This window comes from Oryzias latipes, chromosome 19, assembly GCF_053564925.1.
Source record: "Oryzias latipes strain Hd-rR chromosome 19, Olatipes_Hd-rR_3.1".
Lineage (NCBI taxonomy): Eukaryota > Metazoa > Chordata > Actinopteri > Beloniformes > Adrianichthyidae > Oryzias > Oryzias latipes.
Window position 1 is genome coordinate 20,527,668 of NC_136255.1, and position 270,092 is coordinate 20,797,759.

At 38.4% G+C, this 270,092-nt stretch overlaps 12 protein-coding genes and 1 long non-coding RNA gene across 27 annotated transcripts; 7 read left to right on the forward strand and 6 right to left on the reverse strand.

Moving 5' to 3' along the window:
- Positions 1-10,126: 10,126 nt before the first annotated feature.
- ngfrb (nerve growth factor receptor b) lies at positions 10,127-42,062 on the reverse strand. The gene is made up of 6 exons (XM_023949566.2): positions 41,512-42,062; positions 38,270-38,411; positions 29,653-30,009; positions 18,965-19,229; positions 16,896-17,056; positions 10,127-13,570 (listed from the first exon to the last, which is right to left on the reverse strand). Exons 1-6 carry the CDS (start codon positions 41,545-41,547, stop codon positions 13,227-13,229), a joined length of 1,305 nt encoding a protein of 434 aa, XP_023805334.1. The 5' UTR covers positions 41,548-42,062; the 3' UTR covers positions 10,127-13,226.
- LOC144987855 (uncharacterized) lies at positions 14,473-16,287 on the forward strand. The gene is made up of 2 exons (XR_013651527.1): positions 14,473-14,594; positions 14,723-16,287. It is a non-coding gene; the product is annotated as an uncharacterized LOC144987855 (long non-coding RNA).
- Positions 42,063-55,901: 13,839 nt separating the features above from the next.
- On the forward strand, positions 55,902-67,969 carry slc4a1b (solute carrier family 4 member 1b (Diego blood group)). Its single transcript, XM_004080257.5, has 18 exons — positions 55,902-56,074; positions 57,407-57,446; positions 59,360-59,525; positions 59,752-59,887; positions 61,499-61,571; positions 62,008-62,050; positions 62,129-62,313; positions 63,174-63,384; positions 63,469-63,672; positions 63,753-63,901; positions 63,996-64,190; positions 64,289-64,537; positions 65,196-65,285; positions 65,384-65,550; positions 65,627-65,868; positions 65,955-66,124; positions 67,444-67,617; positions 67,699-67,969. Exons 3-18 carry the CDS (start codon positions 59,369-59,371, stop codon positions 67,777-67,779), a joined length of 2,526 nt encoding a protein of 841 aa, XP_004080305.1. The 5' UTR covers positions 55,902-56,074; positions 57,407-57,446; positions 59,360-59,368; the 3' UTR covers positions 67,780-67,969.
- Positions 67,970-70,013: 2,044 nt separating this feature from the next.
- On the forward strand, positions 70,014-79,101 carry LOC101159471 (nucleolar transcription factor 1). 3 transcript variants are annotated; one of them, XR_013651528.1, is made up of 18 exons: positions 70,014-70,240; positions 70,341-70,516; positions 71,767-71,844; positions 72,374-72,529; positions 72,619-72,683; positions 72,755-72,821; positions 72,913-72,950; positions 73,713-73,854; positions 74,670-74,711; positions 74,779-74,847; positions 75,236-75,291; positions 75,374-75,563; positions 75,650-75,697; positions 77,118-77,180; positions 77,310-77,378; positions 77,479-77,620; positions 77,727-77,970; positions 78,498-78,637. XR_013651528.1 is itself a non-coding variant. In XM_011488004.4 (17 exons), exons 1-17 carry the CDS (start codon positions 70,231-70,233, stop codon positions 78,545-78,547), a joined length of 1,461 nt encoding a protein of 486 aa, XP_011486306.1. In that variant the 5' UTR covers positions 70,014-70,230; the 3' UTR covers positions 78,548-79,101. The 3 variants fall into 3 exon arrangements, 2 of the variants coding, with proteins under 2 accessions (XP_011486306.1, XP_004080304.1); XM_011488004.4 differs by lacking the exon at positions 77,727-77,970 and having other exon boundaries at positions 78,498-79,101; XM_004080256.5 differs by lacking the exons at positions 77,479-77,620; positions 77,727-77,970 and having other exon boundaries at positions 78,498-78,764.
- Positions 79,102-80,138: 1,037 nt separating this feature from the next.
- On the forward strand, positions 80,139-86,725 carry atxn7l3b (ataxin 7 like 3b). 4 transcript variants are annotated; one of them, XM_011488002.4, is made up of 11 exons: positions 80,139-80,188; positions 80,298-80,496; positions 80,960-81,003; positions 81,084-81,207; positions 82,119-82,251; positions 82,442-82,613; positions 82,828-82,928; positions 83,020-83,042; positions 83,146-83,191; positions 83,358-83,398; positions 85,471-86,725. In XM_011488002.4, the coding sequence occupies exons 4-10, from the start codon at positions 81,157-81,159 to the stop codon at positions 83,393-83,395; spliced, it is 564 nt and encodes a 187-aa protein (XP_011486304.1). In that variant the 5' UTR covers positions 80,139-80,188; positions 80,298-80,496; positions 80,960-81,003; positions 81,084-81,156; the 3' UTR covers positions 83,396-83,398; positions 85,471-86,725. The 4 variants fall into 4 exon arrangements, with proteins under 4 accessions (XP_011486304.1, XP_011486303.1, XP_078793580.1 ...); XM_011488001.4 differs by having other exon boundaries at positions 85,497-86,725; XM_078937454.1 differs by lacking the exon at positions 83,358-83,398 and having other exon boundaries at positions 85,497-86,725.
- A 1,217-nt stretch (positions 86,726-87,942) lies between these two features.
- smarcd2 (SWI/SNF related BAF chromatin remodeling complex subunit D2) lies at positions 87,943-98,219 on the forward strand. Its single transcript, XM_004080255.5, has 13 exons — positions 87,943-88,603; positions 90,663-90,841; positions 91,402-91,444; positions 91,545-91,667; positions 92,765-92,884; positions 93,467-93,562; positions 93,659-93,760; positions 94,639-94,800; positions 94,872-94,969; positions 95,802-95,937; positions 96,039-96,161; positions 96,637-96,738; positions 96,825-98,219. The coding sequence occupies exons 1-13, from the start codon at positions 88,457-88,459 to the stop codon at positions 96,876-96,878; spliced, it is 1,485 nt and encodes a 494-aa protein (XP_004080303.1). The 5' UTR covers positions 87,943-88,456; the 3' UTR covers positions 96,879-98,219.
- A 529-nt stretch (positions 98,220-98,748) lies between these two features.
- On the forward strand, positions 98,749-103,794 carry psmc5 (proteasome 26S subunit, ATPase 5). 3 transcript variants are annotated; one of them, XM_020712257.3, is made up of 12 exons: positions 98,749-98,895; positions 99,749-99,820; positions 99,916-99,985; positions 100,095-100,192; positions 100,276-100,332; positions 100,408-100,638; positions 100,781-100,907; positions 101,017-101,207; positions 103,133-103,231; positions 103,309-103,419; positions 103,500-103,586; positions 103,667-103,794. In XM_020712257.3, exons 1-12 carry the CDS (start codon positions 98,872-98,874, stop codon positions 103,718-103,720), a joined length of 1,221 nt encoding a protein of 406 aa, XP_020567916.2. In that variant the 5' UTR covers positions 98,749-98,871; the 3' UTR covers positions 103,721-103,794. The 3 variants fall into 3 exon arrangements, with proteins under 3 accessions (XP_020567916.2, XP_078793578.1, XP_078793579.1); XM_078937452.1 differs by having other exon boundaries at positions 98,893-99,158; XM_078937453.1 differs by lacking the exon at positions 98,749-98,895 and adding an exon at positions 98,990-99,137.
- Positions 103,795-103,829: 35 nt separating this feature from the next.
- On the reverse strand, positions 103,830-122,553 carry LOC101158730 (MAGUK p55 subfamily member 3). Of its 2 annotated transcripts, XM_011487995.4 has the most exons (20): positions 122,361-122,553; positions 116,236-116,385; positions 115,637-115,755; positions 115,407-115,484; positions 115,195-115,275; positions 114,725-114,862; positions 112,891-112,972; positions 112,417-112,502; positions 112,248-112,322; positions 111,375-111,571; positions 111,213-111,277; positions 110,705-110,722; positions 110,326-110,367; positions 107,930-107,995; positions 106,364-106,516; positions 106,181-106,261; positions 105,986-106,079; positions 105,788-105,896; positions 105,469-105,588; positions 103,830-104,206 (listed from the first exon to the last, which is right to left on the reverse strand). In XM_011487995.4, exons 2-20 carry the CDS (start codon positions 116,270-116,272, stop codon positions 104,027-104,029), a joined length of 1,821 nt encoding a protein of 606 aa, XP_011486297.1. In that variant the 5' UTR covers positions 116,273-116,385; positions 122,361-122,553; the 3' UTR covers positions 103,830-104,026. The 2 variants fall into 2 exon arrangements, with proteins under 2 accessions (XP_011486297.1, XP_004080301.1); XM_004080253.5 differs by lacking the exon at positions 107,930-107,995.
- Positions 122,554-123,974: 1,421 nt separating this feature from the next.
- On the reverse strand, positions 123,975-160,395 carry lrp2b (low density lipoprotein receptor-related protein 2b). Of its 2 annotated transcripts, none has more exons than XM_011487994.4 (81): positions 160,179-160,395; positions 158,598-158,708; positions 158,302-158,424; positions 157,503-157,619; positions 157,313-157,423; positions 156,356-156,472; positions 156,138-156,254; positions 155,834-155,977; positions 154,851-154,967; positions 154,637-154,765; positions 154,381-154,550; positions 154,059-154,282; positions 153,744-153,950; positions 153,465-153,667; positions 153,123-153,263; positions 152,720-152,929; positions 152,462-152,654; positions 152,052-152,177; positions 151,824-151,954; positions 151,443-151,580; positions 151,079-151,357; positions 150,751-150,990; positions 150,525-150,647; positions 150,323-150,439; positions 149,847-150,224; positions 149,500-149,748; positions 149,069-149,277; positions 148,738-148,919; positions 148,431-148,659; positions 148,122-148,299; positions 147,832-147,960; positions 147,497-147,663; positions 147,195-147,338; positions 146,786-146,895; positions 146,480-146,657; positions 146,055-146,268; positions 145,509-145,745; positions 144,745-144,936; positions 144,135-144,607; positions 143,415-143,862; positions 143,166-143,331; positions 142,932-143,090; positions 142,560-142,849; positions 142,027-142,230; positions 141,686-141,928; positions 141,412-141,537; positions 141,189-141,308; positions 140,930-141,061; positions 140,216-140,417; positions 139,835-140,130; positions 139,225-139,738; positions 138,987-139,142; positions 138,723-138,893; positions 138,392-138,615; positions 138,131-138,308; positions 137,787-137,983; positions 137,461-137,706; positions 136,925-137,053; positions 134,124-134,243; positions 133,752-133,868; positions 133,475-133,591; positions 133,094-133,231; positions 132,786-132,908; positions 130,751-130,879; positions 130,255-130,386; positions 129,948-130,073; positions 129,329-129,472; positions 129,070-129,235; positions 128,788-128,916; positions 128,344-128,564; positions 128,065-128,247; positions 127,816-127,935; positions 126,262-126,349; positions 126,116-126,180; positions 125,853-126,006; positions 125,610-125,673; positions 125,081-125,212; positions 124,814-124,894; positions 124,654-124,731; positions 124,482-124,538; positions 123,975-124,355 (listed from the first exon to the last, which is right to left on the reverse strand). In XM_011487994.4, exons 1-81 carry the CDS (start codon positions 160,243-160,245, stop codon positions 124,317-124,319), a joined length of 13,848 nt encoding a protein of 4,615 aa, XP_011486296.1. In that variant the 5' UTR covers positions 160,246-160,395; the 3' UTR covers positions 123,975-124,316. The 2 variants fall into 2 exon arrangements, with proteins under 2 accessions (XP_011486296.1, XP_011486295.1); XM_011487993.4 differs by having other exon boundaries at positions 124,654-124,740.
- A 5,743-nt stretch (positions 160,396-166,138) lies between these two features.
- muc13b (mucin 13b, cell surface associated) lies at positions 166,139-173,538 on the reverse strand. Its single transcript, XM_011487990.4, has 12 exons — positions 173,392-173,538; positions 169,982-170,434; positions 169,761-169,883; positions 169,442-169,551; positions 169,276-169,334; positions 169,054-169,193; positions 167,872-168,000; positions 167,730-167,772; positions 167,591-167,628; positions 167,348-167,435; positions 167,024-167,264; positions 166,139-166,932 (listed from the first exon to the last, which is right to left on the reverse strand). The coding sequence occupies exons 1-12, from the start codon at positions 173,441-173,443 to the stop codon at positions 166,762-166,764; spliced, it is 1,647 nt and encodes a 548-aa protein (XP_011486292.1). The 5' UTR covers positions 173,444-173,538; the 3' UTR covers positions 166,139-166,761.
- A 2,629-nt stretch (positions 173,539-176,167) lies between these two features.
- Positions 176,168-183,741, reverse strand: LOC101165352 (mucin-13). Its single transcript, XM_011487992.4, has 12 exons — positions 183,561-183,741; positions 181,670-181,936; positions 181,447-181,566; positions 179,941-180,050; positions 179,769-179,827; positions 179,553-179,680; positions 179,171-179,299; positions 179,026-179,068; positions 178,897-178,934; positions 178,211-178,298; positions 177,851-178,094; positions 176,168-177,765 (listed from the first exon to the last, which is right to left on the reverse strand). The coding sequence occupies exons 1-12, from the start codon at positions 183,613-183,615 to the stop codon at positions 177,607-177,609; spliced, it is 1,440 nt and encodes a 479-aa protein (XP_011486294.3). The 5' UTR covers positions 183,616-183,741; the 3' UTR covers positions 176,168-177,606.
- A 5,931-nt stretch (positions 183,742-189,672) lies between these two features.
- On the reverse strand, positions 189,673-199,418 carry znf281b (zinc finger protein 281b). 6 transcript variants are annotated; one of them, XM_011487989.4, is made up of 7 exons: positions 199,231-199,418; positions 196,412-196,942; positions 196,212-196,325; positions 195,981-196,104; positions 194,112-194,195; positions 193,889-194,007; positions 189,673-193,611 (listed from the first exon to the last, which is right to left on the reverse strand). In XM_011487989.4, exons 2-7 carry the CDS (start codon positions 196,862-196,864, stop codon positions 191,995-191,997), a joined length of 2,511 nt encoding a protein of 836 aa, XP_011486291.1. In that variant the 5' UTR covers positions 196,865-196,942; positions 199,231-199,418; the 3' UTR covers positions 189,673-191,994. The 6 variants fall into 6 exon arrangements, with proteins under 6 accessions (XP_011486291.1, XP_011486290.1, XP_020567586.1 ...); XM_011487988.4 differs by having other exon boundaries at positions 194,112-194,204; positions 199,231-199,390; XM_020711927.3 differs by lacking the exon at positions 199,231-199,418 and adding an exon at positions 198,973-199,113 and having other exon boundaries at positions 194,112-194,204.
- A 5,011-nt stretch (positions 199,419-204,429) lies between these two features.
- Positions 204,430-220,366, forward strand: kcnj19b (potassium inwardly rectifying channel subfamily J member 19b). The gene is made up of 3 exons (XM_004080277.5): positions 204,430-205,326; positions 215,217-215,433; positions 216,238-220,366. Exons 1-3 carry the CDS (start codon positions 204,658-204,660, stop codon positions 216,900-216,902), a joined length of 1,551 nt encoding a protein of 516 aa, XP_004080325.1. The 5' UTR covers positions 204,430-204,657; the 3' UTR covers positions 216,903-220,366.
- The last annotated feature ends 49,726 nt before the right edge of the window (positions 220,367-270,092 follow it).

Genomic DNA, 270,092 nt, shown 5'->3' on the forward strand with positions numbered 1-270,092 from the left:
TGGTATTCTACTTCCATCAGTCTGCCATTGAAATCCTAAATAAAGAAATTACAAAGGCCCTTCCCCTGCCATCAGATTTTTCTACCAACCCACCACCCTGGCATTGATCTGTGATGATGATGCAGGAAAGATTTGCTTTTTCATTTTGCTTTTCTGTGCTGGTATGTTTGCTCTGTCTGTTTAATTAATAATAAATACAAACATGTATTCCAATATCTAAAAACCGTTGTTTTTATTATTCTCATCACATCTAAGATTCAAACATCAGTTGTACAGTTTCTCATTTTGCAAAAGCAGCATGACACCACAGACGATGCTGGTTCAGGATTAACATGAAAATACAAAATAATACGTCCCCATAAGTCAGAGTTTATTTTGACAGACTGAAAACAAATGTATTAAGCAATACTAAGCATTCTTGTTATTCTTATAAGCGTATTTTATTGTTGTCAATCATCTGATGTTTTTGATAGAGCTATGACAAGATAATTTCCCCTTTGTGGGATCAGTACATTTTTATTTGATTCTATTCTAAAACCAGAGCCATAGTGGAATTTAACAAAAAATTATAGCAATGTTATTTTATTTCAACAACGTTCTTTTTTAAGATATATTTTTCCATGTAGGAATATTTGTTATTTCAATGTAATATTTTAAATGTTAAATGATATTTTAAATTATTTTAACATCTAGTTTCTTTGAAACAAAAAAAACTATTCTAGATTTTCTACTTAATTTAACAACTTTTAAAAGAAACTTAAGCTCAAAATTACATTTGTGAGTATTTTTTTTCATTCAAATTGTTGTGAATCTGAACCAGACAAAAACTAGACATACAACCTTAAGCCACAGTCTCCCTGCTCCACTCCATTCTGATCCATCCACTTGTAGACAAATAGATCCACGTAGGTCTTTGCTTTCCTCGTCTGAGGACTAAAACCTGCATAATCATAACTAGAAAAAACACTGGAAATGCTTTTACAATGGATCGACTTTAAGCATGATCATAATGAAATTGAAATGTAATTTATTGTACTTACAGATTTCAAAACATTTGTTGATATCCTCAAAATGCTTTTAGCTTACTTTCTTGCACACTTTAATTGGGTTTAGTCCAGGAATTAGAAGTTCAGAAGCTTATTGGATGATGAACTGAATAAAGGATAATAATCTTCCTGCTGTTTTTTTTCCATAGTGCTACCATCTTGTCCCACCCCGCCTCGTAACTTGACCACTCCACCAGCATGAAACTCCCTCCAACAGTGACCATGAGCTGTTTATCGACTGGCTCCCCTTCCTGTTTGTTGTATTAAGAGGCAGAAATTAGATCTGCATTGGCATTGGTTTGAGATAAATTGGGTACCAGATCGGTTCTAACTTGATTTGTTTTGGGGTTTGTGAGGATGGGAGAGGAAGATGGCTTGTCATGATGCAGCAGATAGGAATAACAGGAGGCTGACATGAGGGAAACGGTCAGTGGACTCCTTACAAGTTTATTGCTTTAAATGGTGACGTGTGGAAAGAGCAGTGGTGTGTGCTCGCATTCAGGGAGCGAGGGGGCCATTATGCCCCACTCCCAGAATGCCGTTCTTCACTGCGGCTCCCTCGGGTTGCCCAAATGGCCATGCGCAGGAGTATTTGCTCTCTCCCATTACAACTCCCAGGGGACAGGGGTAAGCTCCTCTGCTCTATTGTATAGTTTGGAGTTGGGGTGTGGACCCTTCTCTTTTCAGCGTCCCACTTTGATCTTCCTCCAATTCTTGACAGCTGATACTAACACTGAACCTGACACTCAGTGTTGCCTCTGTTGAAATCTGTAGTGGAAAGAAGATCACGGGATTGAGAAGAATGGGGCTTGATGCCAAGATCTCTGTGTTGTGGGCCAGACAGACACAGTGACCCTTTTGGTTGAACTCAGAATGAGAGGTTAGGGCTCTACTGGAACAGTGTTTAACAATTGTGTATTTATGAAAAACTCACATGCAGATAACATGGTCATAATCTGAGACTGTGGGTCTGTATGGTCTGAACGAGGCAAAGAGTGGGATTTGAGCATCATGTTGGCAGGTTTAGCTACTAGGAAAAGCTATGATGATTGCTACTTCCAGTGTGACAATTGGTTTTATTACTTTTCACACCATATCTTTGTCCTGTATGATATAAAGGTCAAGGCTAAGGTTAATGCTTAAATATGGAAATCAGATACCCCCAGGATCTTTTATTGAGAACAAATATTTTAATGTTGAAGGTTTTTTTAAAGATCCACTCCAATGGAAGTGTGTTTTTGGTGTTTTCAACGTGAGCTTGGGGCATTTTTCTCACGATGGAGGACATGCATAAAGAAAATTAAGATTGAAACAGTGTTTCTGATGATTTCTTTGTTCAAATTGTGGTGGATAGGAGCAGACAGAACATTTGAAAAAGCTTGAAGCTGTGACGTAGGTGCTGCGGTCGGTGGGCCACAAGCTCCCTTCTGCGCTCCATTCTGATCCATCCCATGGCAGACAATTGGATGTATGTACGTTTTCTTTTGTCTGAGCAGGCATCTGGTTAAAAGCTGTATGTCTGGATAACTCTGATATCGCTTGCCATTTTTGTAGCACTGCTAATGTTTGGTTGGACTTGTGAGGGGCTGTAAGCTAGTAGGGGAGCATGGAAACAGATAGATGATGGAAATTGGGCTTACTCCCGACCAACAGTCACACCCCCACAAGTCAGAGGTGAATTTCAAATGTACTTCTGCCAATCTGCAGAAACTGTGCCATAGAAAGCAACGCAGGTTTTTTGATTTTGGCCCAAAACGGCATAATCACATTTAAAAGACCACTGGGAACGCTTTTAAAATAGATCAAAGGATGACTGGAGTGCCATTATAAATCTTCCACGATCCAAAAAGCGGAAAAATCCAGACTTAAAAGTCCAAAAACATGCATACGGGTTGAACTTTTGTTCACTTTGAATGTAAGCATTCCACAGTTTAAACTGTCCACTATTCTTCCTGCAGGCTTTTCAAATATTTTCACTGAATCTGAAGTGAACCTAAAATGTAAAGAAGAGTTTTACACGTTTGCCTTACAATAATAAACAGTTGACAGCAGGTTTCTTTTTTTTTCTCCTTAGGACACAATGTTCCCTTTCCACAGGTGCTCCAAGTGGGGCCTGCCAGCATTAGCTGCTGCAGCCCTGCTGCTCACAAACTAGTACAGAGCAACAAGCAACATGAGCCTTCTTGGATTTTAATTAGGACAGAAGCCTTTTAAGCAGCAGCTACCCTCAAATCCCCCAAAGCTTGGGGGTAATTGTAACTTGTTTTCTACTTTATTAACCTGTTTAAGATATTTATTTACGTACTAAGTGAATTTCTTCCATGTTTCCAGAAATACCTGACACACTGTCCTGTTGGGAGTGTCCAAAGCCTTTCACTCTATTTGGAAGTAGTTTAAAGCAATTTCGCAATAATAAACAAAGGCAAGCTCCGACACATTCTGCCTAAAGGGAGGATTGCAACTCCAGCTGACCGAAGAAATCCCTGTCTGTCATCACAATAACAAAGCTGAGAAATATAATGGAAAGTAACATCCAAAGCACCTGATTCTATGGAAGCATTTTGTAGAACTTTTTTTCTTACATCCATTAAAAAATTAGCTGCAATCTGAGTTTTCAAGGTCATTTTGTCTAAAGACATAAACATGTTTATTTGGATAAAAATCCTTTACATCTAAACTGAAAGCCGTTAGGATTTTCCCATTTTGGACTTTTGGATAATGTGGGAACAATTCCCATCATGCCAAAGAGTTGCACTGTGGTTTTCAGGTACTCTAAAGCCTAATTTCTACGAAGTGTTGCTCTCCGGTTCGGTTTGGTATGGTTTAGAATGCTCCAGGCAATTCAGGCGAGCATTTCCAGTCAAAGGTGGACCATCACGGCGCATGAAGCTAACAACAATAACAGTGGAGGTCATCCAGCAGCTCATTTTTTTCTGCTTGGCTTCTGGTACTTTTTATAAACAATGCTCTTATTGTTGTTTGAGAGAAGATTGCAGGCGGCGAAGAGGAATTCAGCCTCTTTCTTGGCACTTCCTTTTGTCGTTTTTACCTTCAAACGATCAATAGCTTTCAACAGTAGCCTAACCGGTCCGTTCCATTAAAACATACATAGAAAATACATAATAAATGTATGATTTTAATCATTTTAATCCTCAAAATCTCTGTATTTTGTGTATTTCTTGTTCAATTACAGTGCATGCTATGTGGTGACAACATGGAGTGCAGCCTCGTGGTAGATTGTGCAGTCCTATGCTAAGTGGATTGATTGTCCCTATTGTTTACTCAGTGTATGCTAATAATGTAATGCTTTATTAATTTTGTTATACCTTATTGTCATTTTAATTTAGAGGCCATAATAATGTGACATCATTTCCATCACTCTTTACCTCCATTCACCACAGAGATGAGACTGTGGGACTGAAACTTCAGCCCACGTATTATATGAGATGCAGAATGTCAGCGCTTGTCCCTGGGTTTTCTCATGATAAATCAGATTTCAAGCAGCAAAATACAAGTTATAATTCCCTCTATTTTCTATGCAGATAAAGGATGACCCTTTCAGTAAGAATGTTTTGCTCAAAAGTGCACAATTAGTGGCAATTTTCAGAAATGTACCCATTTGCTCACTTATTGACAGATTAATGAATGATGTTCCCCATGACAGAAGCTTCTGGTAATGGACGCCTCGGATTACTGAAATTGTACCTAAAAAAGTCTTACTAACGTTTCTAAATGATGCATTTAAAAGCTAGAATTACCTCTGTGTGTATTTGGTTGGTTCTATTTAAAGTGCCCTACACTTATGTACAGTTCCTGCATCATTCTTTGACCCAGACGTTTCATAAAAGTTAAGATCTGAAGAAATTACAACTGCCTTCATTTTTTTTATTATATAAAATTATAAGTTTATTGATTTTACAAAAAAAATATTTTGGTTCTTTTTGCATATTTTGCTGAAACTGTTTTTTCGAAAAAATATTAATGAGTCCAATGCAGTTATTGACCAAATGTCTTCATCTGTTCATGCACTTTTTAGCCAGGAAACATTAAAAAAAAATCACTGTAATGTCCACTCAAACCTTTAAACTTTCAAAGCAGAAAAAGCTGGTAAGAAACATAAAACTACATTTAGAGATTTTATATATTTGATTTGTAAAAATAAATCATAATGGATATTGACATAACCCCAATTAGCCAACTATGTCATTGGCTCTATGATTGATTGTAAACATGAAACAGTGAATAAACCTTCAAAAAACAAACAAACCAACAGAGAAGGTATATTTGCGCCTGCTGTGGTTAAGTTGGATGATCTTTACTCATTTCAATTCTCCCCCCATTAAGATTAAAGCCTAACATAGTCTTTAAAATAGCCTACAGACTACTTTAACCATCACAGCTCAATCTTTTTTGCTTTGAAAAAACTGCAAAAGCTATATAGCTTAGCCATATTTCTAGTTTTTTGCCACTCTGCTTTTTACTTGGTGGCTGAAAGCATTTAAGTGGCAGTCTTAGCAACATGAGTAATTAGATGACGTAGTTTTTCTAGATAATATGGCTCACAGTTGCAGGAAGGGGTAACTGTGAGCAGCTAACAGTTACCCCTTCCTGCAACTGTGAGCTGAACTGTGAGCCTGCTATTGGTCTTTTCTTCTTGGGGGCTTGTCCGGGAAGTACCAAGCAAAACACAGCGGGGATGGTTGTGCACACACGTTATCATTCTAAATTCTTAAAAAAGTAGATTTTCTTTTAATCCCCATTACTTTCCTGTACCCTTATCATCTACTAATATGTACAAATTTAAGTTTCATGTAGAACAAACCAAATAACATCAGTTAAAAAAACAATTTCATTAATTGCATCTTAAGTAGCTCCAGGATTACAAGGTTGCACAATTTAAAATGGACATCTGTCTCTGGTGTCACTATAAGGTTTTGTTCCTTCATGTGCAAGTCAACCCTTGGAGGTATATTAGCTGTCTAAATTTCTGACAGTTTGTTGATGTAGGATCAAGCAAATCCACCAATAGAATATTAGCGTCTCCTCTAAGGTAAAGGCAAAGTAATACATTTCTTTAGCCAACATCTTCCAGGCAAAGGTTTTTCTAACAGTGCTGCTGATGTTACAATGTAGCATCTGGTACAGAGAGAAGAGACATAAATAGAAACACTGAACAGGACTTGTGGCTTTACATGAAATGCAATTAAAGTGCTGATGCCTTAATGGCTTCAGTCTACTGCATGTGACATGGAAATACTCCAAATCCTGTTCAGTTCACTACAAAGACTTCCTTCTTTGACTTTGGCCTTTCAAACAGAAATACAATAATTATTTGAATTGAAAAATTAAAATGTTGATTAAATTTATTTCAAATGTTTTTCATTTTTAATTTATTTCTGCTAACAATAAACTTTTGCAACCACTGAAAAAAAGTCCAAACCAGGAAGAGTCATTATTCTTGCAGTTTTCCAACATTATTTTTTTTTTTTATATTTAATTCCTCAGGAAATGAGTGGGATTTGATCGTTTGAAGTACAGATAATCATCAAACTAACTTAATTTACTTTTCATGTTTATTTAACACCTATAAAAAGGTCGGTTAATGGACAATAATTGACAAGAGGTCTGTTCATTTTCTGTTTAGAAAATAACAATGTTGGGGTTTCACATAGAAATGATCAAGGTAACACTAAAATAAAAGTCATTTATAAAGAGAAGCAAAAAAGTAAGAACTTGTAGATGAACTGTAGAATATGCCCAAGTGGAAAAAGATGAAAAATGTCTCGATTAAATACCTAACAGAGTTCCTCTGAGTCTCAGAGGAAATAGAATGGACTAACCCTTTCCCATTTCGCCTCTCTATCCCTCCATTTGCCCACACCGGAGATATCATTTCATCACTCTACACTTAATTGTGTGGGCTGCCGGCAGAGTCTGATTCAGTGTTCCAGCAAACACAGGCAGGTGATTGAAGAGGAAGAGGAGCACAAAGGACAATGATGGAAACCGCATCACTTCATTTTTAACAGACAGACAGCTTGTAAGAGTGATTCCAAGTCCTTTGTGATGTGTTAACACAGCAGCAAATTCGTTGTCGATATAGTCTCTGCTCTCAATTCTAAAATAAAGCTGTCACTTTATGTTGCCGTCTTGCCATAGTTAATCTGAAAACCTTAAAAAAAACAAAGAAAATTGTTTGTTTTTCATCTTATTAATATGTCATGCGTCAGGTTTCCAACCAACCCGAAAACATTCTTTCATGTTTTGCTGAAACTAACCCTCAAATCCACCTCCATTCAAGTCCAAGAACGTCCCCACTAGCAGCAGGTCAAAAAGTAACCTTTGACCTCAGATTCATTTCTTTTTTCCCCAACTGTCCAACAGAGAAACACCTTTGGCTCCTTTCAGAGGACAAACCTTGTGTTTGAGATCCAGTTACAGTCCACTGTGACCACTGAAGACTAAGATGATCTGAAGACTTGCATCAGTCAGCTGTTTATCATCATGAACATCTACAGAGTTCCTCAGAGAGCTTGTTTCCATATAATGCATGGACGAAGATGCCTTTGACCTTTAGCCTCATCTCAGTAAGTGCCTTTTAAAAACATGGGGCCATTGAAAATCATGCTTTAGTAGTATTTGGACTGTAACCTCCAATCCAAATTGATTCTAGAACTTTGTGACAGGGAAAACATAAATAAGCAAAAATGGAAACCAAAAGTTGAAAGATATACCGTGTCCATACTAATATAAAAAAAAAGCTAAATAAAATGTATAAAAAAAAACATTAAATCATGAGCCCAAAAAGCTCCAAATTATCATGAATTTTGACAGCTCTAAAGACTGAAAAGAGTTTCATCAATTTGATACAGTTTTTAATATAAATAAAAGACTGAATAGATGAAAATTTGCATTTGTGGTTCCATAACTCTAATCAAAGAAAATAAGCAAAAATTATGTTGTGCCACAAAGAGTTTTGCACCTCTTCTCGCAATTTTTTGCATTTTAAGGAAATCAAAAAGTAAGAAAAATTAATAATAATAATAAAAACAATCCTTTGGCTCACCAGCAACTAAAAATTAAAAGAAAGAGAAACTCTGGTTTGTGTTGATGTACAGTCCCTTCACAATCTTATGTACATATTTGTAATATTTGAGGCACAAAAAATGTGAAGTTTCAGCTGTTTTTCCTAAAGGTTGCAATAGTTTTCAATAATATTTTCAACTAACGAAGTTGAAAATTTACCCAGAAAGCTGTTTTCGCCCCAATGAATTAAAATACAGTTTTATAACCTCACAACAACCAAATAAAATTATATTCTTTCTAAACAGTAATTTCGTTTTTAAATAGGATCCTTCGCATTTGTTTTAACGTGAATCAAACTCGCTGCTTGACACTTGCACAAAAGTGTGTTTATAAACCTGACGCTCCCATCACATGTGGGCGTGGCTACTGTACAAAGTTTTTCTTGCCCTCCTTATGAAAGACACGGAAGATGTTGAGAGATTCTGGGAAATTATTTTGAAGAGCTCCACAAAGCTGTCGGGAAACTACTCAGTGTGAAACCTGGTTCTACTTTAAAGAACAGAGAGCTGATATTCTTGTGATTGTAAATGTTTGTTGCACACCTGACCTTCTCTCACAGCACACTAGTGTGCAAACTGGTTGGTTGAAAAACACCGCCCTATCGCAACAGACTTTGAGGCCCCTTGAGTTAAAAACCACAATCTTGGGGGGGGTTCAGCCTCAAAAAGATGATAGTTTGATAGATTTCATGTTATTTGATTAGTACTAAAATTACAGTTTACACAAAATTTGTATACTTTTTATCATCACATGGTTCTTTAGAAACAACATGCAGGATCGCTTAGTGCAAGCAGGTCCTCGGCTCTCCCTTATGTGCGGTCAAAAGTTAACTGGTCGCCTAAACTCAACATGACTTATCCCCTTTTACCACCATAAGTCACGTCTGCACACATGGTTCTCTTCAAGTGTCAAGCATTCCTTGCTAACGACTCACTGGAGGTTAGCAGCAGTAATCTGTTTTCCATAACCACTGGGAGATGTAGAGTAGATACTAGGGCTGATCCTTAACCTGACATGTTTTTCCTGATCTAGACAAACAGAACTGGATTAACCTAAAATGAAGAAGAAAACCAAATATCTTGGACTAACTGTATTGAATCAGGTCTCAAAAATGGCAGACTATTACGATATGCACACACCAGGCATGTGATGCCTGTTCAAGAACACACTAAACTTGTGTTCTTGAATGCGCGTTTATCGCATGGTGTTAACACTGGAGAAGCAAGGAGGGACTTCTTTATCTTTTTCTTTTCTATTGTTTATCCATCTACAGCTGGAAGAGATTTGGTGTGAAATGCCGTAGCTGTGCACATCTCACGAATAATTCCAGCCGGGCAAAAAAAACCAAAATTGTTAATTTATCCTCTATGATCAATTTTCAAACGGTTTGTACTTCTATGAATTAAAGGGGAATTTATCTGTTTGTCACTACCAAATCCGAGTCTCTACCTGGTCAAACTTCAACCTGGTTTAACTTGCAACGCACGTTCAATACTTTAAACATAGCCTAATGTTAAACCATTACATTTGTTTGCCAGAATATGTGTGAATTCCAACAAAAACACAGAAGTTCATTGTGGACTATTTTCTGCATCGTTAATTAGGGAAATCACTCAGCAGATGAAGTCCAGTCGTGATGACAGCCTATTATTATGCTGCTGTGACACCAGTGATTAGCGAGTGCCAGTAAAACTGAAGAAAAGAAAAACATCCACTCCACTTTGCATCCTTTTAGGAACACCGTCAATCATTTTTCACTTGGGGTCACTGTGTTGAACCCTCTGGTAATTAGTCTGACTCATTTGGCCTTGACATAATGGTGCTCTGATCCAAACAAAACAAAACAATTGTAATCCATAGAACTTTATATGAAACTGTAAATAATATGCATAACTTCTATTGGTTTGTTCAAGACAGTCCTACATTATACTTACAGCATTTAATGAGTTGTGTTTATTTGCTTTTGTGCAAATTGAAACAGCGCAGACATTGAATGAATTGAATACCGGTAACTTTATTTACTTGTAGAAATGAAGGTTATTTACAAAAACATATTATAAATAGGTCAACAATGAGCATTCATAGTTTGTGAGATCCTAAAATTAATATTTGGTGTATGTCAGTCTTACAGCATTTTTTCCACTTTGCTAAACCTTTTGAAATAAATGTACATAGATGGACGGTGGCTGTGAAACCTCTGCTCTGCAAGTTTTTATTTTTATGTCTACTTTATAAAATATAACATGTACGTACACATATACCCAGTTCTGCTATCAGTTCACCAGCTGTCTGACACACACAAAAAAAGTGTGTGTCCAAAAAGATGAGCCCCTTAAACTCCAGCTTTTGACAGGGGAAACATTTAGTAAACAGTTGCTTTATGTTTTTAAAGGCTTCCATCTTCTGCAATGATTAATATTCTTGCACAGCCACTAGAACACAAAAAAACAATTATTTTTAAGTAATAAATTCAGAATTAAGATTAGGCACTATAGTCTGCTGCAGACACAAATTCTTACAGTAGTTCATTTAGTCGCAAATCTGTAATTTACTGTGTTAAGAAATGTAAACTTTATGTTTGAAGGAACTTACCTTAAATCCCAATTTTGTTCTATCCAATCAATAATCAATAAGAATGTAGCAGATTTATTGATGAGGAATGTTGGAATCAATGAATATATTTTTTGTGGAACCAGTATAAAACTTTTTATATGTCTTTAATATGTTGGTTTCTATTTCCTGGTTTTTGTGTGTATTTTTATATTTAGCAGTTTCTTTTTAGTTGGAATTTGTTATATTTCCATTTTGATGTTACTTTACTTCTTGTTCTGTTCAGCCCAGCTGTCAACTGATCACACCTGCTTTGAGTTAGTTACCATTAATGTTCCCTGGTAAGTCTAAATGACAATAACTACAGACGTTTTGGTTTTTCTAATGAAGCTTTGTCGCTGTTCAATGCGTTTTGGTCCATTGTTTTCTATCTTAAAGGTAGGTATTTGTTTATGCTCTTGATTTAGATTTCTGCATGTAGGCACTCTGCTTTGGTTGTAAAGTTACAAAAGGAGAAAGAGGAAAAAAACAGAAAATTGTTGAACTATTTAACAAAAACTATATAGTGAGGTCCCTTGGACTCCAACGCAATTTTGACACATTGTTATAATAATCTTTTTTTTCTTTAACAACAAAAGCCCGTCACTCAGTTGCCGAAGTAAAAACTGATAAATATGAACATTTTACGAAGACGATTTATGAATCTACTGTGTTCTGATGATGAAAACTTGGATAATTTTTTCAAAAGAATCCTTTTTTTTTCCAAATGACAAATCGTTTAAATTCAATACATTATGATCTATATTTTTCAATCTTGTGAGCATCAATGCACACTAGCTTTTCACAGGGACTTCCACGGCTCTGAGGTTTGGATCAGTAGATTTGGAAACCCGAACAAAATGGCTTAAATCCTAAACAGTGCACTAAATAGGGAGTAGTGAGGGAATTTGGACAAGACCTTAATGAGCCAGCGGTGTGTTAACAGGAAGCAGGAATGAACCAAACAGGAGGTCAAAATCAAACTGAAGTATCCTATATGCACAGATTTTATTAAAGACAATAAAGATACACAAAAATGACCTTTGAATTAGTTAAATCACAAAATGGCAATGCGTGCTACAGATTTTGTTGCTGCCAAATTAATTTGAGGAGTAAAATGCTATTGCATTTTGGGGCTCATGTGCTTCTGAAAGGTTCATGCCTTGTTTCCTCAAGTTCACAACTTTTTGTGTTTTTAAAAGTCTAATTTAGTCAAACCAAACTCTTCAGTTATTTAGCCTTAATGATTTTATTCTTGATGACAGCTATATGCAAAAACATAAAGCTGCAGACTTTCCCTTTTAGGATTCTTCTCATAGATACTTTAAATTAAAAACTTAAGTTTTGAATCCTGATTTCTGTTTTATTTGTGTATGGATTTGTTTAAATCAGACTATACATGTTTATTATTCTGCAGACATATTTATGCATTTTTAGGCACGATTACAGATTTTTTAAATGTTGCTTTAAATAATAGCTTTAAGAAAATATACGGTTCCCATATAAGAGCTTTACACAGCATATAGGACAAGATCTGAAGTTTTTTGCTCTCTCTACAATGAATACGGATGTCAATACACATATGGTAACATTATGTGGCTAAAGTACAATACATGCATGGCTATGTTTATGTCTGTAGTAATGTACATACAATAAATAGGTTTGTTACAAGATAATATGGCTTTAAAATTATTTCTTTTTCATGATAAGTATGTGTGAGCCTGTCATGCTGATAAGCTAGATTCACGTCGCTTTGGCTAATGATCTCCGTTGACTGTCCAACCAGCATTTGATGGGAAAAGGTTGAGTCCTTAAACAGGTTGCTGTCCCAACTCCAAAATAAAAGCACATATATGGATGGAGTTGAGGAGTTCAGCAGAAGAAAAGAAGGCAGTGGGTGCTTCTTCCATTTGTCCACAGATCCAGATGTCTTGAACCGCAAAGGCTTTATCCCCAAAAACTAAAACTAAACATACCAGGCACCTCCAAGAGACATTCAGAAAGACTAACGTTGCATGTGAATAATGTCACTTGAGGGGTATGCTCTGAAAGCAGGTCTGCTTCTTAGGTATCATTGATTTGAGCAGATTGAAAGGGTTGAAAACAGGCTTCTGATTGCTTTAAATAAGGGTCACAGTGGCTTTGCATAACTGAAGATAAGGAGATAATGCAGAGGATCAAGTTCAAGGGTTAGGAATTAGGTTTCTGCAACGATCTCTGTTCAAAGTCTGCCGGCACAGAATGGTTAGTTAAGTCATAAGATGAAGGCTAAAGGTTAAATAGAGTGGAAATTGGAATGATTCTGAAGTTTGAAGACTTTTTGTAAGATGGAGTTTGAACAGAAATGTAAAGGTGAGCGTTATAAGGCGAGGATTTTGTGGCACTTAGCCAAAAAGCGCACCTTACTTTGACTTGTAAAAAAAAAAGTGATTGATCAAGTTTTGAAAGTAGAGGTTTTCAAATGTGATTCAGGTTCAGGGGTTAAGTTTTTGCTCACAGTTCAGGTCACACAACAGAAGTGGCATTGGAATTTGCAACGGTTGGGCTGACTACCAGGCTCTGGGCGATGTCCTCGCGATTGATTTTGCGCAGCGCCGCGCACAAGGCGTCGATGCTGGCACAATCCTTCCTCGCCCAGTCCGAGAGCAACGCCCGGACAGGATGCTCTTCCTGCTGGAAAGTTGCAATCCGCTCACTCTCGTATCCCAAAAGGCCTGCCAGGTTGTACCAGTCGCTGTCTGGTATGTGGTTGCAGTTTTTGCCTTCACCGCCTCGGAAAAGAAGTGTTTCCAGCTTCTCTCTGGCGATGAGAGGAAGGAGTAAACAAGGCTCTTCATCCATGGAGACAACTGTGAGAAAAAAAAAGAGATCATCCATTTCAATTACACAATATTTGTTCATATATCTCACACTGTAACAGTAGAGCCTTTGTATCTATTTTTGTAGATTTCTCACTTGACTATTTAAAATATTGAAAAACTGGCAAAAGACAAATTTAACATCTTCATGCAGTATTCATGCTGTATGTCTGTAATTTGCAATGTATACTTTTAAATTCAGGACTGTGCTTAATTTAGCATCAACTTGATCATAAAAAGCATTGACAAACATTTTTTCTGGAAATACAATCAGGCATGAAGGGGTTAAAAGCATTTAAAGTCCCACTCCGATCATTTTTGACCTTTTGTAAAAGTGTTCCCAGTGTTCTTTTCATTATGGTCATGCCTTTTAAGCCAAAAAAAAAAACAAAAAAAAACAGTGTTGTTTTCTGGAAGATAATTTTTGGAGAATGGCAGGAGTTCAATTGAAATTAATCAAGGAGCAACACCGCCCCCAATCCTCTCTTTATTACTGAGAGCTATCTGTTTACACGCTCTCTTACTAGCTTACAGCCCCTCAAACCCCAACCTATCATTAGTGGTGCAACTTAAATGCCGAGCAATACTGGAGCTATCCAGTCGTACAGTTTTGAGCCAGATGCCTGCTCGGACAGGGAAAACGAGAACATAGAACATATTTGTCTACAAACGGATGCATCAGAACGGAGCGGAGCAGAAAGCTTGTGGCGTAGCCAGTGTATTATCTATGCCACTAATACGCTCTTTTTAAATGGCATTTTTTTTCCCGTCTGCTCCGCTAAAAAGCGGTCAACATTCTGGCATAGTTTCTTAAGAAACTGCTCTTCCACAGAGTATTTATAGTTATTTTTAGAAATATTGTGGTAGGATAAATGTGATTTATATTGCTCTTTAGATGTGTTCTAAAAATGAACGAAAGCAGAATGGAAAGCAGCACGTGGACATCCCCACACCTGAGGACAATGAGGACAGATGTCTCCATAAGAAAAGGATGAAAAATACACTCCTGGACCAGGTAATTACAAAATCCAGTTGCACAGAGTTTCAGCTTGTCTGTGATCTTTATGAATGTAACTGTTTAAACACAGTGAATAGAGGTAAATGCTGCTCTTTTCTAAATTAATTTCTTTTTTTCTAAACTAGGTGATGAAATCAGCAGCAGTGAGTGGACAGACGATGGGAGAGGCAGTGATCAAGACTTTGATGACACACATCATGAACATTGCAACCCATTCGTGCTGAAGCTGCAGGAGGGAAACCAGCAGCTCCTTCAGCGGTTTGAGAGGAAGAACCACTGAGGTACAGCCAAACATAATTACTGCACGGGAAGTCCACACAGATGCTGAGGGACACTGATGAGTGGTGGTAAACGAGCGTCAGCGCTGAAGAGCCAGACTCAAATGTGGAGAACGCAACATTCATGTGTGCCCACACAAATACAACAACTGCTTTTCACAGCTGGACTGAACCAATGCACACTTTCTGCATTGAAAGGACAATTCTACTGAGCTTTGTGTTTGTGATTTCTGCATTTATGGTAGTGCATTTGTTCTGTCAGTTACAGCTACATGTGTTTTTCTGAATCATCTGGCAGATGCTGCTTATTGCAGATTTGAGAAAAACTTAAAATTCTATCAATTTTATGTGCTATTGTCAAATTTACAATCTCAGCTTTATTTAGCATTTACTTGAATACAAAACCCATTGTTCATAATTGAAGGAAAATTCAGGTGTCAAGGAGTAAAGAAAACATCAATACAAGTGTCTATAATAGCACCTCAGCTAAAATAACTGCTGTTTTCTTATTGATATCAATAATAAAACTGATTGAAAAATGTGTTTTTTTGTAATGGCCAAAGATTTCTGTCCCCCTCCCACCACCCCATTTAAAATGTGCTAGCTCCACCACTGTGATCATCAGAGAAAAGCTACAAGATCACATTAAAAACACCAAAACACAATTTTCATCAGAGCGGGTATTTATTATACTTGAGCTACGTCCAGCATATTTAACTTTTTTTATCTGCATGTTGTAATTTTGATAAGTCAAGAAAATGTTGGACTTAATCAAAACAGAAGTGGCAAGAAGTTTGGAAAAAAAAACAGTTTTTTAGTATAAATGTACTTCACGCAGAAGCTGTTAAGAAAAAGGAGAATACTTTGAAATTTATGAACTAACATGTAGTTATGTGAGGATTGTGCAGTTTAGTTGTCCCCCAGTCGGTCACATCAGGTGTAGGTTGCCAATCATCCACAGCTGTTTTTATGTCAGTTCATTGTCCTCAGTGTGTACAAGCATCTGGATTTTGGTTCTTTCTTGCTTTGTCACTCTTTTGATGCTCCATGGGTTTTGTTATGTTCAAGCATATTTACAAAATGCTAATGCTTCTGCCGCCAAACTTGTTACTGTTTAATGCATATTGGGTCCAACGCCACAAGTTAGTGAAAAGTGAAACCCAAAGCCCTGAAAACTGCCAGAGTCAATTTAATAGAGCCGTTTGCAGTCTTGACAGACTCAATGTAAGAAACAAGTAACAAACATGAACAAAAACTTTAGTTTTTAACTACCCTTTAAACTTGAGACATTTCAAGGCGGTTTAATTGAATACAAAGCAATCAAAGTGCCCATATTTTGCTAAAGGCCTGTACATTTTGTTTTTGAGACTGTGGAAATTTCAAATTAAAAGAAGCATGAGACAATTCAAAGAGCTGTCAGCTGTTCGGTCACTTTTTTCCAGCTTCAAATTAGTACTTTTTTTATTGATATTAAGTGTGTTCAAAGGGCTTCAGGCAGTGTGCTCTTAAACTGTTAAAAAAAAGATTTTTAATTAACCAATAAAAAAATGCTAGAACTAACAACTATTACTTTGTAGACTTCTTGAAATATTTTAACTCTTGACTTTTAGATATTTTTTGTTACACAGTACTATAAAATGTACATTTCAAAAAGCATGTAAATCTTAAAAAATTGCTAGGATGTTAGTCCCAAAATAGTGGTCTTGTCATTTTTAATCATCAGACTAATTTACTGTATGTTATAACAGGTCAGCGCTGCCTCAGGGTAAGGAAGGCCATCCAATGTCTACATGAGGAAAAGTGTTTTTTTGTTAGTTTTTTAATGACAGTAAAGGATGAACATGTACAAGCACGTGAGAAAACAGACATGCAAACTTGTTCGGCCACTTCATAGTTAGAGAATTCCATGCAAGTGAAACTTTGTTTAAACTTTTTTCACACCCATAGGCTCAAAGCATAAAGAATTGAGAAATGAAAGCTTTCATGTGTTCCTGATGATGGGACTGAATAGTCGGTGCACCTGTGTGTGTCTGAGTCTGGCCTTGTTGCTCCTGCAGGCTTTGGCTGTCCACAGAGATGCCACTGTCACTGTGCAGCTTCTCCCCTTCAGGTGATGGTGTCTGGTTCTGGTTGGTCGTGCTGTTGTTGGCTCCCTGCTTGTTCTGCTTGCAGCTATTCCACCTGCACAAAAAAAAAAAAAAAAATCAGGAAATTCATCAAATCCAACTAAATTTTTAATTAGGTCCAGTGTTACAACAAACACCATCATTTGATCCAACAAAAATTTGGATTTTATTAGTAGATTGACTAAAAATTATTTTAAATTTGCTGGAAACGTGTCAATATGTTCCATACTTGAAAGGGTTTATGGTCATGGGAAACTCTTTTCTGCCATATCTCACCACACAGGGAATGTACCAACAGGCAGACCAAAGGTTATCTATTAAGCAGCCTTCAGCCCATTTCAGTGAAGGTTGTATGACGTGTGCTAAAGAATACATGTGACATTAATTAAATAAATTTATTACAAGGTGAACGAGCTAAGCTGAGTTCTGAAGAAACTTCACTGATTCCACCCAAGGTGAAAAACATCTGTTTTCATTTGTTTGTACCAGTAAAAACTGGAGATGCGCACATCAACAACAATATACAGGAAAGAACGCTAAATATAATGAGGAATAAAATAATAGTTTGGTATTAGAAATTCTGTATAACTCAAATAACCAATAATTTAGTGAATTAGTCAAAATACTATTGTTGAGTTAATTATGAATTCAGTTTCCATTTTCTCTGCGTTAAGAAAAATATCAAATTACTTTGCAACTTAGGTAAATTGTTTTCTAGATTTTTTATCAAATCATGTCTTTTGCGATTTCATAATTAATGACTAAATGCAAAATTTTATCCCTTGTAAAGACATTACCCATCCTCCAAAAAGCTGAATACAACCGTCTTAAACACCTTTACAAGGAGTTGGTCTTGAACCTAAATATAAGAATCCTAAATCCTATCCTAACTCAAGTATTACGTTTTAAACTCCTAAATCAAAAGTCTGAATTTGTAAATTATTCGATAAATGCAAAAGATGGATTGCTGTAAACCCCTTTTGGGAAACCAATTCTTTTTCTGTGAAAAAGGACCTTTTTGTGAACTATTGTTTCCCTTTCGGCTTTTCCCATCAGGGGTTGCCACTGCAAACGAGTTGCAGGGTAAACTTGGCAATGTTTTACGCTGGATGCCCTTCCTGATGCAACCCTCACAAAGCAACTGGGCTTGGGACCGGCACAGAGGTAGAGAAAGGGAACAGGGAGCAGCCCGGAGTCGAACCCTGGTTTCACGGACGGAAGGCACCGCAATCCAGCACGAGCTAAACCGGCTCCCTTTTTTGTGAACTATTGACGTAGTCATAAATATTGGAGTTGAACTGTATAAGAAACAGTTGTGGTTGTGTTCTCTTTGCCAAGAACAGCTAAGTAACCAACAGTTCAGTGCTATCATGCCAGATCCATTAGACAATCAATACGGTGATAAAACTAAGGTGTAACTGAGATGAAATCTGTCAGAATTTCCTTTGGGGATTAACAGGGAAAACTCTGTGGAGAGGCCTCTTAAACAGCTGCTGAAAAAGCTGCTTCAGCGTCTCGCCTCGACTTTGGATCCATTCTAAATGTACAAACTTACAAACTGCAATTTACTATAAATCGTTTAAGCATGTTACTCACCAAGTAGTTAGAGTGGATGTAAGGGAAAAATCCTGCAAAAGATCAATTCTCTGTGACAGTAAATTACAAATACATCCTAAATACTGAACATTGGTTTAATTTATGTCCATAACCCCATTTTTTGGCCTAATTTTTCAACAAATTAAAAACTAAATCTTATAAGTTGATCCTAGAGCAAACATCTGCTAGGGGTTTTGAAAAGTCTATTTATTTTTATTTTTTCAGAAAAGATAGCAAAAGAATTGAAATTTTGTCACTTTCCCCTGCGTTACATACATATGTCAATGTACACTATCATTCACAGCCTGTGTGTCTAAAACAGCAGACCATGTAAAGTTCTTCGCTTAGCTTACTGAGTGACTGTTACCTCTTAAAGATGATGAAGGCCACCAGACCAACAACAACCGCTGCCAGGATCGAGCAGTAGATGGGGATTAGCTTGTCGTTCAGTCCTTTTCTCAGCAGGGATTCCCCAAAAGTGCTGGTGGTGGTGGTGATGGTAGTACTGGTGGTACTGGTGGTACTGGCAGTGTTGGCGATGATGCTGTCAGTGGGGAACTCTGATGGGAGGTAATCCAGTAAGCCATCCTCAGTTGGGCTTGGTGAGTAAGATGGGTCAAAAGTGTCTGACCCTTGGAAGTCGAAGCAGTAAAGAAGACAGGTGTGTACAGTTAGAATACTCTTAACCAGTAAATAAAAATCTTACACAGGTCTGAACTTAGTATTTATTGTGTACTATTTACTTGCTGAACCCAATAACCCATTTTTTCTTTTTAAATCTCCACTTGCTACTTATGACCTCCTCAGGGCTTTGATCAGCTTCATGTCACAACATGTTCCGAGTCTTGTATCACTGCCTTGTATCTCAGCACTATGCATGTAATTATTTATACAGTGAAAGCTTCCCTCAGGCATGACATCAATAGCTACATTGACACTCAGTTCAAAGTGAAGATGACAACAATACAAATGCACAAAAACAGAAAAGGGCTGTTTTACTAGACTAGTCAAGACTCAGATTTTGTGACTTAAGGCATTAGACAACAAACATGGACAGGGTAATGTAGTTTTTCTGCAGTGGGATGTCGTTCATTACCAATACAATTATGCATTTCATAACAAACTAAGTGAATTTGACTTGTTTGTTTAATTATATGTTTTATTGTATATCCTAGCACTCCTTTCTGTTTCTTAAGATACATACACTATATTGTATGGTGAAATCTTCACTATATAATTTGAAAGTCCCACTCATCTTTTGAGCTATTTTCAAAGTGTTCCCAGTGGTCTTTTAGTTATGATTATGCTATAGTAGTATAAGTACAAGTATAGTATAGTATAGTGGTAAAAGTAATTATCTAGGACATAGATTCTGCAGAGCAGCAGAGATTCATTAGATATTCACCTTTGAGTTGTGGACATAGAACAACACCACCCCCTCTTCCCCTCTCTGTTACTGAGAGCTCTCTGTTTACACGCTTTCCCGTTAGCTTAGAGCCTCTCAAACCCCCAACCTAACCTCAGCGGTGCGGCACAATTGGCGAGCACTATTGGAGCTATCCAGCCAGACAGTTTTGAGCCAGATGCCAGCTCAGACGAGTTAAAACAAAGACACACATGGATCTATTCGTCTACGAGCGGATGCATCAGAATGAAGCAGAGCAGGAAGCTTGTGGCCCACCCATTGCATTTTTTGAATAACAAACACAATCTTTTTTTAAATTGCATTTTTTTCATCTGCCCCTTATTCACGATTTGAATAAAGAAATACTTAGAAATGGAATTTTGAGCTTACATTTCTAAATATATGTCCTCCATCATTATCAAAAAAAAAGCTGCAAGAACATGTTAAGAACACAAAAACACAATTTTTATCAGAGTGGTTCTTTAATATTCAGTTTTAATAAAAGGTAATTCTAATACGTTTTATTTGATGGGAGTGTAATTGCTATGGAGCTAATTTAAGGCACCAGTTGACATTTTAAAGTCAAAATGTGAAATATTTTTTGTGATCGTACCTTAAAAGTAGTGTAAAAAATTTAGTTTTGGGTAAAAGTTAGTACATGAGCTTAAAAAAAAGGTAAAATATAATTAAATGTTATTGTAGACAAATAAACTTAATTTTCCTGAATATGAAGTTGAGTTTGTTATTTCCAGTTTTGAAATAAATTGTGAATATAAGTCAGGAAAGCTAGATAGATGGATTTTTTTTAAAGGGAAAGTTACAGGAGGGGTTGCTAATTTCACTAGTAGTAGCAAGGAAGTTACAAAGCTGGCATCAGCAGAAACATGGGCAGAAAATGAAACAAACTTGTAAACACGTTTGTTGATTTGATTTATCAAACAATGCCATCATCATTATTTATCATTATTTCATTTATCTTTTAATTTAACTGAAGTCTATCTTTTGTTTGTTCTATGATGCTACTTGGATTTTCTAGTTAGTTGAGAAATGCAACACAAAGAGGCCTCTGATGAATCACTGGAACATATCAAGTTGCGTCCTGCCGTCTTCAATGGGCAGCAAGATAGACAAACACGGATAAATGCGTACCACTATCGCCGTCATCACTATAGCTTGTCTGCCTCTCCTCACATTTCCTTTGCCCACCAACACACACACAAACACGAAATGAGACACCACTCAATGACAGAAATCTTCTTTGTCCAGCACAAATATCCCCTCCCTTGATGGTTTGACTTCCTCCCCTTTTTCACCTCTGCCTGCAACTATCCTCCATTTGCTGATTGTTTGAGCAAGTTTTTTCCCCATTAATTTATTTAGTTTTGTCCTGTGTCAAAGCTAACCGGTTCTACTATATGAGATTTGTTTCATCTCTTCCACTTCTTCTTTGCGTAATTACCCTTTGAATGCCATCACTGCAAAGAAGAGTGGGTTCCAAGTTCCTCTGCTGAACTACTGACCTCTCGGTATGTGTTCTGCTTCACAGGGGACTGAAGGCCAGGATTTAGCCAGCACTGCTATGGAGGTGCAGGTAGAATATTGGGGGGTGAGACTTTGGGGTGCCTATCTATCTATCTATCTATCTATCTATCTATCTATCTATCTATCTATCTATCTATCTATCTATCTATCTATCTATCTATCTATCTATCTATCTATCTATCTATCTATCTATCTATCTATCTATCTATCTATCTATCTATCTATCTATCTATCTATCTATCTATCTATCTATCTATCTATCTATCTATCTATCTATCTATCTATCTATCTATCTATCTATCTATCTATCTATCTATCTATCTCCTAAAATGATTAGAAAACCATGCTATCATCACATCAGTTCATCTATCTATTCATCTGTCTATATTTGTCCATCTGTCCATCCAGTGTTACGTTTTTTGTCTTTCATGTTATTTTTACTTATTTAGATATTTTTGGTTGTTTTGCTTCTTTGTTTGTTTGTGTGTGTGTTTGTAGGGGGTTGGTAAGTTTTATTTTTTGGTTAATTTTGGATTGCCCTCTCTTGCCCATGACACTTTTGAGACTGACCTTTATTTCTTTACTCAGCTGTTGCTGGACTCTGCTTAAGAAATGAAATAACATGGATTCTGCACCCATGCGAGATGTGGGACTATGCTAACACGTGTGAAACTGAAACTTTGATCTGAGATCAAACTTGCCTTTCAAAGTCAGATGGATTGCAAGTCATTATGGCACAGTGGTCTTTAACATAATGCTGCTTCCCAACAATAGCCATTATGAGCTGTGCTTGGTCAGGTCTTTCTTTTCTTTTGTAGGTTTTCATGTGAGTAAAGACAACCTTCCCACGCTCATTCAGGAGACTCCAGCGTAGTTATGAAAGTCATTAAAGTTTTAAAAAAGAAAAACATGTTTTGAAATGACCAGTTCTGTCTCTTAAAGGCTTCCATTTCAAGAGCACGACCGTTTTCAAGTAATTCCTGATTGGCAGCTAAATCAAAGAACAAAATTGTAATCCTAGCTTTGTCTGATAAAGGTCTTGTGACAGGAAATTCAGGCCTAATAACAATAACAGTGTAATAATAACAGAGAGGTGGGTTGGTGCTCTGTGCTTAAGTGTCTGCAGCGGGATGTGAGTGTAACTTTTATTTTTTGCCACACCTGAACTTGTAATTTCTGGCTCTTCCAAACCTTTCTAACCAGGTGTTGACATTTTGATAACATGTACTTTAAAGGATGACTTTAGAATTAAGCTATATGAAATAAGAAGCCTGTTTTTTTACCTGCTGCTGCCACTACCTGCCCAACAAACCTGAAATGCAATTACCACACATGCCTTAAAATAACAGTGGTGAGCAAGTGAAATACCGTGCAAAGGAATACATTACAAACTTTCTTTACCCTGTTTTGTTGATCTGCTTTGACTTATTAACGTTTCTCAGATCACTACCAGCATGAACCTGCTTGCCTGTTCACGCTCAAAATACAGCTACACCTTCATATTTGTGTATGTATGTGGACTGGAGCATGGGATGCACACATTTTAGTTTGTTTGTGTGAGTGCCTCTTCTGTTACTGAACGCGATCAACAATGGTAGAGGTCAACCAGAGAAACCCGAGAGTGCAGAGGAGTAACTTCATCGCTTTTATCGACCAAGATGCATTCTCAGCATCTGCTCTCCCTATTCCACTCTCAGAAGCTTTCTGAACTTCTCCGTGTTCTAAAGCTCTGCTTGTTCTCCTGACTCTCATTATTTGTTGGCTGAATGCAGATCGTTCTTTTCAGGAAGACACTTTGCAAACATTGTTGTTGACGTCAATAAACATACTAATATGCACATTAGTAGTAACATAAAATTACATAATCAAAAACTGAATGGAATATCACAAAATATAATCTAAAACCCTTCTGGTGTAGTGGTAGGGACTCTTGCCTCACATTGAGAAGCCTCAAATCCCGGCTGGGTCCAATACTTTGTAAGTTCTCCCTGTCCATTGTGGGTTTTCTTTGGGCAATCTGTCTTCTCCCCACAGTCTAAAAACATGCTTCTTCGGTTAAATGGAGACTCTTATTGTCACTTAAGTGTGAATATCTGTAGTTTGTGTCTCTGTGTGGCTCTGTGACGTACTGGTAAATTGTCCCAGGTGTATCCACCTTCGCCTGACAGTACCCGAATAAGTTTCAGCAATCTTGTGACCCTTGTGACTTTGAATCTATGAATTGGCGACTCCTATCTAAGGCAATGCAAGAGAGCCTACACTAAAAAGTGCAGTAATTAACTTTAATACATATGTAGCAGATCCAAATACATAACCACAAATAAAAGGTTGGACTTTTAAGGAACACTTCCCTATACTTTATTTCACAATGACAGTACTTCAGCTAAATTTATCAATAGACTGAAAGAATAAGTAAACCATAACTTTGTGTTTACCCTTGACGTCCCTGTCATCTACATAGTAAAGAGTCAGAAATATTTCCGAAGGAATGTTGGGCAAATTCCTAAAGGTTGGCAAGCAACTATAGAGAAACTATACCGGTACTTGTTTGGCATGTTTGAAAATGATGTGCTTGACATTAAAACTTCCGGCACCCTTACAATGCTCATTCTGTGTGGATCAGAGATCAAGAAGATTTTAGACAGAAGGTCAACTGTGGCCACATAGACCTAACTCAGTTGAGATGTTGGTCAGTAGGTGATATGAGCCCAAGCCATGAGCCATACAATGGACGACTGTGCTTTGTAAAGATTTTGGATTGTTGAGTCAGACCAGGGTCAGAGGTCGATTACTGTCACTATTCGGCCACGCTCTGGTTCAGGAATGTAGAAGACAGCTTGACCTTTTGTATTTTTTAAAACATTTCAACAATTTGTCTATAAATCTCCACAGAATTTTAGGGTGGAGATGTAGAGCTGTCACCTCTGACTGGAAAAGTGCAAGTTTGGTTCCCGTTCTGCCCGCCCAGCTGACAAAGTGTCCTTGGGCAAGATATTGAACCCCACATTGCTTCTGGTGGTCAAAGAATGGCACCAGTATTAGTCAGCGGATCTGCCACTAGTGTGTTAATGTGTGTGGATAAATGGGACTGTGACTGTAAAGCCCTTGGGTCTTCTAATTAGGTACTAAAGTGCTTAAAAAATGATATCTTATCTTTCTCACTAGATTTGGGTATTTATAAAAAATAAATTCATTTTCAAACCAAAGACTTGATGCACTTGCAGCTGTATGTCCAAATCTGGCAATAAAAAGTTCAATTTGTTTGAGTCACATCCATCAAGGTTTTTGATTATACAACAAGCATTTGCTTTCTGTTCAGCAATGCATAAACTTCTAAATCATAATTGTCACATATAAACTCTTTTCAGTCAAGTTCACGGTTGTCTTAAAAGTCTTAATGTTCCGTATCAACACACAAAAACTCGATTTATGGATCCTCTGCTAAGCAAAATGCTCATGCAATCTATGACTACAACTTAATCCTTCACTAAAATGCTTATAGATAATTTAAGTCAGCGCATTTTTGTTTCACACATTCTATTTTGCGTTTTCAATCTTTTCATGTATGAATTTTTGTTGAATGTCCGAAATTCTTGTTTTTTTGTTTCCTCATTTCTGTGTTCAAGCAGTCAAGGCAGAGGTGCTGTGCATGATGCCAGCACATAATCCCATTTTTAGATTTCCAGAATCTAGCCTCCAATTTTGAAGGTCAGCCAGACTTAGGAAGGACACAGTTCCCCCACCTATTGAGTCAATGACAAAATGAACGTGGCCCTGTCACTCCTTCCTTCAAACCTGCATCATCGTAATTTTATCGATTTCAGTCTGCTCCAGGGAGAATCAGTTTGTATTTCTGCGTCTCATTGTCAGCCAGTTCTTTTGAACCTTCTTGTGGTGTTTGTGCATGCATAGTACAAACTGTATGCTTCCAATCCCAACTGTTTCTCTTGAGTTAGAGTCTGAGTATGGTTCTTTGGTTGACTGGTTACAAACATGGGTTCTGTCAGAACCGGATACATTCTTAAGCAAAAACAGATTTATAGAAGAAACTTTGCCCTGAGACACCTCCTATTCTGTCAAACCCAAGAAAGGCTCAAGTGGTACATTGTAGGCAGCCTAATTTCAGGACAGAAATCAGAAGAAAATGTACGTGGCTAGCCAAAAACAATCCTTATATATGGACCAAGGGCGTCTAAAGCAGTTTGAAGAGTTTGCGATGTTGCACTGACTTGTTCCTAAACCCTTTAGCGTTTGGAACTGTTTGCAGAACACCTGGGCAACACAGCTACAATCAATCTACATTTATACTTTACTCAAATTCACAATGTTGCGGGGGTAGACATTGTAACACAGGCATGTCCAAAGTCTGGCCCATGAGCCAAATGCAACCCGCATTCAATTTTCTACTGTTCCTGTCATTATATCAATAATATGCGGCACCCAGCTCTTTCTAAAAACTGCTTCTGCGATGTCTTGATTGTGATTGGCTAAATTAAAAAAAAAGGTAACATGGTCACAGAACCCTTCAGTGACACTTTCTAGTTTATTTCTAAAATGTCGACTGTAGACAAAATTAAAAAATTTGTTTCTCTGATTAAAATACTTCTAAATAAGATAACTATTTGTGTTATTTTCCTGTTCAAAGGATTTACATTTAGAAACCCAGATTTAATGTTGACAATTATTTCATTTTATTTTTGGTCTTCAAATACAAAATTCACAGTAATTTCGGTAAAAAAATGTACATAGATGTATTTCTGTTCTATGTGAAAAAAATGAAAAGTGTCTTAATGTAAAAAAAACATTTATTAAATAGTCCAGTTGCATTTGTTGTTATTATAAGGGGTTCAAAGAATTCAAGCTGACTGAAAATCTGGCGCTTTTTGCAAACCGTTTGGACAGCCCTGGTGTAACAAAATGTGGGCCAGAATCCATATGAACATGGACCACAACAGAATCTATAACTGCATAAAGACAAACAACAGGTGTGCTATTTTCTCCAACCAAGTGCTTTAAACTCCTAACCAAAGCAATTTCATAAATGACAGCAAGAAGAGCAGTGAGGCGACTTCAGGAAATGCTTTGTTTTGGCCGGACATCAGTACTGAGGTCTCCAATATGGAAGTCAATGAGCAACAACCTCCACACCTTATTGAAATCCTTATAAGAATTGTCAAATGAAACACAGTGCTTCACATTAAAACAAGCTTTTTTTTGAACAATTTTTAAATAAATGTGTTGAGTTAAAAGCAGCTAATCGATGTAAAAGCTTGTTGCGTGTTTTTTTTTTTTTAATTAAAACTTCTTGGGGTTTATTTTAACTGAAGAATGCAGTAGATGGAACGTAAATGGTATGTTCCATAAATTTTAATTAACTTCACTGTCCTCTGTTGTTTTGACCCATGACAGGACTTGGAGGATTATACCATGTTGTTCACTGCACGACCCCGGGGGAAGCTCCTTCTGCTTGATCTGCCCCCCCTCTTCACATGCAATTGATCTTCAGCCTTTGACCTTGCTCACCAACCCTCAGCAGAGCAGAAGTCACATCTCTGTGGGTCTGTTTGGTTTTTTTAATGGAAAATTTCAGTCTTTTTTTTGCCATCTTCCCTTGACTTTATATTTATTATCCCATAGGTCCGTAACCTCAGCTTTAAACCGTTGATCTAGTTTTCTCAGCTTTTCTAATGGCAACCTCATTAAAAAATGTTATTTCACCTTTAGTTAAACTAGTCGGTAATGTCTCAAGTTACAGCTTAGTTTTTATGAGCAACCGCCCTCTCTGTCTGCCTCCTCAGTCCCTCCACCTTCCTGCCAGCATTAGGCCTGTGTCGCCTTAGCATTAATGGATATGGACGTCTGGCAGTAGGACAGATTTGGAAGGACTGATAACGGCGGTGCTTTGGTAAAAAGATTACATTAGAAATAAAAGGCGGATGATTGGGTTAGAGAGAGGAACAACATCTGACAATGAGGCCGATACAGAGCGGGCTGTAAGTCATCACGACATTAGAATCGCTACAAATTCACATTGATAATGATGTATTCTTAGTTATCAGGAGGATGCATTAGCATCAGAGTTCTTGTCCATATGTCTTGATTTCAGATTAATATTTTTGCCAAACACTGCTGTTCCTTCTCAAAGAATTACGCAGAATTAAGCTTTAACAGCATCATCTTTACTGGAGGCTTTTAAAATGTTTTAGTTTCAACCACATGGTTCAAAATAAACCAATATTAACTATGAATCGTATCGTCAACCACAAATTGGCATATGACTTGGACTGTTGTTAAAATGAATCGTTAGACCCCTATCTAACTGCATGAAATATTTGTCCATTTTCAAGTGAACCCTGTTTTAAGTTGTTTCCACAATATGAAGGGTGGTTTAGCAGATGAAAAAGTGGGAGTGTAAAAATAATGCATTTTCAAATAGAAAGTCATCTGGATTTAGTTTTTTAAGTTGAGAATGTTTCGCCTCTCATCCAAGCAGGTTAAGTAAGGGTAGAGAAGAACTGATGCACCAGTCCAGCTGAAGACAAATGCTGCAACTAGCTACGGCTAAAAGCATTATGCAATGGCCATGGGACTGCTGTTCGTAGTTTGTCTGTTTTTATATATGCCTTTATTAGACATTGATCACATAGTCAGTCTATTATATTTCTTTACTCACATCCCTGTTTTAGTGCAACCTGTTGATGATAATTACATATAAAAACCAATGACGGAGTACATCTAACCCAATTAATGGTTCAGAAAAATAACTCATTGATGTGGGTAAGAAAGAAACTATAAATTGGGTTGAAATAAGACCACTATAAGCCAGAATATTAGTATTGCTCCAAAAATTAACCCAGAATATAAACCCAACTTGAAAAACCCAAAAATTGGCTTTAAGAAATAAGTTTTTAGAGTCTATTTTAAATATTGTTTGAAACAGTTATACAGCTTAACTGAGGGGATTTCTTTTTCTGAAATTGAAACTTACTTATTTATCTTGCAAAAACACACTCATTCATTCATCTTCTTTACCGTTTATTCCCTTTCGGGGTCACGGGGTTGCCGGAGCCTATCCCGGCCACTTGGGCGTAGGCAAGGGATGCCCTGGACTGGTCGCCAGTCTGTCGCAGGGTAGAATATCCTCAATCACACATCCATTCGCTCTCACACTCACACCTATGGACAATTTAGAGTTGCCAATCAACCTATGAAGCATGTTTTTGGACGGTGGGAGGAAGCCGGAGATCCTGGAGAAAACCCACGCATGCACGGGGAGAACATGCAAAAGCACATTTTTTCAAATTTAACATTAGTGGAAACACTTAAAATTTTTGTTTTTTTTTAATTATGAAAATAAACCCACTCCATCATTGCATCTTTAGTTTGTTGTTAGTTTTTTCACATATGTAGCTGGATTTTTTTTAACACAAAGGGGTTCTTGTATTCCCTTCTGTGAATTCCAGATCATTTAAAGTACTGAGCGGCTGATCAACAGATGCCTTTTATTGTCACCTCACAAAAGAGTTGATTTAATCAGCAAAGCATCACATCGTTGGCATGAGTGGTGACTGCAGTTATTAGGAATTCCTGATTTGGAGTTTGATACCCATAGGGTGCAATGGTATAAAAGAAATTCAGAGCCCCATTCAGAGATCTGACCTTCTTGTAAACCCTCAATATTGAAAAAGACTGTGGCCTTTGTCTCTTGTGGCGGGATGAGTCTGTAAGGACAGTGGGGCAAGCGTCAGCGCGGCATTTAGCTTGACGGGGAACAATGCCTATGGTGTTAGATGGATGTGAAGTAATTATATGGCTAAAAAAGTGGATGTCCAGTTTTTTGTGCTTTTTGGGCAAAGAGCATGTGCTCACGAATAATTCATCTTGACCCGAAGCTCTTAACCCAGTGAATCATTTTGAAAGTTCATGGTACATTTTCTGAGTGTTTGGATAAGGCTACCCCACATAAACTCTTACAAATAAACAGAATAGATTTGCCGGAGGTAGATATGAATTTCCTAAACTGTATTTCTTTTCTAAAATAATTTAAAGATATTATTATAGTATTATGATGTTATTATTATACAAAGACAGCAACAAAGTAAGCTTACCATTACAAACTGTGTCACTGATAGGGGTGCAATCCTTTAACACGCCTTCTTCCTCACAGGTGTTGCAGGGCATGCAGGGGTCCCGCAAACTTTCCTGATCCGAGAAGCTGCCCATTTCGCAAACTTCGCAAATTGTGTCACGGTAAGGGCCGCAGTTTACTAACACCCCTTGGGCTTTGGGGCACCGAGTGCATTGCACACAGTTCCCTGTGGGTCTATGCATGAAGAAACCGTAGTCACACACGCAGATAGCATCGTTGGAGTCAGTGCAGGGGGTTTCCATGCGGAGCAATCCTGTGCATTTTGTGCAGTTCTGACATTTCTCTGTGTGGCTGGATTGGGATGAGAAGGTTTCACCTGTAAAAAGACAGAAGAGAGATCGCAATTTACTTTTTGTTGACAACATTCAAATCAGTTGAATATATATAGATGTACACCCTTTCAATGTTATCCTCCTACCAGCATTGCAAAGTTGTTCTATTTGAGGACACTTCTAAATCTGAATATCTCCCGACATTTGCGAACTACTGAATTAAGTCTTTTTGGTATCTACAGAGGACATTTGGGACTTTTCAATGATACCAAATGTGAAGGGCTTAGGTTCTGGGAACTGTAGTTTTTGTGGTAGATTAAAAAAACTGACTGGACACATTTTTAGTAGGCAGGAGGTGATACTGGCTTAAATCATTTATCCATAAAACAAAACATTTTAATGTTGTTGAATTTTATCTTCTGTGAACTTATCTGAGAAAAAAAAAGCTCTTCCGTTCTCACACCGAAATTAAATGGATAAAAATATGACTCATTCTAACAATGTTTTATTTTATCAGTCAGAAGAAATTCATATTCTTCCAGGTTGAACTCTCCAGTATGAATTAGGTTGCCAACTGAAAATGAATCTTTTTTTTCCATTTTGACATTTCTAACATTTGACATTTCATTTTTTACACAAGGGACAGACTAGTTTCTGGGAACCATTTTTGATTTTTTTTAAAAACACATAATCCACTTTCCACCTCTCTGGGGTCCCATTAAATCCAAAGAGGTCACTCTCAGGGTTCCAAGAGTACAAATGATTCACAGCAGTTTTTGAAAAGATGTTTCTTTAAAGCTACTTAGCATAATTAGATCACATAGTTTTTTGGGAGTCTTAATGATTTCCTCAGACAGATATTCTAGAGAAAAGATTCAATCAATAGTTCATGTTTTATGGAATTGTATTTCAGCCAGATAGAGAACAGGGAAATGCACTAAATTATGCAACAGCCCCCTTTTGTAAAAGCAGATTGTGTCCTTGTGCGTGCCCATGTGGAAGAGTGAGGGAGACAGAGGACATAACCTCAACATGTAGTTCGGTAAATCTTTCAAAACTTTCTATAAATTATTAGCAACAACAACTATTACATTATTCTGCAGTGTAAGTTAAAGTGTGAAAAGCCAATCAAGTGATAATTAATGTATTTAGTCTTTAAAAAATCTGTTCTACATGGATTTTAAATTATTCACATAATTATCTATTATGGAGAAAATAACATCTTTAATGCAGAAATAACTGTAAAAAAATAGGATACATATTACAACCAAAAATCTGTGTTTACATCCTTTTAAACATACTTTTAAAGAGTCACACTGATGGAAATTGGGTTTTTGATATTTTTAACATGTTCTACTTCTTAAGTCAAATTGTTGACAGGAGCAGAGGAAAAATTGCAGCTAGACAAGCACCAGGCTCTGAAACACTGATGCGTTCACTTATAGAAGACCAGAGTCCTCGTATAAGCTGGCATTTGGCTCAAAGTTATAGGTGTTCATAAAATTCTTCTTTTATAGAACAAGAAAAAAGAATGAGCCTCTGTTTTGGCTCATTTTAATTACAGCAAATCTGATCAGTCAGGGTCAAAAAAGCTTTAAAGCAATGAAAATGTAACAAATAATAACAAAAAACAAGGCAAGCAGAGTGACGGTAACTTTCAACCCAAAATACATTTTTGGGTTGTTTGGGTAAACAGCAACAAAATGGCAACATTTTTTGAAAAGACCCACAATTAGGCATTAGAACTATATGGAACATTTTTGTTTTCTTATAAAACCAGGTCATTTCTAAAATACCATGACATAATATTTCATTAGTTTCATCAAAACAAGATCTTAAAAAAAAGTTGACTTCAACAGGATTTTCATTTCTGCTCCAAGCCAAACTAAAATATCTTTGTGAAACAGGAAGCTGTTTGTATGCCTGGTTCATGTAAAGTAACCCATAAATCAGTGCCTTGTTGCATATTGGGGCTTTTAGTCTACAAGAGTAGTCCACCAACCACAGCTAATTCTTTAAAGATGAAGAGTTGAAAAGAAAGATGAGAGGGGAGTGAAAATGCAGACGAGTCCCTCAATTTTTCATTAAACTTTCACTCAGTTCCTCTTTTGATGTGTTTTCAAAGCTTTCCCTGAAGTCTCTTAATTGTGATTATGCCGTTTTTGGGCAAAATCGAAGAACCTGTCTAGTTTTCTAGGACAGTTTCTGCAGAGCAGCAGGAGTTCACCTCTGAGTTGTGGGGGGGGGGGGGGGGGGGTAACTCTTGGCAGAGAGTAAGCCTGCTTCCATTTCCCATCATCCCTTTGTTTACACTATCTTCTGCTAGCTTGCAGCCCCCAACAGCCCCAGCTGGGAGCTTGTGGCCTGCCTATTGTAGTTTAAGGTAGCAACCACGAGTTTTTTCAAATAGCATTTTTCCATCTGCTCTTTATTTACTACGACTTCATAAAGAAATAATCCAAAATGCATATTTAAGCGTACTTTTCTTTATATGTCGTCAATCTTGAGAAAATGCCAGAAGAACGTGTTTAAAAACACCAAAAACACTTGCTTCTTTGGAGCGGGTCTTTAACTGTGCTCTCTCACCAAGAAGCCTTCTACTCTGCTGGGTTTATGGGTGTCCAAGCACGTGCTGCGAACACCCACCTTCGCTTCAAGCAGGCACACTCACTCAGAGTGCCCTCAACAGCCCCCATCAGTGCTCTCAGAGCCATTATCATAATGCCATGCATCAATAATGCAAGTCAATACATTAATAACTGTGGCTGCACGGAGAGGGTTCTAAGCAAGGGAGGCAGAGGGGGTGGAGGGCGGGGGGGAGGGGGCGAACAAATTCCTTTTTTTTAGATCACAGTAATACTTCCACTGTGATTCAGATCAAAATCTTTTCTGTTTTTAAATACCCCTGAAAAGATTCCTGTCCTCCACTGCACTGTGGCAAAAACCCTCCCACGTGTGGATTTGATGTTTTTATTAAAAGTGTTGTAAATACCTGAATGTGTGCTTATTTAGGCAGCAGCGAGCAGCTACACCACAGTTTTATTGTCCGTGTACAGTAACATTAAAGATCTAATCTTTTTCCGGGGACGTGTTTGCACATGTGCAACTTTAAGTGTTGGCTGAGAAGTTTTGCTTTGTCTCCATTTTGGCCAGCACAGCATTACTTGTTCTGTTTTATTTCCACTTATCTCCCCATTCATCCAAACCTCTCTGTGAGTTTAAGCCGGCTCACTTTTTTTTTTGTTGTTGACTTTTCTATCCAGCAAGAAGCTGTGTGGAAATCACAGTCTACATCTTATAAACACAAGTTTGCACAAAAAGAAACAGCCGGAGTTGGAAATAAGACAAATATATTGGTGTTTAAAAATTATTTTGAATGGCAATTAGATGCCAAAACTGTTACAAATAAAACATTTTTATCATGAACTGTTTTTGACCGGTGAAAGGAAACAAAAACATGTCAAGAGGTAAAGAAAGTTTGTTGCGGTAAATTATACTAGAAAGAATTTACTTTTGTAAGGTTAGAACAGCATCATTTTAGACGTATTTTATATCAAAAGATTAGAAAAATTAAATGTGTACTGGAAAAGTAATTATTTGGTTCCAAGTCTCACAAGGAAAATGAATAGAATCATAAATTTGACATCTGTCAGACTTTTTTCTACTCAGCTTTCTACTGTTTTAGCATTAGCCTATTAACCCTTGTGCTATCTTAGATGACCCCACCCTTACATTGACGTGTTATTCCTACCATGACAAAGGTGGATAAAGGTGGAAAGATTTCATGTCATCCATGGACACCAGTGAGTACCGTAATTTTCTTTAGTGAAAAAAATATCCTGCACTCAAACCTTATTCATTTGTACCAGGAAGGAGTGCAGTGCAAATTGCTGCAGACTGCCATATAGGTCATACAGCCACTATGTGCATTTTGAGCATTTTCCACCAATGAGATTCTGGCCTTTTGTGATTCATGCATGATGCATGTAATTCACAAGTGTTTCCTGGGTCGTCAATCGTCGATGCGCGCAGATGTCCGTCGAGGGCTATGGTTACTTTTAGTCTGTTTACACGCATGTACCACCGATGTATAACTTTCACGTCACTTATACGGCACACATATTTTGTAATTAATACACACAATTTGGCCACATTTGGCTTTAACGATGGTTTACGTGTTCTATGCGTGATATATTTGTACCTAATTTGTGGTTTTAACGTGGTACATCTGTGAAAATTTCAAGTAAAAACCATAACTTTTGTCACTTTTTCCACTTATATTCATCGCGTATGACCATATTTCATCCATGCAACGTGCAAAAGGTACGTAGTGGCAGAGTGACACAGCCTTTAGCTGCGCTTGAATAAGCAAAAACAAGGAAAAAGTTTGCAATCCCACCCGTGAGCTGCCAGCTCACGGGTGGGATTATGTGCTCAATCATCAATGTCCCACACGAAGGGGAAAAAAGACCTTCATATTTTATCTTTTGATCAAATATAAAGACATTTACCACGTCATGAAAAATTACTCCAAAAAATTAAAAAAGTTAGAACAATCTGTCTGAGAATCCTTACTTCTGTAAAACCCTGTCAGGTCTTGTCTGTCTATAGAACTGTTAACTTTAGAACCCAATTTAAAGACCCACTCCAATGAAAATTGTGTTTTTTGGTGTTTTTTAAAATGTTCCTGTGGTCTTTTTCTGATGATAGAGTAAATATATAAAGAAAGTTTAGTTTAGCTGATTATTTTTTTATTCAAATTGGTGTGAAGTAGGAGCAGATGGAAAACATGTCATTTGTAAAAGAGTTATTTGTGATGTAGAAAATACGCAGGGCGGGTCCACAAGTTCCCGCTCCACTTTAGGTCTTTTTTTCTTTGAGTGGCATCAAAATTTGTACGGCTGGATATCGCAGGCAAATTTCTAATGAACTAATGCCGTTCTACAGAAATTATATCCTAGAAAACACCACATTTTTTTTGTACTTTTGGCTAAAAATGACACAATTATACTGGGAAGGGATTACAACAGATCAAAAGACGATCAGAGTGGGTCTTTAGGAACGTATTTTGCCACTGCCTGCAGGCAGTTGAGGTGTTAAATATAGTGTGAAAATATAGGATGACACCGGATGTGTAAAGGGCACCTTTTTTTTTAACCACCTGTAACCCCAGAAAATTGTGCAACATTCCAGCCGCCTCGGATGTCATGCTTGAATGGTTAGCCTTGCATAAACTAGTCCCTCACATCACCTGCTGAAGTTTGTAACAAGAAAACAAGCCCTCTTTTTATTCCGTTTGGTTTACAAATTCAGCTTCATTTCTGGTCCTTAAGTGAATACTGAACGCTCACATGGACCAAATGTCAGCTGAAAGGAGGGACTCATCCACATGTAATGACCGTGGTGTTAAGGGGCTGTACACAGGCCTGATCTAATCTTTACATTTGGCTGTGTGATTGTATCAGAGGTAGGAGTCGAGCTTTGCGTGCACTTTTTCAAGTCTATGATTGAATGCAGATGGCCTGTCACTATCTGCTTCTTCATGTCTCAGCAGAGGACTTATAACAACAGAAACTTTCCATGTTATGGAAGTCAAAAACTCAGGAAATTCCCCCTTTTTTTTAGCTTTAGATATTTTTACCTTGACAGTAGTCAGTAATGCCTTAAGTTATTTTTACCCCTGGCAAATTTTGGATGATTATGATCAAATGTATAGACAAACTGTCTTATTAACTACTCAAAGGTGTTTTGGTGTTCTTAACATGTTTTTGATGCATTTTTCCCATGATGGAAGACATATAAATAAAAACCTTTAACCTGCATTTGTGCGTATTTGTTTCATTCAAATTGTTGTAAATCAGGAGCAGACAGAAACATTCAGTTTAAAAAAAGTTTATAGTTGTTCCGTAAAATCTACAATCAACAGGCCACAAGCTCTCTGTTCTGCTCCATTCTGATGCATCCACTTGCAGAAAATCAATCCATGTATGTGTTTTTTTCCTCGTCGGAGGAAGCATCTGGCTCAAAACTTTACGGCTGGAACTCCGTGATATCACTCGCCTTTGTTGTGGCTCTTCTAATGTTAGGTGAGGAGTGTGAGGGACTGTAGGATGGCGCAAGAGAGTATAAACAAAGGGGTTGATGGGAAATGAAGGCAGGCTTCCCACTCACAACTCCAAGGCAAATTTCTGAAAAACTACTGCTATGAACTATGTCCTAGAAAACAACACAGGTTTTTTTTATTTTGCCTAAAAAATGGCATAATCATAATTAGAAGACCACTGGAAACACTTTTACAGTCAAAAGTTGATCGGAATGGGACTTTAAGTCAAATTTGCAATTATCTAACTTTTACGTTTAAGTTGTGACAATTTCAAAAATTAGACATCTTTCCACAAAAGTCCCAGAAATCCAAATTTATTTCCATTTCTATTTTCTCTGTGACATCTCTCATGACCTGATGACTAAATCATTTTCTTTTTGTGGATATCTTTGGCTCGTGCTCTGCTCCCTTTTCCCTTACTCATGGGGTTGACAACCACTTCCTGGCTCAGAGAATTCATGCAAGGAAAACTATGGGAACTGCATAGGATCTGGCTGCAGATCAACACTGTCCTCCACCGGCCCAGTTTCACCTTTGACCTCAGAGTTACACTCCCGTCTGCTCAAACATAAATTTGACAGGAAAATGGCTAAAATAAATGCTTAAATTGTCTACACTTCAGTTTTTCTCAAACATTTTGCAGAATTTCCTATAAATCTTCAATTCCTGCTATTTTATTTGTTTATTTTGTTTTTTTCCACAATAGCTGGAGATCTTGACGTGACCATCCTCCTAACATGTTTCAGTCCCCTGCAACTCCTTTCCCTAAAAAGGGAGAGGAAAGGAGTTGAGCTTGAAACAGTTATGTCTGGCATCTAGTTTACTTTTAGACATGAAGCTGAATCGTTTTTTTCAGTAAGATGAGAATCTGCAGACACACAGTAATGAAACTGGATGCTTGAGGATCTTCACTTGTATTGGGGTGTCAACAGTTATTCTACAGGCTGGTGGTGAATTATTTAGTGTTTAGTAGGCTGAACAAGTGGTGGATTTCTTTCTGTGATTAAATGATCTTAAAGACCCTTTCTGATAAAAATTGTGCTTTTGGTGTTTTTTTTACCATGTTTTTGTGGTTTTTCTGAGAAAAACTTTTTTTTAAAAGCTCAAAATTGCATTTCTGAGTTTTTATTTATTCAAAGCATTTTGAATCAGAAGCAAATAAAAGAAATGTAGTTTGAAAAAAAGTGTATTTGTGATATAGAAAATACAATGGGAGGGCCACAAGCTCCGCTCCATTCTGATCCACTTGTAGACAACTAGATCCATGTGCGTCTTCATTTTCATCGTCCAAGCTGGCATCTGGCTCAAAACTGAAAACTGGATAGCTTTACTATGGCTCGCCATTTTTGTCAAGCCGGGGTGTGATGGGCTGTAAGCTAGCAGGAGAATGTGTAAACAGAGAGCTCTCAGCAACTCGGAGGGTAAGGGTGGCTCCGTGCCAACAGTCCCGCCTACAACCCTTATGAACCACTGCCCCTCTGCAAAAACTGTATGCTAGAAAACGACACAGTTTATTCAACTTTGGCTGAAAATAGGATAATCGTTTTTAAAAGACCATCGAGGACGCTTTTAAAATGGATTAAAAGACGATCGGTATGGGACTTTAAAAAAATCCATCAACATTGAGTACATCTATTATGGGGAAAACCTGTTTCAGCATGTCTGTCTAATAAAAGGATCTTCCCAAATTTAGACAAAATGTCATTCAAGAGGCGCCAGCAAAGTTTCAGTTCTCCCTTCTTAATGGGGATTTATTTATTTTTGACAATGGTATGTATCCTTTAAACACGTCTCTCTGAAACAAACTTTTTACTGGTTTTGAGAACTGTTTCAAATGTACCTCCATCAACTTTTGTCCCCAGATGAAAATGCTGCTTTTAGCTCAACGGCTTTTATTTTGAAATGTACCTAGTTTTATTCATGGATTCTTTTTTATCATGGTGGAGACTCTAATTAGGTCAAAGTAAACTTGGAAACAAAAGTTTGTTTATGAATTTATTTGTATTAACGTCTTTGCAGTTTTGTGTTTGCAGTTTTGTGTTTTTTACATTTGCATTGATTTGTTAATGACTGAAGAAATAAATCTCACAAGTTATTTCAGCACCAATGAAGAATGTAAGTCGTGTCCTGAATCTATGAAAACATCAGTGTATTTGAATATTTTTTTTGTAGAAAAATGATCAAAAACTTCAGATACTTACTGTCAAGACATGAAGCGCATTTGGTCTGTGTGTCTCCACATGGGGAGACGACCCCCTCACCAGGTGGACACTGTTCGCAGCACTCTCCATTTTTTGTGCGCTGGCCTGACGGACAGTTCTTTGTTTCAGCCAGAGCCCCAACCTATAGGTCAGTATTCAAAAAAGGAAGAAAGAGGAAAGTTTTTTTTATATTGTTTTAATTATTTTGGAGACTGTAGAAAAAGAAATATAACATTTACTACTGTGCAATATTGCCTTTTTTCTTGATTATTTTAATTTTTACCTTAGCTTTTCCTTTGTATGGAAGCGTATTGCATTTAATTTAATAAAAATTGAATCCAATACTGTTTCCTGCAAGCCTATTTGTAATTCTTTGCTTTTTTAGTTCTTAAAAAATGAGCAAGAAAAAAAATTAGAACACAAAAAAACGTTTTTTTAATTGAATACACGAAAAAAACAGAATGAACACCTATTTTTTAATTGAATGCAATATGCTTTCATTCCTTTGGTATTACATAACAGTTTTGGACAAATTCAAGTTTTCCCAGTGCTTTTTTCACTTCATCATACTCCTCTGAAACATGTGAACACTTGATTTGGGTTGAGGTTCTAACTTTGTCCAAAAAAAAATAATTCCTCCCACTGATTGAATTGGCTTCAAGAGGGAGTCAAAAGGAGCCTTTGGCATAAACTCACAAAGGAGCCTGTTTCAAAAGATGCCAAAAAGACACACATCTAACAACATCAGTCCCATGTGAACTTATATCCCAGACACAGAATAAGCAATTAGAAGTGCAAACATGAACTAATTGGAGAAAATCCAATCACAGCTCCAAACCACATTAAGCCTTGTCAAACAGAAACCTGTTGAATCTCTCTTACTGCTTGTGTGCACCTTCACGCACTTAAATGTGCCTACACTGACAAAGACTTCCCTGACTCAAACTTCTGCAACTCCTCCTCACCTTTAACCCTCTGCCCATCTTCAGTAAACATTTTGTTTAAAAAAAAAAGATTTTGTCCTAAAAACTCCATCTCAAAATGGTTTTAATCAAATCTCCTGCACAGACTTTATGAGTCAGCATGCTCTTTACAAAGCTCTGGCCCATTATAACTGAGAGTGAGCCGTTCAATTCCACCCAGTAAGGATACGCATGCACATGGTGTTATCCTGAAAGGTGCATTAACGCAAAGGAGTCAGCGCCTCATAAATTCTCAGAGTTCAGGTGTTTGTGGAATGCTGCTGACAGGAGAGCGGAGCTGAACAAAACGTCAAGTCTGCCCTCAGGCATGTCTGAGTCAGCTGATAAATAACAAGTGTGTGCACACATTCACGCTCCCTGACGCTTTCATTGTGTCAGTCACTCTGAAGCCCTTCCTTCTGTTCTGTCAACAGTGCGTCTTCAACTTTAGGCTTTCTTGTCATCGTTCTGCAGATTTTGTCATTTAAAAAAACGTCCTCCAGGGAGAAAAGGCAGGAGGGCTGTCCGTGTTGGGTGACAAAACCCCACCTAAATGGAACCACGAAACTGCTTTCTATTTCATTTCACTTGTATTGCCTCTTTTTGACACTGGAAAGGATCTTGCCCAGGTGTAGCAAAAACTCCTCCACATGATGAACCTCCCACTTCTGTGCATCCACATAATAAATCAAATCTGTTTTGCCACATGCCCATCTACTTCTCCCTTCCTCATGACTGCTCCACCCCCCTCTCCTTCCAGAAGCACACCCACTTCCATGCATCTTGCATGAAAGGCTGCCAAACACCTGATGTGAACAAACCTGTTTTAAAGTTACACTTATGAAACAGCGCAGAGCTCAAGTGTTTGATGTCGTCTTGTGTTTTTTCCTCGACCCTTCTCTTGCTCCCAGTGTGTGTGTTCCACCTCATGCCCCCCTCTACAAAATTGCCATGACTAAATGGTAATGAGAGGGATATGTGATTAGATCCAACAGCCTGTGGAATAAAAGAAAAAAGGCAAGTTGTGGCTCGACTTGCTTGATTCCAGTTGCTGGATTTATCGTGGGAATATGGAAGTCGTCCCAATTTAGAGAATTTTGCACAAATGCACGCTGAAGTGCACAAGCAGGAAGATCTGGACACATCCTTCAAGACTCCAGCAGTCAATTTTGCGACTGCTTTCCTTAATTTCCATTTCGAGGCACTTAACCTTAAGACCTCAGCTGTCAACACTTGTTAAGCCACTAGATTTCCACTAAAGCTGCCTCCAAGTGAGCTGGGCAACCTTCTCAAAGCAGCCATGGGATGTTAGAGGCAGGAGCACGTCAGCAAAGAGAGCTGAATTGACAAACTCTAGGAAAGCACGAAGAGGAGACAGTGAGATGTGTGAGGTGAAGGGGGCTGGGCGGGTCAGAGTCTATCAATATTGCATGTGCTGAGCCAGCAGAGGAGACATGGCCATCAGCGGAGCAGCTGTCGTGTATCAGTGATGCTTAGCACATGCCCGGCGCATGACAGACTCAGAGGCTCTAGAGAGCATATGCTCTCCATGTGGCCTCTAAATAAATCAAATCTTTTGCAAAACGCCGTTATTTTAAGAAACTTCACTTGTTGATGTCAGTTTGTATGAATCATTTTCCTTTTCTATGAAGGTATTTCTGTTCTTCTAGCTTAACCTAACTGTCTGTGGCAAAAATCTGCCACTAGTGATGCTGCAAAGCTTTTTCATATTCAACAGATCAGAGATGTTCAACAAATGAGCGCTTTCATTATTTTATTGTTAGGGCTAGGCTTAAAAAAAAATCCATTAAGTAATCAATATTCTAATATAAATCAATAATATTAAATCGGTACATCTATTTTCCTTATAAAGTTTTAGTTTTTTATGTTTTCATTGTGTATTTATTGTAAAGATTTCCAATTCTAGCAATGAAACGTTCAGTTTATGTCATTTGTTGTGTGAAGTATTTTTCCATTTCAAAATAAAAGCAATTTTTAAATTGACAATTTAAAAACAAAATTTATATTTGATGGATTTGAATCAATTTTAGATTTATTGTGTGAATCAAAATTAAATCAATTTAGTATTTTTATTTTATTGTTTTTTTTTAATTGGGACTCATGAAATTGCAGATTAAAGAGCTGAAACCAGAGCAATAAAAATATTTTTTAAATGGCTTAAGTGAATGTTTCTCTCATGATTGACAGATTAGACAACAACTTTCTAACCTCTTTAAGTCGTCTAATTGCCCTTAAATGAGTATATAAGAGGTAACTCACCACTCCAAGTAGAATTGTTAGTAAAACAGGATTCATCCTGTATTTTCTTTGAATCCTTTTCCCCAGTCAGATGCAGAGGCCAGAAAGATGCAGGTCTCAGCAACTTCGAGGCGCAAAAGTAACCGCGGCTGTCATCGCTGCCTCCAGTTGCTTTAAGTGTTGGGAAAGAAAAAAAAATCTCCCAGAGAAATGTCGTCTCCAAAGTGACAGTAATCTTTCAAATCAACTCGCTTGACATTAAAAACGTGTTGTTTTTGTGTCCTACGTCGTGTGCGTGTTTCCTCCAGCCTCATATGACAGAAGCGCTCGGCGTCAGGGACGGACCCGTGTCCTGTCCACGCCCACATGGCGCGCCCTGAAGAACGCGCAGCTGGATGTTTCTTCCATGGAGAAAATACGTCCCTGACAATAAAGATGACCTCAAATTAATGTTTAAAATCAATTAATTCGACTATCAAAACAGCTTTTGGCATTTTCTTTCAATCGAAAGTGCTCCTTGAGAGTGATCCGTCTGTGCTGTCAGCTGCTCCATACCTGCCTGACTTTGTTCTGTCAGCGCCCAAAGACATCAACAGAGCTCATGAAGGCACAGAAACCTGAGATTTAACACCTGTCCACTGATCTGAGGTGAAGATAATTCATAAAACATCCTTTAAATGTGTTTTAACATTATTTATCATTCATTAGCTGCTCATTTGTGGCTCAGAGTGAAAACACATTAGTTGTTTTGTCCTGAATCATGACTGTACAAGTCTCCCTGTACGATGTATGAGTTACTGTCTTACTTGTGCTAGGAAAGGCCCTGGAGCCAAATACACATGCAGGAATCACATTGTAACTCCTTTTCCTTGGATCGAAACCACTGTCCTTAAAGAGCCACTCAAATGATAATTGTCTTTATATATATATATATATATATATATATATATATATAGAGAGAGAGTTAAAAATAGACAGATAAACAAAACAGTGAGCTTGAAAGGAGTGGGTAGAGGAGAAATCTTGTATGATCCCACCTCTTTTTACAACACCTTATGTTGCGCATATCTTTTTAACAGATTTTTTCCCCTCAAAACACAAGTGACATTTGCTCATTTGTTTTTATTGATCATTTTTGGCCTTGAAAAAATTCCATCAGGGACATCTTATAGTTATTTTGAATACATCTAAACTTTAGATTTCTTTTAACCCTTGTGCTATCTTAGATGACCCCACCCTTACATTGACGTGTTCTCCCTACCATGACAAAGGTGGATAAAGGTGGAAAGATTTCATGTAATCCATGGACACCAGTGAAGATCACAAATCATTGAAGAAAAAAGGTTCAGAGAACTGTCTAGTGGGTCTAGATGACCCCACTCCCAATGTTAAAGTGCCTAGGATAGCACAACGGTTAAACCTTTATCCAATCTGTTCCATAAATCCACACCACAAATTGATAAGCACATTTTTTGATAAACACATTTTTTAAGTTCAGCTGTTTTCTGAAATCATAACCCCTTTCTCTGTCCTTCAACATTTATTGTATGTTTACTGGAAGTACGTTTTTTCTGGCTTTAAACATAATCAGTGTTTTAAGTTTTACAAAATTTAGTTTTATGAAATTATGGGAACCAGTGACATAGGTGCCACAATCGGCAGGCCACTCGCTCCATGCTCCGCTCCATTCTGATGCACCCACTTGCAAATCAATAGATCCATGTTTGTCTTTGATTTCCTCGTCTGAGCTGGAATCTGGATCAAAACTGTACAGATAGATGGCTTCAATATTGTTTACTGGTTTTGTTGCACCGGTAATGTTAGGTAGGGGTTGTAAGCTAGTAGGAGGGAAGGTAAACAATGGAATGACGGGAATTGAGGGAAGGCTCACTTTGCGTAAACATTCTTGCCCATAACTAAGAAGCAAATTTCTGGTAACTATGGACCAGAAAACGACAAACGTTATTTGTTTTGGCTAAAAATGGCATAATCCTAATTAACCCTTGTGCTATCCTAGGCACTTTAACATTGGGAGTTGGGTCATCTAGACCCACTAGACAGTGGTCTGAACCTTTTTTCTTCAATGATTTGTGATCTTCACTGGTGTCCATGGATTACATAAAATCTTTCCACCTTCATCCACCTTTGTCATGGTAGGGAAACACAAAGTAAGGGAGGGGTCATCTACGATAGCACAAGGGTTAATAGACCACTGGGAAAGCGTTTAAAAGAAATCAAAAAATGATCAGAGTGGGATTTGGATAAAGGCTTTGAATAACTCATGCAGTGGGATTTCAAATAGAAAGGATATTATTAAGGATTTTTTAAGTCCTCACTTAGATAAAGACATAAAAACCTAAATTTTCTTCAATTTTGTAATTTCATTATTTGTTCTTGTCCAGGTCAAGCCTAATTAGAGCAAGCCTTAAAAGTGTAAAAGCATGAAAAAACGCATAACAATGTTTGTGTGGTGTTTTTAAAAGCACACGACTGCCAGTCCCGCCTCAGGGATCACTTTGTGGTCTATACGTAAGATCTAAAGGAAGTCTGGGACATTGGGGCAGCAGATGAAGAGAAAGAGGAAGCTGTGCAATTGGGGGATAAATTATGCATTAAGGCAAGAAATGAGATTGAAAAGAGAAAAAAAATCCTGAAAGCAAGTAAACATGTAAATTCATGAAGGTTAGCTCAAATGAGTCTGTCACTGTGGTAACCAAATACTTTGGAGGAAAGGCAGGAAATTCTGCCTTAAATCTGACATTTATTTGTCATTTAGTAGGACTATTTCCAGAAAAAAGGATGTTTTTCCCTTGTTTGAAAAATAAAAAAACATTTGTGTTTGGATTTGTAAAAATACAGCCCCAAAAAAATTAAAATCCTCAAAAACTGACTTTGACTTTCGACTGAAACCTCAGTGCAAATACAGTTTAAGATTATTCATAAAAACAAATACATGTTTGGAATAAGGATGTGAAAAAAATCTGTTTTTGTTGTTGTAGAATATAAATGTGAACTTCTGCAATCAGAGATGCACACACACACGTATACACAAACACACACACAGAGTCTTAGGTTGAACATCTGTTCCCAGAGGATGGGTGGTCCAGGATGCATTCACTGTTTCATATTAGATTTCGACCGAAGGATCTTCTTTCAGGTGCTAGAAAAAGAGCTTGTCTACCTTTAGTTATTAGGTCCCAAAACCTGGACACTCACAGTATATTGTTGTATTACAAAACTGCACCTTTCAAGTTTCAGATTTCCTTAGTGTTTGGGGTGACATTGAAGCGCACACAGTTAAGTTGGAGACAAGGAATGGGGTATATGGACTTTTAAAGTTTAAATGTAAAAAACAAACAGGTAAAGTGGGAAAAAATTGTACAAAATTAAACGTTTGTTCTGTCCGTGCAGGACCATTGTCTGGGAAAACGCATTTACCCCCAAAAAACGTTTAAAAGTAAACGTAAGTCATTTTCACTTTAGGGACACAAAAATGGATAAAACAGTCATTTTTGTGCCATATTTACCTTCAATTTACGTAAAGTGTGCTGCATCACAGCGCACTTTTTTTTCAGATCTTCTATTAGTTTTTGCTTGGGTTCAAATCGAGCTGAGAAAAGAAGCCCAGCTGGGAGTCTTGCCTCTGAAGCACAAACAGCACTGCTCTCCCTCTAATGTACTGTAATAGCTGTACAGGCATCATATGACCAGCCAGTGGAAGCCCTTGAATTACTCTGAGAGCACTCTCACCAGTGAGTGGTGTCGTGTTGTGTTCCGAGCGGTGCCGTATTGGCAGTGGCTCCTTCTTGTGTAGCACATTTTCATGTAAAGTTGGAGGAAAGAGGAGGATTATCTGCAAAAAAGAGAGCTGCAGGAAACGTCGTTAATTCAATTGCATTGGCTGCTGAGGGGGCTGGAGTGATTTAACTTACATCATGGAGAGGCCAGATGGCAGCAAACCCAGCACCCTCCCCTTGGGACTCCATCATCTGCGCTGTATTGATTTGATCGGTCTGCCGCTCCTCTCCCTCTTTACTGTACGTCTCTGTTCACTAACTGCCACATCACATGGAAACGGATATGAATATTTCATCTGCAAATATTTTTTTTTTCTCAGTTTAGTGTTCAAAGCTGACATGTGGCTCGTAAAACTGATTAAAAAGGTAAATATGGTTTAACCGGGCTTCCCAAATAACAAATCTGCGCAGGTTTGTGCAATTTGAAGAGGTCTGATGATTTACTAGTTTAGTGCTTTATTTTTTCACGTTTATTTCCTTCCAACAGCTTTTCTTTGTATTCCTTTGCCTTATATTTTCCCACATATTTTTATGACTTCTTTTTAATAACGCACGTCATCTCTTTGTTAGATACTGTTTCATTTTTCAACTCTTATTTGCATGCTTATTTTAACCTCCTCAGACCTGGCATCCACATGCATGGACATCACATTTTGGTTATATTACCACAGTAGTTAATTCTACTTAACTGGGGCCTACAAAATAAAAAAGGCATATAAGACAAGAGCTCAAGTCTTAAGAAATAAAACAAAAGCAAAAGTAGCTTTTAAAACAAGAAGCTGTTTGCTTCCCTTCAGGCTGATGCTTTGATGTTTCTCTGAGGGATATTAAACAGCTTTATTACCTTCAAAATTCATTCTAAGTGAAGGATTTTGAATTTTTATTTTTGCATTTTCAATTTTACTTTTGTATTAATTCAATGATTCAAACAAATTACCGTAAGTGTTGCTTTGGACATTTTTACCATTAAAAAGTTATTCAAAAAATTTAATTCAATTAAATTTAAATAAAATAAAACAAAATAAAAATGTCATTGGTTTGTAAATGCAGCCACTGAAGGACTTTTTAGTAAAAAAACGCTATGTATTGATCAGAGCTGGGCAGGCGTGTTTTGTCTGAAACAGTGGGGTGAAACTGACCCTCAGGCATATAACCTTAAATACACGCCATTCTGCATGAGACGCAACAACAACAACCTGCATAATTACGGCGCTAAACTCATGGAAAAAAGTGTTGTTCATGTTCAACTGCTGTAAAACCTGAAAGATTTACGCTTCATGGTTTATTTTTAACCATTTCTGTGGAGGAAGCGACAAAATGTAGGAAACATAGAATTTGAATTAAACCAACAAGCGGAATTCGTGGAAAACTTTGAAATAACTTCAGTTGTGAATGGCTTCCTTTTTTTTCTGGACACAAAAAGCATAAAAGCAAATTAAAAATCCCTGATAACAGCAAAAGTCAAATTGAGAAAAGAAGCATTGAAAATCATTTTTTAACCCTTGTGCTATCCTAGGCACTGTAACATTGGGAGTTGGGTCATCTAGACCCACTGGACAGTGTGCTGAACCCTTTTTCTTCAATGATTTGTGATCTTCACTGGTGTCCATGGATTACATGAAATCCTCTCCACCTTTATCCACCTTTGTTATGGTAGGGAGAACACCTCAATGTAAGGGTGGGGTCATCTAAGATAGCACAAGGGTTAAACCACATTCATGTTGATTTTAATTGTAATTCAAAATAGTCATTTTGGATAAATTATTAATGTACAGAATTCAAAAGAAGGTGCTGCAGCCTTTCAGAGCTTTTATTTCTGTGTGACAGATAATGTTTTGTCACTTTTAGAGAATTTACAAAACTTCACAGTTGCTTCAATGACCACAAAATAAAGTACATCAATTGTGTCCCTTCCTAAAAATTGAACATGGCACTACAGATAAAATTTACTCAGAGGTTTTGATTTGTTTCAGTTGCTCTTGCATGCTCTTCATGTTTTCAGAAGAGGCATTGTCTTGTGTGACCCTCCAGGACTTTTATGGACCATCTACAGAGAAGCCTCTCAAACTGACTGTGGCCCCTGAGTTCTCCTGACATTTGCATTTCCTTAATAAATTACTATAAAAATGACTCATGATGTTAAAAGAATAAACAAAGGAGTTATGAAATGTAAAAAAAATCCAATCAGAAAATGCTTAAACTATTAAAAAAATGTCTCAACTGCCAACTTTAAACTGAGGTCACAGATTTTCAGAGTCTCTGCCTGAACGTTTAGAACAATGCTGCCCCCTGCTGTCACTCAATCCATCAAAAAGGATCAGTCACAGAAGCAATACAGAACTCTTAAAGATATATCCACAAAAGAGAAGCTTGTGTCACTGAAATATAGTCTAAGATCCAGCAGGCCATCCAACTGGAGGCTCACACACTGGTACAGATTTATTTTTAACCTTTGTGCTATCCTATGGGGTCCAGATGACCCCACCCTTACACTGATGTGTTTTCCCTACCACGATTAAGGTGGATAAAGGTGATGAGGATTTCATGTAATCCATGGACACCAGTGAAGACCACTAATCATTGAAGAAAAAAGATTCAGCGCACTGTCTTGTGGGGTCCAGATGACCCCACTCCCAATGTTAAAGTGCCTAGGATAGCACAAGGGTTAAGGGACTTATATGACACCTCCCTCCATACTTGAGTGTGGGTCTTAAGCCTGATGGACATTACGCTCTCCGCTCCCAGAACGTTTATATTTGCTGGTCGTCTAGGAGCAGAGAAGGGAAAAGAGGGCTTTTCAGTATCAGACAGCTATGGACTGAAATAAATTAATAAAATAAAATCATTAACCTGTTATTGATTTTGACTTTTTTTTTTGTTGCTATTTTACTTGTATAAATGTCTTGGGTTGCCTCTTAGCCAGGACTTCCTTGAAAAAGAGATCGACTGATCTTAATGGGCCTTTTCTGATTAAAAGAGGCTTAAGGGATACTTTTTTTTTTTACCTTTTAGCACATCCCTTCAGGGATTGGTACAGAAAATCAGCTTTCACCAATTCGCACAGATGGTTTGGAAGAGATTTTTGTGCCCTTCCTAACACAACCTTGTATGTTATCCGGGCTGGGGACCGGCACAGGGGGACCCAGACTTTGCCCCCCTTGTGGATGCATAGTTAGGCAGTAGCACGAAGGGTCTTGCCTAAGGACCCTCACTGGAATAAGTTCATCCAGCCACTTAAAAAAGGGATAAATAAAACATAAAATAAAAGATTCCTATTTTCTATGTTTTTCAATGTAAAGACAACAAATTTGCTTTTAAAAATGAAAAAAAAACTTGTTATGAAGGTTTTGGTCAGTTTTCATTTGCTGTTTTTTGTAAATTTGACACATTTCTGCTTTAAATCTCTGTTCTACATGAAGAGCAACTATTGTTATACTTTATAAGTTTTGTTTCCTTCTTAGCTACTCAAGACAGTTTTAGGGAAAACCCTTGTTATGGAAAACAAGTGTTCACTTGTGAGAAGGATGGGATAATAGGCACAAGTCACAGCTGAATGCATTTTTAACAATGTCTAAAATGAATGGAAGGATGTAAAATGTCTGTAAAACTTCCCCATCCAGATCAGGCTTTTGACCAGCATTCCAATCCTCCAATGGACCAAAAAAAAAGTTTCTAAGATGTTTTTTAAGTTTCTCACCAGTTTGAGAAGATGAAGCTGCCAAAAAAGGTGCAGAAAGTGCAATGTTTTTCTCATTTTATTGCTCATAGACTTTGTGAGTTTTAACCTTTAGTTGAACTGTCAGCACTCTTTTTTTTCGGGATAGCAGGAGAGAAATATTTCAAATAGAAGAATTGGAGCGCTATAATTGTTATAAATGTTTTTTTTTATTCCCTTTTTGTTCAGATGAAATGAAAACTGTTTCCTGAAGTTATGTCATTATAAAAGAACTTGAATGACATTTTCTTGTCTTTCCATAAGTGAAGATGGCCTTCTCTCTCTGGCACACAGCCACATACCCAGCTGGTTACTACCTATCTTCTAATGTTGTATGTTTTTACAACAAAACTTCACCCAGTGTACACAGAGCAAACACATGTTAACCCAGGATAAATGTGTCTGCAGTTGATACATCGTTTTTATTAAATTGACATTCCACTGAGGAGAGATATTAGGAAGGCAAGCAATACATTTTTTCTGACACAGAAAACTGTGTATGAATTAAATCCACAATCCTCCTTTGGATGAAGTCGAATCACAGTTTAATGAAACTCTAGATCCTAGACACTGATGGTGGATAAAGGCCAGACTGTGAAGGTGGTAGAAGAGGGCTGACGAACCCTCCAGAATGCAGAGACCAATAATCTATTAATTTAAAGACAAAAATAGGATTGTGATTGGCTGAGAAGAAAAAGAAGGGCAATTTTAGAGTGTGGAGGGAATTACTGTAACTGAGAGGTAGATAATTTTGCATGTTTTTTATTTAATCAACAATCTTTTTCAATTAGTCTTCACACTGGTGTAAAGTCATTTACATCAATATAATTTGAAAAAGTCAGATCTTTAACATGACGTACGTGAGATGTATGCGTGCACTTGGGAAAGTGTCTTTGAGACTTTCCAAAAGGTTTATTGCTTTAGTGTCCTAGTAATTGACCATGGTTGTCTTCAAAAACAAACCCAATGAGGGCTGGAGGCAAAACAGGCTGTGAGCTTTTCTAATTGTATTTTTGTTCTAAAATTTCTCACTTTCTCATTTTTGACACTACCTGAACGCTGATCTGATCATCAAATCAAATCAAATCAAATCCGTCATCAAATCACTGTCAAGGATTTGATCAAGTTGTTTTTGGTAAAAACGAATGATTCCCTTATAGATTCACATTCAAACAACCGTTTTAGTCTCTTGAAGGGGGAAATGTTTTGCAGCGACTACGTCAGGTGCAAAGGCAACATCAACAAACACCTCCATAACAAACACACAGATACTGTAGGTTGCCTCAGTTTACACACATTTCTACGACACACAATACAGAGATAGAAACGTTGCTAAAAGACAGATGGCTTACACTTTTCCTAACATTTATACCTATTAGTTTTGATATGTTAGATTTTTTTAATCTGAATTTATCGTACCGCTCCGCATTGCATCGCATTGCATCGTATCACAAGACACTGCAACGCAAGGTAACACAAAGCAAAGCAACTCAACTCAATTCAACTCAACTCAACTTACTTTATCTCATTCTAGCTTATCCAATACAATGTTCCTCTATTATATCTTTTTTGAATGTTATTTTACGTGCATGATTGCTTATATTTTCTGTGTATTTTAATATTTTGTTAAAATATAATCATTTTTCTATTGCTTTTGTTTTGTTTTTGTTTTGTAATTGCACCATTTAATGGAACAGTTGTGTTTTCTTAAAATGACTATAGGCCTTTTGTCAACAATGTGCCAAAAAAATAAAACTTTAACATGACTTGCAGCATATGACTTAAAGATTTAACAAAAGAAGAGCCAGGATAGATATGCAAGTGAAGACAAAAACAAAAAAGTGATTGTTGTTAATAAAATATCAACAAATATCTCCATAAAGAGAAAAAAGGTCAAGTCAGATAATAAAACCTTTTTACAGCAATCAATCTCTGCTCTTTGTGTGTTTTTTGGCAAGATAACTTTCCCAGACCGAGGCCAAGTTTCTGCAAAAAAGCAATGACTTCTGACCTTTCTGAAAATGTGATTCAGGAAATATTATTCACAGACAACCAACCAAAAAAAAAAGCAAACAAACATGAAATAAACGAGTTAAAATGCCATCTTACGAACTCTAAATGTGTTCTGCACAAAACAAATCCTCTGCAGCTCTTTTCTAAATGAATGTTTCCATTTGTAGATCAAAGTCAAACTCAACTTTATTGTTGATTCTTCACATGTGCTCGACATGAATCGAAATATTGGTGTTGTTTGCCCGCATAAACGTCTGTCAGATTCATAGGTTGAATTTTGTTTGGTTCTGAAATCTTTAACCCTTGTGCTATTCCATGGAGTCCAGATGACCATTGACGTGTTATCTCTACCATGACAAAGGCGGATAAAGGGGGAGAGGATTTCATGTAATCCATGGACACCAATGAAGATCACAAAGATCACTGTCTAGTGGGTCTAGATGACCTCACTCCCAATGTCAAAGTGCCTAGGATAGCGCAAGGGATAGTTGTTCTCTGGGTTTTGAAGACTTTAAGGTCAAGAAATTTCCATCCCATATGCTCAGCCAGTTTGAGTTTCTGCTTGTGGCCCTTAAAGAACAGAGTCCTCTGTCTGAGTAAATTATTACAGTGTCAGTCATTATATATGACGGTCATAATATATATATATATTTAAAAATATATGTAGTCTATGGGATTTTGGCTTCAGCGGTTACGTCCTGTTTGGTCGGCGAGGGGGGTGGAGTTAATCAGTCAATGGTTTTGCTGCATCACTTTGCCACCTCCATGCCCCCCCGCCCTGTGATGAAGGGTGGGGGAGTCAGTGGTGTCAGAGACATAGATCTGTGGACCCTGTAAATACCTAGGTCTAAGGTCAGTTTACCCGTAAGAGAGCTTTAAATGTCTTTTTAAGCCTATAATGTCAAGGCACACGCTACTGCTGGTGTCCATTACTAGGGAGACAACAAATACTCTATAAACATCAATGTTTGTTCAATTGAAAGCATTTCTACCCTAAAATTAAACAATAGTTTAAAAAGAATCATACAGAGGAAGTTAACAGCATGAATGTATGTTATATCAAAAGGTCAAAACAGTGTGATGTAATAAGTAATTCCAATTTCAATTTTAATATCTATAGACTTAAGGTGGACTAATGTTTGATATTTTAATTTGATCAAAACCAAAATATTCTTCACGAAGAAAAAGAACTTCCATTCCTCACAAACATTAACCCCTTCATGTACTATTGACACCAGGGCTCCACTGAATTACCTTGAATGGAATAAAAAGAAGAATTTTCATTTATATTATTCGAAATTAAATAAGGCATGATGGCGTTGATCAGCGTCACTAAGTCATCTATTTTGTTGTTATTTAGTCCTAAAATATGTTTTTCAAGTGAAACTTGCTTGTTTAGTTTAAATTACTGAAAACAGTTTTTCTTGACCACACTAAATTAATTTGGGATGGATTTTTTAAACCATAGATAGATATTTAAATACATTTTCTGGATCATAAACCAAATGAACATGAATTTGAGCATTGAAATTGAACGGACTCATGGGTTTATAGTGATACACAGTCCTCACACTGACATTTTTAACAAGGCAAAATGTAATAGAATCAGGTCATACTCATACTCTGGGAAAACATGTCAATTCCTGTTATTTTTAACATTTTCTGCATCAGTGTTTACAGTTTCAGATCTAAGGTTTATTCATTTTTGGTTCAGGTTTATGGACACTGAAATAAAAAAAATGGTACTGGTTTCTCGGCTTATGGCAGTTTTTTGAAGAAAAGCAAGATTAGTGGGTTAGATTTGTTGTGACACCTGAGACAAACCACAGTCAATTCTGAAAGTGACTCTAAAGGTGAAGACATTCTTGTGAGTGACAGAGCTAATTACCGCTTCCCTCTGTTTATCAACAGGAGATGCGAAAGGCAGGACTTGGGATGCATTCATCATTGACCTGTTGCTGCAAACTCTACGTGAAGACACACATGCGAGTACGTGCACAGATTGTGTTGGTTCTCTATAGGTTATCAAAATGGAGGAGAAACTAACAAAGCACTAAAAAAGACTTGAGTGGTGAAGAGGATTTGAGCCCGCAAAACATGATTCAAATAAACAATAAAAGAAACCACAAAGCCACACTCTAACAGAAAATAACCTAACAAATAAGTTCCAGTACAACATGTAGTGGTTCAAGAAACTTTGCTTATCAGCGCAGATTTACCATAAACCTCACATCCGGCTTAGCGGTCCCATTGTTGTATATTTCTTTTAGTGTTTCCAGATAAATGGTGGCATCATGAAGGTCCACAAGGTAGGTCAACTGTCTAAGTTACCACCTCAGTGATTCACCATCGAGGTTGTCTGAAAGTGCTACACAAACGGCAAAAAACATCAAATGGAGTCAACTTTATTATGGATATTTTCAATTTATTCTAGGTAACTCCAATAAGGCCAAATTGTCTCTGTTTTGATTTTTTTTTGTCAATGAAAGTGACCAATAGATTCCATAGGGTTGTTGGTGGAAATCCTGGACTGACCAAGCAAAAGTTGACCATAAGTATGAAAACTGCCTCTTAATGCAAAAGCAGGAAGAAAGCCCAGCAGAGTCAGTAAAGACGACAATCTGACACGATCAACTGAAGTCTGAGAAAACAGGAGAGAATTCGACAAACACAGAAACACTAGAATTAAACAGAAGAGGAGAGGCATTAAACAGAAGTGTCACTTACTGGGAAAAGAATAGAAACTTAAGTGCAGGCCTTCAATACGGTGTGGTGTTTTCATGTTCAAACGGTCTTATTTGTTGTTATTTATTTATTTTAAATAGTTTATCTATTGACCCAAAAACACTGGATTAAAATCACTGTCTGTGTCTGCCGCACTGTCTCTAAGCTACACGTCCCTCTGTTATGTTTATAAGTTGTCGAACAGTTTAATATTTTATATCCATTAACTTTAATGATGATTTGCACAGTTCAAAAGGTTAAACGTAGCTGCACCGTCACTGATGTTTATTTTAACTACTTTTGTTACTTTCTATATTTGTATTATTTATTAACTAACATAGGACCCTTTTTTGTAAAAGCCCCTTGAAATTCATATTTGTTTTAGCGGGAGAAGACATTGAACAAAGTTGAAACCACTGTTCTTGGGCCTTCCTCTGTGTTTACCTTCAAAGGAAACCAAAAGTACTTAAAATACACTGAAATGTGTTCCCTAATGTAGAATCACAGCTTGTAACCGGAGTAAAGTTTACAGTTTATAGGTGTTTTCTTTTAAAGTGAGAACATGATACTTGCAAAACGTTTGTCAATGAATGCCAAAGCATATTTGAAGTAGCACTAGCTGTCCCATGCTAAAAAAAAAAAGAGAGAGAGAGTTCTGACCTTGTGAGGCTCAGACACTTTAAAAGATTTTTAGAAAGGTTTTTCTGTGGAAGTTTGGAGGAGCTGAAAAATAAAAGATAAAAAAACAGGAGAAAAAAAAGATTTTTTGGGGAAAAAAATAAGATTAGAAATTGAATACAATTAACCCCTACAATAAGAATAAAATATCAGAATGAGAGTAAAAATAGCTGGGATGAAAACTAAGAATATAAGGGAGAGCTACAACAAAAGTAATGCCAAAAATAAACACTAATATAGAAAATTAAATGTAAAGAATATATTTGGAGAATAGAAATTATATAAAAACATCAGTAAAGGAAATAAAATCAGAGTAAGAAAGTGAGAAAATTCCAAATACTGTAGTGGGAATAAAACAACAAATCTGTGAATGATAGTTAGTTTGATACACATGAGAATAACAGAAGTAATGATGAAAAAGATTAAAAATAAACGTAGTTCTGAGATCTTACTTGCAGCCGGTCTTTAGTCAGATACACCGTGCTGTGTGGCAGCAGCACAAATCACCGTGTAGTAGACCAACAGGAGTATTTTAAAGGACTGGAAGGTCAGTTTGAACAGGTTGAAATCCTAACAACTACTCATGATGCTTGTCATACTTGTTGCCACTTTACAAATCCTGTAAAACCACGTAAAGTCCCTGAAAGTACTAACTAGAAAACTGCAGGTCATCATTTGACCTGCAGTTTGACTCATCTTCTAGTCTAATGTGTGACCATCTAAAATGCAACCTGCAAAAGCAACTTCTTTTACCTCACAGTATCAAACTTTTTGATTGGTCCCAACTTTTTACAAAGGATCAGCTTTTTACAGTCGACAACGTTCTTCATGAGGAATTTTTTTTGTCACGATGTCGCTGCAGCAGAGTGTAGGCCAGACATACAGTTAATAGTGTTTGGATTTTAATATAAAATTATAATATAAGTCTCACAATATCATGGCCACCCTAAAATGTTTGGTATATTTTAGCTCTTTTGAGCTCATTTGCATGTTTGGACATTATTTTGAAAGTTTACAGGTAAATTGTGCATGTTACAGTTAGTTTAGCTAAAATTTACCTCTTAGATACCTTGCAGAGTCCATTTAGCCATCTTTTACTATTCGTTACTATTACTTTTACCACAACTGTCTCTTTCGAAAAATAACTGCTGTTTTAGTGTGAAAAACACATTAAGGTTAATTAGTGGAGTTCAAAATCTGATTTTGTGCTTTTGTCATTTCTCTGTAGACTGATTCCTGCTCCTCAAATGAGAAAGGAGACTGGCTCCTCTCCAGTACAGGTGAGCGGACAGTGCCGGCGGGATAATCCATGACATTGTTGTCCTCTAAACACAGACAAAGAAAAATGTGATAAGGCACTGGTTGAATATTGACACACTGTGCGTGGCTTAATGACATAGAACGTCTTTGTATTTACCATAAATATTATGGGTTGGTGCAGAACACATTGCTCAGTTCAAAAGTGTCACAATGAATTCCTGTGTACACATCCATGTTTGTCTATTTAGGCATGCACCGGTCCCCCGCCCATCACCATGCATGCACACATGCACTCTTAAGCTGCTTTAAAGAGGAGGTGTTTATAAAGTCATGCTTTTTGGACACTTTAGGGTCAGTCACCTGTCACTGCTGTAGGCTTGAAGACCGCCTGCAGGAGGTAAGTGTCACTTTTCTTGCCCCGCTCACAGTTGGCATTGGTGCACCAGAGCAAATAAATCTGTAACTTTTTGGGAAGAAAAATATGGGATCAGCAGTTCTCAGAAAAAGTGCCTTTGGTGTTGTTAGAAGAGGAGCTGCAGTGAGTGCTTGTTAGAGGCATGCAGAGAGGTGTGCAGGTTTTTTGGTTTCAAATGTGTAAAATGGAAACTGGATGACATTTTTTTTAAAAAGCTGCTGAATTAGTGTCTGAAACATCTTAAAACATGACTTTTTTGTGTGTATTAAGCACTTTTTCTGATGCAGTAACAGATGCTTTTTAGCCTGCAGAGGAATATTCTATTATATGAAATCATATATAATATATAAATATAACATATTATCAGTTCTTTACAATTGATTTTTATTTTCTGTTTATTTACCTTCTTTATTTATACATTAATTTCGTTGGTTTGCACATTTGTTCAATTTTTTAGGCAGATACTTTAACCAAAAACACATTACAGATTATCTGATAATTGGGGTCAATGTGGCATTTGTTGTTTGACTCAAAGATACAATTACTTTCAAGCCACAATTTGAATCCCCAACCTAACAAATTTTTTGTTCAAACTTTTTTTTTGGCTTTGTCAGTTTAATAGTAGGGTCTCTTTCCATCTTAGAAACAAATTCTTGCGCAAAAAATAATCACTCCAAATCTATTTCTGTTTCCCTCGAACCTTCCTGGTTTACCCCAAAGAGAATAAGTTAAAGGAAGGTAGATGCATAGAGACAGATTAAACTACACATTGCATAAGGATGTCAAAAGTAAAATAACACCGAAGTGCTTTTCCTTTCAAATAAAACACACACAAAAATAAAGAAACAAAAGACAGCTGAAACTGTCATCCTAATAATTCTCCAATGATTCACAGAAGTGCACTTTTAAGGCATATCCTTCCCTATACTCACTCGCTGTCTGTGACCCATGACCTCCATCCACAAGCACATACATGTTAGTGGACTTGTGCATAAACCCAAAACAGCATCCAGCCAGTTTAATTCAAACTTTCCCCTCATTTGAACATCTGGTTTTTGGAAAATCAATTCTTGCTGATGCCCAAACTTCATGTCCAATCTGAGATCAAAATTATTTTCTGGAATATTGAAAGTAGACTCGAGGTTTAAGCAAACCCAAAGACAGTAATAGCTTACCGGTAAATAATTTTACAAAATGCCTAAAAGAATTTTTCGAATACAGTATTCAAAAGATGTACCCATTCAAATGGTAGCAGAATAAAAAATATTGTTCTCTGTCATTTTTATGTAACTATGTCGAATGTGTCTCCTCCAGCTGTCAAGAGCATAAACAAGAGCCAGCTGAGAAGCGCCAGGTAATGCATAACCCTACGCACAGGCACAAGCACAGTAAAAATGTATTTACAGTCCAAACATGCACAGGGTAAGCCGGCATTTATCTTCTGGATGGAAACTATCAGTGAGCCTGTAGCCAGCTGTCTAATGAGGGAGCACCGCCAGCATGTTTACCTTGGACACAACGCTCGACCTTCCGTGTTTCGCAGCGATCTGTGTCCAGTTTGGTGACTCCGAGAGGATGGAAAAGAAGTGATGTGATAATCCTGATGCACAACCCCCATTATGTCATCAGCATCTTTTGTTTTTTGCTTTTTTGTCATGTAGTGAAGCATGAAAGGGATTATATCTGAGAAAGAAAGAAAACTTTAAGAAAAAAGTGGCTTTTTCCCTTTTCCAGCTGGCAGACGTCTACATTAAGGGAAACATGCAGTGCAAGAAACATTCAGTCAATTTTATTTGGTGATTTTCAATGCAATATCTTGGAAAAACTGTTGACAAACTGAATGAAAACTAGAGCAATTCAATTCAGCTTCTTCATTCAACTTTTCCTCAAATAAACGGCACTCACCTGTGGACCTGCAGACTAGAGCTGCACTATTGAACTTGAAAATCATTTTCTCTCCGCTTGTCCAATATTGAAGAAGAAGAATGGTTTGACTTTTGAAAAATGTAAGCTGAACTTGTTTGGTTTTTCTTTAATGTTGCTTTCAAAATTATTCTGTTGCAAACTGGAGTTGCAAAAGTGAAATTTGAATCAAACTGATTTGAGTAAGTGCCCTTTGTTCTTCAGGGAATCGATCCCATAGATCGATTTCTGAAGGACTTCTTCCCAACATAGATCTTTAAATCCACTTTATAGGGATGGTTCTCATACTCTGCAAGAACAATGTTCTTTTAAGCCAGGACATTTTATAATCTTCTCACTGCAAGTGCAAATGTATAACTAATCACACAGCACAAATGCTTTTGCACAAAAGCATGAAAAAAAAAAAGTTTAAGAAGGGTGATTTTCTTTTTTGAGAAACCTACAAAAAAAATCTGGACTGTGTGAAATAAACTATGTTTATTCTATTTTTACATATCAGTGTGTAAGAATGACTTCCTTTCTTTTACAGGATTGGTAAAAGACTAGAAATTATTTAGATCACCCTCTCTGTCTTTGAAGGGTTGGGTTACAATTCACAAGAAGAGAGAAACTTCTTCCTACTTGCTTTAAGAACAAACTTCTCTCTGGAGTTGATTCCTGTGGAGAAACAAACAAAAGTGTTTTTTATCAGAGAAGTGACATGATTTGTTCAACTTGAATGCAAAAAAAAAAGACCTTTGATGAAGATTGATGATGTTTGTTGCCAACACTTCCCATCATCCCTTTGTTTACACTATTTACAGCCACTCACAACCCCAACCAAACATTACCGGTGCAACAAAAATGGTACGCAATATCCGAACTGTCCAGCATTACAGTTTTAAGCCAGATGTCAGCTCAGACAAGGAAAACGAAGACATACATTGATATATTTGTCTGCAAAAGGATATGGAGCAATACAGGGAGCTTGTGGCCCCACTGATTAGCACCTATGTCACTGCTTTAAGCATTTTCAAACAGCAGTTTTTCATCTGCGATTTGAATGAAGAAATACTCATGATGCCTTAAGACCATGTTCAAAAACACCAAAAAACGCAATTTTCATCGGAACCGGTCGATAAGAAATATAAATACTTGCTCGTTTTTATGCTTAGAGCACTTGCCGTGTTGCTTTTCATCAGAAAGAGTGACGTAAAAGAAGTGGCCAGTCGAACCACAGCTGTAAACCACAAGCTTTAACAGAGCTTGCAGACGTTGCAGTCCTAATTCATCCACCTGCTGTGTTGAAACCATCTCTAAACTTCTATCAGATATAAGCATGTCTTTACCTCTTTGTGCCCTCAGAACAAACAAATGAAGGACCAAGAGCCACAGGCCTGCTGGCAGGACCGGGGGCGATGGTCGAGCTACGAGGAGAGCTTTGACCCCCAGGTGGGGATGTGGGCGTCCACACAGATCTCTTACCTCACCTTCAAGAGCCTCATACAACTTCGACGCGTCATGAACTCTGGTAAGTTCATCAAAGAGCACAGTAGTATTTAAAGATTCACTGACATTTGTATTTATTTTCTGTCTTTACTGTCTGATTAAGATAAGACATGGCAATGAAATCCTTTCAAAGGCATTTTCACTGCAATAAATCTTGACTCTTTTAGTTCTACTTTAACCACAGCCACAGGGTTTTCTGTTTGCCAAGATCCATTCAAAAGCCTTTTGCAATATTCCCTCTGGTTAAGGTGTAACAATATTTGACTGCGAGGAGAAGACCCTCTCCAGCATCGCAGAGAAGATGGTGAGCGAGATGGCCAACAAGAAGGAGATCAGGTCCGCAGACAAAGAAGGAGTATTGAAATCTCTGCTCCAGAACCGCAGGTATCCATCTCCCCCCACAGTGACTCAAACTCCCCACATCCAGGCATTTAGCTGAGGCAGTTGACCAAAGCTGCACACCAGAGGCGAGGCTTTCATTGCAATTCAGACAAAGCTCAGAGCAACACATGGCTGCTATTATGTCATTATCTGGCACCATCTCTGACCGCCACACCCTCCTGTTTGTAAGAAAACCAGGGTATTTAATGGTTAACTTGAAGTTAAAGCATAATTATTTGCTTACATCACTGCGCAAAGAGTGGAATGTAATGCTGAGATAATATTTTCAAATGTCATTATAAGCCAACTGTGCTATTGGAAATGTTAAGTGTTGAAAAATCAGGGAAACCCCTTTCCCTCTAAACACAAAATGTTTTAAGTTTGTTTTTTTAACTATTTGATTCACCACTTACCTTTATTACATCCTGCATGTGTTATTTTAATCAAATCCAATCCCTATTTTAAAATCTGCCAAACAGTGCTGAGTCAGCTTCTTACCCTTGAACCTTTATGGCACAAGTTGTACCGTTGTACCTCTTTAACCTATAGATTTAAATTGAGCGTGCTGAGTACAGTCAACAAAAAAAACTCATCGATACAGCTCATTTGTTGGCAGCTCACTTGTGGCTGCTATAGCTCAAAATGTACTGGTATACAGTCATTGTTCGAGTGTCCTCAGGTAAGTCGCTTAAATCTGTTGACCTTTGCAGAGTGTGTTCCTATAAAGTTCACTTCGCCTTCTGCAAAACACGTGCAAGCAGCAACTTTCAATGAAAAGTCTATGTAAAAGTGTCAGGCATTCAAAACACTCACGTTTATGCGTAGCTATGCACAATTTTAAGACCGTTTCAGACTCTACGTACAAAGCACGGAGCCATTGAACGTTAAACAAGATCAAATTTTTCCCAGTCAGGAATTCAGATTTGGCAGTGACAGACGTACGCTTGTATCGGGACGCTATGGTCCATGGTGTGAACAAGATGGGCTAAATGTGCATTCAAGAATGCACGTTCTTGAACGCTTGTCACATGCCCGGTGTGAACATAGCTTCAGACATATGTATCTGAGAAAAAAAGTTAAGAGATCTCTTAAAGTTCCTGGACTCTTCATGACTTCTTTTATAAGAATGTATGTAACAATATCTTTAATCTAACTGAACAAGTTCAGAAAATATGTCAAAGTTTCTGTAACTTGATAAGAAATGCCATTCTAACTATTTGAGTTGTGTTAGCTGCCTTAAAGTTACAATTAATAATTAAAAAACTCACAATGATCATCTTTTCATCTATTGTGAAAGCATTCCCAGTGGTCTTTTAATTATTCCAGGACATAGTTTCTGCAGAGCGGCAGTAGTTCATTAGAAATTTACCCTCAAAACCCCAATCTAACATTACCGGTGCTCATCGTTATAACTGGATGAGATGGGACAAAATGACATATAATAGTTTGATTCTTTTCCGTATGTTTTATGTCTAGCTAGCTTTAGGCTGTGTGGAACTTTCTATGGTCCTGCTTGCTCCGAGAAATATGAAACTATATTCAAAAGGTAGTCATTTTAGAAACAAAAAGTGTCGGGATGCCTCTTGTAAGTAACTGAAGCTTTTCTTTGTGCAGTCAGTCAGCTGATCCGGAGAACCAGGCACTGACTGGAGGAGCAGACCTGCATAGGTTTTCAGTCAAAGAACAAGTACGCTCTTATTTTGAAACTTTTGCTACCAATGTCAACATGGCTGTATTTTTTAATTGAAATCCTGTGTTTTTGATTACGTAATGTCTGCTCTGTTAAGATCATTTTAACAGAAAAGTTATTCTCATTTTTTACTATTTAAAGATTTCTTTGACTATTGACTGCTTCCAAACTCAAATAGAGTTAACTTCAATGTGTTTCTGAGAGTTGAGTGTCTTCATCCCCATTCATTCATAAAAAGGGATTTATTTGTGTTCCACAATTTTTTTCTTGTGGAACAAATTGAAACGTTTCATTATTTACCAGAGGAAGTGTATGTTTTTACTTGTGTATCTATCTCTTTGACATTGAGCTTTTTTATTTCCCTAAATGATTTGTGTTTTTATTGTTTTGATGTTTGTGACAGTGTTCAATCTAATTTTCTATGTTCCTTTAGAAGGGCGATTCTGATCAAGTTGAGGCCTGTATGGTTTTAGTGGGTAAGGAACTATTTCTTCATCTACTCATCAATTTGTCTACTCATCACATGTTAAAAAAAACATTTAACATTCAACCAGGAGCCATGGACTTCCTGGAGAAACCCACAGTCGCCTTTGTGCGCCTCAAGGAAGCCGCCGTGCTCGAGTCGGCCTTGGAGGCACCGGTTCCTGTGCGGTTTGTCTTTGTCCTGATTGGCCCCACCAAAACTGACATGGATTACCACGAGACTGGCCGTGCAATGGCAGCAGTGATGGCTGATAAGGTGAGCAAAGTTTTGACATTGATTTAACTAAAAGCTTTTATTGACAGAAACAGTTTATTGGCATTAACCAAACAAACAAATGATGATAGTGTTACTTTTAGTGTTACATTGGTGACAAAATTCAGCAGAAATGTCGATCCATTGCTGCATAAATACACATAAGGTGATGTATAGAATTAAAATTACCATTAAACAATAAAACCTGATGGTTATATGATAAAACTTAACCTTAATGCAACTTCAGCATGGTTTCATCATCCTCCTCTTCATCAACATCATCATCACTTAGGTGGCTCTTTGAACTCAACAGTAAACACTCCCCAGAGGACCGCACAATAAAATATATAAATTCCAACAATAAAATCCAGAATTAAAACACAGACACAGATACAACAATAAAGTGAAGGATAGAAAAACAAATGTATACTTTCAGAGGTGTTCATTATAACATAACATATTCATCTGGATAGGGGAAGAAAACTGATTTTGGAAGTAAAAATGTGCAACCTTTTGCCTATTTTGTTATACTGGCTGGATCTGAACTGGGTTCTGATCACAGTGATGGAGAAATGACTCCTGTCGAAGTTTATCTCCTTCATGAAAATTGCACACAAACGTTAGATTTTATTCTATCAGCCATATCTTCTTAATCATTATTTAATTTTTTTTTGTCTGTTACGTTTTTGAAGTTACTCCTCCAATAGAGGTGTTTACAGTTACTAATAAGTGAATTTCTTGTTCAAGCTGAGTCTAAATTTCTCTGAAAAAATGTATCAAGTCATGTTAAACTAAAGTAAAATAGAAAAATGTCCAAATCACAGAAACGCACAACCAGAAACCTCTTTTTTTTGTTTTTTAAGTTTTTTAATCAGGCAGCGTTTCGAGCGAGAACTGCAAGAGATCTTACAGGCGCATTGGTGGAGTTCTTGGACTGCAGCATCGTCATCCCACCCACTGAGATCCAGAACGAATCCATGCTTAGCTCCATCATCAGCTTCCAGAAGAAAATATTGAAGGACAGAGCGCAGACGCCTGACCTCATGCCCCGTCGGGACTCCAAAACTCGCAGAGGTGAGTACCACTTTCTAAAATCCCCCAGCAGTGTTTTCATGTATTGTCTTTGGGTGATTTTTAAATTGATTCCATTATAAATAGTTTCCATTGCAAGTGGAGTTTCTCTAGAAGATCCGCTCTCGCGGACGGGTCGCCCATTTGGTGGGATGATTCGGGACATAAAGAGGCGCTACCAGTACTACAAGAGTGACATCACAGATGCACTTAACGCTCAGGTTATTGCTGCTATCATCTTTATCTACTTTGCTGCCCTGTCTCCTGCCATTACCTTTGGAGGACTGCTGGGTATGTGCAACTACGCGTGTCCAAACATACTGTGGCTCTGTTTTGGATGGATCTAGCCCTTAACTTTGTTTTATCTTCAGCTGACAAAGTGGAAAACATGATGGGTGTTTCAGAGCTTCTCATTTCCACAAGCATTCAAGGAATCATTTTTTGCTTCGTTGCTGCACAACCCATCTTGGTTATTGGGTTCTCAGGTCCTCTGTTGGTGTTTGAGGAGGCTTTCTTTGCTGTGAGTCTTTATTTTCCTTATTTTGTTGATAATATCATGAATTGTACCATATTCAGGCATTGTGAAACTCAAATTGCTGATGTGCTTTGTTCAGTTCTGCAAGTCTCAGGACATCGAGTATATCGTTGGGAGGGTGTGGGTCGGAGTGTGGCTGGTCATCATTGTGGTGACCATAGTGGCCTTTGAGGGCAGCTTCCTGGTGCGCTTCATCTCTCGTTTCACTCAGGAGATCTTCTCCATCCTCATCTCCATCATCTTCATCTATGAAACGTTTTCCAAGTTGGGGAGGGTAAAAAAAAAAATGAGATCCGTGTCTTTTGGATTTGAGATGTTTAAAAATCAACGACTATGCGTCTAATCACATGTCTTCTCCTCACTTTTCTGTAGACCTTCAAGGCTCATCCTCTGATTCTAAACTACGATCATCTGAACGCTACTTTGGAAAATCCCTGGCATCCAAAAATGGAGGAGACTGTCATTTATGACAACTCAACCGGCAACATAACTGTTGTCGTCAATACTATCAAGCCTCCGTACCCCAACACAGCTCTGCTGTCCATGTGCCTCATGTTTGGATGTTTCTTTATTGCCTTTTTCCTGCGCCAATTCAAGAATGGGACATTTCTTCCAGGAAAGGTGGGCTTCCACATCTTGGTCTGTCCATGGGGACATTCACAGGAAACCTAAAGGTCCACTCCAAGCATCTTTTGATCTAATGTAAAAGCGTTCCCAGTGATTTTATTATGATTGTAATGTTTTTGGCCAAAATCAGAAAAGCCTGTGTCTTTTTTTAGGACATAGTTTTTGCAGAGCAGCAGTAGTTCATTTCCCCCATTTCCCCATTCCCCATCATCTATATGTTTACACTCTCTCCTGTTAGCTTACAGCCCCTCACAACCCCAACCTAACATTGGCAGTGCAACAAAAATAGTGAGCACTATTGGAGCTATGCAGCCGTACAGTTTTAAACCAAATACCAGCTCAGAAGGGGAAAATGAAGTTGTACATGGAGTAGAGCTTAACAGGGAGCTTGCGAGCCGCTGATTTTAGCACCTACGTCACTGCTGCTATGGGCTTTATCTAACAGTTTTTCTTTTCATCTGCTCCTGATTCACCACGATTTGGATGAAGAAACACTCAGAGATGCAATTTTAAGCTTAATTTACTTTATCTATATCCTCCATCAGGAGAAGATGCAACAAGAACATTTTGAAAAAACACCAAAAATTTCAACTTTTTACTAATTTATTGAGCTTATGATTAGATTTATTTAAATTTCTTTCTAACTCACCAGGTCAGGCGTTTGCTTGGGGACTTTGGCGTGCCCATTGCTATTTTCCTCATGATTCTTGTTGACTACAACATCGAGGATACCTACACTCAGGTTAGCTTATAACACAAAGCTAATTTTCACGGTTACTTAGACAAACAAATAGAGGTGCCCTAGAAGGTTTGAACAAAACTAGTGATATTCCTTTGCAGAAACTGGTCGTTCCCAAAGGCCTGATGGTCTCCAACCCAGCCAAAAGAGGCTGGCTGATCAACCCTTTCGGAGAACACAAGTCCTTCCCCGTCTGGTTGATGTTTGCATCCTGCATACCAGCCCTTCTGGTTTTCATCCTCATCTTCCTGGAGTCTCAGATCACAACGTGAGTCTTTTTCTGGTACATTTTGAGAAAACAGGATGTATCCCGGCTTTGACTCGTCTCCTGTCTCGTGGGGCAGCCTGATCATCAGCAAACCTGAGAGGAAAATGGCCAAAGGTTCCGGGTTTCACTTCGACTTGCTGGTTTTAGTCGGCATGGGGGGACTCAGTGCAATATTTGGTGTGCCGTGGCTAAGTGCGACCACAGTGAGAAGTGTGACCCATGCCAACGCTCTGACCGTCATGAGCAAAGGACCAAAACCTGTGATAGAAAAAGTGATGGAGCAGAGGATAAGTGGTATCGTGGTGGCTCTACTGGTCGGTAGGTGCTGTCAAATCTGATATACTTCTAGTTATGCATACACAGAAAATTACATGCAAAACACCAAAGTACGCTTTCGTGTCCAGGTCTCTCGATTCTAATGGAGCCAATTCTGAAGCTGATTCCCATGTCGGCCTTGTTCGGGATCTTCCTCTACATGGGGGTCACATCCCTGAATGGCATTCAGCTCTGGGATCGTATGCAGCTACTTCTCATCCCAAAGAAATACCATCCAAATGAGCCTTACGCCACCAGAGTAAGTCCCCCAATGTTCAACTAAAAACATGGTCAAACCTTCCAGGATTTGCTGCATTCACCTTTTGATTATCTTACAGTGTAGAACTTTTGCGACACGTTAAATCCTGGCACATGAAGTCATTCAATCAGGTCTTGGCAGGGGCGGAGCTTGGTGGGAAAGGGGCAGAAGACTTTGAAAGTAGTTTAATCATAATTATTGTTATTAATATCAAAAGAAAAGGTTTGAGTTAAAAATATTACTTATGTAATTTTTGCAATGGGTAAAGAAGCTTATAATGAGGATTTCCTATTACTGAAACTAATATTGACTAAAAAATTGGGGGCATAGCTCCGCCCCTCAGTCTTGGGACCATTTGAAACCCTCACATGAAATTTTCAGAGGAAACAACCATATTTAAACACTAAGGGGTGACTTTGAGTCCAAATCTAAAATTTACTTTTTTTTGTAAAACAATTTGTTCTGAAAGAAATCAGTAAAATAAATGCACAAATTAAAAATAGACAAAAAAACAAAAAAACCCAAAAACAATATAATTTAGATATTGTAATGAAACAAAAAGAGTTATGTACGTTATGTATTCTAATTTAAAAAATTAAACCCAATCTTCTAAAGTGATCAAACATAAATGCAATTTTCAAAATACTGATTTTCAAAGGGGTCTAAGCTAGGATAATATTTGAATTGCTCTTTACAATTTAACAATTTGGCAGGAATGTATTGATCTTAGATGAACTGAATTACATATAGTTTAGAATATATTTTATCTTTTCCCATCCCTGTTGACTTTCGTCAATGTCAGTGTTTTAGTAAAACTTATTTTGTGACTTCAAGCTATAAAAAAAATTTAAATCAATACAGAAAACTAGACAAAACTAGACATAAACTAGACATGATTACAATATTACAATAAAGACCAAACCACATTGTCTTTACAGTTTTTCTTTGGCTTTGACTTATTAAAGATATACTCGGGGAACGCACCAAAGCCTAAATATCTTATTCTATGTAACTTTTTAAATTGTGCATGCTGCAGTACACATGGTATGGTCCAGTTGTAAAAACTCATCAATGATCCAAATTTAAAATATTAGAATAGCTTTGCACTATCTAATTGATTTATATCAGTTTAAAAATAATGTAAAGTTAATTTCCATCTAGCATAGTAAGCTGGCAGACCGAAATCATCTACTCACAGATAATATAGATGAACCAGATATGTGGTGGTCCCTGAAGGCACCACAAGCAGCATCACAGGTAGAAACTTGTCTCAGCTGAATGTACAAATCACTGCATGTGTTTCTTGGGTGTCTGTGCAGGTGAAAACTGGGCGGATGCACTTGTACACAGGCATCCAGGTGGCCTGCCTCGTGGTTTTGTGGGTTGTCAAATCCAGTCCTGCATCCCTCGCCCTTCCCTTCATTCTCATCCTCACCATCCCTCTGCGCATGTTCATGACCGGCCACCTCTTCACTGAAATGGAAATGAAATGCGTAAGTGCTTTCCTTTCAGTAAGTGAGCCGATGTGTTTAAGGTTGTAATTGCTGTATCATTGTGTGTTTATTGTGTTTCAGTTGGACTCTGATGACGCCAAAGTGACATTTGAGGAGGAGCCCGGACAAGATGTATACTGTGAAACTCAGATGCCGCTATAAGTGTTTTCACTACAGCTGCTGGAACTGTTTGAGTTAAAAATGTACATTTATTTTATTTAAAGCATATCAAAGAGTAAATATAATGCCTTTTTTTTAAATGATATGTATTTATCCCCAAAGCACAATTTTGCTGTGTAACAGAACTGACTGACCTTAAAGCTCACATATTAAACTGATGTGGCTGCTAAAATGACAGTTTTATTCTAACATGCTTTCAAGAATAACAGCCATGAAATGAGTATGAACTGTAAAAAAGCACGCTGGGACACAGGACAAACAGAGGGTTCCACTCTACCTGTTTTTGTTTTTTTCTAAAAACCAAAGTTGAGCATGCTTTCTTAAATAAGTAAAGTTTCACTGATGTTTACATTATATTCCTTAATTTTTCAACTAGGAAAAACATTTAAGCCTCAAACGAAAAGGTCAAAACCATTTTTAAGGCATCATTATTTTGTTCTTCTTAATACATCTGAGTCACTAAAGTGCCCATAAGGATCAAATTATCTTTTCTTGATTGTTCAATTAACCGGTGTGTAAGAACCAGATTTAAAAAAGTTTTATTTGTCCTTAAAAATGCAAATACAGTTTCTACAATTTAAAAATTGCAGTCTTATAAAAAGCTGTCCCTTTCAAATGTTTATACTTCAATTTCTCAATACAGTCTCTGTTAATATATTTTTATAAAAGAAAAAAAAATGCAAAAAAAAACACATCTGCTTTTTAAAATGAATCGCAAAAGTATTGATATGAGGAGTCAAGGCAGAAACTTTTTGAATCACAGCAAAGGTAATGCTTTTTAAAGTAGTAAATAAATTTGACTCTTGTGTATTTTCACATGTTATGCATGGTAATAAAGTTTTAAAGAAGGGCTGATTTCTGAGATATTCATGCTGCAAATTTAAAGCAGGCTGAAAGCCTTTAGTAAAGATGAGAAAACAGTTTATTATTGAGTAAAAAAATGTAAACACATTTGTCTATAGATCAGGGGTGTCAAACTCATTTTCAGCAAGGGCCACATCAGCATAGTGGCTGTCCTCAAAGGGCCAGATATAACTTATACATGTAACTAAATGTAAAGAAAAATAACTATAACTATTCCTTAATGTTAAATAACTCATTATTGATTTATTAGAAATTGTTAAAGTGAAAACTACAGTTACATAGAAAACATGTTTGCTTGTTACTCTAGCACAAATCTTTTTAAATTTTGTCCGCTTATTAAAACCCACATAACCCCATTGATGAAGGATCAAGCTGTCCAAGTGAAAAAATAAAAAATAAAAAACTGAGCTAGAAAGAACATGTATTACACGTGTAACGTGTAAATGAATTTCTCCATCGTGGGATAAATAAAGTCATCTAATCTCATCTCATCTAATCTAATCTAATCTAATCTAATCTAATCTAATCTAATCTAATCTAATCTAATCTAATCTAATCTAATCTAATCTAATTTAATCTAACATTTTACAAAAAAATGTTGCACACAGCCTTGCATCCAACTGATGATTTGATGACACCCAATTCTCTGCATACACACATAAGACCTGCAAACATTGAATAATTACAAGAGGTCACACATAAATAATATGTAATCAACTAAAACATTTTTTTATTTTAAGAAATTAAAAGCTTTTATGCTGTCGCGGGCCACATAAAGTGACATGGTGAGCCACATTTGGCCCCCAAGGCCTTGAGTTTGACACATGTGCTATAGATGAAGTGTGTTGTGTTACTTTTTGTGTCTATATTTATGTATAAGAATGTATGAACTCTGTAATTAAATCTAAAAAAAAGTGTTATTGCTGTCTTGCTTTCTTTTAGAGTAAGAGTGTTTCGTTGAAAGTACATCAAAATAAGTGCCTTAAAAATCCTGTTATGAGGGAAAATTATAATGAGGTCAACTGTTGTGGAGATATTTACTAAGAAAAGGTGATTTTATACTTAATTATGATAAAAATTCAGCTATTAAAGACGATAAATGCCAAAAAGTGTGTTGTACAGGTGTATTTTGAGGCTCTTGCATTTTTTACTGACAAGGTTGCCATATATTAAATTTGCATTTCACTGTTAAATAGTGTGTACTAAATGTTGTCTGTCTGAAAAATATTTATATGCATAAGTTACATTTTTAACATCAAACTAATTTCTACAACATAATTCTTACATGTATTTATTTAAATATATTTTATATTATGTTCACTTTTTGTCCAGCAGGTGTCAGTGGTGAGATTATGGAATAGTAATTTGCCTACACAAAAGAAGAACAACGTGGTAAAATCCGGTGTCATGTGCTTGTTTTCTACACGTTTTTTTGTGTGAATTTAGTTTAACGGATCAATTAACTTTGCTGAAAAGTCGAGTTTGTCGGAACAAAACTTAACTCCACGCTGCTAGTTCCGTATGTTCGTGAAGTCGTGGCTAAATTTGATTTAAAAGAGAATTAACATAATGGAGTGTGGTAAGACGAGAAGAACAACATACATAGTCGTTTTTTTAATATAGTTTGCTCGGATGCTTTGTTTTTCTTGTGTTGTAACTTAAATCTGTGTTGGCTTTAGATTGGACCACGCAGAATCTTCAGAAGTTGTTCGCTTCGTTAAAAGCCAACATCCCAGCAGAGGAGGAAGCTTTCATTTACACCAAAGGACTGAAACAAGTCGACTGGGAGAACGTCGCTTTCCCCCCTTTTTCTGCTGAACAATGCCGGGAAATGTGGACATGTTTCATGCAAAAGGTGAGTCACGCGATTACTTCTTTGTTTCTTTTTCTGCATTTGACCAATTGTTGTTGTTATTGACGAATTTTACTAGGTGAAGGTAAACTACGGTGGCCCTGAGGTACAAATCACAACAACAAATCACTCAAAGCAAAAAAATATTAATGACCACAACGATAAATTAAACAAGCAAAAAAAAAAAAACATTTTATTTTAGAATTCAAAACTAAAATCCAGGAACCAAAACATGTCGGAAAACAAAAGTAATTTCTAGAAATTAAAATGATGTTAAAAAATGAGACAAAATAAGCAACCTAAAAAAGCTTGGCACTTTGGGACATCACTGATTGATTGGATGATGAGGTTTGAGTTTTGAAGAAGAGAGTGAGAAGAAGGGTGTTTAGCCTGAACTGTGGAAAAGATTTGTTCAAGCAATCACCAAACTACTTCTTTAACCCTTGTGCTATCTTAGATGACCCCACCCTTGCATTGACGTGTTCTCTCTACCATGACAAAGGTGGATTAAGGTGGAAAGATTTCATGTAATCCATGGACACCAGTGAAGATCACAAATCATTGAAAAAATAAAGGTTCAACACTCTGTCTAGTGGGTCTAGATGACCCAACCCCCAATGTTAAAGTGCCTAGGATAGCACAAAGGTTAAGCGAGAAATGTAACAAAAATCTTCTGTGTGATATAGCCATGCTAAAGAACTTCTGGTAGAAAAGTTAAACAAACAGCATTATCAGTGACTTCCCATAACACCTACCTTTTCTGGGTTCTCACTTTGTAACATTTTATTTGGATTTCAGGATACTACTTTTGTTTGCCAAAATGTTTCCGGCACCTACAAGCTTTTTCAGCATTTTGTCATCTGCTCCTTAATCACAATAAACAAATACTCGGAAATGCAATTTCTGAGCTTAATTTCTTCATATGTCATCCATCATGAGAAAAATGCTACAAAAACATGCTACAATAATAATTTTCATCAGTGTTTTCATCGAGTGATTGTGATTTGTACTTCCGTAGGTAACTGAGTAAATGAAACTTGTCACGACCCACCTGTGCTTAAATATAGACAAAATGAGCATTTTCTACATTTAGTTTTTGACCCCTGCAGCTGAAAGGAAAGTCAACATATTTTAGGAGATTTACAGGATTTTTAAAATCATTTTACATTTTTTGCAATAGCCAAATAATGCTTTACAAAACCTTACATTTATTATATTCACCAGATGCTTATATTTTTGGTTGTTTTCTACAGATGCGCAAGATTCGGTCCCTAAAAGAAATTGTTGAGGAAGCTGAAGGTCTCGTTTCCACTCCGAATCCCAACGACACGGTGAGTGCTCCAAAAAGGTTGTCTTAACTTACTCAAGTTTAGGCAACCAGGGTTGTTGCATTGAAATGACGTATCTGTCTCTTTAAACACCCACTCCAATGAACATTGTGTTTTTAAACATGCATTTTTTTTCACGTATAAAGAAAATTAAGCTCAAAAGTGCATTTCTGAGTATTTCTTTATTCCAATCGCTGTGAATCAGGAGCAGACGAAAAAATACAGTTGGAAAAAGCCTGTAGGTGTGACGTCGAAGGTACAATCAGTGGGGTACAAGCTCCCTGATCTGTTCCATTCTGATGCATCCACTTGCATCAGATGTAATGCTAAACTACAATCAGGGATGTCCACTTGGTGGGGGTTGTGAGGGGCTGTAAGCTAGTGGGGGAGAGTGTAAACAAGGGGATGGTTTTTGCCTAAAAACAGATGATTGGAGTGGGACTTTAGATGTGGCCAGAACGTTCTTTAGAAAGCGATTGAATGCTATTACATCTGTGACTTGGCAGCAAATCTTGTTTTTTGTTCCTTGCAGATTCAGTCCCAGTGCCCAAAGATCCCTCTTCCTCCAAATGCTCTCTATTTGGAAGCAAACTTGGAAAAATTTAGAAGGAAGCACCCAGAACGTGACACACAAAGCCTTCTTGAATTATCATCCAAGAAGTTCAATAATCTACCAGAAGAGGAGAAGGTACGGTCTTTCAGGGGTTTGCTCTTACCAAAAAAAAAACAGGCACAAAGCATTTTTAAACAAACAATTGCCTTTTTGACTGTTTTCAGGCCAAGTTTGAGGAAAAACACATCCTTGAATGTGTGGAATATAAAAAAAAGATGGAACTGTTCTGGTAAATAAAGCAGCAAGCCTGATTTATTAAAGGTGCTTGTTATTCTTAAAGGAAAATAATTTGTCTTTCAGCCAAAATTATGTTTGTCCTGCCCCTCAGAAGAAAAGCCAATCAAGAAAAAGGGCTCCTCTTGCAAGTGTAAGACGTCAGAACATTCGTGCCTTATCCCATAGCAGTTGTACATTAGTGTGATTGGTTTACATAAATGCAATGTCTCTCGTTGCTGCAGGATAAAAAACATCCAGACGTGCCTCCTAAACCTCCTACGTAAGTCACACTCTCTAACAACAATTTGTCATTTGAAAAAGAAAAATCCATTCCTAAATCATCCAAGTTGTCATCATCATCTGAAGTCAGTGGATACTCCATGTATATCATTATTACATTTTTACTGCAGCACAAAGGATGACGACATATTAAACTCCAGGGGCTTGGTAACACGGCTTCTGTTTTGACCTGCAGAACTCCAGCCTGAAGAAAAGCAGGAAACAGGCGTCACGTGCCTAAAAGCAACTTCCTCAACACTTTCAAAACGATCGTTTTTAAAAAAACATGGCAGTGGCGTATATATTGCGCATTCCAACAAGAAGTCCTGTTAATGCTGCACCAAGTTAGCCATTGAGGTGTAGAAATTCTAATTTAGGTTACCTATTTTTTAAAGACCCACTCTCATGAAAGTCCTACTGTGGAGAACTTCTGATGAACTACTGTCGCTCTGCAGAAGCTATGTCCTAGAAAACGACTTAAAATTGCATAATCATATTTAAAAGACCTCTGGGAATGCTTTATAATAGATCAAAAGATGAGAAGAGTGTGACTTTAAATACCTTGTAGAAACGCTGACATAATGGTTTAATTGACCCCAACTGTCGGCAGAACTGAGGGAGAAGATCCACAGAAGAGCCGGTCCAAACGCATCTCTGAAGCCTTCTTTTGGCGTGAATTTGACATATTTGTGTAGACATGCATGAATCCTCTGCTGCTGCAACACCTGTGTGACATGAATCTCAACTTGTGTCTTCTCTCTAGTAACGGATATGTGCTTTTCTGCAAGGAACAGTCTTCGTCTGTTAAAAATGTAGCAAAAAGCAGATATATTAAAGAGTGGGCTCGCCTCTGGCGAGATTTGAGTCAAAAGCAGAAGATGGAGTACGCTGAGCGCTGCCGTGAGGTGAGAAGCTCGATTCTTTTAGCAGCATTTATATGAAACGGCCCCCGATGTTTCCGTTTCATTCCTAATGCAGCCCTGCAGAGTCATTGTGCTTGTAGATCCGAATAAGATTATATTCAGAATAGTACTTGCAGTTTACATTTGTTTCTCAAGTTGTCCCGTCATTGGCTGAAAATGATGTTGTCAACCACCTAGCTTTCTAAAGATGGGCAGGACAAACGTGTGCCAGCTGTTGGAATTCCATGTTTAAGTACAATTTTGATCAAAAATTCCAAAGTATTTGTTTGAAGCTCATAAAAATCAGCTTAGATAAGTATTTAACCACAGAGGAGTAAAAGTGGTTATTACCTGGTGAACTCATCTGGCCTCAGTCACTTTCAATACCAGTTTAGTTGATTCAAACAGGAAGTAAAACATTTTAACTCAGGGGGGGGCTCTGAACCAAAATGAGTTTGACACCCCTGCCTTAACCCTTTAACGCCTGAATTTACTTCCAGCTATGACAAAAAATCACCTACACTTTTCCTTTCGAGTAGACGCTAAATTAGGATAAGCTCGGAGCTGAAGGTATTGATGCATATCTGCATCAATAGGCAATAGGCAATAACTACTGAATGTTATCGGGACCTAGTTATTAAAAACAAATTCAAATGTTGACATCCAGAATAACTAAAAATAACTGTTTTGGGTAAAAAGAATTACTATATTTTAAAAATTCTTTTTTTTTTTTTTGAAAAGTAGTAATGCTTGAATGCAAACACAAGCAAAGTGATACTTATAATGGTTTCATTCTGTCTTCTGTTCAATTCTTACAGCTGAATGAGGAGTACAACATCAAGATGAGTGCATACCTGGAGGTAACTTGTAGAATTTGCAATAATCTGCAGAGGACAAGCTTTATATGATAATTTTTTTGTTTCTTAGAGGCTTGATGAAGAGGAGCGTCAGCTGTTCATCAAAGAGAATAAAATCTCTGCAAACAGAAGGAAAAAGGTAGGGTCTGTTGTTTTTCTCTTACATTTATCTTAAACGAAAAATTTGTGGAACTGTTTAAAAAATGATGTTTTGATATGTTTTTATAGAGAAAACGTCTCTAATATGAGTTAAAACTTTTTTTCCTCGTTTATTTTTGATCAAGAAATGCTTCTATTTTTTTCTCAAGATGGAGTTAAACTAAGTTCCTTTTTGGGAAATATCCAACTTTAGGCTATATTTAAAATGTAAAACTTTACAAATGTGCTGGTCTAAATTAAAATGATATAGAAATGTGCTCAAATGACTTTATATCAACATCCGATATTAACATAAAAGTATTTCAAGCTCCCTTCTCGCTTTTGGAAAGGGTTCTTCTAAAAATGGCGGCTATGATTTGCTCTTGCAGCCTGGTGGATTGGGAGCCTTAAAAAGATGGCTGGCTGAGCCGAAGATGCCGGCTCTGTGAGTACGACCTCCAAAAGTGCTGGTCAAAAAAAAATGAACGGGATTTGTTTACACATTTTCTATTTTTCCCCTTTTCCAGATGTGGAAACAGCATCTTCTGCCAAGAACAGATGGCGCTTCTCAAAGAAGACATTCCTGATTTGAATGAGCGATTCTGCAAGGCTATGAAAACGTGGAACAGCCTTTCAAACGAAAAGAAAGCAGATTACCAACGAAAGAAGAAAAAAAAGATTCAACAATACTCGGAAGAGCTGCAGAATTGGTTTTCGGTATTTATGAATGTTTCATTTCTGTCACATTGAATGTTTGAACCTTGATGATGTTAACAGTATGATTTTGTTTGTTCCTAAAACAGGCCCTGACACCACGACAGAAGAGGGAATACTGGATGTCGAACCGATATGTAACTGCCTTTGAATTCTGTCTTATTTGCTTTAATTTTTTTTTTTTTTTCCCTCAAAAGGTGGCAGCTTATCGATCTCAACCCTTAAACACCAGAGCTTTTGTGTCAATGTTGACATTCTTTTGAATACCGTAACTCTAAAACAATTTACGCTATTCATGTAATTCCATCGCATCGGTGCAAAGCCGATACGAAAATCGTTTTTTCTCTGCGTCAGAATCAGCTGATTCGCGTTGATCCCGCAAACGTTCGAAGAGTTACTGTAGACCAGAGAGCGTGGATTGTTTAGGTTTCGCCAGAGACGGCTCACGTGTTAAAGGACTAAGTTTATGTTATGACTAAATAATAGGGGTCTAACAAATAATAGATAAATTGATTTCGATTCCTAGAGTCAAATCAGATCGATCTGTCTGAGGCAGAATTGAATTAACCAATAACATTAAAAAAAAGGAAAAATTGATTATTGAATCGAAAAAGGAAAATGCCAAATTGATTGAGACATGCTAGACTTATTTTAATCTTGCATAAAAACGACCAAGTGCCATCATGGATTTGCAATTAATTTTTGCTTGTTTGTAAAAATATTTAATTGATTAACTTGCAAGAAATACAAGGAATCCAGATAAATACCTGGATACTGAACCTCTGAGTCACGCTGGATCGACCTTAGGTCAGTGAGTGGGATCGTTTAAAATAAACCAAAATTGAAAGTGAATCGAATTGGCAACCACAAATATCGAATCAGATAGTTTGTTAAAATGAATTGTTACGCCCCTACTAAATAAGCAAGACAGTTTTTTAACGACAAACTGAAAAAATCACCTCTAGCTTTTAGGCATGGTGGTGGAAGGATGATAATTTGGTGAATTTATATGTTTATGGTTTTGTGCAGCTGCAGTCCTTTAACATCAAAGATGTGACCAGCAAAACAAACACGTTCTTTGAACTATTGTAAGTCTGTAAACGTTTATGCAGTCAACGTAAATCTGCTGATGGCTTTGCACTAATATGCAACACTTTACGTTCGTAGAATTTCGGTGCAAAGTTGCTGGTTGGTGCGTCAGAACCAGCTGATTTACGCTGATTGTGTCAACAGTTAAATTTTCATTAAGATCAGAGGATGCTGATTTAAGCCACTACTGCTAAATGGCTGAAGGAGAAAGAAGAGTTTATCTAGTTAATATGTAGACTTAAAATCAATGAAGATGCTTAATCTTAACCAAGGTTAAGGTTTCCATAAGTCATTGCATTGAACTGTAGTAAATTCAAATCCACAAATCGGTTGTTTAAAAAGGTGAATCCACTCACTGGGTCATAAAGCCTATCAGACAATTATGCTTTTATTTGTTGTTGTTGCATCAAACTTTGATATTTTCACCACTTTAACTTAATGGAAATGTTTTGACATTTTGTTTTCCAGAAAAGGAAATATCTGGGTACAAATGAAGCCTCACTCAATAAAGTGCCGCTGTGCGAACCTTCAGTAAGTTCAGTTTAAACGTAAAACTCCCTTATAAAACTCCCATAATCAGGGGATAAACGTTTTGAGATTGATGCATGAAGTAGAAATGTAATATATAAAGAAAGAATGTGTTTGTTGCCTGCATTCCAGGATTCAGAAGATGAAGATATTGTGATCAGCAGCAGTGAAGAAGAGGAAAACACTTTGACCTTTGGCGAGGTGGTTTACTTGCACTGTTGGGGGGTTTTCTCAAATGCAACAAGACCAGACATCTATACGTTTTTTTTACTTTATTTTTAAAATATTTTTCTTAACACAGAATACAGCTGTAAGAACAAAAGCAAAGACAAACATAAGTAGCGGGGAGCAACTAAAACATTGTTTCAAGACCGGTCCGAAGGAGCAGAATGTTGTGTCCATTTCTTCCATCGATCTTCAAGTTGTTGTGCATCTAGCCCTAAGTAATGCGTTATCTTCTCCATGGAGAAAATTTCCTCCATAATGTCTCTCCATTGCTGCAGTGTCTGCATTTGACTTCTCAGCCAGTTTCTTATTGCCTTTTTACAGGCTAGTATCATCACCTTGAACAGGTACTTGTCTTCTGGTTAAATGACGTCCGTTGTTAGGCCAAAGTACAGTATCTGTGGATCCATGACTATCTCACATCCTAGGATATCCTGAAAAGTTTTGACCATATCTTCCCAGAAAGGAGAAATATTTCTACATGACCTGAAGATGTGTGAATGGTTAGCGTTAAAGTCCCACACAGCCTCCAGCATTGTTGTGGGGTTCCCAGCTGTTTACTCTTTATGTGAGGACTAATAAAAAACCTTGTCAAGTTTTTCCATCTAAATTCTCTCCATTTTCTAGAACATGTGGAGCTATGCTGTAGTCCACAGATTGAATGCCATTCATCTTCTGACAGTGAAATTTGTAATTCTGATTCCCACTTTTGTTTTATATACAGAGAGTTATATCCATTACAGTTTAACAAGCAATTGTAGTTTGGAAACAACTTTTGAATGTAGCTTCTTATAAGAACCTGTCAGCATTTCTATTAACTTGCTTCCGTCTTGACTAAGATATTTCTTGATCTCCGTATTGTAAAAGTGCCTTAATTGGAAATGCCTGAATAGGTCAGCCGACATCTTAACGTTTTTACATTATGACCTGATTAAATTTGTTCAGCTTCTGTGGAAGACAGATAAACCTAGAAAACTTTTCATAACTATATTTTAAATGTGAAATGCATGAAAAACAAGGTAGCATATCAGAAACAATCAAGTTTGATCCGTTTTGTTTGCAGTTCTGTGTTAAATGACTGTTGTTGATTCACAGGAAGAAGACTATGGAGAGGAAGAGGAAAATTTCGAAATCCACATGTTTGAGGTCTAAACGGCACCAACAACATTTGGATGTTAGAGTGACAGATTTATACTGGAGAGTAGAAAATTCTTCTAATAAGTCCTGATGGAAGATTTCTACTACCTGCAAAAACTCTGATGTTTTGTGTTTCATCTTCGTGAATGTTAGAAGAATGTTGGAGCAAAAAGTATGATTATTGATGACATGCAAGAAACTATTAAAGAGCCTTATGTAAAAAATGTGCAGTAGTGTATTTAAGGCAGCTGTCAACCCTGGAAAAGCTCTGGCAGATTTGTTGGATCTTAAATGGCTTAAATCCTGCTCCATCATTTTTTGATCAATATTTTCAAAGTGTTCCCAGTGGTCTTTTGATTATGATTGCACTGTGTCTGAGCAAAAAAAAAAAAAACTGTCGTTCTCTGGGACATGTTTTTTGCAGAGCAGCAGTAGTTTGTTTAGAACAACCTCTGAGTTATTGTTGGGACTGTTGGCGTGGAGTAAGCCTGCCTTCATTTCCCTTCTTCTCTATGTTTTAACCCCGTCCCAGTATTTTTTTTCCTCAACTTTATTGAACAAAGCATAAACATACAAAATCCAGCATCAATGAATCAGAAAGAACATCAGCAGTGAAAGTCAACGTCATCAATTCAAACTTATTGAATCATCTCAAATAAAAAAACAAATAATCAGAAAAATATCCATAATAGAATATGCTGTTAGAAAAATAAAGTATCTTAAAATATATAAAAGGGATTACAAAATAATGATAATAATGTTTGTAATACAAAGTTTTCTTAGAGGAGGGGATTACCTATCAAACAAAAAAGCACAAATGATTTCAGTGTTACTTGCTTTAGGTGTGTTAATTTTTTTAATACATTCATAAAACTGGAGCATCTCGATCTTAAACATGGTGAAGTTGGGAGTTGTTTTTATTATTCTGAACTTATGAATGTAAAATTTGGAATGGAGAAGTAACGAATTAATACTTTTTTCTACTTTTTTATCATCCGAATTAAAATATGCGACTATTTGTTTCAAATTTAAAGCAATGTTACAGTTAAATTTGCTGTTTACAAAGCGTTCTGATTGGTTCCAAAATTCACGGGAAAGTTTACAAAAGTAGAAAAGATGAAGAACTGATTCAGGGAAATCAATACAAAAACTACAATTATTTTCTATATTTCAGAATTTGGATATAAACATATTTGTGGGGTAAATGTTATGTAGAATTTTTTGTGTATTTCTTTAACTTTGTTATTTATACAAAATTTATCTGGCAAACCCCCGTCCCCGTCCCAGTAGCCCATTGAAGCGACAACAAAAATGACAATAAATTGGAGAAATTCAGCCATAGAGTTTTGATCCAGACGCTAGCTTGGAAGAGGAAAACAAAGACAATGACGGATCATGCGACAAGAATATGTTAAAAACACCAAAAATCTTCAGTTAAATGTGTTCACCCATCTGAACCATGACATTTTTTAATAGGTGCCACTAAAAATGTGTTGGTTGGACAACACATTGAACCGCCACTCTCCGTATTGTTTTCAGCAAGTAATGCCTGAAGTTAATGAGTTTTCAAGTTGCATTTAATGGACAGCTCCATAATCCGAACTCCGTGGTTGGCCACCCAGCAGTCTTCATTTTAGGAGATTGTGAGAGTAAGTACTGTTTAAAGTACAGATATATGTTTGTAATTAGGAGTGTTTTATTTACATGTGTATTAATTTGTATTTTATTTACAATTTTGTTTTGAATTTCAACTTACAGTTCGAAAAATACGGTTTTGAAGCCTGAACTTTGAAGGGCTCGCACGCGGTCACGTGACAGCCGCCGACAAAAACAGTGGAGTGAACAAAAATCCCCCGGCAGTCAGCGCGGCAAAATACACCATCGGTGTTGGAGCTCGTGCTGCGATCGATTGCTACCGTCTGATCTCTGGTGCAAAGATGGATGCCTGCCGAAACAGGTAAATAAACTCAATTAAAGGATTTACCGCAGAGCATTTCCCCCCTATAGAGTTCTGCATTGTACCTTTTTATATATGCCGCGTTTTAAAACGTTCGGGCGCGTGTCGGACAGTCACAGTGCCGCAGTTTGTTTTCGGAGACAAGCTGTAATGAGGTGTTTCTTTAGCTTGTGTTAATAGTTTAATTTATTTTTTAATATATAATTTAACCTCTTTGTTGCTGTCAGTCTTTGTGATTAGGTAGCACCTTCCTATAAGTTGACCTCGTAGTCTTGAACGCAGCATTCAAGCTAACCTCCACCTAACTGGCATTGTAGTTTCTCCATTCGTATCGTTACGTAGCCACGCTCTTTGTTTTCCTCAACGATTGACCTGAGCTGCGTTGATTTAATGGTAAAGCCCTGCGCAGGAGTGGGCGTTGAGCCGTTCGCCTAAAGTTTTCAGTTTTGTCGATGTTTTTCAGGTTATAAGCGTAACGAAGTAACTCCCGAGGCTCCCAGTTCAATTGTGAGTTTCCCCACACATTTAAAGGCACAAACGTGTGAGTCAGTCAGTGCTGCTAACTCTGCGCTTCCCCTCTGCTGCAGCCCTGATTTGGCCCATGCGTGCAGCGCTACAGCATGACCACAGCGTTGGCTGTTCATCTGGTAGTTCTGGCAAATGAAAATGGAGGATTGTTCTGTGTCCAGCCTGGACAACAGCAAGCTGGAGGTACACTGCAGCACAGCCACACTCCTAGTACTGCAGGAGGGGGGTTCATGTCCCCTTCTTGAGGAAAAAAACAACTGACCTTTCTAAATGACTTTTTCATGTTTTCATTCCAAAACCAATTCTGTTTAGTTATTTAAAATAGATTTAGCATAACTAATTATAAAAACTAAACACAGATGAGCTGATTACTAATAAAGTTATAAATTGTTACTCTAAAAGTAGTATTTTCGTCTGAAAATAATCTGTTTAAAGACCCACTTCGATGAAAATCATGTTTTTAACATGTACTTGTGTCACTTTTATCATGATGGAGGACATATAGCTTACAATTGCATTTCTGAGTTGTTGTTTTTTTTATTCAAATTGTGAATCAGAAAAAATGCTGTTGGAAAAAGATTGTAGGTGTGACTTAGGACCTCCAACGGCAAGCCACAAGCTTCCTGATCTGCTCCATTCCGATCCATGTGTGTCTTTGTTTTCCTCATCTGGGCTGGTAAATGGCTCCAAACTCTACGGCCCAGATTTTGCTCACCGTTTTTGTTGCACCTGTAATGTTAGGTTTGGGATTGTGAGGGGCTGTTGGGTAAATGGAGAGCATGTCAACAAAGTGATGATGGGAAGTGGAGGAAGGCTTACTCTGCACCATTTCCACCAACAACTCAGAGTGAATTTCTAATGAACTGCTGCCACTCTGCAGAAACTATGTCTTAGAAAACGACACAGGTTTATCGATTTTGGCTAAAAACAACTTTACCATGATTAAAAGTCCAGTCGTAATGCTTTTACAATAGATCAGAGATGAACGGAGTGGGACTTTAAAAGAATCTAATTACATTTATTGTTCCAGTTTCTCATTCAGGCTTGATTTAGTCGAGATATTTTAACACGACAATCTTTGTCCCCCTTGTCAGGGCCTGGCTCAGGACATCCTGTCTGAGCTGGTAGAAGATGCATGTTTGGGTCTTTGCTTTGAGGTCCATCGGGCTGTTAAGCAGGGCTATTTTTTCCTGGATGACACGGACCAAGAAAGCATGAGGGACTTTGGTTTGTATATCCTGTTTTATACTTGATAACTAATTGTTAAGTAGAGGGAAAAATTATTAGGAAAGTTTTGCTTATCTGCTTAGAAAAACCACTCTCGTGTAGAAGCATTCAATCCTGCTACATTTTTTGTATTTATTTAACTTTATTGACCGACTGAAAAGGATCATTAACAGCTGATTTCACCTTCCAGAAATTGTGGACCAGCCAGGACTGGATGTTTTTGGCCAGGTGTACAATCAGTGGAAAAACAAGGAGTGTGTTTGTCCCAACTGCAGCCGAAGTATCGCAGCTTCACGATTTGCCCCGCACCTGGAGAAATGCCTGGGAATGGGGCGGAACAGTAGCCGCATAGCCAACCGCAGGTAGGAGAGCGAAATGGCTAAAAGGTCAACCACAGAATGGTTAACTTAAGTCCTGATAATATTCTTCTAGTATTCCACATCAGCTCTTTAGAAGGCAACAAAAAGACACAAGAAAAAGTTTATTTTTTTAAAGGAAAACCTTTAGAAAAAAGTTTGATTTGTAGTCAATCAAATAAATCAAACTGATTTACTGAATTTTTTTTTTTTTTAACAGAATAGTAACTGGTAACAACACCAACAACAAGTCAGAAAGTGACCAAGAGGATAATGATGACGTCAATGATAATGACTGGTCTTACGGCGCAGAAAAGAAAGGTGATTTCCCGCTGCTGCATGAAAATTCACATAAATCTACTATTCCAATTGCCTTTACTATAATCTTCATTCAAACGGCTTTATTTTGTAGCAAAGAAAAGGAAATCTGATAAGGTAGGTTTGTTGTTTTTGTTATTTTTTTTTTTTCATTTTTCAGAATAAAAGTATGTGGAACTAACCCTTATTTCCTAACAAATGAAACCTTTTTTTTCCCCAGAATCCAAACTCGCCAAGAAGATCTAAATCCTTCAAGCATAAAAGCAGTGAGTACCTGTAAAAATCACCTGTTCTAAGAGGCTTTAATATTTGAATCTCATTTTTTACGATGCAAAGATAAAAGCAACATTCATTTTATTTTTAAAAAGCTGAAATTCTTACTTTGGATTGGAAGCTGAGATTATTTATAGGTTAAACACAACCCTCTTTTAGGAGCTGAGGGTTCTGGCCTGGATCTGCAACCATTTTAAAATGTAAGTTACTGCGTGTTTACACAGCCCTTTGTGTTTTTTTTTCCTACCTAATGAAGTGACCAAACCTACTCTTAACAAAAGATCTGTTGGTTGAAACAATAAAACTGATTTCAAAACAAATTGATTAGGTACAAAAGTTTTTAAAATGCTGACAAAGTTGTTTATTTGAATTTGAAGTAAAAATCTACGGTGGCCCAGAGGTGCAAATCACATCTGGAAATCACTTAACGCAAAAACAGATTAAAGATCACAGTAGGCCTGCACAATAAATCGCAAATTTATTGTTATCGCGATATCCACCTGTGCAATTCGCATATCGCAAAAGCCAGCAAAAAGTTAGATAAATGGTCACCTTAAATGTGCTAAAACAATCGTATGGCAGCTGGAAGTATTTAATGAATCAAAGAAATCCCCTAATGTGTTCGATCAATCGGATGGACGCTTTTAAATTATTGACCAATTGGATGGAGCCTTTTTACAGAATATTTGATGCTCACTTCCTATGTAGATGAGGGTCATTAGACGTATAATTTAAGGTATGTTGACTCAAACTATTGTAGTGAAATGGAAATGTATTATTTAGTTGTTTTGCTATTCGTTCATGTGTAGCAAGTTATACCGTCATTGCAAGATTGTTAATATCGCAAATCACAACTTTTCCTCGTATCGTGCATCCCTAGATCACTGCCACAAATAAAACGGCAAAACAAAATTAAATTCAAAAAAAGGAAACAATACAATTTAGAAATCGTAACAAAATTCCGGAAACCAAAACGTAAAAAATACATTTTTCGAAACAAAAGTAATTTCTGGAAATCAGAAAGTCATTTTAAAAAATAAAACGAAATAGGAAACCAGCAAAGGTAGGTTATATGGGACATCGCTGATTGGATGATGGCGTTTGAGGAAAGCAGAAGGATGTTTTGCCCGAATCATCGAACTTTTGTTTGAAAGAAATGTGATGGTAGATATTGTCGTGCAAAATACATTCCAACAGGAAATATGAACAAAAGTAATCATCCAATCAGTGATGTCAGTTTGTTTGTTTGCTTTTTTTTTATTGTGATTTCCTTTTTTAAATTACATTTTGGTTTCTGGAATTTTGTTGTGAGTTCTAAAATGTAACGTTGCCTTTTTGGATTGCTCTTGTGATCTTTTTTATGTTTTTGCGTCTGGTGATTTGTTAATGTGATTTGAGCTTCAGGGCCACCGTAAAAATCAGATAAAGAAGTGTCTGTGGGGGAGAAAAGAGAAAACCTGGAGTTAAACTAAAGAGGGTGGCAGTCTGTCGGGGTTGGAAATATCAGAATGGGCCCAGAAAATCTAAAAGTTACAACAAAACAGATGGAAAAGAAAGTAGCAGAGATTGGTTTTTAATTCACTCTGATGCTCCATGCAGCATCCAATACTATTGTATGTACTTACAGTTAGAATAGGTTTGGTTAAAAATCTTGGTTCAGGCTTTTTTTCTTACACAGCTCTCTTCAGATGAAAGAGAGTTGGCGTTGTAGAATTCCTGCTGGGCACGAATCGCAATTACTTTCTCCTTCACGATCACTTTTCCAACGAAAATTTTGAAAAGGACGCAACCCATAGGTCACTACAAAATCCGAGTCCCTGATTGGTCAAAGGTCAACTAGTTAAACAATCAACAATGGATGCACGTTTTGAACGTAGAGAGCGGAGATATTAGAAGGCAGAAACCCAAAACGTGCATGTACCTGCAGTTTCATTGGCGGTGGTCGCGTGAAGGCGTTGCCGATGCCGGTGTGAAGGTAGCCTAACGTACAGCTCCAGCTGCAAATGGACAGAATTTGTTCTAAATGTGGTCACAATATACTTTTTAGAAGCTGCACAAAAACAGCTGAAACATGTTATTATATGGAATGATTAGACAGGAAGTGATAGCTCAACACGATGCAACTTTCTAGGGAATTTGACTTCTGCTACATGAAAAGTTCTGCAGGTAGAGAAAAGCATGCCGTAGCCGCATTGGTTTTGCATATTAAAGATGTCTACAGAGTCCAATCTGGACAAAAATGAAAACCCTTGTTTGTGTCTTTAACCTCCAGAGTGTGATATGATTGATCTTCTGTAGGCATGATGGGCCCCAGACGCCGTTTGGACAACCAGGAGAGCCCACGCATGCTGATGAAAGACGAGGCGTTCTCTCAATAATCCGCTCGTCGTCCAATCACACGTGCTTTTTGTCGTCGCCGTTGTTGTGTGTGGCCAACGCACAGAGGGACACACAACAGAGACCAACAGCACTTCAGCGTTGGTTTTTAACGTCTGCAAACCATCGGACTTAGTGTTTTCTGCAACAGAAAAAATCTTCAACTCCAACTCTATACTTGACAAAAAAAACTTACTGAATCATTTTTTTAAAGTACTTTATTCTGCTTTTCCACTCAAAAAGTCTAAATAAACAAGGTAATACTGGGGCATTATGTTAATGTTCTTCTTATAAACAGCCCATCAGCAGTTAATTTATTCACTGGTATCACTTTCCTTTCACTGATTGTGGTCCATTTCCTTCACTTCCTCTTGATAGTGTTCAGCTGATTCATCAGCCTCTGCACTGAATAAATGTCATGGGTGATATGGAATTATTGCTTTTTCTTGTGAGGTTCCTCGTTTCTCCTCTTTAGCTTGTTTTGTTGAATAAAATCTTTTTTTTTTTTAAATCAGAAAAGATTTTTTAATTTTTCCAGCTCAAATGCAGTATAATGATTAGTTTCTGAGTCACAGCATCGACTGTTCTAATAATGTTGTTTTCAGAACAGCTCTGGCCTCCAGAAAGGTCTATGATTGCTTCTGAGTTGAGGGGTAAGGTTGTGCGGGTCCCCTAATCACTTTTGTTGAATTGAATTTTCTGAAATCAATTATCATGATTACCTGTTACACCTTCTGATCATAGACATGTAAAAAAAAAGGAAAGAATGAATGACATTCTTAATAGCAAATGTCTAAGACAGTCATTACTAATAGTTTGTCTTTTACTTTCGTGTTCACTGTCGGGGTTATATTTGTCACCACACTGCGTCTTGTCCTTCACCTGTGGAAACTTGTTTTCAGTTTTTTCTGTAACCTCGAGTTGTACAAGCAGCTTTTTGCTGCCTAATGTTTTTTTTTTCCTTTCCTTTGTGAATATATCAGCTTTTTTTAGCATTCAAACATGTCTTTATACCATGTGTTTACAATGTATGTAAAGGGTGCATATATCCTTGCTGTGATGTGATAGTGTAAATATTGTAATAGTTGAAATGCTGCTATCATGGCTCAGTTTGTTCATCTGTCTAGTACAATAAAAAATTTGCTACCTTGGTTTGAGTGTCGCTGGAACCCAGCTTTACACTTCCTCGCTCTGGTGACATCACTGCGACTTGGCCTTCAGCGTTTTTGAACGCTGGACAGGATTCTCAAACCCATGAATTCCAATTATTGTAAAATCATTTATTTGCAAAAAATCCTAAATATAGAATCACTTTATGAATAAGATCTGGTAGGAAAGTGTTATGCTTTTCTATTGCTTTGTCTGTTTTGTATGGGGTGTTCAAGGGCAGCTGTTTATGAGTGGGTGGACTGAAAGACCTTTTTATTTTTTGTTTCATGCTACTGAAAAGTTTCATTAATTGACCCTCCCGAAGAACCAGCTGCCTTTTGTTCACAAAAGACAGTAATCTCTGCATACAGATACAAATAAACCTCAAATTTTCATATTAAATAAAATGCTGAAAAAGAAATCTTGTAAAATTCTACAAAAACATGTTTCCATAAGATGTTGCAAAAAAAACTTTGCAGAAAAAACTGTCATCTTAAATCCCTGAGGGCATTTAAGTTTTTTTATTTATTTAATTTTTTTGGTAAATGTATTTAATTATTTTCCAAGGACAAACTGATATTATACAGGGCTGATGTCAATTGTAAAAAAATATAAATAAAATACAGACTACAGTATTAAATTTCTAGTTTAATATGCCATACATATGAAAAAAAGTTATTTAGCTGGGGTCAGTATTGCTGACTTGCCCTAAGAAATGTGTTTAACACTCTCATTTAAAGAAATTCCAAATCCCTATACTAAAATTTAAAAATAATAATTTTATGCCATTGTAAAGGGGAAGAAAGCAATTCTGGCGAGAACTTTCATAAACCTTAGAGAAGACAAGTCCAAAGAGCAAGATGATTGGCCATGTTTTTTCTGAGTCGTATTCTCTTAATATCCTGTAGAGGGTGCTGTTGTGCGTACTTAAGGAAATTTGTTTTCATTCATCTCATAATATAATATAAATATAAATCCTGATTTATTTTGCCTTAGATGTATTTAAAAACTATTTAAAGTATTATTTTTGTTTAAACATGACAAATTATATGTAAATTATTACTTGAGATATGGTTTATTTGTCAGTCCGTGATATCTTTCCATCACTTTTGTTTTGTTTGCAGCTTCTTTTATGAGCATGTACTTTATAAGAATGTAATAAAAAATAAAACTTTCGATAAAAAGTTCATGAGAAAAAAAAACGAGGATACCGTGTGTAAGAGTTTGACTTTCAGATTTCAGACGGCAGTGAAGGCACCACTTAGTATTGCATGTAGGAGTGTACGACAGGACAAATTCGCGTTTTTTTTTTAATTTATTTTTATATTTAAGCGTTTAAAAGACACCGAGTTTTTTGCTAAATCGGGCGTTATTATTGTCTTAAGTGAGCCTCCCCGTTAAAATGCGGAGGGACAGTTAGTTGGACATGTTAAGGAACGCAGGCAGGGGCGGGGGTGACGAAGAACAGTCGCCGCTCCGTCCGTGTTGAGAAAACCAGCAGTTAGAGCCCGGAACTCGAGCTGTTAAAAGCCGAGCTAATGTTAGCTAGCTTTTTGTTGACAGCGTGCTTCCTGTCAGTGTAGCTAGACTTCTACCGACGCGGCGACGGTTATTTCCAACTCATTTATTTATTTATTTCTGGATTTTCAAGTGACACTCGCTTCCCTCGCTTATTATTGGGCCGTAAATCGTCGGGAGTTTTTCGCGGCACTTTCAACCACTTGTAGCTCCGGATGATGGCATCGAAAGGGGGGTTCACGGGTCCTCCGATGAATCCGAACTTGAACCCCATGAATGTCGGACACCCCACGGGGATGAGAATGCCCGGAATGCTGCAGCCCCCAACGGGTTATCCCCGAAGTATTCCCCAGTTTGCCCAGGTTTGTTTTTATGATTGCCTTCTTCTTTTTTCCCCTCCAACTATTTCTATTACAATACAAGAAAAAGCGGCCAATTCTTGTCAAAATGTCATGGTATGGAACTACTTCCGCCATTGAAAACGGTTATAAAAAATTCCCGTCATCAGTCAAATGGGTTTAACGTGTCATTGTGGCACCAGAGAACATTAATTGGGGGTAGAGGTTTTAAATATTCTGGCCTTTGTGAATAAATGTACTCTGTTGAAGTGTGAACGGGGTCACGTGGGTGCCCTTGGCCTCCTGTCAGTTAGAGAAAACAAAAGGAAGTTTATCATCACCACCATCTATCCAAAGACCACTTATACCATCCCTGTTCCAGCACCATCTGGGCTTCATTTGGACCCGATTGTATCCTACAAATTAGAACCATCAAAGTTCTGATGTATGTTTTTCTGTGAACGGTTCATAAAATGTCAAACTTACTCACTGTCCAGTCTTCAAAGCACATTTTCTTTTCATATAGGAAATAAGATTGTTTGACAGTAAAAGAACTTTGAATAAATATATTAAAGTCCCACTCGATCCTCGTTGGATCTGCTTTAAAAACCTTCCCAGTGGAGTTTTGATTATGATTATCCCAGTTTTTAGGAAATAGTTTCTGCACAGCAGCAGTGGTTCATTAGACACGTGTGTCCGAGTTGTGGGCGGAACAGTTGAGAGAGTGTAAACACCTGGATGATGGGAAATTGTGGCAGGCTTACTCCACTGGCAACAGCTCCGCCCACCAACAGTTCCTTACAACCCCAACATAATATTTTCGGTGTAACAAAATGGCGAGCAACGTCGGGGCCATCCAGACGTACAGATTTGAGCCAAATGCCTGATTCACAATGATTTGAATAAAGGAAACACTCAAAAACACCATTTTAAGCTTCATTTAATTCATGTATGTCCTCCAAGAACATGTTAAAAACATCAAACAAACATGATTTTCATTGGAATGGGTCTTCAAAGTCAAAATTGAGTTCTCAAGGACATTTGGCAATCACATACAAACTGATTATTTTCTTCCATAAAATAAGCCAACAAATTGTAAATAAAGTGGGGCAAAGCTGAAGATGCTCCATCTTCTGTATGAATTTAGTGGTAGGATTTGAAGCAGATGTTTCCTTTTGTGTCTCACATCCTTGTGTTGGAATCTTGGCCCGTTTCTCACTGCAGCTTTGCTTCAGCTTTTAAGAAATGTTACAGCTCTTGTTTCCTTGGAGTGTTTCATTTGGGTTGAGGTCCAGACTTTTGCCAGGCCGTGTCGCAACCTTAACCGTTTCCCTGTGGTGTGACCTGAAGTCAGCTCAGCTTTGGCTCGCCGACTCACGCTCTCGTGTGCTCTTGGTGTACTCTGATTACAAATGAGTTCATGGCCATCTCAATATCTGCAAGGTCTGCAGAAGCCGTGACTAAAAAACAAAGCAGAATCGAAAGGCCCTCATTGCTGTGCTTAATAGAGCGCAGGAAATGCATCTTTTTATTTGTTTAAACAAAATTCTATGAAGGTTCAATTGTAAAAGTATTTATCTTTACTCGTAAAGTTAAATTGTAGTTCAGATTGACATATTTAAAAAAGTTTGTTCCAATTATTGATGAAAACTCTTAGTTAGTAAACTATAATTATTGTGTTTTTAGTTATAAAAGTTAATAAGCCATAATTAGTCCAGTCTATTTTTATCCAACTAACATCAAACCATACAGTTAATTTTAAGAAAAGAGCCCCAATCTTCTCTTTTTATGTTTATTTTGAAGCTATTTAGGTGGGAAACAAAAATGTAAAAAAGTGTAAATGATTGCTTTAATTGTAATAAATTATCGATAAGAAAGATTTAGACATATTCAAAGTAACTTTTCTTTTGTTTAACAATGTTAAAATCCAAATCAGCTCTGAGTTAGACTGAAGGTTTGTGTTTCTACCAGAAATGGACAGAATGGATCAAACTCAATAGAGATCAGCCTCACGTGGGTCAAACGACACGACACGCCAACTGCTTTTCCCTTTTGTTCATCAAACTGTTCTTCTTTCATCCAGCGCCCTGGAATCCCACCCAGCAGGATGGGGGGTCCTATGGGGGTAATGGGGAGTCAGATGCCCGGTCCCTCTTACGGTGGGGGTAACCTTCCCATGCGGCCAGGCATGGACGCGTCAAGAAAGCGTTTTCTCCACCACCAGCAGCAGCAGCAAGAGGCGCTCGGAAGCCTCAGACGAGGGTAAACGCTGAAGACGATGATGCACCATGAGAGTTTTTGTCTTTACTTCTAAAACAACTGGACGGTATAATTGTTTTGACCCAAAACACAGCCTCATTCTACGCATGAGGATCTCCTGACCGGCCTTTGCCTCCAAACACTTGAAGCTGTTCGGTGACGCCACATTTCTAAATGTTACAATGAATCTGTTGTGCTGCCGTGTTTATTTTCTAACGACATTCTCAGAATTGGAGGAAAATAAGCTGCAGTTCTGGAAGCATCTTCTGAGTTTATAATGACGATCAACTGTGTCCTTTAGTTGAAGACAGACTAGCTCTTGTGCGTTTTTATGAGTTCAGCTGCGGTGAGGAACTACAAGTCCCTCAGAAGAGGACATGTAGGCCAAGACTTTGTTATCCAACTGTGAAGCTGTCCACAAATGAGCTCTAATCGAATCTTTTTGGACTTGATCTTGAATCATGTGTCAGCGTGTCTTTTTTCCTCATGAAAACATGAAAAGTTTGAGGCTTTCTGAGTCCTTTTCTAATCTAAACGTTGATCCTTCTCTCTGTGCGGTTTAGAGCCAAAAGACGCAAAATGGCCGACAAGGTTTTGCCACAGAGGGTACGTTAACACCAACGGCCCCCCCCCCCCAGAAAGAATTCAATTTATTTCCTGCTTTTGGATGTTTTGAATCACGACTTTTTACGTTTGGTTCTTTCAGATCCGAGACCTCGTCCCCGAGTCCCAGGCTTACATGGACCTCCTGGCTTTTGAAAGGAAACTGGATCAAACCATCGCTCGCAAGCGCATGGAGATTCAGGAGGCCATCAAGAAGCCCATTATGGTATGTTTCTACAACCATTTTAGGAAAAAACAAGATGTGGAGGGTTCTGACACTTTTAGTAGAACAATTTTTTTTGTCGTTTTCTTCTTTAACTTTAAGTAGAGTGGTCCCTCGCTGCTAACCTTTCAGAGTTTCGCTGTTTTCAGGATTGATTTAGCGCAATTTTTTTCTTCTTTTTTTTTGCAGTTTGTGTTCTGTGCTCTGATTGGCTGCAGACCAATGTCAATCAGTCTCCTCCACGCTATGCAGAATGCGTTCAGCTCGCAAAGATGATCTTTGTTTCCATTCTATAACACTGGGCTTATTTTATATGAAGATTTGAACTTTGAGAGTTTAAACAACAGAGAAAGCTGTGAAAATGTTCATAAACGTCTAAGAAAAGTGTTTAAATAGGGTAGTTAGGGGTTAAAACATCTATAATAATTGTTGAAAATTTGCAGATTTCTTCTGTTGCTATTAGAGCATAACTGCTGCGATAAACGGAGGAAGACTGCACCGATTGAGTGATTTGATGTTTCTTAGTGAGATCACAGATGATCGATTTGGTATTAACAGGCATACTAGTTGGACGTGATCAGTCTTTATGTCTTTTGCATTGTGAGCAGGTGCTGAAGCAAACCTGTCCCTGTTCAGATCCGCCTTTAGACGGATGAAACCAGGTTTGACGCAAAACATTTGATATTTGAGCAGCTTCACTTATTCATCTGACAAAGTCGGATAAATGCAGCAAAGATGTGTGGAGAATCGAGGCCGAAGAGTTTTTGTTGGCTAAAGAAGTGAAATGTTTTGCAGTGTCTCAAGTGCCTGATTGCAACATTATCAAATGGTATTTTAGGTTTTGAAAATTAAAACCAGACAAATCCACAAACAGTCAAGAAACTGTTGTGACTGATTTCAGAAACGCAAAGCAGAAAATGTTTCGAAGCTCCCTGCGAGTCTGAACAAGAGGCTCCAAACGTCAAAGACACCAAAAGCCCAGATCTTCCGATGGATCTGATAAACGCCAAACGTTTTGGATGGATAGGTGGAAGAAAGACAAAACCCTGAAGCTCTTGAATGAATCTAAATCAGCTTTTTGCTTCTTTTTTATGATGCAGCAAAAGCGCAAGCTGAGGATCTACATTTCCAACACTTTCACTCCAAGCAAGCCCGAGGGCGAGGAGTCGGAGAAGGTGTCCTCCTGGGAGCTGAGAGTGGAAGGCAAACTCCTGGAGGAAGTGAGAGACTCGTGTTCTTTTGCTCTTTGGCCATTATTTGAGCGGTCCGGTCTCTGCTCGCGTTTCTGAAAGCGTCAGTTGGCCCGCATCCTTGGCGCAGACCTCGCGGCCAGATGTGCGTTTACAGCTTTCCTCATCCCACCCCACAACTGCCTCCATACGCCGGAGTTCATGCTTTCTGCCGGCTTGAAACCATCGCCCTTTTGCATTCCTCCAACCGAAACACCCCCTCCCTCCTAAAATTGAGCTCGCTCTGTCAGCCGTGGCCCCCCAGTTTTTTTGTTTTTGCTCCTAATGTTCCCCCCCTCTTGCTCGCTGGTCCAGGCATGTGTAGGAGCACGGCGTGGACTGACAGCCAAAAGAGAACGGATGGCAGAGGAGAAATGAAAGGGGGCCACGCTGAGCAAACAGATTTGACGGAGGGGAAGGGGGGGGCGGGCGGGTTGCAACAGCCTTTTCTACTCAACAGTTTGGTTCCTCTTCCCTGATGCGGTCAGAGCCCAACAATGCAGCTGCAGACTGACACCGCGGAGCTCAGGAACGCTCGGCAGTCACGCAGTGCTGTGTTTCATGTGTTTGCAGCCCGGCAAGCAGAAGAGGAAGTTCTCATCTTTCTTCAAAAGCCTGGTGATCGAGCTGGACAAGGAGCTCTACGGGCCGGACAATCACTTAGTGGAGGTAACGTTTTAAGGACGTTAACACCACACTCTTCTTTTCTTTTGTTGACTTTTCTGATTTGTATTCCTAATTAGATTGGATATTTTTCCCTTTCAGTGGCACAGAATGCCCACCACCCAGGAGACGGATGGTTTCCAGGTCAAAAGGCCCGGCGACGTCAACGTTAAATGCACTCTTCTGCTCATGCTTGACCATCAGGTGGCCCTTCATGTTTGCAATTCACTTTAAAGCCCCACTCTATCTGTATTTCCATCATTCCAAGCGGTTTTTGCAAAATACCTGTCGATTTTTAAGACGTAGTTTCTGCAGCTCAGGACGAGTGACTGTTGATATCCCAGCATTCCTTTGTTTATACTTTCTCCCGCTAGATTACAGCTCCTCGCAACACCAAGCTAACATTAGTGTAGCAAAAAAAAAAAAAAGACTGTGAGCAATATTGTAGTTATCCAGCTTTACAGCTAGTTGTTATCTATTCCTGATTCATCAGAAATTCTTTAAAAAATGTCCTCCATTCTGAGAAAAATCCAACAAAACATGATTTTCATCTGATCCGATAAAAAGTCTCCAAAGACCCACTCAGATGAAAATCGAATTTTCTTTTTTTAACACATTCTTGTGGCATTTTTCTCGTGATGGAGCACATATGTAAAGAGAGTTCAAATTAAAAAAGACATCTCTGAGTATTTCTTTATTCAAATGGTTTTGACTCAGGAGTAGACACAAGATGCAGTTTGAAAAAGATGGTGTTTGTGACGTAGAAAACACGCTGGGCGGGGCCACAAGCTCCAGGCTCTGCTCCATTCCCATGAGGCCGCGTGCAGACGGTCAGCGGGAGAGCGTGTAAACAGACGACTGTTAGCGGAAGCAGGGCTGCTCCGCGCTAACAGAGCCACAACTCAAAGGCAAAGAACTCCTGCCGCTCTGCAGAAACTATGTCCTAGAAAACGACACAGGCTTTTAGATTGAAATTAGAACAAAAAAACCTCTAGGAACGCTTTGAAACTAGATCAAAAAGGACTTTAGGTATTTTGAGGATTAGTTGACCTTTTGCTAACCCCCCCTTTTCCCTCCATAAGCCCCCCCAGTACAAGCTGGACCCCCGTCTGGCCCGTCTGCTGGGCGTGCACACGCAGACTCGGGCCAGCATCATGCAAGCCCTGTGGCTTTACATCAAGAACAACAAGCTGCAGGACTGCCACGAGAAGGAGTTCATCAACTGCAACCGCTACTTCAGACAGGTGAGACTCTGGCGAGGGGGCGGGGCTATTAGAGTCCGACTCCTGGCTCTAATTTACTGTGTCCTGTTCAGATCTTTAACTGTCCACGCATGAGGTTCTCTGAGATTCCCATGAAGCTGGCGGGCCTGCTGCAGCACCCTGACCCCATCGTCATCAATCACATCATCAGGTGGGGAGGGGTTGTTCTTTCTTCATCGCTCTGCGCGAGTGTAAGAGCAGCTCTACAAACATCAAAAGTTCAGTGATATATTTAAGAACCAAAGTAAATGATGAGGAATAGAAAAAGGAATATTATTTATTTAATGGCAGCAGCACTTTTAACCCCTTCATGGGGTATGTTAGTACTTATTACTAAATCCAGACTCCATTGAATTTGGCATCACCTTGAACCCAAAAAACATTGAAGAATATCTTTTTTTGTAGAATTGGTAATTATGTAAGGCATGAAGGGGTTAAAGAGAAGTCTTCTAGGGGTTAACCGAAGAGTAGAATAATTGGAAGAAGCAAATATTTGTCCTAAAACTGGAAATCATTATTAATTTCTGGCTTGTTGCAAATGCTAAGACTTCTTAAAACTTGAGCATAAAGTTTTATTGTTGAAATAACTTTGTTTATAGGATGGAGAACTAAAATGCAGACCAGAGATTTCAAAACATGACATGGATCATTTGTCTCTTACTATCTGCCTCTGCAGTGAAAAGGATTTCCTTCTTCAATATGTGGAGTTTTTTGTAAAGCTCTGGAAAAGCTAGAAATGGACTTTAATTGTCTCTGAGAAGAACATAAAACTGTGAAATATAGTTCATACTGCTTTTGATCTAAAGTCAGAAACAAAGTAAATCTGTTTGTAATGAAAACACTTACTGGATTTCGTTATCAGTGAGCACAAACGTTGGCTTTGTCAACAAATGCACAACAAACACGACGTGCCTGGGATGTTTTTAGAAGCCTTTTCGTGAAACCTCCCAGTAGCTATTAGTCCCTTTTCTTCCGTGTCACAGTGTGGACCCCACAGACCAGAAGAAAACCGCTTGCTATGACATCGACGTGGAGGTGGACGACCCTCTGAAAACCCAGATGAACAGCTTCCTGTCCTCCGCCAACAGCCAGCAGGAAATCGCCACTCTAGAAATGAAGGTGTGGCCTCAGGAGTTCCCGCAGAAGCTTTTTACAGCTGCAGCTGGTTGTAAGCATTCATTGTAAAAATGTGTTCATTTGTTTCTTTTTTTTTACTTCAGATTCATGAAACAATCGAGTATATTAACCAACTCAAGACTGAGAGAGACTTCATGCTGAGCTTCAGCAACAGTCCTCAGGAGTTCATTCAGGACTGGCTGAAGTCTCAGTGCAGAGATCTGAAGGTAATGTCCTCACCTTTGACCTTTTTCTGGAGAATTCTTTACCTTCTTAAAGCGTTTCTCCTGGCTTATACCCGGATTCTCTCACTGCTTTCTACATATGTTGCAGTTCTATTTTAATGTAACCTTGACATGATCAATGACAGCAAATATGACGTCACCCATTTGCCAAAAATAAAATCTAAGAAATATGAATATTTTACAAGCACTATTTATGAATGTGGATATTGTAAAAAAAAAACAAATTGAAATAGGTTTTATTCAAATGACAAATCTTTGAAATGCATTGTGGTCTATATTTGCCAATCTAGTGGCAATCTGGGAAATTTCCAGGGCACTTGTGTTTTGTAAATGTTGATTTAGACAACCCAAAAAAAATGGCGTACGCCCTATAAAGTGCACCAAGTAGTGAGGGAATTCGGACTGAAGCTTATTTATGAAATATTTCTGACATATTTTTTTTTTTTTGGTTCTTCAGCTGATGACAGATGTGACCGGAAACCCGGAGGAGGAGAGGAGGGCTGAGTTCTACGAGGCTCCCTGGATGCCAGAGGCAGTGGGTAGATACGTCTACTCCAAAGTGAGTAACGGTAGAGGCCGAAGCGTTTTCCGATGCTCACATTCCAAAGACGCACTGAAACGAGCTTTTTTTCTCTTTTTTTTAAGGTGCAGCAGCGAAGACAAGAGTTGGAGCAGGTGTTGGGAATCCGACTCACCTGAAGACGCCTTCCAGACGACCAGATTTCAGCCTCACGTCTCATCGGAAACGGATGTATGCAGCAGTCCGCCTTAAAATATTGATAATCCCGGCTCTATGTCTTTAAGTAAACATAGATTCTGCGAGCCATGATCCCAGGTTTCCCGCAGACCGCCTTTGACCTTTCATTTTTTTCTGTTTTTTGCCTGTTCTGTCCACATGTTATTGAGTCGTACACTGTCTATCTAGCCTTATTTTTTTCTTCAGTGTCTTAAAGCTTGTGCAATGATCACTTCTCCTCCTCTCTATTAAAGTCCTTTCTGTCGATGCTCATGTGCTCACGTTGAGCCTGCAGCAGATTTCTTTGTTGCTTCAGCTAAGGGTCACAGTCCTTTCAATCCCCAGACCGCTCTTCTCCAATTTCAGCCTCATTTATCTTGTTGTCTTGTAAAGTAGGGTGTTATCAAAGGGAAAATCTTCAGAACAAACATCATATCTGAAATAAAATGAACCCCGGCGGCACTTTTCCAGTTTTTCCGTCTCCCTTTTGTCTATTTAAACGTAGGTGGGGACCTTCCTCGGTGCAGGAAGCATCTGTTTGCTCTTCATCGCCACACTGAGCCGGTTGAAGTAATGTCTGCCTTGTAATGTAAAAACCTTTTTTTTAATGGTACACAAATGTTTAAGCACTGGTTCTTGCCATCCTGTGGTCCTTCACGGGTGTTTTTTTTTTTTTTTTTACTTTCTAAAAGCCATAATTATTCAATGCACCTGTATTTGAATATTTAGCCATACTTTAAATACACTTGCTTCAGAAATGTCTTTTGTTTAAAAAAAAAATGTTCAAAAATATTTTTATGCAAATAATAATTCTGCAATATTTGTCTTTATGTGTGTTGGGGCTGGGTTTGTTATAAAAATCAAACCTTTTCTGTGTCGGGCCAAGATTGTCCAACAAAAAATAGGTATATTTTATAATGGACAACTCTTTGTTTTTGTATTTTCTGAAAGTTTACATTCTGTTATTGATTTTTGGTGTGAATGATTTTAATTACAAAAATCATAAACTATGTCTAGTGTTGTAAATTGAAGCCTCAGATCTTTGACTGGTGTTGACGGTAAAATAGGAATTCAGCTTTATGTGGTGGTCATCAAACAAACTGTTGTGGAAATTCTCTTCCTAAAACTAAAAATTCTAAAAATTCCATGCTCATATGCCAAATGTGCTTTGTGAAATGACACAGCACAACTGTTGTGCAGATATTTTTTTTTGTACAGCTTCTGTGTTTAATGTTTGCATTTTTTTTCAGCTGAAAGTCTTTTATACATTTGACGTATTTTTTACAATAAATTACTTACAAATGCTTCTTTCACTGTTTTTTGGTTAATCATACCTGGTATAAAGGGTGTGTATTTTAACTATCAATTACAAGGCTGCCTTCACTGATGTGGGTTTGTAACTTTAATACGTTAATTTGCAGTTTTCTGCTGTAATTGGATAGCTGCTTTTGAGCCTGTGCGTGTCTGGGCTGGCTGCAGAGCTGGGGTGCTTCTGCAGGCTTACAACAGGTAAGACTGGTTTTAGTAGAAGAAACCCATACATCCCACTCCCTTCCCAGAGCTGCACCTCAGTTAGCTACAGTTGGAAATGTGACACCAGTTCAAAACAAAAACATGACATACAACTAAACAGTTAGTCACTGTTTTTATCTCTAAACTTTTAAAATGTGTGTATATTTGATATTTTTTTTCTATGCTCTAATCTTTTACTGTTATATGGAATAATGCAATAATTAAAGTAGATAAATGTTGTTTTTTGATAGTTTTGTTCTTTCTTGTTTGAATAATTTAAATTGTATTTTTTTAAGAGCGTCATAACAAAACAAAACAAAAACTATCTTAATTGTTGCGCCGCGTTGAAACGCTAGGGGGCAGTGTTATATTGCAAGTGCACTCATGATTGAAGAGGCTGGCCGGATGTGGCAGCTGCTCTGAAGCGGATGCTGAAATTTCAAGATGGAGTTGGAAGGCATCGATCAGGTTGGGTTGCTTTTTTGCTGGTTCATTTTGTTTTTTAAATTGCAGTCCTATTAAAGAGGCTTAAGTGCTGTGCTTTGAAGCCTGCTTCTCCTTTAAGTTGTCGTTGATCTGAAAATATGGTCTATAATGGTTTTAAAAAACAAATTAGTTTTTAACAAAGCTCTGAACCTGCTGCCTGCAGTTGTGTGCTGCCGGTTTGCTGTCTCATTGTAGCTTACTTACAAGCTAAAAAGCGCAGTCAAGTAAACATTCAGCTATTCCTGGTATTATAGGTTTTTCTAACTTACAGTCGTGTATTTGAAGCTTAAAATTCAAAAGTATATGCATTTATATAATATTTTATTTGTTTAAAAAATACAACAACGAACGTTTCCTTTGCTTTGGTCTTGTTTGCTAATACTAGCTAATGTTAGCTTCCGAAGCTAAAGTTAGCTTCCGGTAATATTTTTGTTTTTCGACCTTATTTTGGATCTTTAGCCATACAGACTGTCATGAAAGTCATTAGTTCTCAATGCATCAATGGACAATGCATCGAATAAGTAATTTTAATTTAAAAAAATCTTATTTAAACACGCCAAGTACTTAAGCTAATGGTAATTTTGTTGTTTCTAGTACTTGCTTTACACAATTTCCCCCCCAAAAAATGTTCTCCTTTTATGAGGAAATTTGGCACTCCACGTGGCATGTACCACTTCATAATGTAGTTATTATACTAGTAAAAAATAACTAAATATGATATCACTAACACTAAAAGGCGAACATTTAATTACTTATGTCTGTCATAAAGCTGTTAAATTTCACAGGAAATATTATTCTAGATGGGTTATAATGTTTGATTTTCTTTTCGAAACAGATGGAAATGGGAGACAATAAAGGGGGATCAGGGCTCAGACAGTACTACTTGTCCAAAATTGAGGAGTTGCAGGTAAGAAAATATTTATGAGCTTTTTGCAGATATTTTGGGTCAAAGATTAGGCGTAGAATGCTCTAAGAATCCTCATTATTTTTATTTTATGATAGTTGACAGTGAATGAAAAGAGCCAGAACCTTAGACGTCTGCAAGCACAGAGGAATGAGCTCAATGCCAAAGGTTTGCAGTTTTAGAATTTCTACATTTAGTTTTATCTTGTGTTGAAATATCAGCAATAGTAGATTTGTTAAAAGAGGGTTAATTGTTTGGAGTTGCTCCTCTTTCACAGTGCGTCTCCTGCGTGAGGAGCTGCAGTTACTGCAGGAGCAGGGATCATATGTGGGAGAGGTTGTCCGGGTCATGGACAAAAAGAAAGTGTTGGTCAAGGTGAGCTGTGTTTGCTCTCTATGCAGAAGCTACATTTGAACCGATTGGTTGCTGTTTTAAAAATAACGTTTTCACAAACCCAGGTCCACCCAGAAGGAAAATTTGTCGTGGACGTGGACAAAAACATCGACATCAATGACGTAAGTTTTTGGATTTTTTTGATACTCTTGGTGCAAAACTGCATTTAAAAAAAAATGTGGCTGTTTCTGCACCAGGTGACCCCAAATTGCCGTGTGGCTCTGCGAAATGACAGCTACACCCTTCACAAGATCCTGCCTAACAAAGTGGACCCTCTGGTTTCTCTCATGATGGTGGAGAAGGTGCCAGATTCCACTTATGAAATGATTGGCGGTCTGGACAAACAGATCAAGGAGATTAAAGAAGTTATTGAACTGCCTGTCAAGCATCCAGAGCTGTTTGAAGCTCTGGGAATTGCTCAGCCCAAGGTGGGTGAAATGTATGAGTGTTAAAGTGTAAAAGCTACTAATATATATTCAGACTTTGTGGTCTAAAACCAAACGTCATTTCCAAATAGATCAGCTGTAGACAGAGGCTCACAGGTTCTTTTGTGATGCTTCCTGTTGGCAGGGCGTGTTGCTGTATGGACCTCCAGGCACAGGAAAGACCCTTCTGGCCAGAGCCGTAGCCCATCACACTGACTGTACTTTCATCAGAGTGTCTGGCTCTGAATTGGTCCAGAAATTCATTGGAGAGGGTAAGAGGTCCTCTATCTCTCTGATTCCTAAACTGGATTCATGTCAGGCCTTTAATTGGATTCTCTCCTGTTTTGATTCCAAAAACCGTGTTTCTGTGTCTCGCCTCAGGCGCTCGGATGGTGCGTGAGTTGTTTGTCATGGCTAGAGAGCACGCTCCCTCCATCATCTTCATGGATGAGATCGACTCCATCGGCTCCTCTCGTCTGGAGGGCGGCTCGGGTGGAGACAGCGAGGTGCAGAGAACAATGTTGGAGCTGCTGAATCAGCTAGATGGTTTTGAAGCTACAAAGAACATAAAGGTACCATACATGTCACAGACATACATGTCCTCTGTCCTCTTTACTGTTTTTAACGTGAACTAAAGTCCCCACAAAACTTAACAAAGGCTGTCATGTTCAGGGGTTTTTTCCAGAAAGCAGGTTATGCTAGCTCCCACGGTAAGTTTGAGGCTAAGGAAGTTGATAACCTCAGCTTTCGGTTCCAGAAATGGAGGTATGTTTCAGGATATGTCTAGTTGCCATAGTAACTCATGCTCTGAACATAACCTGGTTTGGAGCAGGTTTAGTTGAAGCTTAGTTTGTTTTCAGAGAGGTGAAGCAGCATGGCGTGTCCATTTGAAGATGATTTAGTGGATGAAGAAGCTCAGATAATACTTTTTCCACCGTGAGAGGGTGATAAGACCACATATGGATGTTGGAAAGATAATTTTTTTTTACTTTGATCTAAATTAATTATTTGCTTCAGTTAAGATAAATCATTTTTTTTGTTAGGTCACCTTAAAAATAACACGTGGTTTTCAGACAGTTATTTTACTTTCATTCAAATTAATTCAATTAAGTAGGTGTAACTTTGGTGCTGCTGTTAGATCTGCACTGCAAGGGATTATGGGATACCATTCCCTTTGCCTGTCTGGACGGATTTGGGTTTAAGTGTGGCTTTTTGACCAAATGTGTTTAGTTGTTTAGCTGTTTTACCGAGTCATTTTGTCCTACTATGCTTGCGTCTCTGCACCATGAGTGAGAGTGAAGGAGAGGATGATGAGTTTAAATAGCACCCCTACCGTTTACTGCTGTGATAACAATGACGGAAAATTCTTTAACGAAATTCTGCACTCTGTGCAGTTTTTCCCCGTCCTTTTTGTTGTTACAAAAATGAGCATATCTGCCGGCTCATACATATGAGAGATCAAGAAATATAATTAAGATCGAAAAATATTAATTGAATCGGAGTAATGACATTTAGTTAGATAAATACATAAATTTGAGTTGTATAAACAATTATTGAGTTTTATGGACGTAAGAAATTAGGTTGAATAAATTTAACTCAATTTTTTGTTACCAATAGAAGTAATTCATTTAAGTTGGCAAAATTGGATAAGTTATATACATATATGCGTCACAAGGAAAATGGAAACAAGATCAGAAACTCTTGCGTTTACTTTGTCATTTTTCTCCAAGCAGAAACTCTTTTTGCTGATGCAGCCGTATTACTTTTTTGATGGACGTATAATCTTCATACGCCGTCATTAAAATCTCAGACTCCGTCTCACTGGTATATACCTTTTTTTGTTTTTTCTCCACGCGTTTCCATGGTGACTCCAGAAATCGGCGATCTATTGAGAATGTCTTTATGTACTTGGCGAGCACGTGCATAAAGCCAGGGTCACCAAGTCAAGCGTAATTACGCCAAGTCATATCCGGTCTTTTGGAACCGACATACCCCGAGTTAGCGAGTTCAGGCGGATTTCAGCCAGAGTTCAGGCTTAAAGTCAGGCTAGTTTAAACATGCTTCCTGGAATACCTGGTGTTTGGTTTACTGATGTTTAAAGGTTTCACTGTGTTTGCACAGTAATATTTGCAAACGTAGCTTTAAAAACATTCATGTAACAAATATCCTAAAAATATAATAAAATGAATAAACAATTTATTTTATTTGGTTTTTTTTAATAAACTGGTACAACTTCATTTAAAAATCTCTTAAGTTATATTGTTAGGGGAAAACATTTATTGTAAAAGGCTCACCAAAAGATGGTAATAAACATTTACACTTTAATTTACAGAGTTTAGTTTTCCTTAATAAGGTCATTGTATAATTCTAGTGCTGGACGGTATTTTTTTCCTGATTTAGTAAAGTGAAATGCGTCATTTACACCAGTAAATGCTGCTGAAACCTTTTAAATTGAGAAGATTTGTACTTCACTGGAATTTGTTCTTCTCGTCTGCAGGTCATCATGGCCACCAACCGGATCGACATTCTGGACTCGGCTTTGCTCCGGCCAGGAAGGATTGACAGGAAGATTGAGTTTCCCCCTCCCAATGAAGAGGTAACCAGCTGCTGTCGCTGCGTCACACTTGCTGGTTCAAAGCTTAATGACCACATTGAAACCCTCTGCTCCACCAGGCCCGTCTGGACATCCTGAAGATTCACTCGAGGAAGATGAATCTGACACGCGGCATTAATTTAAGGAAGATTGCAGAGTTGATGCCTGGAGCTTCTGGGGCTGAGGTCAAGGTATGAAGGTTTTTTTTTCCCCTTTCCTTTACAGTATTTCACAGATCTGCTTCATTAAACTTTGAATTTGTGTGCTGTAGGGAGTTTGCACAGAGGCTGGAATGTACGCTCTGAGAGAGCGCAGAGTTCATGTCACTCAGGAGGATTTTGAGATGGCCGTGGCAAAGGTTAGTATCGCAGTTGTCAGGTGTAAAAATCAAGGCTGTTTTCTGAACTCATGAACCTTTTCCTCTGTTCTCTGAACCAGGTGATGCAGAAGGACAGTGAGAAGAACATGTCTATCAAGAAGCTGTGGAAATAAGATTGCAGCTGCATATGTACATTTTCCTTGTTTATGGTTTGTAACAAGTCAATAAAAACTTTTTCCCCCCCTAATATGTTTGAGGAATTGGCTTTAAAAGTAGTCAAACTTAGATGTGCATGTGTATTTATTGTATGGCACTTGACATCCACAGGCCTCTAACACAACACAGAGCCGTTACATTACATATAGACACCGGCACAGTATCTGCTGTGATCATGTTTTGGTCGCTCTTTTGGAATGATGGCACCGCTCAGCTGATGACGTGAAAAAATTACTGGAACGGAGGTTTTCAACCTCCTGCTGCTATCGCCTCACCCAGCTCACAGGAACCCACTGTGGGTCCGTCTGAGCTCTTTCCAGGGCTCTCTGGAGTTCTGCCACAGCACTGCTTAGATCTTCTTTCACCAAGACATAGTCCACCCAGTGACCGTAGCACTCCTCCATCCGCTCCGCAGACTGGCTCATTTCCACAAGATCCTCCTCCTAATGAAAGACGACGTGACAGACACTGGTGACAACTGTCTGAAAGCACTTTTCCACATCTTTGGTTATAATACTAGGGGTGTCCTGATCAGATGTTGCTCAGTCAATTAATGTTGAGAATCTTCAAAAAAAAAAACAAGAAGATTGTCCCTTATTTTTATGAGCTATCATTTTAAAAGATATACTTTAATTATCCTGAAGGAAATTGTTGGGTCTGTTGATCCCACACACAAGATAAGACACCAGACTAAAATGTTAAAACTAAATAAAAAGTTGTTAAAACAATTCATAGGAGATCAAAAAAAAGGTTTCAATAACAGAAAACTTAAATATGTATGACAGCACTGTCATTCTCCCAAAAGTAGAGCCTGATTGTTCTCAAGTTGTTTCAACAATCAAGCAAAAACAGTGCATCAACCAACTAGGAATAAGAGTTGACTAGTAACTAGTAAAAGTAGTTGATTAGTCACAGGAAAAAGTTTGGTGACTAAGTATCATCAGAACTATTGAACATTTCTGATCCGATGTGATTCATTAATAATAATGAATAATAATAATTAAAAATTCTTCAATTGTTATAAACTACTTTCTTCCACAATTATATTTGCCACATGAATCTGTTGAGTATTCATGACTAGATTATCTAAGTGTCTTTGTTTTGTTGTTTCTGAGGGATTTTGGATTTTTTCTAAACCTTTTTTTTTTAGGTAGGGGGAACACCTAAGATAGCACAAGAGTTAAAAGAAATCTATTTTTAGATGCCTTAGTAGGTCTTTGTTTATGTTAGGACAAATCAATAGAGACGCTTGATGTCAGTTTTAAACAGAGTTATTGAGCCCAGAAGTCCATATTTGTGAATATTTTGCTAACTTTACTGGACAGTTTTTTGTGCGTCTCTCTCAAACTGCTGTTATTTAAATGTTGTGATCCACTTTAAATGTTGGGATCCAGTGTTGTGATCCATTCATGATGTGCAGACTTTTACTAGAGCCTTTGTTTGTAATAATAAGCTTGAAATACTTTGCACTGGTTAAAATAATACTAAAATAAATATTCAATCGCTGAACAGAATACAATATCCGATTAAGTGTTACTACGTGATCAGGCCCGATTTCTGATCATGTGATCGGATCACAAATTCTACAGTGGTACCGAGGTGACGTGATATATCATGCTAGCCTCAGAACAGCACTGAGGAGATCGTTTAAAAATGTTTCAACAGCACGGATCAAGGTAAGTGGGGTTTGAGTCATGTGACTCACCGTCAGCCCCACGCTCAGGGAGGAGGAGGAACCGAAGCTTTTCCCTTGACCGTCATGGATTCGAGGCCTCACAAAGATCACGTATGGTTTAAATTCAGCAGTTCGAAGAGTTTTCAGAGCCTGGATGTAAAGACGCAGACGTTATTACATCCCTTTGACAACAGACTTGAACATTTAGGAACAATTAAAGTCTCAGCAGATCACTCAAATCAAACACCTGGTAATTTTCAGGATTTGCAACATCACACATTTGTGACACGTCTGATGTCGTGTCCATGGAAACGAACAGGTTTACTGATCTGCAGGGTCAGTGACTAACCTCCGGCTGCACATCCAGCAGGCAGACTTTATTCTGATTCAAAACTCTGTTGATGGATTCCAAACTGGTTCCGTAAAGATTGTCCTTATATTCCCCATATTCTATAAACCTATAGAAACAACAGAACCGGTTAGTGCTCAGTGATTTCATTTGAAACATTTGGACCTTTTTTTCTTTTTTGCAGCTTAATGGACTCACTTTCTGTTCTGAATATCTGCTTCAAAAGCTGCTTTGCTGATGAAGTGGTACTCCACTCCCTCTCTCTCGTAACTCCTTCTGGTTCGTGTGGTGTCTTTAGAAAACAGGCAGAAAAGGAGCAGAAACTGTCGATCTGCTCTTATAATGCTTTGAAAGGTGGTAATACAGCGGAGAAATCGATCTAAAAGGACTTACGTGGTACAGCCAAACCGTACCGACGGGGATTCTCAGCAATCACCTTCTGCTTGAGCTCATTGATCCGAGCCCCTAAAGAGCCTGTGACAGCACAAAGAACAGGACAAATGCAGAAAAAGCAGATGAGGCTCTGCTGCGACCTCGTTTTCCCTGCAGGTTTTAAGAATCAAAAGGTGATCCTACCTATCAGCACTATAAGACGGGGCCTCTCACTGGGACGCGGGACATACTGCGTGACCTCCTCATAAATGAGGAACTCCGTGTGTTTGGGATCTGCAGCTTCTGCAGGCGCGCTCTGACGTTCTTTCTTCAGCCGGAAACTTCTGCGCAGACTGGCTGTGGTCAATATGACAACAGAAGAACAGGTGATGTCAGCTGACAGGACAATGTGTTGGACTTCAGTTGTGATCTTAAAACTAGTTGTAGAATCTTACTGATCTGGATTTTAGATATTTGTGCCAAATAAACTTCCACATGTTTTCTGTTAAGAAAAAATGTCTTATTTAGTTTCAAAGTCTTGAAATTTGTTATTTTACATGCAAATATAATAAGAAAAAAAAAGCTAGCATGCAAGATTTAAGAACATGTCTTTATTTTAGATTTTACATGTGGCTTGGATGTCAATTTTATTTCCAAACATTTGACAGCATGTCAACTTGTTATAACCACAAATATCACAAATACATGCAAGTAAGTTCAGGGCCAAATTCACTACATGTATAAAAGGACACCAAAGACGTCTAATTCCTCCTTTCAGTGTCGTTGGGGGATGCTGGAATCTTATTCCATGTACATACATAGCTTGGGGCCAATTTGCTCCACAAATAATTTGTAAATTGAATACATAGAGTTGACAAGTAATTTTGTTTTTATTCCTTTTTTCTTGAAACAAAAAATGCATTATTTTGCAACAGGCGGTTTAAATATTTATTTTCTGAATTTTGTAGAAAAAACATTTTATTCAAACTAGTTTTTAGGATAAAGGAGATTATTTTAGTCTATTGATTAAAATAAGGGTTTTGCCTACTTCCAAATATTTATTAAGGCTTAGACATTATTTTCTTAAAATCTGGTGAAATTCACTAGCTGAACATGCAAACATTCTGACCCGTTTCTGGTAAATTTCTACTAAAAACAAGCATTTTTTTCCCCCATTATTAAGATAGTAGTTTTTTGCAGTGTAAATAAGGTTGTTTAAGGTCCCACTCCGTTCATCTTTTGATTCATTTTAAAATTGTTCCCAGTGGTCTTTTAATTATGATTATGTCGTTTTTAGGCAAAAATCAACAAACCTGTGGTGTTTTGTAGAACAGTTTCTGCAGAGCGGCAGTACCCCCCCCCCCCCCCCCCCCTACAATCACCCATAACTGAGAGCTTTCTGTTTACACTCTCTCGCTACGTAACAAGAGCGATCTTTTTCCAACTGTATTTCATCATCTGCTCCTGATTCTCAACGGTTTGAATGAAGCTCAGGAACATAATTTAGACAAGATTAATTGTCTTCATTTATGTCCTCCATCAAGAGAAAAATGCCACAAAAACATGTAAAAAAAAACATTTCAGTTAAAGACAAACAGACATGTTCATCTTTAACTGAAATGCAGGAGGAACAACAGCTGCCATTTTTTAATTCTAATAACTCATTTGAACCTAATTATCAAATAAAACCAGGCTGCTATCAATATAGATTTGAACCTTCACATTAAACACCACAAACAGACTCAACACCATTAAAACCAGTAAAAGTACCTGAGTAAGATTCCCATAAGAAAGCATGGCCACAGAAGGCAGGGGCTGTCTTACTCTTGGGAGAAACTAAAGCTCATATTAGAGAAGTTTTTCCAGCCATCAATACAATAGGAAGCTTGGAAGCCATGCATGCCGTGTCTGCTTGCTCAAATACAAAGCCAGCACAGTTGGCATGAAACGTGAGCGTGATGCCAGTGGGAAGCCAAAAGGTGCCACAAAGACGCTGAAGCATGGGACAGAGAAACCAGCTGGTTCCACCATATTCTAACCAACTGGTGTGGTGTTGGAATGATTCATCTCACATTGAATGAATCAGGGACTGATTCATCCGAGGAAAGGTCGAGAAGCTGCGCTGCTGCTGTCAATCTACTGAGGGATAAAGTGGTGTTTACCAAACGATGACATGTTCCTTCCAGCATTTGCTGCTAAATGACACCTTCAGTCAGAAATGTGCTTCTGTGCAGGAACGATAATCAAAGGGATTTAGGCGTTTCCACGATTGCAGACAATCTTGTCTTTTAGAGACACCGGGAACATCAGACAAATCTGGAGAATGTACCTGTTAATATTTTAAAGTAACAGTAAAATAAGACGAACATTTGTGTTTGTAGATACGCCATTTTTGATTTTGGTGCACATAAATCTTTTTGTATTTTTGTTGTTTTTAACTGCAAAAGAGCTTTGAGCTGAAACACATGAAAAGCAGTTTTCCTTTTAAATTAATAAAGCTTGATTAATTAATTGATTACTAAAGTTAATGAATGAATGTGTGCAGGACTTAAAAACTATTTTAGAGAGCTTTATTTGAATATCTTCTATAATTTGTTCTTTTGCAGTTTAATTTGGAGCCATTTCATCTGAATACTAATATACTGATGAGATGAGATAAAAAGTATTGAACAGAACCCCAGTACTCTTTCACATATGACTTATTTTCATAAACACTATTGCAACAAATAAAAATAAAGAGGTGCTAATGCAACTTAAATCTGCCAAAATTGACATATGAAATAATTAAAAATCAGCAACTTATGTAGACCTGAGTAAGAAATAAAATAGGAATAAGAATTTTAAAGTGTTCTCTTCTGCAAGAACCCGGGTTATTTAAACAAGGAACCACCTAGAATCACAGAACTCTGTCTGACGCACACAGGTTAGCGCTTAAAAAGCTGTCTACACGTATGTGCGTGAGGTTCTTGAATCCATCTGTCATTCTTTAACAGCAAACCCTAATCAGAATTTTTAAAACAGAGCTTATATTTGAATTTGCTTCAGTCAAAGTCGAATGCAAACACATCAACAAAACAAGAGACAAACCGTTTTTTTCAAAAGCTGAAAAAAGCGGATGTGTTTCTGAATGATTTGGTCCAGGGCTCTTCAACCTTCAGCATAAATTTCCTTTATGTTTTTGTGGCCATTAAACCATTCATTTATAAAGAGTGTTTTTTAACTATTTAAAGTAATTTATAGTGTTACATTTCTGTTACTTTTTACAGCAGCACATACAAGTTCCTTTCAAAATAAAATGCATCCCGCTGCTGTAGATGTGCATTAAGAATGAGTTTAAACGTACGCTATTCCAATTCTAAACCACTATGAAAATAGATCAAACCTTTCTCCATAATTTTGGTCAGTTATTTTGCATGTGTGCAATTTGAAGGAAGGTTAAAGCTCTCAATGTCTCTTCAATTAGTGTAATGCCAGCAGCGGTTGAAACAGAAAAGTTTTACTCATGTAAGACCAGATTAGTTTAAATATCTAAAAATAAATGACAAAACTTAACTAACAAACCTATTATCTGTTCAAATTGTTTGTAATATTTTTTCTCTGGAGCTTCAGGTTGCAGACCTCTGGTTTAGTCTAAAACAGGGATGCCCAAGTCCAGCCTCCTGGGCTGTTGTCCTATATATTTTCCAACCATCTGCCATTGTAGCTCCTTATTGGCTAAACACACCTGATCCAGGTAATCAATAGCAGATAAGGCAGGGTTTCTGGAAAACTAGCAGGAGGCCGGCCCTCTAGGCCTGGATTTGGGCACCCCCAGTCTAAAACATCACTGCTTAAAGAAAAGAAAAAACACAATTACACATTTTACCACAGGGAATATTTCAAGAAATTTAATTGAATTTATATATATATATATATTTGTAAGAATCTTATAATGTCCATCAGTAACAGCTCCTTTAGGATTATTGACCTGGTTTTCTTCAGTTTGTTTTAAAAAGGTGTTGGGGTGAATCTTCATCTACATCAACTAGAATATAAAATGTAAAAGTTGTTTTAATTTGAAAAGATGGCATAAGCCAAGTAAGAAACAGCTAAATGTCAGAATGCGTCTTCCAAAAGAGAGCCTGCATGCACACACAGACTGGAAGACGGGGGTTTGTGTTCCTCACCTACATCTTTTCCATTCAGAGCAGCTTTACTCTCACAGTCTTCTATGGAATGACACACAGGGAGAGAAGACAAAGTAAGACATGAAGTCCAATTCCAAAAGAAAAGCTTTAAAATGACCAAACCGGTAAAACAACCAGAATAGGATTATATTAATTCCTATCTGCAACTTCAGTCTTGAAAACAAGGGACAGTGGCACAGAGATGCAAAAAGCAAAACTATATTTAAAAAAAAATATGTAGCCAACATTTTTTGCGAATACCATCTGAAATGTTTCATGATTTTTGTAGAATGTATTGTTATGATATGTCAGTTTTCTGGACATTGCTGAGTTTTTCCCCACAAAGGATAGAACATTTTTACAGGACTGGTTGACCTACCTCTCTCACTGTGATCATCTGAGTTAGCAAAGTAAGAACAACAAACAACATTAATGTTTCTAAAAGGACAAATGCACACAAACATGACACAAAGACCCACTCCGATCATCCTTTGAGTCATTATAAAACCGTTCAAACTGATGCTATTTTTAGCCCCCCCCCCCCCCCCCCCCCCCCCCCCCCCAAAAAAAAAATGGATGGATCAGATATGCAACTATTTATCATCCTGCCATCATAGAATTGGGTCTGCAGAGGAGAGATTTAGGAGAAATTCCTCTACAAACTTGCTTCTTACAATATTTGGTAGATTCTATGAGTTCCAGAGCGAACATTTATATTGGATCACAAATTCATTCATTTTCAGAGATTAACTTAATCTCCTTTTATAATCTTGCTCCCTGCATCTCCTTGCGTGGATGAGATTTGACCCACAATACAAGCCATTTGTTGTCAGACGGTTGCTCATTTGGGAGGAAAGTTGGAGTCGGTTGAGTTCAACAGCACTCACACAGAGGAGCTTTTAGGGGGGCGGCGGCAGGGAGGGACCCCATTTTCATACGGTATCTCAAACGTCTGCAGGAAAACACACATTTTTTTTAATCAATCAATAAATAAACAATATGGCTAAATTTATGTTTCAATGGTGAGCATTTTATGACGGGACCATTACCTCTCCTGAAACTGCGTAGAGGGGATGAGGCCAGCACGCAGGTTACAGTCGCCCACCCTCTTGGCCTGCCACCAGGTGGCGTCCTCCTGGCAAACTACCTGAAGAATGTTCCTCTTCCTAAAAGGAAGCCCAGCCTCTTGGCATGGAGTAGCCTTGTCTTCATAAGGCGTATAATCAAACAGAGCCCGGAGGAAGACCTGGAGTGAAGTCAAATGTTCAGTTTTTCATTTTGTCACATCATTCAGAAAAAACAAAAAAAGTAGTTTAGCATTTCTAGTAAAAAAACAAACAACAAACAAAGGACGAATATCGTGTTTCACAGAGAGACGTGGAGGGGATTATAAGCGGTTACTTTAGTTTCACAGATAAGGAAATCCTAAGTCTTGTAGCGAGTCATCGTTGTTTTATTGTAAGTATAATGATTTTTAAAAGAACTTGGAGGACACTGGGCCTTTTCAAAGATTTGTGACCCACAAGTAGAGGATTTCTGGTGGATGCACCGTTTACGTCATCGGCAGTTTAGTTCTGGAGGTCCAAAAACATGACGGCACATGGATTCCTATAATAAATTAAAACCTTATGGATTTAGTGGGCACAGAATGGGGATGTTAAAATAAAATATGTCCAACACAAGAGGCCCTCAGCTCTCATCTGTTTGCCTAGCTGTTGGACAGGACAAGTTAAAAAAAAAAAAAAATAAAAAAAAAAAATAATAAAAAGAATGGGGATGGACGCTTAAACAAGTAACTAGCCTATATGTTTTTTTTTATAAAATTTAGATTTTTTCTCCTCAAATTATTTATTTTAAAACTCCATTGCAGTTCTGATCTTTAATTTATTCAGTTTTTAAAAAAAAGAAAAAAAGTTCTTTACCTTGCTCTCCCTCAGTTTGTCCTCATCTGTAACAGCTGGAATGATCTTCAGCGTGATGGAGCCCTGGGACTGAGACTAGCCAGACAACAACAAATCACCATGATGTTTTAAAAACAGCACCCACACAACGCTCATCAACATCTCTCATGCTAAGGACTTTAGTCTTTACCAGAATGTGACTAATCTCATCCGGCCTTTTGTGCGTTATCAAGTGTCCATTGACCTCTCGAAGCTCATCTCCAACATTCACCAGACCTAAGGAAAACAAAACCAAAAACTAGTTCCTATTATGTGTGATGAAAATGTCTGTTCAGGTTTAGAAATGACAGAATCCCAGTTGGCACAAATGCTACAGTGTCTCCAAGGCAACCACTGCAAGTAAACCTTGTTAAAAATCTCAAAATATGAAATCTCGTGGCTCTAATCTCAAGGATTTGATGTCTGTTGACAGTTCAAGGGTCAGGCAGTGTAATCTGCTCTCTTCTTTGTGCAGCTGTACTGCATGGATGGAACTTTAACATACAGGAGAAATGCTTACTTGTTCTTTGCATTTATTTCACTCGATAAAATATCTTCCGTGCATATTTCTACATAGCAAAGACTTTCCTAAAAGTCCATCATAATCATTGAACTACAAACTCACCACTGCGGTCGGCTGCACCCCCCCTCATGATTCTGGCAACAATTACAGCCCCGGTTGCCTCATCTTTGCGAATAGTTGCTCCCTGCAGAACCAAAAAAGGCAACAAGTTACATTTCCATATCTCGCTCATTCTGCATTAAAGCAAACCTCTGAAGGTCAGGATCAAAGGCTCTACAAAGTGGTGACCTGCTGACATTTGCTTGAAAGATGAGAAACTCGGCACCGTCTGTATCACAGAAGGTTTTGTTATCTGGTCATCCAACGTGCGTTTTGATCGTGTTCAGATGCTGATGCTTGCTTGGTTGGATAGCAGCAAATTTAAGTTTGTAGACGGATCAAAAAGGAAAACCCAGAGACACTGAGAGGGCACCGAGCAATTTTTACAAAAGAGGCTTCTCCGAGTATTATGCTGCGGAATAAAAGATTATGAATCATACATAAGGCATTCAAATGATGACACACAAACAACTTAAACATGGCTCTAACCATCATAAAAACAACAGTCCTTTGAAATGCAACAGCTAAACACTAGCACAACTAAACGTGAAGTGAATCTTCACGAAAAGTAATACCAACTACATAATAGTGATCTTCTTTGAGAATTATAAACTTGTAGTATCCTTAGAGGCCAGCAAATCCACATCAATGAATTCAAATGGAGATGCATTGCAGACAGAAAGAATAGAGCATTTTGGGCACACACACCTTCACCCTGTGATGTAGCTTCGTCACACTTAAATGCTTTTGGAAAAAATTGGCATATTTTTTCATTTTTTGAAACACAAGTTCAAGCACCATTCAGGCCCTGGAGCCATTGCAAAAGTACTGAGACTGGATAAAATCCAAACGGTACCCAACCCTATGCACGGTCTGTACAACTGGCAAAAAGAATGGGGAAAATCCCATCAGTGGCTACACAAAGCTGGACTAAAAGAAAGCAGAGATGAACTACTAACGGCAGCAAAGCAGCAGTACGAGATCAATAGCAACCAAGATCTAGAACAGGGGGGTCAAACTCATTTTCACTGAGGGCCACATCAGCATAGTGGCTGTCCTCAAAGGGCCAGATATAACTTATACATGTAACTAAATGTGATAAAAAATAAATGTAACTACTCCTTAATGTTAAATTACTCATTTATTTATTATAACTTTTTAAAGGGACAATTACAGTTGCATAGAAAACATGTTTTCTTGTTATTCTTGCATACATCCTATTAAATTTGATTCTGTCAGATAGGTTATATGGACAGTGTTTAAGTCCTAATGTATAGTTGCCCAATCCGATATTTCAAGTCTGATTCCCTCTAGATATGAATAAATACACACCAATTTTTACTTTTTATTTTAAGAAACCTTTATGCTCTCGGGGGCCACATAAAATGACATGGCGGGTCACATTTGGCCCAAGGGCCTCGAGTTTGACACATGTGATGTAGAACAACAGGCAGGACTCCTGATGCTACTGAGAGAAACCAGCACAAAAGACGCTAGGAGGCAGGGAATACATGGAACGCCATAACCAAGTGGCTGGCATAATGCACAAAAACAATTACAATACAAAAAAAAAATTGAACTCTAAAATTCAAAACTCTTTTCTATACACACACTGATCATTGAACCGAAAAAATTTGACCCAAGTTAGCCCTGAAGTTGATTCATTTTTGCTCCCTGGGATTATAGTGTTTAGAAAAATACCCCCCCCCCACACGCGCACGCACTTTTTTAAAACAACACTTCATTAGTTTCAACAAACCAATCATTGATTTTTGCAGCTCAAAAGAAAAGCAAACAGCTGATGGCAAGATAAGTCAATATCCTATCAGTGACTCACCAGTGGCTCTTTATTCTTAACAAGGCGCACGATCTTCACCGACTCCTCCTCGATGTCGTCGTCCAGATCCTCTGGCAGTGGTGGAAGAACTGGGTCAAATTTCTTCTGAGCCACGATGTCATGGGCCGACAGCACCGCCTTCATCAGCCAATCGTAAACCAATACAACACAAAGGTCGAGCCAATCAAGAAACAATGAATAAGTGTTTGGTTTACATGGGGCTCAAAATTTGAGTAAAATATTCCTGATTTAAAAAGAAAAAGGAATTTACTGCCATTTTTTCCACTGAAGCAACATAAAAATCTATTGAAGAGAGTGAACTACATGCAGAGAAAGTGTGTGGACAGCTTTGAATGTGTTATACAACTCCTGATCAACAGGCTTCCGGGAAGCAAGTTAGACGAGGAATAAGGAGATTTTCTAGAATTTATTTACATTTCTATGCATAAAAAGGACAAAAACTCAGCAACCTTCAGATGTGGGGTGCTCAGGAGGTGAAGGAGTTCTCGCTCGTCATCCTCCAGCGGTCCGTTCTGAAGCTCCTCTACCAACTGATGAACAACATCACAAAAGTTACCTCCTGAAATGATCTCATAGAGCCACCCCCTCAAGGAGAGAATTTCTGGGAAATGGGTTTAAATTCAAAGAATTAAAGATGGAATTGAAATAGGATTGCACCTACGTCCTCTGCCAGACAGGAGGCACTGTGCAAGACTGGGGTGGGGCTGTACTTCACATAGTGATTCAGTCTCTCATGGATCTGAGTTCATAAACAAATAAGCAGGAAATATTATTATTGTTGATCATTGTTGCTTTTAAACAATAATTTTGGCTACTAGTTTTCTTGTTAATGTTTTTTTTATGATTTGTTTTTGCCAGAAACACTGATATGTTTGCATTCAAGTCCCCTACCTTCATCAGGTAACCAAGACTTTTCTCGCTGAAAACATCTTTGAGAAAGACCAGGTCTTCCTTGTGGTTGGCATCCGGGTGAAGCTGAGATGTGAGCAGGGCCAGGGACTCGTGAAGACCTAAAAACCAACAACATCTCATGAGTTTAGGGGTTTTAACTTCACTGCACTCCCCAACCCGGTGCCTTGGGTCAGCGTCTCCTGGGTCCCAGAGGAAGCTTTGTGCAATCTGTGCACTGAAGCTGTTGAATGCGTTACCACTGAGCGTCCAGCAGGCATTCTCACTGGCCATTTTTATAGAAAATGCCCCAAAACTCATTTTTAGAGGCAGGTTTAGCATAAGACTCTGCTCTGCTGGTTTGATTGTATTTTACTTTCCCTTTTGTTTTTAATCACTTTTAATTTACATTTTATTATTTAAGATTTTAATTGTTTTAGCCTTTTATTTGTTGTTTTTAAATGTGCCTTGTCTGACTTGTTAAGGCACCATGTAAAAAAAGATGATTTGATGTCTGGTAACGTCTCGTTTGATGGATCAGGAAATGGCTGCAGAAATGGATCAACTGTAACACACCAAGCTTCAGATGTGTTTGCATCTACCTGTGCTTGTTGACAGAATGGGCATGTCTTCAGTCATTCAGCAGAGTAAGAAGACGGAGAACAAAAGGGAGAGGAGGCGAAGCCGCTGGACTGTGACCAATTCTCTCCGGGTTTATTGGGTTCCCCACGTCTGGATGATCCCAAACAAAACTGAAGATAAAAACAAAATGACATCCTATTGAGACTGCTGAAGAATAAGTACATGCATAGTTAATTCAAAGATTATTTCTGTTTCATAGCTGACCAAATTAATGACCCAAAACAGAAACTTCCAGATAGTTTGCGGTCAGTGGGAAATTTAAAAACTGCTGCATTTGCTGTGCTTTGGGGATTTTTCAGTGTTTCTTTTCCTAATAAAGACCCACTCCCTAAATGCCACTTAAAGAGCTTCGTAAGCTAGTGGGAGAGTGAAGAAACTATGTCCTAGAAAGCGACAGTTTTTTACATTTTGGTTAAAAACTGTGTCATAATTAAACGACCACTGGAAACGCTTTAAACTGTTCAAAGTTCATTTGACCTTTTTTCTTTGTTCATGTTGGATGGCAGCAATTAACAGCAGCCGAAATAATTAATACAAAATGAAACTGAAAGAATTTGAAAGAAAAGAAAAGCTCCAAATTCAGACCCTATGGGTTCTCCAGGGTTAAACTGATATCAATATTGATCACTTTTGCCATTGAACCAACACTACTGCAACACACTATCCCCATTTCAGCTGATTAGGGGTTTCTTTTAAAGAAAAACAGCTGATAAACTATATCCCAATTTTTCTTAACGAGAAACTTTTTTCTTTTACAATACATTAGTCAATATGTGCACACAAACATAAAAACAACAGGGAACAACAACCAAAAAGGTTCAACATTTTCATATGTGAAGACTAAAATCCTTTGCCACAACCAAACCAGTCATTTGCAGTTCCACCATTTCTTTCAGCTAATCATCACTTCAGGCACCTTTCCTCTCACTATGGCAGAAAAGCTGTAATTAGTGTTGGTTAAATCCGTCCAAAGATCTCTGCGCCTCGACATTTCTCATTTATTGAACATTGCTGCCCTGTCACCCCCCCCCCCCCCTTTCTCCTATGCATTCAAACAAGTTGATTTCCCTCACTTTAAAGTTCATATGACTTAAACAGTTTATGGAAGATATTTTCCTTTTGATCTTGATTTTTGGTCTCACATTATCGTTTGATATGAGCCCTTTTAAGTTGTCAACAAATCTATTGAACGATTTATTACATTGACTGAGAACAAAGTGTGCAATTCTCCCAACGGTCCATGGTCGTTCATCTCATAAGAGTGTCACTTTTGTACCAAAGAGAGCTTTGAACCCTTCAAAAGGCGGCTGGGTAGCTCGGTTGGTAAGGTGGGAAGCCTCCATGCAGGAAACCAGGGTTCGATTCCCGGAGGGGAAAGAGCAATCATACTGGGGGCAATTACCATATCAATGGTGAGCAATTAACATCACCCAGTGAGGGTCCTTAGGCAAGACCCTTAACGCTACCACTTCACGAGCGCGGTTGACAGCTGACCACTCCCCAAGGGGATGGGTCAAATGCAGAGAAAGAATTTTCCTTCATGGGATAAAATACAGTGTATAAAAAAAACCAAAAAACTTTTGCGATGGTTGTTTTTAAATTATCGATGATGCAACCATGAAGCTACGTTCACACCGGCCTCGGTAACGCGTTTTCAAGGTACCACTTCCAATAAAAGGTCTTCCTGAACACGCGTATATGCCCATTTTTGGCCTTTACTTTCAAAACCTGCAACCATTGAACTCAACTTGAAAGTTAAACCAGGTTGAACTTTGTCCAATCAGAGACTCTGATTTGATAGTGATGTATGGGTAGCTTCCTTTTTAATTCACAGAAGTGCCAACCGTTTGAAAATTGATCTTGGAGGAGAAATGAATAATTGCAGTTTTTCCTGGATGGAATTCTTTGACACCAAGTCTTATATATACCCGAATAGAGCCATGAAAAAAAAAAGCCTGGAGCAAGACTTGCCAGATTTTTACAGCTTTGACCTTTCACACCAAGCCTCTTCTAACTAACATGTGCTAATATAGGATAGAGACAGCCCAGTGGGAACACTATCAAGCTAAAAGCGCGTTCAAGAACCCTTGTTCAGCACGTTCTTGAATCAGTGGATCAAGGGAGTGTAAAATTTGATAACTGTTAATCGTGCAGTTTTACTCGCATATAAAATATTTTGGCTTATTGAGTGTTTTAATCTTATATATTTTTCAAGAGAGTTACACTTCGAGGCCCTCAACCAAACCCCTTAGCTGTCGGTGTGCACGCTCGGACGCCCTCTGTACACTCACTGTCCAATGCCTTAGTTACATGACAGTACGGGGGTTGACCCACACGGGTCCTGCACATATGGCCAGGGTGTCCAGGATCGTAGAAGGTCGTAGACAGGTGATGTCTTATCTTAAAGTGTGTCTTGCAGTTGTGGGCCACCTGCATACCTGTACAGATCGATGTTTTCTCTGCTTTGAGTCCAAGAAGACGACAGCAAAGTAGAAGATTTCAGATTTCATCAGCTCAGTTCATGATTCCATTTAGAGGAAACACATTTCCAATACCCACCAACGGCGTGTTTGGAAGACGTTTAAGAAAAGTCCAAATACATGCTTTGAATATGGGAAATATTTTTAAAAAAATGCGCGTTGTGTCTTACAGAAACAACTTCTTGAATGTTTTTACTAATTTAAAGACAAGTTGTGTCTGTTAGACATTCACCAAGAAAGACTTTCACAGGTACAGAATTAAAAACCAATTTTTTGTCAGTTTGTTCTCAAATTCTCTCCTGGGATTAACGATTAAATAAAAGGACATTTCTACTCTGACTGTACATGCATTTGCAAAATTCAGTCACATTTTACACGGTTTATAAATGTGAACCAGCTACTAAAACCATTTATGAGGTCATTTTAATGGCGAAAAATCTATATTATTATATAAAGCTATGAAATAAAATAAAAAGATGGAGGTTAAAAACTTTAACACAATCAAAACCTTTTGCAAAAACTGCAGAAATGTACATTTTTAGTTTAAAAGCATTAATATAAAAAGCATCTTAATGATAAACTACTACCTAAGACAAATTTGGGTCTTTATGCTCTTAAAAAAAACAAATTCCAAAAATACCGTTTGGTGTTTGCAGCATTTTGAAAATGTATTTTCTTATCATTTATGACATATTCAGCTTCAGTTTCCACAAAGCAAAACAATGAAGCCCACTTGACCCAAGGAACAAATCAAATAACCTCTTTTTTATTGTTCAAACGTTTTTAATGGAAGAATTTGTGATCATCCAGTTGCATCTCCCTCCTCCTCCTCCTGCTCCACTGCTGCCGCCGAGTAAATCCACTGACTGCATGTTGACAGATTGTTGTCACCAGTGATTACAAGCCATCTGTGTCAAACCACTGCCGAGTGTCACGAGACCTTTAACCTCCATCTATCGCTGACTCTCAGCCTAACACTTAAAGGTCTTGTGCTCCGACACTGAGCTGCAGCTTTGCAACAAGTAAAAACTCACAATTCAGTCATTTCACACATGATGACCAAGGCTGAGAATCACAGTTTAGTTCACTGGAAGACGAACACCACAACTTATTGAGCATATTCAGAAAAATACACCATCAGAGGACGATACGTCCATATGCTGATCCAGCTGGAAAGAAAAAGTTCCACAAGAGGTGATGGAATAAAATAACTACATTTGAAAACCATGTTATCATAAAAAACAAAGAGAAAAAGAGACACAGAATGTCATAAATCGGTAAGTTTAACACGAGCTGGTTCAGGTGTTTTTGCAACCACAGAGCAAAGAAGCAAAAACAAACTCATGTTTGTGGTGAACCCTCTGAAAACTGAAAACCCCTTCTGGATTTCAGAAATAGACTCAAAACAGTTTACAAGAGGACAGAAAAAGTCCCACAAAGTGATTCAGACAAAAATAGAAGCTGTCATGGCCGACTTATAGCGCAGCGTAATCTTTTCCAGCAACAACTTTCCTTCCTTTTTTTAATTTTACATCTTACGTTTTTATAATTTTGCAGCACAATTTAACAAAAACACACATTAAAAAAAGGACCCACAAGCACTTTCATGAGGCATGTAAGGCCTTATTCAATTTCTTTTTTATAAATAAATTTTTTTTTTATTAGAATAAAAAAAGAATATAGGAAATGTTAAAAATCTTGCCAGAAAACTATATTTTTATAATTCATAAAATTCCATGAACCAAAATAAATAATTTTTTACACTTTATGTAAACATGATGCATATTTGCTGAATAATCTTTACTTGAAAAAAAAAAGTTCAAAAAGTCCAAACTCTGGATTTAAAGTGTCTAGAGGATCTTACAATCGTGAAGAGGTCATTTATTTTTTAAATTATTCCAGTTGCGTTTTCCTGTCTAAATAAGTTTTTTTTTTTTATTATTTGTGTGTTTCTGATAAAACCAGCAGGGAATAAACGTTTGGAGCTTTTGTCGTCTTTTAGCAGAATAAAGACAGGAAGAACCAGTATTTTGGTATTTTTCTTTTTGCAAGATCCGCATTTATTCTCAATCAATACTTGGAAAGAAAACAAGAAAAAGGACATGCAAGCTAAGTTGAGCATGAAATAAAGCATGAATTCACTTTTTCAAATAAACATCTTTCAAAGTAAAAGAAATAAACTTAATGAATAACATCTTTCTCCATCTACAGCCCCCTTCTATCTAACTTCCCTTTTAATCCAAACACCCTGACGCGTAAATCTTTTTTTTCTCTCCAGTTACTTTAATTTTACTCTGCCCATATGGCCGTTTCACTTGACCTATGATCAGATTTCTAATCTTTATATTCAAAGAACTACAGAAAGTTCAGTTTGATCTTTTTGAAGTTGATTAATAGAAGTGCATTCTAAAGGATGTGCGGGATTACTAGATATATGAACAATCAACTGTGTTCTAAAGACACATAAATATTAAATACCCAACTTTAGCCCCAAGGGAAATTCATGTCGTCAAACTAAGCATTGGTACATCCTTCAGTGAATCCCAACAGTGCAAAAAGAAAAAAAAGAAAAGAAAAAAAGAGCTTGACCTCCTGTCTATGTCCTCCTCGCCCACACGCACAAAACCATGCGTGCAGGCCTCCTGTTTGCCAGACTCATTCGCGTTTGGATGGGTCTCAAGAGGGAGACGGAGGGGCGGGGTCGCCAATATGCTGCTGATGCCATCTGCCCACCCCGCCACATGCATACCAACTCCATCCACCACCTAGGATGCCATCCACACCGTTTAACAGATTCCACTCCCATATCCACAAATTGGCGGATGCATATTGTGTATGTACATTTCATGGCTACACACATTGCCATCTTTAAAAAAAAAAACAAAAAGAGGGGAAGTCTGTTAAAACCTTGCCTGTGCATTCCTTCTTTAAAAGCTTAAAGTGTTCTTTTTTTTGGTTAAAAATGACCTTTAAATGATAGCACTTCTCTTGAAATAAAGAGGAAATTGTGTTGTTTTGTGTAAGCCTTCTGATGATATGTGAAGTTCAATGTTTAAAACAGGTTGCAGACCAAAATAAAACAAAAATACTAAAATGATTTTTTTAAATAGTTTAACTCAATAAATAATAAAAAGTAAATGTTTTTCTACACTTCAGTCTTTGTTTTAGTATCTTTGACCAAATCTTTGAGTCCAATTGACAGCTAGTAGTGCCAGTAAGTCCCTTTAGAACGTATTTATTTGCACTGACAGTCTCTGTTTATTTTATTTTTGAAAATAATTTTCAATCGATTCTTTTTGCCACGTGAGACCGTTTAAAACTATGAAACCCACCAGAGCTGCCCTAATCATCACCTGGACTGCCGCCAGTCAATCACACACACAGGTGTTAGACATTCCCCCATTAATCAAACAGCATTTTTTTAATGCCTTCCTGTGTGACAAATGCTGTTCAGAGTCAATAGGAAAAACAATTTAGAATTTTAAAACTCTCCAATTGTTTAATTATATTGTATGTGTTTGGGAAATAAAGGAATTTCTTTTGTCTCGTGTTTTTAGACGCACGCGCTGAAACGGTGAGTTACAGCCCCCTGAATGCATCATTACCTTGTTGAGGCTCCGCTCCGCGTGCGTCCCTCTCAGTTCGTCTTTGTCTGGACTCGTCACCGTTCGCCACAGCAGTCTGGCCCCTCTTTGTGCTTCCTCCTTCTCCCCTCTCCCTGTCTCCAGCCGACTGACACACATTAGCGTTTGATTCCTGCCCCCTCCAGCCTCTTAGCCTCCCCTTCCCCCTCCGCCAGCCAGTTTCATGTCGCCTTCGCCAGTCTCCTCCTGATGCCTTCAGGTACTCCTGGTAAACTTAGCACTTTTCCCAGATGCGCTTCTAAAACTGCATAAAGGGTTGATTTAAGTCGTAATGCTACTATATTGTTTAATTTAATATTGCATAATGGTGCAGCTGTTCAAATGTAATGTAAATTTAAAAAAACATTAGCTTTTCTTTGGCTCTATCTTTTTTTATTGCACATTTTGCACTTTCAATGAAAATAATGTTTTTAGCGTTTACAAGTACTTCTGTGGCTCTGGTAATGTTACACTGGGGTTTTGAGGGGCTGTAAGCTAGCGGGAGAGCATGTAAATAGTTGGATGATGGGGAAAGGGGGAAGGCTTACTCCCCGCCTACAGTCAAATGTAACTCAGAGGTGAATTTCTAATGAACTCCTGCTGCTCTGCAGAAACTGTCGTAGAAAAAAAGTTTTTTTTTTGCACCTAAAAATGGCTTAATCAAACTTAAAAGACCATTGGGGAACTATTTTAAAAAAGATCAAAAGATTATTGGATGGAGACTTTTAAACTATATTTTCTCATTTCTTGAAGCTGTTTGAGCCAATTTATCGAATCATTCAATCTTAATTTTTATTTCATGTGGCTGATTTCCTTCTTGAATTCAAAGATCTGATCACACAGAAATTAATGATTGTTTTACTAAATCCTGCCTCATAACATATCTGATTTTTTTCTATTATCTATACCACTGATGTTTTCCTGAAAGAAAAATATCATGCAGCCCTAAATGCACAGACTACTTGTTCAAGGTTTCTAATGTGATTGACCACCACTGCTGTTACACTGTAATGTAATGATGCTTTTCCTGCTTTGAATTGTTTCACCTTTCCATCATGGGAATTTCACTTTTAGTTTTTTCTGACAGTCCCTGAAGGCAGCACCATTGGCACATGCTGTGAGATGCAAGCCTCTTTAGTCTCTGAGATCCCTCCATCTCCTACTGAGCTGTACTACGTCGGTATCTTGTGGGGAAAACAGCAATTTGAAAGCTGACTGAGATTCAGCATGAGCCCAAAGCCACATCAGTAGCTCCCCTCCATCCCTCCCAGCCCCCCCTCTCTGCCGGTGGTGCTCCTCTTCCACTAAATCTCTCCGTTCACTTGCTCCTTCATCATTTGTGTGTCTGCTCATGCGGCTGGACCATAGACTCTCACCAGCAGAGACCTTGATGCGTTCAGACAGAACACGAGTCCCTGTTGTTGCTCAGATATCTTTTTTACATTGTGAGTGGTTGAATGAATGGTTAAAGAATTTTGTGTTGGTCAGATGAAGACAAACATTTCCATTTAATCTTTATATAAAAACGTAAAACAGTTTACCAACTCAGAAAATAACTGTGTTAGGCTCCAGGCAGATTAACGACAGTAGACAAAACATGATAATGGTTTTCTTTAAGAAGAATTTACAAAAAATTTACAATAAGGTACAAACTGAATTATAAATTGAGGTTCACACATTTTCATTGACTTTAATGCATTAAGAATAAACAGTATATCAAATCAAGATTATAATTTATTTATTTTTACAACACAATCCATACAAAGCTCTAGGTTACATCTCAAAGTGTCAGAATACTGCATTTTCCTGTACTACAAAGTGTTTTGGTTAATTTAGGTTCAGTTTTGTGAATCCCTTCATCGAGTTTAACAGGATCCTGTAAAAAAAATGAATGAGTCAGTGTGATGGCTCTGTCTAAATCCTGGTGTACCGGTCCCATCAAATGTCTGAATCAGAACGGTGAGCATCTTCAGATTCCTGTAACACCATGACAATAAATACAAATAAATGTACAGCAGATATATGGAGACGTTATGAAACATTTGAGATTTAAAAAAAAACTGTTTTAGGACTTTACGTGTGTAATTTTATGCCTTAACTCACCTTATACAGGGGGTTTTGAAAAGATGCTAACTTTCCACCTTCAACAACCTTTATTTCCTGGTTAAAAAGCAAAAGTTTCATTAAGAAATATGTGCAAACTATAAATAAAGAAAAAGGTATCTTTTAAGTAAAAAGAAACAGTTTCAACATTAATATGTATCTCCATGGTTACCTGTGAGGCTGGTGTTGCAGGCGGAGTAGTAGTGACGCCTTCAAAGGCTAAACCACGTGCTCGGTTCTCTGAAACATCCTGAAAATTCTACAAGATCACTAAATATCTACTATCTAAGACATTTCAATCAAAGTGTTTTGTCAAACTTGCAGAAACCAACCTGGCTGGATTTTGCTGCATTTAGGGTCGGATCATCCACAGGTGGAGCCTCCTCCACATATAGAGGATTGTTAATGTTGTCCTAATTAATTAAAAAATAGGATTTAGAAACTCTAGGTAATATTTGCATTTGTGCAGAAAATGTACAGATTAAATCTATTTTTGCATTGTGAGGGTTTACATGGGTAAATATACTAGGAATGTTGCTCTGAGGGAGAATGTAAGCAGCATTGAGGGTTAAAGCAAGCAGAAATTCCTGCCTATTCACCTTGTTTGTGTCCGGAGGAGCCGAGTTGCTTCCCGGGATGCTGTTGGAGGCCGGGGGTTCTTCTGCCTCATATGCAGGGTTCTCAAAGCTCTTTGTCACGGGGTCAACAGTCCACACTGACGTACAGGGAACCTGATGTCAGGTAAAAATTCACAGGTAAGAAGATGCATGAAACACACAAATGACGGAATGAACAGAAGTCTCTACTAAAAAGTGGGCTTTCTTTAGATTGACTTGGCTTAACTGCAAAATTTATAAAACACAAATCTGGAACTTAATCTGGAAAAATCAACTCCTGTTTTTTCAGATTTGCACATAACCAAATGAAGATTAGGAGTCACACATTTTCATTAAAACACTCCATTCTAATCCTAAACAAAATAAATATTTCAAAATAAAGGTTAACTAATGACTCATCACTATCCCAGATAATAAAAATCTAATTAACCTGGGTTAGTTAATCCTGCCTCATAGTCCCAGGTCAAAATGTGTGTAAATATGTCTTTGGAACTAAAACATTACAACTGACCGCCTCAGAGTTCTCCAGTGTTTCACTGTCTTCTGTTTGCAAACCATTTCCAGTGACTCCATTCCTGAAAATTATCAACACATTAAGTTTTACAGGGAAAATCACTGACATAAACCCATTTTACAATGATCAAATGTGTGTGAAGTCAGTTTCTTCTGTGACTTTGTTCCAAAGAATGAATTGGTCTCGGACATGTTATTTAGAAATGAACATTTGTACTGTTTTTAATATTATCCGTCTCACCTGAGGCCAGAGAATTTAGGCATTTGTGGCATACTGGGCATGCTGGGTAAGTTGCTCCGCAGTCTCTCCACAAGGTTTGACTTCCGCCTGGCAGCAAAGACCAGAGCAACCAACAGGGCCACAACCAGTATGGTCACCCCGATGGCAATTCCAACTGCCATAGGGAGGATCATGCAATGATTAGAGCAAAAAATAGTGACGGGAAGATACCATTTGACCATTTTTTGTTCTGAAAAAGTCTCTGTAGTTAAAATAAGACGTACTGGATGAGGCGATTGTGTTAAAGACGTTAGTCTGACAGAACTCTCCCTGCCACTCTGGAGTACATCTGTGAAAGAAAATGGAAAAAAGAAGTGAAACTTGAGCAATTAAAAGGATTGCACCACTTAAGGAGGAAAACACTTCTTACATGCATAAAGCCTTGTTGTCATCAAAGTAGCAGGTGCCGCCATTTTGACACAAACATGGCGGAGGCATGGTGGGCGGTGGTTCAAACCCTAGAAAATCACGCAATCAAAATGTTAATTTTTTTTTAAATGTTCAAAGTAGGACCAATTTTTCCTTCATCCTTTGTATTTATAAAAAAAATTCTGCAAAAGACAAAGCACATTTTGAATACACCAAATGTTGTCTACCACAAGTAATTTAAGGAATGTTGCTTTTGTGAAGCAAGTCCCCTTAGAATTAAAATTTTCTTCAAAAGATGTGCAGCATGATTTAAAATTGAGACAAGATTTTTTAAAATTTTTCCCTGATCTGTGCCTGTGAGGTCTTGTACATCTAAATGGGTTACTGACAGTTCTACTTTCCCTTTTGGTTGTCCTCAAACAAAGCCATTGACTGTATAGAGAACTGGACTGAGTGACCCCTCCTCCCTGGGTTCCTGATAGGAAGTACTCGCTGGTCCCAAAAATACAATGGCTATGTCCGAATTCCCACCCTAATCATTAATTACTAATAAACTATATAGTGCAGGACTATCTAGCGCACTGGATTTTAAAAGCCTTTCGGACGCCGAGCTCACTACTTTTTTTTTTAAAACTAAATATGACGTCACAGATTTCAGGAAGTGAAAATCTGATATAAGTGTTCTGCAACAACTATTTATGAATCCACTGTGTTCTGATGATGAAAGAGATGATGGCTTATTAAAAAATACATTTAAATATGTAATTTTTGTAAAAATTGTTCAAACCCAATGCATTGTGATCTATTTTCGCAAATCTAATGTGCATCATTGATGCACACTGGTTTGTCGAAAATCGCAGGGTACCGGATTTTGGAGTTGTAGACTCGGACAGCACTACAATATGGCGAACGCACTACATAGTGCACTCTATAGTGAGCAGTGAAGGAATTCGTACATAGCCAAAATTCCATAGACTTCTATTGAGAAATACACAGCTACTACCTTGTCATCCTGTTTGTCAGAATACCTACTCTTGCTCTGGTACCTTTTTTTTTTAGCATGTTCTTGCTAATCCTAGTTTTTTTCATAATATTTTTGCTGTTGCACAAGATATTCAAGTTATAAACTGACCAATCAGATGTCTCAATAAAAGTGGGTGGCCTCGCAAAACGTTTGACATGTTCTTCTTAGCCCACTTTCAGCGAAAGGCGTGTGGCCTTCTAACAAGCGCACTCCTGATTGGAGAGAGCGGTTGGGATGAAAATATAGACTAAGACCGACACGGACCAATCACAGCTTACTGAGGACGTCTGTTTTCAGCATGGCGACATATTGCGGATAAATGGCGACTTCATTGGAAAGATGGATTTCATTGGAAATAACTACATTTGGTAGAAAAGTAAGTCCTTTTCTATGAGTGACGTCTCACTCGCTCAGTCCAGTTCTCCACATACAGTCAATGAACAAAGCTATAAACGTATAATATAACAGAATATTTTGGTGTCATTTAAAAAAGATGCTTGTTTTGTAACGTTTAATGTTGTTTTTTCTTACCTGCATCACATGTGGTGCTGCTGCCAGGGATGAAGCTGGTGCCCTCGGGGCACGCACAGGTGTAGCCTCCAGGTCGCAGCAAACACAGGTGGCTGCAGGTTCCTTTGCATGGAGTCTTCACTGCAAAAAGTGCAGAAAGTATTGTTTTTTTACATCAAGTAATCCCCAGTACTATAGTAAAGATTACCCCATATTTGGGATTCAAAACATTACATTTATATTTGTTGTGTGTAAAGGTGTGGCACTTACTGACAACGGTGCTGTATCTTTGCTGCTGGTACACAGAAACCTGAGATAGCCAGGGTCCTGTGGTCAGCAGCTTGGTTTTTGTTCCACGGCCAAACTTGTCCTGCCGAAACACCTCGCCTTTCTCCTGAGTGGTCCAGTAGACGTGGTCCTCAAACACGCTCACACTGAAGGGGTTTCTCACGTCTGTGCAAGATGTGACGTAAACGCCAGCAGCCATTCAGGTACAGATCTACAGCAAATCTATAAAATCTCAACCGAGGCCTCATTTCTAATCCTCACCGATGTAAACAGCAGTTCTACGCTGCTCTCCTGAGGGCAGAATGGACTCGATCCTGTTTTCTTTGGAGTCAGACCAGTAGATTCTGTCCCCGTTGGTGAAGTCGATGGACAGACCAGTGGGCCAGCCCAGCCCGTCGGCCACAAGCACTTTCCTCTCCTGACCATCCAGCCACGAACACTCGATCTTAGCCGTGTCTCCCCGATCTGCCCAATACAGCATCCTGCAGAGAAATTTGAATGCTCTATTCTGATATAATAATCTGTAAATACCCCAAATGTGTGTGGGTTTTTTGTGTGTGTAGAAGCAAGTAGATGTCACAACTGTCTGCTTTATACATATCTCATATTAAAGAAACAAAAACAAAACTGGCCTTATTATACAATTTCAAGCTGCTTCTAGAAGGACACCTATATATATATTTTGGTTGATTCCATTTCTCTTACCCAAGTCGAGGGTTGACTGCCACAGCAGACGGGTGACCCAAGTCTGTCTTGACTAGATGCTTCCTGTAGCGTCCATCTAAAAGCGCCACTTCCAATCTCTTCAGCTTTGAGTCCGCCCAGTAAAGATTTCTAAAATAAAAGCACATTTATTAATTTACAAAATACATCTGAGAATAAGGAAAAGACTTAGATTTAACCTAAAGAACTTTGATGATAGTCAGATAAGAGAGAGAAAACAAAACAACTTGAAGTGAAAAACAATGACAGTAAAGATGAACTCACCTTCCAACCCAGTCCACGGCGATCCCATCAGGCGTAGTGATGTATTTGATATCAAGGTCAACAGCAGCAGCAATGTTATTACTCCCATCATCCACTGAAGGTATGTACGCCCTTTTAATAGAACCTGGCACGGCATCTTTGCTAGCAACAGTGAAATAAACCATACCTGGAAGAGCCCCAAACGGCAGATTTGTTCATCCCATGTTTTACCAAAGCTGATCACGTTTGTTTTGTGGATTTATTTAAATCTGTGACTCACTGTATCCAGTGTTGTTGTGATCCCAGTCATAGTCCAGAGCCATGATGTGCTCCTCCTCTTCCAGGAAGTCATGGTAAGCCCCCATCTGCAGGTTGAACCTCCGTATACGAATGTTCTCTGGGAGAAGCAGCATGGGAACAGCTCCTGCCGATGTAAAAGCATTTTAAAAATATTTAACTGCTACTTCGGATGACAATAAAACCAGTGGCAGAGCAGGAACCTTTTTTTATGGGGGTGTAGGAGGGGGACAGAAGACTTTGGAAGGGTGGCAAATGCAGCAGTGGGGAAGGCCATTACAAATGAAATGATCAAAAATACATCTTTCAGTTATATTATTGCTATTGATATTAAAACAGCTGTTTTTTTTAAACAGATGTGCTATCAAAAGTATGGATTTTGTTAGTTTTTTTGAGGGGCAGCTGGCCCCCTTTGCCCCCCATAGCTTCACCCCTGAACAAAACTATTTTTTTTGTTCTCTGAAACAAGGATTATTCATTGCACAAAGCCTCCATGCAGGTTTAATTTCACATGTAGCATTCTCACTCCTTGTCAATTTGTCAAAAAGAACTCTAGTTAAAATATTTCAGGTTGTTCAAAGTCCTAAAAATGGAGTTCTCACCCTCTGCTTCACACATGTTGCCATTGCCCACCTTCCTGTAACCAGGGGCACACTCGCAGTCAAAGCTGCCTTTGGTGTTTTTGCAGGCCTGAGGGCAGATGCCGTACTGCTCACACTCATCGATATCTACAAAAGCAATAACACATCAATTCAATTCAAGAAATACAGTTTAGATTATTTTTCCCTTTAATTTCAGAGCTGGAGGGCAGTTTTCTCCCCCAGTTTTTATCTGCAAATACTCGTGTGAAGGTGTAGATGAATTTGTGTGTGTGTGTGTGCGTGTGGGTGTGTGTGTGTGTGTGTGTACCCAGGCAGTTGGTGGTGCTGTCTGGGTTCACTCGATACCCAGGTCTGCAGGAACAAATGTAACCTGTGCCGTTCAAGTTGGTGCATTCATGCTGGCAAACGTTCTCATCACAGTTCCGATCATGGCCAAAATCTGAAAGACGGAAAAAACTTCTTTGACACAATCAAGACAAACTTTAAAAAAAAGGGCATACTTTGAGCATAAACATCACAGAATAGGGTAAAAAATAGACTTTAAGACTCTTTTTATGGTTATGAGAGTAAAATCAAATTTATGGTTTCAGTTATTTTTTATCTGATTCATATCAATGTAACCAGCAATGCTCCCGATCCACAATGATTTTAATAAAAAGTTGAATTTTAAGCCTCATATTCTTTATAATTGTCCCCCATCGTCAGAAAAATGCCACAAAAACATGTTAAAAACCCAAAAGCGGGTGAAATCCTGATAAATATAAAAATGGTCGATCTCTCAATTGTGTCTGTGTGATACTCACTGCAGCCCATTTCATCTGTCAGATCTCCACAGTTGTCATTGTGGTCACAGACGTATGGCAGGGGAACACAGTATCCATTTGTGCATTTAAACTCCTCCAGTGTGCAGGGGGGCCGAGTGGGCTCGCGGCCTGAAAAACATACGTGCAGAAATACATTTAAAAACTTTCGTGCAGAAATACATTTACTCTGCAGAAAATGAAGGGGAGCATTTCTGACGCAGCTTTCTAACGTATCTAAGGACCTTAATAGTTTAATTTAGAAAACTGTTAGAAGGCAAAAAATGGACTTTGTAATGATCTCATCTGGATGAATAGATGGGTAACCATGTTTTGTCCTATTACTGTGTTTGTATATTTTGCTATGATACATACAACTAGTTTTTTATGCATTCTACCAAAAACAAAAGGATTAAACTAATTTAGCCAAATGTCAACAGCCATACTGTCCACTACTATTTAATCTCTGGGAATAATTTGATTGATGCTTAAGCTGATTGTGTAACATTTTCATTGAAGACTTTTTTCTTATCTGTTGTTAGTTTGAGGCTTTTTGACCTGTCAATAATGTCATTTTGACATTTTCCATTTCAACCTCATTCAATAACAACCTTAAAAAAATGTCAGAACATTATTAGATTCTAGTTTAGTAATTCCAGAAACTCGTAAGAGGTAGAACATCTGAACAGCTTGAACATATTAAAGGTTTAGTGGTGGCTTTGTTTTTGCACAGGTTTTTTCCTGATTTAGAAAAAGCCTGTTATTCAGTCATTTCCCTCTTCATTTCTAAAAGACTTAACCTAGTTGTCATGGTCTCTGTGCACATACAGTCCTTTCTTTTCTTTAAACATTTATCAAGTTTTTTTTCATATTTTTTCTTTCCATTTTTATTTTGGAAAAATGAAAATGGTTAAAGATACCAGAATTAAATTTACTTTTACTGTTTAATTTTTTCTTTTAAAACCAGTAAACTCAAGGTTAACAAACTTTCAGCTTTTTAACAAAAAGGGAAAATTTAACACAACATTAAAATGCTTCTGCAAATTATTTAATTTATTTGCTAATTTGTGACATTCTATACTAATCTGAGCAATCCATATATATCTATATATCTCTATATATATCTCTCTCTATATATATAGATGTAGATATATATCTACATCTACATCTACATCTATATCTATATATATCTATATATATCTATATATATCTATATATATATATATCTATATATATATATATATATATATATATATATATATATATATACATATTAAATAACTTAAACGTATTTTAAAGTGAAGAAAAAGTTGATAGTTTTAAAAATGGCTGAAGATGTGTGTAAGATTTTCTTAAAATAAATGCTAAAAATGTCATAAATCCTTAGTAATCCTGGGCCTTTTCTAAATTTCATTTCTATTTTACAATTTGTTCTTGTAATTCATCTGTTTTTTTGGTATTGTTTTAAATCTATAAGCTCAGCTTCTTTTTTTTACAGATATATATTATATTATATTACACAAAAATTCCACAGGCTACCAGAAACTGTCCAAAAAAGCTAAATTCTGAGTAGAAAATTGTTCCTTGTTTTTCTACAGCAAAAGTCGGAGAAATTGAGATCAAACTGTTCTTATGTTTTATAAGAAAAGATCTAACATGTAGAGACAAAATAGACATTTATAAATCCAAAGATAGAGCAAAAGCAATGTAAAAAAAATTAGAAAAATTAGACGAAGAAGCTCCATTGAACTAGATACAAAGTTCTAAGGATTTATTCCAAGGGGTCTCTCAGTTATGTGGCATAAATCCAGTTACTTATGTTTCAAAACAAAAAAATAAAAGCTTTTTGGAACATTTTAGTTAAATTTTGAATGTAAACAATGTGATTGGCAAACTCACTAGTTAGAATAACAAGGAAATAATTTTTTTTTTTTTTAAATTTGTATTTCAGGGATCATTTTTTAACTCTGTCCACTGTCACAGTTTTTGAAGGTGCTGACAAACCATGCAGTTATGGGTTGACATGCGGTTGTCTTACATAGATCTTCTTTTTCATCGCTGCCGTCTCCACAGTCATCCATCAAATTACACAGCAGGCCGGAGTAGATACAGTAGCCGTTGGCACAGCGGAACCTGGATGGCATCTCACAGGTGATGTTCACTGATCAAAGACATGCCGATGCAAGATCAGAGGATCAACCCAGTTTTTGTTTTCTCATTAGATAATCAAGCGTATCAAAGAAATGTTTTAACACAAGTAGTACTGGGAACTTTTGGTTGTACACATGTAATCGACATGAGTATTAAACTGAATGGGGTAAAAAGAAGAATGCATTTTTTCCTTACAGCACAGACTGAGTTGTTCATCAGAGTCGTCCCCACAGTCATCAACACCGTCACACACCCAACCCTGGCTCACGCACAGCCGGTTTGTGCACTGGAACTGGTAGTCAGGACACCAACGGCCCCCTGGGTAACGAGTAGCTGCAAAAGTTGAAAGAGTTTGAGTTTCTTGCATATTGTCAATATAAATAATGTTATAACTCTCAGTTTATTCACACAAAGGCAGTTTTAAGATTACGTTTGGACTTTTTTTTTGACCAGGATAGTTAGATGCTTAGCTGCTTAAAACTTAAATTTCAATAACATTTCCTTTCCATGCATGTGTCTCCTATGAGTAATTATGGACCCAGCACTTAACCATTGCTTTTCACATTGTATACTTACGACATTTAGTCTCGTCTGACAGATCACGACAGTCGGGCCGGCCATCACATTGCAGGGCAGACGGGATACAGTGACCCGAGTCGCACTGGAATGAACCTGGGCGACATGTGTAGAGCTCTGGAAGAGAGCCGGGATGTTAAACACACGTTTGAAGCTGGTGATTCAGAATCCTCTTCTTCGCCTATTGGCTGCCCCCTTTAGGGGTCGCCACAGCGTGTCATCAAACCCTAATGAGGATGACTGTGAGTATTGTGAGGAAGTGAGTATGCACGCTCACCGCAGTCTCTCTCATCGGAGTTGTCCCCACAGTCGTTGCCATGGTCACACACCCAGTTTCCAGGGATACACTGTTCGTTGTCACATCGAAACTCACTTTCTGAGCATGGCCTTGGCTCTTGAGACCAGAATAACAAAGATGTACATTTTTTCACTGAGTTCACAAGCAATTTATAAGATAGAAAACAGCAAAAAATGCCTTCACTAAATCAATGAAAACATCAAAATGATCTCAGGTTGTTTTGAGAAAAATGAACTATGCATTTTTAGTAGATAAGTTTTGTAATGGGAACCTCAAGGGGAAAATACAAACACTTACAGCTGGTTTACAGTATCTTTTATAAGGTTGAAAGAAGAAGAATCTGACACCTACCACAGTTTCTCTCATCTGAACCGTCACCGCAGTCATTGACGCCATCACACTTCCATCGGATGGGAACACAGCGGTGGTTGTCGCAGCGGAAATCTCCCAGGGGGTCACAGGTCAACTCCTCTGTTGGAGCGATAAAAGTGAATCATGACCAAATTGAGCTGAGAAGGTTTTGCAATGCGGCACATCAACTTTTAAGCTCTTTAGACCATTCACTACCCTTAAAAGAATGTCTTTGACTAGAATGTACAGTTTTACTTCTGGGAATTTATGGCAGCTATTTTATATTGTTTTTCTGTTCTTCCTGTAGCTTCTAAACATTTTTGAAAAAGGCTTGCTTAGTGTTTTCACATCAGAAAGATCAAATGGAGTTGAATCATTTATTTATTTATTTATTTATTTATTTTTATACACTGTATTTTATCCCACGAAGGGAAATTCTTTCTCCGCATTTGACCCATCCCCTTGGGGAGCGGTGAACTGCAGCCGAAACCGTGCTCGGGAGGCAGTAGCGTTAAGGGTCTTGCCTAAGGACCCTCACTGGGTGATGTTAACTGCTCGCCATTGATATGGTAATTGCCCCCAGTACCATTGCTCATTCCCCTCCGGGAATCGAACCCTGGTTTTCCTGCATGGTAGCTTCCCACCTTACCAACCGAGCTACCCAGCCACATTTAGGCAGAGATTTCCCAAATTGGAGACATCTTCATTTGGTTTGATTTTCTTTGATATTAGGAGGAGAAAGTCACATGGAAACTTCACACTTTTATGACAATTGCTGCAACAACAATTGATGGCCTGAAGTGCTTTTCAGACACCAAAAATAGAAAAGAAAAAAAGTAATCCCAGCCATCGCATCACTTGTTTGGTAATACAATTTCGAGAAAAATAGCTTTAAAGTCCCATTTCGACCACCTCCTGATTAATTGTCTAAGCGTTCCCATCCTTTTGACTATGATTATGCTGTTTTTGGGCTAAATAAAAAAAAACTCTGTCATTTTATTGAACATAGTTTCTGCAGATTTGCCTCTGAGTTGTGGGCGGGACTGTTGGAGCGGAGTATGCCGCCCCCTCTTCCCGTCCCCATTGCTGAGGGCTCGAAGAAGGGAGCTTGTGACCTACCTGCCCAGCATATTTTCTATTTCACAAATATGATCTTTTTCAAACTGCATTTTATGGTCTTCTCCTGATTCAGGACGATTTGAATAAAGAAATATTCAGAAATGCAATTTTGAGCATAATTGTCTTTATACAAGTCCTCCATCATTAGAAAAATGCCACGAGAACCTGTTAAAACACAATGCTCATTGGAGATAGCCCTTAAAGTAGGGTTGGGCGATGTCCCCTAATTTGGCCGTTGACGATGTTTGCTGTCAACCATCGGGATGGACGATGACATCGTCGTCGGGGGGGGGGGGGGGGGGGGGGGTATTTTTACATTTTTCGTTCTTATATAACTGCTATTCGTTATTTTGCTTTTTTCATTTTATTTCCCAACTAATGGTTAATCCGCGATGATCCAGTATAAACTGAGGGAAGTGACTTTAACAGAAAAAGTTACAAGCAAGATAGAAAAGAAGTGTAGTCGCTCCCGCACTTAATTAGTGAAGTGGACCGGCGGAGCGCGGACTTAAAGCTTTGTGTTTGATGGGAAGGGGGGGGTACATGAGCGGTATGTGTGGGAGATTTAAGACTGCGATCCGTCCCGCAGCTCTAGGGGTACAAGCAATCGAACTCAGAACCGGGTCTAAAAGTGTGTCTGAGCACAGCTCGGATCGTCAGCACACACAGCGGTTTGAGCTTCAAAGCAGAAATGTCGCTCAGTCCTTAGAAAACATTCAAACAATCACGCGGATTTGTGTTTCCAGTCATGTCCCGACTAAATAAAGGCTGATGTTATTCTTACATGTTTACGTGCAGCCAGCAAGCAGCACCACCCAAAGCTAATGTTGTTAGCCCGTGTTAGCATACTGCTAATCCTGGCTTCGTTCAGAAAAAGCACTGACCACACGGATTAAAATTCAAATGATGAGCGAACAGGTGTTTCATAATAACCGTAACATTATTAAAAGCACGTTTAGAAGATCATCTCGTATTTTACCGAGCTGACATGTCAATATATATAGCCGCTCGTTGCTGTTTAACATTGTTTTGTATTGAATTGTTACATACAATAAAGTTTGAAAAAAAAAGCAGCTCGGCGGAGTTTATATCCTTCCGTTTTTCAAACCCTACTGCGCATGTGCGAATGATTTATTCCGACGGAAAGTGTGACCTTAGTGAACGTTTTTATATTCTGAAAACATTTTTCTGGGCCCATGTACACGGTTGGATTCTAATCTGACCATTGATCCCATCAAGATATTTTGTACATGTAACCGCGGCTTATGGTGTCGACGCGCAACGTGGCGGGGGCGTGGCATCACGATGGTGGTCTCTCCATCGGGATGTCAGTCACCCATCACGATGGACGATGATATCGTCCATCGGCACAACCCTACCTTAAAGCAGTTTTTCATTTCTGTCAAAAAAATGTACCGGTAGAAATGAAAGGAAAAACTCAGATCAATGAAAAAAAAGTTTCTGCCTTAGCAAAGAGAATTCATGACATATCTGATATTTTGAATACTATAAATGACTTTAGAATACTTGTAAAACATACGCATCAATATTTTACATCAAAATAGTTTTGTGCAACTAAAAATCGAACTTTTTCTCAACAAACGAAACATTTTTAGTTTTGCGCCACACAATGTGCTGTTTTTAGCCGATTGTTGCCTATGTGTTTACAGGAAATGACTGACCGCAGCCTTCTTCATCACTGTTGTCGAGGCAGTCGTTGGTGCCATCGCACCGAGCCCACTGAGGAATGCAGCGGTAGTTTGTCCTGCAGGAGAACTCTGTATCCTCATCACATTTGTAGTCTGGACCCACTGAAGGGGAGGGGGACGACAACATTATATTAGTGATGAGATTTGAGGAGACAGGTAGAAATGGAGGTGAGATGGAAAACACACTTCAAGATGGGGGAAAAGCTAGTTTGGAAGTTGGAGAGAGACAAAGATTCTGTTCTCTTGAGCAGAAAAAGGATGAGACAAATAGTTTGTGACACCAATATTTGTTAAACCCCACAGTGAGTGCAATCTAGCATAATTAATTCAGTCAGATGATGCTATAGTCTATACTAACATTATTCTGTGTCACTGAAAAACATAAATCTATGCTCGATTAAACTGTCAAGTTGTTCTCCCACAGTGCACTATTGTAATCAATATAGTTGACTCTTAATAGATTAAACTAAAGAGGATCAATGTTCCATCAGCGAGTAGATGTGTCTTACTACAGGTTTCATATGGTTCATCAGATCCATCTCCACAGTCATCCTGAGCGTCACACACATAGCTTGAAAGTATACAGCGGCCATTGGTGCACTGAAACTGTCCCGGGCTGCAGGTCTTCTGGGCACAGGTCTCTGGATCTTCATCACTGCCATCAGAGCAGTCAGTCACTCCATCACAGTGCCAGGAAACTGGGATACACTTCTTGTTTTTACACTGGAACTGGTTTGAGTCACATCGGTGATCACCTGCAGGAACATCAGACAGGAAAATCCACATCTTTTGACTGTCTAAACCGAGCTGAGGTGTTTAAATGTTAGTGTCCTACTGCAGAGGGCAGCGTCCTCATCTGAGCCATCGGGGCAGTTCGCATGACCGTCACAAATAAAACCAGGGTAAGTGCAATTCCCGTCTTGACACTGGAACTGGCCCACAGGGCATAAGCGAGGTGGGCAGGTCTGAGGCTCATCTGAGCCATCCCCACAGTCCGAGTGGCCGTCACATTTCCACCATATGGGAACACACCTGAGGAGGGAAATAGCAAAAATGACTAATAGGTCTTTGATACACTACAGGGGACTACATGTTCTTTGCTGTTAATTGTTTTAAAGATCCACATCAACATCAAGTAGAGTTATTTTTGGATAAAGACTTTGAAACACGAATATAAACCTCTCATTGTCCCCACAGCGGAACTGGGTGCTGGAGCAGTCAGCGACACACTGGATCTTGAATCCTACAGCCAGGCCGATAAAATTATCTGGACACTCGCAGGTAGCTCTCTGACCACCTGGCGCGATCAAACACAGATGACTGCAAGTCAGGTAATGGGACGAGCAGGGGTTTTCACCTGGAAGATAAAGGGACAAGAAAACAGAGTTTGCTTCCATCTGTTGGGGCTCCAGGACTTTAAGCACATTGTTTTTTACATACTTCTGGGTTGTCTGTATGGATGGTAGACATGAATGTCAAAGGGTCGGTGTGTGTTGTTGCCCATGTTGGTGCGCTGCTCTCCAGTGTACTTGTGGGCTTTTTCCACAGTGTGTGTGTTCCAGTCTGTCCAGTAGACCCAGTCTTCAAACAGGGACACCGCAAAAACGTGGGGAAGTGTACCAGCAATGGCCCGGTGCCGGTTCTGGCCATCCATGTCTGCAAAGCTACAATATTCGGTACAATATCAGTGAAATAGTTTAAAGGATTATCAATAAAAGGGACAAGAATGAGGCATTGACAATTGAAACATATAAAGGTGCCTTTGACTTACTCTAAAAAGTTCAGATGTGCATCAGCAAAAAAGATCTTGTTGGTTGTGTAGTCAATGGTCAGAGCGTTGGGCCACTCCAGCTTGGTTGTGATGATGGCACTGACATCGTTTCCATCCATGCCAGCTCTGCCAATGTAAGCATCAGCGCTCCAGTCAGTCCAGTACAGCCATCTTGGGAAAAGAAAGAACAGGAAGAAGAAAACCGGTGGATGAGGGGAAGTTTAAACATGGTACAAGACCATTCCTTTCTCTGTGTTGATGTACCCATATTTGGGGTTGAGAGCTATAGCACGTGGTTTGCTGATAAGAAAAGTGTCATTTCCATTTTTGAAATGTCCTGACAGCAGCTTTTTCTTGTAGCGTCCATCCAGCTCCACCACATGAATAGAGCCATAAAAGCCATCCACCCAGTACGCCTTTCTGTGGATCACAAAGAAATAAAATGCTAATGTGAGTTTCATGCTCTGAGGATGAACTTCTTTAGACCTTCATTATAACACACCTTCCCACCCAGTCCACTGCCAGACCCTGAGCTCCTGCTACATTTTCCACCAGCAGCTCCCTTTCGCTGCCATCAAAACGCATTCTCTCGATCTTTCCTGTCCCAGAATCCAGCCAGTACAGTCTCTTCTCAGAATGGTCATAATCTAGAGCCACCACGTTGGTCAGCCCCTGCAGGACTATACTCAACTGGGACCCGTCAATGGTTAAATTGCGGATGTAGTAGCGATTGCTGTACAACAGATATGGAGCGACGCCACTGTTCTGACGGCAGGTGCGTCCGTCGGGTTCACGGATGTAGCCTGGAGCACATTTGCAATGGTACGAGCCGACAGCATTCTCGCAGATCTGGCTGCAGACTGTAGGTGTGGTGGCACACTCATCCACATCCTCGCAGGCTTTGTCGTCTGGCATGAGTTGGTAGCCTGGGTTGCAGGAGCAATAATACCCAGTGAGGGTATCGGTGCAAAGTTGAGCACACTTGTGAACGGATGGGTTGAGACACTCATTGATTCCTAGAGAGAAAAGAAAACAAAGTACATACCAGTTTAGTGAGATTCTGTTAAACCAAACATAATTGCATTCATTAAATGAACAACAATGTTTCTTACCACAGCCCTTTTCATCGCTGCTGTCCTGGCAATCCTTCTGCCCATTGCAGACGTTGTTAATGTCAATGCACTCCCCTGACTTGCACAAGTATTGCTGTGGAGAGCAGGTAGGTTGAGGTGTAGTGCACAAGCTCTCTGCCTCATCGGAACCATCCAAACAGTCACTGTCCCCATCGCAAATGTAGTAGGTAGGGATGCACGCCCCGTTACCACAGGTGAACTGGTTGCTTCTGCATGTGTCATAGGTGCAGCCCAGTTCGTCACTGCCATCTCCGCAGTCGTTCACGCGATCACATCTGTTCAATAGGAATCATTATTCACCATCATATTTAGCTGATACCCAGTTTCTAACCTTTAGAATCCAACTTATCTCACACTTACTGGTAATGCAACAGGATGCAAAGCCCGTTGGAACAGGCAAACTCATTCATGTGGCAGGTCCGGTTTGGACAGTTCTGGAGCTCATCGGCTGCATTTGCGCAGTCTTTCTCACCATCACACACAAGGTTCAGGGGAATACAGCGGGGGTGGCCAGGGTACCAGGTTGGACAGGTGAACTGGGCAGGACTGCAGGTACGTTGACCTGCAGGTAACAGAAATAGGTCAAAAGGTTTCAAATAGTTTAAATAATTATGTCAATGCAAGAAACTTTTAAAAACAATCCCACATTAAGCAGCTGAATTTGTTCTTTCATCTGCTTATATTCAAGCACTGGGTCTTCTGAGGATTCTGACCGAAGTTTAAAGATTAGTCAAATTAAGGAAAATTGAACTGTCTCTAAAACATCTTTTTAGGTCAGCTCAAGTCAGGGGATTAACCATTTGATTGTGTAAAAGATTTAATTAAAAGTAAAATAATAAAGCTACTTTATCTTGGTGAGTGAAATCCCAGTTTCAAACCTGAATTAATTAGTACCAGCTTTGGGAATCCACAAGAGAAGTGTGCTTTGTTTCATTTCTTTGATTTAATATTTAATTCCACTAGTTTTCTCTAGCTGTCCACTGCTTTTCTCATATTTCTAGAATATATCCCCTTGAATGTGTTACTATAGTGACACTGTAGTAAATATAAAGTAATATTGAAGGATAGTCTCACCACATTGCAGCTCTGGTGCTTCATCGCTGGTGTCCCAGCAGTCATTGTTGCCATCACAAACCAATGCATTTGGGATGCAGTTCCCATTGGTACAAGTGAACTGGTCTGATGCGCATGTTCTGATCTGATCCTCTTTACAGGTACATAAACAGAAGTCACTTTTAGTCATGTAATAGTTTGAGGTATTTACTTGTCTTCCAAATCATAAAACAAATCAGGTCCTGTGTTTATCATTTGAGAAATGATGCAGACGACTCACCACAGGAAAGAGGTTCATCTGTCCCATCAGCACAGTCTTTGATGGAGTCACAAACCCATGTTTGAGGGATGCATTTCCCCGCATCACACTGGAACTTATCCGAGGCGCATGTGCGACCAGCTAATGTAGAGTAACAAAAAAGTTATAAACATAAAAGTACTGGTAATCATGTTTTTGTATTGTTATTTTTCTTTTACACTCTCTTCATCAAAGTTAATCTTACTGCAGAAGAGGGGATTTTCATCGCTGTTGTCCCCACAGTTGTTATAACCATCACAGAAGGTTTCGGGGTAGATGCAGATGTTGGTGTTCTGGCACTTGACTTGGCCAGCAGGGCATGTGCGGTCAGCTGTGGAGAGAACCACAATTCTCTCATTGAAAGTGCTTTAAGCATAACATCCAACAAATAACCCCCATATTTGGCCCACTGAGAATAAAACAAATGGAGAAAACCTTTAAAATGTTGCAGCTTGTGTGCAGTAATCTGTCAAACTCACGGCAGTTAATTTCATCAGAAGTGGTGTTGTCTCGACAATCGTTGTGGCCATCACACACAAAGGACGCGCTGATGCAACGCCCATTGGCACAAGTGAACTCAGTTTCAGGGTTACATGTGGGAAAAGGGCAGCTCAGCTCATCACTATTGTCTCCACAGTCGTTTGTGTAGTCACAGAGGTAGCTCAGTGGGACGCAGCGCCCATTGTCACAGGTGAAGTCCAAGGCTGAGCAAGTGTGGAAAGCTGGAAGGCGTTAGAAGTTTTTGCTATTATTGTATTCATGTGGCAAACCAATCCTAGTTATTATAAGTAGGGAGTTGGAAAAAATCCAGATTTCTCACCACACACTCTCTCAAGTTCATCCGAATTATCCTGACAGTCATTATGGCCGTCACACTTCCACCGTGATGAAATACAGTTTCCATTCATGCAGGTGAACTGCTCAGGCTTGCACCGCTTTCCTGTGTCTACGATGCAGTCTTTGCCATTGTTAGCCAAGTACCAATCCCCCTCATGAGGACACTGACACTCTGGGCCCACTGGACCTAAAGGAGAGATTTTTTTGAAAGTAACAATTTTAAAATACACAAGATACAAACTGGATTTAAAACAAAAAATTGTGATATTATTTCAACTTGTGTAGATAGTGTAAGACATTAACATTTTAATAACTACAAAGACACGAAACCTGATGCAAGTCCCACAATTTTTACAGTTTTTCTGTTTATTGCTCCTCATTAGGGTTGGTCCTAAAGATCTACTCACTGGACCATATACTTTCAGTAGATCTTGAGGATCAAGGTTACACAGCCCTATTGCATCCCCATAAAGGAAAATCTGGGTTTTGTGGGCTCAATGATACATCTGCTCTTACCAGAAACACAGATATGACTGCAACCTCCATTGAACTGCTGGCAGAAGCTGGAGCAATTCTCTTGCTTGGATGCAGCATAAACGTGAATGTCATTTGGATTATACTGCAAGTCCTGGGCTAACACTGCAAAGCTAGACCCATCTTCTTTTCCAGCCCTGAAAACAGCTCTTTCAGTCCAGTCGGTCCAGAAGATGTCCTGCTGGAAGACAGCCAAAGCAAAAGGATAGACGGCTCCCCGTACGATCACTTGCCGGTTCTCGCCAGTGAGTGTGGCGCGTTCAATTTTGTCTCTGTAGAAGGAAATGGGAATAAAAACATTAAACTGGAAACCCATTAAATTGTATTACATGACACTGTAAAACCTGGACTTACAGTGTTGCATCAGTCCAGTAGAGCATCCTTTCCTCATAGTCAATGGTCAGACCATTGGGTGTTGTTAGACTGCTGTTGATGATGGGAGTTCGGAAGTTTCCACCCAGAGTGGCCCTCTCAATTTTAGCCGGATAGCCCCAATCAGTCCAGTACAAATAACTGAAGAAACGAGAAGTAGTTACTCATAAAAGTAGTCTAAATATAAGGAAGACAAAAAACAGATTCCTGCTTTACCCGTAGCATGGGTCAACAATGATGCCTCTGGGACTGTTGCCATGGGCAATGACCGAGCGATTAGATCCATCCATCCCTATTGATTGGAGATTTCTTTCGCCGTAGTCCGTAAAGTAAAGGCGATTATTGACCCATTCATAGGCCAGCCCCTCTGGATAAGACAGGTCTGTATTGCAAGCGGAAAAAAAACAAAGATAGCATCAAACCAGGAATATGCAAAAAGGATTCAGCTTGAAAAGCTATTCTCACCTGAGGCAATAATGACCGGAGGGCTGGTGACAGATGTTGCATAGACATAACCAATTTTGCTTCTTCCAGTTCCCAAATACTGGGTGAAAAAGATTCGCTTTCCTCTTACGTCATAGTCCAGCCCAATGATTTTGTAGCCCAAGTTAACTGATGGAAAGGGAGTGCTGTGGTCCTCTGGGTCTAGCCTCATGCTGTTCAGTGTGTAATCTGTGCTGAAAATAAGAAACTCTTGGAGCCCATAGCCGCATGAAACTCCATTGCTGAGGAGTGATCCATGAGCACAGTCACATTTGGGTTTGGCCTGATCTGGAAAGGCAAAGCAGAGCTGCTGGCAGCGGCCATTGTTGTCTTGGCAAGGGTTGAAGCCCACCAGGTTGGCAGATGTAGGCTGAACATGTGGATCAAAGATGGTGACATCCTTCAGCTCATCCAGACTGTCTCTGATGACCTGGTGATAAAAGTATTAGGTTTCTAGATTTAAAGACGAAACAGCATTTTATGGGGTCCCTTATTAACCCAACTGGCAATTGGGTGAGTGTGAAAGGACTAGTGCTTATAACAATGAATTCCTTGGAATCCATAACATGTCAAATAAAATCTTAATCCCTGTCATAGTTTTGCCTACTCAGTATGTTTTTGTCACTTTTGCGTTATGTGTTATATTAAAAATATTAGAAAGCACACAGAAAATTTTGTGTGAAACAAAAGCAGTTTTCTTACCTCTGGGTTGTCGGTATTGTCTGGGCTTTTACTGGCTTGAAAGAGTTTTCTAAGATTTTTATCAACCCACAACATGTTGTTCCCAAAAATAGACATCCCTGTTGGAGATGGGTAGCGACTTCCATATCTGATAATCCTTCTCTGTGTTCCATCTATGGCCATCCGGGAGATCATATCAAGAACATCATCTGTCCAGTAGAGGAAGTTAGCAGTGTAATCAACTGTTAGGCCACGGGGCGATGCTAAGCTTTCAGAAGCCAACACTGTGCGGTTTGTGCCGTCCAAAAAGGCCCTCTCAATCTTGGGTGTTTGGCCACCATCAGTCCAAAAGAGGAAGCGATGTTTGGGGCTGACAGCCAAGTCTCTGGGCTGGTCTTCAGAGCTCTTAAGGAGAATCTTTCGGAAAGTGGTGTTGATGGCAAGAACCTCAAGCAGCGTCTCGCTTTCAAAAGAATTGGTGAAGTACAAGTTACCTGAGGAAGTGAACAGTAAAATTAGGAATGACGAGAACTACTGTCCTTCCAAAAAATATTTTTGTCAATTTGTCTCCAAATAACTGGTAACTCCAAATATTACTGCAACACTTTTTCTAAACAGAGTGAATTCATACCTGCAATCCAGTCTACAGCCAGACCCTGGATGCCTCTGGTTCCAATACCAGAACCAATGATTTGGGTGTTACCTGCTCCATCAGTTTTAGCCCTGTAAACGCCCTTGTAAATGGATGAAGTTCCATTGGTACTCCAATAAACAAAACCAGATTCGATGTGCAGGTCCACTTTTTCTATACGGGCATATGAAGCTAAAAACATACACATAGTTAGCTGAATCAATAAAAAAACTACAAAATTGTAGATAATATTTAAAGTCGGAAGCTACAATCACACCAGGAATGTGACAAGTGTTCTTGAACACATGTTTAGCATATGTTGTTCATATTGGACTGTTGCCTTCTGATACTAGCACAATTCCGCCATGGGGCATGTTGCAAAATGTCGAAGCCGTACAAATCTGGCAAATTTTGAAAGAGTTGGTGTCACATAATTCACACCTACCGCAGTTTTTTTTAAATCAATTTTCAAGTGGTTGATACTTCCCTGAGTTGAAAGGGACGCCATCTATATGTCACTACCAAATTCATGTCTCTAATTGGTCAAAGTTCAACCTGGTTTAACCTTGTACCTAGAGTCCAAAACCGGTGGTAGAAACTTGCGTTGCTACTCCAGAGGGCGGGAGTTTAGAACACGGAAGACCAAAACGCACATTTATGCGTGTTTAAATAGACTTTTCGCTAAAAGAGGTCGCTTGAATGCACATTGCCATGGGTGGTGTGAAGGTAGTTTTAGACATCTTACAGTTAAAAAAAATCCTTACTCCCTGTAATGGGCGGCATTGCCTCAGAGTGGTCAGAGCTGTTGATGTGGAAGCCACGAATAAACTCTGAGCTGGAAATGATGGCAAAAGATTCATACTGTTCACAGCGGGTGCCGTCATGGGAAGGGATGAATCCGGTGGTGCAGGCGCAGGTCTTCTTATTGTCTGGTTTAGGAAGACACAGGTGTGGACAGCCCCCGTTGTTGGAGCTGCAGGCGTTCGTTGTTCCTGCAGAGTCTGAGGTAGGACAGAAAATGCCACTTAAGAGAATTGTTAAATTCCTTCGCTTCACGAAAACAATTGCACAACAAGACCGGTGAGTTTTTTTCCTCCGCATTACGAAATGCTTCTTTACAGTAGTTTCCTTCTACATGAACCAGCTCTGGGAGGGGTTTGTGCTTTCAAACAAGATGGTAGTGGTGACAAGTACTGGTACTCTTTTCTACACTGTGCAGAGCTCGTTTAGTAATAGTAGGTAACCATGGCAACACAAAAAACAGACAAAAAAGTGAAAAACAGATGCTAAAAGTATGTGAATGCACATACCATCCCTTGCATGCACTTTGAGAGCATGCAGGCCAGACATGCCACTCCTCATCACTACCATGTTGGCACCAGTCTCCTTGTCCACCCTCTCAATGACTTCGTAGTCTGTGTCAGTGTAGTAAAGGTAATTCTGGTAAACTGACAGGCCCCAAGGATGAGACAAACCACTGACCACCGTCACCCGTGTTACTCCATCCATGGTGCCACTCTCAATCTGGATGAAAAGGTAAGAGCAATTACTATTGAAAGAGAAACCATTTATTTAGAGCATGCAAGACTGAATGAAGTGATTAAATTGTCGGTGTTAAAGCAAATTGTATTGGATTGTATTATTTTTTCTTAAGGAGAATATTGGTTTCTTCCTAAAAGGTGAAGCAACTTGGTTGTTTGAAAAATTCCTTTTATTTACAGCTATTTTTACAAACCTTTCCTGAGCCTGCCACACCCCAATACAGCTTCCTGGCTGAGATGTCAGCAGCAATAAACCCAATATTTTCCAAGTTGCCTGTGTAAAGATTTCTGAGGTTGCTTCCGTCCATATCGGCACTGGCAACCTTTGGAGGAACTCCAGTGTCTGACCCTTTGTCTGTCCAAAACAACTTTCTGTAAGAAAAACAATGGCTGTGATTTCAGAAATGGTTATCCTCATCCAGGTGTCTTTTTTAAAATACATTTTTATTGTATACACATATGTAAATTAAATATAAGATATAAATGCCATTAGTTTTTACCCTCGTGCTGGATCCAGAGCAATTCCAATGGGTTCTCCAGGTCCTTCTGGTTTGCCATTTGATGCAATGAGGGTCTTTCTGTATTTCTCATCTCCGTACACACGAATAACCTTATAGCAAAGTTCATTTAGTTACTTTTGGCCTCACAAGAAAAAATATCCAAACCGTTAAAGATGTAGTCAGACCAAAACATTGGGAAAAAAGAGCTTTACAGAAGAAAACCCTCTTGTTTTTCTAGACTGATTACATATTGTTCAAAATAAATTGTACTTTTCTTGTAAAATTAGAGATAAATAATTAGATCTATAGTGGCTAAAGACACTGGCCACATGTGCTAAAGCTTTACTTTATTTTAACAAGACTTGTCCCTTTAATTTATTGATAACACAAACAGATTTTTTTTACTTACTTCAATGGTTTTGCTAGTTGGGTTAGTGTAAAACATTAGCCGGCTGATCCAATCAAAAGCCAAACCAGAAGGCGAACCCATGAGAGCGGCTGGAGCAAACTCAGTTCTGTTAGTCCCATCAGTTTTTACTCGCCAAATCGATCTCTGTAATCAAATAATATTCAGAGATCATAATTTTTAGAAACAAGAATTTCACTGAAGAAGCCAAAGCATTCCCCTTCGCTCTAGACCATTATTAAAAAGACACTGAAAGCATATCCTTACAAATGTCTCCAAATTGTCAGGTCAAGAGGTCTACTTACAGTGCTTTGTACCCAATAGACAAACTCCTCCTGATCGTCAAAGTCAAGGTCTTGGCCCTGGCTGATGCCAAAGATGGGAGCCATAGCATTATTGGATGAGTCGGCCGGGTCCAAAGGAATGCCAAGAATCACAGAATCACTAGCTACCATCAAGAAGGGAGCGTCGTCTAGCACAGAAATTTAACCAAAATAGAACAACAAATTATACTAAAAACCAAGGTCCAGATGTAGCAGCAACAATGCAAAACTGGTATGAATTAGATGAAATGAAATACATGTGTTTAAATATACTTCCTGCTTGGTTGAAAACACGTACAGCAGCGCAGAAAGCCTACCTTTGACACAGGTACGTTTGTCATCATTTAGTTTCCAACCAGAGGGACAGTGGCAGGTGTAGTACCTGGGTCTCAGGGTTGACAGCAAACACAAGTGAGAGCACAGATGCTCACTGCATGGGTTGATAGCTAAATACAGATAGTAAAATGTTACACTCTAAAAAAAACATTAAATCTGGTCACACAAAAATCAGATTAACCAAGATCACATATTACAGGTAATTTTTTAGACTGACTTTGGAAAGAAGTAATTTTGTAAGAAACAAGTCAATGTTCTTTTTCTGAGTTACCTGGTGGCTGTTTGATGGGATGATCCATAACAATGCCCATGGGCTGGTAGACACTGCTCATCAAAATGGTAATGTTCCCTCCATGGAACTTGTTTGTACTCATCACTTTGCTGGTGTACTGCTCTGACCAGTAGATGCTGTCCTCAAAGATAGTCATGCCATGTGGATGCTGCAGAACCTGTCAAGAGGCAGCCATGCAGGCTTTTAAAATAATTTTAAGATACTGGAAAAATTACTAAACTTTATACTACCTAAAGAAGTTATGGTCTGTATTGATTTGTTCCATTTTCTTAATAAACAGAAACCTACCATATCACTTGCCATGACCTGATGACGATTGCTGCCATCATAGTCGCAGTAGTCGATGTATTTAAGGTAAGCATCAGCAAAGTAGACTCTCCGGGTGGTGTAGTCCAGGGCTAAGCCATTGGGCCAGTAGAGTTTAGTGCTGACGATGACTCTCCTCATGGCTCCATCCATGCTGGCACTTTCAATTCTCGGATTCTGACCCCAGTCGGACCAGAACATCAGGTTTGTACTGAAAGCAAAGTGACATAAGAGCTGTTTAATTAAACAATTCATAGTCCCAAAAACGTATTATTTAGCAACTACTTACTGGTTGCGGGGGTCTAGAGCAAGTCCACGGGGGCTGGTAACATTGGTGTTTAAGAGAACCTTTCGAAAGCGACCATCCAGAGTAGATACTTCGATGCACTCCAAGTCAGAGTCAGTCCAGTAAAGGTTTCGTCCCACCCAGTCCACAGCAATACTCTCAGGAACCATCAGACCAGAGAACACCTTAAACATGGATAAGATAAGTCAACAGTTGAGAATATTGTGTTTGTCCGCTTTTACTTTGTTAAGTTGCTGCAGCAGCAAAAAATGTTGGTTTCCTGGTTAAAATGTGCTCCTTGTACTTTTACTGTCTCAACTATCGTTTCACTTACTTCCTTTTTGTCTGTGCCATTCTGGTAGGAACTCCATATCTTTTTCTGAGAGGCATCAGCCCAGTATATTTTGGATGTGACGCGGTCAAAGTCGACAGTCACAATGCTTAAACCTGAGACAACTGGTCGACTCTCTGGTGGCTCCTGGTTGAGCTTGTTTGCGATAATCTGGCTGCGCTTTGCAACCAAAAGAACAGCTGCCTGTCGGTCTGAGAGAAGAAATGTGTCTCAACTAATCCACATAGCAAATACACACATATACTTATTCTAAACACAAGCTGTTAAAACATCATTTTGTGCTGAGAATGCTTATTCTATATAGACCTACATTACTGTTTTATATCTAAAAACTGACAAACAGGTATCTTTTTTTAAATATGAAGCCTAGTATGGCTCTGCACAGTTCAATTCTGTTTTGTTTTGCTGCTTACCTATGGCTTTACAGGTGCGTCCATCAGGCTCCAAGAGGTAGCCGTCTGAACAGTGGCACCTAAAGGTGCCTCTTTCGTTGTAGCACTGTTGGCTACAGAAACCAGGAATCAGGCATTCATTGATGTCATCACAAGTTTTGGAGTCATTGAGGAGCTGGAATCCCGGTGGACATGTGCACTGAGCACCAAACGGACTCTGGATACAACCATCGCTGCAGCCTCCATTGTTTAGAGCACAGTCTTCTTGGTCTTCATAAAAGTAGATGACAGCAAGCTTGAATGCTATGGACTTTTCTTTTTGATGAATCTCGTTGCTGAGACACACCTTGCTACATAAGGATACTTACTGCAGATTGGAGACTCATCTGCGCCATTGGGACAGTCTCTCTGTCCATTGCACACCTTGTCCAAGTCAATGCAAATTTGATCTGTGGGGCATAGCCATTGCCCAGAGGGGCAAGTAAAGGGAGGAGTTGGGCAGTTCTGCTCATCACTCATGTCCCTGCAGTCATTCTCTCCATCACACAACCAGCTCATTGGAATGCACATCTTGTTGGCACACTGGAAATAGCTGGATAAGCAGGTGACAGCCGGACAAGTGTTGTGCTCATCAGATCCATCCTCACAATCTGGGTGTCCGTCACATTCCCAATTAGCCGGGATGCAGAAACCATCCATCTGACACTGGAACTCATCATCATGGCAAAGCCCTGGACCTCTGGTGGCTGCAAGACCCCAAAAATATTTGCAAATGTCTTAGAAACAGCACAGTGCAAATTCTTTAAGCCTATACGGTAATTTGTTTTGTTTTTTGGCAACTTACGACAGTTCCGTTCATCCGAATGATCTCTACAGTCAAACACTCCATCGCAACGATAGCTTGAACTGACACACTGGTCTCCACTGGCACAAGCAAACTGATAAGACTGGCAGGAAAACTCTTATAGGGTAAAGAAGAAGAAAAACAGAAAATAAGAAAACACACATTTTTATTGTTCTGGTTTAAGCATGCGTTAGATGCCTACCGCAATTTTTTTCATCTGAGCCATCCAAGCAGTCTTGGTCTCCATCACATACAAAGTAGCTGCTTATACAGCGATGGTCAGGACATAAGAAGTACCCCGGGCGGCAGGTGGATATGCTCGAATCTGACAATCATACAGAGCTTTTCTGTCTTTTCAGTTTCTAAAGGTAACATCTGTTTCTGCGTTATTTCATTATCATGAAAGCGTTCAAAAGCTATAAACCTACTGCAGTTGCGTTCATCGGAGCCATCTCCACAGTCATTGTCACCATCACACAGCCACGCTTTGGAGACACACCTTTTGTTGTCACAGGTAAAGTATTCAGATGAACAGGTGGATGGAATATAAGTGGGACAGTTAACTTCATCAGAGCCATCTCCACAGTCATCCATCCCATCACAGCGCCAGCTGGAGTATATGCAGTGCTTGTTGTTGCAAGTAAAGGCAAGTGGAGAGCAGCTTGTGCCTGGTGAAAACACATAAGGATATGATTTGTTTTGTTAAAACTATTTACTTAGGTATGAAATTGTATTGCTCCACTATAAAGTTTTTACCAGTGTCAGTGCAGTTAGCTTCGTCGGTTTTATCCACGCAATCAAAAATCCCGTCACACCGGTAAGAGTTGGGCCTGCAGCGCCCTTCATCACATTCAAAAGAGAAGTCACCGCAGTTGTTGTCGGGTGGAGGCACAGAATCATCCTTGATGCAGTCCCTCTGATTGGCTTGAAGCTTCATTCCATCCGGACATCCACACACACGGGTGAAGGAAGGGGTTGGGAAGCAGAAGTGACTGCAGAGACCGTTGGGCACCATGTTACACCGGCTGGTGAAGGCTAAAGGAGAATGTCAAAGGGGTCAGAAAGTTCCCAGACTGGAATTTCTTGCCAAGCCTCGTCTAAAATAATGCTGTGAACTTACTGCTGTGGAGGTCAGCTGAGTAGGCCTTTATGTTCATGATGCCAGTGACTCCTTGTCTGATCATAACGCTTCCTCCTGCGTCTCTCTTTCTCATCTCAAATATTGCTCTTGTCCTCGTGTCAGACACATATAGGTAGTCTGATACAGGGAAAAAGTTTAATTAGAAAGATTCTGATTATTTAGAGTATTTTGAGTGGAAATGCTGACAAAGGAACCTCAAAACTTCAAAACCAATATATCAATATGTCAAGGTTTTTGCATAGCTTGGGTACTTTTATGGCCTTAATACCACAGCAGAATTTCATATTTTTCATGGCTGCAGGATAAATAAAACCACACACTTTGTGAAGTCCTCAAGCTTTGGAAAATCCAGAAGGTTACCTGAATAAACTGTCAGTGAGTAGGGCTGAGTGATCTGGCCGATGTTGGTGAACGTTTGTCTGCCAATTCCTACAATGCCAATGGAACCAATCTGATCCAGGAGAGAATCTACCCAATACAGCTTGTCCATCCTGTCACAAGTGACCAAAGAAAAGCAGGCCTGAAATCCTTTTAATTTGTTACAAAAAACATGCTTAAATGGGTCACATTTGTAATCTATGTAATTACACATAGTCAAGAGCGAGTCCATAAGGCCATCCCAGAGTTGTGTTGACCAGAGGAACGGCGTTGCTCCCATCCGGGAAGGCTCTCATTATGACTGCAGGCCGGTACCAGTCAGACCAGAACAAAAACCTGTGAATCAATTTACGATTGAACAGTTAAAAAAAAACAGACAAATGAAGGAATGTTTTCTTTTTAAGTTTTTCTTTTCTGCAGGTTGCGGTTACTTCAGAAAACTACTATGTAGTATTGCTACTATCACAGGAAATTAATTTTTTTCATTTGTTTAAATTTTGTAATAAAAGTATCAGACATTCAGGATGTTTACTGCTGGAATAGACTATCCCCCAACTGTAAACCCCCAATTGGATCAAATATAAATGGAAAAACTGATGAATGGAAATTGTTGTTCCTACCCAGCACTAGGATGAACTGCAATTCCCTTTGGATTTCTGAGTCCAGTAACAATGTCTCGTCTGGATTTGTCTGTAACTTTGAAGGCCACCACTGCTCTGTAGGTGGTTGTAGTCCAAAACAAAACCTTGGAGGTCCAGTCATAAGCCATAGCATCAATTATCCCCACTCTGTAGCCTGTCAAAATCTGCTGAACTGAAGTAGCAAAACGTCATTGCTGAGAATACCGATATAATTAATTCTATGTGAGAAAAACTCACCTGTGCCATTCAGGTTAGACTTATAGACTAGGCCTCTTGACCTGTCGTTGTAAAAGATGGCCCCTTCATTCCCATCAAACTCCACCGCAGAGCCAGAAAGAGACGTTCCTAGTCCTGTTAGGGGAAGTGTTACGTCTTCCTGAAGGGACAAGTTCAGAGGGATTCCCCGCACTGCCAGAGAGGTGGCCAACAACAAGTAGTCCTTCACCTCTGTAAACAGAAAATTCGGTTACCTATAAGCTTTCATACTGCTTATGTCTGAAACACAATTTCCTCTACATTCATTTCCTGGAGAAAAAGAAAAATTTGTGAGATAGTATAATTTAGCTTAAATGAGCAAAAATACTAAAGACATTCACAAACTGAAGCTAAGGATACTTTGTCTAGAAAAAGGAAAACTCACTAAAACAGGTCCGTTGATCAGTCTGTAAGTCGTAGCCATAGCGACACTTGCAGCGAAAACCCAAACCATCATTGTCTGTGCGATGACTCAACACACAAATGTGCTGACAGCCACCATTGTTTCTGCCACAGGGGTTCATAGCTGTAAAAAAAAGGAGAGTCACTTTACTACAACAATTTAACCTCAGTGTTCATCCTCTTCCGTAAGGATAAAGCTGGTTGTTTTTCATTAAAACTGTCTCTAAAATTGGAGAGAAATGTACCAAATTTTGACTAGCTGGGGATGAACTTTGAGGCTTAAAGTCTGAATTCCTTCTGAGTTAAAATATACGTGTCTGCTCACCAAAAGGCTGCAGGACAGGGTGTGCCACCGCAACATGGCCTGGCACATTTGTGGTACGGTAGAGAAGGGTCGGGTTGCTGCCGTTGAAGCGATTGGACCTGATCACACCCATCTTGGTCCAGTCAGTGAAGAAAACATGATTTTCAAACAAAGCTATCCCAAAAGGATGTGGAGACTGGGTTGCTCCATTAAGGACTATTCTCCTGAAAATGAATCACACCTTTTATTCCCAATTTTCAGATAACCTTTGGGTTAAAACTTTTTCAAAGAGTGCAATACCTGTCTAATCCGTTGTAAGTGACAGTCTCCACTGTGTCGAAGTGGCTGTCAGACCAGTAGACTCTCTTGGTGATGATATCAAGAGTAATCCCTGTTGGCGTCCCAAGTCTGCTTTTGACCAGTTCTACACGGTTGCTGCCATCCATGAAAGCACGCTCAAGCTTAGACTGCTTGTCCCCGCCACCCTTGTCTGTGAAGAACATGTATCTGCAAAAAAACAAAAAGTACTTGTTTCCAACAAGCATCTCAAGTTATTATTTTGTATTTTATAAAGTGCATTCAGTCGCTTTGTTTGACTGAAGCACGTGAACCCACCCAACTGTTGGATCCAACGCCAGGCCGTGAGGACTCTGCAGATTTTCCGCCACCAGCGTCACTCGATTCCCTCCATCAAAGTCGCACACATCGATGCGTTCCACCAAAACCTCCAAGACGTAGAGTTTCAGGCTGACCCAGTCAACTGCCAGATTCTGGACATCGTGAACTGCAACGGTCAGGACCTCTTTAATATTGTTCCCATCAAAGCTGGCGGAATAAACCTGGCAAGAGAATCAAGGAGCGTAATGTTTCACTGCACTGTGAAGGTGAAGAATAGCTTTATTTTAAGGAAAGTCACGACCCAGTAAATCAAACTGACCTTTTTTGTGTATGTATCGCTCCAGAAGACTAAGCTGCTGCGCCAGTTGACAGCCACCCCCACAGCATAGCCTCTGCCCTGGGCGGGCACCAGAGTTCTTGCAAAGCGCCCATGGATGTCAGCCACCATCACATCCCCACCATTTGTGAAAATGAGCTTTGGTAATCCAGCTGAGAAACAAAAGCAGCACATCGATCAGAAATATGTTAGAAATAGACCATACAGTGAGATAAAAAGGCTTTGAGGTGTTCTGTACCTGACACGTTAGCTTTACAGGCATGACCTTGCTCCAAGACATATCCATCCGTGCAGCTGCAGTGGTGTGTCCCAGGGCGATCCTCACACAGCTGGTCACAGATTCCCCAGATCTGACAGTCATTGTAGTCTGGGCAGCAGAGCAAATATAAAACAGATCAGTGACTGCAATAAAAAATTAATCGCTCATTTCAAGAGTTGAAACAAGCCCTCACCGGTGCAGGAGCGACTGTCATTTGCCACAATAAAACCATCCGGACAGTAGCATGTGCCTCCCTGAGGAGAAGGGTGGCAAAGGAACTCACAGCTCAAGGTGGAGCAACGATCCAAACCTGTGTAAAAATGGGGAAATAAAAATAAATACACACACATCAGCACCAAGTTGAAATTTGACCACGTTAAAGAGTTTTCATGGAACCATTAAGGGACATCTAAAGAATATCATCATGTAGCCATAAGTCACTGCATTACAAAACAAAGAAGTTAATGATAAACAAAGTCAGCGTGATGATGATAAGGACAAAAGAAATATAACTATAGTGCAGACTCAAGAAAAGCTTACGAGTGAAATGCACCCTATTTCAACTCTGTGATGACATTTACAGCCAACTGAATGTGCGGAAAATGTAAAAAAAAAAAAAATAAATAAAATAAAAAAGATGGTATCACTCTCTTACTCTAATGATGTATTCAGAATGGTAAAGTCCGTTGGCCCAGATCAAGTCCACCTTTTGGTCTGGATCGTGTCCTGAACCCTACGTTTGGTCTGTATTCAGACTGCCTTTCAACCGGACATTTCTGTTTCGAACCAAAGCTTGCAAACAAAACCACACGACTAAAGATCTCTTCAGTCATTGGCCAGGAATGATGAGGCGGAGCAAAGCAACGAGAGAATGAAAAATGGAAGTCCAATCCTTGCGATCCTTGTTGGGATAGTTCACTTATTCAAACTTTGTGTATCGCTGATCCATTTTGATCATTTGGATGGATCTGAGAGGGTTTCCCGGTCCCGGACCCAGTTCTGCTTGGCTGTTCTCAGACTGGCTCATCGGGGGAAACGATCTTTAGTTGACTTTAAGCAAACCAAATGTGTCCCGTCTGAATACACCCTTAGAGGTGCCTTGAAACGTTTAGAACTTACTAGATGGTACATTCTTACTTTTACCTTGAGAAAAATGTGCAGGTGAGATGGACTTACCACAGGTTTGCCCTGCTGTGGAGTTGGTCTCATCAGTGCCTCCAGGACAGTCAGGTTTGTCATCGCACACTTTATTTAAGGGTATGCACATTGTGGAGCCCGGGCATCCCCACTCACCAGGGTAACAATCTCGAGAGTCGCTATCTAAACACATAAACCAGACATAAATATAAACATAACAGAAAAAAAGTATTTATATCCCTTTAAAGTCATCCTTTTTGCCTTTTATCCAATATATTTAAAGTTTACCAATTCAACTGAAGGACATGAAACTTAAATCCATGCTACAATTGGGTTTTCTCACCGCAGCCCCTCTCATCACTGAAATCCCCGCAGTCATTGAACTTGTCACACACCCAATCCTGAGGAATGCATCTGCCGCTGGAGCAAGTGAAGTCACTGCCGCGACAGGTTGAGTACGCTGAAAGAAGACGGTGTTAAAAGGAGCTTAAAGGACTGGCTGCAGGTTTACAGATGAAGAACAATAGAAAGAGCAACTGCTCATGGCTGCTTCCTCCTTACCGCAGTCCTGCTCGTCACTGTTATCCCCACAGTCATCCCAGTGATCGCACACAAATGGCATAGGGACACAGAAGCCGTTTGCACACTCGAACTGATGGAGAGGACAGTGCTGACTTGCTGGAAAAAGGAAAATCAAAGGCATTACTACCAACACATCCAACAATCTTAGTTAGATCAGCAGATTATTGTCTAAATAGAGGAGAGTGTTGTTCAAGGTTTCAGTTTTGTAAAACAACAATGACCATAAAGAGCAAAAAACATACAAGCTGGTTTGTTTGGAGGTTTGTTTTCTGTCAAGACAACAGCCACAAACTACAAAAAAGGTCATTTCTGGTGCTTCACGAAAAAAAACAGACTAGAATTCTGATTTTTCTGAAACTTCTTTGCCTTCAGCAGAAAAATACAGGTTTAAGTTCAATTCGAATACTGACTTCAATCATACAAGATTTAAAAAATTTCGAGCTCTGAAATTAAAGTCATAAATTTGATGTGTTCCAAATTTTTTTACATAGATCTTTCTGATTTATAAGTTCAATTTTAATTTTAATGAAAGAAACATTTTTTCATTGACACACCATTGAAAGTACCCTTGATGTAAATATGCAGCAAACTATTTCTCCTCCAAAATGACCTTAACTAGGCCTTTAAGAAAAAAAACGGAAATGATTTTTTATTTATTTAGCTGGAAATAAATTCATGCGTCATCCAAACAAAATTTGATGACCACAATTAAAACCTAATAGTCATGTTGGGAATTACATGTAAAAAGTAGATAAATACGCTATTTTTTTGTTGGCCCAGAGAGAGATGCAGATCTTTAATTTACCCATATGTGTTTAGATTTCAAGTTTAAAAATGTATGTTAAAGATGTAATTTAATGTTGAACTCTTTATTATAAAGATATAGTGAAGGAGGGTCTTGCATTCTTCAATAGCTGTTGACCTCTGTGTACTTACTGCAGTTGAACTCATCAGAACCATCTCTGCAGTCCTGAAGTCCATTACATCGCTGAGAGTTGCTGTAACAGGCCCCGTTTGCACAAGTCTTCTCAGTGCAGGGTGGATAGTCTGGGAGGAAAAATAAAGCAAGGAAATGACAACATAATAGTAGATTAAAATACTCAGATTTGTCAAATAAGAGTCTTACTGCAGTTATTCTCATCAGAGTTGTCCACGCAGTCCTTCACGTGGTCACATCTGTATTCCCTGGGGATGCACTGACCCTCCCGACAGGTGAACTGGTCTGCGCTGCAGGTCCGTCCACCTGAAACAAGTTCAGTCCTTCAAATAGTGTTTTTAAGAGCCACAGAAGGCATTATAACAATGTCAGGTGGACAAAAGCCTTATATGTATTGAAGATTACCCAGAAAAAAAAACCATTGAAGATGGGCGATCACTTAAAAATGTACACTGCAAAAACTTGAATGTTAAGAAACTAAAAAGACAATTATTTGGAGAAAACTTATATTACTTTTTGTCTTTTAAAAAAATCTTATTAAAACTGTTTTAAATATTCTTAGTTTGAGAAAACTTGTCATATAATACTGCTCACTAAGATATGTTTTCTCAAAGTCATCAACCATTCTGCCTATTGGGTAAGAATGTTTGACTTATTTCTAAGGGGGCCTGTTTTCTCAGCGTACAAAAATTACCCCAAACATATATGTGACAAAAATAAAATGACCAATAATTTCCTTTTAAAATTACTTGGGAATTTAGAGATTTCACTCACATTTCAGGTTTTGGTGATTGAAACTAAAGATCCACACTTAACACATGAGGTTTTAGTCTTTATAGCTACTTTTTTGTAGTTTTGATAAAAAATTTCAGGTCAATAAAACATAAACGTTTATCATTAGCTTTAAATCAGTCCTTAATATTTACTAGTACTAAAAAATAGATCTGAAGTTATTTGGATTTCCACAATAGTTCTCTGTGTTCTTTACCACAGGCTCTTTGTTCATCTGAGCCATCAGTGCAGTCTTCCTCCCCATCGCAGACAAATCCTAAAGGGATGCATTCCCCACTTGTCAAACACTTGAATTCCTGTGACGAGCATTCCGGCAGTGCTGGAAAAAGATTTTTGAATATGAATAATTAGTTGTAGTCTCAGAATTTTCCCCTTTTCTGCCTTTTTTGTTGACTCACTGCATTCTGGAAATATACAACTTGCAAATGCATGGTAAGACAGATAAAGTGTAAGACATTTGCCAGATTTTCTGCCGCTGTAATGTTTACTTACGACAGTTTTGCTCATCTGAATCGTCTGTGCAGTCTTTTGTTCCGTCACATCTCCAGTCCATGTTGATGCATTGCCCATTGCTGCACTGAAACTCATTACTGCCACACCTACCTGTAGGAAAAGATGGAAATTTAAGGTCAAGTGTAATTATGATTTGATGGGCATAAAGTCCTCTGGTTGTACCAAATTGCAGATTTAACGTTAACTTCAATTCCTAAAAGCTCAGTCATTTCCAATCAGACCAGGGTACTTGAAAATAATTTTTTTCTCTTGGACTGAATTGCTTCTAAAATAAATAGTTTCTTTTTTCGGATAAGTGATGGTAATTATTGTTTTGGGTAAGATCTAAGAATATTTTCTCTTCGGTAATGATATAAAATGCAATTTTGCAAATTTCCTGTAAGATCTAAAGTCAGTTTTCACATTTGTAGTAGAGGTTTTGCAGCACGCTGCAGATTGATAAAGTTTTCCTCCACAGAAGCTTCCATTTTACACTTTTTGAATAAAACAACTAAAATAGTTTTTAAGTTAATCACTTAAACAAAAAACGAAATGTTTTCATCGAAATATAAAAAACCTTTAAAATTGATGTGAATCTTTAATATTTAAGTTTGCAATAACACAATTGTTTAGAGGAATAAAAAAATCTATTAGAAAACCTTAGAATATCTTTTTGTAAGTTATGTAATGTGAAACGTGACAACATTTTGAATGTGAATGTTTGAACAAAATCAAAACCTATTTGACTGATTCTCTAACAAATGAGTGACTTTTTATGAGCTTTATAGATGCTCATTTTCTCACCCTGTGCAGCATCTGAACCTAAAAGCATGTGATCTGGCCTTTAAATCAAAGTTAATTCTTCACCGGGGATGAAAAGTCAACGTCAGGATCAGGAGGCTGTAAAAATGTCATTTTAACACAATTATGTTTTTATTAGAAATAACCAAACAAAAGTTCAGGAAGCGTTATTAGTTTTTTAAACTCCCCATCTGTGCTGTTTACCTTTGTTTTATTTAAAAGAAAGAAAAATGAACTAAAAGGATATCAACCCTGGAGAACTGAAGGAACAATCATCTTCAGGCCTTTTTGAATTTGACTTTTTATTTTAGGGGAGCAGCAATTGACAGCAGCCAATAAAATAAAATACAATATAAATGTAAAAAAAATAGCGACTAAATTTGACCCTGTGGGCTCTCCAGAGTTAAAATTTTGATTTTTAGATTAGAATAGCATAAAAAAACTTTATTGATCCCACAAAGGGGAAATTACCGCTTGAAACTCCTTTTTGCTATAATTTAAAAATAAAACACAAGAAAGGATAAAGGAGGACACTTTATAAAAATTGAAAATGCTAATTATAGGCTTTAATAATAATAAATAGAGCCTCTTTTATTGTTCCTGAAAACAGCCTTACATTTTATAAAATGTAAAAAAACTCTGTCTTTCTATTCTTGCTTTATTGATTTTATTTGGGTAGAAATAGCATCAGAATGATATTAAAAAGATATTGTTTCCCAGGCTCTTCAGTCTTTCAATATTATATCTTCAAACAAAACAGTAGAAGAAGCATGGACTTACCTCGGGCAAGTTGGATTCCTTGGCAGATGAACAGAAGGGACAGAAGATGAAGACATTTAAGACCCATTTTTAACACCTCTTTACATCACAGGCATCAGCGTGGCACACGGCATGAACTCAGGCCCAGTCTGCACCCATGACTCTCTGAACCCGAGTGATTTTGAGGGAGATGTCTTTGGGACTGATGAGTGTCACCCTGACCAACCAGGGGCTCAGCAATGTGACAAAAAGCAATCCAGCCTTTTTATGGCTGACTCTTTGACATAAACTTAATCTAACATTAACTTTTACCTGTAGGACGGCTCTCCGCATCAGCAAAAAAGGTGACCACTCATTTTTGTGTAAAAGTTTAGCAGGAAGAGCCTGAAGCGAATATTCCAGCACACATGCTTTAATTGTATGTCTGACTAAACAAAAATGTAAAATTGTATTGATACAGAAAAATTTGAAAAGCAAACAAGCTTTACATCTAAGTATAAAATGTACTGATTTCGTTTTTTATATAAAATATTTTTTATGACGAACGATAGATCGATAGATAGATAATTCATAAGTGTATTGCTGTACATCATTTAGCTAAAAAAAAGCAAAAAATCACACCATTATTTTTAGAAAAAGAGATGAGCCCAAACCATAATACAACCAGCAGTCAGTTGATTAGTTTAATTCATCATTTTAACTCCCTGCTTAACCAATCAGGAGAGCACATTTAGACAACATTCGGTATTCTTGAAAACATTAATCATGTTTATTACCACCCCAAGGCAAACTATGACCGAAAAAATGTATTTATTTTCTCTCGGTTGGGTTGTTGAACAGTTAAATCAGACTTTGAAGAAATAAGCTGCTGGAAAGCTCAGTTGGCTGCGTGCAGGACTGGTGCACGGGTTTGATTCCTGGGGGAAGGGAGGCGTGGGTCCTTGGGCAAAACCCTTTGGGCTACTATCTAAGTATGTAGACATAAGGGGACCCAAGTCTGGGTCTCCCTGTGCCGGACCCTGCCCAGGTAAAAAACAGGGATGTGTCAGGAAGGGCATTTGGAATAAAAATCTCTGCCAAATCACATGAGCGACTTGCTGAAAGCTGATTCGCTGTGGCGAGCCCTGAAGGGATATGCTGAAAGGGGAAAAACCAGATTTTTTAACTTCACACTGTTTCTTTTTTGGAGTGATTTTGGTTGGCGACACGATTAATCTTTTCAACGAAAACAAAACCCCAATAGTACATTGATAATAGGTGATCATCAACTGCTTCTGACTTATTTCAACTGTGTTCTTTCATGATGCTTTTGCAAACTCTGCTTTGCTAAGGCATGTTAATTCTCCGATACAATTCATAGAGATTAACCACTTTTTTTTTTTTTTAATAACTGTGAAGAAGTAATGAACCGGACCAGACGTAGATGCATTATTTAGAAACTCTAATGAGGTTTAATATGAGCCAAAGACAAAAATACTAACAGAAAAATTGAAACACTAAACTAGCCATGATTTTAAAAAATCAAATCAAATCCAGACACGTTATCTAAAGGCATAACAAGATGTCCACTTTTCCCAACACGAACTATAAAAAGTATCATTAACTTAAACACGCAGTACGCTGCACTTTTTCACATTAAATTATTGAGACATTATCGTATTTACGATCCGAAAAACTGATGATCTGCAGCTCCTGCTGAGCACTTTATTGCATTTTTTACAGCACCCTGTCACAGCACTTTTGGTTTACAGCTTCGTAGCAGAAACAGGAAAAGGCCAACACAAATTAAAAATTAACTTTATTAGCAGCTAATGGCTTTGCATAACGTGCAGGCGGTAGAACAACGGCATGTTTTCTGTACAGGAAAGGAGACATCAGTGAACGTGTTGAGATTTAGTGACATGTAAAAAAGGTTACATGGGAGCATGAAAAAAATATTTTATAAACAGTTTGCAGTAAATTCAGTTTCTGTGACAAGAGGTAAAGAGAATTGATAGAACTGGTCACCTGAATACTAAAACAAAAAAATCTCATTTAGGAAATCGGAAAAGCCTGTTTTAGAGATGCTTTTTGGGAAACTTAAACATAAATTTAGAGATTTATACCAGGAACCTTTAAGCATAAATGTGTCAGCACTATTTCCTGCTGTTTGTAAAGTCCATACCTCACTGAGGAAACTTAAATCTACAATTCGACAAAAGATCTGATTCTGAAATTAACTAAATATATACAGTATATATATAATTTATTTTGTTTTGCTTAGAAAATTTTGCTTACAAATGTTTTACCAAGAAAAACATAGTAGGTCTAATTTTAAAAAGTGCAAATAACAAAAAGGAAGAATGCAACTGAGAACAAAAAAACTACAAATTCAGAAAAAAAGATTCAAATTGAAACATGAAGGACGTTATGATTTCAAAAATCAATTCACATAGGAGTTTTTTTTTTATTTGCTGGCATTTCACACAAAATACCAGCAGCTGGTTCTATGTATATGATAGAGACCTAAAGATCAGAGGTCTATAGGTCTTTTTAACCCTCCATCATAACTCTCCAGTTAAGGAAGATAAAAAGCTTAGAATTTTTAAAAAGTAACTGTAAAGTAAAAGGTAAGCATGCAGTAAAGTAAAAGATTTTAAAGTAAACTAAAGAAATTTGTGGTTGAGATCTATCACAATTTTTTAAATCACTGCTGACTTTACACTTTCTACTACATTTGCTGCACTGAAATGAACAGGGTGTCTTTTATTTTGAAAGAACTTCATTTGAACATCTAATTTTGAAAAAAAATGTTATTTTCTTTTTATTTTTTTGTTTTATTTATGCAAAAAAAATTACATTTTTATTTATCATAATAGTAACACTAACATAAATTTAATTTAAATAAAAATCTGTGTTTTTTTTTCTTCTTTCTAAAAGTAAGACGTTGTGGCTCCTACTTTCAGAGCTGAAGGTTACAGACTCCTAAATATGTCATATCTGATCCCAGACACTGGTGGAACAAAAAGCAGGTCTACAAGTCATCCCCATAGCTGTAAGGTGTGTTAACATCTATTGAACACATTTTTATTAAGAACCTTGAACATTCTGCTTTTCATACATTGTCAACAGACAAGCTTTGAAAAAATAAAGGCATAACTATGTATAAAAAAAACACACTTCTAGGTGGACGTTTTTGTACATAGTTATGCCTTCATTTTTTAATATTTTTGTAGGTGAATAATAACTGATCTAGGTATTTGTTAAGGGTACAGATTTAAACGACTCAGATATTTCTAAACATTTAAAAAGCCCCAACTAGACAAGATGGTAAGACAAACTCAAGGAAGACTCAAAATGTTAAACATAGGCTATTCTTACCAAAATACACTTTTGAACATTTAATAAAAATAAAAAAAATAAAGCACTTTAATTTATTTACTTGTTTGTCATGGTGTACCAGTGTTATTCACCCATACAGCCTTTTGGACAACTGTACCGCCCTCTAGTGGTCTTTCTAAGGAAGGACAGGTGCATCCTTTCTGTGAAAGTATTACCTTTATTGACCTGGGGCCTGTTTCAGAAAGGAGGTTAAGTGTAAACTCTGAGTGCATTAACCCTGAAATCAGGGAAACCCTGGGTTTTCCGTTTCAGAATGGGAGGTTTGTTAAACCAGAGAAAGCAGAGTAAGTCAAACCCGTTTCTGAAAGAGAGGTAACTTTTACTCGGAGTCAGTATCCATGGTTACTTATGCTGTGAACTTAACCTGGTCGGGAGCAGGTTTTATTCTCCAAACTTAAAGTTTATGCTGGTCCCCTCCCCTTTTTAAAGACGAAGCGGTATTTTTCGCTTTAACCTTCATTGCCCAAATGTCCGTCACACAGAGACGGTCTAAGTGACAAGAATGGCTTGTTCTTTTTTGGAGGACCCAATAGACGAGGAGGCTGCATTAATTTGTGGAGAATTACATTTACGAGGATTTTGAAAAGACTCGATTTTTTTTTTTCACTTTTAGCTGCTGCCATGTTCTTTTAATTCCTGCAGGATTGCATCTACATGAAAATGAAATCAGGGACATTGAATTAGATTAATTTAACAATTACTTTTAGGAAACACAATTTTCTAGCACTGCTTACTTTCTTAATCCCAAACCTATACCACTTGATCAATACAAGGGTAGTGTTGCAGCGTGTGTGTGCTGAGCGGGGTGCGATCCACGAGAGAGAAGGGGAGGGGCGAGTGCAGGTGCAGATGGGGGGGGGGGGGAGTACGGAGCGGAGGTGTGTGCGTGGTATATATTGTGTGTTCGGAGGACGGAGCACTTAGTTAAATAAAGAGAAGGTGTCATTCCCAGAATAACTGTTTTGGAGTCGTTCTTAATCCGCTCTGGAGGTTGAGGGTTTCCAACGGGAAGTGAACCCCGAAGGAGAATTCCCTTCGGCCCTGAAGGAAATCTCCCCTGCGCCTCTGACCACGGACGGTCGGAAAGACGAGAGAAAAGAAAGGAGAAGTCTTCGCGCAGCGAAAGGTTCAACAGTAGACAAAAGTTCACTTTGAAAAACACAATTGCATGTATTAATATTAAAATGACCAACGTTTGCAAGAGGGGAAGGTTAACAAAAAAGTCCTCTAAACATTACTGACGTTAAATGCATTTTCCCCCCCCAGATTGGTTCTGTACACTATGCAGCATTTCATGCATTTACACCAGGAATAACACTTCAAAAGTACTCCTAAATATCCCCATTTTTTATTTCACACCGTACGCTATTTAAAAAATTATTACAGTCAATATTTTATAACAATGATTTAAATGCAAACTTAGGCATTAACTTGAGCAGCTATGTTTTCCACGCTAACTGTCTCTGTTTTGCAGATGCAGCAGTGTTGCTTTTCTTCTGGAATATGTGCTCATATTCACTGTAACTCTGCAGCAGCACGTCAAGTTCAGCTGGCGAAAAATACGCAGACCTCTTTTTTTCACGGTTGCCATGGTGACTCGTGATATCTGCGCTCTATTGATAATGGCTTCTTATAGTCGCGGTGCGCACGCTCACCTCCGAATCAGTCCACTCAGAGTTGATTGACATAACTCGGATCAGCTTCTCTGAAACAGAAAATTCAGAGTTGTTGAACCTCCTTTCTGAAACAGGCCCCTGGGGTATATTTTGTTTTTAAAAGATATCTAAAACATGAAAACAGATAATTTCAATGACATTTTGCTCAAATATTTATGTGTTTTTGTTTTTGAAAGATAATATTTATCACGTGAAAAGACAAATCAATGGAAAGTGTCAACTCACAGGTTTAGACAAGAGTCTCTTTAAAACTAGCTGGAATACGTTTTTTTTAAACTTATTCCAGCTTTTTCTATGCCTGAAACGTACAAAGAACAGTGAAGTAACATTGACTCTAATAATTTAAATAAATAATAAATAATTTAATTTAAAAAATAAAAAAGTGGGAACAAGTATATTAAATATAAATCCTATATATTGCAGACAGGTTTGAACCAAGTGCTGTCTAATTAGGTCAGGACAATCCTAAATTAGCTTGCTCAAATTTATTGGCTGACTACATAAGTTGGCATGCAAACAGTTGTTTTTTTTCTGATTTAAAGCTACAAGCCTCGTGTTTTCTCACAAACCAAAAAAACAAACAAACATGTTTTACCTTGGCTTCAAATCTTTCTCCAACTTCTTCTTGTGCTTGTTTGTTTCTGCCAAATTGTAGCTTTACTAGGCACCCTAAGGCTGCATGTGATAAATTTTGAGCTAAGTCAGCCACAAAAACTTGTTATGATAGCTTTTTATGCGGTAGCATCCTATTTTATGGATTAGGTGCACTTTTGACATGTAGCCCGTAGAAGAAGAAAGGAATCGTTCTCTAAATCCGGATGCTGCTGCTCTGGAGCCCCCTGGTGGTTTGAAGACACATTGCATATACTGCACAATGCGAACAATGGTAGTAAGAATGAGGAAAGTACAGTCAATGAAGAGTCATTTCTAATTAGCTTTAGGTTTATTAATCAGCATAACATTCTCTGGGTCTACTCCACACTTTTCATGTGGATGAATCACACTTTACGCTCTTTTTAGCTTTTACAAATGCACTTCTTTTTACAAATGTGGCATTGTCTGAAAGCAAAATTAACAAGATTTATTACTGTATGTTATTAAACTCAGAGAGCATTGTTACAGTAAACAAAAGAAAAAAATTTATTATTTATTTTGCTGATTTAGACAATGGTAACAAAGAAAAACTTAAGAAAATGAGACAAACATTGTTTTCAATGACAAAAATCCTTTTAATCCTTGAAGAGATTAATAAAAAACATTTTTTTAGCTTCAATCAACAGAACACCAAGTAAATTTCAGTGTGACAAACATTTTTACAAAAATTATATTTAGACACACAAAGACCCTTTATTTGAGAGTTTGGGTCATTTTTTAAAGTCTTTATAGATGTTTAAAAAGGCTTTAATTAAATTAACAGAAAATTTCTACCACACATATAGAGTGTTCACATGATAAAAAGACATGATTAATGACAGCTCCTAGCTGGTGAACTGAAGGCATTGTAGTGATGATGAAATAGTGCTCCTTTTTACTCCAGTGATTCGGCTCTAATTGAACCTGTCATTTGACTCTTTGTAGTAAGGGTTGGAGTGGCCTTGGCTCTGAGCGTACGGGTTGTAGCTAGCTTGGTTCTGGTTGTAGGGGTTGCTCTGAGGTCGAACCTGAGCGTAGAGGTTGGCGGGCCGAGAGTATGGAATGTCTTGCTCCTCCTTTAGCCACTAAAACAAACAAACAAAAAACGAAAATAAGGAGAATTGTGGGTGAAATCTGATCGACATAAAATGAGTTCTGAGCAGATAAAAAACTCACAGAGTTTGAAGAAATCAGGTTTTGCCGGCTGTTGCTTGGAATCATCTCCATGTTGCTCCTGTTGTCCAGGGTGCTGGTGGTTATGGCCCGCGGGATCCGAGGTATCCCGAATGAGCCATTTGTCTGAGATGTATAATCCTTATTTATGTTGTTTCCTCCAATTGGTGCCTTGGATGAAAAATTGCTGACATGCGGCTTGACGGTATCCTCATCTTCATACTCGGAGCTTTTCTTTGAGTATCTATGGGAATAAAACTTGTGTGTTTTTGTTGCATGAAGGCTGAAAACTGGAGCTTGATTGAAGCCTGGGTAGGGAGGACTCACTTTGAAGATATGACGGTCAGAGAGATGAGGGAGATGAGCAGCAGTCCTCCAAGCACGGAGCCAACGATCACCAGGATCAGCAGCCATTCTAACAAGCAGAGAAAATGTAAGAAATCTAAATATGTGGGAAAAACATCCTCCCTGATAAGATCTTGTGACATCAAAAACCAAAATAAAACTTAAAAAACGTCATTATTGTAACCACATATTTTTTATTCCTGTGGCCGATAATCTTTTACTTACTTTCATTACAGTTGATACCAGTGTAACCAAATCCGCAACTGAAAAAGATAACAAAGATGAATTTTTATTAAAAACTCAAATTTGACATTCCCTCCTTTTTTTAAATTGACTTATTTAAATTGTATTGAATAGTACTCACTCTACACATGTAGACTTCTCACTTTTCTTCCCAGGAGGACATGCTAATAAATAAATGAATAAATGGGCAACTTTTAAGATTTAACATCCCTTTCATCACTGAAGGAATTTATCTTTCTTTGGGCTCCTTAAATTCTTCTTACCTAAACACACTCTGTTTGACAATTCTGATGCTATGAAGCCGTCTTTGCACTTGCAGGTAAAATCTCCTTCTGAGGCGTTGCATGTTGTCGAGGTTTCATCACAAGGATTATTCTCACACAGCTTTGTGGCTGTGATTGAAAGAAAAGAGGACAAAGAGATCAGAAAAGGAACTGAAAAAGTCAAAATTTCTAAAAATATATTTAAAAAAAGTAAAGAAATGTAAAAGAAATGGCTCTGTGCCAGCTTAAAGTGTTTAAGGTCTTATCTTTAAAGGCAGTGTCTCACAGTCACTATACGTACATTTAGCACATTTTCAATGTATGAAATTTCTGTCTTTCATCATACATGCGTGATAATTCTTAAGTGTTTCTTGCGTTCATCATTCATTGAGGTGCGCATATGTCCTTCGTGGGTTTTGGATCTTTACTTGAATTCGGTTTAGGGCTGTTGAAAATGTTTGGTCTGTTGAGAATTATGGAGTCTATGCAAATTTTACATAATATTTATGCCATTATTACGTAAACATTATGCAATTGTGCATGATTTTTGGATGATGCATACACAAATTTGAGGCTTTCCACATATTTATGATGGACTTTTCACACATGTACCAATGTATTACTTTTATATCACTTAAACAACATACGTATCAGGTTAAAATTATGTAATTAATGCACAAATCACTGAGTAATTGCATATAAACAGTGCACTTATCTTGCACGGTTTATGTTCTTTGTGTGGTTTATTCGTACTTCTTTCGTGGTTTTAACGTGTTTCATTCATGATACATCTGTGAAGAATTTAAAGACCAAAATTTTTCTCACTTTTTCTCACGTATGTCCAATTTTCATCTGTGCAATATGCGCAAAATGTACATAGTGGCTGTGTGACACGACCTTTATCCACAATGCTTAAAAGATTCAAATGGACCATAATTATATGAAATGAATACATTAATGAATTATGTCCCATTTTTTAGCAGTGGAGGTGGAACTGGCATGATGAAAAAAACACATTGAAGAAGGATGAACATAATCTCTGAGTTTACATGGAAAACGTAAAGAAGTAACAGATGTATGAGTACAAAACATGTACAAAACAAATCTGCATGTCATGCATCAGAAATGAACAGAAAAACTAAAAAAGAATTACTATTAAATAGATAGAAGTGTTAAGCTTACCAGTAAACTCCATTTCGCATTCTTTACAGTTCGTAATTGTCTCTTTAATATTCTGCTCTGTGACTTTTGAATCTGTGTTGAAAATTAAGTCTACAGTTGCTTCAATTCCATCAACTTCAGTCCTTTTCGTTGCCTTTTTCCTACAAGAGGGAAAACTAGATTTAATTGACATTTTTTACTCCACAATTATGTAGTGTTAAAACTATGGGGAAACTAATGTACCTGATTTCCAAAACTAAACATCCAAGGTAGCTACCGTCTCCAGATAATGTATTATTCATCTGTAAATTAAGGATAAATGTATTTTAGCATTTTTGGAAAATACAGTCAGTGTTTCCCAAGTTATGCTTTTACTGGTAGGTCAAATATGAAAAAGAAAATAGCTCACTTGTTCAACAATTTTGTCAGAGGCTTCTTTAAAGTCTTTTGACTTCTTGTCCTTCATATTTTCTCGAAATGGTATTTTATTGAAGTTTAGGATACCAGGAAAAACTTTAGCTGCATGGAAGAAAAGGATATTATGGAAAATGTAGCCACAAACAATTACACCAGAGTTTATAAGATGAACTTGGAAATTGTTCACATTTTTGTCACATTGCTTACATCTAAAATGCACACAATGACAAATAATACGCACATTTATACATTGTTGCGTAATAAACAGCATTTATTTATTGACATGTGTTGGTACGTATATGAGTATTTACCCTTCTGACAAGTTTCAGTAGCTGCATTGTAGGAATCGCCCGGCAGACAGAGACACACAAAGGTCAGATTAGCACGAGCCTCACAGGTGCTTCTTCCTTTACATGGGTTTGGATTACAGGGATCTGAAAACAAACACACAACAAACTGGTGGCTCTGAAACCCAATCATATTTCCATTCAGGAAGAATGTCTCTGTCCTCGGTGGGCAGAGGAGAATGTACCTGGACTGCTTGTGACAGGGGAAGGTCCTTCGCTTGCAGTGGCGTTTCCGGTTTCCACTGTGCTTCCTGGTGTAGCTGGGCTTTCTGTTGTAGCTGGGCTTCCTGGTGTAGCTGCGCTTCCTGGTGTAGTTGAGCTTTCTGTTGTAGCTGGGCTTCCTGGTGTAGTTGAACTTCCTGGTGTAGCTGGGCTTTCTGGTGTAGCTGGGCTTTCTGGTATAGCTGGACTTCCTGGTGTAGTTGAACTTTCTGTTGTAATTGGGCTTCCTGTTGTAGTTGGGCTTCCTGTTGTAGCTGAGCTTTCTGTTGTAGTTGGGCTTCCTGTTGTAGATGTGTTTCCTGTTGTAGCTGAGCTTTCTGTTGTAGTTGGGCTTCCTGTTGTAGATGTGTTTCCTGTTGTAGCTGAGCTTTCTGTTGTAGTTGGGCTTCCTGTTGTAGATGTGTTTTCTGCTGTAGCTGTAGAATTGAAATTTCTGTTGTTAAGGTCTCTGTACTCAGGGATTCTAGTAAGTAGCATTGGGTCGTCTGCAATTACTTCAGTTGTTTCAAAATTGCGGTTTTGTGGCTTTAAATACTTGTAATTAGGCTTGACTGTTGTCCTTAATTGTGATCCAGCTTCTGTCTTTACATTTCTGAATGTGTCTCTGCTTTTCATCTAATACGTTGGTTGCTTCTTTCTCTATTTTTCACGTTTTTCGTTGGTTGGTTTAAAAAGATGCTTTGTGTTTTTTTGCAGTTCAAACTGCAGCAGCAATGTTACAGCTAGTAGAAAAATATGTTTAACCCCTTCATGCCTGAATTTATTTTCAATTGTTATACAGTGATCCCTTGCTATATCACGGTTTACTTTTCACGGTTTCGCTACTTCACGGATTTGGATTGTGCATTGTGTTCTGCATTCTGATTGGCTAAAAAGTCACTCAGCGAGTAGCTCAAGAATGGGACCCTTTGATGAGCCGTTCATTACAGTTCTCCAACATAATCGATGGTGGCATGTCGGTGTATAAGGATCTTTAGCAAAGAAGAAAAAAGAGCGACAACAACTGCCTATCACTATGTTCCTCTCCCGAACAAACACACCTGCAGCTGCACCGCGGGCTTCAGAAGGAAAAAACGCTGCAGAGGATGCAGCGGCTCAGTATGAAGAGCAGTGAAAAAGAAGACCGGAGTCACTATCTGTCCCACTGTACTTTTTTATTTTTTTCATAATCATTTTAAATTTTCTTCCGTTTAATCCACTCGGGTCGCGGTGGGCGGGGCTAATCTCCGCAATTTAAAGCCTTCTGTTCTTATCGATGATTGAAATTATTATTTGACAGCACACTACAGAAGTTATTTGTTGAAAAAACGTTTCTAAAGTACTTTTATTTGTTAAAAAAACAATTGATTTAGCCTGTTAAATGGTTTGTTCTTTCTTTTCAATGTATAATAGTGAATTTCATTGTATAATAATTGTAAAAAAATAAAGGTTTCTACTTCACGGGTTTTGCTTATCACGGGTTCTATTTGGAACGTAACCCCCGCGATAATCAAGGGATCACTGTATATAAAAAAAAGGGGTCACCCATTAAATCTTGCCCCTCTTGTTTCGTTCATCTGTTCAGGTTACAAGCTGTCATAAAATTAGCTTTCAAACTTAAAAACAAACAAGCATAAAAATTACATTTATAAAAGCCGCTAAAAAAACAGTAAAGGTGAAATTCTGAGCTTTCTTTACAAATTCCTTCTCTACTGACTTTTTCTAACTTGATAATCGAAACAGGACATAAGAAATTGCTGTCTTTTGAAACTCATTCCTGCTTTCGTTCAGCAGATCTAGCTTTTAAAATCAATAATATTAAGCTTATTTAGAATTTTCCTTCAATAAATATGAATTATCAGCTACATTTTATTTGGAAATATACATCTTATTTCTCCCTTCCACATTTTCCCCACCTTTTACTTTGTCTCTGTTTGTTCTTTAAACTTTTCATAATATTGCTCCAGTACACATATTTTTTTTACTTTGCTCTTCTTTGTTGAGCAACTTTAGTTGTTTACAGTTGACATTGCTGAGAATAACAGTGGTGTTGCCGACGTTTGTAGGATTATTTTGACTTTTAAGATCCAGATTAGACTGATGTTGTTCTTGGGTGTTACTTGAAGAATTTTCAGGCCTGTTGTTAGCACTTCTTTATTTTTACTCTGAATTTTGACAATCCACTTAATTTTTCTCAGTTCTCAAATTAATTTAATTCAGTATACATTTTATTACTATTTTGAGTATAAGTTTAATATCTGTTCATCATTATTACTTTTCATGTTAATTTTGCTGTTTTAGAAACAGTTTTTGCATATGGATGAAAATTTGCAATAAATCCTCACTATAGCACTGTTACTTACAGCAGAGGATGCAAATTGTTGCAGGCATTATTTTGCTTTTCATAACCATTTTTATTAGGAACTAAAAATAATTTTAAATATTTTTTTGTGTGTGCGTAAAAGCTTTGCCAATCTCATCAACATTATAGATTGATGAGCCTTTTAAAAAGCTTTTGTGTCTTTGTCTATGAATATAGTTACCATTTGTAAATTGCCAAAAGGTAAAAGATTGACTAAAAAAACAAGTGGATACTTTAAAATTCCTTGATTAGCTGATAAAAGGCAAATATTGTTATCCATAGGTTTTTACATGGAAATATCCAAAACTGATTGCAGGACTAAAAGTAAAAAAGAGGGACGACCCTCAAATAATGTCAGTTTGAACTACGCATGAGGTTTACTATCAGTCTCAAGTAGGTTTCAGTCACATAAAACTTAAAAAATTAACATTTTTGTTTTCAAAAAGTAAAAATCCAAGCAGTCGTCAATAGATTTCCTAACGGTGTGTATTCATATAGCGCTTTTCTACCTACAAGGCCTGAAGTGCTTTACAGTCACAGACCCATTCACACACACACATTCACACACTGACGCCAACCTCCCACCACAGGCAAGTTGGGGGTTCAGTGTCTTGCCCAAGGACACTTTGACTCACATGCAAGGCGGAAATTGAACCTGCAATTTTACAATCATGGGTCGACCGCCCTACCGCTGCACCATGGCCGCCCCAAAGAACAGGTCAGATCTTAAAAGTCACTCAAGCTGTTTTTTTTTTGAGGTATTGGCCGTTTTTATTTTATTTTACTATAAAACGTTTTAAGACAAAATGAATTGAGCACCCAGTTTTAACAAGCGACTTTTGATTCTAATATAACAAAAAGGTTATTTCATATTTTCAGTACTACAAGGAGCACAAAAAACATGAAAAGTTCTAAAAAAAAATTAACTCTTGTAATTATTTTTTGTAATATGAGCTGTAATTTCTTTGAAGTCAAAATTTTAAACCATCACATGAACGTTTCCTTCACAGTGACTTTGAGAAAACTACTTACCACAAAGAGCAACAATCCCAAGGACACAAAAGACTAAAAACCTTTGATCCATTTTTGGAAGAAACGAAGTCGAAACGCAGATGAATAAAAGTCCACGCTTAAAGCTTTGAAAAGTGGGGGAAAGAGGCTTTGGCGGCTTAAATCTCTTATTGTAAGAGGAAGTTCTCCTCCATTGGTCGTTTCAATGTTTAGCCACTCCTCCCTGGCCACTGTATCAAATAAAGAATCAGTTTTCAGCCCAGAATGGAACTGTCAATAAAAAAAACATATAAAGTTACTGCTTCTGTGTATGAATCCAATGTCATGCACCCTGCTTTTTTTATGATTACCATTTCCAACAGATGGGTCAGTTCAGGTCTGTTGAAATGCCAAGTTGCCCCATAAACGGGCAATATTTCAAAAGAATTTTACTGTCATAGTTAAACTTTTGTCCAATTGTTTTCTGAAGCATTTTATTTTGATCACACAGTTTCAATCATCAGTCATGGGGTGGTCGGAGTTTTATGTAAAGTCAAAAAATGTGTCAACATGCAACAAAAAAAAAAAAGCTTGACGTCAAATTTAATCAGCATACAGAACAGTAAATTAGAGTTTTTTTGTATTGCTTTCAGCATTTTAGGCTCAGCTGAAATATTATTGTTAAAAATACTTATAGAATCAAGAATAGGAGAAGTAAAGTTTTTTTGGGAAATAGCTTGAGAGGAAATTGGAATACAACCAGCGTGGTGAAGATAAATGAACTCTAAAAAGGCAAATTATTTTGTGCAGAATGGAACATTTCCAGAGAAATTTGAATGGGTGGGACATTCTGCATAATTTTTGATCACTAAAGTTTAACTTATAATTCCTTCATATGACTTTTGTCATCTGTTTCTTCATCCCTGATTTTATTCTGCTCTTTTTATGGATTTATGGCAGATCCAGTCTAACTTCTTCCTTTAAACTGGATTTCTTAACAGCTCCTGTATCACGCAGCGTAGCAAACCACACCATAAGGGATACAACAATGTGGAAGAAAGAAATAAAAGACACAACTGGTAAATCAAAATACAACAGGAAACAGCATTCAAATAAATACCGTTATTGAAATGGTTTATTTCAAGCAATTAAGTAGAAATTTATGTACAATTTCCATAAAAGCAAAGTACTTAGTAGTTCTCCTTTACTTCTGTCTCTATGAAAGGCCCAGCCTGATGAAACAGATGAACAAAGGATTTTTATTTTGGGACTCTGTCAGTGAATGAACTCAGCACCAACAGCTTTTCTAACAGAGAAGGGTCTGTTTGTCCACCAAAGAGGCAAACTCAAACATTATTGTTCTAGGAATAAACTGCATTCGCTGCTTCCTGCGACAAATGTCCTTTAGGAAGAATAAAACCAATTTACGGAGCATTGTGATAAATTTGTTAACTCATTCTAAGCAGTATAGCAGACACACATTTACCACCGAGTAAATGCTGGAAAAACAAACACAGCTACACTAAATCCTTAGACCTATTTGGTCTATCAAGCCCTAAAGTTTTTAATTTGAGCGTGTTTCTGATGATGGAGGACATGTGTAAAATATTCCTGAGTATTTCTTTATTCAAATGGTTTTGAATCAGGAGCAGACGAAGAAGTTCTGTTTGAAATAGACTGAATTTGTCACATAAAAAATACTCTAGGCAGGCAAGAAGCTCCTTGTCCTGATCCACGATGGGGAGGGGAACGGGGTTTCTCTGTGGCAACGGTCCCGCCCACAATATTTATTTATATGTCTAATTATCCTAAGTTTGATTAGTTATTGTATGAATGTATAACTGATGATTGTATTGTTTTTGTGTATTATTCCTATTTGATTGCTTGAAATAAACTATTTCAAATCAAAATTCAAATCAAACTAAGGGGTGAATTTCTAACGCACTACTGTCACTTTGCAGAAACTATGTCCCACTAAATGACAGATTTTGCCATTTGTTCAGCTAAAAAGGGCATAATCCTAATTAAAAAAACCACAAGGAACACCTTTTCAGATGCTTGGAGAGGGACTTTAACATTTTTGATTTCCCAGAATTGATGCAAAATTCTAGGGTGGATGAGGAGATTAGCTGCTGCAACATCATGCCAAGAAACATCCTTGTTTGACTATTAGTCAATTTAAGATCATAGATCTGTCACACTTTACTTTTTATTTTGTTGTAATTGTGCAATTTTTGTGCAGCATGGTGGTGTAGTGGATAGCATTCTCACCTCATAGCTAGAAGGCGCTGGTTTAAATCCACCTTCGTCATTTCTGTGTGGAGTTTGCATGTTTCCTGTGCATGCTTGGGTTTTCTCCAGGCAGTCCGCTTTCCCCCTCCTGACAGACATGCTTCAAGGGTGAACTGTTGACTACACATTGTCCCTTATCTGTGAGGGTGACCTCAAATGAGAATGAAGAGCGTTTAGAAAATAGATGGACGTGCATGCAATTAAAAGATAATGCCCGCATGATGCAGTAAACATTCAATTAGACTGACATTTAAACTTACAGTTGTGATCTTTTAATCAATCCGAGATTGCATTTCTGATTATAACAACCTTTTGTGTGCAATGATGAAGATGCTACCCCAAACCATAACACCACTTCCACCGTGTTATCCTATGGATGCAGAAATGAGAACAATTTCCTGTCTTCTCCCCTACATCCTACTCAGAGGTACCACAGCCTTAAAAGAAGATGGTCAGTGTTGGTAGAGCAAATATTAGTGCATTTATTTTAAATATATGGCATCATTTAAAAAAGCAAACAAACAGGTGATCTAATATTATATTTATTATCAAGACACAATGTTACATCAAAGAAATGATCGCCATTAACAAATATTTGTACATTTTGTGCATTTAAAAATGAATGGGTGACAGAACAATACTGAAAAAAGACAAAACTTTCCAAATATGTTAGGTTTATTTGAAAAGAATCATTGAGATACTTGAAAGGTTAAAAAAAATTAACAACAAATGTCTTTTAAGACATAAAAAAAAGATTATCACTCACACTTTAGTGCAATAAACATTTTAGAGACAGGTACAAAAACCTGACACTTTCTTATGTTAGAAATGCTAAATTCATTTTTTTTTAATTGAAAGGAAAAAATGAAATACAAAGCAGATCCCAAACCGGAAATATTTTTATTGAAATTGTGAGCAGAATGAGTCACAAGTTAGATTTAAGTTAAGGGCCGACCTCCTAGTTCAGTAATTGCTTATTGAACAGTTGTGATTTGACATAAATGAACCTGGATCATAAAATTGGAATCTAAACTACAACAGGAATGATTTTATGACAGCTTATAGCTGGTCACAAAAAAAGTAATGAAAGACCCACTCCAATGAAAATGGTGTTTGTGGTGTTTTTAACATCATTTTATGGCATTTTTTTGATGAAGGACATATTTAAATAAAATCAAGCTAAAAATAGCATCGTTGTGAATCAGGAGCAGATGAAAAAAATGCAGTTTGAAAAAGGTTGTAGCTGGGATGTAGAAGCTTCAGTCGGTGGGTCAAAAGCTCCCTGCTCAGCCCCATTCTGCATTCCACTAGTAGACAACTAGATCCATCTATTCTTTTGTTTTTCCTTTTCAGAGCTGGCAACTGACTCAAAACTGAATTAGATAGCTGCAATATTGCTTGCCATTTTTGTTACACTGCTAATGTTAGGCTGGGGATGTGAGGGGTTGTAAGCTAACGGGAGACCATGGAAACAGAGGGATGACGGGGAGTGTAGAAGGCCTTACTACTTGCGAACAGTCCTGCCCACAACTCAGAGGCGAATTTCTAATGAATTCCTGCTGATCTGCAGAATCATGTCCTAGAAAATGACAGGTTTTGGGAATTCTGTAGACAATAGATTAGAAGATGATGGGAGTGGGTCTTTAACCCTTGTGTTATCATAAGCAATCTAACATTGGGAGTTGGGTCATCTAGACCCTACAAGACAGTGTGCTTAACCTTTTTTCTTCAATGATTTGTGATCTTCACTGGTTTCCATGATTACATGAAATCCTCTTCACCTTTATCCACCTTTGTCATGGTAGGGAGAACACGTCAATGTAAGGGTGGGGTCATGGGATAGCACAAGGGTTAAGGTAAAAGTGGTGATGGAATGTGATACATAGTGCTCCTTTTTACTCATTGCATATTATATATTTACAAGCAGCTGCTGAGATTCTGGTTTTAATTAAACCTTCTTGCATCTCAGTCTTTGTAGTAAGGGTTGGAGTGGCCTTGGCTCTGAGCGTACGGGTTGTAGTGACCTTGGTTCTGGTTGTAGGGGTTGCTCTGAGGTAGAGCCTGAGCGTAGGAGTTGGTGGGTCGAGAGTATGAGTATGGGCCGTCCTGGTCCTCGTTTAGCCACTGTAAAAAGACGAAAAAAAGTATATTGGTTGGTGAAATCTTTGTGGCGTAAAGTGACATCTGAACTGGCAGAGATGGAACTCACAGAGTTTCTGTTTGAAGAGATCAGGTTTTGCTTGCTGTTGCTTGGAACCATCTCGATGTTGCTCCTGTTGTCCAGAGTGGTTGTGGCCCGCGGGATCCGAGGCACTCCAGCTGGCACACTTGCCTGAGATGTGTAATCATTCTTGATGCTGTTTCCACCAAGTGGTGCCTTGGTTGAAAAATGGCTGACATATGGCTTGACAACATCTGGTTCTTTACTCTTCTTGGATTTTGTCTTTGGGGATCTACAAAGCACACGTAATTGTGTTTTTGTGACATGAAGAATGACGTGAGGGGGGAATACGACAAATACAAAAGCCATGACACAGGTGAAAGTTGGTGAATGGACAGGTAAACTCACTTTACAGACACAACAATGAGACCGATGAGGAAGGCGAGTGTCAGTGCTCCGAGCACCGTGCCCACAATTACCAGGATCAGCTGCCATTCTGAGACGCAAAGAAAAAATGATTAGGAAACTAAAAATATTGACAAAACTTCTTTGTAGATGGTATGGAAAAAAACGTATGAAAGTTAATCAATAACAAACCTTTTTTCAAAAAATTAGAACATCATGGAACATCCATTCAAAAAAACTTTTATAAAATATAAATTCAAGTCCCACTGTTTCATTCATTTCAATTATTACTATTATTATTAGTATTATTTTTATTTATTTATTTTTAATTAAACTGAGGTTCCAGCTTATTAAAACCCTCAAAACAGCATTTAAAAAAAATGTGCACGTCTGTGCATGTGTGAATGTGTGTGGAAGTAAGTGTGATTGTGACTGGTGATTTCTCCACAGTATTCAATTTTTTTAAAATCATGTTTCCGTGGATTTTTTGAGCTGGAACCCTACTTTATTTAAAAATAAACAAAAAACTAATTGAAATTAATGAAACAGTGGGACATGTATCTATGTTCTATTCAAGTTAAAATTTTTAAATGGGTTTATGGAAATGAAAACACTTTTTCATGACAGTATAATTTTTGAGAACGTGTCTGTATATTTGCATGGTGCTGCTTTGACAGATCTATACTCACGTTCCTCACAGTTGAAGCCACTATACCCAAATTTGCAACTGAAAAAGAAAACAGTTGATTTTAGTATTTAGTACCTATTCCATTTTTTCCCATATTTTTATTTATTTTTGAACAGATACATGGACTCACTTAACACAATCAGAACCGTCGGCTGTTTGCCCAGCAGGACATGCTAAAAAGGAAAAAAAAAAAGGTTTAATTTAACACCTCACATCTTCAACTTGTTACCTTTAAACACGCAAAAAGTTATTTTTGCTCTTTCAAATCTAATTACCCAAGCAGATTCTATCTGATAAGTCAGATTTTTTGTAGCCGTCTTTGCAAGAGCAGGAGAACGAGCCGTCTGCGGATTTGCATATGGTAGAGCCTTCGTCGCAAGAACCTCTTGTACACAGGTCTGTGGCTGTGGTTGAAAAAAGAAATAGTGTAAAGGGGGTCAGCCAACAAAAAGCTTGAAAACTCACAAATCACGTGTTTTTCTAGAGTTTTCTCAATATCAGCCTTGAGCTGCTTTGTCTCATCAAATTAACAAGGTCACAGAAAAAAGAAAAAAAGCAGAACGGGAACTGATCACACATCTTATTGATTTGAGTTTTTGTAGTTTCAATAAAAACTGGGTTTAAAAAATATGTAATAGATACGCGTGTCAAACTTACCAACAAACGCACAGTTTTTACAAGAATCTGCCAATTTTTCAACCACCTTGTCTGCCGTGACATCTGACTCTGATTTGAAATTCAGGTCTACGGTTGCTTCAGCCAGAGTAATTCTCGTTTTCTTTTCACTAAGAAAAGGAAAGAACACATTTAAATACACTTATTACCCTGCAGTGATCCTCTGCACTGCAACTGTTGGGGAACTTGGAAACGTACCTAATTTCCACCACTATACTTTCAATGTAGTCAGCATTACTTTTAAAAGCTTTGTCCATCTGTACATTGAAAAGAACACAATAGTTATATCTACAATACCTAATAATGGCAACATTTGGTTAAAAATCCAAGTTAAGTGTAACGCCATAAATCCCCAAATAAAACCACTTACCTCTTCGATAATTTTGTCAGATGCTCGTTTAAATTCATCTGATGTCTTGTCGGTCATTTTAGGATCAAACTGCAAATCTGACAGGCTAACTTTTCCAGGGAAAACTTTAGCTGCAAAGAAAAATGTGATCTTAAGAAACTGCTCACACACACGTTTGCTCAGAGCAACATTGGTCACGCTATAAAGATTTAGCAGAGCATCCATAGCAACCTACAGCTGTGTTAATAACCCACGCTGAAGAAAATGGTGTTTCTTAAACATATTCTTATGGAATTTTTCTGATGATGCAGAAAATTGACCTAAACCTCCCTTTTTTCTGAGTAGTACTTTATTCAAATTGTGAATCGGGAGCAGATGGAAAAAATGCTGTTTGAAAAAAAGCTAATTTGTTAAATAAATATAGACTACAAGCTCCCTGATGCATCCTCTTGTAGATGATTAGATGCAGGTACGTCTTTCTTTTCCTCGTCTGCTGTTTGTTTTCCTGTACAGCTGGATAGCTCCAACATTTCTAGCCATTTTTGTTGCACCAGCAATGTTGTGTTGCAGTTGTAAGGCTAGAGGGAACACTAGGGGGAAAGTGTCTCAACAATGGTAAAAGGGGGTGGAGTTACTCTGCTCAAATGGTCCCACCCACAATTCAGAGGCAAATTTCCAATGAACAACTGCTGCCCTGCAGAAACTATTTACTAAAACAAACTTTTAATTAAAAGATCAATAGATTAAAGGCTGATCAGAGTGAGACTTTACATGAGAGCAATCTTGGGTTAAAGTGTCTGGCCGACGACAGAACAGACAGATTTAAACAACCAACTACTAAGTTTTATCCACTGAGCTACAGCCCCTCTCAAATATAGTTACTGAGAAAAGACCCTAGATGAAAACAAAAGTAAAATTCTAAACGATGACACATATGTGATAACAACAACAGTAAAAGCCTGAATTTGGGATTGATCAAGCAACCAGGAGGTAGATTCTTGACATTTTCTTTTTGTTAAAGTACAGAGAGTAGCAGGGGACTTCAGAAAAAAAAAAAAAATTACCCATGTCAAGTTATGCACTTTTCATTTAACATGTTGGTAACATTGACTGCATGTAGGAACTGGACTGAGTGCCCCTCCCCCCAGGTTTTCCAAATAGGAAGTACAGGTGAGTCCCAAAAAGCCAAAATCCCATAGACTCCTATAGAGAAATTTTAACAAATTCTTTTGTCGAATGTTCGAAGTGTTTCATCCCCCCAGCCCTCTTTTAGTGGAAGGGGTGTGGTATTCTGACAAGCTCACCCCTGATTGTAGAGAGTGGTTGCCATAGAAACAATGACGCAGACCAACTTGGACCAATCACTGCTTTCTGACCATATCTGGTTACAACATGGCGACAGGTGTATCGCAAAACAGTGGCAACTGAGTTAAATTCATTTTGTTATCATTTTCAATAAGTGATGTCACACTCGCTCAGTCCAGTTCTCTTATCCAGTCAATTGTTGGTACATAAATGAGTATTTACCCTTTTGACAAACTTTTACAGTTTCACTGTAGGACTCGCCCGGTAGACAGAGACATATGTAGGCCTCAGCACGAGCCTCACAGGTGCTTCCTCCTCCGCATGGGTTTGAATCGCAGGGACCTGAACACAAACAAACAACAATGTGAATTAAGTCATGCCTCTGAAAGATAATCATATCGTCATTCAGGAAAATTAACAGCTCAGTGGACAGAGGAACAGGTACTTGGTTTTGCAGTTGATGGTGGTTTGTCAGTCACAGGTGGCCCTGTGGTTTCTCCAGTTCCAGGGGTTTCTCCGGTTGCTGTAGGATCTCTGGTTGGTACGGTTTCTCCGGTTGCATCTGTTACTCCAGTTGCCGCTGGGGTGTCTGTCCCTGGCACAGTTGGGGTGTCTGTCCCTGGCACAGTTGGGGTGTCTGTCCCTGGGACAGTTGGGGTTTCTGTCTCTGTTGGGTTATCTGTTGTACTTTGGCCATCTGCAGTGTCTATTCCTGTAGCAAAAAATTGTTTGAAAGTAATTGTCATTTTCTGGTCTCAGACTTTCAATAAAGTTTGATTTTGTCCTTAATGATGAGATGATGCTCTTTGTTAGCCACAGCGTCCTGTGTGAGGGTCTTTGCTCTGTCTAGTTGTCTGATGGCTACTTTTTTTTTAAATCTTCTAAAACATTATCTGATTTCAGTTTGTTGAAATAAAAAAGTCCTTTTCTTGAAGTACAAAATCAGCAGCACTGCAGCTTTTTTTTTCACTATAAAACATGTTAAAACATCTATCATTCTATTTATAATTGTAATGTGAAACAAACATGACCCAATGCATTTTAATCTTTATTTTTTTTAATTTATTTTTTATTTCTTTATTGATTACATAAAAATAAACATCATAAACAGGAGTATACCAATGAATGACCATAAGCAAAAGTTTAAAAAGGATCATTCCTTTTAATAATATTAATTGATACTTTATTTATCCCCCAATGGGGTAATTCTTCTCCACATTTTGACTCCGTGCTCGGGGGGGCGACAGCTAGCTGGGGAGAGCGGGGATCAATCTGCCAACCCCTTCAGTTGTTGGACGACCTGCTCTACTGCCTGAGCTAAACTGCCAACCTTTTTATTTTCAACTGATCTATATATTCCAACAGTTTACTCAACTTTGTTTTTTAATTATGTAATTGTTCTAAAAGCAAATTTAAACCATCCCTACAATTTCTCGACCAACATACTTAATTTTCATGCACTGATACCATTTGTGGAGCCTATTTAGTCTTATTTTTTACAATCAATTTCATATAAACAGGATTAAATCTGTTTCTTTTCTTAAACTGCTTCAATTGACAAGGAAAGAAAAACTTTTTTTCAAAAATTCACTTTTTCCACAGAAAGAAATGTTGTATAATTGTATAAAAACTGATTATTTAGATATGTTTAGTAGAAATATCAGAAAAGAGCAATAAACACATGGACTTTGAGTTAAGGACAATAAATCTTTCTGACTTAAACCGAGGCTCTTTACTTTATTGTGGGCCATTACCACAGCCCATTTAGAATCAAAACTAAGGGACGATAAGACTTTAAATAAACGAAAACATATAAAATAATTATTTAAGAACAGAAATTCTTTGGAAAAGCAGCAATTATGGGTTTTAACATTTTAAACGCACTTAAAGATGAAACTAAAATACTATTTATGCTGATCAACAACATAAAAATGAGGCAAATAACTCATTTGTTTTAAAAACTAGGTCTATTAATAATGGAGGCCTCACTTGTCTCAATGCAGATAAACAGATGAACCTTAAAAAACAGTCTACTAGAATGTAAAAACATAAAAATAGTACAAAAAAATCTCAATGTGGGACTTAAGAACAGTTTTCTATTGGAATAAAGGACCTAAAAACAGAGAAGGAACCTGCTTCTGCGTTAATATGACAAGTAATGTAGAATGTTTTAAAAGCCCTTAAGACTTTTGCTGTGCTGACAAAAGAAAGTTGTTCTTCTTGTCTTTCTTAATCCTAAACTCCTCAAGACCAAACGACTGAAACTACGACACAAAAGTTCTTCTTCAAGAACTTGATGAAAACTGAAAATTATCTGTGATGTGATAAAATCTTACCATATAAGGCAACTGCCATCCAAAGGACGCCAAGAACTGAAAACAGCTTCGCCATCTTAAAGAAAACGAAAAATAAAAAGGCAAGTGAATGGAACAAAATGGATGGAATTCCTTAGCGGAAAAGTGGTGAGAAGGAGGCTTCAGGATCTTTCAGGACCTATTAGTGAGAAGGAAGTCAGCGGCCTTAATTGTTTTAATCATTAGCCCCTCCTCCTGGGCGGATCCTTGTGCAGATGTTGTTTTTTTTTTTTTTTTTTTTTTACAGCTGGGAAACGAACAGTGTTTATTCACCCAGTCATCTCTACCTGCTCTTTCTTACTTAGGGTCATGAGGGTTGCTGGGGTCAATCCCAGCTGGATTCGTGCAAATAAGGGATTCACCCCGCTCAGGTCACCAGACTATCACCCCAGGGCCACATGCACAGAAAGATAACTGCACAGTCTCCAATAAACCTATGAAACTTCTGCCTGAACTGAAATTTCTAATCCAGTGACATACATCGGTATCTGCTTTTGTGGTTATCAGACCTGATGGCTAAAAAAAAACATCACCAAAAGCTCAATTTCATTTTATTGATAGACTGTTCTACTTTTACTGCCATTACTAAAACAATTTGAACTTTTACAAGGGCATTCTGATTTTTCCTTTTTCCATAACAGAGGAAAACAAATATTAAAGAAGGTAAAAAATAATGTAAAAATTACACAATTCCGCATATTTTTTATACAAATTTGAACAGTAGTTTCAACCTGCTGGTTCATTTTTTTATTTTTATTAGTTTCGTGAAATAGTTGAAAAAAATTATTTAATGGAATTGACATGCTAAGAGAAGAAACATTGTTTAAAAAGTCATATTGGTAGTTTTTGAGGAGAAAATCTCACATTTAGTCATTTCAAAGTTAAATAAATTGGACTTTATCAGGAAAATACATGTGGATGTGCTCCGTTGCCATGGCGTCACGCTCCATGTTTTTTTGTTTTTGTTATGATTATTTACCTCAGATGCATCTCCTAAAATGTCTCAACTGTCCCCATAAAAAGACAAAATGTCCCAATTTACCGTGAGGATTTTTACCTGAGAGTTTATCTATAAATCTGACACCATTTCCTTTCACAGAGCTTGAGTTTTGTTACCCCTCTGTCATTGGAAACTTGCAGGGCAATATAACAGGGTTGGAGAGGGTGACCTTTGATTTTAGAACACCCAATAAAACACCACGAAGATGCAAACACTTACATTACAAAAAGAGAAGTGCAAGGATATAAACACGAAGCTCAGAGTTCAATTAAAAAAAACAACCCCATAACATTAAAAGAAGGATTGGGGTTGGAGAAATTGCCCATACTGAAATATAAAGCCACAAAACCATTTTATACAAGTTATGTAAGTATAAATCAAGTGTCAGTTTAGCAGCAAAGTCCACTGGGTGGAGAAGATAAACACGTCAACAAACTGTTAAGCCTATAAAAAGAAAACCACCTCACCCTTTGTCCCATATCCGTCATCATGAAACGCAACTAAATATCCTTGCTAATTAAAAAACAAAATGTTAAAAGTTTGCTTTTTAGAAGAGTGAAAAACAGCCTGTCGGTATTCTGTCCCTTTAAAAGCAGCCTTTGTGCTTGAAAAAAGGGCTGTGAGGTCCCTGGTTAATGATAAAAGATTTATAAAATGCATTACCAGATCTTGCAGTACAGAAAGCAAGATAGGACAAACCAGGGATTGGTACAGGAAATGTCCAGCTAGACAAAGAAATGCTAGATTTCCGAGCAAAATCTAAGACCCTCCCTTATAGCAGAGTTCATTGAAGGTCATTTGATTAAGTTCATTTTATTAGGTATAAGTATTGCAAGTTGCGCTAAAGACAATAAGCGTGTAGTGTATGAAGTCTTCTTCAGACTAATTTTGAACTTTTTTAGTTTACAATAAATAGATAAAAAGTCAACTTTAAGTATAGTTGTAGTACACTTAAGTAGACCACAACTTCCTATTATAGTGGGTTGGACCCCCTTTTACCTTGCCGGAGGCAATCCCTGCCACTTGTGGGCAAAGGCAGGGGACACCCTGGACAATTCGCCAGTCTGTGGCAGGGCCACATGTCACACACCCACTCACACCTAGGGACAATTTAGAGTCGCCAATTAACCTATGAAGCATGTTTTTGGACAGTGAGAGGAAGCCAGAGACCCCGGAGAGAACCCACACATGCACGAGGAGAACATGCAAACTCCACACAGAGAGGTCCCCCATTGATGTTCTGTTTCAGGTCCCCCAGCCGGGACTTGAACCGGGGGCCTTCTTGCTGTGAGGCAAGAGCGCTAACCACTGCTCCACATGGTGCCTTATCCTGCTGGAAGCAGCCATCAGAAGATGGCACACTGTGGTCATAGAGGGATGGACATGGACACAGGTGAGCTGTGTGGTTTTAACCATGCTCTGTTGGTAATAACTAAAGTGTGCCAAGAAAAGATCTCCCATACCATTATAGGCTGCACGGTGGCGCAGTTGTTAGCGCTCTTGCCTCAGCATGTTTTTATTTTTCCCCTGTCAAACTAATGTGGGTCACAGAGACACGGAAGTAGCGGCGGATAGCGACTTGCAGCGTGAATGAAGAGCGAGAGACTCTGAATGATCTCATGAACCCAGACATGGAGGCGTGATTACCGATGCTTTTGAAGAGCTTTTCAAAATAAATCAATCTATTCTCTAAACATCCTTTGCATCTTCCATGCATTGTAATAAGACATACGCAAATAGAAATTTGAAGGGATCTGCTGAAATACAAAGTATGGTGCACTTATCGCGTGAGTTGGTTTGTGTTTATAAATCATTGCATAAATAATTTAATGGAAACAGTGTAATTACACATTTTGCAAAGTGAAACTTGGCAAATTTAACAAAGTAGATGAGAAGATTCGCTTCATTTTCAACAAAATCAGGGCTAGCCAGAAAAGAGACTAGCCAACAAATAGCTACTTCCAGTTCTTGGGGAAAAAAAGTCAGCTTTTAGGATTTTAAATACTTCTTTGTTCGAACAAATTGCTATTTTGTGGGAACTAATTGCTGTTGTGTGGGAACCAATTATATTTTGTGGGAACAATAGGACCATTTATTTACCCATGTCAGGTCACGGGGCTCTGTTCTTAGCTGACAGGAGAGACACCCAGTGTGGTCTTCTGCTGCTGTAGCCCATCTGCTTCAAGGTTGGACGTGCTGTGCGTTCAGAGATGCTCTTATGCAGACCTCGGTTGTAACCAGTGGTTGTTTGAGTTCCTGTTGCCTTTCTATCAGCTGGTACCAGTCCAGCCATTTTCCTCTGGCACCAACAAGGCATTCCTGTCCACAAAACTGCCGCTCACTAAATATTTTGTTTTTTTCTGACCATTCTCTGTGAACCCTAGAAATGGTTACAGTAGATCAGCAGTTTCTGAAACTCTTAGACCAGCCCGTCTGGCACCAACAATATCACATTCAGTCACTTCAATCCCCTTTCTTCCCCATTCTGATGCCTGATTTGAACTGCTGTAGATCGCCGCACCGAGCAGTTTCTACAGGTGTGCTTAATAAAGTGGCCAGTGAGTGTACTTTTGGCAAAGCGGATGTATTTCTGAACTTTTCTTAGAAGTTGTTTTTTTGTTGTTGTAAAAATAGAGAAGAAAAATTTCACTTTATTTTGACAATTTGAGTTGTAGGGTGGAGCCAAATAAACATTTTGATGTGAAAAACGGCATTATATGTATAGAAAGCAGTTTAAGTGAGGTGAAAGGAAATGACATATTTTGCCTAATCGATTGCTTGAAAATAAGTCAAATTTCTTCTTACTGATTTAAACTTGAAATTTCAAAAACAAAACTAAAAATTTGGTCTTTTGTTTAAAATACTTTAAGTTTAAAACTGCTGCTTCTGTTAGAAAAAATGTAAATGATTGTTCCGCTTATACTTGTCATTGCTTATGTTTTGTCACAAGAAACGACTTAGTGAAACAGTCTCAGAGTTAATTTGTTACTAAAAGCAACACTAAAGTAAAAAAAAAAAAAAAATCTCAGGTCTCCAATTGGGTAGATCACTTTTTATGAACACGAGTGTCAACACAAGTGCAATCGTAGCGCAATAACTGCTTCTATTGACACCCCCCCCCCCCCCCCCCCAAGTCCAAAGTCACTTCCAGTTATGTCCATCTTCAGCCCCACCTAATGAGCTGTTCCTGGCAGTGAGGCGGACTCATGACGACAGCAATTATAAAAGGGAGGGCGATAAGAGATTAACTGCAGGTGAGAGCTCTGCTCTTAAACCTTTGAACCCCAAACCCAGAGTTCCTTCAGGGAAAGAAAAATACACCTGCTTAAAGGGATCGAGTTTCATTAATGCTACATTCTTAAATTTCAGTCCATCAAGCCATTAAATCCTACGCTGAAACATCAGCTTTTTATTTTTGCACTTTTCAAGTTTGATTTATCAACCGTCAGCACTCCCTGACTCATTTATGGCACGGATGTACTGATGTTGACGCAGGAGGCCAACAGTTTGCAAAGATTTAAAACAGTGACCCAGCCTTTCTCAGTTTTTTTTTATTTTGGTTTATCAGACTATTAAGATTGAGGTAACTTTATGTTTCACCTGCTGGCCTTTATTCCAAACTTTACACCGGGAAAACAAATAAAATGAACTTAATTTTTCCTGTTAAATTAAGATAAAAATAACACAGGGCTACAGCTAAGAAGGTAAATGTGTTAATTTGTGACCGACACAAACTCCATCTGTGAGAAACTTTTTTAAGAAAAAAGTTACTGGCATGACAGAAAAATTGTTGAATTAATATTGAACACTGATATCTAAACTCACTTTTCAGAAGAACCTCATGTTTTAGTTCATAAAGGGTAAAATTACATTTTAATTTCCATGTTTTATCTGAGCTCAAATTAACCACAAGTCTGACGTTACTCAGTGGCAAACATCACCATCTGCTGGTAGCAAGATGAACTGCAGAAATACATTAAAGCTATTTTCTTAGATTGTTTTTTGTTTATTCTATTTGAATATGCTTCATAATTAAGACACTAAATTAAATTACAATAAAATATAGAGAGAAAACAAGAACAAAAAGGACGCAAATCAACCTAACCAAAATAAGTATGCATATTATTGTACATTAAAATAAAATAAATAAAAATTAAGAATAGATTAATATCAAACAATGGGTATATCCCTATAACAATAAACAAGTGTTTTCTTTGGTGCCATGACAATTAAAGAAATAGGAGACTTGAAAAACAAAATGAAAACGATAAACATGAAATGAAAATAGGAACTACATAAACAAGTTTTATTAGCAGAGAAACAACAAAGGTAGAGAAACTGTCAATGATTTTTACAAATTTGCAATAAAGTTTAGTTTGTATCAGCTTGAAGATAATTATTGAAAGATGTGAGCACTAATAAAAATCCAAAGGATTTTTTAAAAACCCCATTCAGTTTTCTGAGCTCTTAATATACATTTTTAACAAATTATCTGACATACCGACGCATTTCAAGTTACAATCATAAACACGTTTTAAATGTTTATGTTGTGTATTAATTCAGAAAATGGCCGACTGTAAAGTGAACCTTCTTTTTAGGACAAAGTGCAGTAACTCCTTTAATTTTAATTTAGTTTATGATTACAGTCTGAAAACATTCTCCATGATGCAAACATGGCTGGTCAGTTAAAGAAAGCTTTTTAATGAAAACACGAAAAGAAAGGGGAAACAAGTTTTTTTTTAAATTAAATTTAATTAGAAATTAAAAAAGGTAATATGTATTTAGGATATAACAGCATTGCCAATAAAACCTTTCAAGACATTAAGGTCAAACGGGGGCGTTTTAAAGGAACCCAAGTCACTTTTTAAACTTTTAATAATATAATTAAGTAAAATAGAGAAAAAAAACAAGAAACATGTGACCTTAAAAACACAATTAAAAATATTAAACTACTTTTCCTTTGAATGCGGATTTTCATTTAATCAGAATCGTTTTGCTTCATTACTTCAATAGTCTGTAGATTATGTTTGTTTGGATTAATTATATTTTTTAAAAAAACTCTAGAATAAAATAATAAACAGAGACAGATGCAAATTTTGTAACAAAAACTTTTTATTGACTTCTCTAATCCATTCATCTCAATAACAGGTACAGCCGGGAAATCATATCACATGGGGTCTAGAACAAATAAGACAAAGGAATGGGGAGGCTCTTGCTACAAAATTTGGTATTGATGTGACTGAAAGAAAAAAGAAAATAAAACGTACAAAAAGTCGTTCATGCATACTGGAGAGGAAAAAAAAATAAAGAACAGGTTTTTAGTGTTTTTTTGTACATTTTGTAAACAATATCCTTCTAGAGATCATATCAAAACACAATATGGCAAGTAACAAAAATAAGGGTTATAACATGAGAATGAATGTTCTATGAGGCATCTATAATGCAACACTGCTCGGTGTGGATGATTTTACAGAAAAAAAATACATTTTGCATTTTTGATGAGTCATTTGCTCTATAATTGTAAACACTGGCAGTGTTCAATGATTATACAATATGTCGACCCTATACTACAAATATTTTCACTACATACATGAAACGCGCTTCCCTGCTTTCTTACGCTTTAATGATATGAGGTATATTTAGGTCAATTTTTTCTTTTCGTCCCCCCCTCCATCAAACCCCACCTTTTTTTTTTTAAAAGCATAGCTTGTTTGGAGTGAAGTGGCTGGTCAGTCAGTCTTTGTTTCGTGTGATCTGAGCAGCTTCAAAAGTCTCTTGGCTGTCGGGCTCGCATAGGAAGAGGAAGGGGGAGGGCAAAAGGGGCAACGGCTCACAGGAAATCAACTAAATTAAATATCAACCCTGGCTGCCGGGACAAGAATGGCTTAAGCCACGGAAGACAAAGAAGGCCATTGTGTATTCTTGCGAGTGCGGGGCTGCATGTTTTTTTGGGAGGAAGAGGGAGTTTGGGTTGTGGTCGAACTGGCTTTTTCGAGGCGTCTTGAAAGATAATTCCGCCGAGCTGGACGTATATCAGGGATTACTCGCCTAAAATTACTCGCTACGAAGTTCCGATGAGGCTACTGTAAAATAAATAACAGGGTTTTCGGTATGCATATGACATACCCATAAAAGGGTTCCAGCATGTCAGCCCATCTCTCAAAAACATTTAAATACAAAGAGGTACTCTCAAAATATTGTATAACAAAATTATGGCAAATCATATTTTTACATCACCTGAAAAAAGAATAAAACAAACCCACCCGTCCTTTGTTTGCCCTAAAAAAAATGCCCATGGTCACAGCTAGTTGACCACTTTCAAATTACCCAGCCCGCCCACAGTTCACAGTTTTCTCCTTTAAAAAATACAAAGAACAAAAAAACAGCATTAATAATGTCATAAACCAAAAGTTGAATGGGTTATTGTTTTTTTTCCAATGACTTATTTAAAAAAGTGCTTGTTTGATTCCATTGACACAAAAACAGCAGAACGTGAAGTAGAAAAAGTGGTGTCAGAGAAAAGAAAACCTCAGCAACAGCATCGTGAAAGATCACACATTACTCATCGGATTCTGAGGCTGACTACTGTAACAGTGATGTCCAACTTGGGAAATCTTTGACTAAAAGCGGCTCCTCTTCTGTGGCGAGGACCAGTGCGACAGTCGAAAGCTGCATGAGCGCGTTTGGCCTAAACTTTGCTACAGCTTCTACTAACTCGTGTAGACGTGGCTCTCAGAAGACACAGTACCTTAATCTCAACAAAACTACATGGACTTCAAAAAAAACAAACAAAATAAAAACCAAACATTTTGGAAAAATTTTGTCCTGACAAGTAAATATTAAAACAAAAAGACAAAGCTTTGTAGTCTCAAAATACACCTGGAAAACTGTGCTAATTGCATCTCATAATACAAAGTTTTATTACACAATTTTGCCTATTTTTCCTGAGTTTATACGTTTTTTGTAACAGACAATATATACTTTTTTTGCCATTTGAATTCTGGGCCTTTCCCTGCCACAATGTTATTGAAATCATCAACATTTTTTTTTTATTATTTTATTTTTTTACAATGGTACGATGATTGATAAAAAAAAAAAAAAACCACGGGAACAGGAAGAGAAGGGGGGGAAAAAACAAGTTAGTTAATAGCTACCATCTAAATGTTTTAAATTACATTTAAATCTACGGTACGTTTTCATATCAAAAGCACTACTTTGAAACAAAACGTAGGCGACTATAGTAAAAAAAAAAAGTATTTTAAAAAATTGCATTTGAGGCCATAAAAGACCCTCCCTGGTCATTTTTGTATGAACATTTAATGGCAGTGTTTGTAAAACTAATGTAGCTACAGGAACAAAAACTAGAGCGGGGGTCGGAAACCATGTGGACAACAACAACAGCCCCCCCTCCCTGGCTTATCGAAAACTTTGGCTTGTCGGGGTTTTTGATCCTGTACTCACTGGCTCGCTTACGTCAGCTAACAAACTGGTATACCCTGAGAATTCTGACACTGGAGTCCGTATTCTGTGGTCGACCTCCGCCCCCGGATCGCTACCGTAGCTCAGAGGGGTCCGCCGCCCCGACTTGAACTGAGACCCAAAGGCTTGGGCAAAGTTCTCGATCTGGTAGGTGGATTCTTTAGGGGGGTTCAGCGGAGACAGGTCTGGATAGGTGGAGCCATTGCTGGGTGCGGTGCTCCCTCCATTCTTGGGCTGCGGCCCCTTGGGGCCCTCGGCTGTAGCCGCTAGCTCCTGGGTGGGTATACTGAAGGTGCCAGGGGAATGCTGCTTCTCCAGTTGCTCAGTCAGCTCCTGAGAAGGAGTCAGCTGCTGGTGACTAGTAGAGTCCAAGCTTAGATGGTAGCCTGTTTGCGAAGGGGATCCAACAAGCATGCCATAGTGGGACTTGGAAGAGGATGAGGAGGAGGCTGATGAAGAGGCAGCAATTGGTAGGGGAGAAGAAACAGCAGGTGGATAGCCACAATCCAGTGGAGATGTGGTGTACACGTGTTTGTCAGAGAACAAGGGTCCGGTGGGACTGGAGCTGCTGGACAGCAGTGGGAAAGGCCCCGTGGGGCCAAGGCTAGGGAAAGGCCCACTATGGCTGGTGCGCTCCAAGGCCTGCAGGAGGAACTTTGAGTACTCGTTCATCACTGCGGATTTGTCACTACCATTGCCCGAGTCGTCCTCCAGTTCCGGGGTAACGGGCGCTGCTGGCTGGAGGTCGACGTGGTGCGGGTGGTCGGACAAATCAAAAGTCACATCATGGTGGTGTGTTCCCTCTGGTTTATGGCTATAATGATCCAGCAGGCTTTGCAGTACCTCGTCTGGAATGCCTGACTTGTCATGCTTGAGATCCAGCGGCGAGTCCAGCATGGCCAGCGTGGGCTCCGGCCCAAGGGAACCCTGGATCACGCTGTTACCCTGGGATGCCATGTGCAGGGATCCAGCTCCATAGTCATTATTAACTGCATGGAGGTAGCGCCGCTTTTTGACAAACTGCATTGCATCATCGTAGTTGCTGCTGGTGGTGGGCCCAGGTTTGTTGGCCCCAGGTCCCTGGAGAAGACCCATGCTATCAAGGCCAGAAGCTTCCACGTGATCCATGGAGACGGATTTCTGGTCTAACAGTTTTTGTTCATCAGCACCATCGTCCAGGGACAGGAGGCCTTTGTCAAGCCCTTTCCGGGCCGATTTTTTAAATACCAATTTGGGGGTACGCCCCTGCATTGCAGAATCAGAGCCGGAGGGGTGCTCCATGTTGAAGTCATGCAGGCCCAGCTCACGGGCCATCCCCTCAGAAGAAGACGCTGCTGCGGAGGCATTCTTCTTCCTCTTGCGTTCACCGCCCTCGCTGTTTTTGGACTTCCCCCTCTTGCGTCCAGAGCTGCTGGCGTTTCCCTGAGTGACTGAATAGCTGCCTTGACCAAGCTCCGCTTCACTAAGCTCCAGCATGTTTGGGTCTAGACCCTTCTTTATGGCTTCTCCACAAGTCCGTTTGTGCTTCAGTAACCGGTCTGTTCTTGAAAAAAACTAAAGGGGACAAACAGAAGCTCAGAAACATCGACTTTGGTGATTTTGAAGTAATTTATATCACGGCTTACAAAAATAAAAAACAAAATGTGTCATTTAATGTAAGAATCCTTCAATGTTTCACAACTTGAAAATTAAAGTAAAAAAAAAATAAAAAGCTTTGAAAATAGATCAAAAGACGATTAAAGTGGGACTTTAAAAAGAACAACGTTTAGGATCAAATTCAATCATTTTAAATATGTATAACCCAAAAAAGACAATGTGAGGTAGTACTTACTTGTTGGCAAGTATCACAGCGATAAGGCTTCTCACCACTATGTGTCCTTTTGTGTCGCTCCATGTGGTACTTCTGGATAAAGCGCATGTTACATTGGTCACAGCTGAAAGGCTTTTCCCCTGTAAAGGAGATATGCAGCATCACACTTAGTCTTTAATAATTAGACAAAATGTTTCTCTTGATTTAAAAAAAAAAAACATCAAAAAACGGCTTGAAAACTCACCACTGTGGATCTTCTCATGCCGCTGAAGCAGGTACTTCTGAATGAAGCTCATGTTGCACTGACTGCACCGGAAAGGCCTCTCACCTGTACAATCAAAAGTACAACCACCCACACAACACATTAACAAACCCCATCGGACAGGCCAGTGTGCTGACAACAGCCCTGAGGAAACACAGCGCTATCGTTTTCACAATCATTCTACCAGGTGATCCTTTAAAAACACACAAGTGGAAATATTGTTCAAACTTCACTTAAAAAGTTGTAAAAAAAACAAAAAAAAGCTCAACTGAATGCAAACACCAACAACCTCCTAAAGGATTTTCTAGAATATTCGTGTTCTTGTGGTTCCTTAAACAAAATCTGATGCTGTATGGATTTCGCCGTTTAGTATTTAATCTTTTATCATCTCATCTATTTAAGTAGTCAATACAAATATATAAAACTTAAAAGTATGAAGAGAAGTTTATCATATTCCTTATGTGTATAATAAAAGATAAAAAAGCTAATAAAGATACTTTTTTGCGATGAATCACTTCAAATGAGTGACTCCAAATTCAAATTCCCAGCAAGCAGAATGACTAAACCATCAACAAATGCATGAATAATCTTAGAGTCATTGCAGGTTTGATGGATCTTTTTGCTTTTATTAAAACCAAATGTCTATGATGGGATCAAAGTTTTCTATTCAAAGACCTAGTTTTCATACACTGGAGCTTTAGGCTGTTTTTCAGTGCTAAAATACTGAAGCAATTCCATTTGGATTCAAATCTACAATACAGATAGATATCCGTTTTAACTTAACACCATTAAACATAAATATATCTGTCATATTTCCAGAATAAAAACATTTGTTTTCACACGATTAGTGATTTAAATTAAACAAAAAGGATATTCTTTGAAGAAAGAATTGCTTTTATTTCAATCACTATTTTTGAGTATAAGTCGCAGGTTTTTGCATTGTTTGGATGGGGCTGCGACTTATACACAGGTACAACTTGCATGTGATTTAAAAAAACAGCAACCCTAAAGTGCACTGTTGGAGTATCAGTATTCTCTACTGACGGAACCGCAGAAAAAGAAACGTCACTCAGTCTGGAGTCCAAACCAAACATGGAGGAGAATCTGATCCTTCCACTTCTGAACTTTACATTTTTCACATTTGCATCAAACGAATTATAAAAAAGGTTTTCTAATTATTCGTATTTTTCCCCTTCTCAGACTCTTACGGAGAAAGTGACACACCGAAACTGAAAGCGGCAGTCTTTCAGATCCAGCAGTCTCCAGCAGTAGATGGTGAAGCTCACCGTGTGAATGATCTCATGAACCCAGACACAAAAGCATCAGATGTGTTTACTGGTGCTTTTGTGGAGCTCTTAAATAAATAAATAAATCTGATCTCTCAACACCATTCATGTTTTCCATCCATTGTAAATGAGACATACAGACAAAGTTTCCATGTAATGATGCGGCTAAAAACCTTTGACGGAAGCCTTTAGTTTATCAACACATTATTTGGACAAGCATTGAGCAGCAAAGTTGAGGGACGTTAAAAAAAGTGAATTGGACACAAGAATCACGTTCGGTAGGAAATGATGCTGGGCTTGACGGAAAAGCATTGCATTTCCAATCATAAAAATGTTTTTCCTGATTATCACTTCTTGCAAAAACGACCCAATTGTATAGATGTTTGAATATTTCAAACAGTTTAACAGTTTACCAAACAATAACAGGTATAATACACGATAATTGAGATCATACTAAATCCTCACTCAAGTCTTATTTTTGCAAAAACAGATCAGACGAAGAGATTTGACCCTAAATAGACTTTTTGTTTAAATAAAAAGGAGTAAGGCAGTGAAAGTCTCTCACCTGTGTGTATGAGCACATGTCTGCGCAAGTGGTAGGAGCTGCGAAAGGCAGCGTTACAGTGCTCACAGATATGTGGTTTTGAGTTTGGGGAAAGGCAGGCTCCATCTGCATCCAACATCATGGCCTGCAATGAAAAAGCAGTTTGATTCCTTATGAACTTTTTTATGATTGACACTTAAACTTCACTTTTTTCATTAAATAGAAGTATGAATGAAAACAAAAGAGCTTAACCTTTGAAGCATCATTACGTTTCCTTCGAACTTTGCCTCCTTGCCCGTCTCCATTACCCCTCCGCCCCCTTCTACCTGAGGACTCTTTTGGCTCTTTAACTGGTCTTCCAGCCATCTGAAGGGAAACACAAGGTTTAGACAATATCTGATAAAAAATAATACAATAATATTACAAAAATCAAATTCAAAGCAGCCTCTCACCGCTTCTTCCAAAGAGCGGACGTTGCTGAGGCTGAGGTCATGGAGGAGCATGTTCTGGTGATTCTGGTGGTGGTTAACAAAAGACACCTCTGGCAAGTCGGTACCACTCTTCCCCGCGCCTCCTCCAGCACAGTTTACCCCCACTCCGCCACCTCCACTGTAGAGGGGCATTCGGTAATCCAGCTCACTTAGTCGTTCTTGTTTGATCCCCATGCTGTGGAGAAACCCCCCTGTGTTCGCAGCATTTGCTCCCTGGTGATCTGGAGGCGAATCCCGCTCTTTTTTCAGGATCATCTCCTGGGGAAGCTCACCCATGACAGACTGAGAAGCCAGTCGTGTAAAGCTGGTGACTGGTGGCAAGTGGCTGAACATAAGCATACCTGGTGCGAAATTAGGGTCCATGCCTCCATTTCGCAAAAATTCATTGCCTATCTTGTCTTGGATAATACTCATGGTGGTGTTTCTTTTTTTTTCTTTGCAGAGTGGGAAGGAGGGCAATTAATCTAAAAAGGAATGCAGGAGCAGACTATCCTGAAAAAGAGAGAACAGACAAAAGGAAGTATTACATCTTGTAAAAAAACAAAAATATAAAATGCACAAAAAATCCACAATAAACGGCAGTTACAGAACTTTGATTCAAATATCTAAAAAAGAAAAATACTTAAACATATTTGAGAAGAAAATTTCTGTCCTGCTTACTTCTAAATAAATCTAAGTTAAAGACCCACTCCAGTCATCTTTTTGATATATTTTGAAAGCATTTCAAGTGGTCTTTTAATAGTGATCATGCCATTTTTTGGCTAAATCAAAAATCCTGTGTTGTTTTCTAGGACGTAGTTTCTGCAGAGCGGCAGTAGTTTCAAAATTTACCTCCGAGTTGTGGGCAGCACTGTTGGTGCAGAGTAAGCCTTCAAGCCTCAATTCCCATGATCCCTTTGTTTACAATCTCCTGCTAGCTTACTGCCCCTCACAACCCCAAGCTCACATTAGCGGTGCAACAAAAATGGCGAGCAACGTTGCAGCTCAGACGTGGAAAACAAAGACGTACATAGACCTAGTCAACTACAAGTGGATGCATCGGAATGGAGCAGAGCAGGGAACTTCTGGTCCAACTGCGTCATACAGGCGCTTTCAAATGCTATTTCTTGTCTGCTCCTGATTTACAGCAATAAAGAAATACTCAATAGTACAATTTTAATCTTAATTTTCTACATGGGTGTCCCCCATCATCAGAAAAATGCTCAAAAAATTGTTAAAAACACAATTTTTATTGGAGTGGGCATTTAAATGCAACCTTTTTAGTGGATTTTGCCAATATTGCACCAAAATTAAGTAACTGTAATCCTTAAAAAAATGTTACAAGTCTGGTTAAAGCAACACAAAAAGGAAAACAACTGAAATAAAAAAAACCGTTTATGATACAATAAAACTATCAAATCAACCAGAAATATCAATCATATAGGGTTCAAATAATGTATTTCTGACAAAGTATCAATCTGAAAATATGGATAAAACAAATAATATAAATTAGGTTTAATAAAATCTAAAACAAATATACTTACTCTTATTTTAAATCAACCTTTTACCCCATATGATGATCGCATCTCAAAAATAGTGTCTGTTTACTTGGTGCCTATGTGTGTCACCACAGAGATCCCTGCTGCTTTCATTTGATGCTTGTCTGCCTATTTTCTTCTAAAATAACATAAAACATTAATTCTGAAGCTGTGAGCCCCGATTACAACACCAGCGAGGTAATTGGTTCAGCACACTTGCCTAAAACAAGCGATATTTAGGTCAAACCCAGTGAGTCATTTCTGTCTTTAAAGCAGACGCAGTCCAGTGACTAAGTGGGACGTGTGGCTAAACACGCACGGAAGGGCAAACGAAGTGGGAATTTATTGTTTAGTCTAGACCTCCTGACCATTTGGCTAAGCGACAACGCATTCGCCAGAATGCGGATGAGCTTTTGTGATGCATAATAGTTAGCCAGCTAGTTAGCATTGTTAGCTAGCTAAAATGAGACACAATCAAAGCATCTTGGCGTCCTCAATCAAAACAATCGGTTCAGACGTGTTTAGGACCACAAATTGCCCCCCCCAAAAAGCCAGAGAAACATAAAAAATAAAAAAGTCTGTTATGGATCCAAATGTGGATGTTCTTTTCTTCTTAAATCTATTTTTTAACCAACGTTTTAGCGTGGTTACCTGGAATAGCAATTAAGCTAGTTGACGCTAAAAACGAACCAGTGATTTAAAGCTATTGACGTTAATATTAACCATTTTTAAAATAAGTACTATTTAAAACTATATTTTAAACGTACGATTAAGTAGATATAGACGATAAATACAAAAAAGAGTGGTTTAAATAAAACCAAGAAGCGCGTATGCTTTGAAGTCAGACGTATTGCTCATTCGCCAATTCCCCAGCTTTGATGACGCCCGTGAAATCAAATCTGTCTGGCTCTGCGCTGGCGCTCTATTTATTGATAGCTAATTTTAGCTCTAATCACCATCCCGCAAAGTCTAATTCACTAGTAAAAGTATCCCCAAACGACTTACGTGTGAAGATATATTCAGCATCTTTGATCAAACAAAGCTTGGACTCAGTTGTGTTTATAACAATCAAGCAGCCACGAGCTAGCAGGTTAGCTGCTAGCTGCCCCGTGTGAAAACCCGCATTACGGCCCATGCAACAGAAACAATGATGCTGACTCTCCGTGCATCCCGGACTGCGCACACACTCACAATCGTTCACCTAAACCTCGATAAGAGCAGACCACTAGCTCCGAATAAAACATGATTTAGCTCCCCACTCACCTACGCATGACCGCATCGGGTTCGAAACGTGAACGTATTCACTCTGTTTTCGCCGCCTGAGGGTTTTATTGCCAAAACATTGTTCTCCTTCGGTCGCTGCTTTCTTCCATCTTGTCCCGGCGCGGGGAATTATGGGTGTAGCGGACGGGTCGTGAGAGGAGACAGGCTAAGAGGCTGCAGGGGTCCTCAAACTGCTGACTCCTCAGAAACTACTTTATAAAAGTAAAACTACATTTTCACAAAACTAAGCGTTCCTCACGTAAAGTTTATTTTAATTTTATTATTTTTTACAAGCCTCTCAGTTCTGTTAGTTTATTTTACATCCAAGGAGACAGCCAAGTTTGGTTTGCTTAACATAAATTAGTAAAAATAAATGAATACAAACACAAATAATAGAGTAAAGTTGGAAAGCATATTGTCAAAGTTAGAAAATAGTGTTTTCTTACAAAGAAATATGTATATTTTTATCCTCCACAACATAGTTAAAGCTAAGCAGAATGCCAACTTTATTCACAGAAAAGAATATTCATATGTGGAATTCTTATTTTTTGATTGAATTTAAATAAATTAAAAAAACTAAAAAAATTTAGAAGTAGAAATGGATAATGTATATGGAGAATTACAAGTATGACAAGAAGAAGAAAAAGAGCCATCGAGAAAATATTGGAGAAAAAATAGAACTTAGAACTCAGCTGGTCAGGAAAATCATATCCAAAAAAATCATTTATCTCCATTTCTGTTTGTCTGCTTAATAGGACTTGTTTTAAATTGAATCTGATTGACATACTTTTTAATTTTTAATGCAGCCTATTTATTATTATTTTTTAAAATCTATTTTAAGAATTATATCATTTTATTTATTTAACTGTATTCCCCAGTGTTGAAAGATGAATTTCTGGTCATTTAACAGACTATAAAGTCTACCCATCTATCAATAGTGTCAAAAAGAATACATATCAAAAAGTAGTATACTAGAAGTTTATTTCATTGAGTATGTCACATTTAGGACGTCTGTATCCTTCAACATTAAAAGAGACCTTTTGGGCTGATTTCTTTCTGACCCAGCAGGTGTCACAGTTTCATTTCACCTTTCAAAAAAGTACAGTACTGCTTTGCAGTTATGTTACAGTTACATTTATGCTAAATATAAGTCTGGTGGGCAAAGGCGAAGCACACCCTGGACAGGTCGCCAATCAGTTTCAGGGCAATGACAGAAATATAGATAACAAATATACTTTTTTTTCTAAATACAAAATCTAATTTTTTTTTTTGATAGAGGGTCATATTACTTCCTTCTCAAATTAAACACCCTTTCCAATAAAGAATGGTTCTGCTGCAACACAAGTCATAAATGGCATTTTCTGTTGTTATACCTTAAGCCCACATTGATAAGCCGACATCCTTTTCTCAACTTTCTACTGCAGCCTGAATAAAAACAAAAGAAGTGATTTAACTGTATTTACATCTACAACCAAACTTCAAAAGATCAAAAATTTTACATAAATTACCTAAGTTTACATAATCCTTTTTGATTTAATGTCAGCAGTGGTGTAAAAAGAAAACTTTACACAGTTTAATTTCCTGAATAAGACCACCTTAGCCATAAATCAACAAATCTGACAGAATAAAATGAAACGAATTCTAACTAATTAACAATTATGTTTTGAGATTAGAACTATTTTGTGTTTTCTTTAGCCAGTGAGCCTCAGTGGAGGGGTAACAGAGCCGCATGTGGCTCCGGAGCCTCAGGTTGCAGACCGTGCTAGCCCATGTACGTGCACATGTACGTGTATCACACTTCAGACTAAATTGGAACATTGCAAGTGTACAATTTTAGACAGTATTTGAAAAGTAAAAGTATAAACTGCTTCTACGTCGTACACTTGAATAGTCTACATTTTGCTAAGGGGGTGCATTATAACATTTAAAATGAACACATTTTATAACCAAGTATAAAATGTTTTTAACCGTTTTGAGGTCTGAGGAAATTTAGTCATTAACTTATTCTTTTTCAACTAAGTATGTGGTATAAAAAGATAAATGAATAAATAAATATAAAAATAATTTATATAAAAATAAAAATGTTGTCTGCTGGCCTTGAAATAAATCTATGAACACTACACGACTCTTTTAAGTTAGTACAATGGGGATTTTTAACACTGGATACAATTTTTGTAATTGCTATTTATTTAACCAGCAGAATGAAAAAAACATGTAAAACAAAATGTACTTTGAAACAAAATGCAATAGAAGGTGAGGTGATGAGTAAGTTATGGATAAGTGTAAAAGTATGACCAAAAAAAATCACTTAGGGTTCTACTAAAGATGATGCACTTGTTTATTCCTATTTAGTTCAGTTTCCACTCTACATGTTTTCCTGTTCTATTGTGCCCTTAAAAACCCTCTACAAAAAATATCCTCTTTGGTGTTTTTGGAAAATGTTCTTGTAGCATTTATCTCATGATAGAGGACATATATAAGATAATTTAGGATTAAAACTGCATTTCTGAATATTTATTCAAATCTTATTGAATCAGCAGCAGATAAAAACCTGCCGTTTGAAAAAGCTCGTATTTGTGATGCAGCAACTGAAATGGGTCAAAGTCTCCCCGCTCCGCTCCATTCTGATCCATCTACTTGTAGATGATTAGATCCATGTACATCTTCATTTTACTTGTCTGATCTGCCACCGTTAATGTTAGGTTGTGAGGGGCTGTAAGCTAGCAGGAGAAAGTGTAAACAAATGGATCATAGGAGCAGCAATTACTTATATGTTAACAGTCTCAACCACAATTTAGAGGTGAATTTCTAATCAACCACTGCTGCTCTGAAAAAAATATGTCCAAAAAAATAATTATTAAAAGCCACTGGGAAGACTTTTACAATCGATAAAAACACAGTTGGAGTGGGACTTAAAGTTAACTCTGGGAGATTAATAAAGTTTGATGATTTGAATTCTTTGTTGGTGTTTAAAATGATCTCATGGCAAGCATACACTGATGTTATATGACCAAAAACCAAGTTTTAAATTAGGACTTACAAAGAATATGATTTGAATCCATTATATTTTTTATCTGAACAGGCTATTTACATTATTTCTCATAATAATAATAATAATGATAGCAAACTTTATTTGTATAGCACCTATCAAGATAAAAATCACAAAGTGCTTCACAGTAAAACATGATAAAACACAGGAAACACAGTAAACCACAGTAAAAAAAAAAAAAGAAGAAAAAATTAAGAAAAAGCTACTTTAAAAAGATAGTCGTTTCTTTTTAAAAGCAGCTAAAAACCTAAGTCTGCAGATCTGAGGCTGAGGGGAAGGGAGTACCAGAGAGATGGAGCCACTGCTGCAAAGGCTCTGTCATTTTTAGTCTTTAACCGAGTTCTCTTACAACCAGCAGACCCTGATCACATGATCTCAGGGATTTTGTATTTTGTTCTCAATTGTTGTCAACATAAATATTAGAAACGTATCTTATTTGATAGACAAAAATGATGATTTTGCTAGAGAAATTCTGAAACCTTTAACCAAAAGGAGATTTATTGTCATTTTAAAATATATGTCCTCCATAAACAACACCACCATTAAGTGCCAAATTTCCTGTCGTCTTCTTTTCTTTGATTGTCTGCAAGAATTAGGGATTTTTTGTAATCTGAGGGGAAAAAAGTCTTGTTTTGGTGAGTGCAGTTGTGAAAACGTTGCGTCAGGACTGGTGTATAAATCGTATCAATGTTGCACAGTGACTTTGCACCAGGTTGTAGCACCTAGCCTTAGTCCTTCTCTAATAGTGGGGCACGTTCCCGATGCGATGCCGGGATGGGGGGGGGCACGCAGTAGTAGTGGTTTTAGGCACATTCGGGCAATTGCCCGGGGCGCAAATTTCATGGGGGCGGTGGTGTCAGCGGCTCAGTGCTTGGAAAAAAAATCTGCGCCACCATCAGTTTACTATTATCTGTTATATCACAGTGTTTGTGAAACCTGTGAACTGCCGCCCTGCAGCTGCTCCTGTCACACGCGGCGCACGTATGTGAAAAGGAAAGGGAGGGGTAGTGGGCTCAGGCTGCGAGATGGAACGCGCACGCAAAGCACTGCCTCTGTTGCACAATACCAGGATCATCGCGTGCCTTTAGATTACTCAGCTTCTGCTATTAATGTCATTTCTCATTAACTATTACAGACATTTTTATGACGTGTCTTTATTTTCCATAAATGTATTCTTCGTCTGCCTGCTGTTTAGTTGGTGTCAGTATTTGAAATAAAGACAGCAGGTAATGCAGTAAAACAGGCACGCTTTATGAGATCATAAATAAACAATCAATCGTTTAGGAAAAAAATCAGCACAATGTTTTTTACCTAATTCTTCTGATTATAAACGTTAAATATATTGATGCTGCTGTGTTAATGTTTCAGATATATTTACATTCAATATTATCTATTGATTGAATTATTTTTCTCAGCATCAAATGGTTCAGTTGGTCAAAATGTTTCTAGTTTAAATAAGCAACGACAGATTTTTTTTATTTCAGACTCTTTAAGCTTATTTTCTGTTTTTGACTATAACTGGCAAAATAAAGTTAAAAAGTGGATTTATATTGTTTTTTTCTTTTGTTAATGTTAAAAGATACAATTTTAGGTATACTTACACAATTTTTATAGATATTGATCTTATTTATTGTCACAGCGGTGAGTGTGTGTGTGTGTGTGTGTGTGGGGGGGGGGGGGGGGGGGGGGTCAAATTAGATTAGATACATTTTATTCATCCCACAATGGGGAAATTCTCTAATTCTAATTTCCACTTTTCTTAAGGGGGGCGCGAAACATTTTCTTTTTCCTAGGGGGGGCCTTGCAAAAAATAATTGAGAAGCACTGCACTAAGGCAACACAAGGGGGAACTAAACAGCTTTGGGAAGTCTAGTAGTAGGCTGCACTCACTCGCTGGCACAACACATCTCCAAATGAGCTCAATAGTTAGAAAATAAGAACATCAAACAATATATTATTTAGTTTTCATTGTAAATAGAAGTTTTCAAGTTAACTTCTACTGTTGTCTTGAAAAAAGTAAGTGCACTGTGCGTTTGGAAAAATCCACACATCCACGCAGCGGAGCTGGAGTTGCCTCCCAACTCAACGTGATACCCGTGGGAGGGAGCGCGCACTGCTGTGCACGTGAACGCACCTTAGGATCCACTGTACACAATCTTTGGATGAGATCTCCAAGAAAAGTTTGCGCGCGGCGGAGAGCACTCTGCGTAAAAAGGATCTTGCATTGCGCAGAATCTCCCTTTACAGGAGAGGGGCGCGCGTCCAGCTCACAGGATGCGAGTACAGTGCGCTGAATGTTGTTGCGAGCTTTAGGGCAGGAGGGGGAGAATTAACTAAAAAAAAACTGATTGTGGATAAGTACAGAGCGCTCAGACGCAATGTCCGCTATACGAAGGAAATTTGGGGAGGATTATCAGATGGTGAACACCAACCGCACTGTGACTTTTTCTGCACCGGTGAAGAAAAAGAGGCAGCGATTTGTGGAGAAGAACGGCCGCTGCAATGTTCAGCACGGTAACCTTGGAGGAGAGACCAGCAGGTACATCTCAGATCTCTTCACAACGCTGGTGGATCTGAAGTGGCGATGGAACCTGCTCATCTTCATCCTCACTTACACAGTTGCGTGGCTGGTTATGGCTTTCATGTGGTGGGTGATCGCTTACATCCGAGGTGATCTGAGCCACGCCGGCCACGACTCGTCCTACACCCCGTGCGTCGCCAACGTGTACAACTTTCCCTCGGCTTTCCTGTTTTTCATCGAGACCGAGGCGACCATCGGCTACGGCTATCGCTACATAACGGAGAAGTGCCCCGAGGGGATCATCCTCTTCCTCTTTCAGTCTTTGCTGGGCTCCATCGTGGACGCCTTCCTCATCGGCTGCATGTTCATCAAGATGTCGCAGCCGAAGAAGCGCGCAGAGACGCTTATGTTCAGCCAGGACGCAGTCATCTCGCAGCGGGACGGGAAGTTGTGCCTCATGTTCCGAGTTGGGAACCTGCGGAACAGCCACATGGTCTCCGCACAGATCAGGTGCAAACTTATCAAGGTATGTTGAAGCAGTCTCCCGAACCAGGGTTCCTCTTGCGAAAGTCTTGGGATCAAAGCTGACCCTGATTGCACAGCAGTTTGGATCATAATCTGTTCTGAAAGTGTCCATTATGTTCCCCTGCAGCATCAAGCCATGCATTGAATTTCTATTCATCTCCTAAATTGACTGCATCCCTGAGGGTCTGTCATTCTACCATTAGATACATTTTAACGTCTGAGTCCCTGAAGATTATAAAAACTAAATTCATCATGCATTTGCGTTGCTTCTGAGCATTCCTCAAACTGGATGATTGCACATTCCCCCACTTGTTCCAAGTGTCCACATCAAAAATGATTTGCTCCCTCATGGAGACAAAACAATGCTTTTTGATTACGAAACTAACAAAAGATGTTCTGTGCTTTCTGAGCCCCAGTGACTGAAACTTTCAAAGCCTCCCTTGCCCTAAAACGCTCTAAAGATTGCAGGTGGTGAGCTACTGACAGTAATAAAGACTTTTATTAAGGGGTGTCAGCGCTAAGAAAAGCTGGATGATGAAAGCAGAGCTGAGGTAGCAGCTGGTAGCTAAAAAGGAGAGCACGCATCAAGCAACTTCACAAGGAAAATGGACTAAAAACTCAGTGCCGAAGTGCATTTTTCCATCTCACACCTGGAAGAGATGTGTTGCTTACAGCAAGTAAGTGCAGAATTGTCAGTTTAATATAAAAAAGCCTCAGTGGAGCACACTGCAAAAAGCTTTGTTAGTGCCCTTATGTACTGTTCATGCTTTTCCTGATACCCACTGAGCATCACTGCTTTATTGCAGTTATGATGCAATGATGTTTGCCATCCAAAAACATTTTTTTAATTAAAATTTTCTCTTTAATGCTGTTTCATCATTTCATTAAAAAAAAGTCATTCGAAAATACCATCCTACTGGAAAGTTCCAAGCCACCCCACAGGCTAAAAGTAATGAACTTGTTAAGTCTGCTGTTTCAGGCGAATGGCTTTTATTTCTTTCCGTTATCTTCTTTATTTAAGAGTCTTGAAAGACAAAAAAAGGAAAAAAGAAGAAGATATGGCGTCTCAATTGCAGTTAATCAAAAAGCCATCACAGGGCTAATCATGAAAAAATTGTGGTACCATCAGCGCTTTTCTGGCCACAGAGGACAGCAGTTAGTCACACACTTCAGCACTCTAATTGTTCCCTCTAATGAATGTTGTTCCTTTTGAAATGGTAGAATGTCAAATGAATTATCTTTTTTTATAGCACTACTTCTACTTCCATACGTCTTTAAAATTCAAGATGAGCGCTGGGACAGTTTGGCTTCCTCTTTTTGTGTTCCAATTATCTTTGATTAATTCTAATAGCGTTCCCAGAGATCTCTTGATTAGGATTATGCAGCTTTTAGCCAAAATCAAAAAACTGTGTTGCTTTCTGGGGTGGAGTTTCTACAAAGCGGCAGGAGTTCATTAGAAATTCACCTCTGAGTTGTGGGCGGGACTGTTGGAGTGGAGCAACTGGCCCCGTTTTTCCCTCACTGTTGCTGTGAGCTCTCTGTTTACACGCTAGCTTACAGCCCCTCACATTCCTCACAATCTAAAGCTGCATTCGCAACGGCTCGTGTTTAGTTGGCCAGTTTCAATGAACAGTCTATGTTAACGCCTACTGTGATTCGGGCTTCCATGTTTAAAACCCTCTGTTCTCTGGCTTCAGGTACAAACCAGCCGTTCTCTGAATGCAAGCTGAAAGTCCAACCAGCTGAACTTTCGACTTCTTTCATGCCAAACAGTTGAACTTTGACCAACCAGGGACTTGTATTTGGTAGAGACGTATGTGTAGCGTCCTTTTCAAAACACAAAAGTGCCAACCTTTGTAAACATGATAATGGAGGAGAAATTGATAATTGTGGTTTCTGCCTGGCTGGATTTATAAGACATAAAATCCTTCATATATCAGCATAGAGCTGAGAAAGAAAATGCCTGGAGCAAAATTCATGTGATACTGGAGCTATCCAGCAGTACAGTTTTGAGCCAAATCCAGCTCGGACGCGGAAAACAAAAACGCACATGGATCTAGTTGTCTGCAAGTGGACGCATCAGAATTGAGCGGAGCAGGTCCTCCCTTTCTACATCACAAGTACAGTCTTTTTCAAACAGAAATTTTGTGTGCAACTGTGTGTAGTTGCAATTGTGTATTCACATGTACTCTCCAATATCAAAAATGTATACAAAATACAGTTCATGCATGCACAACAGAATTACAGCAGCTTAAAACAAACTATGAATTTAAAAACGGCTCCTATGCATAAATCTTAAGTATGGACCAATCGCCTGATCCACAGAAAAAAACACATTTACGCACAGATTTGAGGTAAAGGGCACAAGGGGTTGTGACGCTCTTTTCACGTCTACAGATTTGTGCATAGATGATGCGTTTAAATGCTGCTACAATGCTGGGTCATCAGAGTTTTCTTATCTTTGAACTTAAATTGTAAAAAGTATCTAAACTTGACATTTTTCCATTTTTAAATGTATTTGCCCCAATAATTAAGATTACCAAAAAAAAAAAAAGGAGCTCAAGTGGCTTTTGATGTCAGATTGTTAGATGTCTGTATGGAGAGTGTATTGACCCTGTACCAGCACACAACGCACACACACCTCTGGAAACAATTGTGCGACGTGACATTAACGGTCACTGTTGGATGGCCTGCACACAGACTCGACTGGAGAAATGAGGCATGTAACAGTAAATCCTTACGGTGGAGCTGTTTAAATGCTTTGTGACTTGGCAGCAGCAATAACTTCCCGGGGCAGTGAGGAGCAGGCGTGAGGTGTGGGCTGTACATTTTTATGGGACCTGGTAACTCTGGAATCTAGAAGGAAAACATTTCTAACAAAAGTCATTTGTTATCTTTTGGTATAAGTTGACACAAATTCTACGCTGGATGACTTTTGTGGTAGTCAAAGCTGTAAAAGAAATGTTCTATTCTGGCCAGTTGTCCATCAGTATTAGACCCCTTTCTGAGCCCTTTAGACTTCCAAAAATAAACCTCTTATGATGGATTTGGAAAGAACTGCCAACTTTAGACAATTTTTGATAAGTGTTCCCACTTTTAGCCTCAACATGTCCATGACTGCTGGTGTTGGTTTGATATGTTATACACAAGAAGTGCTGAAATTCTCAGCAGCGTTGTGATGTCAGGGCAGCTGCTGCATGTGCCTTTCCCTTCATATCCAGATTTTTATGTGAGCAGGAAGTTTGATATTTATGAAAAAACAGGAATCTTTTTTTTAGTACCAAATTACAAGTACACGTTCTGTTTTAATCAGAAAGTATCAAACATTAGTTGTTTAATACTTATTTTTACTGAATTTAAACTGTTAACCAATTTAGTTAAAATAATCAATTTTTTGTTACCAAACTATTAAACAATTTTTTATTTTTAAACTAAATTGGTTTATCAGTTGTGCAATTCAAATTGTTTTATTTTATGCCCATTTTATAGGGAACTTATTGCGTGTTTTAAGCATTTATCAAACACTATTTTTCTAAAAAAATGATTTTCTTTAGAGTAAACAAAAAGGAAGCAACCTGGCAGTTGCTAACAGTCTGAATGTAAAGCAGTGTTCATGGTCTCATGCTGTTACATTTTTTTCCAAGGTTCCAGAGTTTAGAAATAATTTTGCTACTTCAGTGATGGTTTATATTAAGATACACATCAGCATACCTTTTTTTTTGTCCATCCTCAGGTTATCCCCAAACAAGCATCAACAGAAGCCTCTTAACTTTTTGGGTCAAAGTCATCAGTGATGGTTCATTGGCCAAATCCTCTAAACTGTAACACTTACAAGCGGTCTCCTACTCTAACGAGTGAAGCTATACACACTGGGCGAACATGCCAATGCACGTTTAGCCCATGGTCTTTACACTGGACAAGCCGGGAGGGGCTTTTCCTTTTTCTACTATTCTACTTGCGCGTGTCTGCCACCTACAAGGAAGAGACTTGGTGAAAAATGTCAAAAAGATGCAAATATTATTTTCTCCTCCATGATCAATTTTCAAACAATTGGCACCTCCATGAAATAAAGGGGACGCCATCCATACGTCACTACCAAATCAGAGTCCCTGACTGGTCCAAGTTCGACCTGGTTTAACTTCCAACCCAACTTCAATGGCTGCGAGTTTTGTACGTACAGCCCAAAAATGGTTATAGAAACTTGCATAGCTCCATGTAAACATAAGAGTTTTTACCGCAGAAGCCCGAAAGCACATATAATCAATAAAACATAGATGTTTTATTGAAAGTGGTCACTTGAACACATATTGCTGAGGGCAGTGTGAACGTACCTTTAAGCTGCAGGACCTCGATTTTGTTTGTAGAAATAACCTTTTTTAAGAAAATTACACAGACCCATACATCAGGATCAATCAGGCAAACAAAATAAGGCATATTCGGTTATGTAGCACCTTTTATTCACAGGGGAAATTCAAAGAGCCTCAGGAGTCTTTGCACAAAGGAAAAGAAAAGCCACACCCCTCGGCTAGTTGGAAATTGACCCCCAACTGTGAACAGTGTACACCCACCTGTAGGGGAATGGCAGGCTAAATAACTTTTTCTCCCTAACTCCAACCGACTTCTACATCACATGTAATCTCTGCAGAAAAGCCGCAGGCTGCAGGATGCCTACTTTAATTTAGCAGTTTCCCTGAGACTCTGCAGAAACACCAACTAGTTGCAAAAGCTTTGATCGCTTAAGGATACAAAAAACAGGAAGAACCCAAATTCGCTATCAAGATGTTGTAACGGTCAGTTATTAATCTTTATTATTATTAATAACCTTAGCATGGAAATTCTCTTAAATGGTTTGGGGCACTTGATAATGCAAATGAATGTGTTTCAAAAATAAAGAGTGTTGGTTGGATTTAGCTGAATACTATTTTTCACTGCAATTAGTCTGTAATTTTGTGCCAACACATATCCAATGTAATTATCAGCTGAAACCCTATTTTCTTGGCAAGACGACACGTTCAACATCCATAATGCATGAGAATTTAAAAGATAAAAGTCCTTGAATATACATTAATATTAATGCAGTACTCATTAATAAATCCATACAATGGAGAGGGCAGCTCAAAGCGCTGGTGCGTTATGATTTATATGTTGATTTTTTTCCCACTAAGGGTAGATGTAGCACATTAATCTGAACAAGGAAAATAATGACGTGTTCCAAGCAGTGCAAAGCATTAAACAGGAAGCATGTCGCTAATGAGAGGGAACTAAAATACAAAGGAAGACAGCAGAGCAGTGTTTGTCAGGGATAACAGAAGCTCATTTCAGTAGTTTGATCTACAGCAGGAGATGGCTGATATAAGAGCTAAAAGCAGACGGACATGTCAGTGTGACTCGCAGCATCTGCCACTGCCAAATGCTGAAGGACAAGGTGAGCCAACAGCACAGGAAAGGGAAGGAAGAGGGGACAAAAACAGAATCAATCGGCTTTAATTTAGAAATCAAACGTGAAATAATTTCCATGACAGGGACAAAGAGGAAATGTGCTTCTTTTCACTGCCTGGGTGTTCTGCATCAGTTTCACATGTACGCACACATACAGTTACACACAGGAGGAAGTGAGTCACCGGGGAAAAGGCCTGCTTTCACTCACCGTTATTCTCAGGTGACTCCGTAAATTAAGCACTCCATCCATATCAGGACCTCTTCCAAAGGCCATTAATTTTCCCCAGTGGCTCTTGCTGTTTAGCGGCTCTAAGGGGAGCATACAAGCTTTTCACCTTGTTAAAACTATTAATTGTCTCTTTTTTCTTGCCAGAGTTACAACCTAGTTATATGACTGAAGTGCTAAAGTAGCTTATAAACAAATTACTAGTATCTTAACATAACATTCACTTAGAACATATTTAATTTGATAAAGACTTTTAACTATGTTTAGTTGGGGGCTCGTCCAGGATATCCTTTACCTGTGACAGTTGTATGTAACACCTTTCCATTCTCACACAATGTTTGATTTACAAGACTATGTTGATCACCCTACCTACCTTAAAATGGACTTTAGTCATTAGGGTGATGTTTTGCTTATTGGGGAACAAATTTTAAAATGATTCAAGTCTTTCAATAATTGTCGAAATGTAAGCTGTTTTATACATTACATTTTACAATTTTAAAAGAAAAAGAAAACGTTATTGCCTTTAAGAGTTTTGAAACCTTTCGTACAACATGGCCTTTTTACATTCAAATTAGTTTAATTCTAATACTGAAACTTGTATGACAAGAAATTTGAGGTTTATTGGTAAACTTTACACAGAGGTGTTTGAAAGATGTAACTTCTACAGAAACTGAAGAATTTGGATATGCCTAAAAATTTAGGGCTTCTTCCTTGAAATTAAACTTTCTGAGAAATTTAGTATCAGTGTAAACACAAACAGACTATTCCAAGAACCAATGAGAAAAAACACAGCAAAGAAAAGAAGTGACATGAATGATGGGATTAAAACATTTTAACAGAAATGCAAATTGAAGAACTATTAAGTATTGCATAGCTGCATAATAATTTATAATCAGAAAACTCCATGCTTGCACATGTATTAGTTTGGTGTCATTCTTTGTGCATTTTGATTTTTACTTGTTGACACTTTAATAGCTGCTGTTGTAACTCTATTGTCCGGGGTGATATTCAGCATGGAAAAGTATAAAGTGAATTCAAACACAGCTAAAAGGAGGACCTTTCAGTATTTCTCACAGAGCTTTGTCTAAACCAGCGGTCGGCAACCTGGGGTACGAGTTCCAACTGTCGCATGTGGAGGGAAAAACAGAGGCAATGCGGGGGTGTGACAACAACAAGCACTTGATCTGTTGTCTGTTTGTATTTTTCCGATTTAAAAAAAAAAATGGGTTTGAGTGGCAATCGCTTCTCATAATGAGCTTTTTTCCGATGGCTTCTTAAGGAATCGGTTCATTCACACAGCGCTGTTACTGTGACTTTGCCCATACAGCCAGTTTATCTCATCAGCCTTAATAAACGAACGATTTAAATTAAAGCGCACCATAGGAAAAAAAAAAGCAAAATTCGCCTTGGTTAAATGCAAACGTTGTAATAATTACCTTGTGTTTGGAAATGATTGCCGGTCAGAAGACAGGTGGGGCGAGATAAGCATTTGTCTGAGCAAATCTGAGGGCACGTGAGTTGGAAAAGCACAAAGCTGATTTACAAGCTGTTGCACACGTTAATGACTGCACAGCTGTTTTCATGGTTCATGTTTTTGGCGTTAGAGCAGGTGACATTTTGGAATCAGATCCAGGCCAAAAAAACTTGACCAGAACGTCCCTAGTTAATACATTTTGGGGACTGACTCCATTGCATGAAAAGCCATCCAGAGGTAAGTTATCAGGCTCTAGTAATGATTCTTTTCAAACCTTCCTAAAAAATGGAGCCAAAGTTTTATCCCTTGGTCTAAAGTTAATATTACAGCATCCCTGTTAAAGATTATACAAGTACCAGTATACTATTTGTCCACTTAATGCAGTGAAATGTTTCATTCTGTAGAAGAAAACCAGCATTTTTACTGTCTTACACCATGGAAAATAACAACCAAAAATACCACAATTTAGTTTAATTCCTTTAAAAAGTTTTATGTTTTTCTTCTATTTTTGCATTTCTTTAGTGAAAAAAATTTTGGCCCCTTTTTAATTTTATTTGAAGGACTTTTTGATTAGATTTTAGTGGACATGTGACATAGGTCTGTACATGGGAGCACCCAACGCTAAATCAGCATGATGGGTGACACTTCACAGAGGCGAGCCAGGGATTTGTGGGCACAGACGTCTCCCTGTGAAATGTCACACCCTTCTGTCCTCTGTATCACTGTGAATACAAATGACAGCCTGTTTACCATCTGTGGACCAAGTGGCTCATGACTAGAAGAGTCAGCAAGATGAGTATAGCATTCAGAGAAATATTCTTTATTAAGCTCAATCAGAAGAAATGATTTATTTTAGTTGCTCCGCTTTGGATGTTTTCTTTCTAAAGCTATGCTTCCATCAGTAACTTTTTTTTAGCAGCTATGAAAATTCTTTTAAGGTCATTTAGCTTTTCTCTCACATAATAAAAAAGCTGTTTCTTAATTTAGGACTGTGTCAAGAAAATTATTTTTCTTTTATCACAATTATTTAGAGTCAAAATGCTAGATGGAATCAATGATTTTTTTTTCTTTAAGAGTGGGGAACATTTGTGTTTTCCTCGCCTCCTCTATTAACCATCAACAGTTCCTAATTCTTATAGTTTGTTTTTTTGTCAGAGCAAAATCCTCACCCTAGTTTTGAAAGGCTTTTGTCCTAATCTGTGGAAGCCTAACTTCATTGTGTGTTTTCATAAATGGACCTTTAGAGCCCATTCTCTATTTAAAGGTCTCATTTAGGGACATTTAAATGCCTCTCCTCTTTCCATTCTTAGAAAAAGAGAAGACGTCTCATTTTCATGCATGATGGGAATAAAGTTGACAACAGTGGACAGTTACTGTCGATGTGATGGGAAACTTCCTTTTGGTTGCCTTGGAAACGCTCCTAACTATGACTGCCTGCACACCAGTTGTGTAGCGTGGGTGTATTGTGTTATTGACATGATAAACTTCAGTTCAGCTTTTTGAGGCTCTTGTTTTAGTATGCATCACAAATTTTATGATGTTCCTCATGTTTCCCCTTAAAATATGCAAAAATCAGACAAACCACTTAAAATGCAACACATATGCAGCACACAAGTTCAGATTATTTAAGTTTTAAAAATATGTACTATTTCGGATATGCTGCTTACTGTAATCAATTGTTTTTAACATCCAAACCCAGACTCTCACCCTAACTTCACAAACAACTTGGGCCGTTGTCACAGCTTCCCCTTCAGGTGGAGTGTGGCGTTAGGGCACCGTACGACAGCACCACTTGTACGTCATGAGTGCGTGCAACTTCCATTATCCTTACAAATACTGCACTATACGCTTACCACACACATGACAATCGTACGTATTGTTTTTATGACGTCCCGTAGTGCCAAACGATTTGTAATCGCTCAGATTGGTCACAGGGCTCGCCGCTAAATCCAACACCTGTTGATGACATCATCCTTGAATTGAATTTGACTCCCGTTGTTGTGTAAAATCACATGCAAATCGCATAATTTTACCTGAATTTATTTCGACTGATTAGAGATGCAATGACGGAGAAAACTGTCCAGTAAAAGGTATTTTTAAACACTGCTGATGAGGAAAACTTAACTGAAGAACTTAGGAAATACCTAACTTTACAGAGGGCAGAACATTAGACAGAAAATAAAGCAAGTTACTGGAAAGCTATATCTCACATCTTGCAGCACAAGAGAATGCAATTCGTAGTATTTTTTGAAAAATGTCTTCGCCTCTGTATTCCCTGCCTCTTTTTAGTAGACAGCACTTCCTCCTTCTGCTTTTCATGTACCTGCACGTTTGTAGATGTAGCAAGTGTACGATCAAGATGTCCTTTATGTTAAAAATAAACTCTGGAGACAGTCGTGTCGCTTGAAAAGTATAAACGCCACTCAGTAGTTCATCGCAGTTAACACGGACAGTTGCAAGCAAAACCAGCCAACATCAGTATCAACTAGACTGTGCTACTCTGGATACGATTGATGCGACGGCTAATCACTGAAGGATAAACGGGGCTTAAAGGTGGCTGCACAGACCTCGAGGGAACTGCAAGACACACTTGCGCTCTTTTTAGGAGGCAGCCCTCCAGGGCCCCAGACAACTAAAACCCTTTAGCACCCGTACAGGCAAACCCCCATGTGTGAGTGCATGTGACTAATGCTTTACTACTTAACAGAGGATTTCTTTGAATTTAATGAATCCTGACTCTTTGTGTTTCCAGTCTCGTCAGACTCCTGAAGGAGAGTTTCTACCGTTGGATCAGTGTGAGCTGGATGTTGGATTCGGCACTGGAGCAGACCAGCTTTTCCTCGTTTCTCCTCTAACCATCTGTCACGAGATCAACAACAACAGCCCCTTCTTTGATCTCTCACAGCGATCCCTCACCAGCGAGCAGTTTGAGATTGTTGTGATACTGGAGGGCATCGTGGAGACCACTGGTGAGAGCACCATAAGACTGTTTTATTACAATATTACAAAAATCAGCTCCTTTGACTAATAGTTTGTCTCATTATTCTTAAACCTGAGGTGAAGCAGCCTTTTTCTGCTTTAGATCATAAATCTTGAATGGTTTATTTCAAGATGGTTGTAGTAGGTTTAGGGGGATGTCATCTGGACTTGGTTTTAAAGTTCGACTTCACTGTCCTCGAAGTCCGAATTCTAGCCAAAGAGAAAGGATGGTTTGAGCGAGGAGTCATCTTTGTCAAGCCATCTTTGTCAAGAAGGATAAACCTTCTCTTAATAAGAATGGCGGTCTCAGGTTTATTCTTCCATCCATCTACAGCAGTGTTTTGAAACCTAAACAAACCAAACCAGTTCCACCTGGGTCGTTAACAGCTGAAAGAGATGATCAATTTGGAGAGGGAGTCACTGGCTCCCCAACCCCCAGCTGAGGACAAAGAACTCTTAATGACCCGAAACCATGTAGACTAAGTTGACAATACCATCCAGTTTCAGGTCTGACTCCTCCCCAATGAGCGCATATATACCAGCTCTTAGACAAGCTAATTCAGAATTGACAAAGCCTCTTGGATAAGAGGCGAAACTTCTTCAAACTTTAAAACCAAGTCCAGATGACATCCCCTAAAACTACTACAATGGAACCAACCTGGATGAATGAGAGTCTTCATAGACATGTTTATTTCAAGATCTAATTATTGAACATCTTTTCTTTCATAAATCCATGCTATTAATTCCCCCATTTTAACCTAAGAATACAAATTTGTCACCTCTATTTCATGCAGGTATGACGTGCCAAGCAAGGACTTCTTACACTGAGGATGAAGTGTTGTGGGGCCATCGGTTCCTCCCTGTCATGTCGCTGGAAGAGGGCTTCTTCAGAGTCGACTACTCCCAATTCCACAACACCTTTGAGGTCCCAACGCCTCCCTACAGCGTCAAAGAGCAAGAGGAGAGGTTATCGTTATCGTCGCCCAACCCGCTACCAGTTGCACCAACTCCCCCTTCACCTCTATTAGGTAATGGAGGGCGTTCGAGCCGGCGGGAAAGGCTCCTGTCAGCCGACAATGCGGAGCACACGGAAGAGAAAGCCTACAGGCTGCCTATGAAACTCCAGCGCATGAGCTCTGCCAGAGAGGACAAGTTATGGAAAGGGCTGAAGATGGGGCCTGCTTTGCCTGGAGGTAAAGCCTCCAGCACGGGAGATCTACCACTTAGCATTCAAAGGGTGGGCTCCAGCTCCATTCCAGGCGTTGGTCAGGTGCATCCAGAGGAGCTGGTGCAGCTGTTGTTCACAGATGACGTGGAAGAGGGAGATCTGGAGAAACACAGACAGGCAGGAGGCAGTAACACCTGTGCTGCTCCAGCCCAAGCATCAGTCCAGATCTCACTGGCGGGGACTTGGGCGGAGGACAACCTGCCCGCTAAACTTCGCAAAATGAATCGCTGACCCCCACCCTTCAGGAAAAAAAGCTAAATCAAGCTTGACGGGCATTGCTCACCACTAAAGACTACTGTGATTTCCTGTTTTATCCTTTCCTTATTTTGTATTTTACATTACTTTCAAGCTCAAAGCTATCTCTTGCCACAGATTAAACATAAGCCATGCATCTGCTCATGCTGAGTCACTTTTGATAGATCACCATCTGTGTCCCCCACTGAATCCAAACACATCTATTCCTGAACTTTTTCTTTTTATTTCAGGTCAGAACCACATGAAAGGCTTTGTTGTTGCTAGAAACTGCTGTACCTTATTTTTGATTTGAACAACCATCGGCGTGGGAGTTATAAATGAAGCTCTATTGACCATTTGCTAAACCCTCAACTGTAATTGTCTGTCTGTTGGTAAGGAAACAATCAGGATCAGATGGTCAGATCAGTTCTAGACTAGTGCAAACACCAAACTAGTTTGCAAGCTTTTTTCATATATATACATATAAATACATTTCATACATATTTTTTGACTTTCAGGTCTTTAACCCTTTGACACAGGTGCTATAGCGCCAGTGTTGACATTCTTTTGACTAGCGTAACTCTTCAACCGGGTACGCAAATGAGGTTATTGCAGCAATTTCTGTTGTGGAGAAAAGGGGCTTTATGAACATTTTATGTTTGTAACATGTTAAGTAATGGCGCAAAGTCGCTTTGCTCCAAGCCAGAATCAGCTGATTAACATTGATTACGTAAAAGGTCTGTACATGCGGGTATATGTTTGTTTGCTCCGCAGCGAGCAAATGGGAGAATAATTGCAATTGATAACACGCGAAATATCTGCATGTTTCAAGATGATTTTTGCTCATTCATTATTTACATTTGTGGTGATAGCGTTAAGATGAAAGGTTACGATAAAGCACTGTTTAAAGCGACCCTAAAGCATCGTCATAGCTGTATCAAAGCAGTCTACTAACAACAGATGCAATTCCACAAAATCGTCACTATGACAAAGCATCAAAGTGACGTGGTGTTGTCACGTTATAGCATTATCAAAGTGTTAGCAGTCAACAGAAGGTGTACATTCTCACCTGCTCCAACTGCCAGATGACCTTGATTTATAAAATCACTGCTGTCCAGCAGTGACACGCCCACCACACCAGTGTAAACAAAAATCACTAGTTGTCAAGTAAACAGACAGTTTTGGCATCTAAAAGGTTTGCTAGGTATCACCTTTTTGGCAATGGTAGAACAAATACAACATCAGTTTTAGAAAAAGATTTTACTTAAAATGATGGGTTTGCAGGAATACTGACATAAGGAGATATGTTTAGCTGTTTATTTAAAGACCCACTCCAATCATCTTTTGATCTATTGTGAAAGAGCTCCCAGTGGTTTTGTAATCCAAAAATCGTTCACCTCTGAGTTGTGGGCTGGTCCATTAGTGAGGAGAAATCCCACCCCCATTTATCTTCCCATTGCTGAGCTTGTGGCCCACCAAGCATATTTTTTACATCACAAAACAAGCTTTTTTGAATAAAGAAATACTCCGAAGTGGAATTTTAGGCTTCATTTTCTTAGAATATGTTCTCCGTCATGAGAAAAATACTACAAGATCTTAAAAACACCGAAAAACATGATTTTGATTGGAGTGGGTCTTTAAATCAAAAGTAATGTTACTACTTCTAATTAACAAAAAAAATCTTTTGTTGACCATAAAGTAAAGAGAGTACCATGCTGTTGGGGAGATTGAAACTTGTGTATGCCAACTGTGTTCAAAATTTCAACTAGTCTGCTACAGCACCCCATGCATCACCTGCTGGAATGACAAAACCAATCCCTTATTAAATTTTCAAAGTTATGTCTTCACGTTGGAATTTTCCAGGCTATGGAGGAATTTTTTAGAGGATAAGAGTAAAACAAACTCCAATCCTCCGGCTGCAAGGTTAACCGGTTTCACTCAACCTTCTTTTTACTTGAAATGAAAGCCCCTGACCTTCATCTGTAGCTGCGGATTCAGCTAATCATGTTGTCTTCAAGCCGACATAAGTCACAGTGTTTACCAACGTGCTCCTCCCAACTGAGATGTGGCCGTCAAGATGAAAAGGATTTCCTGCCATATTACATCTGAGGACGTCCAGGACTTATTAATCGCACTGCAGAGGAAAGCAGAAACATTTGCGTTCTTAATTTATCGACAGAAAAAAATGACCTCCGTTCAGTTAAAGATAAGGGTCGACCCCGGTAAACGATGAGGGAAGGAACCCTGGAGAACATTTATCACACAGTAATTACGGAGAATATTCATTGATTATTCTTTTTATCGCACTTCCCCTGCAGGAAATGTGTGCAAATTTACATCATTTTTTGTAACTTTTTTTAATGGTAAAGTTAAAAGCTTTTTTGTCACACAGGCACTATGTACTGTGCATTTTACGCATATTGCACGAATGAAAATTGGTCATACGTGAATATACATGAAAAAAAGTGAGAAAAATTGAGGTCTTTATGTGAAATTGTCAAAGATGTATCATGAATGAACTGTGTTAAAACCACAGAAGTACAAATAAACCACGCAAACAGCACAGCAATCAACGTAGAACATGAACCGTGCGTGATAATTGAGCTGTTTATATGCAATTCTTTAGTGATTCATGCGTCAATTACGTAATTTAAACGTGATACATGCGCCGAATACGCGATAAAAATCAGTGGTAAATGTGTGAAAAGTCCAGTAGACATACGTTCGTGTTGCAAAAATCTAACAATTGCTTAGAATTTACGTAATAATTGCGTATAAAAGCAAAATACTGCGTAATTCTCAAACGACCAATGATTTTGAACATCGATGGATGACGAACGCAAGAAACTCTTATGAATTACATATATCACGCACGTATCACGAAATACCAAAATTTCATACGTAAATGCGTAAAATGTGGCTCTGTGGCATGGCTTTTTATAAATCCATCTTAACAGACATAAGTGACCGATATCTTTAATCAAATTTACTGCAAATCAACACCAGCAATGCTAAAAAAAGTGTTTTTTATTTAAGTACAGTGAAGAAGTTTTGCTTCCAGGGAAGCCCATCAGGAGATTTTTCACAGAACAGCATACTTTTTCTCTGCTACATTAACTTCACTGCTACACTAATAGAATATCATTTTACAAATGAATATTTCATCTAAAGGAGATGTAAATCGATTGTTTGTTGAAGACAAACTGTGAGAACAGCCCCTGGCGGAGGATGACAGTGGAGTAGAGTAATGGCGTGAGGAAGTTCTTCAAAACACAAGTGGATGGAAGAAGTGTCACTTTTAAAGCCATAAAAGGAGCATTTTCAATTTAAATTTTTTTCTTTTTTATTTGTTTTTGTATCTGCTGAGATTTAACATACTTCATGTCAGTTATTTGCTCTGTTACTCTTGAAACTCTTCAATGTAATCTGTTGGTCTCTCATTAAAATACAGTTGAGACAAATTGGCCGTTTTGGAATTATCTTGACTGAGTTGGGTTATAGCAAGCTTCAAATATTAGACCTTGATTTATCATGGCAATTAGAATTTAATGAGATCAGTTGATTGTTTTTTGTGTGTGTGTTGCAAAGGGATGGGCTAACTATGGCCAAATGCGGCCTGTTACACTATTTAATCTGGCCCGCCAAACTGGAATAAATTGCATTATTAATACTTACAATTTTTTATTTTCCCTTTAATTCTGGTGTCTCCCCATAGATCCTTTGTTTAGGTGCAGGAAGTTGTTCTGCCGTCATGTGGCGTTGGAAGATTTGTTGTTTTTCTGACATTCACGTGAATTTTCAGGCATTTTTCTGATCATTCCAACACCACATGAACGCAATTCAATTGGATTTTATTCATATAGCCCATATCACAACACAGTTGTCTGAACGGACTTGATAATTGTAAAAAAATTTGAATCAGTCATAAAATATGAACAATATCAGCGTTTCTCTGAGTTTGTGTTTTTACCTGAGGGACATCAACCTATTGGTTCAATGGGCACTAACATTAGAATAAAAGCCACAGATTTGAAATAATTCCAAAATGTTCTGTTTTAAAATCAATTTTCAAATCAAAATTAAAGCATGCTTTTGTTCAGATTCTATCATTTCTCTCATGATGTAGATTACAAAACATTGCTGGTCCGGCCCTTCTGTCAGTTTTTAGAACCCTTTGTTGCCCACATGTCAGGAGCTGGTAGTGAAGGACCCAAAATGCAGGAGACTGGACTCTGTGACGGAAAAAAACATTTAATAAATAAAGTGAAACATGACAACACCCAGGGTGCAACAAACAAGTCCCAAAACAGAACAGAGTAGACGACCTGAAAAGGATGAAGAGAAAACCAAACACTTAAATAGGCTGAGGGTAATTACTGTAACTGAACTGAAGACAGCTGTGGATCATGAACCTGAAACTGGAGTAACTGAGAAAAAGGAAACCAAAAACATGACCAACATCAACAAAACCTCACTAAACCACAGAATCTTTTCACCACAACTCAAAAGGTTTGCCCACCCTTGGTATAGCACCTTGAGACAACTTCAGTATGGAATTGGTTCTTTGTGCTGAACAATTGGGGATTTTTTTCCACAAAGTTTAAAATGTAATGCTATTTTCCAAGTTACTGTTGATTTCACTACTTTAATGGGGCCTTTGAGTGAAATCTGATCATATCAGCAAACCACACAATATATAAAACAAAACAGCCTTTAATGAAGAAATTACTTTAGTTGGGACTTCAAAGATTCAATTTGCAAAAAAAAATCAAAAAAAGTCGACTCCATTGTTGAGTTTACTTTTTTTAAAGTCAAATCAAAATGTCTCGGAGTAAATTGGCGAAAACAAAAGAAAAGAAGAAAAACGTTAATGAGTAAATTTAGTCTTAAAAACATTAGCTTGCATGTTTTATGCTTGTAGCCCTTTGTGCTTAAAAAAAAAGTTAAGTTAAACAAAAGTTAACGTTTAAACTTTACACAAGTTGTATACACAGAAATAACAATAATGCATTTTTGTTATCATATTCTAAATAATAAAAAAAATGATGAAATAAAAGCTAGTGTTGTTAACTGGAGAAAAAGACAAGTTGGAGAAGTGCAAAGGTGTTAATATCTTTCTGTTTGGCCTGTGGTAGACTTTTTTTGGTTGAGTTTTCGCACCTTCCAAGCTAAGTAGGCCACCTAAGGATGACCGGTGTGAACCAGGCACCTCAGTGTGAAAGCGCCCCAAGTTAGAGGCTACAACTGTTGAGGGCACTTAAAGAGCAACAAGAGGTGTTAGAAACAACCGTCATTTACAAAAGATCTTATGTTGGGCAACTTAAATTTCCACTCTTGTCATCTTTCGCTCTATTTTAAAAGCGTTCCCAGTGGTCTATAATCATAGTTATGCAGTTTGTAGGCTAAATAAAAGAAAAAAAAGTCATTTTCTAGGACATAGTTTCTACAGAGCGACAGTAGTTCATTAGAAATTCACCTCGAAATTGTGGGCGGGACTGTTGGCATGGTGTAAGCACGCCCCCTTCCCATCATTTCTCTGCTTACATGTTCTCCCGCTACTTTAGAGCCTCTCACAATCCCAAACTAACATTAGCGGTGCAGCAAAAATAGCGAGCGATATTGGAGCTAACTTCTACATCACAGTTTCAAGCTTTTTCCACTGCATTTTTTTGTCTGTTCCTGATTCACAACGATTTGAATAAAAAAATACTTAGACATGCAATTTTGAGATCAATGTCCTATATCAACAGAAAATACCACAAGAACATGTTAAAAACACCAAAACACAGTTTTCCTTGGGGTAGGTCTTTAAACTGCTGTTTTTTTTGTATATTTATCACAAGAGTTCAACATAAAGCTTATAAATCCCTTACTTTGTTTAATTTATGTTATGAACCAACTTGGTTCTGTCTACCCTGCTGATTTCCTTAAGTTCATATGACTTGAAATGTAAATGTAAAAGCTTTTTATCAATAAACAAGTAGGACCGAGATAAAAACAAGGTCGTCACATCTCTCAGCAATATTCTTTTATCTAATGCTTATCATTCCTACAATTATGTGATCTCCATTACCACCTGGAGTTTGTGTCATTTCAGGCTGAACTTGCCGCCACGCGGGCAAAGCATGGCCGTGCACGTCACATGTCTGAGTTTTTGTTTTGTGCTCAGGGGAACACATCAGGAGTCTCTCAAGGGGTGCAGAGTGAACAGATAACACATCCACATTGACCAGATGCTCATGCATAGTCAATGAGAATCAAAAAAACTTGTCACTTCCATGCAATGCCATTAGCGTTGCCAAGAATTGTATGCTCATCTCAGATCTAAGGATTAAGCCAAGCTACGTTTTAACCTCTTGACATGTGCAGACATTAACCAGGATGGAGCAGCCATTAATTAATATATCTGGATACTTCTAGCATTAAAGATGTGTGAAGCATTTTCTCTCCAGGATGAAGAGCCCATTAAACCACTGAACAGTTGCAGTGGGAGCTTTCCACCTTTATTAGACTGTGGCCAGACAACATGAAAAAAAAAAAAAAGGAAGAAAAGAAAACCCATTGTATGTGAGCAATAAAAACTGCCTCAGAAGCAGACACTTGCCAGCACTTTCTACTGATCCAGATAATGTTTTATTCAAAAGCACAAAAAAATCCAAAAACATCCAAATGATGACAGGAGAATCAAATAGATTTTCTGATCGCTCCTTTGGATCATCCAGCATCATTTATTCCAGGCGTCATCTGGTTTTCGTGCCCACAGGCTCGCTTGTAGCAACACAGTAAATTTTGCTGGGCTTTTCTCTGCTGAATCTCAATTGCCTCGCCTTTTCCAGGAGCCGCTGGACAAAAAGCTATTTGATGTTGAGTCTTATTTTTACATAAAAAGCTAGACTGTGCTCCTGTCTTTTGCCGTGGACCTCGCCTCTGGCTCGTCTCACGCCCCCAGCTGTCCCCCAGTTCCATGTGGATGAAGCCCATCTGCTGGACTATTTAAACATGTAGTTGTAGAGTTTGATAAGCTAATTCTTCTTTAACAGCCCTGTTACATCGCCTGTCCGTCCTGGAAGAAGATCCCTCCTTTATGGGGACATCCCTGAGGTTTTTCTTTTATTTCCCCTGGAATCGGGCTTTGGGAGCTTTTCCTTACCGAGATTTAGAGTTAAAGGAAAAGACGAAAGAGGGAAAGGTTTCAACTTTTTTAACCCATTGAGCTTTGTAATGTCTAAAAGAAAATGAATAATTTTATTTTGTAGCAAATAAACTGTAATGTATTATGCCTATGACCCTGACTGGAATATTTTTTATTGCTCCTTTCATAATGTGACTAAACCTGATTTTATTTACTGGTACATCTTACAAGCCTGACTGGGTTTCCAGGGCCTTGATTTCCAATTCATCCAGTAGCAAATATCATTTTAGCCTACTCCAGATGTGAGCGCTGCTTTGAAGAAGTAATTGTCTTTGCATGTTTTTTTCTTTCTCTGAGAAGGAGGGACTCGTGAATTGTTAAAGACTTCTAGCAAATAGTTAGTGAAGCCGACAGAATCATTTATGGCTAAACTGCATGTCGCCGTGTTCGACTCTCTTGTGAGCAACACGCTTCTCTCATAAATATTTGATTGATCTTTTAATAAGTGAGAAGCACACGTTGGGAGAAGGGGACGCACACACTTCCTTTCTAATGTATGACTTCATTTGGCTTTGAAGAATTCCAGACAAACAAAGATGACCTGAATATTTAAGGTGAACCCCTAAAGTCCCACTCCGTTCATCTTTTGATCTATTATAAAAGCATTCCCAGTGGTCTTTTAGTTATGATTATGCATTTTTTTGCCAAAATCCAAAAACTTTGTTGTTTTCTAGGACATAGCTCTGCAGAGCTTCAGTAATTCATCAGAAATCCTCTTCTAGGTTGTGGGCGGGACTGTTAGTGTGGAGTGTGGCAGGCCTCGTTTCCCATCATCCCGTTGTTTACACTCTTTCTGGTTAGCTCACAGATAACAATACTGGAGTAACAAAAATTGCGGGAGGTAATTTTAACAGTACAGTTTTGAGCGTGATCCCAGCTTGGACGAGGAATTTTATTTAATTATTAGTATTTTTTTTAATCATTATTTAACCAGGAAACTCACATTGAGATCCATTGATCTGTTTTCAAAGGGAGTCTTGGACAAGAGGTTGGACGTTTTTTACAAGTTTAAAAAACCATTAATACTAAAATATTAAAAGTATTAAAATATTAAAATAATAAAAGCAGGTACAAGTTAAGGATTTTATGTCCAGGTCCTTCATCATGGTGTAAAACTGAGGCCTAGATATTTGTGAGTTAAACTGTCTGTTTGTAGAGAGTTCCAGTCTATATTGAAGACCTACATAGATCTATTTGTCTGCAAGTGGATGTATTGGAGTAGAACGGAGCAGGGAGCTTGTGGGATGCCGATTGTGGCACCTAAGTCACAGCTACAAGGTTTTTCAAACAACATTTTTTCATGTGCTGCTCATTCACAACAATTAAAATAAAGAAATATTCAGAAATGCAATTTTCAGCCTAATTTTCTTTATATATATATATATCATCCACAATGAGATAAATGCCTCAAGAACATATTAAAAGCACCATAAACCTGATTTTCATTGGAGTGAGTCTTTAATGGAGTTATAACACTACAAACATTGACAAAAAACAGTGGAAGTTTAAGAAAAAAAAACACTTTGAGTTTGTTCATTACAAAGAGTGCATCATGGTTTTCCTTTGCCCCTAAGTAAGATTAATTTCTGTGTTTTCAACAACTCCCTGGTCCCGCTACAAGCTTTAATGCGGCTAAGTTTTATAGTAAGTGACAAAGAAACTATTCTCCCGGTTTTTATTTTTATTTTTGGGTTTTTTACCTTTGAAAAGAGGAAACAAAGACAGCTCCTTGCTAAGTAACACCCAAACCTTTGATCTCCTAAAAGGCCTTGCATCTCTCAGGCAGTGTTTGTTTCCATCATGTTAATTTAGCTTCCCCCTTCTGAATTACATAAGTAACACAAAATACCACATGAGCTGAATTAATTATCCTCCGAGAGGATTAAAAAAACAGGGAAGCGTCATCATGCTCTAAAAAACTGTACATACTTTAAGAGAATAGAGATTTTTTTCTGGGGCACAACAATCCACTCACTGGTCTTCTTTCTGATTTTAACCATCCCCAAAACTTTGGAGAGCTTTGTTTAAAGAGTGATTCGCCAATCAGCCTTAAGTCCTGTGCAAACTGTAAATCGTGGACATTAAAATTGAAATATTTCTGTGAAAATATTGCAAGAATTTGTTTTTTTTTTTCTAAATGATCTCAGTCACTGGTGTTAATCTTCTTGTCACCGTGGGCTTTTACTGAGCTTTGTTCATGTGCATCCTATCAACAACAAATTGCTTTCATCGCAAACAAATCTGATTAGCAGAACACACGGACCAATTTAACGCAGCACTAAGGCAGCTTATTGAGTTGTGGAGGTTTCCAGCGGACGGAATTTGATAAATATTTCAATTTTTTTTATTATATCTTGATGCCAGGAATCAACTCCAGGGAGATAAGACAACGTGAGCTGTTGGAGTGCACAAAGTGTACAGGCCACAAGTAAGTGCATTCAAGCCAGTGCACAGAGAAAAAAATAATAAAGTCAGCATGTATGTTTTGCCCTTGAGTGGCCCGATTCAGTTTGACGAAAAAATAGCATCTTTTCATTAAAAATTGATAAAGACAGAGAAAAATAGAGCATTGATTGGTTTCTAATGACATTTACCTCAGCCCTACTGCCATTCTGGACCGTCGGGATGCTCCAAACACTTTTAGAGTCAAAAAAATAAAAACATTTCTGCCAAACTATTTGAATTTATATCTTTCTAAAAACTTTATTTATATTACTTGATATCACTCCAGAAACTATTTGGTGTTTTCCTAATTTTGTGTAACACCAAAAGTAAAAATATTCCCAAAACCTTTTATACATTCATAAAAACAAATCATCTATTGTTTTCTTCTCACAAAAAACACAGCTGTTTCTTCACTTTGTGTCTTTTCCTTGCAGTTTTATGTCAGATCTGAAAATTAAATTAATATGATGAAACATATTAACTATTAAATGGAAAGGGAGGTCGTGTAATGGAAAATGTCAACAGTGCACCGGCTGGTGAACTACCTTCGCTACTACAGGTGTTGTAGCAGCAGCTTACCTACGGGTACCATCAAGCTATAGCACACTGGTGACTGTTTGAACCACTCCTTATCGCTTCTGATTTATTGATAATAAATAAAAATATGTAAATAAAAATAATAAAGTGTTGCATTTTCCGCATACGCCAAGTAAACTAAAGGCACAAAATCAACCCATATATATTGCATTTATACATTTATTTTATCATTAGTTGCTTATGATGGCAAGGACGATTTGCGGTACTCTCTCACGTGCCTCCCTTAACCCCATGTTCCCGGTTGATAAGTATTTTGATTAGGATTAAAAACTGCTGAACTGACACCAAACCCACCCAAATGGTGTCAACCCACCCAAAGCAGTCTTTGCCTGCATATTCAGAACCAAAACCGTTTAACCCTTGTGCTATCTTAGATGACCCCACCCTTACATTGACGTGTTCTCCATACCATGATAAAGGTGGATAAAGGTGGAAAGATTTCATGTCATCCATGGACACCAGTGAAGATCACAAATCATTGAAGAAAAAAGGTTCAGAGCACTGTCTAGTGGGTCTAGATGACCCAACTCCCAATGTTAAAGTGCCTAGGATAGCACAAGGGTTAATTCGGCAGGAATTGCCCAATCTGGCAACAGTGGATCCTCTGTACCTTTAGTCAAGTTGGATTAAAATGTCTTCATAACAAATTAGAATATAAAGACTAAGAACAAAGATCTAATGGAGCAATGGGTTAAAGTGAGTCAATTAATGGACATTTTTTAATACCAGTTTAAATCATGTGACAAAGTATGGAAATAATGAAAATCAGAGGCAAAGCTTCCTAATTACTGCTTAATATTTTAGGACTAAGAGCTTGTCATGACCATGAGTGATAGATGGCCAAACAAAGAACAGATTTGCCGTGGCTGTAGCAGAATTGGAGAGTACATTGGTGTCTAGCACATTTTCCATATCAGAGAAAAAAAATACAGTCTAACAGCTGAGTAAACATTCTCTTCAATCTGGCAACCGCATCCATGCTAAGGACGGATGTCCTAGACTGGCCACAATGCCAATCTGTCCTCAGAGAGAACTGTTGCAGCACTAGCTATGGCACGAGTTGTGCAGAATCCTCCTTTTTTGTGCAATGGCTGCCGGGCTGATTTACTGCCTGTGGGTGAGGTTAATCACCGCACGGTTTGGGGGACAAATTGGAAAGCCAGCAAACTGAGTCATCTGCTCCTACGGTCGCTGACCTCTCCCCCACTTATATAACTTGGCAAGCAGATTATTCCTTTGGCGGCATAAAAAAAGAAAATCGACAATTTCAGGAAGGCAACGTTGTATTGGCAAGGGCTTTTGTTTGAACCTTTCCAGGAAGCAGTGGCAATGGCATATATAGTTTATTACAGCGGCTCCAGTATCCCAATCAATTGGGAGCAGTTCCAATCAATTAGCTCCGCATTATGTTCCCAGCATGTCCCTAAGGGAATCACTCCGACAACAACAATTAATGTACTGCTCATTCACTCACTTTCACTCAGCAGCAGAAAAACTGTCTGCAGCCTCAAGCGTTAGAATCACTCCCACTTTGGAAATATGGGTAAGGATCCTGAAACTAAGCAAAAAGAGAAAAATGATCCATCATCTCCACAATCCTCCTGAACCCTTTGTGAACTGCCCATCTGTGACCAGCAGTTGCTAAAGCAGTTAGCGCTAAGATTTTTTTCTTAAGGGAGTTGTCTCTAGCTAGTGTGAGAGATGGCCATCTGTGGTTATGAGCAGAATAGTTGTACTTAGAGTTATTTTGTCATTTACAGTAATCACTAGAGGAAATTTAGGCATCACAATATTTATAGTTAGGATGTACTTCGCAGTTTGCAGTTCTAAAGCATACAGTAATCACTGGACAGATACAGTTTATGGCCTTTCTTTCACCCTGTATCTGCTGCAGAAGTTGAGCCAAGTCTATAAAAGGAGACTTAATAAAGCTTAAAAAAGCATTAAAAGTGTGTCCCGGGGGAGGTTTGGCAACCTTCAAGCACAGTGGGACATCTTGAAACAGTAACAAAGAAAACAAATGAAAGTTTTTCTTAATTTCCGATGTCTACAGTTAGTGATACCACTCATGAGGTAATAATCTGCAGAAGGGGAGAAGAGTTAAAATGCCCTTGAGAAAAAGGCAAAAAAGCATCATGCACACTTGGCTGAGTTTATAACAAGACAATATGCCATCTGTGATGTCCTCGGGTTAAAAAAATATGTTTTTTTTCAAAGAGAGATTCTCTGCAATCTGGCTCTATTACCATTCTTGAAAACGCAGGTTTGTGTAATTAACATCCCTGGACCAACAACACGCACAACTGTTATTACACACTTCAACCAATAAGAAAGACATATTAAATTGAAATCTTTTGCTTCTTGATTTATATTTTAGTGAAGCGCTACTGTTATTGGTTAATCTGTAACCTAAACATTCTTATAAAGCTCTAACCCTTATATTGTGTTTGGGTCAATATAACTCTCACACTTGAAAACGGGTCAATTTTGACCCAAACACAATATAAAGGTTAAATTAGAAGAAATTAAAGTGTTCTAATAAATAATCTGAAGGCCATCTCACACAGGCACAACATACATTTTGCACAGATGAAAATTGGTCTTATGTGAATATAATAGTAATAATAATAATGAATTGGATTGATCTTTTCCAGATGCTGAAAGCACTTACATTTTTATTATTCATTCACTCCTCACAGATGTATCATGAATGAACCCAATCAATACCACGAAAGAAGTAAGAATAAACCATGCAAAGAACAAGTAAATTACCATAAAAAATGAACTGCGTGTGATTATTGAGCTGTTTATATGCAATTCATTAATGAACCACTAACGTAGTTTGAACGTGATATGTGCGCCGTATATAGAAAAGTTATACATCAGTGGTACATGTATAAAAAGTCTGTTAGACATATGTTGAACGGTCATGGAAAGCAGACACTTGCGTCTCGCAAAAAGTACACACAATTGCGTTAGATTTACGTGATAATTGTGTATAAACTGTAAAATGTTCGTAAACCTGTCAGTTGAAACCCTCAACTGACATCTGCGCACATCGACGATTGACGAACACAAGAAATACTTTACGAATATACTTATGAATCACGCATATCATGCATGTATCACCAAAGACCAAAATTTCATGTGGAAGATGTGGAAAATGTACATAGTAGCTATGTGACAAAGCCTTAAGAGTTGAAGCATTTACTGAAAGAATTTTTTGGCCAAACATTGTTTAAATCAACATAAGCAAACATTTTGGAATATCCAGAGTAAAAGGGCACCATAAGGAAGGGAATCCTAAATAAATAGGATTTGGTTTCATGCACACAAGCTGTTCCTGCTGGAGCAGAAGGGGCAGTAGATAAAACACAAGCTCCTTTAAAAGTATCTGCTTTCTAAACAGGAAAGGAATGTGAGGATTGCAATGCTATCTTCCAAACCTCCCAAAACTTTGTCTCCTGAGCTAGAAATCAAAAGACTATAGCTTTTCAGAGTAAAGATGTGAAAAGAAAAAAGGAGACCACCATGGTTTAAAAGAAGACCTCTAATCCTCTGCAAGAACATTATAACTTAAGGAACAAACTGGACTACCTTAAACACTTTAAATAAAGGTCACTGAATATCAGGAAAAAAAAATCAAAATCATAAATTTGACTTTAGTATTTGCTTTCCTCAGCCCTGAGCCTTTTTAATGGGGTTTTCACAATAAAGCATGATTTTATTCACTATTGCAACTGTAGAGCGATACTGAATAACCTTGAGTTCTATTAATGTAAAACACCTGGAGGATATTTTACTTCATTCAACATAAAAATGTAAGTCAGAGTAAAAAATGTCTACAAAAGATTGATTACATTAAAAAGAACATTAACTGCTTCTTCCATGTACAATCTAAATCACAAACAGTACTGTGTAAACCCATCAGTTCGAAATTCATTAATTTTTTTCTCCTCCGCAGGCCCAGCACCTTAACAAGAGCTTAAAAGGAGTCGGTGCAATGTGGTTTGGGCGAGGAATCCAAAGGTGGATTCCTCTGTGGCATTAAACATGACCTCTCTGGGTGGGAAAGAGCCTGAGCTTGCATGGAAGTTTGAGAGTACCGGCTAGATGTAACCGGGCTCACCTTTAAGCATGACCTAAGGTCTAAAACTAAATCCCTCAAGGGACGTTTCACTGGCTCCAGTGGGCTTATTCCTGAGCTCCCATGTCAGGCGCCAAGCTCTCACTGTTGGATGAGAGGGTTGTGTCCCTGCACCTTCAGGCAGAGTACAGGTCCCTGACTGTGGTTTTGACTTTTACAGGATGAGCTGCAGTTTGGGGTACCAAACCTTCTTGGGGTCTCTTGGATGGCAAATTTGAAATGTTCCAACAGCACTTCATTGTCTTCCTGTCTTTCGAAGTGGGCAAAGACATTGGCATCAGCAAGGGCGTAATTTGATGGAATGGGCCCCCTGAGCTGAACTCATTATGCCAGTCTGTCATGCTGAAAAGAGGCCTGAGCCAGATTGAGAGTTTTCTGGTCGATATTTGTTGTAATACCTGTAATAATCGTGAGTTCCATGTCACGAGTTTCCTGCACAGGGGGACTGGACGCTCCCTCAAGCTATTTTCACACCACCCTCGGCAACGCACATTCAAAGGACCACTTCCTGTGAAGTCTATGTAAATGTGTGTATATGCTTCGCTACGCTATGACTGTTTTTGAGGTTTATGAATGAAAACAAGCTTTGAAAGTTAAACAAGGTTTAACTATTCCTCTTCACCAATCAGGGATTTAGTGACATATGGATGATGTCCCCAATTAATCCACACAAGTGCCAACCGCTTGAAACTTATTCATGGAGAAGTAATTAATAATTGCTGTTTGTGGCCGGCCGTAATTAAATGACAAAGTCTTTCATGCATCTGACTAAAACTGTGAAAGAAAGGCCTGGAGCAAGATTCATGGGATTTGCATCGCTTTGACACTAAGACTCTTCTGACAATAGGAGACATTCGTGTGGTATAGCTCATCTAGTGTAAACATTATGGGCTCTTTCAAGAATGGGCTGTAGTGTGTTCAAGAGTGCCCAGTGTAAACGCAGCATTAGAGGTAGGGTGAGGAGCTCAATTACCTGGAGGGAGCTTGTAGTAGCTCCTCTACATCAAGAGGAGTCAGCTGAGCTGGCTCGTGCTGTTGGTTCAGATGCCTCCTGGAGGGTCAAGGTACGTCTCAATGGGTGACTACCCGTGACATGCTGGAGACACTACGTCACTCGGCTGCTCTGGGAAAGGGGAAAGTCAAGGCTTCTTTGCCTAGACTGCTGCCCTCACAACCCAGACCCGGATGAGAGGGAAAAAATTGATTTATTTTGTTTTAATCGTTTATATTAATATTGTTTTTTTTTGTTGCCAATCCTCAATGCACTAACAAGAATTCAAGTTAGTGTGTAATCAACCACTTCTGCAGCTGCACCTGTGACAGCAATTATTAGACAACAATAATGGAGCATCTGACATACACTGTGAATAAACTGTTAGCTTCTACTAGCTTTAACAGCCCCTAACTAAGACAAAAACAAATTAACAGGTAAGCTTTCCAATGTTTTCATTGTCATTATTGTGCAAACATCTGCTGTTATACAAGAAAGCAAATTAGTTTAAAATAATTTTAAAATAATTGCTTGCCATCTGTCTGGACTTTAATATTTTTTTTTATTGCAAATTGTTTTTAGATTTGTCATACACAATAGATGCAAACCCTTATAGACAAAAATAAATGATGACTAAATGCATTTAGATATCATTAAAATGTTTGCAAGATGGGAATGAACCAAATCTTGACTCTGGGGGAGAAAAATGCTTAAAAAGAAGCTCAAAGGATGAAAGTTTGAAGATGTCATGAAGCAGATGATTTGATGTAAAGATAAAAGGAAAAAAAACTTTCTAACGAACAAATTTTTATTCTGACACTAGTTTTCTTTTTCTTTTAATGAACTTCTGATCTGAAGGCGAATAACTCACTATTAGCTACCACAAGCGAGGCATTTTAGCATTAATAGGAGGTTACTAGCTATTTCAATTATTTTCCTATTTTCTATTTCTATCGAGTCTTGGTTTATAGTTCTTTTAGAGTGATGAGGCTGCTGAGATTTTAAGGAAGAAAGCATCTCGATTTCCTTTTCTTTTCTTTTTAGGAAGTCACTACAAAAGTGCACATCTTGAAATATATTAAAACTTTTTAAAAAATAAGCCAAGTTATTATAATATTTGATAAAATAGTGGCTCAATTTACTGGAAAACATTAAGTTAAAAAAAAACTTTAAAAAAATTAAAATGTTATCATTAAATTCCTAATTCTGTCACACGCATAGGTGTGTGAAATTTGTTCTCCGCATTTGACCCCATCCTCCAGCAGAGCAGTGAGCTGCAGGCAATGCTGAGAGTCATTGCATTGGTCCCATTTTTAAAGTCATTGGTCCCATTTTTGAAGTCTTTGGTATGACTGGGCCTGGGTTTGAACCCACAACCTTCTAGTCACAGGGAGGACACTCTAACCACATGGCCACTGAGTTGGTGGAATCTAAATCTGATGGAAGCCATCAGCAAAAGTATTGTATATCATTATTTCTATATAAATTTAGTTTTATTTACTAACTACTTTATTCACTACTATCACCTTATCAATAACAGTTACCATTAGGTATGTCAGGGTGTTTTCTGGTGTAGTCTTACTATGAGGCTTTGCCCCGCCCACAAGAGCAACCACAGACCAATCAAATCAATTATTACATGTCGATTACTGTTTGAATTTATATGCATCCATTGACTGTTCATGTTTAAAAAGCTGAGATCCTCCAACCTTATGTGGCCCATTTTACCCGATGGCCCAATTTAGCTCATGTCACCCTATTTTTACCAAGATGCTTGCCATTTCTACTAAATGTAATAAATAGCAAATGAAGGTAGAATTCTGGTCCCTTTTGATGCAGTTTTATTGTCTTGCTATATTTAAAAAAATACATGCGTTTGATCGATTTAGCAAAACAATCACTGTACTGCATATCTCATGGTTGGTGTTGATGAGGACTGTTACTGCAAATTCTCCTTCACTAACACAGTTGGTTGGTCATGTCAGGCTCTATCAGAGCTCAGCGACAAATGAGTCAAATCTGTGACAGCTGAGACAGAGGATGTTTGCCAACTTGCATCTTATTTTGTCATCACCCATGACTGGCAAGTGTGTTATTAGCCACATGATATCTGCGTCAGTTTGTTAGACACAGAAATATGTCACAGCTGTGCTATATCTTTCAAGGAAAAGATTAAAAAATATTTCAAGAAAATGCTAGGAATAGTTCTGATTCTGTTATCAAAGTGATTTGTTGAAATCTTAAAAGGCTGAAGCTTTGAAATATTTAAAATTCTTACAGAGACGCTTTCTTAGTCTTGTTTAGGTCTACAATGTACCAGGTGTCCTGTGACAGCTCTTTGGTTTTACCATGGTACAGCGGTTGCAGTCTGTTTAGACTACGGTCACACATACCAGAATGCAAATTTTGAGTAAGTGAGAGACACAAGAATAAAAACGTAACATAAAGCTTTAAAATGTCTCAGAGATTGGAGAATGCGTTTCTAATGACGTTACTGGACTTAATCTCAGCGTTCTCCGATGGCTTCCTGTGGTACGGTCTGTGAAGGCAGCTTCCATTCATTTTCATTACAGCAAACAAATTGTGTTTGGAGAAGACTTAATCTGATTCTATATTCTGTGGAGATAGGTGGTTCTATGCAAGCGTCCACTCTATCAGTTAGTCAAATCTGTCGATTTGATTACGTGATTTAGATTCTTCTGATTTTATCAGTAAATGTGAATACAAAAAAAACTGCTGGGATGTTAAAGCTTTTTCAAAGTGTTTTTAATTTGAAAAGATAGCAGATATTGTGCACTAAAAATACATAAAGGGGTTGTGCATGATAAAATATTTCTATAATATAAATTATGTATGCTTGTAACCTCTTTTAAAATGTATCCAAAATATTTCTATATATTTTTCTTTCAGTGAAGTAGTAGTGTTTTTGATGAAAATGTCTATACTGAAGTAAGATCTACGCGTCCTTTGACACAGCATGACAGTTCTCATCTGTGAGTCAGGATTTTTGTTTTTTTCTGTGCTGTTCTTTTGCTTTAAGTATATGTTGTTCCAAAAACCATTGCATAGATTTTATCTAATTTTTCTGGTGAAATTTTTAACGTCAGAACTTAAGCTTCATTGTTGATGTTTTTTTAAAGTACTGTACCGTTTTAACCATTGATGCAATGAACGGAATTCCAACCGATTCTAAAGCTGAGAAAAGTAGCTTTTCACTAATATACAACAACTCTGGTGTGAAAGGTCTAACCTGGTAGGAGTGGTCAGGAAATGACCAATGAGGAGTAGAGGATGGCAATTTTAAATCCAACCACTAAATGCTGATTTCACCCAAAGTGTCCTTCAAATTGTGCTTTTTAGTTTGCAGCCTGTTTGCATTCACACTGTACTGAACCATACCAGGGTTCGCTAAAATAGAGTGATCTTCACAAGACTTCAAGGGAGCTTTAAATATGTTTAACAAAACTAAACAGCCCAAAAATGGTCAATTGGTGTGAGCTTAATGTCAGAGAGTCATTTTACCCCTACAAATACAGGTAACCCTAATTTAACCTTTTAATTTCTTTTTTCTGAATCAATTACAAATTCTTCTCACACAAATCACCACCTCAGATTTCATCAGGTTTACCACTGCTGGCTCATTCCATAGAAACTGCCTGTTTCAAATTGCAGAGCCATGACTGTCAGGGGAAATACTCTGGAATTTTGCCTCAAGTAAGTTTAAGTCTCAATTGACCTTCTGGAGGTGCTCACTCTGCAGATCTCTACTTTTTTTTCTCTCTCAATGAAAACGATTTGCCTCAGCTAAATGTTAAAAAGGTCTTGATTCTTAACCCCAGGAAGGAACAGAAACTTGTTTTCCCCTTTTTATTAACAATTTCTTTTAAATCAATCATAGGCAATGTAGGGAAGAATTAAAGATGCTAACAAAAAGACCCCCGGCATTAACTCTTTCCTGTCACAAATGGCAGCCTTATACATCTATCGCCGGATGATTTTCACCAAAAACATTTTACATGAATTTCAATATTTCGTGTGTCAAGGAGTCTGTGCCTTCACCAGGGAAGTCTCACATGTCCCAGAAGTGGGTGGACCAAAGATCAAGTTTCTAATATCATTTTATTATATTTTAGGATTTTTTTGTTCTCAAATTCCTAATTTTTCTGTAATTTTTTAGCATGTTTTTAGGAACTTCCTATGTTTTTACTTTTTTAATTTTGTTACACATAGCACAGTTGAAAAATAAAAGATAACCACTCTAGAACTTTTTGTTGGGTATGTTATATTGAGTAAAAATTACCGGGCAAAAGTGATGGTGCAACTTCTTATAGCAAAAGTGTTCTAGGGTTAAACTTTTTATTTGCAACCTTATTTTTGAAGGCACTGCAATAAAATAAGATCAAATCAAATCAAATCAAATGAAATCAAATGAAATCAAATGAAATCAAAGCAAAGCAAAGCAAAGCAAATCTAATCTAATCTAATCTAATCTAATCTAATCTAACCTAATCTAATCTAATCTAATGTAATTTGTGCCGCACGTTTTCGACTAACTCAGACATAAAAAACAAGACGAAGAAAATAAAAGTACAAAAACACATTCTACAGTTTAAAAATCTCTACTAAACACATGGATATGTCGAAGGTGAAGGATGCTGCACTTAATGTAATTCCAGCAACAATGATTCTTGCAACACTTTAAAGACGTAAAGTGCTCATGCAATCAACGTCAATCGGCAGATTCTGTCACAGAGAGAAATGGCTTTGCGCCGTCATGTATTACACATGGGTGCAAAGCTGATATGAAAAGCCACTTTTCTCGTCGACAGAATCAGAGGATAAACTGTTCATGTGTGGTAACTAGGCATCACCAGCAACATCTCTGGTGTTAAAGGGTTCAAAAATGAAAGGAGCAATGAAAAGTGCTGAAAGTTTCATTTATAGGAATGGGGTAAAGAGTCGGGTTGGAACAAAGAAATATGATAGTGTTTTTTTTGTTTTTTTTCCTCAAACCCATTAAGGCATTGATTTCTATACTATGACATATGTTATTTCTACTAATGTTAGAGTAGGGCCCACATCGTTGTGGTGTGGTCTTTTTAATAGCTTGCAGAGACATTTAATGCACACAGCAGGGAGTCACCAAATCCTGCACAAAGTTTCTTAGAAGTTCCCTAAATAGTTTCATTTCTTTGTAATAACAAACTATGGAACAATAGGACCCTCACATTTTAGTATGTTTTGTATATATACATTATATATATTTTATGTATATAAAATATTTAAGCTCCACCCCTGAATGAAAAAAATTAAGATATAATTTTTTGGTGACAGGGGAGGACTCAGATTTTATAGTTTTTATTCGTCCTGATTTGTTTTAACTATTCTTCCAAACACTCTCTGAACTTTTTAATATAATATACCGGTAAGTTATATGCATATATTGTTTGAGAAGTCAAAATAACTGTCATGATCATTTTAGTGGTTGTGGAATTCTGGTATACTGAGTGCTAAACAGCACCAAGTCACCTTCTGTATCCACACTGACTTTTTTCCCCTTCATTTCTGTAGTTTAATATCAAAGCAGCTGAACTTGCATTCAGTTCAGTGTCATAAAACATAAATTCAATTAAACCGCAAACTTCTTTAAAATGGTAAAAAATGTACAACCCATTAAGGCCAACCATGTTCTGTGGCACCACTGGCGCAGACAAGTCTACCGCTGAGCGCTCTGTGTCAGCAGCATCACTCTCCCTCGATAGGAAATAAAGAGTTGCTCGAGCAAATCATCGAGTACAGCAGAATTTCAGCTGACGCTGGGTTTGCTTCATTTCGTTGAGAAAATCTATTTGAGAAGCCATTGTTGGATTTCTGCAAGCTGGTAAATGAAAGCGCGGGGTGGATATGTCACTGCACAGGGCCGCGGCTCAGGAGAGGTGACCAAGCCTTTTGGTGATAATGTGAGAGCCGATTGATTGGTTAAACCCTGGCAGTGAGATTAAGCTCAATGCTGTCACAGTTCCTACAGCCACATTTAAAGAGAAATATTCTTTAACAAACCTGACCTGAGGCTACAGCATTAAATATTTAAGAGGCCGTTAAGAGGATCAGCTTATGTGAAGTGATGATTACTTTGCTACCAGGAGCAGAACGACTGTGAGAAAAACAACTGCTTTACTCTGGTCATTTATATTCTGTCCTATTTTTCGGGGTCATGGTGGATAAGATAATGTAAAGGATGAAAAAATGTGCTTGTCCATGAGATGCTGCACAAAAAGACAAAGACATCAACCTAGAAAAAGGCTAAAATCCAAACATGAACCTACTCATTCTGAAGGTGTGAAGCTTGGAAAATGTACTCACCCTTTAGCCAAATGTTAATTATCATTCATTCATAAGAGCCAGCTTTTTGATTTCTATAAAATGCTTAAAACACCACATATTTGGAAGAAAATTAGCAATAAATTGGCAGCAATTCTCTTGTACATCCTTAAAGTCCCACACTGATCACGTTCTGATCTATTACCCCAGTGTTCTATTGATTATGCCACTTCTTGCCACAATTGAAAAAAATCTGTATTGTTTTCTAAAAAGAGTTTTTGCAGAGTGGAAGGGGTTAATTAGAAATTTGGCTCTAAGTAGTGAGCAGGACATTTTGTGCAGAACAACTCTTTCCCCATTTCCCATCATCCATTGTTCACACTCTCTTGGGGAGCTTATGGCCCGCTGATTTTAGCACCTATGTCACAGGAACTTTTTCAAATGGTATTTTGGGTCCTGATTCCCAACAGTTTGAATAGAGAAAAATACTCAGAAAAGACATTTTAAGCTTAATGTTCTTCATTTATGTCCGCCATCATAAGAAAAATGCCACAAAAACCTGTAACCTATAACATTTCATCTTTATAAAAATTGCAAAAAACAAAAAATGCAGCTTTGAAAAAAAAAGATATATATATATATATATATATATATATATATATATATATATATATATATATATATATATATATATATATATATATATATATATATATATATATATTGTGCTAACACGAGGCAAAAAAGCTAAGCAAAAGTTTTGTTTAACGTTTTGCTGCATCTACACAAATATGATGCAAAACTAGTGTAATACATGCAATAGGACTGCACTGATGTTTTAAATTGCCTAGAGCTGTAAAGCTGTCTGAGTCACTGACATGGAGTCTTAATTTGAGTTAATATCCACTAATATGTATTCTATGGGGTTTATTGTAGGATGAATATCTACTAAATGATGAAGCAATATCCGTTGCAATGATTTTATTATATTGTCACACATTGTGAATACAAAGAATTAACATTGTAAAAGATTAGAGTTATATTAAGGTCTTAAAGATTTGTTATAACTCCAAGAACAAATGCAAACTTTTTAAAATGTGCTGCAGCGTTGTTAACGGAAAAGTTTTAAATCTGTTTCCCCGCAGCTGAAGGCTCTTTCCAGATGAATCCTTCACTAATTAATTAAACAAATGAATCAAGGCCTGTGTGTTTAACAAGATGAATAATCAGAGGCTTTAGCGGTGCCATAACACACCGCAAGCTTTCAGACTCACGCCTGCTTTTTGTAAGCAGAGCCAATCTTTCTGGGTGCGCATGTTTGCAGTTACAAACACAACTGCCCACTTTGCATGGCTCTTCTTTTGAAATCTGCCCTCATTAGGCCCAAAAAGATGCATGAGCACACACACGCACAAAGCCGATTAAATTATGTATATGGCCCACCATGTACCATACACAGATCACAGCAAAACCTATTTAAATAAAGTGTTAGGATTTACATTGTTTTTCTATCACGAATACTAGACGAGTTTTACATTTAAGGAAAATAATCAGATGCTTTCACAAAAAAAACTGTTGTGTTTGTTTATCTGCTTCTCATCCCAGCTAGGATGAGGAGGTTTTACGACACACTGTCCTGAGCTGATAAGGAAAACTGTTTGAACTTAGAATCCACTAAATAGGTCATTATACGACACCCCCTAAGGAACTTTTCTCTTTGTCTGGAAATTGTACCTCCTACTTGTGTTCTTGATAAAAGCAGCACGGGGGGAGAGGCAGATCTTTTGAGAAGAGAAGCGTGGTGGACGTTTTCTGTCATACTTGCTTCTTCTCCCTCGTGCATGAGAAACTTGATTCTTGTTGTGGTCTGTTGTTTCTAATTGTGTTTTTCTTTAATGTCTAGATGCATTTATCTGACACCCACCTATTAAACAGATCCATAAAATGTGTAAAGTGGTTATCTGTAACCCTTGTGCTATCCTAGGCACTTTAACATTGGGAGTTGGGTCATCTAGACCCACTAGACAGTGCTCTGAACCTTTTTTCTTCAATGATTTGTGATCTTCACTGGTGTCCATGGATTACATGAAATCTTTCCACCTTTTTCCACCTTTGTCATGATAGGGAGAACACGTCAATGCAAGGGTGGGGTCATCTAAGATAGCACAAGAGTTAAGTTGTTTTGAACCTGATCTTTGACAAAGATCAACCCCGCCCCTACTTACCATTATCCATCAGTTTATACAGTCTCCCTCCAGCTTACAGCCCCGCAAAGCCCTAATCTAACATCACTAATTATTTTTGAGCTATTTTAAAAGGTGAGCTGATACAGAAACAGTGACACAGAGGAACTTCGCCCCCACTTCTGTTTTTTTTTGTCTCCTGCTAGCTTACAGCCCCCAACCTACTAATTACCTTTGAGCTATCTTAAAAGTGAGCTGTGATGGGTACGGTGGTGCAGAGCAACCCCGCCCCCACTTCGCATTATCCATCTGTTTATATGGTCTCCCTCTAGCTTACAGCCCCCCATACCCCCAAACTAACATTACTGGTGCAACAAAAAGAATATTAGAGCTATCCAGCCGTGCAGTTTTGAGCCAGATGGAGGACAATGAAGATGTACATGGATCTAAGTCTCTACAAGTAGATGTGTCAGAATGGAACTGAGCAATGAGTTTGTGACCCACCCACTATTCAGATATGCGCTTTTTCAAATGGCTCTTTTTTGTCTGCTCCTAATTCACAACAATTTGAATAAAACAATACTCAGAAATGTAATTTTATGCTTAATTTTCCTAATATATGTCCTCCAGCATCAGAAAATTGTCACAAGAACATGTTAAAAACACCAAAATGTCATTCATCCCTCACAGTGTGTTCTATACCTCCCACCTCCTGAATCACAGAAATTTGTGAATCTGGTTTGAAATGTTTTCCACTGCTATGAGAGAAGACATGCAAGTCTTCATGATTTCAAAGCTGAACTCAAAGCAAGGCGCTGCAACTGATGCAAGGAAATGGAGAAAGACCCTCCAACTTTTTAAAGAAATTTTTGACAACTGCCATAGTTGCCAGCAGCAACAGCTCACAGGACACATCCCTAATTTTTCAGATTGGAGCCCAGAGGGGGCAAGTGCTTCAAAACTGTTTAGAAAATAGTGCGGCTAAAGAATTTCCATACCCCCTCCCTAGATCCTCGGCTCTTTCTAGTATTGCCACAAGCAATACTAGAAAAAATACTATGAAAGCTATGAAAAATACTTATGCTTTTCAGTATAAGAATAGTGCAATTTCAGTGCGTTAGTGCCTCAAAGTTGAGTCAGAGACTTGGTTATGTATATCAGTGGGCTGTTGTGTTGGCTTTCCACAACATATTCCATGTCAAACTTTCCAGTGTGAGTCACCACAACTGCAAAGCTGCACAAGCAGGGGCTCTTCCACAGACAGTGAAGTATCACACGCTAGTACTGCGTGTGTATTTGAAAAAAATGTCAATTACCGTACATTCGTAAAGCATGTGCAAACAAAAGCACACCGAGGCACCGAAAGCTGCAAAGCACACAACCAATAAACTAGTTTTCCCGTTAAGGTGATGGCATTGTGGGCAGAGGATGCAATGGCATTGTGGGAAAAGCATGCATCAACGCATTCAGACATGCCTGCAGCTAATTTTCCCGTATCTGCCTGCTCATCGTCATGCAATTAGATAAGAGTGTTTAAGCAGCCACTCTGCGCCTACATGCTGCCATTTTCATCTGCTTTCATAACTGCTAAGCTCAATTCCATCGGATCTCTTTGACCAAAAGTCCATCAAACAAAGACCCCCCATCCCTCTACAATACAGGGAGTCACGCTTACGCCAACACAAACTACCTTTTCAAAATGGAAGTGACCCTGGAACTATTTTTTACTGGAAGGAAAGAGGCAAAAAATGTGTTTAATGTGTATATCTTTTTAAAGAAAAGGAAGTGGAAATAAGAACACATACTTTCCTGAAGTTATCGATGCCTCACATTGCATTTTCTGTATGACGATGTCAGGATGCTTCAGCTGGAATGCTTGTTGGATGATCGATTTGTGTCAGAAACCCCCTCCTCCATCATGTTAGAGCAGAGCTGTAAGGTGGGAGAAGCTCATATGAGCATGAAGCTGTCCCAGTCAAACCATCAGTCAAAATTGTCATTTCCACAGATAAACACCAGAGAGCGAGTGGGGGAGTGCTGTCCCCCTTTTTTTTGTTTTTTTTTTCTACAGCTTTCTGTTGACAAATGCTCCTCACAACAGGAGATCCTGCAGATGAGATGCTTTAGTACTGTTAGTGGGCTAAAACAATGAAAGCTCTGATTTAAATTTTTAAAATGCTGTTTCATAACAGCAAAAACAGAAATAGTTTATTAAAAAAAAATTCTCTGTGGCCTATGAAAAGGTTTAGTAACACTTGACAGCTGATTATAAATTTAATAAACTGCTTGTTTATGCTATGCTCACAAATACAGCTGCTACTGAGCGATGGGGAGGCATCGGCAGAATCTTCTAGATTAACTGTAGATGGCAGCCGTCAGGCGTCAGTTTAGCGGGGATGACACCATTATGATATCCGGCGACAGCTGTGTGTCTGTAGGGCGGTGGCCGCCGGATCAACGGCTGGCAGCAGCTCTGGTTTGACGATGTGCAAATGTCTTCAGTTTACGAATATACAAATGCAACACGCCTCCCAAGTAACCCAGAAGGGACAAAGCCCCAGCACCCAAAATGCAGGTCTGAGTGCTGCAACTTCAGCAGGAGTCTCGGATGGAGAGCATCAGTGCTGCATCAATGGCGTCTCCTCAAGTCTGCAGGATCCACGGTTTCAACAGCCATCGTTGAGTGCCTGCGCTGCTACGGTAGGATTTCTAACAATCGGATGAAGGCAGTGGGACGGCAGCACGGGGCAGGGGGGTGGCAGTCTGAAATCGGCCAATTATTAGACGATTTTTGGGACCTTGGAGACCCTCCTATCAGTCAAATATCACACTGCTGCCTTCCTGTAACTGGACTGGCACTGCACGACCTCCAAATGTCCCCGGGCGATCATTGATCGATGTCACAAAAATCGACCGGTTGCAGTAAAATTTTGACTTTTCCTTAGGCAGCCACCACACAGCATGTAAAATTGCAACTGCCGCCTCTTGATTACAAATGTCCCTGTATGGCTGGCTAGCTGCCAAATTCGGTAAAAAAAAAATGTAGGCTGCCACAATATGGCATTTTGGGATACGCGACCGTAGTCTCTGTTGAACTCCTTATGGGACAGTCATTTAAAAATATGGAACATTTCCCCAAAGGTTTCATCTCAGGCTTTTCATTACTTTTGCAATAATAATCAAAACTTTCTGGAAAGCCAAAGTAACTAAAAAAAAAACAATCTACAGAAATGGGTTTAATAAAAAAATAAAGCTTTCTTTTAATTCAATTCCAGAAGCTACTGTAGTTATATCTTTTATAAAAAATAATAATTATGGGAAAAATTTAATACATTTTCTGAACAACTGGATGGTAAACTATTCTTAGCAGCTTTTTTGACTTCTGATCAGCAAGAACATTATATTGCTGTTATCTTTCTAGATTTTTGTCCATTTTCTTTTCTTGTGCACCATCCATCAATGCAGGTTTAACTACCACATTACATAGATGCTAATAAAGTTTTTAGAATAAATCTTGTCACTGCTTTATGTGAACAACCGATCAATGTAACCTGGAAAATCGATTCCAGGTTAACACAAACACTCAGATAAGCTCCTAAATATTAAAATAAAATCAGTCATATTAAATACTTTTCCAAATTCTAATAAATCTGAATGGGGACTCCATATTAACTTGTCAAGTGAGAAAAAGGTGAAATAAAAAGCAGTTTTTCACCAATCTTGAACCAGTACTTCTCACCCTCTTCAAAGCCACAGGCTGGCACCAAGTGTCAGCTCAGTGTTGTGGATGGCACCGCCTGTGGGAACCGGGACGTCCTCTGACTATAAGAGGCTTTGGTTGGCTTCCCCCGTCATCGGAGCTTCTGCTTTTCTTTGATAAAGATGATGGTATAGCTTTGTTTCAAAGCCTTCTTAGGCCCTGACAAGCCTCGTATCACAGCCATTTTCTTTCCCATGCAGGGAGAAAAAAATAGCCTTCTCTCAACTTAGGATTTCTCCAAGGGAAAAGTAAAATACCACAACTAGTGAGTGGAATCTAAAGCTTCTCGCTGCACCTGACAGTTTTTACTTTTCCAAACAGATCTGTCTTGCAAATGTATAGTTACATTAATTAACTGTCATTTATGTGTGTGTTTAAGAACCCATAGGCATCAGAGGGCCTTAAAAAGTCCTTTAATGAGCTTATTAAAGCAGATCCATTTAGCTCAGATCACTGGTTTAGATTACATTCTTTCCCACATTCAACTGAGCCCCTTTTGGAGCAAAAAACAACTTTACACAAATGTGTGTCAGGATGACATTTAAAATAAGTTCTTTCTTTTAAAATTTCTCTAAAACTCCAACGTCATAATTTACTTTAATGTCAAATTCTGAAAGCATAAAATGACCAAAAAAAAATAAATAACAAAAACAAAACAAACACCTCCCCAACAGTGAAATTATTAAATATGTAAAAACATATTTTGAATTTTGTTAATTGTTTTTCAAAATTATTAGGCACACTGCTCTGTAGAGGAAATGTTAAAACCTGAATATCTCCTAATCATTGCATGAATTAACTCATTTTGGATTGCTGTAAGCTGGAGGAGATTTGGGGCTTTTTAATGTTACCAAAAGTAAAGGGGTAGGGATTGTAGTTTTTGGTCATTTAAATACAATTTTGAAAATTGATTAAAGATTTTCCTCAGGTTGTCAGGTTTTTTTCTCTCTAAAGATTAATATAAGGTTTATTATTTTAAAGTCCTGTGACCTCACTGCAGTGCTAATATTGCACAAAAACAAAGATTTCTGTTAAATAATACAACATTTTGAAATAAAATAGCAAAATACCTTTTATATCCCTACAGAAAAAAACCTCAGCAGCCGGCTGCATCATCAACTCTTTATACTTCTGCAGAAGAAACACCTTCTTAAACACTGCTATTTTAGGACTCATTTTTTCTACATAAATTTGAAAATCCACATGCATTTTTCATACATTTTAAAGTGTATTTTTGTGAAAATGTAGGAAAAAGTGTCACGAAAAGTTTGCAAACAATACGCATTAAAAATTAGTTTTGTGTAGTCTCTAGTTTGAATATCTTTTAACACCATATATACGACACAAATAAATTACTAGTAACTTCTTAGTAAGATGTAACAACTTGTTTTAAGGAAATAGCTTCAGTATCTTGCTTAGTCATTTTATATTGAAAACATTTTATTATAAGTTATTGAAGATTTTTTTGACAAATATACATATAAGTTATACAACTTTATCTTGAAGTTTATCTATTTATTTTTTTAATTGTCACATTTAAAATTACACTGTTAATTTTAAACCTGCATCTAACTTAAAAAATTATAAAACAGAACTGTTTTTTTTTATTTTTTACAAATTGTGCTAAAACGTTATGAGAGTAGAAAAAAAAGCCCTTTTTTTATTTGACCCTATTAAAGGAGGGTGCACACTGCAAAACATAAATGTGTTAAGTGGGCTCCCCTGAGACCCCGGCAGCAGATCTGCCCCATGAAGACTGCTGCACTTGGGGTTTAGAACGTCAGAGCCACAGCAGAATGTTTGGAAGAAGGGCACCTTGAGGGTCGATGGAGGGCCGCTGCCCTTCCAGAAGCTGACAGAGTCATTTGTCAAACGGGGAAGGCTGTGAATTCCCTGCACTGGTCGTCTCATCCCTGCGTTTAACCCGTTCTCTCACAAACACACACACACACGAGCACTCCAACTGCCCCTGCAATGAACGCCACGGGATCCGGATCTGATGGAATTAGGAAGACAAGCAGAGGGAGTTTATTTAATTAAAGATAGACAGGAAGAGGACTCTGTGACATCATTTCAATGTTGCCTCACACCCCCACACAGAGCCGCTCACTGTCAAGAGCTCCATCTGGTAGAGACATGACACACAAACATTTGTGTCCCAGCACATCCTCAAACAGAACTCTCACGGTGAGTCAAAGTTTCAAAAAAACCAAAACGCTCGTCTGTATAACACATTCAAGATGTTAATCAGCTGCTCCATCGCCAACATACGGCACGGGCATTCTGTTCATGCCAGGCTTTTTCTTCTGCTTCTGCGTCCCAGCTCTGTCGACTGTGACCCACGCACGTCAGATACAGTACAAGGTCCAGCTTTGGTCGTTACCAGCCGGCTGCATCATCAACTCGTTATACTTCTTCCAGAAACACCTTCTAAACACTGCTATTATAGAATGCTACTCATTTTTTCCATGTGAATTTGAAAGTCAACATGCATTTGTCATACATTTTGAAGTGTATTTTTGTGAAAATCTGTGCGTCTTTGCTTATACCGCTGCCCCCGCGACCCTCTCCCGGATAAGTGGAGGAAGATGGATGGATGAATTTTTGTGAAAATGTAGAAGAAAACTGTCACAAAAAGTCTACATTCAAACTGCACAAAAATTATTTTTTTTAGTTTCAAGTTTTAGTTTTAGTTTCTAGTTTGAACATCTTTTACCACAACATATAAGACAACACTAGCTTACTAGTATCTTTTTAGTAAGATGTAACAACTTTTGAACTCTTCTGTATCTTGCTTAGTCATTTAATTTTGAAAACATTTTATCTTAAGAAATGAAACAAGTTTTTCTTTTTTGGACAAATTTGCATATAATTTATACAACTTTATCGTCAACTTTTTCTATTCTTATTTAAATTGTTCCAGAAAAATGGATCTGGACTGTTGTAGCTGTCAGGTGTTGGAACCGCCCTCGTGCACCTGTCTGAGGATTGGGTCATCTGTTCTGCATCTAATCAGACAAACCTTTATCTGTTCATCTGCGTCCTCCAGCTATTGTCGGTTCGTCTGCTACTCTATGGAAGATTACACCAATCTCTGCTTCAGCCGTGTGGAAGCCAAGCCAAGCCAAGCCAAGCCAAGCTAAGCTAAGCTAAGCCAAGCTAAGCCAAGCTAAAACAAGCTAAGCCAAGCTAAGCCAAGCTAAAATGAGCTAAACTAAGCTAAACTAAGCTAAGCCAAGACAAGTCAGACCAAGTCAAGTCACATCAAGCTAAGTCAAGCCAAGCCACGCCAAAACCTTCTGGATTCTCCTCCTCAGCGCCATCAACCTCCCCTAGAAAGAACTACTGTAATTTCCAGACTATAGAGCGCACCTGATTATAAGCCGCACCCGTTACATTTTAAAGGATAAAACATTTTGTACATACATAAGCTGCACCTGTCTATAAGCCAAATGTGCCCACATTGAAACATGCTTTGTAGAATGAGGATGTGTGTAAGAATGAGGGGAGAGCTCATGCAGAGCAAGAGGGAGCGCTCTCACTCATTCACTCTGGCGCTGCTCCGCTCCTTCCTCCTACACACGGAGCGCAATGACACACATACACATACTCATTCTACAACACCTATTAGTTCATTAGTTAGTAGTTAGTTGTTACTGTTATTTGTTAGTAAAGAATACTGCGTTGTAATTGTTACTTGTACCAGTATTCATTTGCAAAGAGGCCGCCGGGGTATTTTGTGTTAGTGGGGGCTACACTGCAACTCCTACTGCTTGATCACTCCGGTGATCAAAAATCACACACGTCACAGCTCTATTCCAAACAGTGCCTGTGACGTGGGAGTAACACAGCAGCAATATGGTAGTAACAGCACTAACAGGGCTGGTTTAAAAAAAACATCCCTTTAAAAGTCACTGAGAGCAGCACTAACTAACACGCGGCACGCACCTCCTGTGCACTGAAACCATGGAAGTCTTCCTCCTCAGTGTCTGATTGGAATAGCGTCAGATATTCTTCTCCATACACTCTCTCAGTGTCTCCTTCGTTGTTGTTGTCAGTTTTTCACTCTTATCCTGAGGCAAATACTCTCCTGAGATTGCACTGTCCTGTCCGTCATGCAGCAGACTGGTTTTTCCAAACCCGTTGGTGATGGTGGATTTTTTCACACTGCTTTCAACGATTGCTTTTAACTTGAAAGCTGCGTCATATGCATTTCTTCTTGCATTTTCCATGATGAGGGTCTCTTCGTACCATTCATTCACAAAGCAGGAATTTACATTAAACTTGTGCCCTCCCTCGACACATTTACCGTATTCCCCCTGTATAAGTCTTACACTATCTGCTCAAGCGCCCCTAGCGGCCATTAGAAAAAGTGCATTTAAAAAAAAGAAAACAAATGCATAAATTAGCTGCATCATTGAATCAGCCGCAGGGTTGAAAGCGTGTGACAAAAGTAGCGTCTTATAATCCGAAAATTAGGTTACTCTGGACGAACTACCCACCTGCCAGTAGCCGCTTCACCTGATCACCTGACCCATCCACCCAGTCCTCCATTTTTACGTTCAAGAAACTGCACAACTTCTAACTAAATCCCTGTTTACTTTCGTGTCCAGCTTATTAAAACCTGACAGTAGCACTTAAAAAGTGACATTTTTTAGGGCAAAAAGTATAAGCATGCACTTACTTAAAAGATGTACAACTTTTTAAACCATATTAAGACATAATCTTTTTGATCATCTCAGCAATATAACTGAATATGATTCTTTATAGTTAATTTCAAGATTTCTAATTCTACTAGTTCCATTGGCAGAATTTTCACTTATAGCAAGGGAAAACTATCTTGTTTTCCATATTTTTAACCCTTGTGCTATCGTATGACCCCACCCTCACATTGACGTATTCTCCCTACCATGACAAAGGTTGATAAAGGTGGAGAGGATTTCATGTAATCCATGGACACCAGTGAAGATCACAAATCAAAAAAGAAATAAGGTTCAGCACGCTGTCTAGTGGGTCTAGATGACCCAACTCCCAATGTTAAAGTGCCTCGGATAGCACAAGGGTTAAAGGAGGACACTTTTTTCCAGTGTTTGCAGAGAAGAGGAGTGCATCATCAGCCTTCTACAGTCATTTATGACATGAAGACATTCTGCAGAAAAGCAAACCAGAGGTAAAAGCCCAAAAATTCCAAATATGCATAATTTCTGTGAATTCATTTGAAATTCATTAACTTTTCAATAATCTTTAAATGCATAAAAGAGGAAAATGTGAAATTATGAAAACTGAATGGTGAAACGTTTGCCTTTTTACTTTCAACAATTGAGATTTTCACCGTTATCTCCTGCAAAACAGGCTTGAGTTAAGCACCAAGAAACAGATGGACGACGGACTTTTCAAAGCAGGTCAAAGCAGTCCAAGTCTATTGTGCTAATTACCCAGCAAAACCACCAGTTCCAGAATTGCTGTGCCTTTTTTCCTCTAACAGAAAGTAAAGAAATCATAAATTTAGTGCATCTAGTAAGAAAAAGTAGAAAGTCCATGAATAAAATTAACAATTGTGAATAAACAATAAAATTGAGAACCTCTTTTGCTTAAAAATCCATAATTAAAATGATCATCATCTCTAACGATCTAAACATCTTTAAAATAAAAAACAGCGCAAAAACCCAATAAAAACATTTACAGTGCAGCTTTGAAGCAAAATATGTCATATTCAGACACAAATCAACCACCACTATATGCCCTTAGACCTTCAAAATCAGGATGTTTACCATTCCAATCACAAGCAGAGGATCTTGACTGAAGTGGTCAGTACTGTTGGGTAATTTATCAATCTTTCCCCAACATGTGATCACGTGTTATCAACGGATTCAACCTTTTCAGTATGCACACTCCTAAATTAAAAGATACTACACATTTTTATGAATGAGGCTGTGGTGAAGGATCATCTGAGGTGCTGATGGAAATGAAAAATGTTCATATTGTGATGTTAATAAAAGTGGAGATGATGTCAAAGATGATTTAAAAAAAATGAAACCGTCGTACAATGATGTGCAGCAGCCACTTGGGTATCAAGAACTTGCATCAACAACATATCGGCATTCAGTTTACTTATACATAATGCAAACAACATGCACATAATTACAGAACCTTAATCTGTAAATATGACTTTTTTTGTATTTGAAAATTGTCTGTCTGTCTGACAGTTTGACAGTAAAAATGTGTCAGGCTGGTCAACAGGTGTCATCTCTATGGCAACCACCATCAACTACACAGTTTTATAGCAAGCCATAAATAGTTGCAGAGAAATTTCTTTTGCAATCAAACAGCCAATCACGCAGGAGCTGGAAACCAAAAGGTTTTGTTGTTTCTTCATCCTCAAGCAGAGGGAACGGTCTGATCACGAGCGGCTTCAAGAGTGGGGCAATCTAAACGTGCTGTAAAAAAGGGAAATGGGAGGAAAAATAGATCAAAAATCTTTTATAAGAACTGCGGAAAAAAAAAAAGATCAACATGTGCATTATAGACGATATCTCCCACCAGCATTATAGAATATTTCATATTCTATATTCATAAAGTCATGAAATTGTTTGCAGACGTGCTTATAATCACCACAAAGCTACTAAGCAATGCAGAAAAACTATGAGAAAGGGTTTCAAAGTAAGTTTAAAAACACCATGAGTGAGACTATAGTTTATTATTTTCAAAATAAAGAATTTATATATATATAACGCGCCCCTCTCTCACTCCGCGGGTGGTTTCTCCTCCAAGCTCGAGTCCTCTACCAGAGGCCTGGGAGCTTGAGGGTCCTGCAGTATCTTAGCTGTTCCTAGCACTGCGCTTTTCTGGACTTAGAGGTCTGAGGTCTTTCCAGGTATCTGTTGTAGCCACTCCTCCAGCTTGGGGGTTACTGCCCCGAGTGCTCCAATTACCACAGGCACCACTGTCACCTTCACTTTCCAGGTGACAGTGGTGGTTCTTCATTCATATATATATATCTATATCTATATATATCTATATCTATATATCTATCTATATATATATATCTATATCTATATATCTATGTCTATATCTATCTATATATCTATATCTATATCTATATCTATCTATATCTATATCTATATCTATATCTATATCTATATATATATATATATATATATATGAAGAAAGAAAGCAACTTAAAGGGCCTTAAGCCTTTCAGAGTAGACTATTTCCATGTATATGATAATAAATTACCTTTGGCACACTAAATAATGAAATATTAGTTCTTTTCACAGTTCATTTTCCTTCTTGGAAGTAAGATGACTCAATCTCTGAGGCACCAGCTTTGGGTCTGTGATGTTGCCGTCCATTTCATGATGCCATTCATGAACATCATGGGCAGTTTGTCTGCATCCCGCCCACCAAAACAAACAACTTCCAAACTTTTCAAAGATGATGTGCGTTTTGTGCATAGGAAATAAAAGCGTTTTTGCCGATCACCGTTAGCTTCATAGAGAAAGTGGGTGTGTTAGCCTGGGGGCGGTGCTGGCAACACAGTCTCTTCCTGGAAGGGGCTGTTCTTCACTTTGTGACATCACATTGTGAGAACCCAGGTTGGGAGGGGCTGATGCCCAAAGAGCAGGTTTTCAGAGGAATAGTCAGAAATCTGTGAATGGATCAAAATTCCGATTTGGAGTTGTTTTTTGTGAGGAATGAACATTACAATGAACATTAAAAGCTCAAAAAGTTGATTTTGCATATTATAGGCCCTTTAAAAGACGCTTTCTGATGTACATGAGGGATTTTTAATAAATTCTATTATGGCTGCAATATCTGGGACATTTTAAAATTCAGAAACTTTTGTGTGATTCTTTGCAGTTGCCCCTGCAGATAAAAGTGGTTTTGGTTCAACTCTTTGTTGTCACAAACATCCTAACATCAGTTTTGGTGGAATTCAGGCAGGAATTTTTGAACGTGTAGGATCTTAAGTCCCCAAATTCGACTTGTCCTCGTGATGCAGATATTTTACAGCTCGGTCGGTGATGCATCTCTTTAAAACTCCAACCACTGCAGTCCCTCTGAATCTACAGTGTTTCTGTAGTATACCTGCATAAAGTCCCAAGAGCCTAAAGCGTGCATGGATTTTTAAACAGTATACAGTACATGCTGCAGCCTCAAGTACAGTAAAAAAAAAAAAAAAACAGAGTGAAATTTCATTGGTACATTTGCAAGTTGTGTCTGAGTGTCATTGCAGAACGCTGTATTGATTTGGTGCGTGTCTGTGCATGGATCCCTGCAGTGGATGGAAGTAGGAAACACAGGATGTTCGCTGAAGCGTGGTTTGTGCATTTCAGCATGTTTATGTTTTATGGGTTGTAGGCCGGCGGAGGAGAGAGGCAGGATCAGTGGTTAACCACAGGGGATGAGGTGTCCATGAGAGCTGTAAAACCCAGCGTAAATGCATCATATGCATGAGCAAGTGACCTTTCATGGGTTTGCATGTTTACAAAGACAAGGGGGAAATGACACATTTGTCAAACGACCTATTTAGCGATTATTTTTAGGATCGTACTTTGATCGTAATAGTGTATAAAAAAAACTATAAAACTTGTTTTTATGTATTTTTTTTATTTTTTTATTTGTATTTTCTATATTTCTGCAGCTCTTGTTTGCTCAGAATATTTCTCTAAAGTGGATCACTTTAGGCTTTCTTGAAGAGGAATTCTGTTAAAAATCTGTTTGAAAAACTTTAAACGAGAAGGAAATTATAAAAAATACACGCAACTGACTATCAGGAAGGAAATATGTAAATGTGCTTTTTAGCAATGGGGACAGATTTCCTTTATTTAAGTCACACTCCAATAAAGATGCAAGATACAAGATAAAGATACAAAATACAAGCAGGTGCAACTCTAAGAAGAGATGTTTAGATGTTAGCACCTGTCCATATTTGTTGCATCAGTAATCTTAGGTTAGGGATAAGCTAGTGGTAGAGTATGTAAACAGAGAGCTCTCGGCATTGGGGAGGGGAAGGGGCACTACGGTGCTTCACGCCAACAGTCCCGCCCAAAACTCATGGGTAAATTTCTAATAAACTATATTACAAAATCAGGCCCCCTAATAAAACAAAACGTCATGCCTCATTGGCAGATTTTTTCTTTGAATAAGCAAAAAATAAATAAATGTTTAAATAAATAAAAAACTACTAATGGGCTAAGAAAAATAGTCTTAACAAGAATTCTATCTTTAAGAAAAAAATTCACTGAGTCACTAAGACATGTTTTCTTTAACCAAGAGCCATTGGCGGGCCAGAAGACTTCAGAAGGGTGGCAAAATAGAACAGCAGAGTGGAAGGTCATTACAAATGAAAAGATAAAATATGTGTTTTATCATTGTTATTGTTATTAGTATTAAAACAGCAGTTCTTTTAGCTTAGATGCTATTTCAAACTCCTAATGAGGAATTCTTAATCTTTGTCAATAGTGATACTAATTTTAGATCAAGAATGGTGGGGGGGGGGGGGTGGGGGGGGGGCAAAGCTTTTTCCTCAGGGGGCAGCAACCCACCCCTTGTCCCCTTGTAGCTCTGCCCCTGCTAAGAATAATTTGCATTGAAATAACTTTATTGATAAGAGTACGTTTCTTGCTAGACAGAAAATAAGGCAATTATTTGTAAAGAAAAAAAAACAAAACAAAAAGGAATCTTTTTCCTTTCTTCTAATAAAATGTTTGCACTCAATTTTTTTTTTTGTGGCCAGAAACGGCATACTTATAATGAAAAGGCAACTGGGAATTTGAAAACAGATTGAAAGATGAGCCAACAAAGCTTTGACTTTGTAAGCTTTCAGAGTCACAACAAGCTATAATACTAATAAAGAATAAAGAAAGTCCAAAGCAGAAGGTCTTCTTTATGGTGTTCTTGAGTTCGGTCATACTGTGTAATTTTCCACTCTATACAAATTTGATTGACTCCTGGAGGGCGGATTCATAATCCAATTTTCTGGAAGGGCTGAAGTTGGAAATATAATGTATGCTTACACGTTTACATCCAAGTTTTCTTAACTAATACAAGGAAAGGTAACGTTTAAAGTTTATGAGCAGTTATAAATATTGTTTTCCCCTCAATTTTGCTGGGCATCAAGGATAAGAACAAATTAAAAATAATTACCCCGCTTCTCGTCGAAGATAAAAACAAGATTAACATGGTCCATTTGATTCTTCTTGCTTGGCTTCAAGGGGAAAAGGACAATGTCTTTGTCCATTTGCAATTTCATGGAGTGTTATGTGTAGGAAATGAAATCATGAAATTGAGCCCTTGTGTTGATGTTGCCGGGCAACAGGACACATCGCTCCTGGAGTGGTCCATCACATCAGCTCCACACGCAACACTTGATGATCGTCTGAGTGGTCCTCCCATGAAAATATGGGCAGCAGAGAGGATGATGGAAGTGTTTTACAAAATGCTGAAGAATTTCTTCAGAAACATCCCAAGCATTAACAAGGTCACTGCAGCAAAGAATACATTTTTTTTAGATGTAATTTAAAAAATATATATTAAGGATGCTCCTTTTTTTAAAATCTAGGAACAGTCTGTTTTTGAAAACTATAATCTTGCTTTTTTTCTTTTTATAATTACATTTTTCTGGAAAAACAAAAACACTTAAACTGTTTCAGTAGTTGTAAACTGCAATGTGAAGGGTTACACCGTGAAGAAGGTCAAGGGTCAGGAGCATCCAAGAAATGTTAACTGGATATTAAAAAAAAACCTCAAAGTATTTGAAAAAAAGGGAAGTTTTTCCTCTTCGATGCAGAATCCTCCACCTAGCATGTAAAGTCCTCATTCTCATCCACAAAGCAACCTGCAAAGTAGTTTAGGTTTGTTCCCTGTGCATGAAAGCGCTGCACAGGCACTCTGAGATGACCTTGAGGTCATGCTGAGACAGATCAGGGTCACAAAAAAAAAAAAAAAAAAAAAAACGGCAGGCAGGCTGCAGATGCAGCAATCATTAGGACGCCTGCAAAACATTTCCCTTAATTTTTCGATAACCCCCTTGACAGGAGGGTTCACAGCAAATTATCTTACCGCCGAAACATGTTGACATGGAATTGCACAGTTATGGGAAAGGCATTTTGTTGAGAGGAAATGCTGTGATGATGGGGGCTGTTATAAAGTCCTGTGATGGTAAACAATTGCAATGCACCATACTGGCTTATGACATGAGAAGCAAAAAAGAAGAAAGAAATAGAATTAGCTGCTTAAATTGTACCCAAAAAAAAAAAAGGAGAAAGATTTTTCCAGTAACTTTGAAAAATTTAAGTCAAAAGCCAAATAATTAGCCATTTTAATCATTTTCTGTATTTTTCCAGCTTTGCTGCTTAAACTCACAAACTAGCTCACAGATAACGTCTCCGCCGACATGAAAGGCAACACATTAGTTGCACAGAGGAGATGACACTCCTGAGGAAAGAAATTGGCTTTGAGTGGAGAAAATAAACAGAAGGTTTGGAGCTGAGTGAAGAATATAGCTCTTTGATGTCACGAATGTCGTCTCCAGATGATGAAAAAGCTCTGGCTACATTTTGAAAATCTGTGAAGATTCTATTTTTTATGATCTAATTCTTGAACTGTAGGAATTACCTCCAATATTATCTTCAAAACTCTCATATTATGGATGATGTCAGCTTCTTCAGTTCAGTTTTTCCTCTAGGCCCCAGCAAGGATCGGTTATCCTTCAGTGGGTTAATGTCACATGTCAGTTAACTCTGTGTCTATTGTTTCACTGACACACATCATTCGTCAAAATTACAGAGTTAACCGTCACTCTCAAAGCTTCTCCTGTCAGGGCGGAGACAGAGGTTGCAACTGATTTGTGACCGTTTTCCACATTTAGATAAAAGAAGGTATTTGTGGGGATCTTAGGTAGGCAAATTCTGCAGCAACCCAGTCAGCAGAGGCTTCAAAGAGTATTTCTGAACATGACTTTTGTCATTTTTTACTTAGAAAAAGAGAACTGGATGTTCCATTAAATGCGCCTGAAGGTCAGACAGTGCGATTCTCGGAAAAACCATTAAATCAAAGCCAAGAAATACCTGATAGCTTCTACAATTGTTCTTTCTCTTCCACATCTTATAGTCATTGGTGGTAAAGGGAAAAAAATACAAAGAACAAAAACATGGCAACATGCTTCATTGATTTGCATCAAAAGAAAACAGTCTTTAAATAGACTAATGAAAGATCTTTTGTAAAAAGTGTTTTGCTCTGGGCTGCACGCCAGGGCCAAATCCCAATCAAAACATGGACACGACCACAACATGACTATAGTCATGAGATGACATTAGAACACCGCCATGACCAAAGCCAACACCACAATCCCAATAAGAAAAGGACTTAATCCTTCAACACCGGAGATGTTGCTGTCGACACCTAAACAACACCTGTCTTTGGAGAGCCTGATGAACATGCTGAACATGTGAATCCAAAGAGGGGGAGTAAATTAGAATGTCATCCAAGTAGACAAACACAAATCGGTTAAGGAAATCTCTCAACACATCATTTACCAGCGCCTGAAATACTGCTGGAGCATTGGTTAGCCCAAACGGCATAACCAGATATTCAAAGTGACCTAAGGGGGGTGTTGAAAGCCGTCTTCCATTCATCCCCCTCCCGAACACGCACAAGGTGATATTCGTTACGGAGGGCTAGTTTGGTAAACACAGAAGCACCTTGGAGATATTCAAAAGAAGAATTTAAGAATGGTAAGGGATATTTGTTCTGGGGCGACAGTGGCTCAGGTGGTTGAGCGGGTCGTCCAATGATCGAAGGGTTGGCGGTTCGATCCCCGCTCCCACCAGCCAAAATGTCGTTGTGTCCTTGGGCAAGACACTTCACCCTCCTTGCCTCCAGTGTGGCTCCACTGGTGTGTGAATGTGCATGTATGATCCCGGTGATGGTCAGAGGGGCCGTAGGCGCGAAATGGCAGCCACGCCTCTGTCAGTCTGCCCCAGGGCAGCTGTGGCTACAACCGTAGCTTACCATCACCAAGTATGAATGAGGAGTGAATGAATAATGGACACAATGTAAGCGCTTTGAGTGTCTTGAAAAGCGCAGATAAATCCAATCCATAAATATTATTAAAAGTAATGTTATTGAGTTGACTGTAATCAATGCAGGGACAAAGAGTTATGTCCTTTTCTACAAAGAAGAAGCCAGCTGCCAGGGGAGAAGAAGATGGTCTGATTATGCCTGCAGCTAAGGACTCCTTGATATATTGTTCCATTGCTTTCAGTTCGGGTTTGGAAAGACTAAAAAGCTGGGAGGAGGGTAGGGTGGCACCCGGGAGAAGATCAATGGAAATATTGTGGAGTCTGTGAGGTGGAAGGGCAAAAGCCTTCTGTTCACAAAAAACAGCCGCAAGGTCATGGTACCTGGGTGGGACGCCAGACATGTCAGGGGGGTCTGGTGGCGAACTAATAGTCTGCCATACTAGTAGTATGGTTCTTGGCTTGGATGGATGACTGAAGAAGAGATGAGCTTGACTTGATGTTCGGATGAACTGCAATGGGTGACCAGGGGTGAAGGTAGAACTGGTGGTAATCCCTGAAGAGGCAGAAATAAAGGCGGATTAGATCTTCTGAAAATACGAGGCACTTAGCATGAAAACTAGACTCAAGACTTGGCTTAAGGAGTCACTACTCAACCACATGAAGCAGATGGACTGATGTTGGCTGAAGGGCGGTGGTTCCTTATAAAGGCTGCAGGCTGAGTAGAAGATGGGTGGCAGGTGTGAGGATGAGCCCAGGATCCTAACAACTTCAGATAAAGATGTAGGGGACCAGCTTAGAAATAACTTTTTTTTTTTTTTTTTTCCTTCAAAAAGAGTAGAGATGCAGTGAAAGAGATACTGTTTCTGAACAACTGTCAATAGGAATAAATGGGAAAAAGTAGAAAAACTAAAGAAAGGCAAACAGAGAGACAGCAATTAAGGTAAGGATAAAAGCTGAAACCACACAAAAGACCAGTTCAGATAGTGAGACATAGTTCGCTCTATTGCCAAAGACACTGAAACTTGGGTCAGAGTGCGTGGATGATTTATATCTTTTGAACATTTGGAGATCATTTTTGGAAATGCCTGTGCTTCATGTCTGTGTATGGATGTGTGTGCAGAGAACATCTCAGGCAAAGGTAAATAACCGCAAAAGCAATTTCACAGCATCTGCGTAGGAGAATGAGGTTGTGCAAAAATCACAGGAGGCACATATAGACAGTGAGATGAGAAACATTTGAAGATTGTTGTATAGTGATAAATATCAACAGAGAAAAAACTCAAAGTAGTTCCATATTCGGGCAAGACCTCCTCTAAAAATTTAAAACACAAGTACTCTGGGGTCAAACTTTATTTTTATCAAGCTTATGTGGGAAATGTGTGCCAACAGTACGCCGATTGTAAAACTGGCTTTTTTTTGCATGAATTAAACAACAGCCACTTTTTTTGAAAAGCAGCAGGAGTTGCTGAGAGTCTGCTATTGATCTATTTTTAGCGATATTCAGATGAGCTACATTTGATTAGTTTCAGTTGAAACAGAGAATACTTCTGTCAGTACAAAGAAAGGGTGGAATATGACAAAATAGATGATATATTAGAATGAATGCAAACAAATTAAGTCATTAATTGAAGGAATTTGATATTTGGCTAGGATCGGAGTTAGCAACCCCTATGAATGATGAATTATGAAAACATGTCCTTTTGTCTGCACTTTACATCCAACCTCTATGGACTACATTGATTAAATCCTTAAACAGACTTTAATTATTCTTCAGGTCTTCTTCAAACTCATCTCAACCAATGCCTGGAGGAAAAGAAGACTCGCCTAAGGGCTTCTTTGGCTCAATGACTAATAACTCATATTTGCACAGAATATATGGAGATGAATGAAAAAAATATATATGAAAAAATAAGACAGCAGGTGTCTTAACCAGTGGACCAGTGACTGTTATATCCCATGAGCACCCGAGACAAAAAGAGAAAGATAGAAAGAAAGAACATAATAAAGCAAATATTTCTTTTTCCAACATAACTGATGCTCCAAGGGGGAGTGATATAAAATATTGACAGCCAGAAATGTCCAATTCTTGAAATAGTTAAGGGGATTGAGAGAAAAGACCTGAGTTTGTCATTCATCTGTCCTCTCCTTGGAAATGATTTCCTTAAGCAGGTTTTTTTTTTTTTATTTTAAACTCGGATTTTATTAGATATTAGAATTTGAAATCAAATGAAACTTTACACTTTCGTCCACTTACAAGCTTTCAATTTCTTTGCTCTGGTTTTGAATTTTTTATTTATTAATGTATTAACGTCACTCCTTTTTGTATTGCTGATTTGTTTAGAACATTTCAAGGTTGCTGGTTCCCTTTAGATGAAGGATGGCAAAAGAAATCTATGCCAATTTTCATGACCTACATTTACTGTTTGTACTCCTCAGCCAGCAGTCTTCTTCACTTCACTTCATCACAAGTTGTAGGCATCATAAAAACCGCTTCAACCTGCCTGCATTCTCAATTGTCCTTAATTATCAGCTTTAAAACTACTTAGATATCTGTGATGCATTACAGAACATAGTAGTCTGGTGTTTGGCACAACCATGAACCTCCCTGTGAATTAAAAGAAAAAATGTAATGGCTGTGATCAATACATACATTTTTGATACATTTTTTTGTTGATTTAACTTAACTTAAATAAATAAATAAATAGGTAAGCTGACAAAAGAGATACTTTTAGAGTCCATGTACAATAAATTGTTCACAAACTCCTTTATCAATGTTGTTCTTGAATGTAACAGTTATGGGTTTGCTCTTAAAAAGGAATTGACAGAAAATATCAAAATACTTCTGACTTTCTAAACATCAAAGACATTTATTTTACCTTTTATTGCACATCGTCTTCAAGTTCTGTGTAAACCGGTGAATGACAAATTTCATACAGGACTAATGGCAAAGATGAAATTTACAATTATTGTGTCCCAATTGTCATCTAAATAAAACTATAACGGAAAATTCTTTCAAACTTTCACTGGATATGGAAATATGGATTCATGCAAAGAAAAGTGGGCAACAAGACAGAGCCCTGGATATGACAATAAAAAAATAAAAAATAAAAAAATTTGTTCACTCAAATTCATAATTGGTGGCCACAGAGAAGTATTTTCTGTAATCAACTTAGCATTTAGTCCGCACTAATTAGTCATTTTAAAGTGCGCAAGTTAGCAATTTTTGTGCACAAAGTAGTATTTATTGCACTTAATTTAGTAGTAGGAACTGATTAAAAACACTAGTTAGTGTTACAGTTAAAAATGCTCAATTTGTGCGCACAAGTCAGCAATTTGTGTGCACAAATTAGCAATGTGTGCGGAAGTAATTTGCATTATTGCAAATTAGTAAATTTTTGTACACAAGTTAGTAGTAGGTGGTGATGATACCAAAATGCTAATTACTGCCTATAAAAGGCTAATTAACTGCTAATTTGTGCACACAAAATGCGAACTTGTGGCCATTAAAGCTCACACTGTTACTTTAAAGCCTCCAATGGTTTTAGTAATGCTCCCATTTCTCATTTTGAAAAAAAAGAAAAAAAAAAGGAAGCTTTTTTTTTAAACGCAAGAAAATGCATTCTTTTAAAATATAAAGTGGATTGGAAGCAAAGAAAAGAGGAAAATAGCAGCAGAATAGGGTTGACTTTTTCATAAAAATGATTCAGGTTCAATTTCCACATCAAGACACTCATTCTGAAACAGTTGTGAGGCTCATTTTTCTGCATTAGAGGACACAGTGGCTTAGCAAAGATTAGATGGTAAGCACAAAAACATCCCAAAAAAGCTGAGCTCCAGCATCTAATAGAAATAATGGGTCAATTACAAAGTTTTTTATTTATTTATTTATTTATTTATTTAAACAAAGGTCTCTTTGACATATTTTGACTTGAAGCTGGCTTTTTTGTGTGCAAAGTGGATTGCTGTCAAAGAAAAGCTCACTTTAGTTATACTGGGTACAGTACATTAATACATTTTGTTCTTGTAAAGAAAGTTTTTTAATGCAAGAATTTATTAGAATTTTTTTTTATATCCAGAGTCAGAATTCTGTGAGACATGCCTAAAAGCTCTGTATCTTAATGTCTAGTGTATTTTCTGAACTTAAACACATGTAACCCTTGTGCTGTCCTAGGCACTTTAACATTGGGAGTTGGGTCATCTAGACCCTACTAGACAGTGCTCTGAACCTTTTTTCTTCAACGATTTGTGATCTTCACTGGTGTCCATGGATCTAGCCACAGGGGTTGCAAGCCAGTAACTTCTGTGCCGGTCCCAAGCCCGGATAAATAGAGAGGGTTGCGTCAGGAAGGGCATCCGGCGTAAAAAATTGCCAAAATAACCATGCGAATCATCCACAACACTTTAGACATACCGGATCGGTCGAGGCCCGGGTTAACAACGACCGCCACCGATGCTGTTAACCTACAGGGTGTCGGTGGAAATTTGACTACTGTTGGTGGAAGAAAGAGGGGAGGCAGAAGGGTCCGTGGCCAGAGAGAGAAGGGAAAAGGCAGGAACATAGGTTTGAGAATAGGGACTCTTAACGTTGGCACAATGACAGGGAAAGGCAGAGAGCTGGCAGACATGATGGAGAGAAGGAAGGTAGATGTACTGTGTGTGCAGGAGACAAGGTGGAAGGGCAGCAAGGCACGTAGTATTGGAGGAGGATACAAACTGTTCTATCATGGTGTTGATAGGAAGAGAAACGGGGTAGGAGTGATTCTGAAGGGGGACTTTGTGAACAGTGTTCTAGAGGTGAAAAGAGTCTCAGACAGGATGATGAGCCTAAAGTTAGAAATTGAAGGGGTGATGGTGAATGTAGTCAGTGGGTATGCGCCACAGGTTGGCTGTGAGTTAGAAGTGAAGGAGAGATTCTGGAGTGAGTTGGATGAGGTCATAGAGAGTTTTCCCAGAGGAGAGAGAGTTGTTATTGGAGCAGACTTTAATGGGCATGTTGGTGAGGGCAATAGAGGTGATGAGGAGGTGATGGGCAGGTTTGGTGTGAAGGAAAGGAATCTGGAGGGACAGATGGTGGTGGACTTTGCGAAGAGGATGGAAATGGCTGTAGTCAACACTTACTTCCAGAAGAGAGAGGAACATAGAGTGACATACAGAAGTGGAGGTAGGAGTACTCAGGTGGACTACATCCTATGTAGACGAGGTCATTTGAGAGAGGTTAATGACTGCAAAGTGGTGGTAGGAGAGAGTGTAGCCAGACAGCACCGCATGGTGGTGTGTAAGATGACTCTGGAGGTCAGGAAGAAGAAGAGATGGAAAACAGAAAAGAAGACCAAGTGGTGGAAGCTACAGAATGAAGAAACTTGTGAGGAATTTAGGCAGAAGTTGAGGCAGGTCCTGGGTGGTCAGGATGAGCTTCCAGAGGACTGGGAAACTACAGCAGAAATTATCAGGGAAACGGGTAGGAAGGTGCTAGGTGTGTCATCTGGAAAGAGGAAAGACGGTAAAGAGACTTGGTGGTGGAATGAGGAAGTACAGGAATGCGTCCAGAGGAAGAGGTTGGCTAAAAGGAAGTGGGATGTAGAAAGGACTGAGGAAGGTAGACAGGAGTACAAGGAAGCGCAGCGTAGAGTGAAGAGAGAGGTGGCAAAGGCCAAACAGAAAGCTTACGATGAGCTTTATGACAGGTTAGACACAAAGGAAGGAGAGAAGGACTTGTACAGGCTAGCCAGACAGAGAGACAGAGATGGGAAGGACGTGCAACAGATAAGGGTGATTAAGGACAGAGAGGGAAAGGTGCTAACAACCCAAGAGAGTGTACAGAAAAGATGGAAGGAGTATTTTGAGGAGCTGATGAACGAGGAAAATGACAGGGAAATAAGGGAGGAAGATGTGGTTGTTGTGGAGCAGGAAGTAGCAGAGATTGGAAAGGATGAGGTTAGGAAGGCTCTGAAAAGGATGAAGAGCGGAAAGGCCGTTGGTCCTGATGACGTACCTGTGGAGGTATGGAAGTGCCTAGGAGAGACAGCAGTGGAATTTCTAACAAGGTTGTTCAATAGGATTTTAGAGTGAGAAGATGCCTGAGGAATGGAGGAGAAGCGTTCTGGTCCCGATCTTTAAGAACAAGGGTGACACGCAGAACTGCAGCAACTATAGAGGAATAAAGTTGATGAGCCACACAATGAAGCTGTGGGAAAGAGTAGTGGAAGCCAGGCTTAGGAAGAAGGTGGAGATTTGTGAGCAGCAGTATGGTTTCATGCCCCGTAAGAGCACCACTGATGCCATTTTTGCTTTGAGAATGTTGATGGAAAAGTACAGAGAAGGTCAGAAGGAGCTGCATTGTGTGTTCGTAGATTTAGAGAAGGCGTATGACAGGGTGCCTAGGGAGGAGCTGTGGTACTGTATGAGGTCGTCTGGAGTGGCAGAGAAGTATGTCAGAGTAGTTCAGGACATGTATGAGAGAAGTATGACGGTGGTGAGATGTGCTGTAGGTCAGACAGAGGAGTTCAAGGTGGAGGTGGGACTACACCAAGGATCAGCTTTGAGTCCTTTTTTGTTTGCTATGCTGATGGACAGGCTGACAGACGAGGTAAGACAGGAATCTCCCTGGACAATGATGTTTGCGGATGACATTGTAATTTGCAGTGAGAGTAGAGAGCAGGTGGAGGAACAGCTAGAGAGGTGGAGGTTTGCTCTGGAAAGAAGAGGCATGAAGGTCAGTCGTAGTAAGACAGAATACATGTGTCTGAACGAGAGGGATCAAGGTAGAAGCGTTAGGTTACAGGGGACTGAGGTGAAGAAGGTGCAGGAGTTTAAGTACTTGGGGTCAACAGTTCAGTGTGATGGGGATTGTGGAAAAGAGGTGAAGAGGCGAGTGCAGGCAGGTTGGAGCGGTTGGAGGAAAGTGTCAGGAGTGTTGTGTGACAGAAGAGTGCCAGCAAGACTCAAAGGAAAGGTGTACAAGACAGTGGTGAGACCAGCTCTGCTCTATGGGTTAGAGACGGTAGCAGTGAGACAGAGACAAGAGGCTGAGATGGAGGTAGCAGAGATGAAGATGTTGAGGTTCTCCTTAGGAGTGACCAGGTTAGACAGGATAAGGAACGAGTACATCAGAGGGACGGCTCATGTTGCCTGTGTTAGCGACAAAGTCAGAGAAGCCAGACTGAGATGGTTTGGACATGTTCAGAGGAGGGATAGTGGATATATTGGTAGAAGGATGTTGGAGATGGAGCTGCCTGGCAGGAGGGCAAGAGGACGGCCAAAGAGGAGATATATGGATGTCTTAACAGAGGACATGAAGTTGGCTAATGTTAGGGTAGAAGATGTCCATGATAGAGTGAAGTGGAAAACGATGATTCGCTGTGGCGACCCCTGATGGGAAAAGCCGAAAGAGAAAAAAGACTGGTGTCCATGGATTACATGAAATCTTTCCACCTTTATCCACCTTTGTCCTGGTAGGGAGAACACGTCAATGTGAGGGTGGGGTCATCTAAGATAGCACAAGGGGTAACTTAGCAGGTAGCTCACACCAGGTGCTGTCTGGTTAAAAGTCTCACCTCGCAGGCCCTGGTTCAAACCTGGCTGTGCCTTGTGTGGAGTTTGCATGTTCTCGCTGTGCAGAATTTTGTATCTAACACATTTTCTGTTGTTAAATTACGTGAATGTCAATCTCTTAAACTGTCAATCTTTTTTTTTTTTGCTCCCATTTACCCCATTTACTAATTTTAGGGAAAAGTTGTGGTTAAAAAAGTGGACTTGAAATCACTGGGAAACAAATCTGTCAAAACTATAAAAAGTTTATATTTTTAATATTCACCTGTGTGTTGTTTTTAACAAAAGTAGCTTCAATGTTTTTCTGTAATAAATCCTGAGTCTGAGAAACAACAGCCCAAAGATTTAACTTAATATTCCCCACAAAACATTGTGGTTGAGAAATGACGTTTGTGCTCTTTCACTGCATTGTAATATTTACCAGAAGGACTTATGTTAATTCCCGGAAAGCAAAGTCCTCTCCTCGTTTCATCTTTTTTTAATCAAAGAGGTATGTTATATTTGAATTTGTGAATTTTAAAAGATGTAAATAATTAAAATAGAGAAAAGTGATGACAAATTAAACAAAAAAATCTTTTTGGCAGAGCTTTTTTGTGATTTATTTTTAACAGTGTGTAGGGGCTTCCTCTCTGCCTTCGTTTAAGAGTCATTCATGAGAAGCACAATTGCTTATTGTTGTATAAAGAAAACATTTTGTCTGCAGCTTTAGAAAGCAAAGACTGAAGGTTTTAATCCTGAATTCATTGCTCCGATATGACAGTCGGACTGTTTTTGTCGTTTTCAACTGAAAAACGTAAACAGCGAATGGATCGAAAATACCGCTTTGGTGTTGTTTTTGGTGAGGAATTAACATTTTAATACAAAGACACTTATAAGCTCAAATTACATATAATAAAATAAATACAATGTCTCTTTCCCTTTAGTTTCTCTAAGAGACTGAAAGAACCTTCACAGAACTTTCAGCTGACAAGAAGCCAAGTGTTTGCTGAGATTCAGCCATCTTCATAATCCGAGAGAATTCTGCCAGCTTAATGTTCAGTAAACTCTAGTCAAGAAAACCACATTGATGGATTACAAGCCGAATGAGTCGTGGTTTGCTTCTTTAATGGAAGGGTAGTTGTAATACAGTTGTAACTGTGTTTTATTCAAAGCCTCTCTGGGTGTCTTGGCGGTCAGGGCTGGCAGGAGGGGATTTTCTCTTCCTCCTTCCAGAAAATGAAATGAGTGCAGCAGCAGATGATGAACAGGCCAACATGATGGATGAGGGCCGGAGGAGGATCTTTCAATCAATCTGTCATCTGCAGTTCCTGTCTCATCTGTGGGAAACAGGACTGATATCATGGTCGATGCTGCAGGGCTTCTGTCACTCAGACGTGTGTGCGTGGGTACATTTGTATTTGTGTAATTATTTGGTCACGCAGACAAGCATACTGCAAAAAAAGTTGAGATGGAAAAATGCCTTGTTTTTGATGATTTTGTTTTTTTTTTGGGGGGGAATCTGAGTGTAAGTATTTTTACAGAGATGGCAAATTGGTTAGTCTCTTTGCAGGCTGAATTGTGTTCATTAATATTTATTTATATATTATGGAGTTCCTCTTTTACATTTTTCTGTTTTTTTTCATTTTCTTTCACGTATTCTCATATTTATACATTTTTTTACTTTAACTAACACATTTTAAACTGTTATTTTTTAACCTTTTAAACTCCAGATTCACTTCATTTGTGAGAAACAGAATGTAAAAAAAGAATCCAAAAGATCAAATTGTATCAATTTTAAATAATCTATTTGTACGATCGGCAATATAAGTTTTTATTGCTTTCAAACAAGCAAAATTATGGCCCTCATCGACATGCCACTACTTCTTAAAGAAGCTCTTTGATCTTCCACTCCTTTTCAGAGGCCAGAAGTGGGCCAGTTCATCACCCAGGCTGAAGTCACAGAGGTGGTCAAAATGCTCCCTGGTGGCAACAAATCAGGAGGCGTCAGTGGCGAACCAGGAACAATCATTATGGGGGGGTGTGAGGGGGCCAGAAGTCTTTGGAATGGTGGCATAAGAGAACAGCATTTAAAAAAATGCGTAGACTAGATTTTATTTTAAAAATAGTGATTTATTTTGTTATTTTTGCAATGCTTAAAGAATCTTGATGACTTCTTAATATTTGTCAATAAGGATACTAATATTGACCCCAAAATTGGGGGCAAGTGTGTGGTAGCGGTAGTGGGGGGGGGGCTGCCTCCTCTTGCCTCCCTGTAGCTCCACCCCTGGTGATGAGCTTTTGTTGTATCATTGGGCGGTCTGGGACGTTACCTTAACCCTTGTGCTATCTTAGATGACCCCACCCTTACATTGACGTGCTCTCCCTACCATGACAAAGGTGGATAAAGGTGGAAAGATTTCATGTAATCCATGGACACCAGTGAAGATCACAAATCATTGAAGAAAAAAGGTTCTGCGCACTGTCTAGTGGGTCTAGATGACCCAACTCCAAATCTTAAAGTGCCTAGGATAGCACAAGGGTTGACTGGCAAACTCAGACGGTGTTCCCCATTTTCAAGAGGGGGGAATCGGAAGGTGTCCTCCAGCTATGGGGGGGAAAAATCACACTTCTCAGCCTTCATGGAAAAGTCTGCTACAAGAAACTGGTGAGGAGTGTGTCCAATATTAGAACCTCTGATACAGGAGACACAGTGGGTTTTTCATCCTTTTTATCAGCTGTACATCTGAAGATGGTAACATGCAGGGGGGGGTTGAACTGTACAGGTTTGGGGTGTCCGGGAGGGTTGCAGAGAGTGGGTCTTGCCTTAAGGTTTATATGTCTGCCACAAGGGAAGCCTTAAAAATGGAACGTACGATTGTCGTGAGTGTGAGAATTGTATTGTGAATTATTTGTAAGGCTAATCTAAGTTCTGCAAACTTATGACATAAGGGTGCCACTATTAAACGGTCCCCTTACAGTACATTTCACTCTAGTTGCTAGTAAAACGCAAAATATGCCCCCTTACTGACCTTGCACAAATGTTACATGCACTAGGTGTGCAGGTGACACACATGGCACCCATAGGCCACCTGGAGGATGCCCATGGACACCATACTCTGTCTAATTTTCTCATTTTTAATCTAGACTGCACACTTATCACGTGAATAGCACTAAGAGATTTGAAAAGTCCCAAAAACCCTCACGTGTTGATCTGTCGCTCGCAGCATGTCATGTGCGGGGGTGGCTTGAGAGCCGGTAGGACCCAGAATGCAGAGGCGGAGGCACACGGTTCAAGGGCAAGGGGTTTAATGCGAACAAACAAAAGGCGCTGCAGAGCAGGATGACAAAAACAAACCAAAACTCACTGTGGCGTGGCGAGGGACAAGAAACGAGGAACATGGCATGACATGAACACCAGACAGGGATAATGGACCAACACAGGAGGAAGGCAGAGACAAGACTTATATACAGACAGGGCAGACAAGACACAGGTGAACATGATCAGGACAGATGGGGACCAAAGGAAGTAAAACTCAAGACATGACAAGACAGGAAACCTTTCAAAATAAAACAGGAAACAGAACCAAACAAGACAGGACAAGAACTAAAGTGAAAAACAAGACACAACAAACTGAAACCATGACACAGCATGCCCGTAGTATAAATGTACATGGACTTTTTGCTCTATGGGCTATCCGAGCGGTCTAAGACCTTGGTCACCTGCATGCCCCTTACAGGTTTATCCATTTGTCACCCACAGACAGCCTGTATTTAGCTGTTAGGGCAGTTGTGACTGAGGCTTTAGTGCTTGGGGATTCAAGGGAGTTCATCCATCCAATCCATATATGCGTTGTGCATTTGGAGAAAGTATTCGATTGTGTTCTGGGAACATGGGGTCCGGGGGACCCCTTCTAAGGACTGTCCTGTTTTTACCCTGCATCTTCTGCTTTATGGAAGCAAATAGTGATGATGAGGATGAGTAACGCCCTTGGTGATGAGGGTGCTTTTCCTAATCACTGATTGCCTGTCCAGTTCACTAATGGGCTCTGAGGTTTTTGGGTGATTTTGGTGAAAACCATCTGCAAGGTCATCCTGGAAAATGCTCTGGAAAGTAGCAAAGAGTATCAGAATAGATTTGGAAAAGAATTGGATGAACCATCTCCCTGTCACAGTCATTTCTCTGAAGAGCCAAGAAGACAATTATGAGATGAACAAAAGCACAAAACACCTTAAATCATTTCTTATTTCTTCTGAGCTCAGATCTGTACAGAAGGCATGACAGTTTGCACTTTTAATGAAGGCTGTTTTTAGTAAATATAGGTGAGAAATATGATTTATCTTTATCTTTAAATAGTTTGTCAGGACACAACACGTTATAATCAATAACGTCTGATGATATAGGTTACAGTTGGTTCTTATCAAGTTACCGTTTTGGGCGTTTTAAATCTTTAGGTGATGCACAAACAATTTAACAGTAAGAAATTTAAAAAAGAAAAAAAAATGAAACTGTTTATTATTTGGAATATAGATGTTTTTAAACTCCTTGATGAAATCCACTAAAAAATGTGTAATTTAATCTTTTATATGAGATATAGTTACCGTCATTTTTGATACTTTGTGTGATTTAGTAAGTCCTTTCTCACAATTATAATAGTTTAAGATGCAAAGATTTTGACATAAGTGTTCAGGAAAAAAAGCACCTTATTTAACCAATGTCTCGAATACGATCCACACATTTTTAACATGTTGTAACTGTATTAACAATAATTTTAATTATCAACAGATTTAGCCTTCTTTCAATATACCAAGGAGTCAATAAAAAACAAAAGGAATAACAATAGATGAGTAATTCTTGCCATAAAGTTCTAAAAAAAATTAACAAAACCTTTCCCGACAAATAGAATTTCATGGAAGCAGCCAGTTTTAAATAAGCCCTTCACTCCCCCTAGTGGAAGGATGATGAACTACGGGGAGAAAACCTGCAACTATTTGATAATGA

Excerpts from the sequence above, each read along its gene's own strand:
- ngfrb (XM_023949566.2), bottom strand. The coding sequence starts at position 41,547 with ATGAATCCTGTTTTACTAACAATTCTACTTGGAGTG. Across the intron at positions 38,412-41,511 it reads TAACAATTCTACTTGGAGTG|GTTGGGGCTCTGGCTGAAAC; the intron begins GTGAGTTACCTC and ends ACTGACCTATAG. Across the intron at positions 19,230-29,652 it reads CAGTGACACAGTTTGTAATG|GGTCAGACACTTTTGACCCA; the intron begins GTAAGCTTACTT and ends TCGACTTCCAAG.
- slc4a1b (XM_004080257.5), top strand. The coding sequence starts at position 59,369 with ATGAAGGACCAAGAGCCACAGGCCTGCTGGCAGGACCGGGGGCGATGG. Across the intron at positions 62,051-62,128 it reads GGCCTGTATGGTTTTAGTGG|GAGCCATGGACTTCCTGGAG; the intron begins GTAAGGAACTAT and ends ACATTCAACCAG. Across the intron at positions 67,618-67,698 it reads CTGAAATGGAAATGAAATGC|TTGGACTCTGATGACGCCAA; the intron begins GTAAGTGCTTTC and ends ATTGTGTTTCAG.
- LOC101159471 (XM_011488004.4), top strand. Across the intron at positions 75,292-75,373 it reads GAGCCGAAGATGCCGGCTCT|ATGTGGAAACAGCATCTTCT; the intron begins GTGAGTACGACC and ends CCCCTTTTCCAG. Across the intron at positions 75,698-77,117 it reads ACTGGATGTCGAACCGATAT|AAAAGGAAATATCTGGGTAC; the intron begins GTAACTGCCTTT and ends TTTGTTTTCCAG.
- atxn7l3b (XM_078937454.1), top strand. The coding sequence starts at position 81,157 with ATGAAAATGGAGGATTGTTCTGTGTCCAGCCTGGACAACAGCAAGCTG. Across the intron at positions 82,929-83,019 it reads TTACGGCGCAGAAAAGAAAG|CAAAGAAAAGGAAATCTGAT; the intron begins GTGATTTCCCGC and ends TTTATTTTGTAG. Across the intron at positions 83,192-85,496 it reads ATCCTTCAAGCATAAAAGCA|GCATGATGGGCCCCAGACGC; the intron begins GTGAGTACCTGT and ends GATCTTCTGTAG.
- smarcd2 (XM_004080255.5), top strand. The coding sequence starts at position 88,457 with ATGATGGCATCGAAAGGGGGGTTCACGGGTCCTCCGATGAATCCGAAC. Across the intron at positions 91,668-92,764 it reads CCATCAAGAAGCCCATTATG|CAAAAGCGCAAGCTGAGGAT; the intron begins GTATGTTTCTAC and ends TTTATGATGCAG. Across the intron at positions 94,801-94,871 it reads GCAACCGCTACTTCAGACAG|ATCTTTAACTGTCCACGCAT; the intron begins GTGAGACTCTGG and ends TGTCCTGTTCAG.
- psmc5 (XM_020712257.3), top strand. The coding sequence starts at position 98,872 with ATGGAGTTGGAAGGCATCGATCAG. Across the intron at positions 100,908-101,016 it reads CCAGAAATTCATTGGAGAGG|GCGCTCGGATGGTGCGTGAG; the intron begins GTAAGAGGTCCT and ends GTCTCGCCTCAG. Across the intron at positions 103,232-103,308 it reads TTCCCCCTCCCAATGAAGAG|GCCCGTCTGGACATCCTGAA; the intron begins GTAACCAGCTGC and ends CTGCTCCACCAG.
- LOC101158730 (XM_011487995.4), bottom strand. The coding sequence starts at position 116,272 with ATGACTGAAGACATGCCCATTCTGTCAACAAGCACAG. Across the intron at positions 115,756-116,235 it reads CATTCTGTCAACAAGCACAG|GTCTTCACGAGTCCCTGGCC; the intron begins GTAGATGCAAAC and ends GTTGGTTTTTAG. Across the intron at positions 105,897-105,985 it reads GCAGATATTCAGAACAGAAA|GTTTATAGAATATGGGGAAT; the intron begins GTGAGTCCATTA and ends TTGTTTCTATAG.
- lrp2b (XM_011487993.4), bottom strand. The coding sequence starts at position 160,245 with ATGGGTCTTAAATGTCTTCATCTTCTGTCCCTTCTGTTCATCTGCCAA. Across the intron at positions 153,668-153,743 it reads ACTTACAACGGATTAGACAG|GAGAATAGTCCTTAATGGAG; the intron begins GTATTGCACTCT and ends ATTCATTTTCAG. Across the intron at positions 142,231-142,559 it reads CAGTCATATCTGTGTTTCTG|GTCCAGTGGGCCCAGAGTGT; the intron begins GTAAGAGCAGAT and ends TCTCTCCTTTAG.
- muc13b (XM_011487990.4), bottom strand. The coding sequence starts at position 173,443 with ATGGATCAAAGGTTTTTAGTCTTTTGTGTCCTTGGGATTGTTGCTCTT. Across the intron at positions 168,001-169,053 it reads ATGCGAAATGGAGTTTACTG|CCACAAAGCTGTGTGAGAAT; the intron begins GTAAGCTTAACA and ends TTTCAATCACAG. Across the intron at positions 167,265-167,347 it reads CTGACCGTCATATCTTCAAA|ATACTCAAAGAAAAGCTCCG; the intron begins GTGAGTCCTCCC and ends TTATTCCCATAG.
- LOC101165352 (XM_011487992.4), bottom strand. The coding sequence starts at position 183,615 with ATGGCGAAGCTGTTTTCAGTTCTTGGCGTCCTTTGGATGGCAGTTGCC. Across the intron at positions 179,828-179,940 it reads CTGACAAAATTATCGAAGAG|ATGGACAAAGCTTTTAAAAG; the intron begins GTAAGTGGTTTT and ends TTCAATGTACAG. Across the intron at positions 177,766-177,850 it reads TCTCTTCAAACAGAAACTCT|TGGCTAAACGAGGACCAGGA; the intron begins GTGAGTTCCATC and ends GTCTTTTTACAG.
- znf281b (XM_011487988.4), bottom strand. The coding sequence starts at position 196,864 with ATGAGTATTATCCAAGACAAGATAGGCAATGAATTTTTGCGAAATGGA. Across the intron at positions 196,105-196,211 it reads AACGTAATGATGCTTCAAAG|GCCATGATGTTGGATGCAGA; the intron begins GTTAAGCTCTTT and ends TTTTCATTGCAG. Across the intron at positions 194,008-194,111 it reads GCATGAGAAGATCCACAGTG|GGGAAAAGCCTTTCAGCTGT; the intron begins GTGAGTTTTCAA and ends TCTCCTTTACAG.
- kcnj19b (XM_004080277.5), top strand. The coding sequence starts at position 204,658 with ATGTCCGCTATACGAAGGAAATTTGGGGAGGATTATCAGATGGTGAAC. Across the intron at positions 205,327-215,216 it reads TCAGGTGCAAACTTATCAAG|TCTCGTCAGACTCCTGAAGG; the intron begins GTATGTTGAAGC and ends TTGTGTTTCCAG. Across the intron at positions 215,434-216,237 it reads GGGCATCGTGGAGACCACTG|GTATGACGTGCCAAGCAAGG; the intron begins GTGAGAGCACCA and ends TATTTCATGCAG.